The 277,299-nt window shown below is 44.2% G+C and overlaps 3 protein-coding genes and 3 long non-coding RNA genes across 10 annotated transcripts; 5 read left to right on the top strand and 1 right to left on the bottom strand.

The window, feature by feature from the left end:
• Window positions 1-5,164: 5,164 nt before the first annotated feature.
• FJX1 (four-jointed box kinase 1) lies at window positions 5,165-7,979 on the top strand. The gene has a single exon (XM_072337832.1). The coding sequence runs from the start codon at window positions 5,263-5,265 to the stop codon at window positions 6,412-6,414; it is 1,152 nt and encodes a 383-aa protein (XP_072193933.1). The 5' UTR covers window positions 5,165-5,262; the 3' UTR covers window positions 6,415-7,979.
• Window positions 7,980-54,208: 46,229 nt separating this feature from the next.
• On the top strand, window positions 54,209-59,772 carry LOC140253419 (uncharacterized). The gene is made up of 4 exons (XR_011903847.1): window positions 54,209-54,396; window positions 54,779-54,849; window positions 56,279-56,431; window positions 59,661-59,772. It is a non-coding gene; the product is annotated as an uncharacterized lncRNA (long non-coding RNA).
• A 2,993-nt stretch (window positions 59,773-62,765) lies between these two features.
• LOC140253420 (uncharacterized) lies at window positions 62,766-70,984 on the top strand. The gene is made up of 4 exons (XR_011903848.1): window positions 62,766-62,847; window positions 64,993-65,117; window positions 66,093-66,249; window positions 70,865-70,984. It is a non-coding gene; the product is annotated as an uncharacterized lncRNA (long non-coding RNA).
• A 6,010-nt stretch (window positions 70,985-76,994) lies between these two features.
• Window positions 76,995-83,180, top strand: LOC140253630 (uncharacterized). The gene is made up of 4 exons (XR_011903920.1): window positions 76,995-77,148; window positions 77,267-77,501; window positions 78,245-78,488; window positions 83,062-83,180. It is a non-coding gene; the product is annotated as an uncharacterized lncRNA (long non-coding RNA).
• A 981-nt stretch (window positions 83,181-84,161) lies between these two features.
• LDLRAD3 (low density lipoprotein receptor class A domain containing 3) lies at window positions 84,162-193,602 on the top strand. 5 transcript variants are annotated; one of them, XM_072339215.1, is made up of 7 exons: window positions 84,162-84,312; window positions 91,744-91,854; window positions 123,134-123,280; window positions 138,172-138,297; window positions 141,757-141,891; window positions 187,126-187,471; window positions 189,014-193,589. In XM_072339215.1, exons 3-7 carry the CDS (start codon window positions 123,193-123,195, stop codon window positions 189,273-189,275), a joined length of 957 nt encoding a protein of 318 aa, XP_072195316.1. In that variant the 5' UTR covers window positions 84,162-84,312; window positions 91,744-91,854; window positions 123,134-123,192; the 3' UTR covers window positions 189,276-193,589. The 5 variants fall into 5 exon arrangements, with proteins under 5 accessions (XP_072195316.1, XP_072195312.1, XP_072195314.1 ...); XM_072339211.1 differs by lacking the exons at window positions 84,162-84,312; window positions 91,744-91,854 and adding an exon at window positions 93,322-93,449 and having other exon boundaries at window positions 189,014-193,602; XM_072339213.1 differs by lacking the exons at window positions 84,162-84,312; window positions 91,744-91,854 and adding an exon at window positions 93,322-93,449 and having other exon boundaries at window positions 141,760-141,891.
• A 25,434-nt stretch (window positions 193,603-219,036) lies between these two features.
• COMMD9 (COMM domain containing 9) lies at window positions 219,037-225,842 on the bottom strand. The gene is made up of 6 exons (XM_072337854.1): window positions 225,739-225,842; window positions 225,518-225,643; window positions 225,267-225,406; window positions 224,637-224,671; window positions 221,112-221,215; window positions 219,037-219,995 (listed from the first exon to the last, which is right to left on the bottom strand). The coding sequence occupies exons 1-6, from the start codon at window positions 225,826-225,828 to the stop codon at window positions 219,855-219,857; spliced, it is 636 nt and encodes a 211-aa protein (XP_072193955.1). The 5' UTR covers window positions 225,829-225,842; the 3' UTR covers window positions 219,037-219,854.
• Window positions 225,843-277,299: the final 51,457 nt, after the last annotated feature.

Genomic DNA, 277,299 nt, shown 5'->3' with positions numbered 1-277,299 from the left:
GTGCAGCACGTGGCAAGTGCAGCCTGGAGCCAGCAGTCCTAGGCTGGTTGGAGGCTTGCAAAAGATGAGCAGCATCTCCATCCCTGGAGAGGCAGTGGAGGAGGCAGACAGCACCAGCACACAGCACAGTGCATAGCCCAGCTGCAGCAGGCAGGTCATGCCTTTATTTTGTTGTTTTACAGCTTGAAGCTCCAACCAGGTGCCTCCTTATCACTGAGCTGTTTGGTGGTACCACAGGCTTTGCAGGCTGAGGAACTGAGGTTGCTTTGGGCTAGTTCTGTTATGCAGGAGTTGAAATGCTTTCCTGTCCACACATAATGTGTTTGGGTTTTGTTGAAAACTAGTATACATTTTGACATAAAAAACCATTATAGTATTTTTAATAAAGCCTAGTGAATTAAAAATACCCTTATGGCATTTAGATATTGGGCAGAGTCAGTTTGGGCCTGCAGCTCTTGTCCTCTAAAGGGTATTTTCCCACTGCCATTAAGATCACAGGCAATAACTCTCTCTTCTGACTATTCATTCCTTTAGAGGTTGCTAGCTAAATAGCAGATAAGTAAATACATAATCAATGAGACATTTATTGAATGTTAATGCTTTGTTTATTAGAGCTTAGAAATTTAAATAGGTTCCATTAAGATGTAGAGTGCACAGCAGGGAAACTTCTCAATGTCACAGACCCCAATTATAGAAGAATGGTGAGCTGGGGCTTTCCAAATGGGAACAGCTTTGTGTCTGAGGTGTGGGGATTCCTCTGTTTGCTGCCTCTCACTCCACAGCAGCAGGCTGTGCACAGAGGACATCTCCACTGCAGAATGAACTATGCAGGGCGCGCTGCAGCTGTACTGGCCCAAGCTGACTAGTCCTCTTCAGTCTGAGCTTAGGGAAGCCATGCAAGCACAGCTATATTCCTGCGCTAGTAACCTGAAATGGAGCTTCTGAGCTCGAGCCTGACTGTTGCAGCTGGATTATATCTGGGCTCAGCTGGCTCACCTCCAGTTTGGCTGTCCTTCCTTGTGTTGAGATAGACCTTACTTAGTTTCTTCAGTGAAGACTTGGACATCAGTCACTAATGTAACAGCTGGAATGTGCAGAAGCACTATCACAATAGGAATTGCAGCCACTGTCAGCACTGCTAGTGGAGACTTCTTCAAGGAGGAGTGGAAATCCCATCATTCGAGCTATGTGAAACTGGACAAGCAAAATATAGAAGAGGAGGAGTCCCTACAGGAGAGGAGAGAGCCTCAGTGCAGCCTGATGCCAACAAGCAAACTGTCACCTGAGAAAGGCCCACAGCTCTCCTCAGGATCCAACTCCCTTCCCACACAAGGCTGCAGGCCATGTCCTTTGCTGCACACTGTGAGCTGTGCAAACCCTTACGTGGCCCTAAGTGGCAAAGGCCAGGCCAGGAAGGCCCTGATGGGCAAGTGCAGGCCCCGGTGGATGAGGTGCAGGCTCCCTGAGGTGCTAAGTTGGCTCTGCTGGCTGCCTGGCACAGAGGTGTGAGGGCCTGGAGGCTGGGCTTGTGGCTCAGCGTGCTGCTGGCTGCTCACTGGCATGGCTGAGGTTGTTACCTTATGGCTAATTAGAGTGCTTTCACCAGCCCTGCAAACACTGCACATTTTTAGGACTTGATGAAAAGTTTAAGATGTGTCCTGGGTATGTGTTTGCAGTAGACACTATGTTTTATGAGCATTTTTTTCCTTCCTGCAACAGTAGTAACTCTACCTTTAGCCTGGCCTCGTTTTTCTAGTCAAGTCTGGTCCATCCCTGACTGACTGGGCCTTTCATAGGGCCTCCATGCCTGCAGGAAACATTAAAGGCAGAAGGATATTTTTAACAGTAAGGGTAATTAACCCCTCGCCCAGCTTACCAGAAGATGATGGAGTCTCTTTTTAAAGATGGTATCTTTCTAAGCGATGCACGCTTCTTAATGGGTCTGCAGGATGGGTGAGGAAGAGAGAATGTCTATGGGCTGTGATCCAGGTACTTTGTCCTTCTCTTTTCCAGAAAGACACCAGTTTGGGGTCTGCCCTCTCTCTTGTGTTATGCTGCATCAAGGCAGCTGCCTGGAATAACTATGCAAGCAGTGCTGAGCAATGTTCTTCTCCTGTGTGTTTTGGCAGCCAGGAGGAGAATAAATTTGCTATCAATATATATGACACGAAATTGCAGGCAATGGGATCTAACCCTTCAGGAAGCCTTATCTGAAAGCAGGGGCACATACCTCACTGCATTATTTATCCTCTCACATGGTGGTTACCTAAATTGCCTCAGCAGTTTCACTGGAAAAGGTTCTTTGAACTTCTTTACTTCCCACCCTGAACAAATTGTGTTTTATGCAATGAGCACAGGTAGCTCCAGAAGGGATGTATGCAGAGAGGGCAGAGAGCCTTGGATACTGCATTAATACCAACTTCTCCTGCCTTTGCAGCTCACCTTTAGCAGGGATACGAGCAAATTCCCTGGTGGATCGAGCACCATCAAGCACCTGACAAGTCTTATGAGCACTTTCAAGAGCCAGGCTTGAGAGCTTAAGCACTTACTCACTTATTGCTTTGATATTAAAAACAGAGTCACAGATATTAAAAACAGAGAGACTCTGAGTATAGGGGAGATATGATCTGTTCTGTACACGGAAATTGCTCAGCTTCATGCACTACATGGTGCTTCAGATTTTAAAAAAAGACCTACAGAGTCCCATTTGTCAGGGAGCTTTTCTGAGGGACCAAAAGCAGAACGTGACCAATAGAAAAGCTTCCAGGTTTCCCAGTTCCGTCTTTTAACTCTTGCAAAAATCAGCCCTACACCTGAAGTGTGAGGTCCCTAATGCTCGTCTCTGCTAGGAGATTCAGAGCCACCCGATTTTCTTCAGCCCTGCTGCCATCACAGCCATCTGCAAATCTTGCCCTGCAATTGCTGAAGTTCCTCACCAGAGGGATGCTTCTAAACTGAAAAGTGTAAGTTGTGACAGTTGGGCACACATACAGACTATGGTGATGGTACCTTTGTACAAAGCACTCCTTCTATGCAAGCAACATACAACGATGCTAAGCACGGAACTTTGCACAGTAAGCTTTTGCCAGTATAATTTAATCCAAAAATCCAGCTGTTCCCCAAGAGAAACAAACTGCATTGCCAGTGACATTGTTTTGTTGGTAACTGTGTATCTGCAGTAGAACATTTTGCAGGCAGTTCGCCCCTCATCCAGGCAGCCGGAGCAGCTCCCTGGCCATGGGAAGGAATGAGGAGATGGCACTGGAAAGCTGTGCTCAGCCCAGCCTGCAACAGTAAAGCAGTCTGATGGTACAGGTCAGTGCAACATGAAAAGATCCTGAAAACCACATTTTCACAAATCCAATGGATGAAACACAAAGGAAGTGTGGAGGGACAAGGAACACACAGTACTGAGGAAGTAAGGGCATTGCTTCCCACAGCCCATCCGCAGCTGTTTTCATGTCCCCAGAGCTGAGATCAGCTCCACACCTGCACCTGTCCCAAGAGCAATCGGAGACTGTTCCTTTAAAACAAAAAAAACAAACAAACAAACCCCCACTAATTTGGGAACTCATTGGCACCAGCTGACTGCAAGTAGCCAGAGCTTCTAAACAGGAGTGAGCACTAGTGGGGAAGATGTTGGAAAAGTAGTGCTGTTGTTTGGTAATCTGATGTGTGAGTTCAAAAGAGTATGGACTGAGCTGGAGAAGTCCACCAGTGGGAAGAAGCTGCATGAAGAGCCTTAGGAGAGCCAGCCTAGGAAAATAATGCTGGACTGGAGAAAGGCATCCCTATTACCACCAGAAGCCCGAACCAGAACTAGAGTAAAGTGAGGATTTGGAGTGCTGTGCTGTGCTACTGAAAGACCACACTGAAGGAACAGCTTGGGCTCGCCTCAATGCTACATGCTGGGAAGGAGCTGGCAGCCATGCTGAGTTAATGTGGCAGTTGCTGGGCTCAAGGAGTTGGCACAAAGGTGAGTGAAATCCGGCACCGGGGAATCCCTGCCATCCCCCAAAGGCAGAGGTGAATGTAAAGTATCTGTCAGTGCTTGCTGAAGAGAGAGAAGCTTCTGGGCAGGATTAGTCCAAAGGGGGGCTGATCATGGTAGTCCAAAGATGTCTGTGCTAGGAACACCTTCCATAACAGTGAGGAGGGGGCGGTGGGGCTGTGCAGAAGCCTCAGGCTATAGGTGAGCATCATGTGGAGAAGTGTAATGCTGATGCAGATCAGAGCTTGCCTGAGGTCTGGTCCCATGCTGAGATGTGTTGTGTTGATCCCACCATTCCCCAGCCAGTCTCTGGGCCTGGCTTTGTAAAGTGGCTGAAACTGAGTTAACCTGAGAACAACAGAGGGAAGGCGGACCTCATCTTTTTGCTTGTGAGGATGCTGGATCTGGGCAGTGGCCAAACTGTCTTCCCTGGGATGAGCCTGGGAAGCCCAGAGTCTGCTCTCGTTTATTTGCAAGCTGCTCGTAGTGGCATTGGCAGAGCAGTAATGAGACATCTGATCGACCCAAAAAGATTTGTGATCGCGGTTTCAGGAATGCGTAACGTTCTGTAAATCGAGCAGCACATCAGCCTGGCTGACATTTAACCCCGTCCCCATTGTCAGGTTCTTTGGAACCCGTTCTTTAGAACACTCCGGCGTGCTGTAGCGACAGGTCGGGCAGCGGCACAGCTGCCAGCAGCCCCTCGCCCTCCCTGCAAGCTGTTACAGGGGGCAGCGTTACCGGCGCAGCGGTCGCGCCTCTCGGCGGGCAGCGCGGAGCCTCCCCGCAGGGTCGCTGGGGGCACGTAGCGGGGCCGCCCCGCCGGGAGCGCTGCGGCTGCAGCGAAGCGTCGCGGCCGGCGGGAGGAGCTGGCGCGCCGCGGCGGGAGCTCGGGCTCGCTGCGCGGGATGGGGGCGGGCCGGCAGGCCGGTACTCCGCGGGGAGGTCCCGTGCCGGCCCACGCGGGCCGGGCTCAGCCCGAGCGGCGGGGAGATAGGGGCGGGCGGAGGCGCTCGGAGCCGGAGTTGCGGCGGGTGGGCCCTCCTTCTCGCGCGGCGTCGCCGCTTTAAGCGTCGCGCCACGCCGCGGGGCGGGGCGGGCCCCCCCCGGCTCCCCACGTGGTGCGGGCCGGTGCCTGCCGGCCGCGGCGGCGCGGGGCGCACTCGGCGCGGGGCTGCTGCCGGGGCTCTTCGGCTCCGCGCCGCTGCCATGCGCCGCGCCGGGGCCGCCCCGCCGCCGCGTCCCGCAGCGACGGCGTGAGACGCGGCACCATGGAGCGGGGCGGCCGCGCCGCGCTGGCGCTGGGGCTGTTGTTGCTGCTGCTGCTGCTGGGCGCGCTGCTGGCGCTGCGGGAGCCGGCGCCGGCCCGGGACGAGGCGCGCGGCGGCGGCGGCGTGCAGAAAACTTTCCGGGCGCTCCTGGCCGCGGGCCGGGATCAGCAGCAGCAGCAGGAGAGAGAGGAGGACCCGCCGGCGGCCCCGGTGCGGCGCGGCATCTTCTGGAGCCGCGAGCTGGAGGCGCGGGTGCCGCCGGGCTTCGCGGCCGAGGAAGCGGCGGCGTGGAGGGCGGCGGCCCGCGGAGCCCGCGTGGCCTCGCTGGAACGCGGCGGCTGCGGGCGCAGCTCCAACCGGCTGGCCCGCCTGTCGGACGGGAGCCGCGCCTGCGTGCGCTACGGCGTGAGCCCGGAGCAGATCCAGGGCGAGGCGCTCTCCTACCACCTGGCCGGGCTGCTAGGCATGCAGCAGCGGCTGCCGCCCATGGCGCTGGCGCTGGTGGAGGCTCGCGGGCGGCAGTGGGAGCCGGTGCGGGAGGAGCTGCGCGGCTCGCACTGGGCCGAGGGCGCGGTGGTGAGCCTGACGCGCTGGGTGGACAACCTGACGGCCGTGGTGGCCCCCGCGCCGTGGGGCGGCGGGCGGCCGCGGGCGCTGGCGGCGGGCGAGCTGAGCGGGCTGCCCGCGGCGCAGCTGGTGGAGCTGGTGCAGTGGAGCGACCTGATTCTCTTCGACTACCTGACGGCCAACTTCGACCGCCTGGCCAGCAACCTGTTCAGCCTGCAGTGGGACCCGCGCGTCATGCGGCGCGCCACCAGCAACCTGCTGCGCGCCCCCGACGGCGGCCTGGTCTTCATGGACAACGAGGCGGGGCTGGTGCACGGCTACCGCCTGCTCGCCACGTGGGACCCTTACAACGAGCCTCTGCTGCGCTCCGTCTGCGTCTTCCGCGAGGGCACGGCGCGGCGCCTGGCCGAGCTGCACCGCCGCCGCAACGCCGCCGCCGAGCTGCGCCGCCGCTACCGGGCCCGGGAGCCCCTGTGGGCGCGCCTCGGCTTCCTATCGGAGCGGCAGGCCGAGCTGCTGCAGGCGCGCGTCGACTTCGTACATCGCCATATCGCCCAGTGCCGCGCTCAGGCCGCCGCGCTCTGACGGCGCCCGCCTTCCTTGCGCCGCCGCTCCCCGTTTCCCCGCTTTCTGCCTAGTAGGACCGCGGAGGTCCCTTCGGCCTCGACTGCTCTATGGGATGGGGAAGGAGTGCTTTCAACATGTTCTTTCTCCTGCGGTGAACGAACATTGGCACTGGGTCCGAGGACCGGTCGCACAAAGGCGCACCCCTGGACTGGCGAACTGCCCTCTCTGAAGCTTGGCTCCTACCGATTTCCCTTAAGGAGAGCAGAGCTGTCGTTGGCAGCGCGTCCTGCTGCGAGCGGGTGCTCCGGTAGCTGTTAGTCTGTGTTGTGGGTTCATCTGGTTTCGCTGTTCTGATCCCCAAGTGTGTGTCTGTAGTCGTCGCCATCCTTTGATTTGACAGTAAAATAACAGACTGACGGTGACAGAAGAGCACCCCCAAAGCATCACTGTGTGCTGAGACTTGGGCGCAGTAGTTAAAAGTGGAGAAAAAAAACAAACTGTTCCATGCACTTTACTTTGACTTTTTAATTTTTTATAAACAGAAAGACCTTTTTATTTTACAAAGTCTGCCTTTTATGTACATTCTCTATGTTCATAAGCTTTTCTGTAACATACTAAAGAAACTGATATTTCAGTAAAGCGTGTTGGTGATTTGCCTCCTTTGTGCTGACTGACTGAGCTGCACTGCATTCCGCTGCATCCCACTGCATCGCACTCCACCTGCGTCCTCCCCTGTGCTGTGGCTCAGTCAGAGCCAACCTGCCCCTGCTGGCACCCAGATAAGCCTTTGGTTTTTGAAAGCTGCCGTGGGTGATTTGGGCAGAGTTGTGCCAGGTGCTCAGGCTGCATCCCAGCCCTATAATAGGGTCACTTCTGGTGTTGCTGTGCCAAGAGGCTGTGCCCTGCACGCCCCTGTGGTGCCGGTTGCTATTGGGTCTTAGCCCTTCCCCCATTCCTGCTGTCTGTGCCGCCAGAGCAGAGGCTGAATTGAATAGAATCATAGAATTATAGAATGGCCTGGATTCAAAAGGACCACAACGATTGTCTATTTTCAACCCCTCTGCTATGTGCAGGGTCGCCAACCCCTAATAGGAAAGCTCTTCCTCTGCCTTGCTAAGATGTTTTTTTATAGAAGTGTTGTTGTAGGTTCAGTAAAGTGATAGCGTATTTAGATGGAACTTTGCAAAGTCTCTTTGGCCACAAAAGTGTTTTCCTCTTGGGTTCTGTTTGTTTTTATATAAGACTACAATTTTATGAACAGCTCTCAATTAGCAGACGTGTTGTCAGCTCCAATAGACGCTGCAGCTGTGCATACGTGTATTTATCCTAAACCTCTGGCAGTCTCCCAGACAGTTCCCAACCCTGTGCCCCGCTGGCAGGACTCTATTGAACTCGCTTCCATAGTTCCTGCATTTATCTCTGGGAACAATGCGCAGCTGCCCTGTGACGTTCCCATTTGCATGACAATGCTCAGTTTAGCGGTGTAATTCTTAATTCCTCTTCAGTGCTGTTTGTCAGCCTCGCTCAGTAACTGGAAAGCAGCGGCTCTGTCACACTCAACTCATGAAAATGCATTCAAATAAACAAACTGCTGGTGTTGGTTGTGAGCAAATGGTGTCCCTGGGATTCCAGGGCTTCAGTTCTCTTTGGGTATTTCTACGAGCTTTGGTATGGTTTGGATGGCCAGTGGGGAAAATTCCCTTTTGCAGCGTCTTTGCAGCCAGACCCTATGTAATTGCACATCTCAAGCAGAAACAGTTTCCCATATGGCTTTACGTATCTCAGCTGCATGCAGGGTGTGCGATGGGTTGGTGAGGCTGAGCTCCATGCTGGGGAAGCCACATCCTGGTGGGAGCTGTGCACAGAGCTCCATGCTGTTCTGGTGCAGACTTACTGCTGTGCTGGAGAAAGCCCCCTGTATTCGTTGTATCAGGGCCTTCTGTGGGATTTTGCTATGGCAAGCTGTGCTTTGTACATTCTTGCTCTGGTGCATTCTTTGCGTGCCTCTCCCTCACGACAACCCGCCATCAGAGCCTGGGCTGCCTCGCAGCAGAACAAAGGGCTGCCGTTCTGTCTGCCTTCCCCTGTGGGAGACCTCATTGCTTCCAGGCCCTGCAGTGCTCCCGTGTTTTCCTTTGGGCAGTGAGGTGGGATGTGGGACAGGCTGGCCACTGCAGTCTGAGGCTGACAGCCTAAGACGGGGAAGCTGAGTGACACGAGGTCAACTTGAGGTCGGATGCTCAGCACCTGCCCTATGCGGGGCAGGATGGCTGCTGCTCCCAGGGTAAGGTTCCATGGTGCCAATGAGTAAAGGCCTCTTGGTTTCTGTCTGCACACATCTGATGTAGATGGAAACTGGTCATGTATCTGTGAGGAGTCCCTGGGCTCCCTCTGCTCACACCCCCTCACCACCAGTGTTGTGCTGGCCGTGTTGGTGGGCTCGGGGAATAGCTGGAAGGAAGGAAGTGAAAATAGGGCTGGTTGCACTTTGGCTGACTGGTGCTTAACATTCGCTTGCATTGCTGCACAAGCTGTGTGGTTTGATTGCCTTTTGAAGTGTGGAGCATTTTTTTAATGGTAATAATGCTGAGAATTTTCTCATTGGCATGCTAGGAGGTCTGGGGTGAGTTTAGATAGGAGCTCACATTAAGGCTGAATCCATTTGCTCATTACTCCCACTTTGCAGCCACAGCACAAACCGTGCCTGGGCTCAGCTGCAGATTGAGCCCACATCCAGGAACCCACTGCCTCCATCCTCAGTGAGTGCCACACATCACCGTGTCCTCTGCAAGACTGTCTTCCTGATCTCCAAAGTTTTCAGTGCCCCTTAGTATGCTCAAGCTGAGGAGAAGTCATCATTTCCTTTGTTTCATTAGGAGTACGCAGGATTTTCTCATCTTCTGAGTTTCTACCAGTGCAGTGCAAAATCACTACCATACATTATGGATGAGCTTGGATGTAAGGACCTGGAGGATACTATGATTCTGTGTTAACGGTATTTCTTCCTTTCATATCAGCTGCACAGTGAGGCAACTGCTTTGTGCAGATAGCCTCAGTTTTGTAGCCACCAGGAATGAAAATCGGACCTGTGGTGGGCAGATTGAGGGCAGGCTGAGCTCCTCCTGACCCTGCTAAAGTGAATATAGCGTTCACTTTCATCTCATTTTTAAGTCTCCTATCCGTATAGTGGCTTCTTGCTGTTCCAGCCATGGTCAGCATGTGCACATCAAGAGAAATTCCCTTCAGAAAGCAAAGTGTACACACTGATGGTTCTAACAGTTATCCTGCCTGACAGGGATTACTCACAAAGCTCGTTAACATTTCAGATCTCGGTTTGCATGATAGCTAGAAAACACAGGTGTGCCAGATGGAGCCTTTGATGCGTTAGAAATGAGAGGATTCTGACTTCTAACATTTCAGATGCACGTACATCTTGAAATTGTTGGGAAAGGGCAAATGCCAGGAAAGCATTCTCAGCATCTCTGTACCACTGCCTGTGAGTTGGGATGCTGCACAGGTGTGCAGAGGCTGTGCTGGTGGCTCCTGTGTCACAGGGAAGCAGGGAGGGGGAACCATGGCCAAGCTGCAGTGATTCATGTGTTGGGTCGTAGTTGACATGTCAAACTGGACAAGAAAGGGAGGGGTTTATGCTTTTGTGTCATTCTCTGCTTGTGCAAATAAAACCTTAGGGGTACTGCAGAAGACAGTGAGGCCACTTGCTGCTGTTAACTACTCAATTTAATTAATGTTCAACCCAGTTTCAGAACAGTGGGGTTGGAAGTAAAAAGAAACTACACGCATGTTTGTATCAAAGCAGTCACAGATGTCACCCAGTGCTGGAAACCTTTCCAGTGCCCAGGAGGATGTGATGCTGATTGGCACTTAATTTTCTGTCTTTCTGCCAGTGCAAGGTTGGAGATGACTGTGGAAGTCTGTACTAAGCTGCTGACAGTGCCAGCTGAAATGAGCCCGGCATGGCTGGGCTCCTCACAAAGCCTCCTGTTCTGCTCTGACAGCACTTTTCCTGAAGTGCATTGCATGAAGGATGCCATGTGCCAGTTCTCCACCTGGAGGCAAAACCTGCTCCCTGCCTCCCCCTCCTTGCTCGGAACCTGAACTCCTTTCACGACGAGTATTTAATTTCCCTTTGTTCAGGATAAAACGATATGCAAAGTGTGTGTTGCCATGGATGCGAGATGTGCGCCCGACAATCCTCCCTTTCCCAGGTAGATCCCAGCCAGGGGATTTAGTGTCCGCTGGCACCACTGCTGGGGTGGGGGGAACAGCGAGCTCATGAACGGGAGGGAGTTTTTGCATGGTGTGGTAGTGAGTGGACGAAGGGGAATGATTTTAAACTAAAAGGGGAGATTCTTCACTCAGAGGGCAGCAAGGTACTGGCGCAGGCTGCTATTAAAGGCCAGGTTGGATCAGGTGGGGGGGCAGCACTGCCCACGGTTGGGACTGGATGGGCTTTGAGGTTCCTTCCAACCCAAGCAGTTGTGTGATCCTGTGTCTCTGTGATTCATTCTGTGATTTTAGGAAGCTGAGGTTCAGTGGCCAGGAAGTACATTTTAAAATGGGCTCATGGCAACCCCCTAGCTAAATTTCAACCCTGTTTTTTTTTTTTTCATACCCATTGTATTTAGCACAGTGGCATACCCTTTCCTTTCAGCAACGGCATTCTTATATCAGAGCATCAATTTGGTGTCGTAATTACACTGGACTGCGGCCTCCACATACCAGAGCAAAAGTCATTTCATGGCATGCTGTCCATGGAGGACAGCCTTGCCTCCATAGGCTTGCACTGATGCCAGGAGGTGAGCACAGGCCTCTGTCTCACTCAGGCCACCAGCTCCGTGCCCTCCTGGTTCAGTTTTCCTTTTGGGGCATCTCTCTCCATGTCCCTGTACCCGCTGTGTCCCCTCACTGTGGCACAGGAGCCCCACGTGCTCCAGCACTGCCATCCTTTGTAGCCCTGAGAGCTGCTGCAGCAGAGCCGCCTCCTTTCTTTCCAGCTGGAATGGGTTTTAAATAAAGCTATTGTATTTGATCAGCGGCTTAGGAAACAATAATTTAGCATAATAGGGAAAGATCATTAATGTTCAATGAACCTAACGCTCTGCTCCAGTTTTTTGCTGCCCTAGAGAGATGGAGTAAACTCTTTTTCCTTAATTGAAGACTAAATACAGTCCATTTCATTTTTCATTTCCAGCACTTTTTCCAATAGGCTTGTGATGTTCGCTAATGCGTACTGAAGGGGGTGGGCTGCCCGGCCGCAGGGGAGAAATTGGTGGGGTGGGCTCGGGGCGTATAAAGACGCACTGCCCTCTGTCAGATTGTTCCCTCGAGCCCACGGCTCTTTCCCTGGCAGGCCTCGCACCGGAGGCCCCGCGGACGGAGCGGAGTGGATGCGTTGCGCCCTCCTGCATCCCACTGGTCACGTACTCCCCTCCCCAAGGCTGCCCCCGGGGACGGCAGCGCGTCCTGTACGCCCGTGGGCGGTGGCGGGGGGAGGCGTGCGGTGCCGCGTGTGGCATCGCCGCTTTAAGGCTGCGGGAGGCGGGCGAGGCACCGTGCCGCCCCCACGGCGAGGGCAGCGAGCGGCCGCCGTGCAGCGGCTCCGGCCGGGGTGCTGTCCTCTCTCGTGCTGTCCCGGCCGGAGAGCGGCTGGGGTCACTGCCAGTCCCTTCTGTCACCGCCCGACCCTGTCCTCCCCACGGTCTGTGCAGAACCTGCCCGGGTTCCTTTCGTATTTGGTCCTGTTTAGTGAAGCACTAACTGGACGCAGCTGATTTGTATATGCCCATGCTGAATTCTGATGCTCGCGTCTTTGTTGCTGACAAGAGAAATGCTCGCTGGGGCAGCTTTAATTTCATAGAATCAAAGGGTCATTTGAGTTGGAAGAGACCTTTAAAGCCATCTGGTCCAACTCCTCTGCAATGAGCAGGGACACCTCCGCTAGATCAGGTGCTCACAGCCCATCCATCCTGACCTTTGGCGTCTACAGAGACGGGGTATCTGCTGCCTCTCTGGGTGACCTGTGCCAGTGCCTCACCGCCCTTACTGTAAAAACCTTTCTTCTATCCAGTCTAAATCTCCCCACTTTTAGTTTGAAACCGTTTCTTCTTGGGCTCAGTGCTCAGCTGCTGGCTATGTGAAGGAGCCCCAGCCCCATGAGGGGAGCCCTACACGAGGGATCACACTCCATTAGAATTGCTGGGAGTTTGGTGATGCTCTGCAGGAGAAATCCACTCTGTGCACCACTGGCTTTCCCCCATCTGGAGGGAGCTCTGGGAAGGGGAGGTGGGGTAGGATGAATTGGCTGTTGCACATACTTCACATTGTTGGCTTTGCCCAGACTGGAAAGGCTTTAGTAGCTGGAATTTCTTAGTACTGAGACAGATCATGTTGCCTGCCATGTGTGTGTACAAGTCTAAACCACTCGTCCTCTACTCCCGCAAAGAAAAGCCCGCTGTGTCTTGGTGTAGTACCCACTTGTTGGTGAGTTAATACTCTGTGGGGAGACACCAATAGCAGACAGTTTGGATAGTTCTCTTATTCAGCAGCAGAGCCACAGAACAGAGATCCCCCAAAGTGATCAGCAGCCAGAACCACATAGCAGCCGCAGCGGAGCCTGGCCATGGCCAGAGACAGGTCAGGTGGAACCTGGACATAAATTGCTCTTATTTTATGACCGGTGTCTGCAGCCTCTCCTGGGAGGAAAAAATGTTCTTGTTTTCTGCCTCCATCCATCACTTTAGGGGTATGTTAATGGACCGCTGAGATGCTTCTTGGCTCGTTTAAGTCATTCTGCCTTCTGTCTTGAGTATAACTAGTCCCTTGGGACACTTGCCACTAATGCTGCTTAGAAAAAAAAATCTATTTGGAAACAATCCTTCCAGCATACCATATGTTGAGAGTTTAGGGTTTCCTTGTTTGATGACTTGGGGCACCTGTGTGAAAACATTGTTGCTTTTGCATGTTATTCCTCGCTGCTGTTTATGCTTGTTATGTCACAAACTGATTGCTGAAAAGATAATTGTGCTGTCCAAAGTGGAGGATGCAGTACCTGGGATGTCTGGTGATTGGCACTCCATCAGCACCATGAGCCTTAGCGTGGGAAAGGAGGGTGATGCTTTTCCTCTTCTTGTGTATGTTGTAGCTCTCCGAGACAAGAAGAAAGGTAATATTGAGTGCAGAAAGCAAATGCAAAGAGAGAACCAGGGGCCCGCCACACAGGAGCCCCCCTGGGCTGGCATTTGTTGCTGCTGAACAGCTGGCTGTGTGGTGTTAGGGAGTCCTGCTCTGCTCTGCATTAACAAAGACAAAGGAAGTTGGATGGGATGAGGAGCAATGTGCCTCTTCTGGACTGCTTTCTCTTTCAGACTTAGGTGGTCTACGTGCATTCTGTGCCAAAAGGGGGGGAAAAAAAGAGGATAGCTAAGGTATTTTGCTGGCAGATGCTTAAATGCCTTTAGGATTAGATGAGGGGTTGAGGATTTACATTTTGGATGCGGGCATTTGAATCAGGGTTTAGTTATCTAAGCCTCCCTCTAGCAAGGTGTCAGCACATTTTTCAGATTCTCTTCTGCTAAATGATGTAGATAAAATCAGAAAATGCTTCTGGAAAAAGCCTCCCTTAGACTTTGCCTCAACTCTTTATTTGTCAATGAGTTGCTGCCTCTCAAATAAGAGCAACTGTTTTGGTTTTTTTTTGCAGAGAGTAGTTGAAGCATAGGAAGCAACTATTTCAGGTATTCCTTAAGTACCTCACACTTCACTTTTTCTCTCCTGAAGCATGCATCCTTGATTGCTTCCTTAATTAGTACTTTTAAAGTCTCTCTCGCCTTCCATTTATAAATAAATCAAAATATAAATGCAGAGTACTAATTTATCAGGCACTCGATCCGTATTCTAGAGAGCAAATTTAACACCTGAACATGAAAGAACTGAATGCCCCCCAAAGCTCCTAAGCCGATGACTTTGGTGGTGGCTGCGGAGCATCCACAAGCTTCTCTCATAGGCCTGCTTCATTAGCAATTATCCAAGGAAGCCATGAGAAAAATGATTTGCCTGTGTAATTGCATTTATTTTTCATTCTAGTAAGTCTCCCAGTTCACTTGGCGGCTTCTTTCTTCATTCTCTCCATCCCTCCTTCCTTGCCTCCTTCCATCCTTCCTTAATTCATGCTTGCTTGCTTTTTTTTTTGTTCTTTCCTAGCCATTTTGTGTGAACAAAAGCAGTCCCACAAGGGCAGGCTAATGTATTCGTAGCTTTGCTGCAACTTAGCTGATAGAATAAGCTGAAAAATTGCTGCCTCCCGTTGTTTGCTGAGAATCTTTGCTGTGCTTTGTGGAGTTGAAAGGAGTGCTGCCCAGTGATGTCCGCTCTCCTTCCTTACTGAGCAGAACCTGTAGCACTGAACCTGGTCACGCTCGAGATGGTGGAAAGGCTAAAGTTCAAGTTCACAGACCTCGAAGTAAGTTACTGACTGAAGTGACGGCTTTTGTTTGAACATTTGCTTGCTTGCGCTTGCCTTTGATTCTCCTTGATCTAACTGCAGTATACTGTTAATGCCTATCTGAACATTGCATTAAGCTCTAATTAAGCCTGCCCATCAAAAAGATCCAGAAAGCAGGCTTCTACTGTTCCTGGTGGTAAGTCACATTTTCTCCCTCAATTTTCTGACTATGAACATGCAACTGGTAATTGTGGGTTTGAGTTTTGGCCCTGAACAGCAGACAAGTACTTAATGAACTTTTACCATAGTATTTACCTTAAGGGCCAGTTTCAGTTATACCGTGGATTAGAACAAACATCGTGTGAAAGAAGCAGCTGCCAGGCTACAGCTAAGGTCATACTGGATCATCATACAGAAGTCAAAGAAATTCTGCTCAGCTTTTCACGCAATGCCAGAAAACATGCTAGAAATCTTTCTAAGGAGTACTGTGGTCTGGAAGAGTCAATATGACAAAGATAGCTGGATGGTCTTTCTGTCAATAGGAGAGAAGGTACAATATCACAGAATCACAGTTGAAAGGGACCTTTTGAGATCATCGAGTCCAATATAATGACTTTTCCATCCTCTTCCTGACATTGGAGTAAGAGCCACCAATTCTTACAGCTGGAGGAAATTCTAACCTACTGACTGTAGCAAAAATGCTAAGTCAGGGCCTGAAGCAGTGATTGAGCACCTGGTAGGAAGGCAGGGGCAATCCAGGGGAGCTCAGGTGCAAGCAATACACCTGAGTGACTGGAAGGGCTGGAACCAGGATCCACCCCTTCCCAGACCTCATTTCAGGCAGTGGCAGTGGGGGTGAGGGTGTTTTGCTGGAGATCTTTGCCTACCTGAGGCCTTCCAAAAGTAAGCATTTTTTCTTCCTTTGTTTTTACATCTCCATCTGCTGTATTTGGACTTGTTCTCATTTGCTGTAGCCTAGGATTGTTCCACCGTGCTACTATTGCTGTACTTTCCAATGCTTTATAGTGTTGTGCTAACCAAACAGCTATAATGGCTGTATCAAATTGTGTGCCTGTGGAGCTTCCACTGAGGCCTTGGGAATGAGTGGTATTGCTCTTTATAAGTAATCATAATGAAGGATGGGTGACTTTGACTCCACAGCATACTTGTGAAATAAAGTATATTGGTAGAACTGAGGTTGCAGTGTGTTTACAGCTTTTTCTGAGTGTAAAGGAAAGAAAACTGGGATCAAGCATTACAGAGATTCCCAGACATCAGAGTCAGTAATAGGTTTGGTTTTAGGGAGATATCAGAAGTTTGGTGCCTTGTTTTGGTGCAAATTATGGGGTAAAAGAACAGTACGTACTAGGGAGCAGAACAACTAGCTAAAGTGACCCAGCAGATCAGATCATTTCCACTCATCATTGTGTTTTTTATTAACTGCAGTGATGATTTCTGCACTTCCTAGCTGTTGAGCCCCACATTACAGCACGTGTGGAAGTTGTGTAGTGATGCTAAAACCATGCTAGATAGCTAAAGGGTGGAGAGGAACGCTGGCACTGGAGATGTACAGCTCCTCAATACGCTGTCCTGGTTTGTGTGCTTTAATAAAAGATCTTTGGCTAATCAAGCTTTAATGTTGTGAGGCGGGGAGACTGACAGCTTTGCTCTATCCTGCCCTGTGTCTCAATGTGCTTATGTGTGTGTGCTTTTTCTTTTTCCTTTACCCCTTCCTTCCCCTGCTGTAATCCTTATGGAACATCTGCCTGAGCCAGAAACAAATGGCAGCTTGTTCCTGGGATGTGGCGTCCTTGCTTGTACGCTCGGGTCCTGAAATCCTTCAGCGCTTTGTTCCTGTAGTGCTTTTTCCCCTCTAGCACCACGAGACTTGATTAATACAAATGCTGAAATCCCGCAGGCGCTGTAGTTATTTTTAGCATTAACATTAGAGCTCTGCGAAGGGTGGATGAAGATTTATGATTTCGTCTAATATAAATCTCACAGCCTTCCCTTCCTCTGCTAGAAATTTGGATGGATTCCAATGCCACTACCTCCCCAGTGCCTAAAATTGCCTTTCCTTTCTTTAATTAAAAAGTTACTGGGGCTGGCAATTCTGCCTTGTGACTGCGGGACAGGGTAGGTACTGTGTCCATTCTGTAGTGGTTCGTATTTAGAATTTCCACTCCCCCTTGTGTTTGTTAAAACTTTACAAACCTTTGTACTGGGAAGAACTTTTGAGTGTTTACTGTTCAGAGAAGGGAGTGGAGGGAGGAGGTGAGGGGGTGAAGAAAGGCGCTACAACATCTGAGGATGCAAGCAGAATGTTCACAGTGGGAGCTTGCTTTATTTTCTACTACATTTTTAAGTCTGCTTTTCCATTTGCTCCTGTAGCTAATATACTTATGCTCCTCCTTAGCTGCTGCTCTGAGCTTGGGCGTGGGGGAAGGTGTTCTTAGTAAGAAACTTCAAGAATTAATTTGGCCTGATTGTGCTCTTCCCTCATCTGTGAAGAGGATGAACAGTGAAAGGGAAAAGCTCGGTGGCAGAGAAACCACGGCGTACTGTGTGCTGGTTGCTGTGTGAGGTTTGATCAAATCCTACTACCTGTGCGAGTGTTGGGCTGGAGGCCCTGCGTAGCCCTCTGGCATGAGCAGTGTCGTAGTGACCTGAATTGGAGCATCAAGTCACCATGCTCTCTGCTGTTCCACCAGCGGTCTCAGAGATGGTATTTGCATGCTGTTCTTTCTGAGCTGTGCATATCACAGCACAATTGGAACTTACTGTCTGCCCATGGTTGTCATTTCCATGGTTGTTTTTTCTCTTTCCCCAAGTCAGGCATGCCTTATACCACAGCTGTTTCCTGGAGCATCTAAGTCTGGTTTCCAGTTAACACCCCAAAACTCCACTTAAAATGAACTTAATGTGCCAGGGAGGCAGCTGTAATTGCCATATGTTTTTCAGCATGTGCTTCAGCATGCAAATGTGCTCAGGTGTACCAGCTGGGAGCTGCTGTTTTCACCACATGCCCTCCTTCTGCTTGCAGACACTGCTACAAAAAACTTGTACTATAGCCCCCTGTGCACTGGGAAGCATGTAGGAGCAGAGAACAGTCCCTGTTGACAAAATTAGGTGCCTAGGAAAAGTTGTTATTGCCTAAATTATTCCACTTTCTGGAAGGTAATTTCTCTCTTCTGTGCATTTTCTGCAATCCGCATGATTACCAGCAATTATCTGCCTTTGCAGCAGTGCTTTGGGAAGCTGTTTGGTGGCTCTGGATGCAGCAGCAGCAATGGGGGAGCATCACATCTTCCCCTGGGCAGGAGCAGGAAGCGGCATGGCTGTGCCAGCTGCACCAGGCTCACTGGCCAGGCTGTACGTTTCCCCATGCAAACATGAAATCAATACGCTGCAGCAATTAACTAGACTTCATAAACTTCTGTTGGCAAGCTCTCTGGAGTCGATTCAAAAGGGCAGCAACAGTTCCTGGCTTGCCTGAGAGAGAAATAAGCTCAGGTTATTTCTTTTGTTTAACCAATGAGGAAAACAGGAGCCAGCTGAATGGGGAGAAGACTTAACAACCTTGCATCAACCTCAATTTAAGGAGGAGGGAAAAAACCCAACAGAAACAAGACTTCTATATCTTCTTCTGTGACTCTGCTACAAGTGGAGAAATCAATCTTTTAAATTCTATTTGGATGTTTAGGATAAGTGCCCTTACTCCCTTCTGTCACCAGCACCTTTTGTGTAGGCTTTAGTGAATAGATTCTAGTAACTTCTTGTTTGGCAAACGGTGATTCATTTGCCCAAGGAGCTGAATGAGGCAAATGCTGTTTTGACAAGCAGAGAAAGCCGTCAGGCTCCTTTTCCCTGCGGGCGACTGTGCTTCGTGTTCCTGGTGCCAGATGATATTTGACATTTAATTTAAGACCCTCAGTGCCTGTGTATAAAACTTTACTACGATAACAGCGCTAAAGCAGCAGAGTGTTATATTGTTATATTTGATAGTCTTTTCTCCTCTCCTAGCTTGTCCCTATGCCTGGTTTGAGCTGAAGGATCTGACTTGAATTAGGAGAGGAGACTTAACCCTGAATTTTTATGAATTGAGGAGACCTGACTTGCAGATAATGATCTAATAATGAATCTTTTTCTGGCTCCGAGATCTTTTCCTGGCTCGCTCCTGAGATGCCAGGCAGAATTTATACAGAGAAAGAGGATCGGGTTGGGGATAATATCAGCTGAAGAGAAGGACCTTCTGTTTGTAATTCATCCAATTACTCATCTTCTCACAAAGTAGCACATACTCTATTGATCAGTAATGCATTTCCCACAGGAAAAAAAGTAGCACTGTGACAGTATTGACAAGGCTGTGTTTGTATGAGGAGAGATAACTGGATTTTTATTTATTTTTAAATCGTGTTGATCTTCATCAGTGCGGGTAGCATGCTCACAACGGTGTGGACTGAAGTAGGTCCTTGTAGCACATCTGCCTTAATGGAGAGCTTTGTGCTGTCTGCTTGCAGAGGGGTGGCTGAGGGTGAGAGGAGCAGAGCTTGGGCAGCTGGTTGCATGCCTGGTGTGGATGTGGGCCCTGTCCTTCCCTTGGACTGCAGGGAGTCCTGCAGAAGGTAAGTGGATTCAGCTGTTGTCTTCTGGCCCCAGGCAGGGTGGCCAGATGCTGTGTGTTGTTGAGGTGCCGAGAGCTCCTAAATGTTGCCCTTAACAACACCTCTAGTCATGTGAAGAAAAGCTGGAAGATAAGAAGTTGCTGAGCTCTTATTTCCCATGTCCTGGCCTCTGCTTCATTTTATAAGCTTTCCCCCTTTTCCACTTTCTCTGAGCACTGAGTGATGTAGCCCTGCCACGCTCCAGTGTTAAGAGAACAGTGGTCCACTGCATTCTGTACAAGTCTGTATTTTTGTAAAGAAGATGTGGCTCTTACCTCATTTTTGGGGTTAAATGGACTTCCCTAAATGTACATGCATCCAAAACAAATGAGTTCTGGGCAGTCTGACCTTGTTGGTTTTGTTTAGCAGTTTGCCACGTGGGGCTTCAGGCTGATTGTTAGTACAGAGCTGGTTCCTGTATCAGGAAGCATAGAACCTTGGTGGAAACTTACATATTTTGTTTTTTTCTTCCCCTGCTTCAAAAAATACGCTGCTACTGTGACAACATGAGTGCTCTGTCACTTGTGTTAGCTGAGTGAGGAGTAAACACTGTGGTGAGCTGTGCTTTTAGTATGCTGATTAAAATACTAGTAGCAAGCCTGTGCCAAAGATAGTGCTTGTGCTGCTGCTGCTGGCAGATAGCATCTGGGAGGGAAGTTCTTAAGGGAAGAAAGAAATTCTTTCCCAGAGTCTCTGGGATCTAATGTGCTTCCTGTGAAGAAATTACGTATTCAGTCCTACAGCAGAAACCAGATAGGAGAGATGGATGATGTTTGAAGTCTTTTGGTTTAAAGTGAGTGGGCATGGCACAGTACAGGGGGACGGATTTCCTCTGTGCAGAACAAACACTGTGCATCAGTGTTTAAAAATAGTGCCTGCCTGCACAAAGGGCCTCGGCTCCTTGTGTCACTTCCAGCTGCCCACTTCTGCGTAATTGGCTGGAGTGCGGTTGTTTCTCTCCAACTCTTAGTAGTTGATAAGAAAACTGGTGTGTGGGGGAAATAAAACCTGTTGTTCTTGGGCAGCCCCGAGGCTCAGACAGCAGGGCATGAAGTTTGCTCTGATGGAGGTAGCAGGAGGTGGTGCTGCCTACAGGCTTCTGTGGCCAGCCAGACAGGGCGTCTGGAGCAGGACATAGAAATGTACTGAAAATACAGATGGAAAGGTGTTTTCTGGAGTGTGCAAGTCTTTCCTTCATGGCAGGGTCTTTTGTGTCTGCCATTTCTAGCAGATGTTTGTGTCACTTGTTATAGAAAACCATCAATAATGGAAATTTCACAGCTTCTTTAGGAAGCCAGTGCAAATATGTTGCTGTTCTGAGCAGGAGAAAGCTTTTTCTGATGTCTGTCTTAAATATTCCTTACTGTAATTTAAGCCTGCTATCAGCTCTATCTTGAATTCTACTTAGTGCAAGAAGCAAGGAGTGAATAAGTGATGGGATGTGGCATAGCTTTTGTCCTTGCTTGGGGCTGGACTTAATCAGTACTCTGTAGCAATCACTGAATGGGTTGTAATATACAAATATCCTGTCTAGTACAGTTTCACCTGCCCTAATATGCAGATGGAGGACCTACCATTTGGGGCCTGTTCCTAGGCAGGATGGCTAATCACAGAATCTCAGAGATTGGAAGAGACCTCAAAGAGATTGTAGAGTCCAGCCCCTCTACTAAAGCAGGTAGCCTACAATAGGTTGCACAGGTAGATATCCAGATAAACCTTTTCTATGTCTGTAGAGGGAGACTCCACCACCCGTCTGGACAACCTGTTCCAGTGTTCCATCACCCTTACTATAAAGGGGTTGCCATAAATAAATAGATGTGCTTCAGCACAAAACATAGGCAGAATAGATATAGAAAATGATGTATTCCTCAGCTTCTGTGAGTGAGGATTCCTGTTCATTCACCCTTATTTCTACTGGCCAGTCTAGCTAGTATTCCAAGCAAGTGGCCATCAAAAAGTGGAGTATGCACTGTGCTAATGGGATGCAAAGCTGCTGGTAGCAACCTCAATTTTGAGGGAGCTAAACTGCATTTTAAACAGATGAACTTGGATATCTGTGAAAGACTGTTCCTGAAAACACTGAGAGTGGAGAATGTGTGTTTATTTGGCTTGCTTTTTGCTCTCATGAGTGCTTGGACCAGGAACTGAGAAGTTTGTTTGTCCTGTAGCATTAGTGCCTAAAAGAGCTCGTGGGATTATTCTGCCCTCTGTCAATGACTGAACGAGGTGCAAAGCAACAGGACAATGCTGGAGCCTGGAGATGTGAACTCAGCATTTCATCAGCCATAAACTTGGCCTGACCCAAGCAAGGCATTCAGACTGTGCCTCTATTCCCCCCAGGCTGCAGAGCGTTTGTTGTTTCACAGCACCACCACAGCTGGGATGAAGGGCTCTGTGTCGGTCCTCTCCAGCCATGCAGTTGCTTATGCAGCTGCTGTGTGTGCCACTCCCAATATTACAGGATTTGTTGCTGTTAAGTGGAAGCTTTCCTTTCTAGGAAGTAGTATGGTCAGACTCTTGAAGGGATAGGGCTTCAACATGGGTATATACATCCTGTTGTGCAGGCAGAATTAATTTATAGACTCAGAAAAGAGAAAGGAAGCTCAATTGTTATGTCAGGCCTCTCGTTGCTGGAGAGAAGCTGTGCAAGGAGCCAGCCAGACTGTGGGGCTGTGTGGCACTGCACAGTATTACATCCAGTCAGTCATGATGTTTTCCCAGTTTTAAAACAGAAAAGTGTATTGATGTTAGTTTCTGTAGTAGCCCCATGTTGGTTATCAGTAGTAGAACTGTGCTGTGACTCTGCTTTGTTGTCGCTCAAACCGCTGCCACCTGAGTGCTGGATGAAAGCACCTTCTGCCACCAGCCAGGAGATGTAGAGGAGAGCTCTGCTGCACAGAAGCACTGCCACCTGCCTGGCGATCGTTTTCCCATCTGCGTATTCCCAGTGTGAGCGGCACAGATCTGGTGGAGTGGGGCTTGGCAGCATCTCCACACCCACTGCTGGCAACTTTCTGCCTTCCCAGCAGTGGAGCACAGAACAGCTTTGGCAGGATAGACCCAGCTCTTTCTCTCTTTTCTTTTTTCTTTTTTTTTTTTTTTTTTTTTTTTTTTTTTTTTTTTTTGCAGTCCTTTGTTATTTGTCAGACTGCTCCTCTTTTCTGAGGAACACAAGCAAGTGAAAGGAAGTTCCATTCTTTTATTTTCTGTTTATAAACTAATAAAACTTGGATGGAACTTCAGTGAGTAGGGAAAAGGCACATGGCTAGCTTGAGGGTTTTTCTCCATGCCATTATAGAAATGGATCCTTTCCAGGGAAGCATCGCTGCCAAAGTTTTACTAACAAAGAACAGGTTAAGTTCTCACTCCAGTAAGCCCCAGGTATCCATAATGGGGAAGAGTGGCTGCCTATTCTCTGTGAGTTTTGTTGTAGGTGAGAGTATCCTCTAATTTCCCAAAGCGCTGCTGAATTAGCTGTACTACTGTTGGTGAGTAATGTGGTAGATGAGGTTGCTGGAAGTTGCAGTGTTCCAACTGTAGCACTTAGTGTCAGTAGCTCTAATGTGCAAGGTGTGGTGCTGGCACGTTGCTGCCATTTCCCTGACTTCTCAGGAAATGCCTTTACAGCAATCTTACTGCATGCAGTGCTTCCTGCTACAAAGAATCACATTCAAGTCCAAGCTAGAAATGCACAGTTATTCTCCCAACCTCCCTGTGTGATGCAAATTTCTACATGCGTTCTCTGTGAGCATCTGATGCTTCAAAAACAATTAGCTGGTGAGCAGATACCTGGTGAGTACTACTGAAAAACACCACCGTCTGCTTGGTCTCTAATGTTTTTTTCCCCCATCCCAGTGAATGAAAAAGTAGGTTGAAAATAAGGTGAGGATTGCAAATTCTCTCCAGGCACAGCCCTTACTTACAGTAATCAGGTTTTATTTTGGGAAGGACTCTGTGCAGAGGGTATTTTTGGCACTCAGTTCCAGTCGCCTAATCAAACTTCTCAAAACAACAACAAAATGCATCACCCTCAGAGCAGACCAGAGCTCTGGAAAGAAGCCAGATAAATCTGCTTAGAACAGATGCAGAAATTCCTGTTCTGGGCTTACAGTCTTCGGAACCTGGTTGTGCTTGGGTGACTGTCACTGCTGTGTAGGCCTGGGACAGGGCAGAATCTGGCTGGGAGATGATCTCTCAATGTGCTCTTTTCCTTACCCCCATCTTCTTCCTTTTTTAAAACAGTCACCACGCAGATGTGCAACTGGGACGATGCTCCTGCCTTCATTTTATTATTAGAGTTCTGTTTTGAACTGCACCTTCATTTCACTCCTTGCTCCATAAGGTGAGGTGCTGAGCGGCTTCCTTTGTACCTGGCAGGATGGCTGGTTAATGGGATGAGCACTTGTATGGTGAGCATGCCAGTTCTGCTGGCTGCTTGTGCTGCTTCCTGCCCTTGACCCTTGTAAGTTTTTGCTGGAGAATGCCCCTTGAGCAGTTTTCAAGGGAGCTTTTCATGCAGGCTTTCACTGCTATCTAAGCCTGTTAATTAAAAGGAAAACTATAGTGTAGAAAGCTACCTGCTGATAGCAGCCTTGCACGTCAGTTGAGGTTAACCTATGCCAGTTCAAAGACTGCTGCCTGCGGATGGTATCTAGCGAGAGCTACAAAGGGTATGGTTTTTTTTTTTCTTTCTCTGTTCTGATTGCAGTAAGAAATTTTGGTACTGCAGCTAGTAGGATTGCCTCAACTCTGTCCTAAGCAACTGATGATAGCATTACCAATTTGTGTGGTGGCTGAAATTTGATGCCTGGTCTATCTGTTCACCATGATATTATTTTAAGATTTACATGAAAACAAACACTTGAATGTGACCTGACAGCCACCTTCTCTGCAAGATATCTTGGCTGCTTACAGCATGTTTCTGGGATTTGGCGGAGGGGTGGTCTTTGGGCTCATCTGTGAGCACTTCCCCCGCTGCGAGAAGTCACCAAGTGTTAAGCCATGCTGAGTGCACACAGAAGTGACTTCAGGGTTTTGCTGCTGAACCCCAAAGCTTTTTGTTTGCTGAAAGGTCTAAACCTGTTCCGTCACTTAGTCCTGACCAGCCTGCTGGTGAGCAGAGCAAGTGACAACGAATGTGCGTGTGGTAATTAGAGACAGGAGTAGAGACAGGTCAGGAACAGTCAAGCACATAGGAGGAAAGGAGAGTCTGTGCTAAAGAAAGCATGCTTTATCCTTCCCTCTGCAGAAAAGCCCACAATTGCTGTCAGCCAGGATCTACTCTACTGCCAGAGGTGGCAACCTGACTCCCCCTCTCTCCTTTAGCATATCCTTGCTTGGCAGTCCAAGAAAACCCAAGTTTTCTAGTGGGTCAGCTCCCTCAGCTGGCATCCCCAAGAGGTGACATATTCATGGCAATTTGAGGGATGCCAGAGAAGCGAGCAAGGAGGGCCAGAGAAGTGAGCAAGGAGGGCCATGCTTTTGTGCATGCTGACATCCTGCAGAACTAACTGCCAGTGAGTACATTTAACCCTTGCTAGCAGGCTGCCTTGTCCCTTCTCCAGCTGGCCAACACAGAGGCCAACAACTACTGTGTGTACTTGTTTCTGTGTTCCTCCAAGTGGAGGAGATCTGCAAGGCAGGTTGGTAAGTTAAGCATTGCTGATGATACCCAAGGATAACGATGTGAAATCATGTTTTGGTACGTATGTTGTTTAGGTTTTGTATGTTATTTATCTTTTTTTTTTTTTTTTTTTCCTATAGTTTCTTCTTGCCTTTCATTTCTATTTGAGCTTACATAGGAAGTAGATTTTTAAAAATAAAAAAAGATCATGATTGAGACTACATGCTCAAATACTAAGAAGAAAAATAGTTTTGACTGTAATGAATCTGCTCGGAGGATGAAAGGGGAAATGGAGTGATGATAGTTGTCTTTTCTTGTTTGTTACAGAGGCCAGTTCATAAGGAGTGAATAGAGAGTGCAAGGAGGAAAAATCTAATGGTATAGTTAAACCAGTTATACTGGTCAGTACGGTAATTCCTCCCTTCCACAATTTATTTGATGCTTGAAGAATATCTCCATTTGATTAGTCTTAATTGAAGCGATTCTGTTATTTAAATGTCACAGTCCTCTTTTTACACTTCCAAACTCTTTGGCCGTAGTAGCTTCTTAGAAGCTCACACAAAGGCAATCCTTTTATTTGTGCTTCAGTTCTTTAAGTGAGGAAAGAGGACCCTGCTGGGAGGTGATGTCCTTTTGTCCAGAACATCCAGTCCTCATATTACTACTTCTTTGTCCTTCAAAGAAGACCCTGAACTGAAGAGATTTTTACCTTATATATCCTACTTGCTTCAAGTACATGTAGGTAACGGAAGAAATTAGACTAAATCTTCTATTCTCCTAAATCTGATTGTGTTTGTTGTATGTCTGTACAGGACATAAAGGTTTATTTTTTTTTACCCTGAGAAGCAGTGAAGACCCTTCTGATGCAAGGTCACACTCTTTTTGTATGAGTTCATACAAAAGCTTTCCCATAACTTTCCAAAATGCACACAATGCATACAGCTCTATGGGATTGATACAGAATGCTCTTTCTGGGGTGGTACATGAAGATATCTCAAACTTCATCCAAGGAGAATGGTGATGTGTGCTTTCTTAGTGGTGTTTCGTGTGGAGAGTATCGTACTGTGCCTGCTGGAGACAGTTGGGTGAGTATCTTTTGAATAAGAAGCTGCTGTTGGTTTGACAAAAGAAGTCTTCTGGGATTGAATTTCTAGGTTCTCAGATGACTTGTACCAGGAAAAAAATATGTCTTTGTTTTGGTACTCTTGCATGCTGTAATCATGCTAGTTTTCCCTGAAAATTGCCTATTTTTGACCAATGAAGAAGAGCAGATGCTGTCAGACCTGGCCTCACTGGACCTACATGGAGCTGCACTGGGTGGGTCCTCTGCTGCCCCTGGACTTTAGGTGCTGATTCTGTTTCCCCATTACAAACCACTGGTTATTTGCTTTATCTCCCCTAGAACTTCTTATCAAATATTGTTAATTCTGTTATCTCAAGCAGGTGTTTTGTGGCATGAATAATATTAATAAAAACGTTAATGGGAGGATTCAAAATACCTTATTGATGTGCCAGTTATATGTATGTGGTCACAGTATGTAGACCTGAATTTAAGAACACCGTATGTTTCTTTGCTATACATGTAGAGTTATATACAGGTAATTTTTTGATTAACTGGAACACAAAGCATGTGCCAAAGTAGAAAAATAGATGGAGATGTTGTATTTTGATGGCTTCTGAAAGATGTCCTGTTTGAGAGGTGTGAATTTATGCATTGCATTTCAGGCTCCCACTCAGAGGAAAGTGAATATTCATCAGGATTAGCACATTCCTCTGTATGAGGTGTTAAAATGTGCCGTCAGTGTAATTAATGTATTTCTGTTGTTCTCTGTTCTGAGGCTCATTCTGTTGCCTTTAAAATTATTTATATGAAGGCAATTGTCTGCCAAGGCCTGTAGACACAGGCAAGGCCAGCAGGATGGACGCTATCCTTGTGCAGTACTGTGAGTGGAGTTTGGCCTTATACGGGCTGGTAGGACATGTTCCCTTCTGTTAGTGTAGGGCAAAATAAGTGTCTTTGCAGCTATTGCTGTACTGCTGTTCTCAGAAGTGTTAGAATCCAGTCAGGTGCCTCTTTCTTTAGTGATAAAGGTGATGAATTACGGATATTTATGTTAGCCTTGTATGCTCTCCTGTTATAGGGAAGGCGATGCTAATGAACTGATAAGAAAAGCTGTTTGGTCACCATAGTGAAACCAAGAAAACAGTCGTGACACAACTTCAGGTTTCTGGGAATTTGTGACTGACTGAAGAGCATACGCTATCAAGGAAGAAAATTAATTTAATGAGCTTTATGTTTAGGAGCATGCTGTAACTATTATCTGGGTGTTGTATTTTTTTTTTTAACCGGACATGTTAAAATTCAACAGGATCTGTTAAAATTCGTTTTTGTTTAGTACGTTGTCAAAGTTGACATGATCCAAGGGGCAGAGATAATGCATTGTATTAAACTGGCAGATGTGGCTGGAAAAATTAGATGCTTTCAAAAGAGATACTTTCAAACACAGGCAACACCTAATGTGGATTTGTGTGCCTGAAAGTCTCTGCTTCTTCTAGCTCTACTGCTTGGTTTAATCTGAGATAGGGATTATGGTCACACAGACTATCTTGCTGGTCCTTCTCAGATAGCTACGGACTATAGGAATTTCTCTGGTTTTACTGGTTGAGATAAACAACCTGCCCATGCTCTCACCTGTTTTCTTCAAGGGCCAGATGAGCAAAATGCATTTTTCACTAAATAAATGCCTGTAGATCAGGTAGGGAGTCTTGAACCACTGAAACAGTGGGATAGAAGATAGTTTTGTTGGGGAGATAGAGCCCTCCACCCTGCTACTGTTGCTTTTAATAAGTCTTTATTTATTTATTTATTTTTACCAAGGCTCTGCTCTTTATATTATTGTTCGAAAGCTTTCTGTTTAAAATCATATTCCTTTGAAATTTCTTTTTACTGGTTTTAGTCTAGTTGTTTGTAATTGAAATAAGTTTGGAAGTGGACATTAATTGGTAACTGACCTTGTCAGTTTTGTTAAGCCCTCGTGGATTTAGCTTGTCTCACTTGTACTCTCAGGCTGTACATTAATTCTTAGGGGGTATTTTGTTTTCTGGAATCGGAGACTCAGATGTAAACTAGAATGAAAGAATTTTATAGGTTCTGTCCAAGCAATACATGTTGGCATTTCTCTGAATTGGGCAGCAAATCGCATGAGCCATATGTGTTATATTTGTAGGGTATGATCAAGATTCACTCAAGGAAAAGAGGGGCATGAGGTTTGAGGTGAAGCACACTCCTTCAAGACAGTCTGGTGTGGACTCTGCGAAGGAGCTGTGTCTACAAGTATAGCAGAAGTTCAGTTATCAGCTCCAGGTGTGCTTCATCTGCATCCAGGCAGTCCTTTGAAGGGGGTCAGTGTAGACTTAATAAAAATGGATTCTTCTCTCCCAAGATCTGTGGGTGACATGGAGAGATGAAGATATGTATTCAGCAGGAGTTAGATAACGCACGGCAGCTGGCCTGTCAGAAGGAGCTCTCTACCCTGAGGACTGGTGGGGAGCAGTGCAGTGGCTGCTGCTTGTATGACTGAAGTAGTGGCTGAAATTAATGTCCACGTGGCAAATCTGATCACTGAGATTGTATACATCTAAAGGCAGCCTAGTACCCACCTTCAGTGGTCTGCCTTGCTCAGGCCTGGGGTAGAAACTGAGAACTTGTAGTGTGGGTTACTGCAGGAATCAGCAAAGCATTTATTTGGATGCCAAAGATGTGGAGTCTTCTGTTGCTCATATCAAGATGTTCATAAATGCCCCTTGGTATTCAGGGTGATGAGCCATGATGTGATTAATTAGGCAGGACAAGTTGTGTGGTTACGTTTAGATGCCCACATATTTCTAGTGGCTATGAGGGACAAAAAGCCAACTGTCTTCAGACACTTAGCGGAGGATTTCTGGCCTGTCATACATAAAATTCTTGAGGGATGCTGTTGCTTCATACAAACTGAAAGAGCACTGTGTCACTTTTATAACTCAACTGACAAATAGTAGCTTCCAGCCTTTCAAGTCTCTCCCTCTTTACTTCACCGTAATAATGCTTTCTGAAAGTAAGAACTATTGTAGATGCAAAATAACACGTGTGTCCCTTGAAAAAGAAACAATGAGGTTGTTATTATTATAGCCTACATTCTGAAGTCATCTAGAGCCCCCAGGTTTGTGTATCTGTAAGCTTTCTTGTCGTTGCTTGGATCCTGGATAGTTGGTAGGATTTTCCTTCTTGCCTGATACAGTATCCTATCACAAGCCTGAATTTGCATATTGCTTTAATTAGATGTAGTCTGATGACCTCATATTCAAAATTCTGCTTCGGCCTGTTGCAGAAATGAATGAGCAGAATGAAGTATAGGTCTGAGCAGTCCACGCTCTTATTGGGACAAGGCAGCCTTGATATTTAATTCCCTTAATATTGCAGCTCTTCACATGGAGACTATTAGTCATTGTGAGTAACAGCATGTCAAGAAACCTGGTTTCTGGCACAGATGCTCATGCAGAGAAATTCCAACAAACCCAAACAAAAAGAAAATGAGACACTTAAAAAAAACAAAGCAGAGGGAGATAGTAAGGCTAATGATTCTGATTGTATGGTGAAATTGGCTGCTCCTGATTTTTGACAGCTCTGGGACCGTATTTTAATTTGTTCCTTTTTGGATTTGCTGCACTAAATGATGCTGAGGTGTGTTAAGAGAGTAGGAGGTGAAAAATAGTTGAATTTTCTCTTCAAATACATTCTGTGCGGGAGGGCTGCTAAAGTGTATTAAATTTTCACTTGAAATGATCTTTCAGGGGTCTGAACCAACTGAATTTCTAGTTATTCTACAAATATGCTTATCTACTTATCAGCTTCCATTAATAAACTTGCCCTTGCAACTGATGCACTGTACAAATATAAACCTCCTAAGTCTGGATGCCATCATTGGTTATGCCAGGCTTTCTACTTATGTCCTAGAATGTATTTGTTCTTCTTAACATTTCCTGAAAGGGAAATGTTATGCTTTCATTTTCTTTTTTTAGTGCTTGCCTATTTTGTTGTTAAGTATTGCGTATCCAAGGTTTGGGTTGGATAAACATCCATCCAAAACTCAATCACAGCCAAACTTCATAGTTCATGCACCTGAAATAAGTCTGAATCCCACTGTGATTGTGGGAAGGAGAAGATAAGGCTGTCCAAGCTTTTAGAAAATGTACAGACTGTATTTTTCTTGTTAACCTGTAAGAACCTTGTGGCTTCTGTTTTCCTCTTACAGCTTTGACTTTTCCACTTTAATGGTTCCTACTCATCAATTTGCTTTCCTTTGTCCTTCACTCAGCAAAGGCTTCACAAATGCTTGCTTCAGTTTTGATATTCGTTGAAAGATGAGGAAAATTGCCCTACTTAGCTCATAAAAGAGCACAATGGATGAATACGCATGTATCAGCCACAGTTTTGTCATTCCAAGCCAGAGCCTTCAGGTCTGTTCTTTACACAGAACTCCTAAATAGATGTTTGAATTAGTGCTAAACCAAGAAAGTGGCTGTTCTTGTGCATAAATATGTGTGGCCTCAGTGTGGAATTTAATATTCTTTTCATACAGTCAATTGGAGCTCCTTAACTGAAATGAGTACCTCATGTGCTTGGCACTGTACAGTTGCTTGGTAAGAGTCCAAGAGAGTTTATGGTTCAGTACTGGTATTTCCTGAAGGCTTATATGTTTCAACTAGGTGCCTATCATATCAATATATATATTGTTAATTCATGTAATCCTTTAAATCAATACCTGAAACTCAGGTCTGCTGAAATTGAGCTCATTGTACGTTCAGTTCATTGGTGTTACAGCAGGGATGAACTCAGAAACTCTGATTTGAAAGAGCCCACCAGCAAGTCTGCACTGAAACTAACTTTTTTTTAATGCTCAAGGGAGAGATTAATCCTGCTCAATCACTTTTGATTCGCATGAAACATAAAGGGAATTGCAGACACTTTAATAGCTGAATTGAAAGGCTCTTGAGTCACTGTTATATCTCTGTAGTCTTTGTTCACTTCCTATTTTGTAGCTGCTTTTGCTGTTATTCACCGAGTTGCCACAGAAATCTCTGATAGTGCTACTATGAGATTTTTATTTCCCTGGCAGTATGAGAATTGCAGTGCTAATCCAAATCATTACTGCTAGCACCAGGGGGCTTTGCATTTAAAGTGAAGGTTATAAGGTAGAATCTGCTGTAGCAAGTGATTGTTTCCAAGAGGTAAGGAAGGGTATCCTGGATTTTGTACATGAAACTCTACACTTTTGAATTAGCCTTTAGAAGACTTGCATGAGATGTGTCTTGTCCGTGACTAGGGACCTTGGGTGCTTCCATCATATGGGTAATTAGTAACTTGGTGAGTAGGTGGTGTATCTCTGCATTTCAGCTTTGTGAACAGACCTGGGTTCTGTCCTACATGCAGGCAATGAACTGTGAGTGGCACCGTGAATGGAGCTGCCTTTCCCTGCTTGTATCATGTCAGTTGTATGGACAGATGACTTTAGGGACCCTGAAGTGCCTTCTACCCTCCAAAGCAGTGCACAGCCCAGCATGCTGAAGGGAAACTGAGCTGGTGCTCACACCTTTGCCTTGCTGCACTGGTCTAGAAACCAGTGGTGTTAATTCTGGGTCCTCAGTGGTTTTACAATAGAGGCCATGAGCTTACCAGTATGTAGTCACAGGTCAATATTATCAGGTACTATGGCCCTAGTAACTTGCTATGTCATGAAGAAGCAGCTAAAAGAAAATTCAGTGCATTTCCTGGTTAGACTGAAACAATAAGCAAAAACTGATCTTTCCTTCTTCTCATCTTTCCTTCTTCTCTTCTTTCCAGTGGCTAGGAGAGGAGCAAGTGAGAGGAACTGTGCAACACACAAGGTCACCCAATTACCCTCATGGCTACAGAGAACCGTGGTGGCTTCATTACACTGTAAGTTCCAAAAAACAGTTCAAGCAGTTTGTTACTCATCACATGAGTAAAAGTGGATTTAAAAGCTACTCTTCTGATCTAGGAGTTTGGTAGTGTATTTCATCATCACATTTCATAATCAGCATGTGCAGCTGTGAGAGCATAAAGCATGTTGCATCAGGTCAGGCTGTGTGGCTCTCTGGCAAAGGGGCTGGTAGGCTCATGCGGCGGCTAGCCTGCTCTTTCCAAAGACGAAGGGGCAAACCAGTGCATGCCTAGCACTTCTGAGCAGCTACACTGTGTCCCACTAGCTGGCCCCTGGTGTATTGGGAGCAGATGTTTGGATTCTCTCATGCTGCATGTAGCCTTTGGTGAGGTACTAAATACATTTGTATCTGGTGTCTCCCGAATGTGCAATTGAGGATGCAGAAGGCTACATTTTCTTTATTGCTTTAGGGGAAATATATAATAATTTAAAAAAATAATAAATAAAAAAAAAATAGGTGGGGGATAGAAGCAGCAAATCCTTTGTATTTTCTCTTCTCTATTCAAATAAGTCTTTGTGTGTGATGCTTGCAGCCCAGACTTGAGAGTCTTTGTGCTAGTACAGGCGAAACAAAGAAATGCATTGCGTGCCTAGATCTTGCTTGTGCTCCCCTCTGAGGTCAGAATTAAAATGAACTGTAAACAAAAGTTACAGTGTTTCCCTCACCCATTTCTCCTTGGAAAAGGGAAAATAAGAAAGAGACTGCATAATAATGAAAAGAAAACCAGATTTTGCAATTCTGTTTTTGTTTTGTTTTGTTTTTGTTTTTTGTTTTTTATATAGCCAGTAGTCTGGTGAATAGCTTCAAAGAAGGGATTTGCTTTTTAAGTGCCTAACTAGTTCTTAGCTTGACCACAGCCTTTATGTTTCACTGTGTATCTCAGGTCTTTTGCAAGCCTACCCCTGGTTGCTGACATCTTATAGACAAAGCAGAAAGATGGCAGGGTGTGTGAATATATCCAACCTGATAGCTGTCCTTTCCCTGTAAGAAAATTATCTCTTAAGCAGAAGCATCTTCAAAGCACTGCCCACAAGGCTTCAGCTGACTTCTAAGGCAAATGGTTGAAGTGGTCTGGGGTATGCGGTACATGTTTAGTTGGTTAGATTTGCAAAAAATGTTAGACTGCATGAATGCTTTAGTGGTTTATGAGGATGATACCCTCACCTATAAGAATTTAAGGCTTTATTTCCCTTAATGACAGTGGGTGATATGCTCCCCTGTTGCTCAAGTGTTTGGTTTAGAAGGGATGGTTTTCTGAAGTGCTAAACCTAACAATCTTTTTTTTCTTATTCTTTATTTTTCTCTGGCATAACCAAGCTGAGGAATGCACTCAAGAACACTTACCTTGTTCTACTTTTCTCATCCTACCTTCTTTGACACTAGAAGTTCAGTTTTGAGAGCAGATTTTTAGGAAGTTGGGTGGGCTAATAGGGGCTGGTCACAGCATCAATGCTGAGAAGCCTCATTCTATTCCACTTTGTGCCAAAAGGCAATAAAAGTTTAAATAAAAAAAATAAAAAATAATAAAAAAAAAAGCTCAAATATTTGCATCTTAAATGTTTATCTGTATCCTGAATGCTTAAATATGTTTTGGTGCTTTTTTTTCCTTAGCCTATGCTATGCATCCAGAGCTCTCATTAGGTTTAGCTGTATCTGTGCTCTGACTTATGTTTATTCAGGATCCAGTTTTAACACTGCATTCTCTAATGCTTGTTGAGCACATTTAGGTTGGCTTGAAAAAGGAAATTTATATATAATCTCAGATGAGGTAGGTTCTTGACTCAAAGATGTAAGATAATGAGACACCCAAGAGTTCTTGTATTCTGTTTGCTGAGGGGCTTATGCTTAAATCAAGAAGGAGCTGGGGCTGTTGGCAGGGGGAAATGTGAACTATCTTGCACCTAGCAGCTGTGTAGTGTTTGAGGTAGCCAGAGTTTAACATGCAAGTCTCTTGAAATCTTATGTGTTTGTGGATATGGGTTTTTCCACTTATAGCCATAAAGTTAAGAGTAATACTGTAAGGCAGAAGCAGAGGAAACCATAGATGCTGACTCACTGGTTACTAGAATTATCTATAATTTTTATTTAATCTGAAATTCTTTCTTCTAAAATGAGAAGATTAATAAGCACAGGAATATGAGACGATGAATGTGACGCTTTGTACTGCTTTCTGTTTTACTCTGTTGTTCTTAGCAGCTCTAGCTTCCTATTTGTTTGCTGGTAGAATTACTTGTGCAAGGGTCCATCTGCTAGGTTGCATCTAGGTAACAGTGGGGATTCATCTGGAAGACATGACACCTGGGAAGCATTCATTGTCTTTACTAATCACAGAATTGTAGGGGCTGGAAGGGACCTCCAGAGATCATCAAGTCCAGTCCTCCTGCAAAGCAGGCCCCCTACAGCAGGCTAATGTCAGTTAGATGGTAATATTTAAGCTGTAAACTCTCAAGCTGATGCACTGACGTTCATTCAAATTCTTTCCCCACTTTCTGTTGAGCTTTCTCATCCTTCTGCTGTTCTTCACTGAAGTAGTCTATTGAAATTCTGCATTGATGCCCAGTGGCCCTAGATTCCCATTGGATTCTGGTTGCAGTCAGAGGCTGGCAGCAGGATGGTTACCTTTCTGTGAACCCATCATCTCCTATTTAGGTGAGATCTTGAAGGTCCTCGGCATTGTGGGTGGAATGGTGGTAGAAATTAGATGATGAAGCCAACCAAGGGATGGAGAAAATGTGGATCTTCCTGTTATGTGTCTGTTGGACTCTCAGTATGATGGCATATGTTTTCATACCATCTTGAGACTAAAGTTGGGAAATAGACAAGAGTGCAATCTTAGAAGCCATTGATGGAGTGCTGCCTCTGCACTGCTGCCCTGCTGTGCTCGTTGGTGCTAATTAGTTTGTGTCTGCGGAGCTTCCTTCTGACTCGGTCTGTTCTAATTAACACTTCCTTGTAGATAGCTGCTGAACTTGAGAAATCTCATTCATTTGTGACACATGTCACCACCCTGAGCAGACAAGTCTATTTTGTTGACAAAGGTGCCGATAATGCTATCGGACTGTGGTTTAACTGAGCGTGTGTCCCCGAGACTGCAAGAAGTGTCAAGACAGCCTGAGTGTGTGAGTGGAGTTAAAAATAACACGGCAAACTACAGCTGTGGTTTGTCAACCAGCTTGAATTATTTGAGCCTCAGCCTGTGAGATACATTACATGCAGTGTGTATTCCTTCTGTCCCGGCCTCTTCATCCAATGTAAAAATGTGAAAAGATATGATTATTAAAATGAGAAACTTGGGAAGTATATAATTAAATACAAAACACATGCACAGAATATAATTTTATATCTGTATATAGTCTTTATAGAAATATTGTGGCTCTATATAGTCTGTATATGGAGAATATTTTCATTGAAAACAACAGCAAAATCAAATCATTAGGACTCGCTGCATTGACTAAACTGTACCCTTGCAAATAGAATATGCCTTTGTTTCCAAAATTTACATCAGAGGCTGCAGCATCCAAGGAGCTTGCAGGAGATTTGAGGAATAGTTTGGAACTGAGCATGAGGTCTTTTATATGTTGGCTGTGGCAGCTGTCATTGAGGCTGTCTGCTGCAGCAGAGAAAGGAGTCATTGCAGAAGGCAGACTTGCTTCACAGGTGCTAATGAAACAGCATCAGGTGATGAAGTCGGGTAGACTGAAGCCTGTCTGAGGGTGGGAAAGTGCTGTCCTAGGGCATTTGGTTTCATTTTACTTCCCACGTTTCCCCTGATGTCCCAATGAGGAAATAAAATATGATTTACCTGACCTATTTGTGGAAATGCACATCTTACAATGAAAGCCTTTGAAGTCAGTTTGTGAGATGGGCTTTTCCTTGGTGTCTTTGGGCTTCCCCCTTCTCTGCACCTTGTCCAGTTGCCCTCTGCATGGGCTTTGAGTTTTACCGATGTTTTTTGTAGCATGATGAAAGCTCCTCTGGAAATGCAAAAGGCAATTTCTGTCCCTTAATGGCTAACTCAGAATGACTGTACTTTTGCCATTTATCTTCAATCCTCTCTGCAATGCTACAAATGGCTTATCTCATAGAGCTGTTTTCTTCAACCATTTCTGTGTTGGTAATGCTAAAATACTGCACTCTTTCTGGAAACTATAGTTTCTTTCCACATTGCTTCTTTTCCAAGTTCCAATAGTAGTTATTCTGTGCATCAGGCACTGCCTCTATGAAAGCTGAAGAGGCTGGCCTAAATTAGAGCAGAACAAAACAAACCTTCAACACCCTGATGGAGCACGTGCTGTATGGAATGTGCACAGAGCCATCTGAGTTTTAGGGATACAAGGCCCTAATGCTGATTTTTCTGTTTGTTTTATGGCCATGGAATGCTTTTACAGCCCCATGTTCAAAGACCCTTCAATCTTATGCATCAAGGGCAATCTCTGTTGTTAAAATATCTTCTGAAAGTGACTTTGGGCACCCATTCAGTGCCAAACTGTCTTTGGGGAATGAGCTAAAGCTGTCTCCATCACAGTAAAGAGATGTTAACAGGATTCCAGCAGAAGAATAAATTACCAACTAGAACAATCTGTTCACCTTATACAAACCAATGCTGAGCTAATAGCTTAGCTCAGCCACTGGGGAGTAGTTGTCCATTGTCTTTCCATCTGCCCTTCTTCTGTCTCAGTTTGATTAGAAATGGCTTGAGTGGGAACATATTGATGTGTCTGGAAGTGGAAATTTAACTAGCGCTTAATCATTTTTAAGGGGCTTTTGCAAATAATAGGCTTTAAGAATGGATTTTTAAACAGGAAGCTTCCTGTTCCAAAGAGTTTTGTTTTTTCTTTCTTTCTGGTTTTCCCTAGTTTTCTTCTTGTTCAGCATGGCTGCTTCATCTGAAGAGAAAACATTAAACTCTGGGAAACATTGTAGAAAAGCTTATCGGTCCCAACACCCAGACTTCTTGGGGTGATGGAAAAGCAAGTGGCTTTGCTTCATTCGGCAGGCAAGTAAAGTATTCACCTTATCTCCTATATATCAAGAAGCAATATTACAGCTTACAGGCTTCATGTAATGCTCATGTCACTTTTGCTGTCCCCAGTATAAGCCATTCTTTACTTTAGTAATACATTGTATTTAAAGAAAAAAAAAAAAAAAAGGCACAAAATAATTGGAAACTCGAGTGATAACATCTCAGCAGTTCACAGTTGCTAGAATAGGGAACTTCAGCATTTTCTATGCCAGGAAACCTCACAGGGGGATAGTTTAGCTTTAATAATCCTTTTGCTGTTCTTTTGGAGCTGGTCATCTTTCTCACACAGGGATGAGAAGCCTGTTTCCTCTCAGACTGAGGTGAGAAATAGTGTAATTTTAAAATGAAACAAAGTAATTCTTGATTTCCCTAGAAGTACTTAACAGGAGGTTCTGGCTTCTCTTTTCATATTAACATTAGCATTTTCATTACAGATAGTTGACACTGAGTGAAGTATATATACTGTTGAGCCAAACGTCATCTATTTTTTGACACCTGTTTTGTGAATTCTTGTCTGCTGCTGTGTGATGGACACACAAAGTTATTTTCAGGTCACATTATGACACAAAGAGCATTAGCATTGCTTCAGCTGTTTCTTTCTCTCTTTTTCATCTAAGGATTCACTGCCATGTGGTTGTGTTAATGTAGTTCCAGTACACTTATGCAGAAACACAGGCACATAGCATGAGGCTAGGGAGGCATAGGATATGGTAAGATAGAGCCAGGTGACTTCATACTTCCATTTTCTACAAGCATATTTACCGAACTGACCTATGTGCCATGTACTTTTTGTAGCATATCTTCTGCACATTAGTCAAAGAAAAGAAGGAAGATCTGATAAGAACAGTAAGGAAATACAAGTAAGCACACTTTGCTCTGTGCTGCATGGGTGACTGGAATCTCTTCACATAAGACAAATCTCACCTGCTTGAGAGAGAGAGTCAAAGTAAAATTTGGGAGCTGTTGGCTAATTTCTCAGGCCAATAGTCTTTTCCTCACTCCTGTACGTTCTTATCTCAGTTGCTCTGTACTGCTTGTGAGCAGAGCAGGTTTTGCTGAAGTCACAGCTCATGAGTTGTGCTTCTCCAAAACTGAGGGCCCCCAGTGTGGTCATGGTGGCATTCTAATCATGAGAGATTGTACAGAGCAGGGGCATTCAGTGGGTGGTACTGGAGAACCAAAGCAGAAAGGGTGTTGTAGGGCAGCTGTTAAGAAGGCTCTTTGTGGCTGCACTGAATGGGCTTGTATGCACAGGGCAGGCTTTCTGATGTGCCTTGTGGACATTACTCAGAGGGCAGTAAGGCCCTGTCGTAGTTGCCCAGAGGAGCTGTGGATGCCCCATCCCTGGAGGGATCAGACCTGTTGGGATGGGGCCCTGGGCAGCCCAGTCTGGTGGGGGGCAGCCCTGCCCATCGCAGAGGGGTGAAAATAGATAATCTTTGAGGTCTTTCCATCTCTAGCCATTCTATGATGTGGCATCTTTAGAATGGTTCTGCAATTCCATAAGTAGCAATCCTAGAACAGTTGGGTATGAAAGAGATTGGGTGCAAGAATAAAAATTGCATGGTAAACCTCAGTTTTTAGGTATTTACAGTATTTATTTATTTTTCTTTTTCTAGGATTTTGACTTTTGCTAGGAAGCATCTGATAATTTATGAAATCTGGGGATGGCTTATTAACAAGAGTAGCTTGGTGCTCTGAAACAATATCCCTCTCAGTCGTTGAACACAGTACTGGGATCAACCTCCTGATGATCCCTTTAAAAGCTGCAACAAGTACCTAGTAGTGCTGCTGGTGTTAACATCTTTTCACTTGTGAAAGGAAAACAGCAGGAATTGGTGAGCTACTTTCTTGGCCTGATATAAAGGCAGCATTTGACTGGGCAGCCGGGATGTGGTGTGCCTTTCTCTCTGAGCAGCCAGTTAGCTGACTGAAGTGCTTTGCTCTGACCTATCTTTCTGTTTGATATGTTTTCATCTTAACAGCTAAGCAGAGTTTTAGCTGTCAGTGATCAGGTATTTCATCCGAAAATAGTCAATACGTCACCTGGGAAATTAGAGCCTGCAAGTTCACACAGGTAAAATGAAAGCTCTTGGGGAGTGTCATGATTTTGTTGTTAGTTTCATTTTTGCCATAGATGTTACTGATTCTTCAAATGTCCAGGCAATTTATGACCACATCATTTTCAGTCCTCAAATGTTGCTTGACCCACTTTGCATGTAATTAACAGGGTTTTACAACCCTGGCTCTTTCACTGGGGGACCTGTCAGTATGGATTGGACAAAAATCTTTAATGAGGGACTGACCCATTTAAATCATCAGTGGACACTTCTGATTCATGTGGGCTGGTTGTGAGGCTGTTCCTGTTAACAGGGCATCACTGAAGCCATTGTCAGCATTGGCAGACTGAGGAACATCTTGGCTTCTACAAAGACCTGAGATGATAAATAATAGAGAATTGGAGAGTGTTTCACTTTAGCGCCCAGTATTAAACATTCATGCTGTTTTCAACGTTCTCTACTCTTGCTGGTATCATATGGTTTATAATAAAATTTCATATTTGTTTTATGATGCAGCCCAGATGGTGGAGTTTGTGCTGAGCAACGAAAAAGAAAAAAAGGAAAGAAAACAGATAAAATCACGTTTATCTGGCTGCTTACATTGTGGCATCTATTTCAAAATACTGCTCTGTATAGCAGGAAGTGAAGGCTTAAATGAGGCCTTAAATGCATTCATTTTTTCTTCACTACTTAAAATTACCTGAATTATTCTGAAATATCGAGGTGGTTTCTTTTTTCCTCTCTGGTATAGTAAAGTATTTAAAAGCTGGAGGGAATGGGCAAAAAAACCTAAATAAAGCACCATATGGATTTATCTTTCAGTAAGCAGTTAATGATTCAGATGCACAGAATAAGGCCTGTTCAAATGCCTTCATTAAAAAAACAGGGCTGATTCGAAGCTTCTGCAGGCCATCCTCTAGGATTTCCCTTGTTTGGGGAATTTGGTTTCTTATCCAGTGGTTCAATAGTCGGGATACAGAGAGCTGGAGGGCTCTTAGTGGGACATTGTGGTTTCAGATACCCAGTAGAAAAGAAACTATTCCTGTAGCCTGCATCCATCTTTGCTCCTGTTCTCCTGTCCTGCTGCAGACCCCTTGTGGATCTCTGGTCATGCAGAATTTCTTCTACTGTATCTATCTTTTAAGAAAACTGTACATTCAGCTGTTTAAATAATCTTCACATTTCAAGTAGTGGTGAATGTTGATCCTTTTTGAGAAATGGGGCTCTCTTTGGGCTTGGGCAAGCTTATTAAATTACCGGCTGTGGTCTGTAGAGCACCTCTGGAAGTTCCAGGTGCTGGACATCAGGCTGAGAAGCTGAGAGAGACTGACAGGCAGAAGGAAGGAGGCTGAAGGCCCTCTCTGAGTGCAGGTGAGTTCATGACAGCACTTTGGGTGCAGGATCATCCCACTGTCCTTCAGATGGATGCTTGCACCATCTGACTGACTTCATATGCCCTGTGGGAGCCAGGTTAACATGGGTACTCCCTGCCCACAGCATCTTCCTCCTGCCAGCTTTGCTGGGCATGAGCTCCTCTGCAGTGCCACAGAGACACCTGCAGCTTCTACAACACTGGGCACAGCCTCCCTGATCTGCTGTAGCTTTTATTTAATAAGATAAACTTCCTGGGTTCCTTTCTTCCTCCTCCTCCTCCTCCTGGAGTTCTGCTGCTTGACAAGAAGCTGTTAGAATCAGGAGGAAAAGCAATTAATGATGGAGTTGAGGTTTTTGACTGACATAGTAATTATGCTGGAAAATGTAATTTTCCTTGCATATTAGAGATGGGATTATTTCAAGGAGATCTCATTAATGTGCTGTTCACCAACAAAGAGCCCAGTAACCTTTCTCTTAATAAGATTAGCATGGGGGTCATAATGCAGCAAGCTGCGATGGTGATATATTCTAGCTTTTGTTTTAAAGAAATAAATTACCTTCTTGTGCTTGCTAAGGGCATACAGGGGGTAGATATCATTGAAAAAGATGGAGACCTGGCATCAAGTCATTTTGTGATAGCAAGCTGATAACCCCATGCCCAGTTGCTGTGCACCAGCTGTGAAATCTTGGGGCTGGGAGGGAAGTTGTGCTGGCTGGAGCAGCAAGTTTCCCAGCCACTTACCTCCTGTGAGCGTGGCCCTCTCTTGGCCTGCCTGCAAGGTGGGTATTGACCATTCTGAGCCCACCAAGATGAAAGGTTGATAGCGCAGCTCCAGCTCCCTTGAAGGTAGTACTGCACCCCTTGCCAGGGAGCACAAGTGCTGCCACTGTGTGTGTGACCTGTCATGCTCTGAAGAGTAATGCAGAGGAATGGGAAGAGATGCCATTGTCTTGGTTTTGGTTTGATCAACATGTGAAAATTCAGACCTCTCTGGAACACCATGTAAAGAATGCAGATGCTTACATGTTTCCCCACTCTCTGCTGGTGGGGTGGTTTGGGGTGAGCCAGAAAGCAGCACTGCTAAAAACATTGCCAGGCAGCTTTTCCCTTCCTAATCTCACTCACATCTGTCTGCCATCTGTTTTGCTTTTGTCTCTGCCATGCTGCTTGGAAGCATCCTCTCACAGCATCCTAGGCGCTGAATGTTGGAAGCTTCCACTTCAGCATGTGAGAGGTGCTGACCTGTGCTGGGCAGGATCACCAGCTGGCAGTTATTGCTGGCCTGCTCAGGCAAACAGCTATGGGTCAGGAATCCGTGCCATTTTGCTAAATGTGAAGACAGTGGGTCTTGTCCCACAGGTGTCCAATGATAATCCTTCCACAGCAAGATCTGACACAGTGTAGAAGTAATTTAAAGCCAAAAATATGAGCCTGCTCTACCCCAGCAAGGGAGATGGGCCAGATAGGAGTGTCCTAAGTCTTGCTGTTGGTTTTACCTGAAAGGAGCTGATTTATTGTAACAGGGTACAGTGCTGGAAAACCCCTTGGTGATTTACTGAGAGGATTCAGAATCTCTCTGCATACCAGCTGTGTGTTTAACTGCTTTGGTACAATAAGAAAGAAATAAGACTTTGCTTATCCTTTTGGTTTCATAATATCTCATTTACCTTTCAGATAATGTGCCAAAATAGAAGTAAAAAAAAAAAAAACAGGGCATAAAATTTATGTAGGTTGAAAGTTGGTTTTTTTTTTGTTTTTTTTTTTTGTTTTGTTTTTTGGTTTTTTTTTGTTTTTTTTAAGTAATGAGCTGCAGTTAAGTATATTCAGGTGCAATTTGCTCATGAGCTGGGTGTCACTGAGTTGTAATCTTGTTTTATTCATATGCATCCAGAGATGGGAGTGGTGCAACAAACTGCAGAGTTGTGTCACTGCTGCTGAAAGATACTGTGTGTTAAATGTTATTAATTTATGCTGTGAGCCAGGGGAAGGGTGAGATGCCTGAGAACATTCACGGGCTTCATGAAGACATGGAGCACAAGATTGTCTCTATGCCCTAAAAATGCTTCTTGAAGGGTGTTTTAATGCCTTGTACAGCTTGCTCATCTGTTTAGATGGTAACATATTTAAGTTAGAAACAGTGCAAACACTGCTCAGGAGCCCTGAGGTGAGCAGAGGAGGGCTTGCAGGCATCCTGTTTGTGACACTGTTATGTTTTTTGAACAGTGCAAGAGAGTTTTTTCCTCTTTTCTCAAAGCACCTTTTTAAGAGGCCGTGATGAGTTATCAGCTCAGAGAGAAACAGTCGTGTAGTTGAGGAGTGTCCATTTTTGAGCTTTTTAATATACTCGCGTGCCTCAGTCAAGCAGCAAATATTTTCATACCTCTGGAAAAGGGAGATCATGAGGAGAGTTCACTATATTCATTGCTTTCTTTTAGCCAGTTGCAGGCGTGCTAGAATTTCAGCTATGCTGTCCTATCTGCTCATTGTCTCATTGCTAACTTGAAATGTTGGATGATGAGGGACTCCTTGGTGAATCTGGATGGATTTCACAGCCAGGGTAACTTTGCACCACTCAGAAATCTCAATGCTGGATTGCAGAGGCTCTCTGTTTCTTCCCACTAATGTACCATAGTTATGTCTAATTTCCAAAAGAGCCTCTCTTGCCAAACAGTAAGTAATGTAATTGCATTTCCAGCGTAGATAAACCAGGTCAGAATCTGTGTCAGCAGAGATAGCACTCCACTTCAGCGAGCAAACAAAAACAAGGAGCACGTTTCTTTAGTTTGAAAGCTGTTAAATGCTGCTTCATCATCTGCTAAAAAATGGGAGTGTAAGTTGTGGCTTAACCTGTGATTTCAGTGCTAAGGCCCATTAACTCTGCTGCTCTTTTTTGGATGATGCTTGTTTGGAGTAAAGTAGTGTCAGCGCTCTGCTGGACAGCAGTAATGAGAAGTGAGCAGGGGAAGGCTGTCTGGTGTATTGCTGGGTGTTCTGTCATCCCTAAACCAAAGTAAGAGTGGTGTTTTACTGTCTGCTTGTTCAAAACAAACCAGAGGAAAGCATTTACAGGAAGAGGTATTCTTAGTGCTTAAGGATTTTTTTCACTGGCTGGGTTTAATGTCTAAGTGAGATAGATACAAGGGGAAAATGTGCAAAAGGTGTACTCATCCTCTGTGTAGTAAGGTTGTGATAACACTGTGAAAGATCTGTGTATTTGACAGGTGGAACTTTTTGGCTGACTGTAATTTCTCATTCAGCCTGAGTATAAGGCAGGATTTCCAAATGGACCCTGTTTCTTTTGAAAGGTTCTGTTTTGTTCTGTTTCAGTTTCACTCTGCAATATCCAGTTTTACTGCAACATGCTGCTTAGCACCCACTCATTTTAAAGCCTAGCACTGCATATTTTTGTTGCAGTTAGGAAAGAGCATTTTGACTTTTCATTTGCTCAGTGGAGCTGACCTCTGCCAGAGGGTGTACTGCATCCTGCCAGTGCAGAACAAGAGCAGTAAGGTTCTCCCTCTGTGTGGATTTCTCACACTGGGGAGTAAAAAGCTGGCCTCAGGCTGCTCTGGCTCCCTGGGGCACTCAAAGTGGAGCTGGGAGAACAGTGTGGTACCTTGTTTTCTATCATGCTGGGTAGGGAGGCCAGCACAAAGTCACGAAGCAGACCTCCTGCTTCTGATGCATTTGCTGTAGAACCAATTTTGGATATTATCAAGAAATAGTAGCCATGCTGCAGCTTGTAAGTGAATTCCTCTTACAGACTGCTTTCTGGCTGCCTTTTCAGCAATCCGCAAGAGCATCTTCTTGGGCTCGCTGCAAAGCTGGAGTGCAGAGTGATGTTTTTCTACAAAAACATTGATGTTGAAGCAAAGTGAATTTACAAGCATGAAAGCGGAGCTGTTGAATGAGAAGTCACTTGTGTGTTAGCACCCTGTAGCAAATAGGAGAGGGAGGTGTTTTCAAGTCAGTTTACCAAGTTCTCGTGAAATTACTTGCAGATGGAGTCACATTTTGAAAAGCATGTTGCCTTCTGAATCACCTGTTTCCAAAAGCAGTGCACAGCATAAAGGCAGCTGACTTTTATAGAAATTTAAAGGCGCTTGTACACAGAGATTGCTGTTGTTCAGGAGAGCTCAAACCTATTTGTTCCTGCCATCTGAGCTATTAATATTTTTTTAAATAAAATTGCCAAGGTCAGAAATGCTGCAGCTTGTCAGAATGCTTTCAGGAACATCATCAGCAAATGGCTGTTCCCTTCTCAAGGACAAAGAAGTGAGAAGTTTCTAGCTTCTTTTCAATTGATAGAGAAAGCTTAAATGTAGCTCTTACCATTTTGTCAGTGTTAAAAATGAAGCAGTAGGAAAAAGCCTCTTCATTGTGGGCTGTGAGTCTCCCATGAGCCTGGAGAGGCTCATGGGAGAGCCAAACTCTTGCTCACTGTGGTGAAGGCAATGAGGTTTGTGAAGTCCATAAAACACTGGTGTGCTTTTCCAAAAGAGGTGACTTCTAAGGCAGGTTTTTCTAGGATTTAAGCGTTTTGGGGATGCAAAGCTGGGTTTGCCCAAATCTGAGGTTTCAAGGGAGGTTTGGAATGTCTGCTGTAGGAGCTTCTGGCTGGCTGGTCTGTACCTGCAGGCTCACAAACTCCCCTCATGTTGTTTTGTACTCAGCTGAGCTTGTCTGTAAGCAAAGCTTTGCCTTCAAGAAGTGGTTTTACTCTCTGCTGGTGAGCTGATGTAACAGTGGGAATGAAGCTCGTGTGCCTCACGCACCCCCCAAATCGAATCCTGTCTGTAGGTGAACAAATGAAGAGAAGAATGTGGGTTAAATTACAGGCCCTTGTTCCTATCCTTAACCTCTCTAAGACAAGGTAATGTTTTCCAGGGAAATGTTAGAAAGCATCTCTTTTCAGATGTCTGAAAGCCAGATTGGATCAGGCAGCAGCATGTATCCCCGGGGAACATTTCAGCGCTGAAAAGCGGTCTCAATGACCTACCTGGCTCAGATTCAGAGGTGGGAAAAGATCTGTTGCAGAAGAACAACAATAATTTTACAGCTGAGGTGCTAAAATGCACATGCACTTGTATTTCTCTTTAGAGTCTCTGAAGCAGCATCTTGCCAATGCATGAGATTCTCTTAAATGTATATGGTGCGCCCGTTGCCTAATTATTATTTTTATGGACAAAGGATCCAACTACACGCTGCTTTTTAATGTCCTACCATTATGAATACATTTGCTCTTCCTTGTAATAGCAGCAGTCAGAATGAATTCATTTTGCTTTCATGTTGATGTCACGAGCACTTTGGATTGTTGGTTTTTCTGTAATTTCCATCAGTAAATGGCCATTAAAAGCATTATCTGCACGCCCGCCTCTCTGCAGAGGGATCGAGGGAGAAGTGTGTGTGTGTAGGTTCGGGCTTGCATAATCCCCCGTGTAGCTGGGAAGTTTCCTTCTGGCTAGAAATTAGCAACCAGCCACTCTGGGCTGACTGACTGCTCCTTGTGACAGCACAGACCTTAATCAATTTGCAGCGTACACAACGGGCACGTCTGTGTTCGCGCCGGGGGCGTTCTGCTGTCGCTTAGTGGCTGACTCAATTTAATGGACCGCTTACTGTATCCGTTATCTGCTCCGAGTGGCTCTGAGTTGGGGAGGGGAAGGAGCCCTTGATTCATCAGAGGAGCCGTCCCCCGCCCTTTCACAGAGTGCTCTGGGTGCTCTCTGTACAGGGTTGGCATGCGGTGCTAAGCCTTATTGGCGCTGGATGAAGGCCATGGCCCAGCAGTGTGGAATAGCTGCTCGGCCAACTGGAAGAGGGAAATAATTTGGTGGCAGATGTTTGGAGCTTGCACAGCACTGAGCATCCAAATGCTGCTCTGAGTTGTAGGAAAGGTGCAGAAGGGGAGCGCAGGGGGAGCAGAGGGCTCGTGTGGGCCCTAGTGACTGGCAAAGGGATACACTGAAACGTGGGTACAGAATTCCTGCTCGAACCGAGCTGCCCTGTGTATGCCATGCCACAAAGACATGCAGGAGTGCACATACCCTGTGCTCATGTTATTTCTTGATACTTTCTAAGTGCTGAAGACCTGAAGGTGAGTCTCAAGGCAGGAGTTCTTAATGCTGTTTGACCATACCAGACCCATCTAGTCCCAAAGTATCTGTGACTTCATACCATGACGTATGGCTCTGGCTCATGTCCTGAGTTACCAAACAGAACATTTAAGTCTCAGACTTCCAAGCTTGGAAGTGGAAAAAGCCAGTAGGCTGGGAAGCCAAAGTGCAGGAGCCTGGTTTGAACCTATGCAGAATAATAGGGAATGCTGAGTTGAGACCTGTAGTCTCTTTTGATAAAACAGTCACGATCTTATCATGAATAAAACAATGCATTTCACCTGACCAATTCATCTAATAAAGGATTCATCTCCACTGAATTCCATCATTTTCAAAGTAATGAAATCTCTGCATCACCTTGAAAGAGATAATTTGACCCCTGCGTTTATATGCGTGTACAGAGAGCTGTTTCTAGGGGTCACTCAGCGGGTACATCGCTGCTTACGTTTTTGATGCAGGAGAAAGGCTCTTCCTAGGACTTATTGGCTTGGACAGCCGGCTGGGAATCACAGTCTCAAAATGACTGCTCTGCTCCCTCCGTGTTAGGCACCTTTTCCACGCTGTGGATGTTGTTGTGTGATTTGGGCATAATCGCTTCAGAAGCGAAACTGCAATGAGGAATCCTTACTGTGAAAGGGGAGTGAGAGTGAAACAGCTGCTGTGCCTCAGATATGGGTTCTTACTTTGTTTTGAAATAGTTTTGAAATCTTCCCTTACAGACAAGTTCTTAGAAGGCAGTACCTGGGTTGCTTTTCAGGTGGAAATTTATGGTGGTTTAGTATCTGCTGCTGTACTTCTGTGCTGCTGGAAGAGGCTTGGAGGGCAATAAGCAGCCCAGCTCCAACGTCCACCTGTTTGTGTAGGCTGAGCATGTTAAACCAAATTAATTTGTGGTGCAAAAACTCCTGTGCGCTTCATCTCCTGACTGCATCTGATCGTTGTGGTTTCTGGGCACATTTAGCCTTGTTTTTGTAGAAGTGAAGGGAATGGTTTAGTGCAGCCCTGTTGGCATGAGCCTCCATGCTTTTTTCCCCTTATAATAACATCGTGTGACGTAGCAGAGCTGTAGAGATTGACCGTGAAAATTGCTATACCTTTCAGTCCTGACTCCTTTTTGGACTACCACAAAACACTGAATGCTTCCTGCATGAACTGAGTGCTGAGGGTCTGCTTTCCTTCCTGTCTTGTGTTCTACTAATAACTTTGGATAAGCGTCAGGCAACTTGCACCTTCAGATAGAGCTTGTATAACCCTGGTGATTTCTTTCACATACGGATTTTATAATTTGTTGATTGTTTTGATGGTTTTATTTTTGATGATTTGATGGTTTGATGATTTTTATGATTATGTGTGGGTGCCCAAGAGCCAGCTCCAAGCTAAATCAGGGAGAAGAGGCAGGCAGAACAAACATATGTGAGGTCAGGGTGGGAGACACACTGTCATGACAGTGAATCTTTGACTTCTGCTTTCCACACAGCCATGCAGCGGTGACATGCTGAGCCTTGGGAGGTGTCTGCCAGCAGCAGGCTGAGCATGCTACTCTGGCTTTACTGTCTGGCTTGTTCTCAGAGGAATGCTGCCCAGCTGGCATGGAGCTCCCTACATGTGCAGAATTGCTCTGTGAGGAACACAGTGACCAGGATGGAGTGCACCCCATGCCCCTTTTTGGAGAAGTCCTTTGGTGTCGGCAACTGGCAGATGTGGAACCTGAGTGCCGTTCAGTAGGGAGAGCACTAGTGGAAGGTAAGGGTGAGAACAATGACGTGCAGAGGAAAGGAAATTTCTGTGCTGCAGTGACAGCAGTGTGAGCCTTGGTGCTAATTGTGCCAGGAACCGTGTGCTGCCTTCAAGTCAAAACTGCTAACAGCAATCAGGTCCTGCAGAGTACCAGAGAGACCTGGTAGCACTGGAGGTCTGCTGGGAAGAACATGTTCTGTAATTCATTGTGTCTGTCCCTAGGGCATGGTGGTGAAGCGCAGTGTGCTGCTGCCAAGTCATCATCAGAAGTGGATTGTGTAGGGAATGAGAAACAAGAACTGAAGCTCCATGACACAATATAGTGCTGGTTGAGTCTTTTTGCTCATGGTTTGTTTTTGAATGCCTACTCTGGCTCGGCTCAGATGAATTGACATACACAAACTGTAAAGCACTGTCTTTCCTGTAGTGGTGTGTGTGTGTGTGTGTGTGTAGGAGTACCTTTTCCATGTGAAAGCTGCTTTTCCCCCTTGCTTCCTTTGGTGCACAACCTGTATGCTGCCTGGCACTGTGGCTTGCTAGCGATGTTCCCCAGCTTGTTCCTGCCATTGTTAGAAAACAAATGGCTGTCAGATCCACTCTTGACTCCTGGGAGGTGCAATTTGGGTGTTCTGTGCTTGGAGAAGGTGCTCTCTTCCATGGAACGGAATTGGGATGCTCAGTACCCTTGAAAAATGAGGAAATAGGCATCTGTATTGCCTAAGTACCTTCCAAAGAATCAGTCTTGGTGGTAACATTAATACTAATTCATTAATTGTAGAAGCATTTCCAGAAATGGACCAGAGATCTAAGTGGAGAACAGCCAATGCCTGGAAGATCTTGGTTAGCAATGTTTGAGCAAGAATCCACTTGACTGCAGTAGGAAATTCCAGTTCACTTTATTTCATTTTTTGAGAAAATGAGAGGATTTGACCAGAGTAACAGAAGGCTCTTGCCAGAGCAGCTGACTGGGAAATCAGCTGAGCTGAGTTTCACTGTCAGCTTCTTTTTTCCAACTCCGTGTGAGCACGCACATCTGAGCAGCACAGCTGGTTCCTGCGAGCAGCAGTGCTCACCAGCCATCCCCACCACTGTAGGCTGAGGTCTGCACATACAGTGGCAGGATCAGGCCTGAGCCAACTCGTTGTGCCTCAGCATTGTGCCTGTGAGCTGTCAGGACTTCAGATTGGATGTGCCATTGTAAATCTTTTGTGCTTTTCTGGCTGATCTGTAGGCAGGTGCTAGCGATTTTCTCCTAGTTACTGTCGTGCTTAACTGCTGTTCAGTTTTGATCAATAATTACTAAAAATGAAGAAGTGAACAGTTGGCTATTTTAGTCAGATACCTTGTTTCCATTCTGGCATCTAATGGCTGTGGGGAGGTAATTTTGTTGTCTGGTCTAGAAATGGAAAATTCTTGCAGGCTGCTTTTTTATTTATGGTCCCAGATGGAAAGCACTCACATCCTGAAATCCCCCCAGATGTCTCTGTGGCACATTTTCCCTACTCTCCCGAGGCATATGAAAGAGGGAAATCTACATCCTGCATTTATATCTACATGCTAACCCCTCCCCGCTTTCCTCCTTTCCTTAAATACATTTCTTGGATACTTAATGCTGAAATAAGTGCTGCGTTCCTTGTTCAGTTTTTCTGCCTTGCTTGCTGTATGATGTGAGTTGTCAAAAGAGACACTTGCTGATGTAAAATTATCTTCTCTGAATTCAGAGCTCCGGAGGAGGCTGCAGAAGAGCAAGCTGAATTTTAGGGCATCACAGGTGCTCTGGCCTTGGAGCTGTTGCTCAGTGCAAGTGGTGAAGAACTGGAATCCAGAGCACTGGTGCGTGTGAGGACAGCTAGGAGACAGAGACCATGAGGTCTGGTGTAACTGGTCCAATGGGTGCAGTACCACGCCAGTGCAAAGTGAGGGGGGCAGGGAGTTCACCTGGAAGTGAAAAAATCTCTGCTCATTTTGTCCAGAGTCTCTGGGCGGAAAATTGCCAATAAGTCAGGGCAATGGGTGTGAGCTCCCAGCTACTTAAAAACAGCCAACAAGCCAGCAGTGACTGTAGCCTGTCCTCATCTGTTCTTCTCACCTGTGCATTTAACAGTAAAAAAAGAAAAAACTTTCCCAGCCCTCACCACCTTTTCTTATTGCTGTCCATTATGTGGGAACCCTAGGAGGCATTCCTAACTTTTCTGTGAATTGAAGTTCTGCTTACATAGTAAATAATCACCAGGCTCCTGTTTGGTCACAGAGGGATAAGGGAAGAGCTGTCTATGGATGCGACCAGCTGTCCAACATCCAAGACTTAAGCAACATCAACTTGTGATACTGAATAAGAAGCAAGGCAGCATGCATGGGTTTTGTGCTGGGGTTTGCTGTTTTTCTCAGTGATTTGGGCAGTTATGTTGGAAGAGTCTTATACAGAGCAGATGTTTAAACTGTGGTGAAGATGATCACTGGAGAACCTCAGCATTAGTGTTTCTCTTATTCCATAGGCTGACTTCCAAATCTGACATTAAAAAGTTCTATTTTAAAAAACAGATAGAAGGAGCTACAGGCAGCTGTGTAGCATGGAGGTGGCAGCAAGTGATACTGTAAAGAGAAGAAAGGTTGGAGATAGACTTTAGCAAGTCTATCAAGGATCAGCCTTAGTTACTAATCACACTTAATATTTGTTAGTGATTTTGGCTCAGAAACTGGAGTGAGTGAAATGAGGCAGCTTTCTGGTACTGACATGGAGTGCTGAGGCCCAGCAGAAAGAAGAGTATCAAGATACGGTATGCGGAGAGTTGGATGACCTTGAAGATTAAGCAGTAAAAATGTTGCAAAGCAGAATGGGTGATGTACAAGGTTATTCACCCAGTGATTCAGCATCATTCACTTTGCTGTAAACTAGATTGGTAAATTAGAGAGGAGTGAGGCAGAGAAGGATATCAGTATCTTGGTCCAGAATAGAGTTGCTGCCTTTCCTTTGTGTAAAAAAAAAGTTTAATTACCATACTATTGGAAAGGACTGGGTTAATCCTGGGCAACATATTCTTTAATCCACAGCATGAGATGCTGATGTGATGGAGCTGAGGAAAAAGCCAAAGCAATCCTAGTTGTAGAAAGAGGTGTCAGCAGAGGAGCATTGAAGCTGTATGCTTGGAATCAAAAGGATAGGTCTGATTTCCCACATTCCAGAAAAAAGAGCCTAGAAATACATTCTGTGAAAGTCTGTGAGAATGAAAAGGTGATACAAAGGGCAAAGATTGTGTTGCTTAGTAAAACAATGGTGAAGGGGCAATATGATTGCTGTCTGTAAAACAATAGGAATTTGTCCTGTGTGTAGGAAAGCAATAATTTAAGCCAACAGACGGCCTTGGCATGGGAGCAAATGGGCATAAACTGGTGACAAATATACTTAGCCTAGAAATAGGAAGAAACTTCTTGACTGTAGGAAAAGTGAGGTTCAGAAACAGATTTCCACTCTGAGAATTGGGAAGGGAGTCACTTTGTTCTTGTCAAAAAACAGGCAAAAATTGGAATGGCTTGTGACAGCTTAATCTGGGCTGACTGTGTGTACCTGTAGATTGGATGGCTCAGGAGGAGCCTCTGAGCTGGGTGTTCACAGACTTTATTGGGTATTTTATCCAGGACAAGTGAAGAGTGAGTGAAGCTGCTCAGTGTCTCTAGACATCTCAGCTTAGCATCATAGAATGGCTTGAGTTGGAAGTTACTTCTAAAATCATCTAGTTACAACCACCTTGCTATGGGCAGGGTTGCCATCTGCCAGGTCAAGCCCTAGATCAGACTGCCCACGGCCCTATCCAACCAGGCCTTGAATGCTTCCAAGGATGAGGCATCCACAATATATATAAATATATATAAAGCATGGATTGTTCTACGTTTGTACTCAAGAGCATGATTTGATCAGCCTTGGCACGTTGTACCAGAGAGGTGAAGACGATATTTGTTGCAAGAGCCGGGGGCTGGCAGCAGTGAAATGATGGGATTTGCAGTAGACTTTGTGATGAGAGTGTCCTTTGGGAACTTGTGGAAGCACGTTAATTAATGTGAGATAAATTACTGCTTGGTTCTCTCTAGAGAAGGAGGACTTGTGCTGGGCACACATATCAGGGCACTGCTGGGGGAGGAATATCTAGGAATGCCTGGAGGGTTCACTTCACCATCTTAATGAGTGGGGCTTTGCCTTAATCTCCCTTGTCCCTCTTTCAGTAGCTCCGTATTTGTGTAGCTTTCAGATTGCAGCAGGAAATTTCACAGCTCCCCATTTGTTTATCAGAATAATTATTTGTTCTGCTGAGAAATACAGATTGATACATGTTGAACATTTATCAACATCATCTGTCTGAAAGAAGGAGGAATCTGAGTGTGATCTAAAGGCAGCCTGAATACTCTTCTGACCTAAGGAAGTCAGGTGGTTGTTCCTGGGAAGAAGAACAAGCATTTGTGAATTAGCAAACAGTTTATTTTCCAGGCCAAGTTTAAAAAATAATTCTAAAATTCCTATTTATTTGTGATCAGTTTTGGGATACAAATGAGGAACCTGTAGAAATAATGATCCAAAATCACTCTTCTGTTGCAGTTTCTGAACAAAACCTTGCTTTAATCTGCCTTTGTCTGACATGAACTGATCTTGAACGCTGCAGGCACAGCTCATACACTGTCATTTCCACCATTCTGAGAAATCAAATAAGCTGACACTTGATGCAGAAACACAGCTTGGTCACATCTATGTGCTGGAAATCTGGCAGAGACCTGAATATTGTAGGGAAAGCAGCATTGGGCAATCGGTTGTTTGAGTCCATGCATCTCTCCCTTAATGCTGTAGAAATAGAGAAAGGCACTGTCTTTGTGTGATAGTTCTTTTTTAATTCTAACCCTTGTGTCCATAGAGGCAGTTTTCTGAAATGCTGAACTCAGAATTCTGAAGAGCACATTCTTGTTCTAGTGACAAACCAGATGTGAATGGCACAGAACAGGGCTGTCTTTCATGGAGAGAAGAAATGATGGCTTGTCAGGCGCTTCCCACTTGTCATTTATGTCAGGCAGCAGGAAGGAATTCCTAAATGTGGTGGCTGCCCTCATCCTACCACAGCTCCAGTGCCAGCAGTGGTCTTGTCTGTGTTGCAGTGTGGGAATGATGACTTTCACAGGCTTTGAAATCCTGTGTCTGGTGACAAGCTGGGAATGGAAAGAATGCAGGTATAGATGTTATTTAGTATGGTTTGCATTATAATGTATGTGGTAGTTCACAGAATACAAATAGGAAAGAGCCAGGGGGTCTGTCTGTCTCTTTAAGAAGTGCTTTGAAAAGATGAATGCTAAGCTCTGTTGGTATACAAAAGGCTCTAGGACCCACACTGTCTAAAAAGCTTTACCTAGAACACCTATTTAATTTGCAAAAGCAATAATAAAAAGACAAGCCCAGTATTTAAAGCAAGCAGGACTGTGGGCTTTAAATTACTTTTGCCCCCTGTTCCTCTTGGGTAATGAGCATCATCAGCAGAAGTCTAGCACACTAGACTCTTTCCCAGCATACTTTTATGTTTCCCTGTAACACATCTTTCAAAATCTTCTGTTGACTTCTAAGCAAGTCCACTTGAGGGTTCTTGCTACTTATGGAGCAGTTTAACATCACAGCTTGCTCTGTGTGGGGATACTTATGCAGAGATGCTCTGTAATGCTGTCAGGAAGTCAGGATTCCCACTCCAGCAGTGGTTCTTTGTCTTATTAAACAGGTGTGTGAATAGCAACACGTGCTGCTGATGTCCTACCAATTGGAGTTGGTTTCCACCACTTGGATGACACTCAAGTTATGATGAGGACCAGAGTCTGGCTTCTTAGGTCCTGGTTTTCAAGATTCATTTGTCATAACACTCTGTGATCCAGCAGCGCTACAACTGTAGTGAAGCTATGGAAGTCAGAATTAACAGGTGAATAAAAGCAAGCAATCACGTACGTTCCTTCCAGACCCTGAACCTACTGCTTCTGTGATAAAGTAGTTGCTTGAGTGTGTTCTCAGCACAGACTCTGCCAGGAGGAGACCGGAGGCTCATTAAAAAATTGCAAAGGCTTCTTGAGGCTTAAATGTCTCCTGTAAACCTATTAGTGTCCATATATAATTTACTCTTCACGCTGCTCTTTTGGAGCTGTCAAGTGTCTTTGACAGAATCCAGCTTTCTTTAAAACCTTAAACATGACCCTTTGTAACTACTTATTCTAAGAACAGTGAAAACGTTTGCTCTTTCATGAATTTATAAAATGTTTTTAATTATAAATCAAACAAAGAGTAATTTCTTTGCTTTGGCAATCCAGGAGGGGAGAACCAGTTAACCAGTCCCACCAGTCTGGCGAAGCAGCATCCAAAGGAGCAGCGACATCCTCAGGTCAGACAACACCTCCTAGTGTGCCTGCCCCTTTCCTGCCTTCCAAGCCACTGGCCTTTCAGCCAAGGGCCTAATTCTATTTCAGAATTTTCAAATGCAACAATCTCTTCTACTAAGTCTTATCTGCCTGAAAGCTTCCTGAAAGGAAAATCTTCATATGGTAGCCACAGTGACAGTTTTGATAGAGACCAGAGGCTGATCTTCAATGGCATATTGGCCAACCTGTCAAACTGAGGTTTCAAGAACACTGGTTTCCCCTTTGTATTTTGCAGCTTCTCCTCTTTAGCATATGCACACAGAAAAAAACCCAGAGCAAATCCAGAAAACAAGCAAATCAGTGTAATGCAAACAATGCAAGGTGTAACCAAACCATAAAGGAATGGGGCTTTTTAGATCTTAATAAACTTTAGGGCAAGGAACACCAGTTGATTGCCTAAGATAATGGCAACTTAGAATGAGAAATGAAGGCTATACCTCTGCCTCCCATCTGCTGGTGGGCACATACCTGCTGGCAGTGACCTCTTCCTGAGATTCATCTGAAAGGAGTTTGGCATCCTTATGGCTGTTGGTGAGATGTGAAGCTACCTTGTAACTTCTTCTAGCAGACATGTAAGGGAAGGGCTGGGATTTGTGTCACAGAGAGAATTCTTCCTGTCCAGATCAGAAGTGTGTTATCTGGGGAATGCAAGTATGGCTGCTGAATCTGTGAAATGAATCATCTGGGATTTTGCCTTTTTTCCTCCCCTCCGTTCTCGTTGTTCAGTCTTAATTAATTCAGGGTGTCTGCAGTGTCTGCATGCACATCGCAGCCCCGTCCCAAGAACTTGTTGTCACAGTGTGAGGAGCTTCTAACATTGTCCCATTTCTGTGAGGAGGTGATGTGATTGTGCACACAATCAAATGAGTGCTGCCACATGCCAAGTTGTGCTATGGCAGCATATAATGAGGTAGACCTTAGTCATCCACCCGTCTTTCATAGAAGATCTTGCATATCTATTCTCCTGTTTTCTAAAAGAAACTGCAGGCAATTAAAATCATCCTGAGGTCTGCCTGGCTTCCTGCTTCTAATCTACATTCTCAAGAGTGAATCAAAACTTTACAGAGAATGGGAGCGGAAGAGCACAGGGAAAGAAAGAATAGAGATTTATAAAGTGAAAACTCAGAATATATTCATCTGACAATTCAGGGTCTTCCTTGGGCAGACACTGATGTAAAGAATAAGCCTGTGAGCCTGGTGTCCCCTGTTTCTCTTTCCAGTCCCCTAAGAAAATACTAAGGTGCTGCAAGTGCTATTCCAAATGACTTGAATTTGTTTTTTTCTACTTTATTTTATTCTTTTGCTGACAGGGTTTTTTTGTTTTGTTTGTTTGTTTTTGTTTTTATGTGGTTGTTTTGATATTGAGCCATATACTTTTGTTGCTTCTTTTAGGACTGAAGGAGGAAAAAGGAAATGAAATGCATTGCTAATTTAGGCTAATGAAGATGGGTTTGGTTGGCATGTCTCGCAGCTCTTACCTATAGAGGCAACTGAATGTTCTTAAAACCTGGACTGGTTCTGTCCACCAATTGAGATCATACCCAGGTAGGAAAGAAGCTCTAGAAGCCAAAATGTGATCTTGTGTGCTGTGGAAAGGAAGGAGGAACAGCAAGGAGGAATGTTTGGTGACCAGGCTCTGGAGGTGGGTCAGCTCTCCATACCCCGCAAACTACTGCTGTCTGCTTTAGTTACTGAGGGTAAAATGCTGCTCAACCCTCATCCTGTCAGAGCTTCATGCTAAAGCATCTGCTGAATGGGGCACCTGAGACCAGAACCCCCTGCTTCAATAGAGGGGAAAAAGGAACTTCACTGCCAGCAAACAGCAAACATTTTTGGCTCCTGAAGTCCCTACAGGGGGATGCTGTGCTCAGGGCTGTAGAACAGCAGAGCCCTTTCCTCCCAGGGGTTCCTCAGGCAGAACCGGTGAAGCAGCAGCCCTGCTTTAAAATGCTCGTAGCAGCCTTGTGGGTGAAAAAATAGCATTTGTGTACTTTTATGTAAAGTGACCATTTGCTTCCAGGGAGTGCTCACGTGTGCATTATTCATAGTCACACAGAAGGGTAAGTGGTGCGTGAAAGCAGGGCTGTGTTTCATCTGTTGAGTGAGGAGAAACAGAGCTATTTGTGTGTGCGTTTTGTTTGTTTCTGATGCTGATTGGGCACTAAATTAAGAAGGAATGTAGAGGAAATTGAGCTGGCTTCCCTAGTATGTTGTGCCTGATGTTGCGTTCAGGAAGGGTGACAGAATCAGAGATTTTGCACACAAGCACAATACCTGTGGCAAACGATAAGGCAGGTAGAATACCAGTTCTGGAGCTGCAATTGACTGTGTCTCTTGTCCCTTCAGATAGCTGTCCAGTACCAACCCAAGGGCTGACCCTTGTTCTAGCATCCCAACCACTTCCTCACCTCTGTGCAAGAGCTCTAGCCCTGGGCACACACGGCTCAGCTGTGCCTCTGCCTTGCGTTGGTGCTGCCTCCATCCGGATTTGCTGCACGATCCCCAAGCATCTCACACAAAGGGAAGCTGGGAGCTAATGAACCTCAGCCTTCTTTCTTTCCTATGAGCTGTCAGTGCTGCTCGGTTTATCCACGAGATAAATAATATATTCCCTTCTATGAATATTTCACCTCTTCTTTTTGCTGTTTTCTCGTGTGGTGTCGTACTGTGCCAACCATCACTGTGTTCAAGCCAGAGCTGGGAAATTTAAGTGCCTTCAGCAGTACTATGCGGGTGTAATGCTGAACCAGCACATGGGGCTGGCTTCTGTTAACCCTGATGTCTCCAGACAAAGGTTTTTTTTCCTGAACAGAGATCACAGAGGTGATCACAGGGTGGTCTCTGTGACTGCCAGATGGAAAGCAGGAGCCTGAACTGGTGGAAGAATTTACCGACATTCCTCCCTTAATATGCGCACACCCCTCTGAGGAAGGGCTATGAGGCTGACAGAAGCGAAAAGATTGCTGCCAAATGAGATTTAGCACAAGGGCAGTTGGTGGATTTATGAGGTGTACTCTCAAATGTGAAACTGTTACACGAGTGGTGGAAGTGCAGGGCTAGTCACAGGACTTTGGATACTGTGTCTTCTGCTTCAGGGTTGCTCATCTGTGAGGATTATGTGCAAACTGGTTGAAATAAGGCTTGCAGCTGAAAAAATGGGGAGAATTTCCCCACCAGTTGTCTTGAAGGTGATGCCCCCAGGATACTCTATCCAAACTCAAGATGCTGAGATGAAGGCTTCAGTCCTAAGTGGCCAAGTTGGCCCTACCTCCACTGCCCCTCTTAGACTGCTTTTCCTCCCAGCTGTGCTGCCCTTATTCCTATCTCACTGCCTACTGCCCTCATGTCACTGTGCAGTACATGAAATGTGGGCTGGGTGTCTGTGTTGGTTTTCCCCCTCCCCACCTCCACTTTCTCACAGATGATGGATGGGCTGCAAAAGAGGCACAGCAGAACATAAATAGGCAGGGGAAATTTCAGCATGTGTCACAATGTGGAGATGGTTTTCCAAAGTTCCCTGCTGCAGCAGCTGCATGTGTGCCTGGCTGGGTACTGCCATAGCCGTAAGAAAGGTATGGCCAACAATAATGGTCTCCACGTGAAGGGAGTGGAGAAAGTGACTCAGCTGATAGCGCTGTTATAAAACAAAAGGATTCCACATATATACAGATAATAATTAAAATGCAGCAGGTTTCTGGAAGCAGCTCTGTTTTCTAAGCAGAAATTTGCTTTGTATTGTGTGCACTTTCTGTGGCAGTAGATGCTATGACTGGTGAATGGGAAAGCAATTAGCACCCTTTCTGTGCACGCATTTAATAGATCCACAGTGGTACTGAATACAGGAGGCTCTTGGCAGCAGCAGCATGGTGCACAGAGAAGTGGTCCATACGTATGTGCTCCATGCAGTCGGCATCTCCTGTGAACTGCATGTCAGTCGCTTGTCCACAGCACTCTGTTGTTCAGCAGTGCAGATGTGTGTGTGACTTACAGCTGAGCCCCACATTTTTTTCCTGCAGAAGCCAGGCAGTGCCCGGGCCACCTATGCTGCCAAAGCTTGGAAGGGAACCTGGGAGGCTCCTGCTGTATACAGTGTGTCCTCATCTACCTGCATTTCTCCTTGTTTCCTTCTGCTGATGTTTTTCCAGCTATGATGCTGTATTCTTTGCTATTGCCCCCCCGTTGTGCTTTTAGTTCTTATTATTATGGAAACAGATTTCCCTGCCTAGCCTCATTACCAGGAAGGCCCCTTGTTCTCTATTTCAGTTTACAGTGTGTTACAGCGCTGATTCAGTAGTGAGTGTTCAGTGCCCCATTCTTAAGGAATTGTCTGAGAAAGAGAAAACTGAGCTCTCATTTCAGCTGTCTCTTGGAGGAATCACAGGGCAGCCGTGGCTGTGTCTTTGAAAGCAGGGTCTCAGGTTATGAAATTCTCAAGCATTAGCTTGGTGTGGCTGAGCCAGGGTGCAGGGAGCTGTGTGAACCCATTAATCATCGCAGGGCAGCTGCCAGCTCGCTGACTTTAATTGGGGCTTTCTAATATTTACGCTGTTTGGAGTTTGGCTTTTTCTTTGGCAATGCTGATAAAGGATTTCATTCCTCTCTCACGAGGACGTGGAGAGACAGCAGAGGTGTGAGTTAATTCAAGGTTGCTGAATGACTTGCTGCTTCTGGGGGAAATTATGTTACTCAGCATTGTTTTCCTTTTGAAATTTCTGTCTTGGCTGCATCTCCAATAGTTTTGCATATATGTCTCTTCCAATTTCCTGTTCTTTAGACTCCTCCATCCTTGTGACTTCCAGTCCTGGCATTTTTATTGCAACCCCACGGAAGTAAGAGGTCTCAATGGGCACATCCTATTCTTATAAGGAGGAAGAGGATGGAAGCACATCTTAATGAGGTGAGGTTTTGGGCAGTGTGGTATTGCCAATACAGTGGAATGAAAAATCATTCCTCTGAACTCAGATTGGGATTCCAGTGATACCTTCAAAAGGTTATTAGGCTTCAAAGAGCTCCTTTAGTTCACTGTGATGTCCATCTAGCTACACTTGTCTCCTTGCTTAGGACCAAACTAAGCACAGAAGTGTTCTCATGTCCACACATGTGCCTTTTTTACCCCTTCCCAGACAGCAGGGCAGCTCATGGAGTTTTATTCACCGTCTGTTTCCCAGCAGGGAAAAGCAGGGTTGTTAGTGGGAGGAGAAAACAATCCCTCGGTGCTCACAAGGCAGCAGTGGTCTACTTAGGCTCTGCCTTCATGCAGGGCAGCAGGTGAACTGCTTTTCTCTCTTTTCCAGAGGAAGTTTTGTCTGGCTTCACCCAGCTGTGTAACTGCAAATGCCGTGCAAGAAATATTATGGGAGCTGCCTCTCCCTTTTGCATTTACAGGATTGCAAACTCATAATAGCAAGCACATGTGAAGCAGCGAGGCTGAATGAGTGTCTACCCCAGCATACCTGCGCTGATTTCCATGACGTTAATCATATCTTTAAAACAGAGTTAATGTGAGGGTAATCTACCTCCCTTAATGCAGCTTGATGTTGCATTGCTTTTGCATGTGGTTGCTTTATCAGTTCAATTTGCAGCCCTTTGTCTGCACTGGATATCCTTTGTAGGTCAGCTGCCATGTGGGGAGCCTACATGTGTGCAGTGCTTAATTGGTCTCTCAGCTCCTTCCGATTCTGTACTTCATTTTGCTTACAGAGCTCATAATTTCCCTCCCATTTCTCTTTCCCAGGAGAGAAGGCAAGATGATGATGATGTGTTCTCACCTGATGGACCCTGCTGAGACAGTGATTTTGGCCACGAGGGGGACATTGCAGGTAATCTTGTACTTTTCTCTCCAATCTTCTTTGGTAAAAAGAAGAGCTACATCCTTCCAGTGATTTACCTTTCCCCTCAGAACCTTTGCTGAAGTGATGGCTGGGAAGCCCAGCTCATCCTACCCTGGCCAGGCCTATAAATCAGCCTGTGTTTGGTTACTCACAGAGTCCTTCACCACACATCCTCTCCCACAATGCATAAAGCAGTGCCATTAGTCTGTGTTGATTTCTTGGAGTTTCAGAGGAAAGAAAGTAAACATGAAGGTGCTTAGCAGGGGATTTTGTAAGGCGCTTTGTTAGCTAGGTTTCCAAATCCTCCGGAGTTGGAAGGATTTTCCGAAGGGCTTTAATTCCTTCTAAAAATCTCATCCTTACCTAATACATGCTAGTTAGCAAACAATACTATAGACTTGATATGACTTCATATGATGAATGAGTAGGGGCTTATTATTGGAGTCTAGGGATAATCCCTTCATATAACTCACTCGCTCGTACATGCGGGGTACTCTTCTTGAATAATAGTGCTAATTGATTTTTTTAAATGATACTGAGGTTGATTCATGTCCTGAGAAAAGTGCAGATCAGGCGTAGTTGATTAGTCAGATATTTTAACATATTTTTGGATTTCAAGTAGCTAAAGGAAAGGCAAACAATGAGATCTCACTTTGGATTTAATACCAGTGGAGGCTGTGGATGCAGTTCAAACTCTGCAAGGCTTCTGGAGGGAGAGTTTCACAAAAGACACTTTGTTTCCTTTGGAACAAATGCCACCGAACAGTGGAATTTATTTCTTAATTATTTTTCCAGGGCCCCTCTGTTTCCAGCATACTCACAAACACTTCACATAGAGATTTGCTTCTTTGGAATGGCATGAGGGGGGGGACCAGCAGTGGGGATTTGCTTTCTATGCGTGGCATGGTTTGCCTCGTCTGCATGAGCTCTTTCTTGTTCCTAGGATACACTTGCTTGACTTAATTTATGAGCTTGCTTTATTATTTTTTCCCTTTGGCTGAGATCTGTTTTGACTTTCCCACTAAGCTCCTTTCTGAGCAGGGGCAAAACCAACAACACTGAATTTATTTAAGTGGAATTAAAGGGCAGTCCTTGTGCTGAGGCTGAGGCTGAGCTGCTAAAGCATGCTCAGCCTCCTGAGGTGCTAAAGAACCTCATGTTTCATTCAAAAGCCAACTGCACTGAATAGCAGAGAGCCACTTCTAAGAACTGCATTGGGGATCTAACACCAGAATAAAAGATGGGGCTTAAGAAAGTGATGTGATATAAAATAAAAAGAGAAAAGGGTTGATCAACCAGATTAGATTAAGGGCCAGTTAGTTTTGTTGCTCCAGAAGCACTGTTTGGAGGATGATGTAGTCCCTCTGCTCCCGCAATAGTAGCTATTAAAAATGGGGGAATCATTAATGCATACATAAACATTAAGAGCCATTTTTATTTTAATTTCAGTTTACAGTAATTTAATAAAGATGGAATTTACCTTGTTTACTAGTATTAGGAGTTGCAAAAAGCTTTTTTTTTTCTATATTGAATCATCACCTTGAAAGCTGAGCTGCAGTTTGTGTCTTTGCAAATATTTTTCTTATTCATATTGTGCTGTGTTTGTGTTTTCCTTTATCCTCTTTTAAAATGAGACGCAAACCGAAACATCAGAACTATACAGCAAAGCAGAGATTGGACAGAGCACAGCATAAAACCACATGGCTTTAGTGGGAACAGCAAAGAGACCCAGTTTTATGTAGGAGACCCATCTGCCCCAGCAGCAGAGGGTGTTTCTGAGGTTGCTGAATGCATGGAGAGCAGTGTCCTGGCGAAGTGACATTGTGTTGATGGGCGTAAAGAGCTCTCCACGTGGGTGGGACAGGAGCTCTCTCTTTGCTTCTTGGTGTTTTTGTTTGATCTTTTTTTTTCCCATAAGAAAAGAGGCCAAAGTAGATCTTAACTGACTGCATTTTCCCCCCTTGTCTGCAGGCTAGAATTGCTCTGGGAAACACTTTAGGAAAACATGATTGTCTGTTTAACAGAATTCATTTTCTCTCCCTGGTGCGGCAGGTAGGGTGAGCTGATGAAACTTCCAGCCCTACCCTAGAAGGGCAGAGATATCTGTGGAAATCCAGCAACTCCAGACAGGTAAAGTTTTAAAACCCCTGATTGTGCCTGCAGGCAGTGGTTCCGAGATCAGAAACTGAAGCTTGTTGATGGGGAGTGGCACAAGTTGTATTTCCCACCGTTTACTGCGCCTGCTCTGTTGGCTACAGTAGAAGCTCGTCCTCTGGAGTGGTTACTCCTGAATTCCCTGCTGGCACTAGATTAACTTGAAAAACTAGCAGGGCCTTTCTAAATCATTTCTGTAGTATTCTTCTGATGGCAAAGGTCCCGGGGAACTACTTTTCATAGCACCTTTTGTACAACTGCATGTGCTGTAGGTTAAAAGTTTTTTGACCCCATCAGATGTTGGCTGTGTACAGCTGGGCTTCTGTTTGTCTCTTCTTATTAAGAAGGTTGGAAAGGGAATGAGAGGTAAAATGTAATACATTAATTATCTTGTAATGAGGAAATCCTGCGTGGTCTCTGGAGTCTTCCCTGCATCTTCTTCTTTATCTCTGTTTTGCTGACGTTATTGCTGGTCCCAGTATTCTTACAAGTACTTGAAACTGAAAGCACACACATAGGAAAGGAACTGGACAGGAAAAAAAAAGGAAAAAAGAAAAGGAAAAGACTGACTTCTGTCCAGAGGAAGAAAGCTCATTTACTGCATTTGACTCGGGAATAGGAAAAACTCTTGTAGTTGTTATTGTACATGTGGTCCAGCTTGACTGCTGGAGTCCCTTATTCTTGATCATTGACTGAAAGGGATTACATTTGAGAACCTAAAGCCAGCTCTCCTTTGAGGCAATGCCTCTATCGTAAACCTAGGTGGACATATTTTGGCACTGGTAGCTGGCCTGGCTAACAAAAAAGAAAGCATGGCATTATAGGCTTTGCAAGAGCTAACAGCCAGGATAAAGATCACAGTACTGCACTTTGCACACAGCAGAGTGTGCCAGTGAGTCTTTGTTTAAGAGTCTCTTTTGGTCAGAGAGAAGCTAAGACAGCTGGTAACCCCATGTCACAACCAGCCTTTTGCTTTCCTGAGGACATCCTCCTAGCTGCTGATGGGTCAGTATGATACTCAGGGGTGGGTTGGGCCATGCAGATGAAAGTCCTTTGTTATTCCTGAGTTAGTTCTGGTAGGAGGAGGCATATGAGTACACAGGATTTTGCATGGTGGGCGTCTGCCAGTTCAATCATCAGTTGGCCTTGAGGATGGGATATTCAGGGCTATTCAAAATGTCTGATCTTTAAGTCAAAAAAGGTTATGGCAGTCAGAGGATTGTGGTAGTTCTTTGGTAGGTGCCATCAGCCTCATCAGTAAGATGAGGCTTGCTTCGTGCTCGGGTTGTTGTTTAGGCATCCTTTGTGGTTTTGATTAGAAGGGATCTTGATCTCTTCATTTGAGAGTTTTACCTGAGGAGCCCTTGTTACCCTTGCAGGCTCAGAATTTACCCCATAAATCTCTTCTTGTTTCCCAGCTCGACTCTTAGATTAAAAATGTAGAAAGATCTCTATTCAGACTGTGTCTGGTGAAGTGTCTTGAGCCACACGCATCTGTAGTGGAAGAAGCAACTGATTTCCTCTTGTTCCTTCACTTTGACATGCCTTTGGTTCACCTAGATAATGGGATTTTTTGCCACATTCTTTTCTTTCAGGAATTCACTGCCCATCAAGCCTAACGACATATTCGCCTGTCAGCCTCTTTCTAGGTTGACCAATATCCCGCAAAGATAACACACTGGCCTTTGGAAATGTGGTACCAGTAATTAAAATGAAGAATGCATTACAGTAGAAAGTAGAAATGTGGGTCTAAAAGCCACACTGGTATTTTTAGTGATGGGAGTAATTGAGGATTTCACTTTAATAATTCAGTGCAGCTGAGATTAATAAATGATACAAGTTAGAAATGGCCTTTCAAGAAGAAGGATTTGAGGAGTGTAGTTAACAGTTTAATTTATTATATCCTGGAAGATGTTGCCTGGGTCACTTCATAGTAACTCAGCAGGGTCCCAAGGCTTCTGAGCCTGTTTTGTAAAAGAAGGTATGTATATCCTGATTGAGAACTGTGCAAAGGAGGTGATCTGAGAAGAAGCCAAAAAAGCTTGAAAACCTCAGCCTTGACACTCATTTTTGACATAGTCTGCAGGAAATTGCTTTGTATTGATATCAACTCCCATCCAGACAGGGGCAGCAGGGAAGACTACAGGCTGTGGTGAGGAGCAGAGATGTGCATTTTCTGATACCTGACCATGACCTCTCACAATGAAGTGCCTTCTCCATGATGCAAGCTGTCCTGGATGGACCAGGTGATCCTCTTGTTGTTTGCCTCAGTACGGAGTGTGGGGAGGAGACCACTCTTTCTGCTCTGAAAGTGTGATGAGGCACTGGAATGGGCTGCCCAGGAAGGCGGTGAAGTCACCATCCCTGGAGGTATTCACAAAATGCATAGATGTGGTACTGAGAGACATGGTTTAGTGGAAATATTGGTGGTAGGTGGACAGTAGGGCTAAATGATCTTGGAGGTCTTTTCTGATGTTTGTGATTCTTTGATTCTATATTGGTGGAACGTGGCAGGTCAGAGAGTCCCAAACATTGCCTCTCACAGCAGAGGTGCTGCAGGAGAGAGCTCTCCCCATAGGCAGTGCACAGCCATGGGTAGCTGCAGGGGTCAGGGTCACATTTGTCCTTGCTCCCTCTCCCAGGAGCCTTAGGGGGGTGCCAGGCCAGCACCCCTGCTTACTCAACAGATTTCAGAGCATCAGAATAGTCCTGAAATTAAAGAATAGCATATATCACTAGAGTCCACTTGTGTCTATTGCACAAACATACACACAATATAAAGGCATTTCTTCCTACATATAGTCCCACAGAATTCGTGATCTCATTGTCCCTGCAACCATTCACAGATTAGGTCCTTTAGCTCACATCGAGTCCTGCTCACATAGTTCTCCCAGTCTTGAGACTGAGCTTCATATGTTTACATTCCTCTGCTCAATAAGATTATTTGAAACTAAATAAACTTTAGACTTTCTGGCAGTGACTCTGATGTGTCAGTCTGGAGCTTTCTACAATCTCAGGATTAGCTCTGCGGAGCCTGTTGCTGGGATGGTTTGCTGTGTAATCCTTTAAATATCATTGGTTATATTTTAGGAGGTTTTTTTTCTTTCTTTCCCCCACAAAACTAAAGGTGATAACAATCACATTCTCCATTTGAGATGTAATGCCAAGGAGCCCTGAGGTGCAGCTTTGTGGAAGTCTTATAACTGTCCATTTTGTTACAGAATAATTGTGTTCGGGTGTTGTCCACTGAAAATGTGGAAGATGCTACTGCCTTGCTCCCTTGTAAGGCTGCATTCATTCATGATTGTGAAGCAGACTGGACATACTGATGACAAGGACTTTGGGAATTTCTGCCAACTTCTTTTTTGTGGTTTCCAGGTATGCCTTAAGTAGTGTTACTAAACATAAGGTCTGTAGCATTCCCTCCATGTTCTTTCTTACAGAGCTCTTCCTCATAAATGTGAAATTGGGGCTGTTGTTTCTGGGTCCAGGTGGCTGTCAAGGTGCCCAATGCATCCGTCTTTGTGGCCAAAACTTTGCTGTGAATTTTCTCAGTTATGGACTTGGCCATTGTGATTTTAGTGTTCCCTGCCTTTGGGCTCAATTTTTTTGCTGCTTCTGACTAGAATAGCCTCGAAAGAACTGCGTGTGGTATGCGGCAGCAGAACTCAGCAAGCCAGACAGCTCCTCTGTGCCCTGAGCTGGCTCCAGGCAGGGGAGTCCATTCACAGCTGTGTGTGGGCTGATCCCAAAATACTCCTTCCTTCCATGTTCATGCCTTCCCACAAGAGCTGCCATCCCTGGTAACAATGAGGCTGTCATCCTCTTAGAACATAACAGGCATGACATGCTCAGAAACCAGCCCCCAAAAAGAAATTTTACTCCCCTACCAGAAGATAAAAACACTCATCAGCAAGCTTCAATTCAGGTCCTGATTCAGTGAACTGTTTTAAGCATGTGAACAGTCCTCTGGGCTTCTTCCTGTTGTGGTGTTGGTGTGGGCAGGGTTAAGCTCAGACGCTTTATCTTGTTGTATTTGAACAGACACTGGAAAAACCTTATTTCCTGTCTATATTCTAGGTGGGTGAGTTACACTGCAGATGCACATTATAGCTGGAATGTGTGTTGTATGAAGTGTATTGCCCAGACTCTGGAGCGGTGATTATACATGTGGAAATTATTCATGCTTCCTCCCATTTGCTGTGCAAGGTTTGCTGTGTACTTCATTTATATCCCCAAGTTTCTGTTTTCCCTTGACGGAGGAGAGGAGCCAAGCCCACCTGCCACACCAGCTCCTTTGACATCTTGTAGCGGTGAATTAGTTCACATAAAAAGTGGAGTTTATCAACTTTTTCTGTATGACTGTTTCTCATTTTAGTTTCTAGTATAACTTGAAATTATATATAAAGGCTGAAGAAGACAGAGTATTTTGTCATAGCCACTCAGGCAGTAAGATCAATGAAACCAGTGATAGGAAGAAGGGAGGAAAAACTCTGAGTCCTCAGCCTTTTAAAGGGACTCTTCCCTTCTCTCCTTGCAGTGTCATATTCAGTCACAGCCTGTTGGATGTACTTTGGCATTTGTTGGTGTTCGATTGCTTTTCAATATCTGCCTATCGTTGTGGTTTTTGTTGTTGTTGTTGTTTTTGTTTGTTTGTTTGTTTTCCCCTCTCTCTAAAGGTAACGTGTTAGCTTGAAATATTAGGATAAATTTCAAAGAAAATGATGTTTTAAGCTCCAGATCAGTCATCTCATCTTAGAATTAAAATTTACTGAACAGAAAAGACTACAATCTATAAACTGTGTATAAAAATCAGTTATCTGGACAAAGAGGCACCATAGTAAGTTTAGGGAGAGCTTCCAATGTTTTTTACAGTTCCTGACTGTCTAGAACACCTGATGAAGCTGGGAGCCACAAGTACATTAAAAACAGCACAATGGCTTATCCAGAACAGCCCAGGGATTCTGGTTTATTAATTTTATCAACTTAAATCATATGATGTTTCCCGTGATTGCTACAGCAGGCACCCATAAACTCCACAGTGCCGTGTTAGTCCTTTAGCATGAAAGTCGTGCTGTTTCCATTTTGTTCCTAGACCATTCTGTTCAAGTGCTGAAGTATTGCTCAGATTTTGGCTAAATTATGTTTTTATTTGATATGGTCTGCATTGCATTGATTGCCGAAAAAGCAAGTAGGGCTTTAATAGGGAAGCAGGTAATAACCTCTGTAATGAACCAGGAGCAGAGTAAAGGAATTGGATCTCTAACCAAGCAGCAGAAAAGGCTTCCTTCAGGGTTGGCTTGTTTAGATTGTGGTTGGAGGTGAGTAACAGGTGCAGGAGGGGCCTGCTGTTTCTAGGACATGAATGAAGATGGCAGGGTTGCGTGGACCCTTTTGCTTTTCATCTTTGGATTCTGTTTCAATAGCTGTCCCCAATTGCAATTGCGTACCTCTAGTATGGCAAGCCATTGAGAGGTGTTTGCACCTCTGTTGGCTCTGTGGCACAAATGATAATGTGAGGAGAAACTAAGACACAAAAGCCCATGTGTTGGTCTCAGGACCTCAGCTGATAGTGGGAAATGAAAAGTTGGGCCTTTGACTTGCTGGGTTAGTCCCTTCCTGTTCTCAAGAAGATGACTCCTATGGTCTGCTCCCTATCGTCAGGGTCAACACATGGCCTTAATATTATTGCTAGTGTTAAATGGAAACCCACTCATTAACCCATTGCTGATGTGCTGGGGCACCACAAGGATGCATCAGAAAGGTTGCTCTTGCCCTGCAGAGCCCTCAGTCGGAGCTTTGCAGGTGTTGGAGTGCTGTAAGTAGCAGCCATGTAGCTCTTGTCCAGCCTCGCTGTTGCTTCAGGCTCACAGCATATGCAGTACTAGGGAGAAGAGTTTGGAAGGAAAATAACAATGTTGCTTTTAAAATGGAACTATGTATACTCTCTGATTCAAACTTGGCAGTATTCAGCTGCACCAGTGTTCATGTGTTGCACTTCTGGCCTACAGATGTTGCTGTACAACCTTGTGTAGCATACAGATCCTCAATATTCCATTGTATTATTGCAGCCTTCGGCACAGAAATGAGTGTCTCTCCTTAATACTGCCATTTAAAAAAAATCACCTTCAGCTTACAAACGTGCATGAAGCAGAAGTGCTGCAATGGAGATTTTCACCACCTTTGTACAGATATTATGAATCTCTCTGCTCATTAAGTTTCTGAGACTGTTGATTTGAACTCCAATTAATTTCTGTAAAGATCACAAATCAAGTCCTGTCATAACTAGAGAGCGTGGTGCGATATCATTATTGCTTACCTCTGAGTGAACCTGAAAAGCAAGGTGATCAATCCAGGCGTAATTGAGGTGTCACCAATTAATTGCTCATGAACAACTAAGGGCTTTTTACACTGTCAGCCTGTCAGTCTCAGAAACTGCAAGGTGATGTGGCAGCCCTCAGGTGGTATGAAAACACCCTTTCAAGCAAGTGTAGATTACTAGCAGCTTGCTTAGCTTTTAAGGTTTTGCTGTACTGCTGTAATTTTGCCATCACTGGATGGAGGTTCTCTGCACAGTCTATGCCTTCTCCAGTAGAGTCAATATCAGTCAGGCTCCACCAAATGCTACTTCAGCCACATGTTGAAGCAGATACTTGGAGCTAAGTATGTGCTTAACTCACATTGAATTCCAAATTAGTCATACTTAAGGGCTCAATTTAAAAATTACCCCAATAAAACCCATCCTTTCTCAGACCCTAATCACACCAGTTGCAAGGGCAGGCAAACACAGAAGCAGCACCTAAGTTGCTAAAAGATGATTGGTGTGTGCTTTCCAATGCAAAAAACACTGTGTTATTTGCAGTAGGCTTTAAAATATTTTAATCCCCTTTTAGAATGAGGGTTGGTCTCAGCATGTTTGTAACTGTGAAGTGAATTCCACAGAACAGGAGTTAATTCCTGCACTGATCTCTGTGGGCCTCAGTGTCTCCACCTGTAGAATGGAGCTAAGAACATGAGGGGCGATGGGAGGGGTTTCAGTGGTAACTCATGTCACTTTGCAAACTCTGGTTTGATTTCCCATTGAACCTTTTCCCTTCCTCCCATATGCTGAACACCAAGCATTTGTGCCTTGAACCAAAGGAGTGAAGGTCACTTTTTCACAAGCCTGTTTAAAACTCAAATCACATCATGGCGCTTCAGTTTAAATGCAGTTCCCAGCATATTAGTCTGGTAAAACATCTATATTTGCAAACAAAGAACTATGATATTATCCCAGTGGAGATCAGCAAAAGAATTTGGGGAATGCAAATGTTGATGGTAGTTCCTGTGCTATAGTTAGCCTGAGCAACCAGACATCTGTCCCAAAGCAGACAGACTTCTCTGGGTGCCAAGAGCTGCTCACAGGACAAATGATTAAATCCTCTTGTTGGGAGAGAAGCCAGATTCTGATGTCCCATCCTTTCTCAGACGAAATTATTGTGGGCCATTTCCCAAAAAAAAGACTGAGAAGATTCCCAGGAATCCTAAGTGGATGAAGACTGGGATTTGTGGTGTGAGGAGGCTGTAATGCTTTCTTTTATTTCTCCTCTTTTTTTTAACCTGTGTCTGAGTTGCTAACTAATCACATTTAGTAAGATAATTTGGCCTGGCCATGTAGATGCATTTCAGTGACATTCCTTACAATATATAGGTCCTTTGGATGTCCTGAAGAATAATGCACAAGGAACTCTTGCCATTCCTCTGGCTTGGAAAGTGAAGAGAAATTTGTTTCTTAATAAAAACAAACCCAAACCCACCACCACGACTCCAAGCCCTGGTACCTACTGTTTTGGCTTTCTTTGCATTGAAGAGAACACAGATTGAAGTATTATCAACATCAGCATTATTTTTAGTGGATTTGGAGACTCTTAAGGGTAAAATAAACTTTGTGTTAGAAATGACTTTTAAGTAATGCCAATTCTGAGGTGTATTTGGTGCTTTTTGCTTTTTCTAGATCCCTGTTTGGAGCCAGCATCCTGCAGCTGCTGGTTGCTGCATGCCACAGTTCAGAGGCCTCAGCTTCCTCTCTGAAAATGCCCATCAGCAGAAAGCCGAAGGTGCAGGGAGTCTAAGGAACGGAGCAAGTGAGCAGCCAGTCAATGACAGAGGTAGGAATGGGAAGAAGTGCTGTTTGAAATAGACCCAGGAGCAAGCTTTCGGTATGGCTTCAATACTGCTGCCATCACAGCTGGTCCTTGCTTGGCTTCCCTCTTGTGAGCTGAGCGTAGACACGAGCCTCTGCAAGAGGTTTATTTCCAGTTGCAGGCAGCCTAACAGACTCAACCTGGTGCTCCTTAATCATCTGCTGTATGGGAATGAGAAAAAAATTCACTTGGTGTCCTTGCACCAAGTTCCAGAATTTGAAGTCCTGCAGGCTCTCACTGCAGCCTGCACTGGTGCTGCCAGGCACCTCCCTCCCTCCTTTCCCAGCTCCACAGATAACTCCAGTAGGGACTGACTCTCAAAGGCCACATCACTTCTCTTTAGGGCACTGAAAGCTGAATGCTGCCTGGCAGTATTTGCCCTGCTCCCTTACGGAGCTTTCAGTAAGGAAGTCTCCAGGCATTAAAAAAAAAGAGGTCTGAAGAGGTTCAGAGTTTGTTGTGTCCATTTCCTTACAGATATTGCATCAGACATCTTTCAAGGGAGTTAATTCAGTTATCCAAATCTAAGGTGCCACTAATCACTTGACACTTCTCTGGCCTTTATACATAAAATTGGACTCAGAGAAGGGAAATTACTGGTGTGCATGAGCTCACATCCAGCATTCCATTTTCTCTGCTAGCTGGAAAGCACTACAAGATGGTCTTCCTAAAGCATGAGCTGAAGTGAAAGTACCTCAGAACCAGGCTGCCACTGACTGCTTCCTTCTTCTAGGTGGGTGTGATTTGTGATGGCTTTCCACCGAAATACTTTGTGCAGAGAGGTGGACGTGGGCTGAAGAAGAAATGGAGCACTGCAAAACGATGTCCAAAGTGACAACTCATTACCCCAGAGAGCACCACAGTTGAGCCCTGTTTGTACCCTGGTGTTCAGGAGCTTGTGAGGGAAGGTAAGAGCTGATTAACCTTTTTATTTCATTTTTAATATTAAATGTTATCTGGTAGAGTTGCAGATACTGTTCTGAAACATCCAAAATCCAGATCTTTGTTTAAAACTTGCCTGCACGCTTCACCTCCTTAGCAGCTGATGACTCTCAATAGGTCACAGAAATCATCTGCTCAACCTGTGCCTCTAATGCTTCCAGTGTCTCACACAGCCTGGCAGTAGTGCCCTCACGTCTGCTGCTTGTGAGGCAAGCGGAGCTGATCGCACAGGCTGCAGGGAAGAGCAGTGCCAAGCTGAGGAGTCACGCTCGCCTCCTTCTGCTCCAGCCAAGAAGGAAGAGAAACATGCTCCTTCCCTTCAGGCAGCTGGAAACAAAAAGAAACCACAGAGGACCACAAAATCATCACAGAACAACATCTGCCAAGGCTATATGCTGCCTCTAGCAGGTCAGAACACAAGCAGATGAAGATAACGCTGTGTGGCAACTTCATGTCAGTTGTTCTGTGGTTTGCTTTCACATGCGAGGAATTAATGGAAGCCAATGCATGATCAGAGCTGACAGAATAATATTTTAAAAGGCAAAAAAACCCACAGAGCATCACATGGACATGCCTCTCCTCTTGCTACTCCCACCCCTCATACTGCTCTCCCTCCATCAGAGAGGCATGGGAGCCTGAAAGCGACCTTTATGCAGATGAGGCAGCTATTCCCATCAAGCAAAGCTCTGTAATAGAGAGAGCTTGGGAAATGTTTTCTTAGGTTATGACCTTTGAGGGCCTTTATTTCTATTTCGAATCTTGCTTTTGAATATCTAAATATATTCCTGAATTTTTATTTTCCTTTGGAGATTTCTCAGTTTAAAATTTGCCTTCAGCCTGGTCCTAGCAAGAAACAGGCCAGCCAAGCTGCTGGTGGAGAAAGAGCACACTTTGCAACTCCATACCCACTGCAGATATGAGGTTGTTTCCCTTGGAGTGGTGTACAAACCACCTTCTGGAACAGACTTTCCAAGAGCTGGTAGATCATGTATTTCTGCAGCTTACAAAACTGGCAAAGATAAATGTGAGGATTATTCATTTCACCAAAGGATAAACATGGAAGTGGTATAAACAAGTTCAGCTTCTTGCAGTTCTTGCCTCCTGTAGCCATGACTGCCTACTGAGGAAAGCGATACAAGGCAATAGGGGAAGCTGACCACTTTTCTCATAGCAGCCCTGGCACAAGCTGACAGCAAGAAAATCAGCATAAACACCTGCCTTCAGTCTCTGGCCCACAGCTATGTCTGAACTAGCCCTGCAGGCTTGTGTTCATCTGTCTGAACTAGCAGCCAAGAGGAGATGCGCCTCTTCACGTGTCCTTTGTTTCCTGTCATCACATGGGTAGCTTCTCTGCATGGCTACAGGAGGTCTGCTCTCAAATTCTTAATTAACTGTAATCTCACCTGCTGTTAGAGGGGTTTAATTGTAGTGTGGTCTAGTGATGGTGTAGCCAGTGGCTGGGAGAGAAGGAAGGCTCTGATTGGGCTCCCACTTTTGCTCAGTATTTGCTTTCCAGGGCACCTCTGGAAGCACTCCAAAAGCAGGCACAGCTGCAATTCAGCAAAGGCCAGAGCGCACAGCGTGCATGTCTCCTTGGTGAATAGATTCACTGCCATTCAGCTTTCCCTATGACTAAATGCATGCTTAATAATTGCTTCTGCAAAGCTAAAAAAAGGAAAAAAAGAAAGAAAAAAAAATAAAAAAGGAAGGTTGAGAGAGGGGGCAGATGAACGTGACGTTAAGTAACAAGTCCTGCTGTTGGAAAGTTGAAATGAGGTCTGAACCCACAATAAAAAGGAAACTGCCCACCTGTGGGAGGAATGCGGCAAGCTGTGGGGAATGTCAGTGCAGCTGCTGAAATTGCTTTGCTTTGTACTCTCTGGTTTGGGTCAGGCCGTGTGTTTCTGGAGGCAGCAAGATGTTATGTTTTCTGGAGGCAAAGTTACCTTTTCAGACCAAAATGTGGTTTTGGGGTTGGTTTTGTTTATTTTTCCTCCTGCAAAGCTGTCTACCCACAAACAACTCTCTACTGAGAGAGAAATGGACCTGTGGAGTGAGACCTGTGGTTTCCAGAGGCTGCTCTCGCTTGCCCTGGTGTTCTCAGCAGGCCCAGGGTCATGCCGTGCCTTGCTGTCCACAGCTGCTGAGCATTCAGTTCTCCATGGGCTTGGGCTTGATGATGTTGCGTGTGGCCCCTGTAGGAGAAATGCTTGTGGAATGAGAGGGAAGAAAAACCATTTTCAAAGAGACACAAGAATGTGGCTAGTTGGAATGGGATGAGACCTGTCAGGCTGCATCCCACCCTGCTGTTGCATTGTTACTCGTGGTGCTAAGGGGTGAGCAGCGAGCCCTGGCCACCCCTCCCTTCAGAGGCAGGAGCTGTTGACAGCTGGCTGCTTTGACTTGGGGAAAACCCAAATTCTCACGCTGTTCTCCAGGCCCACAATGGTGCCATAGGAGTCTGTGTTTGAGCTTTAAAAAACAAGACAAAGAAAAGCAGCTAAAAAGTAGCTTTTAAAAGAGCAATGGTAATGAACTGGCCTTGTTCACAGCAGGTGGCTTTATCTCCTCTGTGTAGCCAAATGTCAGAACCGCAGGAAAAAAAACGCACCTCTATACAGTACACGAGAAGGCTGCAGGCAGCAACAGTCCTTACTGTTGGCCATGTGGGGAGGGTGTCCCCATACCCACCTCCAGCAGGCAACCAACTGCAATGTGTTGGGGGAAAGAGGTGGAAAAATAAGGTCCCTGCTGTAAAAGTCCAAATAGTTTTAAGATGACCAGTTTCTCCCTGTTGGAGTGCATGACAAGCAAACACTTTCTCTTCAAGCTGGAAAAGGTAGGTGGTTTGGGTGAGCAGCATTTTGCCTGGTTTTGGGTCCTTACGCCTTAGCCTGGATGTGGTTCTGCTGTGTCCATGCCCAGTGCCACCTTCGTGCTCCTGACTGGGGAGAGGCCAGGGGGTGTGATGGGATGGATGTCAGCTCCTCTGAGCTGTGGGGATCCTTTCATCCCTCAGTGGCTGTCATTAGTCACTGGACTTGAGGGCATTGGATTCCTCTCCTAGCTGCTGATCCAGGTCATAATCACTCTTCCTGGGGCTAGGCAAGAAGAAGACTGGAAATGAGTAGAAAGCTGGGGTCAAAGGAGGAAGAAATTCGATTCCCCAAAGAGAAATTCTCTGTTAATGAAGTGTGAATCCAAACGTGAGGGAGGGGTTGCAAGCTACCAGCCTGTGTTTGATAAATCTCTGAGTGCTCTAAGATGTAATGAGGGCCATGGCCCACAAAGGGGTCAGCCACAGAGGAGATAATTGGCTGCATCAGGGTCACCCATTGTCCTGTGGTTTCTCTCCTCTTTCTCTCCCACTGAAGGAGGAGATGGGTTGGATGGCCTGTGGTGTGGCTCACAGGGTGAGGAGTGATAGGGGCTGTGTGGATACCAAGTTGCTACCGATGTACAGTGAAAGTGTGTCCCTACTAGTGAGGGGGGAGGCAGGGTGCAAGAAAGGCCCTGATGAGCAAATCTGCCCCTGTGAGCAGGACACATCTTGTCACTGGCAACCCTAAGGGATGCAGAATAAACCTTTCCCATCCCTCCTTGATCTGATCTTTCAGGAATATCAGCAGAGAGACAAACAATGCCAAAGGGATAGGAAAGGAGTGAGAGCTCCTGCTAAAAGACAAGAGATAAGTTTCCAAATGAAATGTATTATTTCTGTGGCTTCCTCCCCATCTGCAGAGTAGACAAGACAAATATGTCCTTGCCCTCACAGGTGCTGGGCACCCATAAATCCCTCCTGCTTTAATGGGTGCTGCAGATGCTCAGTTCCTCTGCAAATCAGAAGTCAGGTCATAAATCTCTCTCTCACTACCTGCATCCTTTTCAAACTTTGTGATTAAAACTCTGCCATCTATTGCTGCTGGGATCTGGAAATTAATTGTCATTAATACAGTTTGTGGTGCTGTTGCTCAGATCCTTTTGTCCTTCAGGGGTGTGGTGTGATGAGAAGTGTGGAGCGTTGCTAGGCTCCTCCATCTTTCCTTTGCTTGTCGGTATCTCCTAGATATAGAACCATCCTGACACCTTTCTCACAGCGATTAAGTAGCCATGGCCATGGCTTGCTCTCCCCAGCGCTCAGTTGTACGTGGTCTGTTTGGTGCATAGCCTTCACCAACCCCTGTGTCTGCTCAAGAGCAGCTGGTGAGCAGAGCACATCAGCACACCCTGGGCCACTATGGCTGCATTTGTAGTTTCTTGCCTGATTTGACTACATCGTAGGAAGATTTCTGTTTGTGTGTTCTGTATTTATGGACATGCTATTACGTGTACACGGACACATTCAAATGAAAGGCAGTTGTGATTAATGCATACATTTTCAGCACCTCCATCCAAAATCTAGCAAAAAAAAAAATTAATAAAAAAATCTCTGGAGTAAATGCTCCCTGTTCTTTACCATGTGTTCTTTGCTGTGTGGAGCTGAAGCCACACAGCTCTGCCCATCTCTGTCTGATAGCGGGGCTGTTGAAGAAAACACCTAGATTTAAGCAACAGCAAACAGGTTTCATCTCTTCATGTTGATTTTATAAAATGCTTACAGGAAAATACGCAGCAGTTGTTGTTTGAACCACCATTGGTTCATATGTAGCAGTGCATAACCTTCTAGGGGAAATGCTGTTACTTTGGGAAGCTCTATGTTAGCAAGGTTATATGGGAAGTGTATGAAGGAGGATAATAAAATACACTTATCTCTGATTGCAGGAAACTGGCTTTGGTGGCCCAGCAAGTCCCTTCTCTGTATTCCTCATAATCTTCAAAATACTTGCCTTGTAGTAGGAAATGTCCCAGCAGAGAGGAGCAGGACAGCGTGGCTGCCTGTGATGTACCAGCAGGCAGCTCTGCAGGGACACAGGAATCATTTAAGTATCTCGAAAGCAGCCTTCTTTTTCTTTCTTTCATTCTTTTTTTTTCTTCTTTCCTTAGTGACTAAAATGACTGAAAATGAGCAAAATGCAATCCTTGAGCTGGGGTTGCAACTCAAGTCAAATCAGCCAAGTCATGAATTGGCAGCAGTATGAAATGAAGTCAACAGCTGATCAAATCATCAAACAAGCACATACAAGATTTGTGTAATGAAGCCAGACAACATATGGTAAATTTTATGAAACAATGAGCGCTGCTCTTCCTTCCTCCAACTACACTTCTCACTTGCCCACGCTTACTTCTGTCTCTTCATCCTTTAAAATCTTTGTCTTTTTTTTTTTCCCCAGGAAGTAACTGGAGAAGCAAAGGTAGCTTATGGGCTGTGCTGGGTGGTGAAGGAGCAGCAGAGCAAGACAAGTTGAAACATGACAAGTGTGGAAAGAAGAGGGTCAAAGACCTGGAAACCTGATTGCTGTGCGTGCTGCAGCTTGGCTGGAGGTGTTTGATTTGTGACCATATAACGAGACATCTCATAGTGATGAAGCTAAGGAAAGTAGATTTGTGTCTAGGGGTAGAGAAGAGGTGGGTATGCACAATATTCATGTAATATATCCTCAGACACTCTCAAATTCTTACTGGCCTAAACAGAAGCTAGCTGTCATAATATCTACTTCTTTCACTGAAAATTATGTTAGCTGTCTATGCATAATGTTTCCTCTCTCATCCAGATGAACAGAAGTGCCACATGTGAGTGTGTGATCTCAAGGATTTAAGATTCCTGGGGAAATTCAGAGACAGAGCATTTAGATGCTATATATCTGCTTTTGTACTACCGATGTAGTTTAAAGGCTCATACTGTCACACTGAAACGCAGCCTAGCAAAGGCCCCTCAGCAGTCTGAACACTACTGGGTATCCACACTCCTTTCAGTTTGTGTGTCCTATTTGCTCAATGTGACATGTTTATTACTAGTTTCAGTCTTACATGGTCTTACCTTATGGACTGTGGTGCAGAGCAGGAGGGGAAACTTAATGGAGGAGAGTCAGACTGCACAGGATGTTCCCCCAAGGTCTTTCTGGGGGAAGGGAGAGATGATAGGTGCAATTTTGTGGGTTGACTAACAACACAATGCCAGCACTGCTTGGTCAAGAGCTGAGCTAAATGTGCTTTACCAAAAGAGGCTGCCATTATTTCCTGTATGGCTGGGTTGCATCTTGGCTCTTTAATATTCAGGCTGTTCAGATCTGTTCTGGAACAGCTTCTCAAAATTGCTCATATTTGCAAGCAAGAGCTGACCTTGTTCCCCTCCATATTGCTTTTGTCAGAATGAAAACATCAGTGGAGAAAACAAAACAGCCCAGCGGGCTGACAAGTGAATTATGCAGCGTGCGTGTTCCCATCCTGAGCTCCCAGGTGTTTCTGTGACAGCTGCACTCCTGGCCCAGTGGGCTGTGACACTTGCTTGTCAAGATATGTCCTGCTGCCTCACATCATCTGGATCTCAGGATCACATCCAGCGATGGGGATGATTCCAGGCGTTGTTCCCAGGTTGCTGTGTTTCCTTCACAGGTAGGGGAAGATCAAGGCATCTTGATAGGTGGTTCCTGATGGCCACGGGCCCCATGAACTCACTGGTGACCTCTTGTGGTTGACTGTGATGGAAAGCTGTTCAGCCCAGGTACTGATGATAATCTGAATGAGTTCCCTGCCCAAAGCTCTCTCCTGGTTTGGCACATCAGGAAATCTGGGCATGGGATTAATCTGCACTCGAGCTGGTCAGATGTTTTGGTGGTGAGAATGTTGGTGTCCAGTGCAGCCACATCCCTGATTGTCTGCTGAGAGTTCCCCAAACCTCTGTTCAGCTCTGGGATTTTAATTTGTGTCGAGAAAGATGGAAGGCTGAAGGCTGGCTCCAAAACATGCCAGATGCTCAGTGTGTTGATCCATCGTTTATTTCTAGCATTTGTCATCCTGGAGTGACTCTGCTGTGAAAACATGAAAAAAGTCAGGGCCCTGCTGACTGCAGGGCAGCAAGCTCGGGGTTCAAAGACATGATAATGAAATGAAATAAAATAAACAGAATGAAGGCAGTAGTGCACGGAAGGCAACGTAGCAAGAAATGTTCAGGAAATTGTTGTTTTGAAGGAGTTCAGAAATCTTGCTGGAGACTTCATTTTTTATTTCCTTGTCTCAAAGACAAACTGAAAACCAGTAATGATCCAAAGTCACTGTTCCTGCTAAACAGCTTCCTACAGTGCATAAATTGGTTATAGCCTGGGTTCCCTTCATTTGGGTTCCCCTTGCCAAAACTTGTGTTGGGGGAGGACAGTGATGTTGGAGTGCTTCTACCTTCCTGGCTACCACTGCTGTGGCAGTACTGAGGTCAGCCAGGGGAGGCTTGCAGTACCCCTCTCTGCAGCTCTCTGTGGGTGATCGTTGTCTTGCAGTGTTCCCCAGTGCTTCCACTTCTCACTGGCATCACAGCCAGGCCCTAGGCTTTTCTTCTGTTTTGACACCTTTGCTACTTCCAAACAGTAAGACCATAAATTTCCCCACATCCTTTTGGCAGAGAGTGTGTAACCAGAGCTTCACAGCCTTTGGAGATGGATAGTCCTATTAATAAGAAGGGTGAGGTGATGATGTGCTAGAAGGATCCCCCAGGGATGCATTTGCCACTCTCGGCACTTGAAAGATGATAAGCTGTTAGATAAATCTCCTGAAAATATCACTTAGACCAAAGTGGGTTGGTCAGAGGTGGTCAAAAGAGTTTGAAAAATGCCCCTTCAGGCTTATGTAGTGACAGGTCAAAATACAAGACAGAAAACAGCGGGAGCAGAGATTTTAAAAGCTATGCTGCCCTGAAAGGGGCAGCCACATTGGTATGGCCACTCGCTGCATCCCTGCCCAACTGTCTGAATTAATGCCATCTTCCCCTATGTCTTTTCCCACCTGAAACAGAGGCTTTGCTCACAGGGAGCAAGTGCCTAAATGCAATTTGAGTAATTGGCATAGTGGAGGGATAGAGCTGGGATCAGAAGAGAAAGGAACAAAGGGAAGGAAACCTCAGAGCACTGTTCTTTGTGATCAGTCATTGGGGCTCACACTGTATCTCTCTCTCCTCATGTATGACTATTGCCTTTACATTTCTTGCCTGAAGACAGGAGCATTTCAGAACATGTTGATGTGCTGATGATGCCAGTCTCTTCCCAAGGTGGCTGTGGACATTTCCTCTGCTGTGTGACCGCCAGCTCTTCCAGCAGTGTGCCTGCTGCACAGGGTCTGGGCTTTGCCAGGATCCGGCCTCCGTTGGCAGGAAAGAGAAGAGCATCTCCCATCTGTGCAGGCTGGTTCAAATTGTTTTCTCTTCCACTTTGCTCTTTGCTGCACAGGTGTCCTATGCACAGACTGTGATGGAAAAAAACATTTTATTTTTTTTTTCCCTTCTTGCTTTAATTTGCAGTTTCACTTTGTGAGTGCACCTGCTTGCACAAAACTTGAGACAGGCCCAATTCGCTCTCACCATTGAAGTGGGAGATCCAAGCAATGTCACACGTGGGCATCTGTTGCTCAGAGGAAATGGTGGTGTCAACTTGTCATGCTTTCCTGTGTAGCGGAGCTGCAGCCCACGCACAGCTGGAATTCCTTCCTGCCAACAAAAAGCTGCAGTCAGTAGGTGAAATCCACACAGTGCATCATTTGGATCTTTGAAATCAGACTCTTGGGCAACTCAAGTGCTGTGTGACCTTTTTTCATTTGGCTGCCAGATAGAGGTGCATTTTTCTTTTGTGAAAACAAACAAAGAGTCATCTGCCTTCAAAGGATTCATTGTCAAAATGCTTTCCATCTGTGCACTATTCTGCTTGTTATTTGCCTTTGTCTTCTGTCCTCGAGGGGTTAATTAAGACATGTATCCTTCCTGGACTATTTCTCGACTGCAGAGGGGCTGAAAACACAGATTTGTTTTTATCAATGGCAATTCAGTCAGATGTCCTGAATCACTGCTGTTGGAACTGGAAGCAGCTTGGCAGACCAGCCAATATATCTCCCTCCGAATGCAAGGTTCTTCCTTGAAGGGCACTCCTTGTGTTTTAATCAATATGATATATAGGAGGTTCGATTACTTTCCTTGCTACCTCCCATTTCTCTGCTGCTCACAAATCCTGGAGATAGCTAAAAACCTTGGGAATTGTGTACTGTGTTTATGGTTTAGATATTCTGAGGTCTACTTCTACTTGCAGTCATTGCTGATCAAGGCACGTGCATAGAGATTTGTTCTGAGGTTTGCTTTTAGCTCTGGCCAGGCTGGTTTGCTCTGCAACAGCATGGTTGCCAATGAGCAAAGGATTATATCCCCGAGTTTTATCTCAAACAGTGAAGTCTGACACTTCCTGATTCCACAGAAACTCATATCAAAGTCTTATCTTACTTTTTATGGAGGTACTGGGCCAGCATCTGAATCACCTGAGTGCAAAGGCATGTGGCAGGTGTAGTAGTATTCACTCTTGGAGCCTATCTCTTTAAAGGAACAAAAGTAATAATAACTGAAGAGGTACATTCCTTAAAAGGAGAGCCAAGGTGGGCTGTCATAAAGGAGAGACACTGAGATGTCAGCCAGCATAAAGAGAACATCTGTGCAAAAATTTCTGCAGCTCTGCCTCCCACTCGGGAAGACCACAGGCCCTACCTTCTGGCTCAATGAGCAACATGGCAGATAAGGGTGTTTTATCTCCATTGAAAAGATTAATGTCAAGCGTGAGGATTAGTTCTCTGCAGCGCAAAAGATTAAGTTTGGATTTTGCAAGCGTTCCCATTATCGGCTTTCTCCCAGGACAATCCCCACAGGCCTGTACTACCCTCCCTGGCTCCCAGATTCAGGGAACGTCCTTCATTCATCTCTGCTTCCTTTTGCTCCAGCCCTGCATGGAAGTGACCATTTTGCTGAGCCTGAGCCTCACGGTAAAGATGCACTGGTCCTGGAAGCCAGAGTGTGCCAGCACCCCGTCCTGCTCCAGGGGAACCACAGCAATTCCCATCACATCCCAGCAGCTGGGCTGAGTTATAAAATAATGGCGCCCATACTAATGACCCCTCACCGTGCTAAAAAGACAGAGTGTATGAAGACACAGACAGCTCCAGGTCTGTCATGCCAGTTTTTATTTTGTACTCCACCAAGGCCCATGCTCTGGCAATACCTCACTCCCCTGGCTGCCGTGGCCTGCCCTCCCTCCTGCCAGCCTGGCACAGGTGGTGAAAGCAGTGTTCAGGGTGGATGCAACTGGGGCTACTCGCTGGGTGACCGCCCGCTTAATCTGATTACTGACCGGTGATGCACTGCAGCCCATTAACCTTGTTGTGCCCAGCTCCCTGACACTTATGACACAAATGAGGTGTGACGTGATTAAATGAGACTGATCAGTTTTGCTCACCACTACAATGCCCACATCTGCTGCTCTGGGGATTTACAATGCAGGGGAAGCTTTGAAGTCCATCATTTAGCTGTTATGACTGCCTTCCTCTGGCCAGAAGGATGACTGTCCTCTCCAAAGACGTGTAGCTTGTTGGGGACACAGTAAGTCTTCTGGAACGGTCCCTGGCACGTCTCAGCAGGACCCCAGCTTGGAGGTCTGTCTGTAGAGCAGAGCTTGTCTTGGTGTGCACTGCACACAAAAGAGGGCACACTCACCCCATGGAGGAAAGCAGGACTGTGAGCAATGCAACTCTATACGTGTATTTGGTATTATAATCATATTTTGTTTTTGTGGGGGGGGGGGGGGGGGAGGAGGGGTGACTTGGGTCAGAATATACAGGAGAGTTTTAAAAAGTGCCAAGCCATTGTTTACTGGAAAAGGCTCACAGGGAAGGAGGGAAGGAGGCAGAAAGAACGAGCCTAAAGATGAAAAGAAAATAATTACATTGGATGGGATAGGAAATCAAGGACAATGTTTTTCCTCCCTGCTATCGGCATTTGTTTTTGCTAGTAGAGCAGTGGGATGAGGAGACTTTGTTCTTCCAGCACAGTCAAAACAAATGTAACATTCTCAGCCTGATGCTGAAAATGATGGATGCCTTTGCAGAAGGCTGGACGCAGGCAGTGCAGATCTGTATCGCTGTGTTTGCTCATGTATCACTTTCTTCATTTCAGCCCACGTGAAAGAATCCAGAATTCCTGCTCAGGGGTGTTGCCTGTCAAATAAATACGATATCTGTGAATCGGAACAGAATGCATACAGAATGAAATGTCTTAAATCAGCAGTATAATGTAAGTTTTACTAATTGGCTTTGTTAATCAGTAGAGCTTCAGGAGCTACAGAACTGTGTATTTGTTCTCGTTTGGGACAGCACGAGAGACTGTATGGATGCTGAGCTCAGAGACAACATGTGAAGGAAAAGGCTCTCTTAGAGAACAATAACTCAGCCTTCAGCTTCTAATAATTCTAGAAAAGATTTCAAACACTTGCTCAGGATTACCTAGCAGAAAATTACACGACTGCTGGCAAAGCAAATAGTCTTCAATAAAGATGAGAAAGGCCCCTCAGCTAAGTCAGAAAACTGTTGTGAACTAATCACTTTTCTGACCTTAACTGCTCTCTAATAGTCATTGGGTAGTGAGTGTCTCAGGTAAGTGCTTATGATAACTAAACCTTGCGAGATGAAGTGCAGGCAGGTGTGACAGCTGTCCTCTGGCTTTTTCCTCTGCAAGCTGTCAGTGTGATGCTGGTTGGGATCTTGCTGCCATAGGATGGACCAGGTGGAACCAGGCGAGACTCGAGGTGCTGCTTTGGCCCCCAGTTCCTCTCCAGTCATCCTCTCAGAGCTGGTGCTCCTCGACCCTCCTCCAAATGCATTTGTTGTAGCAGCATCACACAGAGGTCTCAGTCATGAGCGAGGCCTTCCTCAGGCTGAGCACGGTGCTAACTCACTGAGGAGCTGGCATCCAAACTGACAAAAAACAAAGGGAAAGCGATCACAAGGAAGTGCAAGGGTTAGCTTTTGGCTCATGAGAAGGAAAATGAATGGAATAGGATATGCTTTTGCTTAAGTAATATAACTTGTGCTGAAAAGGGATGCCAACACTCCAGTACTGCCAGGGCCAAGACTTTCTGGGATAGTCCTGCAGTGCAAAATTGTTTTCCCATTCCTGGTTGAAGAATCCATTATTTTCCTCTGGATGCAGGTTAAATTTAAAGGTATCTTCTTCATTTTTAATAACTCTTTTATTTATTTATTTATTTTCAGGTGCCTGCTTTTGCATTTCTCTGATGCTTCCTGTGGAGATATTCCTCAGTGACTCCCTGCAATGGCACTCATGAAGACAGACTGTTAAATATGAATCACAGATGCTCTGAAGAATTCCCTGATATTGCTACCAAAAGGGAGGTGGAGGACGTAAGAGGTAAGGGCAAAAAATCATGTCATAATAGAAGGGTTTCTTTCATTCCTACATGCTGCAAGGAATAATTTTGTTATTGGAGTGCTACAATCTTTTGAGAGCGCCCCTCTCTTAGAAGGATTTGTGAGCGCCTTTGGTAGGTCTTTGCACATAGGCCATGCATGTCATACAACATAGAAAAAAATGATGCCTTCTTACAGTCTAATCAAATGAAGATAGGAGATTTATCATGATGGACTGATAATATTGCCAGGATCCCTCTCACTCTTGAAAATACACTTTTACAACTTTTTTCCTCATTTTTGAGTCTTCATTTCTGCTTGCCATAGGATTTTCCCAAGTTTATTTTTCTTTTCCTGTGCTTTATCATCCTGACAGATTGTATAGGATAGGAATTTATACTTTGACGTATTCCTAAGCTGGAGTTTCCATCTTGTGCACAAAACAGAGTAGGGAAGGCTGTATTTTAAATGATACCTCTTAGCTGGTTAGGGGCCAGGCTATTCTTGACTCGCCAAATCTCAGTGCAAGCTGCAGTTTAGCCATTAACAATGTCAAATTTAGAAAGAAATGAGTGGCTCAAACATGAGGTGAGCGTTAATAAAGTAAAATCCTGGTTTTGTGCCATCCCAGCAGGTCCAGTTGCCAGCATTTCTAACAGCTCTGCTAGGGCCTCGCATCCTCTAATGTCTGCAAGCTCAGAGGAGCAATCCCTGTTTATATCACTAAATTTTTACAATCCAGTCCAAAGGGATTCCTATATAGTGCTCTGGTCACCCTTAAGAGGCTTCTAACAGTACTCCAAATAAATAAACACTCAGCAGTTAACAAATAACCCAAATCAGTCAACCTATTGGCCATGTAAATGCAGGATAAGCACATGGTAGGTGTTTGTGCAACATTAGTGCAAGCTTTTAAGTGTAATACAAACAGAAATGAAACCATTTCATGGGCATTAGGACCAGCTTACAAAAAAATGAACCTTTTGGACTTTGGGACATTTTGTTTTCAGATGCAAATCTGTGCTGGTTTTATATGAAGTTCCAAGTCAGTGGTAGCTTCCTTTTTTTCTTATCTCAGATGTGACTCAAGCCTAAGATACACTTGTGCCATCAGGGCTGATTCAGATCTGTCTGAACTCAAGCAGAATGATTCTCAGGGATCTGAAGATGTGTTGCCAAGTGTGGGGACATACAAGGTCTTCACTGTCTGCACAACCCCTGTTGTTCTGCAGCAGTACTCTTAAGAGGCAGGAATCATCCATCACTCCTTTCTTCTGTATCTGTTCCTACACCTGCTATAAAACCGGAACAACAGTTCCTCTAGAAATGATGCTGTGGCCTTTCCCTACATCCATTCAAACTGTACCATCTCTCCTAAAGTCATCTGGACAGTTTCTTACATGATGCCTTGCCATCCATTTGTGCACTGTGAGCCTTATTATGGTCTCCAAAACCTCACATGCTGCTTTGCTCAGTACCAGAAAATGGACAAACGTGGCTTCTCTCTTAGTAAGGCAGGACAGCACATTTCATAAACATAAACTGTCCTGTTCTGCAGCACACACTTGCTCCTTTTGTTGGACAGAAAAGTGGAAGTTTTTGCAGAGGGGCACCAGCTGACAGTAGGCCAGGAGGATCTCCTGGCCAGAAAGCTTCAGGCGTGACTGCAGCCACCGGAGATGCTGCTTTGGTGAGCTGTCTGCCTTGCTGATATAACCAGCAGCCTCTGGATATGAAAAGCCCTTTGTGCTTCTGGCATGTGAAACAAATACTAATGCATGTGTAGGAGAGGTCACTTTGGATTTCCATACAGACAGGTTTTCCTTTTTTTTTTTTCTTTAATGAGATTTCAAGAGAGGGCAAGGGAAGGTGGCTGATGGAACGTTATTATGTAGCCTGTAATTGCTTATATAGCTTTCTAAACTGCCTGCACTAAGAGGAGCATGATGGAAGGGAGGCAAGGGGCTGCTGCTCTCTAGAGCATGGTGGGGAAGGGCAGGGATACACGAGAGCAAGGGCTGTGGGAATAGAGAAGGGCTCTTCTGACATTTTATGTGTAATCTAATCTAGGCCATAATCATTTCCTACTGGCTCAGCATCAGTCACATTGTTAGCCTAATACTGAAATTAGATCGTACCTGTCAGTGACATTTGCTTTCCTATCTGGCCCATCTACATACTGCAGTACTTCCTGGCTCAATTCATATGGGACAAACAATCCCAGTTATGTCGATCCAGACATAGCAGAAAGCTTTTACTGAGCACTCCCTGCAGACCCAGGAAACCATCAAAGTGAGTGCAATATGCCATTGCTCTCTTGTGTAAAATAAGAACGAGTCCGTGCTACAATATGGGGTCTTGTTCCCTTCCTGCCCCTCACACTGATCACAAACAAACAACAAAGACTAAAAAGGCATGCAAAGAACATCCCATATCTAAATGCGTGCTATATCTGCATCCATACTGTGTGTGGTGTGGGTGGGACAACAGGTCTGGCAGGACACATTTGTTCAGCTGTTACTCCACTTCCTCTGTTGACAGTAGGACTGCAGGACTCAATGCTGCTGGCCCCTGCACTGCACCTCTGGCCACACAAGCTTGTGTTATTATCTTACGTGTTCAGCATCCTTCAGCCAGCCCATTTCTCAGTCAGAAAGCCTCAGTCTTCAGGAGTTGTGGCAAGAAATGAGAGGTGTGCTTTCCTCAAATCAGTGTCGTTAGTGCTACCATGCTGCAAGCATCAGTGTTTCCCCCTTTTCCCATGCTCTCAAAATGACACATCATTAAGAAGTCTTTATAGTCACCAGGCACTCCCTCACACTTCAGAAAATTTAAGAAACCTGGATAAGTTCCTGTGCGGGTCATAAATTTCTACTGAGCCTCTTGTACTTCCCAGGGTGCTATTTGTACCCTACTACTACCAACACTGTGCTGCCAGCCAGCCTCAGCAGCAGAGGTCATCTGAGCCAGGAGGAAAAAAAAGCCCCTCTTGCTATAGAGAACACAAAATGACTGCATTCACAATTTTTAGAATACTAGCTAGGTATAGGAACTATAAACACTCTAGAGATGACCTTCTCCCGTCATCTTGTTGCCTTGCATTTCAGGAGAATTTAGAAGACATAAGTTGGGCTCCTTTTTCATCTCTTATCTTATCATGAAGTCAAGACCATCTTTCAGGCTCTAAGGAAGCTTGTCTGATTAAGGACCTCACGGTTCAATTCCAAAAGAATGAGTTTAAGATCTGACACTCTGAAAATGCAGTTTTAGCTTAGGTCTTCTTTTCCCATGAAGGTTTCAACATCCTGGCTATTCCATTCCATCCCAGCCTTGAATTTTTAATGGCTTCTCTGCTTCTTGCTGCGTTTCCTCTGTGCTGTCTATAAAGGCATATGTGTGAGATAGCACATCACACATGCACGTAAAAAGAGGCTTTCATGATGTGTTTCTTTCATGACCTAGAGCAAAAGAGGCACACTGCTTTTAAAATAGGTGTTGAACTGGAGGCATGAGTTAAACTGTCAGGCCCTCAGGTGGCATAGATAGCTGGTGTAACATCTTACTTTAGCTGGGGATCTACACACATAATGTAGTTTTATGGCATTTTCCTGCAGATTACACCAAATTCTTACCATCCGGACATATTGATTTGCCTTTTGTTATTTATTTGTTAAAGCCTCTTTAAGGGCAACCGGAGCTTAATTGCTGTGGTCCTGCTAGAGGATGTGTATTGATCTGGGCATTCATTTATTGATTATCTACTTTGCTGACAAATAATCCTTGCTGTTTGTCTGTCTTTGCCTACTCTGGATTCTGGAAGCAGCCTGGAAATTTCACACACTGCCCATTATGTGAAGGAAAGGTACAGCTATGCTAACTGTGCAGGAGGTGAGCGGAAGGAGCAGGAACCACATAATCATCTTGCTGTCCTACGTTCAGTCTGTGATGACTTATTTTGAAATCATTTGCTGAAAATATTGCCATTAGGCAACGAATGACATTCACATCAAAGAAAGAAAATTACTTTTTTAATTAGAAAAAAAAAAAAAAAAAAAAAAAAAAAAGAAGAAGCTTGCAAACACAATGGCTTTCTAATCAGTCCCTCCAGAAAATACAAGTACTCGGAAGGTCAGGGATGGTAAAACTGAGCTGAGGGGTGGGAACGAGGAGCTTGCAATCAAGAAGACTTCTGTCTGGCTTTATAGCTAGAACCTGTAACTATGGAACTGCCCGCTTTATATGTGTACGTATAAATATGTCAAATTTCTTGAAAGTGCTTTTACTTTGCACTTGAATCTGGTGGTGTGGCCTTGCTGCTCTACAGAGGAGGATTAAAAAGTAAAAAGGCATCATTACCTTTCACTGTCATGTCTGATTTCAAACTTTGTCCTTTGTATCAGAGTAGTTGAAACTGGGAGTTTGCTTGGCTTGAGGAAGTGATGTGGAGATGCAGAATTGTCTGGACACACCAGGACAGCCACATGCATTGTGGGTGTGAGAGTGGGAGAACTGCTCTGAAAATGTACTAGATGAAGTGTAGCATTGCTTGGAGTAAAGTGAGAAGAAGGGAAAACAGCTGTATCCTCCCTAAGTGATAGAGCTTGTGGGGGGATCCTATATTTTCAGTGTTATCAGGGAATAAATAGGTGTTATCTGGTAATGCTTGACAGTTGCCATCAGAGTGGGCAGAGCACTGAGCTAAGCCCCTTGCCCTGCTATGGAGCAGTGCTCCGTGATGTGCTGCTGCAGCCATAGTGCTCCCTGCCATGGCTTTGGTGACAGGGGAAAGCCCCAGACCGAGTGCAGCCTGTGGGGTTAAATGTGGAGCCATTGTGCACTAGCACAGATGCAATTAATGAATCTGCGCTATGGAAGGATAGAAGGACAAGGCTGAAATGAAGATAATGGAGATGCAAAGCAGCAAAATGCCTGTGGCATAAGAAAGAGGAGGAGAAGGGCCTTTGCTCACCACAAGTCCCACAATAAGTGTGGGCAGGAGGCAGAGGAGAAAGTTTGTCAGATGCTGGGGTGCTCTGTTGGAGCACAGGGAGAGTCCTTCCACATGGGCCTGAAGGAGGGCACTAGGCAGGAGATACAGAGAACAACCCTACACAGATTGACCTAGCATGCTTTTTCCATCTCTGATTTCTGAGTCAGAAACCAAGAATGCCATTACAACCACAGCTCAGGCCAAATGAGAGCTTCACAGCAGGGGGCTCCTTGCAGATGGGTGATAGGCGAAGAATAAAATGAAAATGAATGAGCCAGAGCTCCGGGGCCTCCTCTTTCCACTGGAACAGAAAGCCCAGCAGCTACTGGAGAGCAAGCAGTGCTACAGTTTCTGTGCTTCTTCTACCATGAAGAGCCCACATCCAGGCAGGAGAGGAAGAGGAGGATTTAACTCTTAAGCTAGCTTAATTTGTACCAGCAGAACATCCCAGATTGGGTCTGTCATAACACACTTTTTCTGGATGCTCATTAAAACTCTTTCTTCACACAGAATACAGAATAGGCCAGCTCTGCAGAGAGCAGTCCTTGTGCCAGCTGTGCTCGTGTCTCGGGCACTGTGAGCAGTGGAGCTGCTGGAACCAGGGAACCAGGGCTGGTGGGGCTCCTGGGACTTCAGGGGCTCAAGGGCAGTGCACTAGTGTGCCCAGCTGCCTCCCACTGCTGGGGGCTCAGCAACCCACAGTGTTCACAGGGCAGGGAGGCTTGTCCTACTCTCTTTTTGTCATAGTCCCATCTGCTTTTCTGAGAAGGCTGATGGTGGAACTGCATGTCTAGAAGCTGTTTCTGACCTTCATGACGGGTGCTGTGGTACTGCATGCCATTTTTACGTGGTGAGATGTGAGAGAAGTATAGGAGTGATAGGAGGGGATCTGGATGCCTATTATGACTCCTCCTTAGAAAACCGATCCATAAATCTCTTTTCTAAAGAGAGCAAGGTCACAGCAGTCAGGAGAGCTTCAAGCTTGGTGGAGAGCTAAGGATCAAATCATTGCAAAGCCATAATGGAGAAGAATCCTAATGGATAGGTGGATATAGGCTGATATTCTAGTATGCCTGTTTAACTTGATAGGTGTTAATGATGATGACAATTTAACAAAAGTATGTGGATCTATGTTTATCGTTTTGCTGCAGTCTATTAAAAATGGAATTACCATTATTTTGAATCCATCAAAAAGCTGTTGCTAAGTGTAGTGCCAAACTCTGCCTTTCTAAGTGGCAGTCGGTCATATACCAAATATTGCAATGTATTATTACTTTTTTTTTTTATCCTTAATTAACACATTCCTAAATTTTCATCATGATCAATCCTGTTGCTGGGTATGACACGTGTAAATGACTGGAGATAATTCCCTCTGAGTGCTATTTCCGGACTGAAGCCAGCAAGTTTAGACTGCATCTCTAGACATGATTGTGTTTTGCTCCTGTGCCTCAAAGTCAAAAGATGTGATCTGTAGACTGAACTGTTCAGAAAGGAGAAAGGCAAAAACCCGAGTTTCAGCTTACAACATGCAGAGTATAATGCTACCCTGAGCTCCTGGAGAGGTCTGGTCCTCTTGGAGATGCAGATCCTCTGCAGTGTATTTGCAAATAATGATTTGACCCCAGAGGAAGAACCAGCACATCTGCCTGTTTGAGCTGAAAATGCTCCTTAGTCTGCAGTACCCTAAAAAGAGTACTCTTTAGGCTAGTAATTGGCAGAGATTCGATATATTTCAATGAATATCTGGATAATGTTATGGCAAGAAACCCTTTATGTAGCATCTTTCATCTGGGCATCACAAAAGAGTGTGTAATCAAAAGGGGTCCAAAACCTACAATCCCAGTAGCAGATTTGCAACACAGAGCTTAAAATGCCAGCTCTTTGCAGCACGGTAATGGAGAACAAACTTGATGCCAGAGGCAGACATCCTTACACCCACTGTTACCAGCGACCCAAATGTTAACATAGAGTTTGCTGAGAGAATACCTGATTTATTCAGAGACTGGGAAGTTTATAAATTAGAGGACCCAACATTTCATTGCAGGTAAAGCTGTGCTTGGACTTGCAAATCCAGCAGCAAAAATCCCACATCTTTTAGAGCAGTGAAGGAAGCACCAGAAGCTTTGGTTAGCAGCAACTGTGCTGATACAAATAAGCCTCCTCTGACAAGCTTGGCTCTGCTGAAAATTTCCCTTTCTAGCCTTCAGTTGTCATGCACAAAGCTACAATGAGTGGCTTTCTCATAATGGGCCTTGCCAAGACCACAGGCCAAGCACAGCTCTTCATTACTCTGGCGTAATTTGCTGTGAAGCTAATAAACGCAATAAAGGAATCTTTTTTTGGGAGTAGATTCCCTTGTTTGCTGGTACCCCACGTTACTATTAGGCATTCAGAGTCCAACCACATTCTGAGCAACTTAGAATTTTTTGTTTATCCTTCCAGCATCTTTGTGGTGTGGGTGGCCTCGCTGAGAGCCAAAGCCTGGGCTGACATGAACAACTTCCTCAAGGCCACGCAGTCTGCAGAAGAGCTGGGATCGCATCTTGCTTCCAGGTATGAAGCTGGAAATCCATCCAGATAGCTGATAGTGGGGGGGGGGGGGAAATCAGAGATCTGTGGTTCTGCTCCATTACAATGTTCAGGCCTCTTATCTTGCTTGCTGGCTTAATGGAGTCTGGGGTTTGCCAGTGTTCACACACACCCTCAGAACTGCCAGCACACACAGAAACAGGTTTTACTGAGAATGCAGAGTAGACTGTAGTGATCCAACATGGGGTTCAGCTGCACCTGACCAGCTCCTTTCATCTGATCGCACCTTCATTTTTGCAATATTTTTACCTCTTTGATCTACCTAGGTCCCTCCCTATCACTTGTATATACTCTTTGGTCTTCATCCAAAACACAGCTTTTCTTACATGTTCCGAAAACGCCATTCCTTCTGCATCGCCTGAGTCCCATATGTAGGCAGTAGCCATCTTTAGTTTGCAAGGAAGGTGGGAGACAGCTTCGTGGTTGACTCATCTCAGCAGGTTTCACAGCAGGGAGCAAAAAGGTCTAATAAGTCTTCTGTGATATGCTTTGAAGCAGCCAATTTGGTGTGCTCCACTTTCACTGGGACGGTGACCAGGGTTCTCGCTGGGTCTTTGTTTTTGCAGGGGTTAGCTTTTAATCACGTCACCCACGGGTTAACTATGAGGGGCTGAAATACCACCAACTAACACAGGCTAAACCGTCCTTTGGAATGATGCAAAACCTTTACCAAGCAATCTCCACAAGCTGCTCCAGCTTTATTAGATACCAATTGTAACAATTCTGCCTAAATGGTATTTCTGTGCAGAGGAGCTGAGCAGTTTTAGAAGCAATTTAGCGGCTTTTTACTGCTACAAACCAGCTTTAATTCTCAGCTAAAATAACATACGCACTAAGCCCTTCTCTCCAGCTATTAAACGCAGGCTGCAAGCTTTTGAGAGAGTTAAACTTTATTCTGCAAGCATGCAGATCCACTTATGCACTGCCACACGCAGGGGAATACTTTACAACCAAAAGGTACTGCTTAATTAAGAGACAGCGATTTTCCCATAAAAGCGGGATGGCTCAGGAGCTACGGTGGCTTTCTGTGCTCTCGGTCATTATGTACTGAAAATTAACGCTCCTTAAAAGAAGGCCCGCTGCTGCTGCTGCTGAAGCCCAGCGGGTTCAGGCAGAGCCGCGATTCCGGTTTCCCGAACGCCGGGTGTCGGAGCTTCGCAAGGGTACCGAGCGGCAGGGCGCAGCTCCTACCGCAAGAGCCGCAGGCCGAGCCCCGGCCTCCCCCACGCTCCACCGCGCGCAGCCCCCGGCCGCCACCCGCTGCCAGGGCGGGGCGAGGCGCCAGGCCCACGAGCCCTCCGCGGCGCCAGTTCCGCGCCCCGCCCGAGGGGGCGGCGGGGCCGGGCGCGACCCGCGGGCGGCGGCCTCGGCCGGGCCAGGGGCGTCCGGCGGGGCGGGGCGGCAGCGGGCACCGCCCCGGGTCCTCCCCCGCCTCCCCGCCCGCCGCCCCGGCCGCAGGCTCCTCCGTCGGGGCCGGGCCGGCGGAGCAGCCCCGAAGTTTGGCGGAGCGGCCGGCGCCGAGGCCATGTGGCTGCTGTGGCTGCTGCTGGGCTCGGCGGGTGAGTGCGGGCGCGGGCCGTCCCGGGGCGCTGCCCGGCGGCGAGGGGGCGTGCTCGGCGCGGCGGGGGAGGGCGCGGGGCCTCACGTCCGCCCCCGCCTCCCGGCGGCGCCCGGCGGGCCGGGCCGGGGGGCCGCCGGCCTCCCCTCCTCTCCCCTCCCCTTCTGTTCCCCACCTCCGGGCGGGCTGAGGCGGTGGGGGCTGCTCGAGACGGGGGCGTGCGGCCATCCTGGCCTCCCCTCGGGGCGGGTTCGGGCCGGGGGCGGCCGGCAGGGGGGCGAGGCGGCGCCGTGCCTGGCGGCGGGCGGGGAGCTGCTCGGGAGCGGCCCGGGGCCCCGCCGAGCTGCCCCGCCTCGTCTGGGGTGCTGGGTGGGCTGCGCCGCTAACGCGTTCTTTGGTAAACTTTTACACCCCCACGATCAGCGGCTGTCAGTGTTAGCGTGCTGCTGGCGTGCTGTGGGGTGATGCTGCAGGTGTGACTTGGTGCTGCTACTCGGTCCTAGTGGGCACTTGTCTAGAAAGTGTGGGTAGCCCACTTGGTGCAGCTGCCTGCACGGGCGCTCCGTGCTGATGGAACGATGACACACAGTAGCAGAGTTCGGTTTGAAAAGCACGGTGTTCTTTTTTCTTTTTATTCAGGAGTATTCGTTGTCGTGAAGGGCTTTTAAGTTGCACAGATTCTGCGATAAAACTTTGGTTCGAGGCCGGTTTCGATGGACAGGGGGGAGGAGAGGTGCAGTGGGACCTGCAGTGTTTCAGTCCTGTAACTGCCAGCTGAGCGTGCAGCGTGTGTAGCTGCTGTGTAGGTTTAGGCCTCTTTTCCACATTATTTCAGCAGTTCCTTATTTGGAATCCTTCAGGCAGAGCGCAGGTTTGTTTATCTGTGATGTGATGCTTTCTTCCTCGTTCAGTTCCATTGTACTACAGTAACATTGCCAACACTTCAACAAATTGTTCCTACCAAGGCATGTGTTTCCGTGTGCCGAGTGACCATGCTGGGCTTTGCGTGGGGACTCAGTGCTGCAGGCACCCAGCTAAGCATGGCGAGCCCCCAGCCCACCCCTCACAGACCTGTTTCCCATCTGGGAGCTTTGCACACTGAGCTCTGCCCTTCTTGCACAACAGTTCCGGTGCAGTTATTTAACCAGTGACTCTGGCTTGCTTTGGAGCCGATGGAAAGAGCTTTCTGAAACCTTTTGTTATTGTTACTTTTAATGCATTTGTTTTCTATTTTGAACACTCACGTATCGGATCTTTGGGATTTTTGTTTAAAATCTTCCTTCCCCTGTATATTTTGGCAGCCCAGTAACCTTCCCACAGGGAGAACTGGCTTGTCTTTGCCTGGCCTTTTAGTTTTGATAACTCCTGAAAGAATTTCTTTCCTTTTGAGTTCTTTTTTGGGTATGGATCGGAAACTTTGAAGCCGTGGGGGTCAATGTCAGCTAACAGAAAATAAACAGTGATTCAAGTCTGTGTCTAAACAGTTGTTCCTGTTGCAGAAATAGCTGTTGGCTTGGATTGCATCAGTGGGGATTTGCAAGGCAAAGCCTGATATTTTATTTACATCTCTTTTCTTAGTAGATAAAATATCACTTTTGATCCTGAAAGACCTTATCTGCATGGGAAAGGTTTTACCTATGCTGTGTGCAGGGTGAATGTACACGAGGCTGACAGCTGATCAGGAGACTGCCTTATCTCCAGCCATAACCTCCGCTTCCTGTATGAGAGCTCCCCGATTTCAGTCCTTTCTTTTTTCTATTCCCTGCCTCATTTCAGGTCCCACTGAGCTCTCACACCTGCACGTGCCCAGGTATCGCTCCACTCTGCCTTGCTCTCACCCTGTTCCCAGCATTCCTCATGGCTCCATGGCAGCTCAAGGGTTCCCAAATGTGGGTTAGGTCCTTCAGGGTTTGCGCTTACCAGCTCAGGCTGTACAGATGTCATCAGGTTAAGGAAGATTGCTTTTTTTCTGACAACTACAAGATTTGTTCCTGTTTTAGGTTTGAAGTAGGTCTTAAAAATGTCAGCCTTCAACCCGCCGGAGAGTCGGAGTGCATTGCGTAGCTGGGATTCCTACGTGTGGTCTCTGCGATGTCGCAGTCCAATGTAAAGATCGTTCTGGTCTATAAGCTATATATAATGTATGGATACACTTCCTAAAATACACTCAGCTTGCTCAGTTTCAGGGGGAAGCTTTGTCTGCTCCCTCCAGTCTTTCACACTTGTGCTGTTGGGATGAAGACCTGGTTCCACAGAAAGCATAAACTTGAAGGGCCTCACATGTACTGTCATCACAATTTGCCACTACATCTCAAAAGTCTGAGAAAAAAACAGACTATCCCCAAAACTGAGCAGGGATGGAAGCTGCTCGAAGGGTTATGTTGCCACATTAATAAACTGCATGGTGTAATGCTTGCTAGCTTAAAGCTTTGATATAATGCAAAGGGAATACCTCACATTTCCCTGTGCAGGTCTTCATTTGTGCTGATGTTGATGCATTGTTTCAGTAGGATTTGTCCACTGGAAACCCTCATATTCTGCTTGGGAGCTGAGGAGTGCTGTTGTGTACCATTCTGCTCCACTGCTGTATAAATAAAGAGAAGCACTCTGCTTGGAGGCACGTCTGTCCTGAGTGTACAGTATGTTTGGTTTGTATTCTTGATGCAAAAGACTTCTAAACCGGGTCTGTTGCTTCAACAACCACAATTTTTCCTGTTCCTGACATGTGCAAGCTGCAAACTGTTGTAGCACTTTGATGTGTGGGTGATGAACAGGGATTCCTGTAGCAGCTTTGGCAAGCAAGGAAGCTCCCAGCTTGGCAAACCAGTAGGAGAGAGAAGCGATACACAAGAGGTGCTGGATATTTGCTGTAGGTGTATATCTGCCAGTGGCTGCGGTGTGAGCAGCTGAGGGGTGCTGTGTTAAGGAAATGCTGCACATCTGGCCACAGGGCATTTGATGTTTGAGTTTGTTTGCTCAAGACTTCCTTTTTAGGTGGTTGGTACCGTACTCTTTTGTTTGCTATCAGAAACGTTGGGTGCTGCCAACACCCAGTGAGAGTAACGGCCTGATTGCAGGCTTGCAGTCACGTACCATGATAGGAAGTAGAGATTGTTAGCTGTAAAGTAGACTGTAAAAATGCACCCCTTGTACAAATGTGAAATAAAATGTTCGAAGCCTACCGTCAGCCTGCAGTGCCTGATACACCAAGAGACTAGCAAGCTCTTTGGATGTAAGGATTTCATGGTGATAGTATAACATGTTTATTGTGACAACAGCAATCCGGCATCCTGCTTCTGTTTGTTTGTTGATTATCTCCCAGGTGAGGAGTAAAACAGCTTCACTTGTCATAAATCTGGGAGGCTGGTTACAGAGCTGATGGCTTGTTAGACAGCAGTGATGGGATGAGCAGAGGTTCAAGCATCCCTATGTTTGGTGAGGAAGGGCTGAGGCAAGGATAGTTTTATCACCTAGACACAGGCTTTGTTGTTTAAAGCCAGTAAATCTCACAGAACAGCTTCTGTGATGGTCTGTCTTGTGGTTGCCCTCTGTCTGCACAGGCAGAAAGGCAGTCATGTAACAGGCCTGAAAAGTCCATAGCGTGAGGTCCACAATGATGATGGCAGTGCTCTCATTTTCAGCATCTTCAACGTTGTGGAAGCTGATGATGATTTTAATGAGGTGCTGGGAAGCCTTGTAGGCTGTTGTTTGGTCATCCTATTGCATGCAGGCTGTGATGTCCTACCTTTGGTGGGAGGCACTGCCGTGAGTATTGGAGCTGTTGTTTTTTGTGCCTTAATGTGGAAACCATGCCATTGTCAGTGGATAGGTTTAGAAGGTGCGGAATAAGAAAGATCTGATGTCTCCACAGTTGTTTTTGTTTCAGCGGGGTTTGTTTTCTTTCTTTCTTTTTGTTTTTTAAGTATTAAAGCAAAACCCTTGCTCTGGCAAGATCTTGTAATGGGATACGCAGAGATGCAGAATGAAGTATTTCAAGTGAAACCAGTTTTAATGATGAGATGCGTTTTAAGGTGTCTCTAAAATGAAACGCTGAATGACGGACTGCCCTTTGCCTGCGATGTAAGTAGATCATGGCTGAGGGTAATTTTATAGTCAGCCATTAGTATAATCAGTTTATCCTGAGTTTAATGGATGCTGAAGAATTTTCGAGAGAGAGCTTGGATGTGTTTTAAAGAAAAAAAGCAAAGAGTTCTGCTGGAGCACATTTAACTGAATTAGCCCCTCTCGCAATGAAACTTCTAGCTTAAATATCTGGTCAATGAAAGAGAGAGGCTGTGAATTTTGCACTGCATTTGGCATGGCCTAGGAGTGTGTACACAGATGCTTGTAGAGCATGTGAAAACTTGCTGCACTCTGGTAGCTTGGTCCTGATGCTTGAGTCTGCTGTGTTGGGTTTTTTCCCCTTGGAAGCCTCTTGCACTGTACAGCTGTCAGATGAGAGACCTGTTCAAGACAACCTTTTGCCACGCACAGTGTGAGGAGGTATCTAAACAGAGCTTCTGGTCTCTTTGATTGCAAAGAAACCTGTGGAATTAGGTATCTAATTTAGCTGCAACCCACAAAAGCATGTCCTCAAAAGTTTGAGATGTGGAAGGTACTTCTATTAGTGTGAGAGTTGTACTGCAGGACAGGAGCCGTGTGGGCAGGTAACTGAAATGGCCTAGATGAGTGAAATAGAAATGAAGGGATCATGCAGGAGGGCTGCTGGTCAGAACCACCTCTTCCGTGTTTCTTAAGCCTTCTGCTTGCAGTGGTCTGAGCAGCTGTGAACCTGAGCGTGACTAAAATATATGCAGTAAAGCTGCTTTTTGGGTGTGAGTTGCATGAGTTGCTGTGTGATATATTCTGTGATGGTCAGGGACCTGAGATAATGAGTGGAAGGGGATGTGACAGCAAAACTCTTAAAATGAGTGAGGCTAGAACCCATGGGCAGGATCTTTTTGGATTAGGAGTCGATCTGCAGATTCCACACCCTGTGTGGTGTTCCCACTTAAAATCAGTATAGTAGCTCCCAGGCAGCCTGTGAGGCTTAGTTTATTTAAAATTAGGAAGTGCTTAGATTGAGGATGGTTGGATTGTGCTGTTCTGGATTTTTGTTTGTTTTTTTTTCCCCCTTCTACCCATATAAACAGTTGTGTTTGGAGTTCTTTTGGATACCGGCTCTCCTTCTTAGCAGCTTTCATTTATGCTGTTAGTGCTGTGGATCCCTGTTTTAGTCAGGAGCTGTATCCTACAGGTAACAACAGGCATGTTGCCGAAGTTCAAAGACTCATGTCTTTGAAATGTTCTGTTTTGCTGGTAAGAGCTGGGTACCAGATAAAATTCTCTTGACACTATAAATTCTTCTCAGCTATTCATCCCTGTTTTTCCTTTCTGTTCTTTCTGCTTGGTATTTCTTTTTGTTACAGTGAAGATTCTTCACTAGTCATTAAGATCATTAAGATTTTTCAAACTGAGGAGTTTCAGGTTCAGCAAAACATGAAATGTGATAAAGACACAAATAGACATAATAATAAAAATCTATATAATTGGCAAGCTACGCTTTTTTTCTCCTCTTACAAGTCAAAGGAAAGAGCTGGCAACCTGTAGTCCTGTTGCTTACACTTCCTTTACTGAACCTTGTGGTCCGCTTTATCTTTTTTTCTCTAGATTTGGATCTCTTGTTATGTATTCGGTGGAAAGTGACGTTGCTGTTAAAGGAAGCTTGGACACGTAGGATGCATTTGTGCTGCTAAACTTGCCCCTTTCTATTTGTCTTTTCCTTACCCACTGCTCAGCTGTGCCATGGTACGGTCCAGCCTTGGGCTGTGTGGCTTCCTGCTGTGACCATGCTTGGAAGGTGCTGTTTGGCTAGAGCAGGGTGCTAAGGATTTGGTCTCCATGGGCTCTTGATGCAGTTTTACAGGGGCATTGTGCCTCTTGAGGCAACTGTTGAATTTCTCAGTGATCATATATGAAGTTCAGTTAATTCAGTTACTTGCCACACAGTGCGGAGTGTGCATGTTTAGATGGCTAAATGTGTTGTCAGTGTTGGCACAGCTGGAGAGACCAATACAAAATGTGCTACTACAGTTCCTCACGTTGTTAAATTTGCATAATAGCCCTACTTTGCTGGAGGTGCCAAAGCACATCAGTTCTTCATGGACAGATACAATAATAGACTCACCACTAAAAAGCTCCAAAGGAAACACATTGCAGCAATGGTGATGAACTTCAAAGGAAAGCAACTCCTCTGGCAGGCTAACCTACCTCCTGTCCGTAGTACGAGTTGCTGCTTTTGTGGCTGTGGCTGAAAATACGCAGATCCAGAGCTGGGTAGCAGTGGAGGCCACTAAGGCAAATAGATGGTCTGTCTGGAGCCTGAAACACACACGCTTTTTGCCTTGAGGAGAGCAGGTATCTACCTGAAAAGTTCAGGGCTCCTTGTAACTTGTCAGGATGCTGGTCTTAAGGGTGGGGGACTGAAACCTTCCTCAACATGAGCAGTGATAAGAAACATGTCTTACCATGGGCTTGGCATCATATGAAACAGAGTCTGCAGCTTTGCTTGTTTGGGTAACTGGAAAAACACAATACAGATGCTGAGATCAAGATCTGCTCAGGCTGGCAGAATGCAAACGGTGCTTGGCAAGTCCTGGAGTCTGGAAGAACTGTACTTACTGCTTAATCAGTTTTAAAAGACTATGTCATTAAACTAATTAGACATAATTCAGAATTGGCTAGCAGGAGCAATGGCAGTGTGTTTGTGTTGATTGCAGTCTATTCAAACTCAAAATAGTTCTGTTTTATTCTTTGAAGGCAACCTTTTGAAAGGTGGAAAGAAAGTGGAGAGGGACCAAAATATCCATGGGCTGATGCTAGTTACGTGCCTTAATGAAGTGCTGGCTGAATTTAAAACCCAGGATTGTGGGTGAAATAAAAGCCTGTGTGGAATAGCAGGTAGAATTGTGTGAAAAGCAAAACCAAAAGCATGTTGAACTTTTAAATGAATAGACCATTCACTGTACCGTGTAACTGAGGTCTGGTGTGTTAAACCTGCCTTGTATTTAATGAACTCCCGGTGTAATTCTGATTTACATTCTCTAAGAAATTCCTCTTTCCTAATCCTTTCTTAAGGCAGATCTACCTCTGTTTGTTTGGCATTTTCTCTCTTGGGGTTGTAGGAGCTTTGGATATCAGTAAGCATGAAGGTGTGAGAAAAGCATATCCGGAAATTTTTCAGCCTGTGAACTCTAAAGCAAACCACAAGTATTGGTCTTCCTGCAGTCAGTTGGACCAGCAGCCCTTCCACAGATCTGCAGGCAGTATGTGAGCTTCAGGATTTGATTTCTTTTTGCTTCTCTGAGGAAGGACCAGAAGGCACAATGAACCAGTCAAGAGTGCACTTTTGACCAAAGATCAATGAGATGTGACTGGAGCACTGATAGACTACCAGTGGGATAAAAGTGTTATTGCTAGGAGACTTTCTAGCGTTGTTTGTAAACTTCACAACCTTACAAATCAGTAAGCTCCTTGTTTCATACCAGGATTGCTGACAGCATCACACATTGCCTTTTAAAGCATTTTTGATTGCAACCTTTGTCTTCTAAAGAAGAGTCCAGAATAGTTGTGGGGACCTTCTTTTTTAATACTTGAATTATATGTCCATTAAGGATAAGAGCGCGACAGCAGTTTTTCTTCTTCCTTCCAATTTTCCTTGAGAAGACAACATTTTATAAAACGTATGTATTACAAATCATATAATTTCCTCTTTGCACTGCATCTTTAAGTGACCTTTCTGTGAAATGCTTGTCCTTTTCAACAGCCATGATGGTAGTAGTTGTGTCGTGGAGAACCAGTGATGCAGAGTTCATGGGTGTTTGCTCTTCTGAGATAACTTATCCTGGTGTTTGTTTCTTAGTTACATCAGCAGAGACTACCCAGGTTAAGTGGTACTTGATGACGTTGGTTTGCACAGCTATACCTTGTCATCAGTCTCACCTTTTAGACAAAGGAATACATAGGGATTACATATAGGAATTATAGGAAGTTTCTGCCTTTCTTGTACAAAATTTTGTGTATTAGAGACAGCAAACATTTCTGCTCCAGTTTCTTGAAGCAGTTTTGGAAAACTTTCAAGCTTTCAAAGTGAAGGGCTCTCTATTTACAAATGACTTCAGTAGTAGACTTCAGTGTCTAATCAGATAGGGTATTCTTAAAATTTCTAATGGGATCCTTGAAAATCTGCCAAGGGATGACATAGGTTTTCTAATGAATTGTTTTAATGGAGCTCTGGCTTGCTATTTGGTTAACAGTCTTCAGGGTAGCTTCAGGCTGCTTACTTTCCAATTTTCTTGTGTTATCTAGAGATAAATGTCCACCTTATCGGAGCTTAATAGCCAATTAGCTGAGAGAAATAGCATCTGAAAATATAAAAAGCAGTTTTGTTCACCGGCAGGATATTCTTGTCCTAACTGAGGCTGAATCTTGCCTGTTGACTGCCATTGCTCCTTTTAAACAATCTCATGGGGAAACTGTTCAGCTTGCAAAGCACGGTTTGGCTGATTATTTTTTTTCCCCCTGCTTTGTTTGCTCATCAACAGTTGCAAAGCTGGGCAGCCCACCTTGGTGAATAGACTTTCTTGTTTTAAGAAGCAATCAGTGTATCTTTCTCTGGGTCTCTGTAGAGCCGCATGAGACCTGTCAGCTCCTGTTAAAATTAAACCTACGTGACTTCTGAGGTGGTTATCTCTGTTTTGGACAGGAAACATGCCTGATAGGAGTTATCTTGAGGGGAAAGTGACCCAGAGCACTCCTTCCAAACACCCAGCTCACTATGCTGTTGAGGGCAAGATTTGCAGGCTCAAGCAATCTAAGCTGCTTCTTCTTTGTAGGAAAACTAACTTGGCATAGGGTTGGTACGTATTCCAGCATCATTTAGTTCATTCTGGAAGGAATGTGTTGGCCTGTTGTTTTGGAAAAAGTGTGTTATTGAAATGCCATAGTGCCTGTTTTGGTTAGAGAGTGCTTTGAGTGAGCAGGCTCAGCTGTCAGAATTCAACCCTTGGTATAAGCAGCTATACCAAGAGCTTGTCACTGCATGTTTCCAGGGCAAAATCATTTTGGAGAAATTGAAACATGCAGATTCCTAGTCTGTTTTTAAGCAAATTTCCTAAGCTGTTCCTTTCTTTTCCTCCCACAAAGAGCCTTCTGCATTAAACAAAGGTAAATATATGCGTACAAGAGGAAAACAAAAATGAACGCCATATCAGGAGTTCTCATTGAGCCCCAGTGAGAGCAAGTAAAAGAGGATCGTTGATTTCCTTATCAACAGTGCCTTGATATGGCTAGGTACTGGGGTTTGCCTCGGGAGTTGCTGTGAGCTGAGTTTGGTTGGCTGTTGAGCAGCAAGGCTTCAGGAATGTGACATTCACAGAATCATTTAAGGTGAGGAAAAAGTCGCAAAGATTTCCTAGCCTGGTTGTGAACCAGTCTCACCACCGTGGCCACCAAAGCATGTCCCTCCATGCAGTATCTGTCCTTTCCATGAAAATTTCCAGGTTTGCTGATGCCACCACCTCCCTAAGCAGCCTGTTCCAATGCCTCACCATCTGAGAAGAAATTTTTCTTCATATTCAACCTGAACCTCCCATGGTGCAACTTAAAGCCACTCCCTCTCATCCTGTCATTATTATAGAGGAGAAGAGTCTGACCCCCACCTCACCGCAACCTCCTTTCAGGTCTATGTAGAGAGCAGTAAGGTCTCTCCCGAGCCTCCTTTTCTCCAGACTGAACAATCTCAGTTCCTGCAGCTGCTCAACTGCTTTGTTGCCCTTCTTTGGACATGCTTCAGAATCTCAGTGTTTTGTAGTGAGTGACTAAAAACTGAGCGCAGCACTTATGATGCAGCCTCACCAGTGCTGAGTACAGAGGGATGATCACCTCCTTGGCCTGTTCTGGTACAGCTGGGCCTGTCTGTGTTCTAATCAGAGTCCCCAAATGGTGTATTAGCTGCTTACTTGCTCAAAGATTTCTGCATACATCTTTACTTGTTTACTACTGATGAATGAATTATTCAAGATACGGCTGTAGGCCTTTGATACTGATACTTTGCTTTTTTTCTTGCTTTTTTTTTTTTTTAATGATGTACCCTAAAAAGCAGTTTATATATTTGGAAAACTACTGATCAGTATATGTCTTCAGGTACCCATCTCCTTAGAATCTGAGCAGCACGGAAACATAAATTATGGATGCCTGCAGCATTCCCGTGGGATCGGAGAGCATTAGTAATCATTAACAGATAACGAAAACTGAAGCCAAGGAAAGCAGAGTAATGTGATCATACGAGACATCTGTGGTAGGGCTGAATCCTCTCTCTGGTCTTCTCAGATTCCACCCTGAAAGCTGCCCTTTCCTGTAAGGGATCCTGTTGGTGAGGCTGGGCTGTGTCGCAAGCACCGACATCCATCTTCCTCCTCCTGAAGCTCACATTGCTGGCATTCCTGCCAGGGAAAGGATTAGGAGCTGAAATGCTGACATTATACCGTGTGTTGTTTAACTTGGGTCAGATGAGATGTGGCTGCCAGTTTGACATCTGAGGCTGTGTCTGCCCCGACTGTAGCAACTGCTGCTGGTGGTGAAGGCTCCAGAAGTGTGAGGCTTCATTAAGTGTGTGTAAGCAGCATGTAGGGCTGTTGGCTTAGCATGCCTGGTGTAGGATTGGTTAGGGGCAGGCTGGGGAGCATGATGTGAGGTAAATGTGCATGACACCCTCTGTTTTCTAATAGCACAATAAACAGTGGCATCGATAGAAAATACAGGTGGGAAGTGTGGTAAGAGTAGGGTTCTCTTTCCTAGATTATTCCTTTGTATCAGTGGTGGATGTATTCTTTAGGGGTACTACTGACAATCTTGAGTGACTGTAAGAGTGTTTTGAATCATGATCGGATTCCTTGGCTTTCTGCTGAGCTTGTAGTTGAATTTATTTGCGTTGGCACAAAGGCTAGCTAACTTGGGGGCAAGCTGTGTGTAGATGTCATGAGTGTCTTGAAGAAGTAGGGTTTCAGGACCACCTCTGCTTCCTCAGGGCAAGTCCTGCCACTGAGCATGTGTTGTAGATCACATTTTTAATGTGGTGTGTTTTTTTTCCCCCTAGCTTCCTTTCTGCTGCCCCTTCCTTTGGACACAGTCAACACTGTCCTTTTTTTTTCTTCTTTTTTTCCTCCTCTGAAAAAGTAGCAAGAGGTGGTGGGTACCGAAGTTCCTCAGTTTTGTATGTGGAGCACTCACAGTGCCTCTCTGAAGTGGGGATTTCTTTACAAATGGGTAGAGCGGAATATAAATCAAGGTGATGTGTGCTCATGTACAGACAGGGCTGAGACAACATCCTGGAGATAACGGTGATCCTTGGCAGTGCTTAATGTTAGGCAGATTGTTTGCTGTTGGCCTTTCTGCCTTGCTTGGAATGGTGATACCACCTCAGTTTCTTTAGTTTCATAAATGCTGGTTAAGTGCTCAGTTCCCCGAAGTGAGTGGTATCAATAATTCATTACCACTTAATTGCTGGAGCTGGTTTCTGATTGATTTGGTAAGTAGGACACTAGGAAATGGTACACTTCCCCTGTCAGCTATGCTTAGCTGCCTTGGCAGGTGCCTCATGGAGAGCTGTCCCCATGCCTTCTCTTTCTTCCAGGGATTCTTTGCCCCAGGCCACAATAAAGCCACAGGAGCTTGAAGAAAGAGTGAGGCAAACAGCAGGGAATGGAGTTGTGGATTTTTTTGTGCTGCTTACAATGTGTTCTTGAAGGGTTGAGCTGCAGGCAGTTTGGGGTGGGAAGCTCAGGCCTGTGTGGATGGCACACACCATTGCTGTCAGCCACTTCTGCTCCCTGACTTGCTCAGGTAGAGAGACTTCTGCACTGATAGGTTGGTTCCTGCTGCTGCTTTGAGTGAGGAAAGGTCTCCTGCTTTGGTCTGGTGCTGTTGTGTTGATAAACTCGGCTGAGATGCGGGTTCTCCTTCCTTGCAGTCAGCATTTCCCATGTGTAAGATGGCAAGTGCCTCCAGTTGCCCTTTGTGGAGAATGGCAAGTTCCTTTTCTGGCACCAATTCAGACACCAGAGTGGGAAACTTTAAACTTCATGTCCAGGAAAATAGGTGGTTCTTGCTTTTATTAGCAGAGGATAGTTTCTGTACTGTGTAGGATACGGAATAAATATGAGGAAGTATACTGTATAGGGTAGGAAATAAAATAAAGATAAGGAAGCAGTGCAGCATGACAATCTTACAGGCCTAGGAATGAGGCATGGGAAAGGTAAAGGACTGTTTGTGTGTCTGCATAATTTATTGCCAAGTGCTACTGTAAGCTTTTTCCTTTTTTGAATGTATTGTACATTTCAAAGATAGGTGGGTACAACAGGACTTCAATCATAGCGTCTTCTGATCACTTTTAGTTCAGGACATTGCCTTTATCTTAGAGAATGTGCATGGTTCAGCCATATGAATCCTTTTCAAAGGCACTGCTGTGTCCTAATAAATAGCACACATCTCCAGGAGCACGTGTTCTGAGTCTGGCTTGCCCAGGAGATATTAGAAATGAATGTCTCTTTCTTATTATTTTATTTTAGTTGGTTGTTTTTTTTGTGTGTGTGTGTGTTTTATGAATGTACATAGATTACAAATAGATTTAGCTCTAAATTAAGCATATTGAGAATTATTGTATTACTTCTTTTACACATTTTTGAGGCCACATATCCAGATTCTTCTGTTCTTTGAATGAATCTACATGGATATCTTTCAGTAGGTTTGCTCTCATGAAGATGTATTGACAGCCTGACTCTCAGAGATGAGTCTTTTTGTTTTCAGGTGTTCTGGTATCTTTAAACTTCATTGAAATGACAAGGCTGGAAAAACCCATCAATGTCACTAAGCTGCTTTGCAGGATTTCCTCAGGATCAGTTCATTTCTTCCATTTCCAGTCAGCAAGTTTCCTTTAAAACTGTAGGTTTCTAAGCCCAAATTTCAAAAGATGAAACTTCATTGAAACGGAAAGAAGTTAATAATTTTAGCCAGCTGTAATTTGTTCTGTTCACACAGTGTCAGTCTCACCTCTCTTCCGAGGAAGGAAAGAATAATTGGACGTAAAAGGTGCTTTTACTTCAAGTGAACTTGTTATAACTGGGAGTTTTGACTTAAATTTCTTGTGGCTGGGATATCGAAAGCAGCCATGTACCTCTGCACCGTGTTCTAAAAGGTAAGTTTCTTTTATTTAAAGACTCACAGGAAGATTTATTGTGGGTTTCTGTAGGTAGCAAATTGAGAAGGCCTGAGCAATTATGGCTTAAACCTTCATTTTTCATCAGCGCAGTGTCTGATCCTGTGCTGATTGTTACCAGTGTGATTCTAATATCTTCAAAGGAACAACTTTGCAACAGGAGAAGTTACTGAGAGATGATATTGGATGAGTTGGGCTGATATGTGGGGATGGAATAGTTGGAATTCTGTCCCCGGTGGCAAGTTTTGTGCTCTGGTTGAGGGACGATTTGGTGGAAGGAAGCTTGATTTTCATCTTGCCATGCAAAATTGTTGGCGCTGAGTAAGTGTTTGATTACAGAACATCACTGGTAACACGTGCTTCCTGCTGACAGAGTGCGTCTAAAACAAACCACAAGCGTTGACATACTGGAGAAGCTGTGGTACCACTCACCTCCAGCAGTCGTTGTGGATGAGGTGACAATCTGCTCTGTCTGGGTACCTGAGCCCATACTGTCACTGTGCTCTGGCTGTTCATGAAGTGTTGATTACATGCCTATCTGGAATGTACTGAGAAAGTTTTGATGGACGTCAAACAGTGACAGTAATGAAGCTGCAAAATTGCCTTGTTGATAGTGATCTTGATGACAAAATGGTCATCCAGCCATTGGAATGAGCCTCTGTGGATGTTTAAGGGATGCTTACCATTGGGATCAGATTTTTAGAGGAAGTAAGAAACTAATTTTCACCAGCCAACCCACTGTGAGCATTGGATTTCTGTTTGTATTAACTCTACACCCTCCAACAAGCTATGGAAACTTATGACGGCTCACCTGAAATCTGACTGATGAAGCAAATCCTTCCTGTTACCATCATTGGGATTAGCATTTTGCATCTCATAGGCAAGATGCTGATTGTCTGAGTAGCCTTAGTGGAAAGGAAGAACATCCATCATCAGCTAAGGACATCTATGACTGGGTTAATACAGTCTTGTTGAGGCATCCTTCCTGCCTTGCTGGATTTGCATATGGAATCCACTTCCATTGTTTTGGAGCTGATAGCACTTCAGTTGAAGTTTTTTTACACAGTTATCAGCTGTGCTGTAGTCAATACTTACAGTATTCCTCTTATATTTATGTTTTGGGGAAATCTGGAGGAAACACAACCAAAATATAAAGAGCTAGTGGGTGGTTTGTGTTGCTGGCTGTACTGCATCTTCTGTTTCATTTGTGAAGGATGTGAATGCGGTGTAGGGCACTTACAGCCCGTGATGTGTTTGGTACTAGAGTCCTGGGTGAGCTTTATCGTTGCATTGTATCTTCTGTGCCTTAGTTTTCCCTTTGCATTCTTTCAGCTAATCTGCAGAATATGGATCAGTGTCAGAAGTCATTTTTTTGTGTTAACTTCCTGATTCAGAAACATCCATATATAATTTGCCACAATGCAGTAAGTGCACAGATCTTTCCTTTCTGTGTTATAGACTGCACTGTGAGGAGGATGGGAAAGAGCTACAATAATCACATTCTACCTTTCTTCTGAGTGGTATACATTTAATTCAGTTTATTAATTGACCTTCATGTGTTAGTCCTTTCTAGAGAGTCTGTCCGATGAACAAACAGGAAGCCCTGTGGCTTAAGCAGGAAGCAAAGACAGTGGAAGAGCAGTGCTTCTGGTACAATGGGCAACTGTACAGCTAATTTCTCCTGAGCGTACTTTATTTATATAGCCATTAACAGTTAAATTATTAATGAGGCTAGACTGCTGAAGGAAGCTACATTTGAGGTTGGCTCTCCCCTTTCCTTGTGCTGCAGTCACCGGGTTGGAGGAAACCAGGTCTGTGTGGAGTGGTGTGAGCTGCTGACAGGCTTCCTTCCAAGCTTGAGGTGGGGAATGCAGCTGAGTTGCTGATGTCTTTCTCAAACCTTGTCGTTTCTAGTTCTTGAAGTGCAAGGAGTTTACTCTGCACTATGGTGAATGCTGGGCACCGTTGTCAATGCAGGTGGGCGATGGCCTGTGGGGAAGAAGCCGGCTGGTTCTGCTGGGAGCAGAGCAGTGTGCCGTGCTTGGCACAGGCCCATCCCTGCGCTGGGCAGTGTGCCTGCTGTCCTCTGCTGCCACAGTGCCTGGAGAAGATGTCCTGCTAAGTCCCTCTGACAGATGTCGTGGAGTGTTAGTGTTAGGGAGGAGAAAGCCTCTTTTGTCAGATGCATACTGAAGGACGGTGAAATCTTTTGTTCATATTAAAAGCAAGATCACAAAAGATTCCTAATTCACAGCCCTTATCATGGGTGTTCCATCTTTTGGCTTGTCTGGGCCACCCTGAGTGAATGGGAATTGGGTTGCATACACAAAGGTCGCTCTGAAAGTAATGCCTCATATTTATTTCTGCGGTAACAGCCTATCCAAAGAGCATGACAATGCTTTTTAATAGAGCAAATTCTCAGCTGAAGATCACTGTTCTTCAACACATTCACCACCAGTAGCTGTGCACTCTCACCAGTGAACAAGAACCTGCATGCTGTGCTTGTAAAAATCTGCACCCGAGGAGAGGACCCACTGTCACCACTGCTGAAATGCACCACATTCTACCTCATTGTACTTACATCCATTGCGTGGTCTCCATAAACATTCAGCAAGCATCAGTGAATGTCAATGGCTGCATTCTTTTCCCTGTGGAAAAATTCAGTTCCACACCTTTGCTTTGTATGCACATCCATGTCAGATGGCCCCTCTGTTACCATCTGTCACACGGCAACAAAATGTAATGGAATATTGGTGGGAAGGTTCAGCCTCTACTGCCATACCACCAACATCTGCCTCTGACGCTGTGGGCCAACATAATGAAACAGGAAGCATTACTTTTGGAGCATCCCTTGTAAAATATGTAATATAGTTATTGTATGTCAGTAACAATACTCACATATATATATTTACATATATATTTATTAAAATGAGAAAAAAAGACAACAAAAACACCAAGGACTCCACCTCTTGTTTGTTACTGTGGTGACACAGGGCAGGGGGTGGCTGCACTGTGAGCTGGGCCGGGCTACACACAGCTGCACGTTGGACATGCATGGTCTGTGTCATCTAAGTGTGGGATTCCTCATCCCAGCCAACTATTTCTGACTGTGCAAGTGATTTCTGTGCTGAAGCACCGATATCCATGTACCTCTGTAATGTGCTGCTGTCAGGAAGTGCAAGTGATAGGGAAAGCAAGGGACCATTTTATCTGATGGTGTGAAATGAAAACCCCTTACTGCTTTCTTTGTGGGAGGAAAATAGTCGGTGGTTAAGTCAGCTTCTTTTTAACCTATTCACATTTACCTTATTTCTCATCTGGAGTATGCAGTTCTTTTCTAAAGCTTTTAACTAATGTTCAGCAGTCCCAGAAATCCATTGCCTCAAGTAGGTCTGAGTCCTACCTGTGAGGCTGGTTCCTTGATCCTGATGAAGCAGGTGCACAGAGGAGAGAGAACCTCAGCATCTGGATTCTCTCAGCTTATCGGGCTTTTCCATGTGAGAAGCACAAGCTGTGACTTCTGCTCTTTGGCAGAAGAACAAAGCAGAATGTGTCAACCTGCTTATGATGACAAAAAGTCCTTGCAATATCTGCAACTCAGAGGGACTGGTGTATGGGGATCTCTGGTGCTTCATCAGGAGCTTTATTGCTTCCAAGTGTTCTTGGTTACCCTGGGGAAAAGGAGGAAAATGATCAACAAGAAGGTTGCTGTTCTCTCAAGTGTACTGAGGTGTTTTTAGAAAATCGGAGGACCAGATGGATCTGAAAGTGGGTTAAGGCATGCTTCTGACAAGTAAGAATTAGTTATTGTAACGGCACGACACTCGGATTTGATAGCTTGTAAAATGCTACTACAGGCTGCTCAACAAAGTGGTCTCTAATCCATGTCTGGAGTGGGGTGGGGGAGGCTCTGGCTGGGGCCCATGCGTGCTGTGCTAGTGGTCTGTCTGTTTGGCAGTGGCTGTTAGCCTAGCACTGTTACCTACCATCATCCTTAAAGCGTCCGTTATCTGCAGTTTTCATTGACTCTGAAGTTCTTGTAGCATGTGGGAGGGAAACTGCAAATGTGCCACAGTCAGAGCTAGCAGGTGGTGATTTCTTGAGGGTGCAAAAGAAATCTGAACGTGGTTGTTACAGAGAAAATATGCTGCCTTTTGTTACAAAGGCATCTCTTTCTTCTTGCCTCATCTTACCTGGATCTGATAGGCGCTTTGCAGAAGTCTTGGTGTTGCTTGGCATAAGCAGTTTGCTGCTCACTGACCTAAAAGAAATTGCTGTTGAAACTCAGCAACGCACAAGCTGTGCTGCCTTTGTCCTTACACAGTAAATATAGTGATTATTTTTGTTATTATTTCTATCTACAGGCAAGGGGGAAAATAAACAACCTTTCATGAAGTGTGTTGCCTTTCTTTTAATTCCAATTAATAAAATACATTTCTCTCCCAGTAAAATAAACACAGTGTGTGAGACCCACCCAGCTAAATTTACACCCTGCAATTTTCAGACATTCATTGTCACTAAATTGGCAGAGTGGCTAGAGCCAAGCATACCTGCTTTGCAATTATATCTGCTGGGTTGGTATTTATGGGAATGCCCAGCTAGGCCAGTGAGATGCAAAATTAACCCTTAATGGCAACATGCTGAAACTGTTTCTTCATTAGTGAATTTACCAAGGCACTCAAAGAAGCCTGGTTGTTGTCCATCTCACGAGCTCCTGCAAGTGGTGACATTTGGTTCCGTAGAACCTTGGGGAAAGATTAGGAAATCCTTTAATTTAGCAGATCCTAAGTCTCAATTTGGGTTTGATGTGAAAATAAGCGTATCCTGTTTTAGAACCAAGTGCATAGATTGACGTTTTGAGAATGATATTGAACATTTGGAACCTTGTCTGTTCCCAAGGTATCTTGAGTTCCCATGAATGTTATTGACTTCATTTATGTTGAAAGTTTTCAGAAAAACTGTGAGACTTTGTTCCCTCCAGGCCCCATCTGTGTAAGTTCAGAGCAGTCTGTGAGATCATTTCTTTGCTTCTCAGCCCCCTCAGCTTTGCCAGTTTGATCTGTCAGGACATGTCTGTGCCCCAGCTTCTTCCAAAAGCTCACCTGGTAGCCTCTATAAATGTGACAGATGCCAGAAGGAATGTGGAGCTTTCAGGGGTTATTTAACCAGCAAAATGATGCCTGAAGTTATAGAAATGTTTTAGAGATCCCCTGAGTTTTGGTTTGGCTCATTTTGAGAATACTTGATGCAGAATTGTTGACAGAAGCCTTGAAAATGACAGTGGGTTTGTAGTTAACCAGAAGCTTGTTAATGTGTGTTCTGTCCCATTCTTGGTCCATCCTAGTAAAACACAGCCAGGCTTGGAAGTTGCTAGTGGCTAAGAGAGATACCCAGAATGTTTGGTTATTCTTCCTTAGCTGGAGTGCACTACAAGACTCCTTCAAGATCCTTTGCCTGATGAGCACGTTGAGGTGGGTGATGTAGTTTTTGGTTTTTTATTTGTGGCCAGGATAGGTGTTTAAAAAACAGTTACTGCTTTCTTGGAAATTGACCAGAGGATTGTAGGAAATAAAGGAAACGTAATTGGCAGGAATCAAAGAAGTATGAGGTGGAAAAGGAAGAAGGCTGGTGCATCATGTAGACCGAATCCTAGTCTGTCTCTTCTGTGGCCTTTTCTAGGGACTTTGGCCAGAGCTCTGCCCCAGCTGCCTCTCTCTGGGAGAAGTGTTCAGTTTTCTCATGTACATGTTAAAACTTTCTTTGCTTTTTGCTGAATATTCTTCTGTCCAACTTCATCCCGGTCCTCTTTGCCACATTGTTAAATGTAGCAACTTTTGAAAGAGCCAAAATTCACAGTTGTGTATGTTGCAAACAAACCCAACTGTACTGCAATCTTGAGAGCTCTTTATGATACATGGTATCCTGCTGTGACAATATTTGCTGGAAAGCATTAGTCCCAGATGCCTTCCAAAAGGGCTGCATACCCACACTGCGCACCCTGCGTTAACTTCCCATCTATGTGGAGGCTCTGTATTGACTCCACTGTGGTGGAAAAACATCATTTCTCTCAGTTAGGGCTTCTGGTGCAGAGAATAAGTGAAATAGATACGGCGAAACTGAACTGTGAAAAGGATGAGCTCTCACTTCAACATAATCCCCGCTGTTTATCTTTTTAACAGCATGTTTCCCATTGACAAAATGCAAATGCCATTTATTTTTCTGTTATTGATTTGCTTACAGAAGGCAGAGAAATCTAATCCATGCAGCAAATGCTGATTCTCGTTATTTTCTGTATATATTTTTATTATTACTGTGTAAAGCACATCAAAAAACTCTGTCTGAATGGGAGAAAATCACATTTTAGGTAGGTGCTTATATAAACAGTTATTTTTCACTTGAAGTGATTATTCTCTGAGTCTCTAGTAGTGACTGTAGGAAATTCCCAACTTTAAATAAACAGTTGTTTGCATCTGTCATGGCCAAGTCCCGTCTTCTGCCCTCATTTAACTTTGTCAGAGGTTTCCTGGTGCAGGACACATGACTGGAGCTACCAGAAATAGCAAATGCATGCCATCTTTGATAAAGAAACCTTTCAAGTCTAGAGTAATGGCAAAATCTCCTCAGATAGACCCAGGGCATGACATTTAAGGAAGCTATGCCCTGTGGTGTTTTGTTGATGAATCAGATCAGTATGAACAGTGATCTCCAAAATACCAATGTGAGAATGATGTGAAAGTCCCAGACGGGCTGAAGAGTTGTTGTTGGCTGTGCCACAGCTAGTCCTGTTTTCAGTGTAGCGTGGCTAAAAAACAGCTGATTAGGACCCAACCTGGTGATCCTCTGAATTCAAGGCTTTATTTTTTCCCTGTGGCTTTGAAATTGTTGTGTTTTGTTTTTTGTTTTTTGTTGTTTTTTTTTTTTGTGTGTGTGTGTCCATTTCTGTGCTATCACCTGGAGAGGAGTGCTCTGCCTTTCTACCTGTAGCTTCAAGGATGCTTTCAGTTTCGATTGCACCATGTTTTGGCACCCAAGTGAGGTGGTGCTTCCAGATTCATGCATTAGATTCTTTTGGGTCTAACTCTTTTTGCTGTTGGATTTATGTTGCTGTTTGAAGAGGTTTAGTGTCTGTTTCTGGCTGCTGCTTCTTTCTAGGAGCAGCACTACCCTGTCCCCATAGACATGCTGTCACTGGCACTTAGTACAGCCATTCTCCTCTTCTTGAGCTGTTCTCTTTCTTTGACTCCAGTTGTCTTCTGCTAATTGATCTCCTAACTTCAGCTGTTGCTTTAATGTATTGTTTGGAAAAACATTCTTGTTCCTCTTCCAGATTTCATTTTAGGAGCCTCAGGAGAGAATTTTCTGGACTCCTTGTTTTGTATTCTTAGGGCAGGACTTCAAAGCAAGAGCTGAATTGCTTTCCCAAGGTAGGGAAGTCTGCAGTTCTCTCTCTGTCTAGATTAAAATCTTGGTTATCTGTCATCAATCTCCTCACACTTGGAAATTAGCTCAGTGCTGCTGAGTGAGAGGTTATGGGCTTTCCTTTCTTGTTAAGGGCAGTGTTGCTGTTTTGTTTTGCAGCCCTGGCCTGCTTCCTGGAGTGGGCCCTCTGCAGAGCTTCCCATCATGACTGTCTCCAGGCTGCAGCCTCCTCATGTAGCCATGTAACTCTGCTTGTTACAGAGACCGCTGCTTTCTTTCCCCTGCAGACGTGCTGCATTGACGTGCTGTCACATCCTAAGTGCATAAATTATTCTCTGAATGATATTAGGGGAATGTTGTTATCATAAATTCATTATCATAAGTTCATATTTTCTTTTGCTCCACCACCTCTTGATTCACTTAATACGTATATATGTAAGTCTTAGCATTCACTTTGTCCAAAATTTGCTGTCCTGCGCTGACATCTGTTCCTACTGGTTTACACAAGCTTATGATTTATATGGGGTGATGCTGTCGGAAGTGTCCTGTTGCCAAGGAAAACGTTAAACAAGGAGGGCTGTGTTTGCTGGGAGAACAAGCAGCTAAAACCTAGACATAACAGCAGAAAGCGGCTATATGCAGATCTGTGTGTAGCGGTTTGGTTTCATCACACGTGAATATTTAAAGGATGGCTTTATGGGTGACTGATTAGGCGCTGCATCGTGAGAGCATTTTAATGTTTGTTATGTTCCATGTGTTCTGCAAGCAGAATGTAGTTGTCTCAGCAGTTTGTGAAATAAAGGCAAGTTAGTGTTTAATCTCTTAGGAAAGATTCTTCCATAAACTAGAACTCAGTAGTAGCATCTCTCCCACCCCAAGATGTTCTTCTGTGAGTAGTTAACTTTCTTCTTTCCCCCCTCATTGGCAGGCCATTCAAGGGTAGTCCCCTGACTTCTCAGATCCAGCCTGAAAGTCTTATTGCTAGGGGGATGTGGGCCACCAGTGCCTTTTTCTTGCCATATTTTATCAGCAGAGCAAGCAGTGAGGTGAGAGAGTGTCCGGAGCTGGTGGAGCAGAGTGCAGCCATTCTGCTGCTTTGGAAGCAATTCCAGCATCTCTGTTCTAAGGAGGCTGACATGTTGACTATGAAAATCCTGCGTGCTCTGCCTTCCGAAGTGGCAGCAACCAGCCATTTGAGCATGTTTACTTAATGAGGATTTTCTGCATTCATACAGGGAGGAGTTTGATATAAAGAGTTGATGTGGACTGTAGTTTGAGACAGAAACAAGAGTTTACTTACTCTGTAGACTCTCTTCGCATCCATGCACTACAGAAAGTACTTCCAGCCAGATAGCGCAGGCCTGATACAGGCAGCATATCTGTTTGGTTAGGTAATGTGCAGCAGCATGGGCTCTGGCAGGACAGATGATGCCATACTGATCATAAATCTACCAAGGGACACTAACACCACCCCTTTCTCTTTTAAAATCCAGGCCTTTAAGGCATAACTGGCAGAATTATCTGAGAGGTTCTTCACTGTGTCAGCCGCTCGCGGTATTTTATTCAGGTGACGCTGGTTACGGTGAAACTTGATTTACTGTCTCTTCACTCCAAGGTCTTAATCCATCAGAGAGGAGGGTAATGTACCTAACTGTGTCACAGAGGTATTGCAAAAAATTACAGTGACTTCAGGCAGTGGGGCTGTATAATTATGACAAAGTACATGCAAGTCTCTTTTTTCAAAGTATAGAGGCAGAGCAAAACAAGATAAAATGCTGTCTTCTGAGATGCTAGAAACAATTAACTTCTCTGTCCTACGTAGGTGTCTGTAGTTTTTTATATGGTATGTGAGTGGCCTAGTGTGCTTTGTTGCAAGGCAGCTGGTATAAAGTGATGAATGTATTGCATGTGCAGTTCAAGGAGAAGCTAGATTCTTTTCTACATATGCAAGTTCTGTCTTTCATTAAGACCAATATATAAAGTGTGTTAGAAGGGGGTACAATCATCAGGATTAGCTTTGCTTTTGACTTGCTTGAATATAGAGAATTGCATCTTTACTTTTTGTCCTTTCTTGCTCTCCCTTCACTGCCATCCCCATCAAGCTCTACAGAATCAGTGTGATGAAGAACTGGAAGAGCTGATGCAGTGACTCTCTATAACCAGTTTCCTGCTGTCAGACAGTAGGTTCTCTCTGGACTCTTTTTAGGGGTATGCTCTGTGCATTGTTGGGAGCTACTTGCTTTTGCTCAACTGCACCCCTAGAATGTCCTGTGTGTCAGTGAGCGTCACCGACACTTCTGGAAGATCAGAAAGAGAATAACAACCTGTGGTGATTAGGAAATTGTTATGAGAGTGATTATTCATTAACCCTGAAGAGAATGGTTGGTGGAATATATTCCTTATGTTTCAGATTCTTCTTTTGGACTGTGTTAACTTTATGTGTAAGTGCCCAGAGATAATGGCAATGCTCTTCTGAAAATATGAAGAACACATCATTAGAGAAAATGCTCCAAGCAATTAACATCCTCTGGAGTGGACGGTGCTGTGTCAACACGTGCACTCATTTGCTGCACAGTAATGGTTTTCATGGTTTGCTTACAATCATGGGAAGTGAAACTGGAAAGGCATCTGGGAAAGGCTGAAATTGTAAATTTAGAGTTTTGATCTGGCTCTGAGGTTTGGATGCACGTCTGGGAATCTTGCTGTGGGGAATGCTCCTTCTTCAAGGTGCGGCTCGGTAATCTAAATAATTAGTTCTGCTTCTGCTCCTCCTTTTCAATCTTGTGCACTTTGGGGCTGTGGATGTGGTCCATCCTCACTCTGTGCTGTTAGTAGCTGACAGCCTGTTTTTCTTCCACCGTATAGCTGTGCTGAGAGCTCGTGGACCTGAGAGGCACTTGTATTTTTGGTGTGTTGAAGCAGCTGTGCTAGGGACAGACGAGCGTGGGGACTCCAGGGGAATGCCAAGTCCCTCCACAAAGGCTGTAGGATTAAAATAAACCTGTTCACCTCAGCTCACTTTCTGCATGTGGTGTTGCAAGGAAAAAGCAAGTGGCTGTTTATTAGGGAATGATTTAGAAGATTATATTTAATTCAAGAGTTCGCATGGCTAAGTGCTGAAAGGCAGCCACCTGCTATGGGGAGCATGCCAATTGCTTAAGCTAATACCATAGGCTGCTTAGAAAGAGATACGCTGTTCTGTGTGTGTTATGTTATTTACGGTGGAGATGGTGATGTGTTAATTGCTCTCCAGTTCAATAAAGGGTGTCTTTGCTCTGAGGAATTAATGGCTCAAGGATGACTATCCGATAGTAGGCTGACTTCTCAGCATTGTGGTTTTTTCTGTCTGAATTGAAAGAAGCTCTCAGCTTCTGAAAAACAAAACAAAACAAAACAAAAACAAGTGTGTTTAGTGTTTTAATCAGAAGTAACTGTGGGAATTTCTTCTGTTTTGGCTAGGCTTGATTCATTTTCAAGTCTTGAGAATGTTAGCTACAGAATATATCGCACTTGGAACATGGAAGGAGGGTGAGTTGAGCCTCAGCAGTGAGCAGTTCCTTGAATTAATCACAAATGTAGCCGTGCTTCAGTGAAGAAACATTTCTGAGAACTTGTGTTGCAGTGGGGCTGTCAATCTGCCTTTACAAATAACCTTTGTAACTTCTCATGTTGTATAAGCAATGTAATCATCAGGCAGTTTAAATGAGGATAGGGGAGGGTAGGGATTAATATTGTTCAAGGGGATTTAAGTTGTCAGATAATGGCTGGCAGGTGTCCTTTACTTGTGACAGATGCTTAGGTGATGTCACTGGTTTTGCAGCAGAGCAAGAAGGAGCTTGTCTTGTTCTTGGCTTCCCCAAACCAGCCTGAACATACGCTAGGATGCTTTGTTTGAGTGATATCAAAGGTATTCATAAAAGAGATGGAAAGTGAACTTAGTCCTCCATAGTGTATCTTTTATCTGCTGGAGCTGTTAACAGACAATATTTTTTATGCTGTGCATACTTGGGTTCTGATTGGGACATTCTTCTTCAAAGCTGACTTCCCATTTTCATTTGAACAAGGGGTAAATTGTAGCAAAGAGGTTGAATAACTGTTGTCATGGAGCCTTTGGGTAGCTGCTGGAGTCCTGATTGCAGCATTATCTCTTAAACATAAATAGCCAGCACCTTTGGTTTCAGTGCACTGAGTGTTAGGCCAAGTCTGTCTTATTTCCACCAGTGTTGCCTTGCTTACAGTATACCTTTATTGCCAGTGAGGATAATGTGGTGTTAAACTGAAATTTTAGGCAAGGCATAATGCTTGGAGTTTCTTTATGCTTAGCTTTTGAATTTCATCAGTAGACATCTGTAACATAGATGTGGATTTGGTGAGTCAGATGCTTCATATCTGCATGAAGAAGTCTGAAAAGAAGCATCTGTCTTCTCACCTAAATCCACAGAAGCAACTGGACCTGAATGTAAACATCTGTAAATATTTGCAGTCTCCGAGGAAACAAGTCTTGTGATATCCTACCGGGCACTTTGCGCTGCTTCTTTGCTGTCTTTAAGTTGACTTAGGAGAATATAAAAGCATTGTTGAAAGTCTGCAGTTACAGATCTATACAGTAACCTGGGTTGGAAGGGACCCACACGGATCATCAAGTCCAACTCTGGCTTCACATAAAACCACCCAAAATTCAAACCCTGTGTCTGTTGTTCCAAGGTCAATGCAATGAGAATACGATCTCGGAGCATTCTACCTGGTACACAGAAAGGTGTTTAAATCCTCCTGAAATCTTTAAATGAAGATCCTGTAGTTTCTTTTGCTGTAAAGACAAAAGCACCTATGGTAACAAAATTCCCTAATCATATCTTTTGAAAAGATTCATACCATTAAGTCATGAATTGAGGTTTTAATCACGACAGAGGAAGTTAAATTACTGTCTTCGTAGCTGTGATGTTCTTTGTGGGTGAGCAGGTGTGAGGAATGTCTTTTTGGTGCCGTCTTGCTGCAAATTCCAGGTGCCCATCTGCTCTAGTTTCTCCTTTTGTGTTCATGGTGTGTCGTGGGTTTCAGTAGAGCAAGGACACCTTCCTGGTGCACTGAAATCAAACCTGGTATGTCTGTATGCTGGGCAGGGGGTAAACAGGACAACAGGAGGTGTTCATTCAGGTATGTCCTGAGTAGCCCTGGTGAGTAGCACTATAGCTACACACTGGCTTGGATCTAAATCTATCTCCTCACATCTGGGAACTGTTATACGGAGGTGACTGACAGCATCCAGTGACAATTCCCACAGAAGACATGTCAGAGGTTTGGCAGCAAAGAGGTCGGGCTTCATCCTTGGTGACAGATCCTCTTTGCAAAGAGGCTGAAGTTACGGATGCTGTTGGTGACCAGATTTGAACACATAAGTGTCTTATATTTCTTCCTCAAAAACTCCATTGCCAGAATGACTGGCTGTTCCCTCTGATCATGTGTCCTGGTACAGACACAGCAGTACTATCAGTAGCAATCTGTTCTGTAGTGCGCAGCTCTCTGGAGAGCTTTCAGGTAGAGATTTTCCTGTGAAAGGTATCCTAGCCTTTTGCGTTTTTTCTACAGTGTGACGTGCTCAGTATGAAATGTCCTTTTGTTTATTTTTTCCTCTGGTTCCTTTTTAGCGAGTATTAAATATTTAGATGCTGGCGTTTTGGGAAGGGGCTGCTAAAACAGATTGGTTTCCTTACTCAGTCCCCTTCGAAGTGAAACACGAGTCCCTTTTTTATTCAGGTCAGATGGTGTGCTTTTTAAAGTGAGCAGTGTGTGGCGGTGAAAATGGGCTGCTTCTTTTCCCTTCTCCCTTCACTTAACTGAACACATCCATGCAGTTCACATTTGGGCTGAATTCAAAATTAGTCAGGGAGGCTGCAGGGTAAATATGTCAGCGATTGGAAAGGCGGCTCTGCCAGATTGAAGGAGTTTCTGCCCTGCCAACAAGCAGTATAGCAAGTTGGCTGCACAGAGTCTGACATCTGTACAGACTTCGTCAGGATGCTGCTTGAATCCTTCAGAAAAATGGGTGATAGAACAGGTCTTTCTTGTGCCTGTAATGCTGCTCTTCTCACGTTCCCTTGCAGAGCAAGTGGCCACAGAGAGGGTTTCCTTGCAGCCTTACTGGCCTTTGTATCAGGTAGAGGAGGCTTCCAAATCAATGGGAAAAAAATGGACTGTACCGTTTCAGTGGTTCCACGTGTGGCATTGTTTTGACAGTTCCATACCCACTGGTGGATTTATTTGTTTATTTGTGGAGGTAGAGTGACACACAGGGCATGTTTCTGGGTGTGCTGACTGTGACTCTGAAACTGTGGAGTCTGTAATCTGTAGCTCTATTCCAGCAGCTGATGGGGGTCATATTTGAGGAGAAAGAGCTCTTCTTCCTTTGAAATAGGTGAGTCGGCGTTCGCCATTCCCATTTTGCAGCAGAAGTCGCATAGGTCTGTTGACAACTAGTCTGCCTGTATCTTTTGTTTCTTGTTTGGTAAAAAGGTTAGTGCTACATCCTTAGAAGAGCACTGAGGATGAATTTACTGTATGGAAAAGGAAATCCTATAAACAGTCCGCGTGCTGGGTAACAAAATCTGATATGTATTCATGACATTTGCCTTCAGTTCAGTAGAGTAGAAGTACAGCCTTTATTCAAAGGGGTTGTTAGAAGCATCAGGGACTTGATGGCTTTTGGGGGGCGTTGTTTCTGAGTTGGTGCTTTTTGAGGCCTAAAACATTCTTAAATGAATTGGCATGATTCTAAGCTTCTAATTGATCTAAGCTTTTCATTACGGGTGCGCAATGATCCTGGTGAATGTTTTCAGGCAGATGCAGCCTGCCAGGAGCCAAGCTTGGGCCTCTCTGCGGAGGAGGTGCTGCAGTCCTTGGAAGTGCATCAGTTACTGCGTCGTCTGGGGAGCACCGTGATGCTCAGAGCAGGGAAGGCAGCTCCCTACTTGGGGCAAGTCTAGACCCGGCATCTGTTCTTTGCTGGCACCTCGCCCAGGCCTGGAGGAGGCCTTGCTAAAGTGTTGACAGCGAGGTTTCATTCTGAGTAGGTGCAGCTTCTGTGTCGAAGTGGAGCTGGGGGGCGGGGGGGGGGGGGGGGGAAGAGAGGTGTGGGCAGGAGGGTTAGACAAGAAGGTGGCAAAGAGCAGCAGCACAAATGAGAATGGCCCCTTTTTTTGATGGTATTGCCTCAATGTACTACCGAAATGCTTAGACTTCGGGAGAACTGAAACCTTGGTAATTCGTAGTTGTTGTATGATGCTTATGGTACCACAAAATTTAGATGATGTAGAGTTTCTTTTCTTTCTTTTCTGAGGACTGTAGAGAAGGGGTTATGGTCTGCTTTTAATGCTCTTGGACACCTCTTAAGAAGCTTAGGAATGTGACATATTGCCATGCCTTGACACTGCAGAGGATGTCTGTATCACTGTTTCATATCTTGATCTGTTGAAGTACTGGGCAGTCTTCCTCCCATCGCAGGCAGCTGTGTTATGGGTGCACTGTAGGCTGCTGCCTAACAGGAGGCTGTGCAATGTTGGCAACTTCTGTGCAGCTATTGGGAGGAGTGATTTTGGCTTGGCCATCACTTATCAGATACAGGTCAGTGATACGAAGACTGATCTGATTGTGTCGAAGTGCTGGTTTAAGGAAGAAAGCTAACTCACCCACACTTGTCAGTTGAACTTAAAGCTGCAGAACTTGGATGCTTTTAGGCGGCAGTAGCCCAGGGGCTGTTACTGACTGTATGTTCTCCATGTTTCCTTGCAGGGCTGGCCAAGGACAGATAATTTCCATTGTTGGTTTAGATGTGGGGATTCGGGCATGAAGCAGAGTTGGGGACAGCTCTCCTGGATGGCTGCTGGCAGTGGCACTTTGCCTAAGGATGGTTGTGTGGGCCAGGCACTGAGTTGTTCCCAGTGTACAGCAAGAAGCTGCATCTTGCAAATAGCAGTGCGGAGAGAGTAAAACTGTTCTTCCTTGGTTGGAGGAGCAGTGATACATGGGATGAAACTGCGGTTTGAATGAAACCGGTAAAAGTATAGAAAAAAGCATCCCAGGAGAGTGAGACGTTTGCCAGGAAAAAAGAAATTGTGAGGAAACTTATTGTTTGGGTCAGAAATGGGCATAAAAATACTTCCCAAAGCAGTCTTGTCCTGCATCTCCTGAAATGATGATGTAAAACTTGAGAGTGTTATAAGGGCGCAGTGACATCCCCATTCTTATGCAGGAAGGTTTCTGTTTTTGGTTTTTAAGACAATGTGAACTTGGAGCGTATTGCTTCAGACTGGGCAGAAAGATGGGAGATGGAGCTTTTCTCTCATCCTCTGTGTTGTCTTGCAGTTTCCCACAGTGTGATGATTTGAGATTCCATTTATCATGCTGCTCCTGTTTTGGGAGCATCAGTCCTCCAAGCCCAACTTACATTTTGGACCTGTGGTTGAATCTTTTTGTTTATTAAAATAATTGCCATTATCTGTCTTCCTCCCCTGAAGTTTACCTTTCTGCAATACCCGTGTTTCGAAAACAGTGCACAGATATGGAAACATAGTAGATGAAAATCACTGATTAGAGCTGTTAAAACCTTAAAGGCAAATTTATAGGTTGCCTTCTTACTCTGTTTTCTTCATCTCCAGTTTCGTCCTGCTAAACCCTGTCTGCATAGCAGACTTAGTGACATTCTGTCTGCCTTTCTTGCATGGACAGGTGTATGCCAGGGCACTGGGCTGACAGCAAGCATCACTACATTTAGAACTTCATTGAAAAGCCTGTGTGAATTAGTCCATGTGCTACCTAGTTCCTAGCCCACAGACTTCAATAAGTAAATGAAAATCTGCAGGCTAAATACCAGTCTGACAGAAGCGTGAGTGTATGGAGCTGAGTTCTTGTGGCCTTACCTGTTTTATTCATGTTTAGACTTATGAAGGATTGACTTTTTTTCGAATACCCCATGAACTTGATTTTCGTTGTTGTTGCAGATAGCCAGCTGCTGCCTGGGAACAATTTCACAAATGAATGCAACATACCTGGAAACTTCATGTGCAGCAATGGGCGCTGTATCCCGGGGGCCTGGCAGTGTGACGGGCTGCCAGATTGCTTCGATGACAGCGATGAAAAGGAATGCCGTAAGTGACCATTGCTGTGACCTCGGTGTGCCTGCTACCACAAGGCTTGTATGGCAACATTAGTGCTGCGTTCTTTAGTATATACTATACAAGTAATGAAGCTACTGCCAATTTCTTGATTTCTCTGGCTTTCTAGGCTACATAGTATACCCAGGCAGCAATATTATGCTATGGCAAAATATCATGAGGCCATGTTTAGGAGGGAACAAGGCCACAAACTTCACATTCTTCTGAAGTGTCTGAGGACTTTCTGATAATTGAGTGCTTTTTGCCCAGAAAATGTTTCTTTTTTATATAAGTACTTTATAGAGATTTTATTCCTCTTCAACCTCTTTGTGAGAACCTTACCTTTCCCAGGACACTTCAAGAACATTACTACCTCACTTGTGGAATAGAATAGAGAATAAAAGAATATCTTTTTAAATTCATTGTCTAAAAGTAGCATGTTTTGTTAAATGCTTGTTTCTTTATTCCTTGTCCTTAATCCCAGTTTTCCATTCCTTTTAAAATAATGGAGGCTTTAATAACTGCGCTGTGGAAAATCATGTGCATAGTTCTGCTTTGAGCCAGGGAGCTTTTTTCCTACTTCTAAGGCCTTAAATGTATCTGTACTAAATATCTGGTGTGTTGTAATCTTTATAAAAGCATCAAGCTTGTGTTGCAGCACTGAAGCCAAGTTAATCTGTTGGTGTTGTTGTAAGGATTGATCAGTTGTGCTCATCTGTTTAAACCTTGGTAGAATTGCTGTTGGTGGGAGCTTGGACAAGAATCAAAAATGTCTGAAGTTCGGTATACAGTTTTTAGTCCAATGTTCTTGTTGACAGGAGCTTTGTGACTCGCAGGTTCCTGGTTACCTGACTCTTGAGTGTGCAACTGGCATTTCTCTTGGTGTTCAGTGATGGCTTCTTAAAATGAGCTGAGAGATGGTACTTCTCTGTATTTACAGGACACAAAGACAGAGTTTCTGTGTCTGAGAATGTTGCCATCCTCTGCCTTGCATGAATTTTGCTTCCACTTGTTAGACTAGAAAATTGTAACGAAGACTTTCATTAATCTTATGGACAGTTTTTTTAAGTGGAGTAATGAAGGCTGGGCTGGACATTTGCTCATGAATCACAAACAGGAAGATGTGCTGCTTGACTCTGTTAAAAAGCTTCCTTACCAAAACCAGTTGGATCCAGTGAACTGCAGGCAGTAACGAGTCTAGTAGCTGACAGTAAAATATAAAAAGATGCAAAATGTGACTTCATAAAAGTTATTCTTGTCGCAACAGACTTGAAGACAGCAGGGAGAGCAAGAGATTCATATCCTGGGCTGGCTTACTGTTAACAGGTCAGATAAGCCAAAACAGAATGGAAATAAAGCTCATTTGAATATCCAAACAGGAAATTAATATTCATGCAAAGAAGGTTCTGTAGCGTGTCCAGAGATCTTCAAGCTGCCTGTTTTGCATCTCCTTCCACTGCATTTTAGTGGACAACTTTTAACTCTGTGCTTCTAGTGGACCAACCACTGTATTTGCATTCTGCACACAAGGGGTGTGTGTGTGTTTGTGTCAGTAATCACAAGGCTCACAAAAAAGAAACGATTCTTGACGTTGGGATCCCCTTCTGGCAGGTGTGGCAAAGGGACAAGAACTGTCTCGGTGGGGGGTGGGGGTGCTGGAGGATTATGCAGTTATGCAGAAGGCTGGAAGGACTTTGTGGTATTAGTTGTTGGCCTATGTCTAAGCACATAAACTTGCTAATAGCTTGAGGGACAGTTCAATTATTTATACATAGGTTTCTCTGATAGCAGTGCCTCCTAATAATTTCCACAGAAACCACAACTGATACAAAGGGCACTATTTGATAGGGCAGATTCTCAGCTACAGAACACTATTTTCCAGCATAGTCACCACCATTGGCTGTGTGTTTTTGCCAGTGGTGAAAAGGAGACTGCATGCTATGCTCATTAAAACCTGCACCAGCGGAGGTGATTCACTGTCACCACTGCAGAATGCACCACCTGCTGCCTCTCTGTGTTCATATTCACTGTTAGGTCTGCATAAATGTTCAGCAAGCCTCAATGAATGTCAGAGGTTGCCATTTTTTCTGCATGGTGGAATTCAGTGCCATACCTTTGCTTCATCTTCGCTTCAGTGTCAGATTCCGTTTTGTCAGCCATTTTGTTTTGCCCCTCTTCTGCCATCTGTCAGATGGCAGCAAAATGGAATTGAACGTTGGTGGGAAGGTTCAACCTTTACTACCATACCACCAACGGCCACGTCTGACATCATGGGCCATTGTAATGAAATAGGAAGTTTTGCTTTCAGAGCTGCCCTTGTATATTAGTTGGTAAAGATATTTAGTGTATGCAGGTTAAAAAAAAAAAAAAAAAGTTTGTTTTGCTCTTTTGATTAATTTTGAAAATGGGCCCACCCTTCTGAGGTACTGTGATACCTGTCACTGGCCAGTCGTTTACATCAGAAAGTGATGAAAAGTAGGATTGGTTTAACATCCCTGAGTTGGTGGTAAAGTTTCTATGTCAGATCAAAGGCATGCAAATGCAACCCTAGCATTTTGTCTGGAAAGTGTAAAGGAAGAAGAAAAATCACTTATCTGCCCCTCCAGCTTGTGTCAGTCTGTAAAGACAAGCTCATGGATTAATTGAGGCTGTAAAGGACTTTGGGTATCATTTGGTCCATCTGCCTGCTCAAAGCAGGATGAGCTCGCATCAGGGTTGCTCAGAATCTTGTCTGGTCAAGTGTCGAGTACCTGCAAGGATGGATTGCTCACCGCCTCACTGGACACCTGCTCCAGTGTTTGAGTATCCACTCTGGGATGTTTTGTTTTTTTTTTCCATAAAACATGTTCACTTTCCAGTGATTGAAGCTGAACCAAACAGCTTTTAAAGATGTGCAGTGTAATTAATGTCTGGGACTGCTCACCTTACTGTGTGGGAGAAAGAGATGTAGGAGCCCAGGAACTGATCCTCTTGAGTGCAGAAACAGCAGTGGAAAAGTGAGAGCAGCTGATGCTCCAGATGTGCATACTTCACATCTGGTTGTGTAGCTGCACCAGCAGCACTGTTCTTCTGGTGTCAGCTTCTATAAGGGAGGGCAGCTGTGCTTGGATGTGTCATTAGAGCGTGACAAGGCTGAGGAGTGTTCGTGGGGGTGTGTATGTATGTGTTTGTTATTTATTGTTTTTGGCTAGGCTTTGTTACCTTCCTCCTTTCAGAACAAGGCTCTGCTTACTAAAGCTTACCTTGCAGCAAAATCAGCGTCCTTTGTTTTCTGCTGTGATGTTGCTTTGCATTAGCTGAGCTGTTGAGAGTGGAGACAAAGCTGTGTGAGTTACTTCAGCAGTGTGAGATGGCTGAGTTCCCAGTGTGTTACTACCCTAAGCCGTGCTGTAAGCTGCTTTGTCTGCAATTCCTCATCGACTAACTAGTTCACATTTAAAGGCTTTCACCTTGCCTGGGAGTGTTTTGTGTGATCACTGAATTCAGATGGTGCTGCAGACCGGTGTCTTTGTGAAAGCAACATGCTCTGTTTCGGCATGCCCACAGAGGAAGAGATTTCACACGTGTGTCATCAGGTGCAAAGTCTTTCCTTTTTGGATTGCCTTATGTTTGAATGTGGGTGTCCAGGAATATCTGATGAGTTCTGTACTATTTCATTCTCTCTGTTACCCTTACAAAATGGAAACTTACAGCTCAGATGTTCTGCTTTTTGTTTTTTGCTGCCTATGGGTGGAAAGCTACGAGGAGCCCATGTGTGTTGCTCCGGCTGTGAGGAGGAAGTGAGATGGAAGAGAAGAATGATCTGCACGTTGCCCATTCACATCTCCTCTTTCCTCTGTTCCTTTATTCCTTTTTCTGTCTTCTGCTTTGGAGGACCATTTCTCTTAACCACGTCACTTTGCTTGCAAGATTTTTCTTCATCTTCTTCATCTGCCAGAATTCATACCATCTGTGAGTTTCTGGCTTCCTCTCTGCCCTGACCTGTGAGTGATTTAACACTTCCCATGCCAGCTGTCTGCATGCTGTTTGGCACGCAGAATGTCTCCTGTACTCTTGCCTTATGTCATGGTGATGCGGCAACAGAAAGACGTTATCTGAGCAGGAGGGTAGAGGAAAGGTGTAAGAGAGAGGGAAGAAGCTGTTGCTGGGACTTCCATTGCTGCAGATGCGCTTCTCCTTGAAGCAAAGCATCTCTTTGGCTTTTCTTCCAAACCACTAACAGAGCTTGGAAAGTAATTAATTGACCGTGGCACTGTGAATCTTTGGTGAGTATTCTCATTCTCAGTAGTGCAAGTAACTTGCTATCTTCAGTCCATCTCCCAAAATGGTGAACATTTTTGTAGCTTGTTCCCTCTGGCTCTGCTGATTCTCATCAGCTGAATTGCTAATCAGCCTGTGAGCTCAAGTATGGGTCACGCAGTTCGCTTTTGAACGCTTGTGGGCTTTTAACTACTGCCACTACTGGTCTTTAGCTCTGTAGATGATTTGTAACTGTAGCTGAGGTTCTTCTTGAGAAGTGCAGAGCCTTTGCCAGTGTGACTTTCCTGTGGAGCGTACAGTTGTCGAATGCATAGCTCTTGGGTGCTGCTCTGGTTATACACTGGGTGCACCTATATGTGGGGTGTGTTGCTTGCACCCAGCATGGTGAAGCTGCATGCTGTGGGCTGCTCTGTATTCTCAGTCTGCTAGCAGGTGTAGAAGATCCAAAATAACACAAAAGAGAAATATGCTAAGATGTTTCAAAACATTTTGAGGTAAACACATTATCTTTAATACTGACCTTTATACCTACCTGCTGACATGTTGCATTAGGGCCAAGTCCTGTATCCCACTGGAAGGATTCACTACTGGAGATCTTAGTACAATAATGTTCTTAGTTAAGCTCCTAATGTACTCTGTCATCTTTTTTTTTCCTCTTTTCTTTGTGCTTTTGTACATCTTTGTATTAGATTATTGCAGAAAGAACAATGTGAACACTGAAAATGGCTTTTGTCAGCTAATGAGCAACAGCAAGTGAAGAGATGGCATGTTGCTGCCTTTGTCAGCTAACGAGCAGCAGATGGTGCAGATTCAGAGCATGGCACATCATCCGTGCTAAGTGCCTGGCATGACAGCAGCCAGAATGAGAGGTACCAAATACCCAGAAGTCTTGATTTTCCCTCATCGCTCTTCTGAGAGCCATTTCCTACAAGTCAAGATAGTGCATTCAGCTATGAGCCAGTAGTGGCACACAGTGAATACAGCTGTGTTAGGCCAGAGGTATAAGCTGTGGTCTAGAAAAAAGCATCTTGTGAGGATAGCTTTGGGGCAGTGTGTTCTTGTGGCAGGAGCTTAAGTATCTCATGTTTCTGCTGCCAGTCACTGCTGTTTCTCATTCAATCCGAATATAAAGGAAAAGCAGGTTTTTCACTCAGTGATAAAGGCAATGTATTGGGGAATGGCTGAGCAACAGGGCATCATTGGTGCTTGTAAGAATGTGCTCCCAGCACGCTATTCTGCATGGAATAGCAAGATCTGGCTCTGTAGGAAAATCTGGAGCTGCAGTAGCAAAAACCTTGGCTTATCACCAGCAGTTCAGCAGCAACAGATCTTGCTCTGATTGTCCTTCAGTCAGTTAGAGTCTTTATATGCAAGTCTCCTCCGTGGGGGAGAATTTCTCCTTTAAATGAAGTGCATCGTGAAAACTGAATTTTAACAGCATTGCCCTGCAGGCATTGAAGCCACCTACCAAGCAAGCTTCTGCTGAGGGTCTGCTCAGTTTCTCACCTGATTGCAGAACACCTGGCTCTTCAGATAGGTGCTTGCAGGAGCCCCTTGCAGTCAGGATGGAAGGGTTTATGTTTGCAGTTCTGGTTTGCATTCAGCATGGTGTGGTCAATCAAGTTTCTGTTGAGTCCTGCACCAGCAGATTGACTCTTACAGTCTTGAAGGCTGCAACTCACATTAGGACAATCTGGGAAGCCAGTTCAGTCCGGGTGCCTCAGAAATCTGGTAGGAACCTTTCTGGCTCTGCATCAGGGAGCTGGTGCTCTTAGGGCACGTGCTGAAGCCAGGGCCCTTGTGGCTTTCCACCTGTTGGTGACAAATAGGCCTGGCAACTCCTGAGTGTGGCAGGTTGCATGCTGTAGTACAAAGATGAAGGACTGAGAAAACTTGAATTTTTATCTTCAGTTCAGTTCCTTCTAAAAAAAATAAGAAAAGTGAATTTGGGGGAAATGTTTTTTGATCAGCGTGTAGCAGGAGTGTTTTCTTGACCCATTTGTGTTTTCGTGGCTGTAGCCATACTTCTGTTGTTCTTAAATGTGTTTTCAAATCTCTGGCAGGCTAGCAGCATAATACTTGGGATAGCACTGTAGTTACTTGTTCACTGCTGGTATGTTGGCGTATTAATCCTTTATTTCTTCTTTCTTTTTGCATCTCTTAGCCGTGTTCTTTCTCATGTAGAATTTGAGTTGTGTGTTTGTATCTAATGAAAATGCCCTATTTTTTTACATCACTATATCTGTCTTCTCTGTATTAGATGTTTTTGGTTCCATGTATTACATCTAAATGCATGGAACGTTTTATATAAATGTCTGCCAGTCTCAGATGACTTTATTAATCTTTTGCTGTTGTCAGGAGGTGGAGTGAGGGGGTGGGATGCGTGGCACACATAAAATTGCATCATTCATATGCGTTTGTATAGCTGCATGCTTGCACTTGTTCCTCACTGATCTTGTATTGGTGGGGAATTAGACTGGATTAGCAACATATTGGACTTTGAATATACAGTCCACTGTAACCTTTCTTATGTTCCCCCAAGGTTTCCTGTACATTTTTGTTCTGTCTCCAATTTAAAAACCACCTACGAGACAAATGTTTACTGCTCCCTCTGGTGTTCACTTCCAACAGGCTTTACTGCTCAGCGTGTTCAGGAGCGGAGTCTCTGTAGGAAGGTGTTTGTAACAAACAATTACACACAGTTGTGGGTGAGATATAAAAAGTCTTTTCATAAAGATGTTAGATAAAACCCACACTCCACAATTAACAGCCAGGAGGCTTTTCTGGAGTATGTGCTGAATCTGTTCCCGTGCTTTAAAACCTTTTCAACTGGAAAACTGAAATTCTTGCAGAACAAAGGCAAGTTCATTCATTTTTCATCTTCAAAATGGTACTTCAGTTATGTGTTGATTGACTGAATTATATCCAGTTTCAATGAAAAAAAGAGGTAGTTTATCAGGGACTGTAGGTGTTAAAAGCTTAATGATGTCAGAATGATGGAAGTTTTTTTGTTTCTTAAAAGAAAAAAGTGTACTGAACGTGTTGAAGCTGCTCTGTCGTTTGAGAAACCCTTGAGTGGATGCCTGTTGCAGTGAGGGCAGTAGGAGGGTGGAGAATTGAGCAGGGACTGTGCCAGTAGAAAACTCGTGTTTCATGTTTGGAAGCCTCCAGGTAAGGACGGAAAGACTCCTTGTCCTTCTTTCTTTGCTGGTGTAGGGTAGATTTCAGAAGACTGCCTTTAGATTTATTTATTTACTGCTGTTCACTGCTTAAAAAGAAGTTTTGTGGCGTCTGCCCTTGAGATTCAGAGCATTCTTCAGCTTTGTTGTACAGGAAGATTACAAACTGGAATTTTGTTAAGGCACATTATGTGTTTATGCTTTTGTCCTGCATAAATCACAAAATGAAAGGGGGAGAGATGGATCAAATCTACTAATAGTCATTGTTCTCAACCCAAATCTTTCTGGTGACAGTCTGAATTCAGAAGTTTGTCTTCACCTTTCCTTAGGCTTTGCTGTGAGAGCAGTTGAATTCATGACTTTTACGTTGCTAAGAATAAGTAACCAGATCTAATAGCTGCTTTAAAAGATAGAGAGGAAAGGTCTTGTAGAGACAGCATGTTCTGCAATCTCTGTAAGCTATTTAATGACTGCTTATTACCATAGTACAATTATTACAGCTGCAGTTGTTTTGCTTGGGTTTAGCCACTCAGCAGAGTCAGTCTGATGAATGGCTTTCATGTGCAGGAACAAAGGGCACAAAATAATTCTGGCTGCTGTCCTTTTAAATACCAGGCTTTAGGGCTCAACAGTCAGAGCTCAGTGCTCTGAAGAGTGGGATGCAGTCTTTTGTTAATAAGAAATGTCTCCCCAATTCGGAAGTAACATCAGTAAGCTCTAGGGATTGTCTAAACCAGCTGAGGTACAGCAGCAGATTGAGACTCCCAAGTAGTACTGAGCTTACCCATCTGTAAAGATTATTGCCCTTACACTGTTTAATATATCATAAAATCATTTCAGTTGGAAGGGACCTTCAGAGGTCATCTAATCCAGCTCCCCTGCAATGAACAGGGACACGTGCACTAGATGAGGTGTGCACAGCCCCATCCATCCTGACTTTGAATGTCTGCAAGCACAGGGCTTCCACCACATCTCTGGGCAACCTGTGCCAGTACCTCATCACCCTTTTTATAATGAGCTTCTTCCTTATGTTCAATCTAAATCTCCCCACTTTTAGTTTGAAACCATTTCCCCTTGTCCTGTCACAGCAGAACCTGCTAAAGTCTGTCTGCTTCTTTCTTGTAGCCCCCATTTAGATACAGAAAATCAGCTCACCTAAGAGCCTTCTCTTTTCCAGCCTTTCTTACCCTTCTTTGTGCCTCTTGCCAAGTCCAGTTCCAGCTGGGCCTTGGTCTTCCCAATTCCATTCCTACAGAGTCTGGCATCATCTCCATATTCCTCCCAGGTTTCCTGTCCCTGCTTCCACTGTCTATGCATTTTCTTGCTCTCCAATTTGACCTTCAGGTCTCAGTTCAACCACGCTGGTCTCATGTCTTCCTTTCATGACTTACTACACCTGGGGATGGAGAGTTCTTGTGCCCTAAGGAAAGCTTCCTTGCAGATCTGCAGGCTCTGCTCTGCTTTCTTGTTGTAAACTGTGTTTTATCAAAGTTTATTGCATTTTATAAAAGATAGATAAATAATCAATACTTACAAGTGGGTGATTTAGTAACCTGCCACTTACAAAACTGGGACATCAGCATGACAATTACTTTGTCACTTGAGGATTTTATCTTAAGATTCTAACACAAGAAGTACTAGAGCTTATGCTCTTTAGTTCTAACCTCTGTGTACTGCTTCAGGAAGTGTGGAGTGGCTCCATCATGGCTCATGGTACTAACCGGAGGCTGAGGTGGCTGTGACCTTCAGGCATTGTCAGTGTGTGGTGTGGAGATGATGACAAGCCGTTGCTGTAGGTAAATGAGTCCAAAGGCAGCAGAAGGGTTGATCTGTGTTTGTGAGGTAGCAAGCAAATGTGCTCTGCAGTCCCTCGGTGAGTGCGAAGGTAGATGACATAAGAAACAAAGGCATTAATATAACTATAAAAGCCATGTATTAAAATAAGTAATATGACTACAGAAACATTGCGACTTCAGAACTCTGTGTTCCTGTTAAAAGCTGTGGGAAATTGTGGAAATATTAAGCCGTCGTTTTCTTCTCCCCTCCCCTCTGGAGTATGATCTGGGAATTTAACTTTCCATATAAGCAGGACTAACAGTACCATTGTGGTCTCCTGCCTTACGTTACACCTCAGTCTAGTGCATTCCAAATGCCTGTGGGGAATGCACAGTTCTGTAATGAAATCTGTAAGTAGGTAATTCTTAACTACTTTTTTTTTTTTTTTTTTTTTTCTTTTTTTTAATAACATGGGATGAGAAAATCTTGCAACAGAGCCAGAACAAAGGAAAAGAGAAACATTCTACCAGATCTTGCAAACTGCAGGGCTCACACCAATAAAAATCTGCAGTCAAAGTAGATTATGTGTATTTATGTTAATGCAGTGTTGTCATGTACTAAGTTTCCAGGCTGCCAGATGTTGTATGAACATCAATCTTACAAAGTTGTACAGAAACAATCTTCAGTGGCCCAGTTCTTATTTATAATGCACTAATTTGTGTAAAAGGCTAATGAAATTAACAAATCATTATTTATTTATTTATTTTTTCCTTAACAACTAGAATATGTAGCAGAAAATTAGGAATTCCTCTATAAAAGCATGCATTCGCTTGGAAGACCTCTGTCTTGAGACTACTGAATGTTTTTAAGCATCCTTGTTTTTCTCGCTGCTTCCTTTTTCTCCTGGTTATCCTGGCACGTTCACTGCTTGATGCTCTAGCACACCATCTACAAATAACAGTCAGTGTTCTTGTTCTTTCGAGGGTCTTTGAGTTCTAAGGACTCTCGGGAATCAAGCACTCTCAAGAGGTCTGAGCCGCTGTGCTGGATGCAGTCCTTTCCTGGACCTGCTCACCCACGACCATAATAATAACAGCCATAATGCTGTTATCGTTTTGTAGACTTTGCTGAGCTACTTGTAGGTAACCCAAGAATCCAGCTTGTATAGCAGGACTTAGGAGAAGTGAAGCAAAGATACAAAGTTGCTGCTGAAGTCTCCTACTGGCTACCTTCTGGTGTACTTCCACTGAAACAACTTATAAGCAATTGAATTTTGAGGTTCTGCTGGCACTCATGCAGAGTAAGGGGGGCAGGTACAGAGCCATTATATTTCAGCTTGGAGTTACTGTATAGAAACAGAGCTGGGAAGGGAGAATCATCCATCTACGGCAAATGGTTTTTTAGCTGCTGTTTGCACATGCTGCACTCAGGGTTATAAAAACAGTTTGGAATGCCATTTGGCCAACAATACCGCTGGAAGATCAGCTTTAGTAAAGTTAGTATCAAGTTTCTTAGAGGGATGACAAACATCACAATTTTTTAACAGAACTGAACATTACACAGTGCATGAAATGAGCATCTGCATTAATTGAGAAGATGCTGTAAACCAGCTGCTAATCTTTTTGTCACTTACTCAAATGGCTCACAGATTTGGGCTGTCAAACTAGAATTAACTCTTGTTTTCACCCATGATTAAGCAACCAAATACTTAGAGTAGCTATAATACCGTTTATAATGAAGTGACCATGGGGAAGATCTCATTTGAAGCTCAATTACAGAAATTTACACATGAGTAGGACAAGTGCAATATCTACTAACATTTGATGGCTTTTTCTACAAGGAGATCGAGAGGGTTTGTGGTGCTAATTACTTAATCCCATTGACAGTCTTCTTTAGATGCATGTCAATAGCAAGTCTGACCCGAGAGCCTGGAACTGGGACAGGTTTACCCTTTGGATGCAGTCAATGGCAGCGTGCAGTGCAGATCAGGAAGCTGTCTACAGAGGGAGTGAGGGACTGAAATCCTTGGCACACCAGTACCTTCAGTCAGGAAGGCTCCCCTTGCTGCTGGTGTCCCTTAGTCCTTTCTGTCCTGCTTATATGAATCGTGAGTAATAAGTTTGGAGATGTCCTGAATTTAGTCAGCGTAACAGCTGACCTAGAACTTGTACTTTCTATGAACTTATTGTTCATTTTGCTTTTTAGAGGAAAGTAGTGACCACTAAAATACTTCCTTTAGTGAGAACTCGCTTTGCTCGATGAACATAGATCAGGGTTTTTGTCTACGCTTTCCTCTAGTGTCTCATCTACTTTCTGACAATTTTGTAGATGGTTCTTTGGACTTCTAGACCAGTAAAGATTACTTTAAGGAGGGATAACTTTAGTCTATGGAGACACTAGCCTTTACTTGTTGTCAGAGTACTCTACTTCTGAAGTGCCTTCTATTCCCACATATAAACTCATGAAGTTAGATGCTTCTGTCTTCAACCGGAGAACTGGCATATCAGGCTATTGTGTGAAAACAAAATGCTAGTCCGTAACTGAAGAAGTTTTGTTGTAACCTTCTAGTCGTGTTTGAAGATCTTGTAGTGAAGTCAGGCATGTCAGAATTCCCTTTGTAAAAGGATATTCATATATACAGTATGCAATTTTATATAGTATATACTCTCTCCTTTTTTTCCCTCTACTGTTCATCATATTGCTGAGAAATAATAAAACAGATTACAACTCTTGAAAAATACTTCTGTTTCACACTTTATGCCCTAAAGTTAGTAAAATGGTTTTCTATTAATACTGTAGAGCTGTGCCTGCAAGCTGTTAAATCTGTGGAAAGTACAGCTGGTCCTGACTGGAAGTTACTAATTTATTTATTTTTTTAAGATCCTTAAAGGAAAGGAGTGAAAGGATTGATTGATTTCTGCATAGCATAAGGAGTGAGTTCACATACTTGCATACATGACTGCCAAAATGGTTCTCTTGAACTTAAGCAAATAAGTCTGGGGGGAGTGTTCGGCAAGCTTATACTATAGCCAGCAGTTCTCTGTGAGAATCTTAGCCCTGTTATTTGGGCCTGATTTTTTTTTTTCAGTGTAAATACTGTTTCATGATAATGTTTCACTCCTGGGGTTGGGGCATATTAAAAAAAGTGCGGCCATCAGATTGAGGGAGGTGATCTTCCTATTCTACTCTGCACTAATGAGGCCACATCTAGAATACTGTATCTAGTTCAGGGCTCTCCAGTGCAAAAAAGATAGGGATCACCTAGAAGTAGTCCGGCAGAGGGCCACAAAGGTGATAAAGGTCCTGGAGCATCTCCCATATGAGGGCAGGCTCAGTAAACTGGAAAAGAAGACTGAGGAGGAAACTGATTAATGGTTATAAATAAAGGCTAATGGAATGGTTGGCTGGAAGCTTTATAGTCTCCAAATTCAAACTCCAAATCACAGGAACCATAGAACAGCCTGAGTTGGAAGAGACCCACGAGGGTCATTGAGTCTAACTCCTGACTCTACCCAGGACCATGACAGCTGCCCTGAGGAGCCTGTTCCAGCCTCTGGTGAAGAACCTTTCCCTAACCCCTACACTGACTCACCCTGACACAGCTCCATGCTATTTGCTGGGGCCCTATCACAGTCACCAGAGAGCAGAGCTCGGTGCTGCCCATCCACTCCTGTGGGAGCTGCAACCACCATGAGGCCTCCCCTCAACTCCTTTCTCGGTGGAACAAACCCTAGGAAGTATTAAGAATTGGACATCTCTTTGTGGCTAAATGTTAGGGTCACACTTTCTCAGCAGCAGTTTGGCTGGCTGGCTGGTGTGTCAAATGCGAATATGGACTTCTTGCTTTGGTGACAGGTGGGGAATTTGTTCTTGAAGCATTTGTCCTGATGCCTTTGTTTTAGACTTGGGGCATGCCACTGCCTCAGACCTTCTGATTACTGAATTATTTAGCTGAGATCAGGCTGCCTCAAGATTCCCGCACAGAAGTTTCTCTTTGAAGTTTGGTAAAGAATTAAGGGTCTCAGGTGTCTCGGCTGTGGGTTTTGCATTGCTGGTATTGTTGAGCACAGGAGCTACTTCAGGGTAATTTATCAACTTGTTTTTCTACAAAGTAATGGTTCACCTTTTCTTTCCAAGTGAACCTTGGATTCTCTTCAGAAAATGTGGTAGGTGAATACATCAGCGATACATCCTACCTCCTACTTCACTGAAAACCACTGATATAATCAAAATAAATAACAGTTACAAAAATGCGGGAGAGGAACTTGTGGGAATTTGCTTTGGGAGGATACTAAATCAAGCGTGAGTTACTATTGCTGTGGTTTAAGGCTGTTTATATGCACTCTGCTGAGTGATAGAATATGGCTTTGCTACAGCCGTGTTTCGTTTTTAACCCTGGAAAAGAGGATCCCTTCCACATTAATGTTGACTCTTCTTTCCCCCACTTGGTGTGTGTGTGTATATATACATACCTTTTCCCCCCCTGCATTTCTTCTGTTGTTTCTGACTTTGTCCTGGCCTCATAAAACTGCCCATTTCGATGTATCGATCCATATGGGTTCATAGAAAGACTGCCTGCTACTTATCCAGATCTATTTAAAAAAAAAACAACAAACAAACAACAAAAAACAGGAGCTGAAAAGGCATCTTCTTTATTTGGTGCAGAAGTAAGAAGAGAAGCAGAATTTTACTCAAAAGTCCTTAAGTTAGAGAGCTGTCTACTTTTCTCTTGTTCTCCTGTAAGTGGTCCACGGATGGCACTATGGCATGTTGGCAGTGTTCAATGCTCACCTCCCTGCAGTCAGCCGGGCTTTTGTTTTCAGGGGACTTTCTAGCCCATGATTCATTGTAGAAAATGAAATTGTGCTAATCTGGGGGGGGGGGGGGGGGGGGGGGGGCGGTGAATAAATAAATAAAAGGGAAAAACAAGCAAACAGTTAAATTTATTCAGGGCTGATGATAGCACAGGGCTGAATTGGCGCTTGCCTTGAGCAATGTAGTGGAAGCATCTGCATTACTCTAGCTGAGGGCAGCGTTCTCTTCTCCCTGCTATGAAGAGTTGCTGTGCAGTGAAGTAAAAAAGAATATGAAGTACTAGGGATCAAATGGGGTTCTGTAATCGTTTCTTAACCACATTTTCATGTTATTGTTAGTATTTAGTTTTATGAATGGCTGTGTGAGTGCTATGAAATAGATGCGGTTTATGTCCTGAGGAGCTTTATAATGAAAGCTGTATGATGGAGAGTTGTATAGTAAGAGATGCAATTCATGTTCCTTTTGCACCTAGTTTCATATAAATTGTGCTAACTAGAGGAACTGTTAGTTACAGCATTTTCTTTTCTGAATTTGACTTTTGCAGCCTTAAAAATGCTTTAATGGAGATCTCTTATGTTTCCTATTATTCTCACAAAGGCACTAACTCACTTCATATCTCTGTATTCCCCCTTTCCTTCTCCAGCTGTTTCCTGACTCTTTGTTCACCTGTATTTGCCCACTTTGGTCTCCAGTTCCCAAATTCTCCGAACCTGCTGCCGTGTTCATTAACCCTGTCCACCTTGGATTCTTTGCTTCTGGGCTTCCCAGAGCAACCTGTGCTGCTACTGAAGTGTCTTTAACCTTTGTAAGACATTCCCCTAATGTTTGCAATCTTCTGTGCATTTCTTCTCTCAGCGAAAGCCAAGTCCAAATGTGGTGCCACCTTCTTCCCCTGTGCCAGTGGAATCCACTGCATCATTGGCCGCTTCAGGTGCAATGGCTTTGAGGACTGTCCTGATGGCAGCGATGAGGAAAACTGCAGTAAGTATCTGTCTGCTTCCCAGTGAAGGCATTTTGTTTTCTTCCAGCTAATTGAAGACAGGAAGCACTAGTTAGTATTTATTTTGAGTCAGATAACCTGTGTGATCTGTGTGCCTTTTTTTTTCTCTCTCACAGAATCTCTCAGTAGCATCAAAGTTTGATAGTGTTAATAACAGTCAAATCTGGCTCAACGGGAAATGTAAACTTTAGTACTCCTCTCTGAAGAGTCTCTTCAACCTTAGTGTTGCCTGATGCAGGCACTGCCTCCTCTGACTTGTTACAGGGCATGTTTTCATGGCTGTTGGTTCAGCGTCACAGGTGGCAGTTCTGCAAAAGAGCGATCATTTCTGCAGCTAGCAGTTCGAGAGTGGTGGTAGAGTGACATCCAACTTCTTTGCAAGCCACTGCATTTCAAAATGGCAGGATGGCCTAACTAAGGCAGGCAAGGTTTTACCTGCTTTCGTTTCAGTTTTGGTTGTGTCCAGTTTTCACTCACGCATACACAAACACCGCATCTTTTTCATGAGTACGTTCTCCAACTTTTCCTCATTTGCTGTGTTTATGTATTTATTTATTTTGCCAAGCAAAGTGGGTGATTTCTTCAGTGGAGTTTTTCTTCTGACTGGTTTTAAGATGTGTCATTTCTGAGCCAGTTGTTGGGCTACCTCTTGTTCTTCTGGCTGGTCAGCACGACTCTCAAAATCTTTCCTTTTATTGCTGTCAGTGATAGAAAATCTCATGTAGCATTTACATTGCAAAACCAGGCCTTGTTTAAAAAGGATTCAATCAACAACAGTGCTTTTTTAATAAGGTCCAGCTTTGTTTTGTTTTGTATGTAATGTCTGCATGTTATGTTAAGACTTGATTGTAATTTTGAAATTAGATTTGAGCTGTATGTTTGCTTTGAACGGGTTCTCTGTATTTCAATGTAATACGCATTTGTCAAATATTACAAATGAGACTTAAAATTGTTTATTTGCTTATTTCTGGTCACTGGAGAAGATTCATCGGTGCATTTAGGCTTCTGTACATGTTCTCAAACAACAAAAAAAGCCAGGAAGGGGTTATTTAGTAAAACAGGATCTTTAAAGGAGAGGCAGGTTCTCAAAATCAGAAATGTCTGCCAGCGCATGAATTTGAGCCCCTGAGCTGTTCAGCATCTTGCAGCAAAGTCACGGCAGAGATATCATTTGAAGTATGACTTCACACGGACTAAAACCCTGTTGTGTGGCTGCATAGATCTGTTGTATCTGTAAGTCCGGCAGGGATTTATCATAGCAGTAAGGAAAGGTTATGTTCGATCCAGCAGCCCTGCTGCTATTACCAGGAGCTGTTAAAAGCCCTGATGTTGCGTGGGTCTGTAGGCGGAAGCCTGCAGCAAATAGTCCTCCTTCTCTTGTTGGAGCAGGCTGGGCTTTTCCTTTTAATATCATTTAAAGGTCAGGAGGAGGACAACAGACACCAGCTTTCAAAGATAACAAAAGGGGAGATCTTTACAGAGATGTATCACTGTCTGCTTCTAGGAGGACTTGCATTTCTTGTTTGTGTGCCTCCCCCACATGTTGAGGTCTCTATGGCAGCATGAACAACCTTTAAAGGTGCCATCTGTTGCTGGTCGAGACTCTGCTTTGGCTCCTGGGAGGGCCATAGCGGGGTGATAGCACCTCAGCAGAGGATGAAGTTAGTGAAAGAAGATTGAAGGCTAAGATTTTATGGTCGTTGGGTTATGCTTAAATGAATGGGCTAGAAAGAGGTTTTGATGAATGTACTTTGAATATCCTTGAGGTAGTGGGCTGACAAATGGCAGGTTTCACTTTAAAGTACACCACCTTGGAGCTAGTTACGAATTCCTTAATTTCCCATGTGCCTGTGGCATGTAGCTCTAACAAGGCCTTAGGGCTGATAACAGGCTACACTGATCTTCCTTTTCCTCTGTGCTATTGAAGTACATGCATAGTATTTTCCAGCACATCTGAGTGTCTAGTCACAGCTTTGCTTGTAGAGAAACAGTGCTGTAGGTCCTAAAGTGACCTGCAGAATCAACATGCTATGCAAGTATGCAGCAGTTACAGACCAAAAGAGATTTTGCATGTTCGTAGTAAATGTGCTTCTGGGGAGCTGGAGGAATTGCCCGGGGAATATTTGATATGTATACTGGGATACTGCAGATTATATGCACAGAAGAGTTTAAAGTGTGTTTTCTGCTGTTGCTTTTTTTTGTTGTTGCTTCTTTTTTGAAAGACTCTTTAAGGGCAGCTCTTACTTAAAAGAATAAAAAAATAGGAAGCCGGTGAGTATTTGGGAACTGTAATCCCCTTTGTTATTGTGGTGGAGAATCACTTTGAAGCAGACAAGGCATCTAAACAGCTTTTTAAGATTTTCAGTTGGAATGCTGCATTCAGTTTGAGTCACCTCATTATCAAAAATTGGCAGGAGTTCAGAGAAGAGTGACAGAAATTATTAAGGGACGGAGAGATCGATTCATGAGAAGATATAAATTATGCATATCTCAGCCAACGCGTGACTACGTAGGAAGATAAGGCTGTATGTGAAGAGTGCAAACATTGTTGAGGGGGGGATTATGTAGTTATGTTTGCTGAAGTATAGCTAAGAGTAGAGGGATGAAATCAGGGATGAGAAAGCAAGATGAATATCAAGGAAATCTCCTTAGCAGTGAGACACATTGAATCTGTGATGTAATCTCCTAGAAATGGAGAAAATAGTTCTGCTTGAGGCTTTTATATGAGACTATATGTAGCAGCAAATAAGCTGTAGGATGCTAGGTTTAGAGTGAGTGAAGAGTGCTCTTCTCAAATGAGTCTGCTTAAATACTGTTTTGCTTTTGCTGGGTGTGCATTTACGTAACTCACAGAGCTGTATTTTGTGAAAGGATTTTCTGAGTGCACTTTCGTTGTAAAAATGAATTTCAAGTTCAAACACTGAGAATTTGAGAAATGCCAACATTGCCATGGTATCAATTAAAAAGTATGGATGGGGATGGGCAAGGTGGAAAAAACAGAACTGGAGGTAGATTAAACACTGCTGCAGTTCTGAGTTTGGATTGCTGGCTTATAAAACTTGAGCTGAACTGACTTTGTCATAGTGGGAAGCAATAGGCGATGTTTCTGGTAGGCGGTGATACCCTCCATACAACTTGAGGTGGGCAAAAGCTGAGCATCTAGCAGCAATTGTGATGAAGGTTGTCATGAAAGAGAGCAGAAGGATTACTGTGACTAAGAGTAGACTAAATCTCTGCTAATACTAGTGAATCCTGCATGATTTAGAGATCTCATCTCTGTCTGCTTAAAGAGGCAAGGTATGTTTGATTGCCAAGTTACTCCCATATATTCAGTGAAGTGACCAGCTGTTGAGTTGTGACCTGTTGTCGTTAATTAGCGAAAGGCTATTTCACTGCATAAGAGAATATCTAATGAAAGATCTCACTTTCTCTTTTCACAGCAGCCAATCCCTTGCTTTGCTCTACTGCCCGATTCCACTGTAAAAATGGTCTTTGCATTGATAAAAGCTTTGTGTGCGACAGTCAAAATAACTGTCAAGATAACAGCGATGAAGAAAGCTGTGAAAGTCCTCAAGGTAGGAATAGACTCTTCTTCTATTAAGCAGTATTTATACCAACTCTAGTTAACGGATTACAGATGTAGAAAATGTGTTTCTGTTGTTGCCCGGTGTCGACTCGAACTGTGGTTTCCTTATCCTGCAGTTACTGAGAGTGAAACGTGTGTGCTTTTCAGTATCAATGCTCAGAAGATTGGTATCTCTCCTAGATTAATTGAAAAAATCACTTTTGCTGGAAGTGTTTGTGATCTGTGATCACAAGAGAGATCCAAAAGAGATGGGTTGGACCCAGAAAGATCAGTAGTAAAGTTTAAATTTGAGGAAGTTTGGTGGGCTGTTAGTTTGCCAGTTGAGTAACTCTGGGTAGGCTTTAAAGCCTTAAGCCCTCTTTGCATTACTACTTTCTGCAGGGTATGTTTCACTGTGTGACAAACCTACAGTGAAAGAATATATTCTTAGCCTTCCCTGTTTCAGTATTAAGAGTACAGTATGAAGTCAGGGAGGAAATTTTTATTACTGTTTGAAAATTGTGTGTGAGTCTTATGAGACTCTCAAAACACCATCTCAATCATTATTTTTTTTTTCCCTTTTCAACTTTTTCTATAACTACATGCAGCATTTCTTTTTGTAACTCAATACCACGGTATTTTATAAAATGAGTGACTTGAGGCTGGCAAGCGATGTCTGTCAGGCATCAGCTGCTAAACCTTTTCATGTTGAGTTGCTACTGAGAGCCCAGAGCAGGAAAAGATGGAAGTCTCGTTGGATGTTTGCTGGGAAATTGCAGTGTGCTTGGGCCTATAGAGAACATAGCACATGAAGAGAGAGATAAAGGATGGTATGAAAGAAGGTGAAATCTGAAAAATGAAGGCGAATGACTTCAATATTTAGGTGTTCTGATGATTTAGCCCTTCATGAAAGAGAAAGTAATTCTGAGCTCAACATGGTGATAAATATCCTTGACAACTCATAAGGGAGGAGGGAAAACAAGCAGCAGCAATGTCAACAAAAAAGAGTTTACAGCAACGGTATGTGATGATGTGTTCTGTGTGGTTTTTCTGCTTAACCTATGAGCTCTTTCCTTTGGCTCAAGATGTAAAAGCTGAACGGGTCATCCTCTTACTTGCCAGGGGTGCATCACGTGCTGGGAACATAAATCTGCCTGGATGAAGCCCCAGAGAGAGGCCTGGCCTGCTCTGGTGTTGCGGTTGTCTTGGGGAAGGATAAGAAAAAGGACGTTTTGAGCGCCTGGTGCTCTGTATTGCTGCTGCAGTAGTGCTGCTGTGTTGAGGGGTGAATTGTTTTTCACTACAGGCCTAAGGCAGCCTAGTAAGATTAATGCATGTGGTAAGGTTTTTTTGTTGGGTTTTTCTTTTTTTGGCATCTGAAGCTTAAAGCAGCAGTGTTCTTTTCCAAGGTTGGGATGGCTGCTTCCTCTGCAGATTAATTGGCTGGATTGCCTCCAGGTTGTTTGTTGTCATGACAATCTGCTTTTGGAAGTGACTGTCAGGCTCAGGAGAAGAAAAGAGCTGTATTTCATGAAGCTGTTACTTTATCTTTGGTCCTTCTGGAGAAGTCAGATTATTATGGGGGAGCTAAGCAGAGTAATTCTGCCTCTTTCTGTACATGAAAAAGCCCCAGACATGGAAAAAGGAATTCTCTTTTATTAGATTAGAGCAGAAAGGATTTGTTTGTATGAATATAAATATGTGCTTAAAAAAAAAAAACAAGTCCAAGTACAAGATTGGGAATAAGGAGTGAAATTCTGGTTGTGGTGAGTGCGTGTGGTTGTCCTATGGCAGTTCAAGAGCTTCCCTGAATTGCCATGTCCTCATCTGTCAGTGTCTGATGCTTGTATACCTGTCTTTCAAAGTGAGGATTAAACACTGTATTGTGCTCAGCTCCCCATCAGAATGTAAATTAAGATTCCCTCTGGAGTTTGCAGCTATGGGTATGTCAGTCCTGGCTCCCAAACGCAGCAAATACTTCGTGTTAATTGAGATTTACAGGCTACAGTGGACAGAGTCTTTCATTTCTCACAATTCTTTCTATAGCAGATCTAATTAGCATAATTACAATGAGTTTCGTGTTAACACAGCACCCAACAATCCTGGTCATTAACTAGAACTCAAGTGTTCTGGTTACTTAGGGACAGAGCAAAGCACATCTGTAGGGCATTGTAAAATCAAGATAGAGGATTTTCTTTCCACTAGCCATGTCATCATGTCAAGTGTAGTAGTTTTAATTCAGTGTAATTGAGTTCAGTCTGACACAGGAGATTGCCCTTGTGTGCTATTTTCCTACATAAAAAAATTGTTGATTTAGCAATTACTAAGCTTCTGAACCTCTCCCTGTAGTATGGTATTGTCATTATCACCGTTTAACAGATGGGGAAGAAAAGGCACAGATCAGCTAAACAAAATGATCCCAGAGTAACATCCTGGCTGGTAGGAGTAGAGCTTCATCTATGCTTGTCTGCTTCAGGGGAATGTTGTGAGACTTAATCAATGTTTGCAAACTGTTTTGAGATACTAAGATAACATGTGGAATAGAAGTGTGAATTATTAATTGGTACTTTGCTCTCCTTCTGCTCTTGGGTATACTGACAAGCTTTTTAAATTAACACCTCTTCCTACTCCTCCATGAACTTCAAAGGCCTCCTTTATCCTGCTGTCATTACTGGAAGGCTGCAGTAGCAAATTGGTTTGGTTTGTGTCAGATACTCCTTCATGCATGAAAGACCTTTCATTCAAGAATGGTCACTGCAGACTAGGAAAAGAGAAAGTAACCCCCTCCTGCAAAATGTGTTGACCTGGATTTGACATGAGGCGTATAACTGACAAATAGTAGCTTTGCTAGAACACTGCATTTTGGAATGAACCTGAAGTGATGAGTTTTTAAAGATTAGTTTTAGTCCTAGATAGGAGTAGGTATATTTGGGGATGAGGTAGGAGACAAGTGCCACAAGATTTACGTACAAAAGTGAGGGGAAGGTCCAATTTTCCAAGAGCAAGTTGTTGCTCTTCTTTCCTGCACCACTTGTAATCCAGTGTTGAATGTTGTACAAAGGTTTGTATGTCCTGAGGAAAGGGACAGTATAAAAACTTAGACCATGACGGTCTAAAAGTGAGTCAAATAATTGGGAACTGCTCTTGTTCCCAACAGTGATTATTTGTAGGCCCTGTAGGTGTTGTGATAATCCTCCAAGCTGTTCCTTTAATCTGTCCCCAACTACACTCTGGTCATCACTGATTTCCAGCGCTGAAGTGGAATGGCCAGACTTTTCTAGTCTGTTATATTTATCCAGGTAACGACTTGAGATTAGGACTGGATGGAGGGTATAATTGCTTGCATTATCCACACTGTCACATATATATAACTCATGCAGAATTGCTCTTTCTAGGGCTTTGTTCTAGTTCTGTTTTGTGGATCTTAATCCAGGAAAGTCCCTCCTACCCATCTGCTTTTTTCCTCTGATTGCCCGGGGTCTCTCCCACGTGTTAACTGATGGTGGTAAACTTTCCTAGCAGCAAGATTGGCCTTCCAGTCATAGGGGGATTTCCTGCTCTGACAGCAGTCTGCTGAACTGCAAGGGAATATTTTTCAACAGCTGTATAAGTTTGTTTGTTTGTTTTTCCACCTCTAGGACTGTACTTAATTTATTCCCTTAATTGCTTTTTATCTACATGTATTTTCACAGCGTTTCTTCCTTCAGCTTCTCCTCCATTTTGTGCTTTTTAGTCTAGAAAGATTTACCACCAACAAAAGCATACTGGCTGTTCTAATTCAAACTCCTCTTCCTTCCATGGCCCTTCTTTTCTTTCCCACTAAGGTTGCTAAAATCCTTTATTAGCTTTAACCACGTTGCCTAGGAAAAGTTTTTTATTGCTGCAAGTCATTCACGCTGGCCGAGCTGGCTTCAGAAATGTTGCTCCAGTTGTCACCCTGCAGTTGTTAGTAAACAGTACCACTGCTGTCAAGTTATACGTTACAGGTTTTGCAAGTGTCCGAAAGCTGATTCATGTTCTACATTTCTACAGTGTTTTTGGTAATGGCCTCAGTTGCATGTGTAGGTTTTTCATGTTTGCATAGTTTTCATTGAATTTTTATTAGGATTTTGATATCCCACAGCATTCGAAAACAAATTTAGAAGCGTTCATGGCTGTCAGATGATTATATAAATTGCTTGTATGAAAACAGGCAGCATATTGAATCATTAAAAAATCTGACCCTGTTTCAAACAAACTGACAGCCAAGTGGTGCAGACATACTCTAACTTTCAGTGAAATATCACAGTACCTGATTTATAAAACACAAAGATCTTCCCACTCCATGTGGAGCTTACAGTCAGCCCTTTGCATGTGGCAAACTGAGATTCTGGAATTCCCAAGTGCTCTGGTATCACTTATACTTCGCTAAGCATTGTAGTCTGATCCTGGCTGCGCACATTTCCTTGTATCAAGTCTCTCTTTGACTCATTATTGACTCAGTCTGTAAGCTGAAGCTCCACTGGCAATTATTGTGCATCAGCTTAGCTCAATTCAGCCTACAGCTGGAACTTAATACTCAGAGGCAGACTGAACAGAAGCAGAAGCTCAAGAAAGGATACAAATAAAATGTCACTGAATATTTTATTAAAAAGAGGCTATGCCTGGGCTCTCTAATAGCTTTGTTTTCTTAATGCTTTCTAGATGGAGGTGTTTCTGTCAACTATGAATTGCTTCTTTCCTCCATTCCTCTGTTCTCTGATCAAGCTCGGGATTCCTTCCCTATTTTGACTTCATAAGATTATGTTTGATAGGGCTTTTATCAAGAGGCAAATTGATGCATCTGTATAGAGATTAAAAGTTAAGATGGACAGCTGGTACAAGTATGTATGCAGCTGTAACAAAGTGGTAGACAGCGGTGACTTCAGGCCTCCAAATTAAAAAGAAATTTGCTTAAAAGAGTGTTGGTGCATCTGGGGGATGTCCTGATTCATCACCAGTCTCCTGTTCATCCTGCTTTGGTAGGCTGAAGCTGAAAGCAGTTACAGCAGCTGATGACATGGTTAGTGTAAAAGTCAGTTATATGACCTTGATTAAATCTTAGACAAGTACTGTGTCACTGTGGGCTCACCATGTTAAAGACAGTAAGGATGGGCACCTGGTCTTGGGTCTGCAGCTTGTACGATGCCTGTTTTGTAAGCAGGGATTACTTGAGGATGCTGTATAAGCCCTCCCTAAAGGCACAGTTCACTCTAATGATGGAGTTTTGTTTTTTTTACAGTAATGCATTATTGGACCCCTGCTGTAATCTGGTGGTTGTTTTGTTGTTGTTGTTTGCTTGGTTGGTTTTTGTGGGTTTTTTTCTCTTTTGTTGGTGTGTCTGTAGTTGGGGTTCCTGTTGGGGTACTAAGTTGTCTTTGTAAGCATTTATGAGTGCATTCAGTAGTTCTGAGTAGATGGAGTGTTCTAGAATAGCTGAGTTAGGCCTGTAGGTTAAGAGTTAGCGAGCGGGGTGGTTTAGGTAGGTGTGTGTACAGGTTCTCTCATGTGCAACGGGTTTTGTGTAGCGGGTGTACGCGTCTGCACGGGATTTAGGATGGTATATAAGGAATATGACGCAGCAATAAATTGAGAGAAGACATCATGGCATCCATGTTTGTGTCTCTCCCCCGGACAGTCGAGGTCCCGGGATAAGTCGGGTTAATTGGCGGATACGTCAGGTTCCCAAACTAGTTATAAAAAATATGAGTTAGAAGCCAGCCTTAGTTTAGCTGCTGTGCTTTCAGACAGGGGAGCTGGAAATTGGTACTGGAAATAGCACGGTTTTTTGTCACCTGTGCAGAAACGAAATAAGAGCTCTTAACAGTTGTGTCTAGATATTCTTACCTTCACTTCAACACGTGCCTAATTAGCAGTTCTGGAAAAAAGGTGACATGAGGACCCATTTTCTTTGCCCGTGCTTCAAAATTTCAAACATAGGTGATAAAATGCTATGCTAGATGAAGACAGGTTTAAAATAAAGGACTTCCATCCCCCCCCCCCCAAATCAATTTTTTTCTAAGTACTTTTTCAACGGGTTTATAACGGTATGTGGGTGGTTGAGGTATACCATGTATTTTGGCAGTGTCATGCAGTGTCCATCCTGGCTGCTGATTTGCATTAACTTTTCCAAGTTGTCAGTGTCATTTAACCATGTAGTAGGCTCCTGCTGCAGAACAGTAGCCTCTCTCTTTTTGCTGCCAGTGGAAAGAATTAAAATGAAGGGCACAGATGTTGATTTCTGACTTACTGTAGAAATGAATCAACTCCAGGTGGCCAAGTGCTTTTTCTATAGTTGCTGTGGAAAAATAATTATAACATTCGTATTTAAAATGAAACTTTAATACCTATTTCAGTACCAGAGGAAACAATTTTGATGGAGTATTCTTTCTTTATGGTTGGGAAAGAGTTGTTGTGATCACAAACATAGGTAGTAAAGAGTCGCAGCAAAGGTTACCTGGTTTAAGTGTTGAAGAGGAGTTGTCACTAGCAGAGTGACAGATGGCTTGGCCATCTCTTCTGTTTCTGGTCCTAACTCTCATTCATCAGATCCAGCTGCACCAATCTGCAGCTCTGTTTCAGTGCCTGGCCAAGATCTTGTTGGCATGACTTTCCCCCTGGAGCTGCTCCTCAACACCGCAGCTTCAGTCAGGGCAGAACTTGGACTGTGGTCTTCTAGCATTAATCACTGTTCAGGCATAATCCTTCAACCTAAATCTAGCTGTGAGAACTACCTGTGTTAGCAATGGCAGCAGGAAGTCCTACATTGATTTAACCTCCATTGCCTTCACAAATCTTAGTCTGTCGTTCTCATGTCTATCTGTCTTCTAGTTAGAAATGATTTTCTAACAGCAGTGATTTGGGCAGCTTGCTTCTTTCAGAAGTTTCTGTGGGAAATTGAGAGTACTAGACTTTCCTCGCTCTTTAGGAGTTGGGTTGTTCTTTTTATCAGCATAGGATTAGATGGAAGAGTTTTGTTGCTCACACCTTTGTGAGTGGAGGAGGAACATCCCAGAATCCTCTGTGTGAGGTTTAGTTTCTAATTTATTGGCTTTATTTTCTTGAAGCTGCTGCTGTGAGGTTGGTGGATGTGGCTCCTGAAACGTCGGGAAACTAGTTTTTCACATGGTTAAAATCTATATCTTTTCATAGCTTCACTTATACCTGGGAATGATTTGTGACATGTGAGTTCTATCAAAGCTAGTGTGTGTGTTCTAACTTGAGCTTAAAGCCACAAGCAAGGCAGAATGACCAGGTGTAAAAGTTAGTGTCTGTATTCAGATGTTATAGCAGTTTAATACCCAATCAATTATGTAATTGACCCAAATCAGTATAATTTCATATAGACAGTCCCTGAGAGCAGGGTTACCAAGGTCTGTTGAAAAGTTTTACTGACACATCTGCTCAGGAAGAATATATGCTCCAGGTCAGCCAGATGTCTCTGCGGCTAGAAGCTGTGCTGCTGCACGGCACTTGCCTCCTAGGAGCACAATGGGAAATGCAGAATTGCTCTCAAACGCAGAAGATCCCATGTGGTGGGGACTTGGATAGGTCTGGCAAGTTTATCTGCTTTCTTGGGAAATCCTTGTTTAGTCTAATCGGGTTTTCTTTAAGTGTCTTTGCTTAGCTGAGATAGCTACAATTTTACCATGACTTTCAGAAGATACTATTTCATATATTTAAGGGAAATAACGATGTGAGAAGCTGTGTGTTCTTGGGGGATATCTCACAGTTGTGGTCGTATTAAAATCAGTGTGGCTACAACACCTCTCTGTCTTCACATCCACTCCTAAGTGCTGGTCCCAGTCAGGTCAGTAGGCGAGTTATCTTTCTGCAGCTGAAGGAAATGGCTTTTGTATCTTTTGCAGGTCTCACTTCAGCTGCTGTGCCAGTCTGCTGTATTCACAATGGAACAAAATAGCTTCAGGGTGATGTTTAAAACCCAAGGAAGTTGCCAGCCAGGGTTCCAGAGAAAGGTATTTCATGCTGCCTGATCTAAAACCAGCAAATGAAACTTGATAAGCAAATGGATTACCACCAAAAAAATGAAAATAAAAAATTGTTGCCAGACTTTAGATTAAACCAAGATTGATCCTCAGCCAAGCATTTCAGTACCTGTAAATCTGTGAAGGATGAAGCTGTTGAATTCATAGCTTTCCCTTCTTTGCTGCTCTTGCATTAAAAGTCATGTCACAGAGCCTGATCAACATTCTTTGGAAGGCTGGGCACCACAGCAAATTTTCTTCTGCTTACTGAAAGTTGTGAAGTGGTGAGAGGCATCTAGACAGTCTTCTGTCTGTGTTGTTCCCCAAGCTTGCCAAATTTACGCACGTTCCCATCTCACATTACCAGATATTCTGCGCTAATTTGCTGTAAAAGATTACGTTAAAAATCCATATTTATGAGGGATGTTAAAAACATAAAGCAATTACATGGTTTTCAATTACATAAACATCAACATGCAATGGGAATTAGAAGCTGAATAATTAATTTTCTGTTTATTTGTAATATAGAGTTTATGCAAACAGTAAAACCTGAAGAACTATCTGGGGGGGAGCACGGAGGGTGCAGTGAAGTAGTGCCATATAGTTCAGTCTCCAAACTAATTTATAGCATCCCTGTTCCAATGCAGTTCAGACGTCTAGGTAGAAATTGGCTGCCAGGGAAAGTGGCAGCGTGCTAGGTGGGAAGCACTGGATACAGAAGTCCTGTTTGTACCTGCAGTTAGGTTGTATTTCCACAAACCGGGCTGAAGTTTAGGAAAATGGGCTGCACATTCTCATGTCCTGAACACAGAGGCAGATGCAATGATAGCTGCTTGGATTATTCCTCCTGTTGACTTGGTAAATGGCCTTGGGCATTTTGGGTTAACTTCTGTCGGATGCCTTATCTCTGTCTTACAGATGAAGAATACCAAACTTCTTGTTTTTGAATGCTTTATGAAGGCTTATGTAGTTATGTGAGGGAAATAAATATCATGAATCATTTCTGAATATTATCTGTCAGCTGCAGAGCACATGCCCATCACTCTGGGGTCTGAACATTGGTGCAGAATTAGGTCCTCTCAGGCTTCAAAGCAGAATCTTCAAGGCTTGCTCTCTACTTTACCTTTGTTTATTTTAGTAACATTACTGCACCACAGTAAATGCAGCTATACCAAGTACTTCTTAAGTGAAAATAATCTGGAGAATCCAATGTTTTTAAGGGTTAGGTAATGTGTTACCCTGTACTAAAACCTCAGGGATTTAAACGAGCATGTTCCATTTGTTCAGCTGCTTATTCTTAGGTCCTCATTTCTCGTACTCCTTACTGGAAAGCACCAACCTCGCTTTAGTGATGGCTGTCCGGGAAAACACTTATAGACTTCTCAAGACAGATCTTCCATGGCAGATGGTGCTTGTGATTTACCCTCCACAAGAGAAGACTTAAAGTTTGCTTTCAGAGGACAAATTAAGCTGAGAGCTTTCTTCAAGAAGACTTGTCTTAGCTAAGATTTGACCCTAATATCAGTTAATTTTGCAGTACCTGATAGCTGAAACTTTGCCAACATTTGCATTCCAGAGTCCAACATCTTGTTCTTTGTTGAGCTTGCAACACCAGTGTGATTGAATCACTGAGTGTTTGCACAAGCCACTGCTGGGCTCTCTCTTGTCTTCCAGCATGCCTTTTTCACCACCTTTTGATATACAGATCCCAGTAAGCTGATGATTAGCTGGTGACCGTGCAAAATCAGATTCTAGTTATGACCAATAATTGTAAGAAAATATTCAGGGAGTAAATTCCTGGCCAAGCTGGCTGTAATTTAAGACTTTGAACATGAAGAAGTGATGGCTGGAGGTGCCTGAGGAAATGCACTGAGGTGTTACAACAACTTCCATATTGGAGAAGGAGCGCAGCATGAGGTCTCTATGCACTATATGGCCTGTTTGATGAGGGAACCAAGCAACACCAGGAAAGACACTGAGAAAGGAGTTAACCTCAATCTTCCAGGAAGTTACAGGAATGCTTTTGGTCTGTACCTTTCTTACTGGAATATCAGTAAAGTATGTCACTTCAGTCTTTCCAGAAATCCCAGTGTAAAGTTCCATTTGGATGGAACATGCTTTTTGCTTTTTCATGCATCATTTGAGACAGCACATTTGCACTTCCCTCTGGTAAACTATCGTGTTCTTTTTCTCATTTGTTCTTGTTAGCTCACCTTCTTGTTTCTTTCTGTCTCTGGTTGTTGTGTCATGCATTCTTGCTGTGCTTAGTTTTGGCTTTTGTGGAGGTACTGAACAAGAACTCTAAGCTAATTTAAGACTTCAGTCATATGTGCAATTGAAATAGTGCAAGGTGATGATGCCCTATTCAGGTGAACCTTTTCTGCTCAGTTGTTTGTGTGTTTTAGTGCCACCTTGGAGGAATGGGCAGTGGTCTGGGCTGTGCAAGTACACAAGCACATAAAAACCAACCAACAACACCACCACAAAGAAAACAATACCCAAACATGAGATAAATCATTCTCTGTGAGAATGCTGGATGAAGGCTCCTTTATTTCATGCAGCTCTTTGATATGGGGCAGTATTCATAGCAAAGAAGTATGTATCTTGTTTATAACTTCAGGAGGTTTAATGCTACACATTTAATGGTGTCTGGAAGTCACAGTCAGGTGAGAGTAAGAGTTTCAACCCCAGTTGTGCTAAAGCTGTTAGAGCAGGAATTTTCTTTCCACCTTTTTTACTGTATGATTTGTACTGCATATGTTTTATTGCCTTGATTTATAGCATATGTCTTGAGTTTCTCTGACACAGGTAGCAATTCCGTGTGTGCGGTTTGCTGGGTGGGAGCAGCCCCTGATGCTTTTGCCATTAGATCTGTGTTTTGGCAGCAGTGTTTTCCTGTTGGACACCAGAATGGAGCTCATGCAGTGGAAGGGGGAGTTGTGGAAGAAATTGGTGCGTTAAACATCTGTTGGAGGGGAAAGTTTCCACAGGAACTGGGTTAATAATCCTCTTCTTGGGTGTAAGCTGTGGATGACAGGTTGGTTATCCTCCTACATGCAAAAAACACATGGCAGCAGAGCGTCACAGCAGCTGCTGTACAAAGTGGGAGCTGCATTAGCTGAAGTTGCCCACTCCCATATAAAGGAAATGGGTCAATGATTGCGGAAGGCAACTTTTGCTGCAGTAATCGTGCATCCTTCATCACTGCTATCCATCCACAATCACTGTGCTGGAGGAAAATCTGTCCTGGCTTTGACCACAAGTCTTTGTCATTTGGGACAGGGTGGAGTAGTTCTCTGCACCATTCTTCCCTAAGCTTTTCTACCTCCAGAGCTGATTACATCTACGGGGAACAGCAGCAAAAAAAGTCAGCCTTTTTCACGTCCTTGCTCATCCAGGAGCTTCAGTGCTGCCTCTCTGAAGTAGTTGCATTAATCATATGGCAGCCGCCTCTGGAATTGCAATCCCAACGTGTTCTCTCTCTTCTTTTGGCTGTTTGAAGGGATTGCTTTAGCTTTTTGCTCTTCCTCTTTTTTCTTTTCATACCTTTGCCCATTCTACTTGCATGTGGTGAGAGAACCAGAATGGTGAGGTTGCTGAGCTCCTCTGTCCTTTCCATAGAATCATATTATAGGATCATAAAATGGCTTCATTTGGAAGGGACTAAAGAGTCCATCCAGTTCCAACCCCTGCCGTGGGCAGGGCTGCCATCTCTAGATGAGGCTGCTCAGAGCCCATCCAACCTGACCTTGAATGCCTGTAGGGATCGGTATTAAGAGAAGGGAACGTTTCTCCTATCTGCTGTGGCTGTTTCTCAATGAGAAAGCCAAAAACTACAACAGTGGATTTTTTACAAAGTGCCTGTTTAGATGTGCAAAGTAACATCAGTCTTAGTAGACTCTGTGCTCTGAGGCATATTTGAAAACATCATCCTTTTATGTAAAAACAATTTTTTTAAAAAGGAGATGTGTTTTCTACAATGCTTTTTTATTTAATGCAGGCAGAACTCTTCTCTGCTTGTGAGAATACTGATTTGAGCAGATACCAGAGTTTTGTTTTGCTTCCCTCCTTGTTAGAGGCTTCAAAGATAATGTCCAGTGCTTGCCAAGTTGGTTTGCCCTGTGAAGCATTGCTTTGCCAGGCTCTGTGCAGTGTGGGCTTCAAGGCCTCAGGTAGTGAGGATTTCGCTGTGGATGGATGATTATTTTATCTGCAGTTCTCACAATAAGTTTCCCTGTTACTGACTTCAGCTCTAAAGCTAAGTCAGACTCTTCTGGTATTACATTTGCTAACTGGTTTCTGGGCTTCTACTAGCCTTGAGTGCTGGTCACTTATTGCAGATGCAGAATGATTTTAACCTTTACACTTGTTTCTGTTTTGTGTGCAGGACAGAGTCTCTGGTTCTTAGGTTTCCTTGCAACCCGAATCAGGGAGTGGGTTTCTCTCAGCTCTTGTGGGTGAAGTGTGATGTTGAGATTAAAGAGAGCTCTGTGCCACACTGATATGCATCTGCTCTTTCTGTAAACTGTGCAGTGAACCTTGTGTTAACACCTTTCTGTAGGCAATGTTCATGACCATCTCATGGACTCGTTGTTGCATGGGCTTGCTAAATAACTCTTGCAAGAAGATTCTGCTTATCCTGAGATAGAATCAGGTAGTGCTGGGCATGTCTTCTGGCTTGATAATTTTAAAGTGGTGAGATCAAGCTGAATTCAGGAATGTTCTGTCATTAGGGAGCCGTTAAGCTCTTGCTGTATGCCTTCATCTTTAAGCATGGATCTTGCCATTAATATTTTGTGTATAGTTCATACTGTCCCAATCTCATCCTGCCCTCTGCATTTAATATTTTGGTTTTTTTTTTCTTTTTCCAAGTCTCATGTGTTTGCATAGGTGCATCATTTCAGAAGAATACAGGAGGGATGCAGATGTTATGACTTAATTTATTACACTGTTTGTGCTTTTTGATCTCTGGAACTCAAAACAGCATTCAAATAAGGTTTTTCTTTCTTTTTAATTCTTTTTTGGCACTAGTTCCCCTCCCTGTGGATGGATCTGATTTAGGGTGGTTCTCATAGGGCCAGTGACTGATAAATCATGTGAATCCAGCCATTAGTCCAGGTGACCTTGCCTTTTCTGTCCCTTAGCTGGAGCCCTCTTCAGCAACATGCACGGTGATGCTGAGGGGAGTAGGGTCCATACCCTTGTAACCCAGCAGTGGCTGAATTGCTCCAGTGCCAGACGCTGCAAGTGAAGGTACTGGCACTGCAGCAAACCCAGCAAGTACTCAGCACTATCTGTTTTCTTGGGTGCTTTCAGGCTGTATAAAAATGGAACATGTTTTACTTACCAAATTGTGCGTGAGGGATCCAGAAAGCAGATCTGACTAGGAGGAAACCTTCCTTTGGAGGGCAGGAGAAGAAGAGGATAACGTTTGCGTGGGGGTTTTGTTGTTGATTCATTTTTATTTTTATGTTTTTACTTCTGTTTTGGTTTTTTTTTGCTGCTTTGAAACTGTGCCTGTCACAGCTTAAAAAACACTTGGATCCGTCTGCCTGCTGACTTGTCTGTTTCCGTTTCAAACCTGGATGATATCATTGACGTAATTTTATAAATACTGTTAAAAAAGAAAAACAAAAAACATTGAAAAAAGTGTATTACAACTTGAGGGACCTCGTTGTTCAGTGCATTATAAATATCGCTTTCTCTGGCAGTTCCTTTTGCAGAGCAGTTTATTTGCAGCTTCAAAGAATTTATACTGCTTAAGAACAGTGTTAAGTATCTTAATTAGCTTGGAAAATGTTCTGGGCTTTTTTGTTCTTTAATATATTTTAAAGATATTTTCCTTGGTGAGACTTCAAAGTGCCACTTCTGCAAGTGAGCTGTCATATTCTTCAGAACTGAAGCTACCTGCTGGCATTTGTTTTGCTTTCAGGCCATCTCATCAGATCCCATTTTTGCAGATAGGCCCACAAGCTACATTTGAAAGTGTCAAGAAGACTTGGTGCCACATTGCCGAGCCTTTTATAACAAGGAGAATGGAGAAGGCTGAAGGGAATGCTGCTTGCTTTAGCAGATTGGCACGTTAATGGGCTCTGTGCACCCCCCCTTACGCTGCCCAAAGAAAAATAGGCACATGCCCAGAGCCTGGGGTGGGCACAGACCTGTCCCCACAACCCAGAGCTGTGCCTATCCCTGTAGCTCTTGGCTCTGCTTTTCATTGCTTCATCTCTGTGCAGCTGGTGAGCAGCTGATGGATTTTAACAAATGTGTAATTACTGGTACTATATACTAGAATGTTAAGCAGAAGCTTCTGAAGCTGTGGGTGTGTGGGCACGAGAAGTTATCAGAGAGAGTTCAGCCAGGTAGGTAGGGAGAACTCTTTGGCGAAATACTGAATTCCCTGAGAGTCTTTGCCTTGTTTCTTACCCATGTGAGCTTCTCTTAAAACTTGCTGTTGTTGCTGCTTGTTAGAAAGGTATTTTTCCATTCAGAAAGGGAAGATCCTTCTAGTGAGATGGTGAGGCTATGTTCCCATAGAAGAAGTAGGCGTGTAACTTGCTGAATTCCTATTTCTACTGTTTACAGTAGTGTTGTTTTTTTTCCCCTTCCCATTCTTTCTCTCTTCACACCGTCACATGTACCTCAGAAGACTCATTTGCCCTAATCGTGTGTTTGACTCACAAGACCCAGCAAGCTAATAGCCTGAGAGCAAATTACTGTGGCAACTGCATTCGCAGATATCAAGAACAGCTTCTTTAAAGCAGCATTTGATTACTTGAGGTGCGGGTTTCAAAACACTATAGCAGCTTCAATAATTACTTGGCTTAAGCAATGAAGTTCTGCGGATACGTTTCGTTTTTCACGACGCTCATTTTCCTTTCCAGAAAATGGACAAGAAGGCTGTATTAAAAAGTAATTAAATGTGCAACCCAAGCAAGACATAGAAAATTCAAAATGTAATGCTAATGTGGTTTTTTCATTTTGCAGATGATTGTTGCCCACTCGCAGACGTGCCAGTGTGCACATCATTAGCACTGACAAAGAGCTGACGGTTAACTTTGACATTCTTGGTTTCCAGGAGTTTATCTCACAATCTCATTATGTAAATGCATTATTATTGTTATTATTTTAACTTGAGCAGTTGCCATGAGAATAAGCGTCTGTCTAGAGCACTGCATGGGATGCATCGTGCAGAAGCTAGGCAGAACTACCTGTTCTGTTGAAAGAGAGTCGTGTTGCTTTGATTTATAATTAATCTTTAAGACTCTGAGGCACCTTGACAGTATAAAACAAACGAATCTGACTGTCTGACAGTGGTGTTTGCCAGATGAGGCAGTGTCCCACATTGCATTGTATGCACAGCACTGTATGCGTTTTCCTGAGGCTTGGCGGATTGCTGCCTTAATTGCTAGTTTTCCTGAAGAAAAGGCACATGTTGTGTGAAGCTGTGCTTCTGGAGAAAATGCGTGGAGAGGAATTTGCTTCCCAAGAACTTGCAGCTCTGACTGGTCTAAGGAAAAATAATAAAACCTCAGTACCTCAATGCCCAGAGCTCTCCTGCAGGGTGTTCCCTCTTCAGGTAGGTGGCCTACCAAAAAAGAAGAGGAGTCTCATTAAAGTCTACCAAGTGGTTGTTTTTTCTCCCCTGGCTGCTCCAAAAGCAGTGCCTCCTATTTTATTGTGTTGGCCAACAACTTCAGAGGTGGATGTTGGTGTTACGGCAGCAGAGGTCGAAATTTCTGGCCTCTATTCCATTACATGTTGTTGCTGTGTGACAGATGGCAAGAGAGGCCATCTGACAGAATGGTGTCTGACATGGAAGTAAGCATGAAACAAAGGTGTGGCATTGAAAAAAATGTACCTGTTGACATACATTGCTGTTTGCTGAACATTTATGGAGACCAAACAGTAGATGTGAGCACAGTGAGGTGGTGGGTGGTACATTTCAGAAGCGGCAACAGCAACTTGAAGGGCAAGATTTGGGTTCCCTGTGTGGGTATGCTGTGGCTGAGCTGTGGTGGGATGGTGCTACTGGGCAATGTTGCTGAGGGCAGGAGGTGGCAGCTGAGCTGAACCATGGGTCCAGAAGGGTTTGTTTGCATTTGCAGAGCAGTGTGCTCCTGTGAAGCTGCAGCATGCTGCCAGAATTACCTCTTGTGAATGCTGTTGGATGCTTTGGAGATAATGTACGCAGACTTGTCCCATCCTTCTGGGAAAATAAATTCCTTCTAGCCTTTCACAGCAAGGAAGGGAACTTAATAGGCAGGTGGTTCAAGACTATACTTCAAGACTTGTTAGTTAATGTGTCTTCAACCTTAAAAAGTTTGTTTGTTGTTTAGAGCATGAGTTATGAGTTTGGAGTTTGCAGAGGATGATGTTCTGTGTAAAACAATAGCAATCTTGATTTTTTTAAAACAAACAAACTCACCACCAACAAAAATCCAGTACCCTTAAGTGGGATGGTTGCTGTGTATGAGAGGTGAGGTGTTTGCTAGAGAGTTTTGTTTGTCAGTGAAGAACCTTCTTCCATGTGTCTGTTATGCCATGGAAATGGAAAATAGGACTTCCTAGCACTAGAAGACGTAGTTTGATTTTTATTTTTATTTTTTTTTTCCAGAGTATTTAGTAAGTTACATGTAAGTAGAATTGACTGTTTTTTAAAACAAATCCTTTCATTTTCATGTGTGTATGTAACTCTGCAGTGCAAGGAGAAGGCTTACAGCGTGGTGCAGTACCTCAATGATTACTCCATATGATCTCTGCATTGCCTTTATGGCAGTGTGGTTTGAACACTACTCTGCTAGTACCAGTGCAACAGCTAATCACTGAATCACAGAACCATTAAGGTTGAAAAAGTCCTCTAAGGTCATCTTTTCCAACTACTGATGTGTTTTAAATGTAAAGAAATCTTTTGGTTCTATTTTGGCTAGGTGTGACTGTGCTATCAATCTTTAATATATTTGTGCCATGCAGGGTTACACCGTCTATACTTACAGTTTCTGTTTTGCTACCAATGGTATCACATAAATGTTGAGTTTGGTTTGTGTTTAAAATAGTACAGCAAAGGGAAGGTCATTTTTCTTTAGGCCACAGGTAGAAAACTCTGGAATAATGGAGTTGATTTCCTATTGGAATAACTTGCCATCTCCTCTGTCACTCCAGAGGATGTTTTCCCTTCTGGTTCCCATTACTATAATCAGATGCATTCAGGGCATTCTGTTTCTGTCTATTAATATGTAACCACGTGATTGATTCTTGCATGCCAAGTAGACACTTTTTCCAAAGGAAGCACATACTTTATGTGAGTTTTCAGAGCAACTATGTAAAAAGTGCATATGAGAGGCACGATAACGTGCAGCTTGAACACTGACTAGTCTTTTAGACTTCTTTCTGTGCTCTGCCTCCTCACATACCTCCCTAGCTTTGTGGCACTGAATCATTGGTTCCCCTACTACAATGCTTTCTCAAATGTTCAAAGCACTGGCTGTTTAAATTGCCAAGAGATGTTTCTGTAGCATGTGGATTTTCTATTGATTAGGACTTAGTGGGAGGCTGGCTTGCCTTTTTGAATGGATCTCTTGTGTCAAGGAAAGCTGCTGACTAAAGATGTTTGTAGACATTATTAATGATCCAGAGAATGCACTCCTAAATATTTTTAGGGCTTTTGTGTGTTTTTCTTTTTCTGATGGGTGTGGGGCAGGTGGGATGGGGGTGAAATTATATCAGGTTAACATTCAACTTGTTGTCAGTTGTTGTTTGACACTATTAGTTCCTTGCACACACTGGCATAACTGCACAAATTTTGTAGCTCTGATTATGTGTGTACCCTCTCTTTCTTTCCTTTCCAGATGGAAAGGGATAATATTGTCTCTGAACTACAGTAGAATTGCTAAAAGTAGTTGGTAGTTTAAAAAACAAACACACACAAAAATAGACCAAAAAAAGCCCACAAAAATAAACCCTTCAAGGCACAAAAATTCTCTGCTTTCCAGCCCAAAGAATTAATTTATATTCCCCTGGATGAGATATGAATGTTAAACACTTTCCTTTAACCCATCTTTTCCCAGGTTGGTCTGAGTCTATGATTCCAGAATCATCCGTTTAGGGTCGGTCTGTGTGCTGCTGGGGCAGCAAACAGCACCGACACAACCAGGTTCGTTGGCTGTAACACTGCATTTAGTCAGCTGAAGGAGGCCAGGTGATCACTCTCCAACCCTGTCTGTGGTGTCTTCAGACCCGTCACTTGCTCATTTTCAATGAATTTCCTCACTATAATATTATTCCAAACTAGCACTTTGTGTAATATGGCAAATATGATTTTGATTTCATATTACTGCCTGCATTGCTGAGAGCTGCACTGGGGATACAGCTGCTCTGCTAGATCTGTCTAGTCTGGAAAGGATATCGAAGCCGTGTAGGTGAGCAGATATTCCCTGCATGTTTCATTTACTGCTGTGCTGATCTCAAGTGGTCCATCTTTCTTAAAAACAAGAACCTTCCTAACCCTCGGAGATGTAAAGAACAATGATGTAATGCCAGTTCTTTGTCCCTAATTCTCCTGTCTGTTATGGTTTCTGCATTTGTCGTGGTTTGTGGTTTAGACCAGTGACAAAGGAGATGAGAACATATCTGTTTCTTCTGCCAGTGCAGCCATTTGCTCTGTTGATGCACAGAACTGTCACTGATGTGTTTCCTGCTCATCTGCCTCTGTACTGATACGGTAATGATCCTCCACGGTAGAGCAGGCTCTTTGTGGCAGGAAGCATTCCTTAGGAGTACAGTGGAGCTTGGCCCAATAAAGGCTTCTTCCAAAGCAGGCACAGAGCCTGTTGTGAGGTTCAGCACTTGCCCACCTGGCAGTGGGGCTTGGAATGCTTACTGGCTGTGTCTGGGGAGGTCTGCCTTGGTGCTCAGCTCCTCAGTGTTGATAAAAGAGGATCCACACTGTTAGCAACTGATTTTGCAAGGAAGATGACATTTTTATTTTTAAAAATAGTTTCCTGATATTGTAGCTAGAATATAAATATAAGGGTGAACTGTCAGTAGGCTTCTTGGCATAGCTCTAATTGTCACCACAGATCATAAAGGCGATCAAGATCAAAAAAAGCATCCTTGCCACTTGGGCCATCCTAATCAAAAGGTAGAGAGATTGAACGCAGAATGCATTTCCTTGATCATCTGTGATCCTTCTATGAGACTTACAGCAAGTTTCTGCCTTGATACTTCTTTCTTTTTTCCTTTTTCTTCCCAGTTTTTAAAACGGGAGTATTGCTGCTTCATCTCCCAAGGACGCACTTGGATTTCACATAAACTTTTTATTGATTGTTCTCTTAAGACTTTTTCCTATGTCACAAGAGCTATGAAAGTCTAATTGGTATGGATTTTGAATACTATGCTGAGAAGTCAAAACCAATGTATCCTAGGGTTGACTCACATTTGCTTGGCACTTATCTCTAGCTATTTGTTAAAGGATGATTACTCTATATATCCCAGGTTTATTAATGTCTCTGAATCCGTGTGTTGCTGTACTTATTCAGTGTTTGTCGAGTGACAGAAGTCAGCGAAAGCAAGAGTGATGTTTGCACTGTCCAACAAAGATGCAAGCAAAGCATAGACCTGCCAACCCGCTGACACTTCTAAACTTTTCTTAGAACAGGGACAGAGAAGAGTTCTTCCTGAAAGCGATGTGGGCATCCACAGCTCTGAAGTCGGTTGGGCAGTACAAGCTGTACTAATGCTCAGCCGTATGCAGCTCGGTTGTATGCAGCTGTGGGAAGCTGTTGTTCTGTTGCAGCAATATTTTTTCTACCATAGCAAAATCCAGCCTTTATCAACTACTACAGTGCTTTGATCATTATTCTCTTTAAGGAGGGGGGCTTCTCTCTCAAAGTTAATAGATTTCCGTGATGCAAGTCTTCAGCTGACTTTCACTTAATCTTTGGAAGACCGTGGCTGTGCTTCTTTACATGCACGTATCACCCGCGTGATCTATTGAAACGAAGCTGTGTTTTTAGATGTAACATCAGTGCATTTGCACTCCTTTCCTAACTGTTAGGGAAAAATGACAGGTGATAAACATACTGTATACATCTCATCATGGGCTCTTAAAAGATTTATTATTTGAATTACAGTGTTTTCAAATGGCAGCATAAATTATTTTTAATACTATACTGATATGTTAGTAGAAAACAGTTTTGTTCATGGCCATTCACAGATATACTGATTATCTCTTACTGCTTGTAACCATCATGAATGACTTATTTTTGCCTGCATACATGCAGAATAGTTTTGTCTTTGTCCATAAGGGCTCTTACAAGCTTCAGGAGAGGAGGGGACTCATTTATGCAATTTTAAGCTTGAAAGAGTAGCTGTAATTTCAAGTAATTAAAAAATAGGGGAAAAAAAAAAGAAAGGCAACTCTGTTGCAGGTAGGCAGACAACTCTGTGCTGACCGAGGCAAAATCTCCTAGGCATGCTGTTCTGCTAACGCTGTTTGCACCCTAATGCGATATCCTCATCTTGCAGTGAGTTACCTGTTTACTGAAAGATTATATCTCTGTCCGCTTTAGTGGCATGTTCTGTAGTATCTACAAAAGCTGCAAAGCAAGAAATTACTATCCAAATAGACCAAGACTTCTCAGAAATGAGAAAAATCTGTATTTTTTTTCTTAAATGAATGATAGTAATATCTTGCATTGAAATCTGAATGTGTTTGTGCCGGTGGTTTTAAAACGACCATCAAATGCATTTTACTGTCTGAGCATTAATGCCTGGGCTTCTAGTATCCAGCAGGGCAGGAAGATTCTGTCACTCTAACACTGTTTGTGAAGAAGTTAATGAACTACAAGTTGGGAATTCATGTCTCTTCGGGGTATACACTTAGAAAGGCTAAGTGTTAATGCATGCAGCTTCCCAGGGTGCCCACAGCAGGGTGTGTTGGAGTGTGATGATGTTTCATCCAGTGGAATCCAAGTGTGTGTGTTAGAGTTTGATTCGAATTCTGCTTCTGCTAGTAGATCATTTCGCTGGGAGCATGAAACTTGCTTGTGTGGAGTTTCCCAAAAGACAGCATTTTGTGTAGCATAGTTCTGATAAAGAGAATTGCTGTTAACTGCTGCATGTGTGAGAGGGGGTCTGTCTTTATTTGGAATCACCAGCATCACTCAGCTCTTTGAAGTGAAGAAAAGATGTAGTTCCCTTTCTGATCAATACAGTCTGATGCTAATCTTTTTATCTTTGTTTTTGGCATTACTTATTTATCCCTTGTTAATCCCCTTGAGAAATTAGGAGACGGTTTTGTACAGAAGACCCAATTCACCTTTGAGTTCCTGGAAGCTGACATGTTAGAGTTGTATGGGGACAAAGAAAAAGCGGAGGCAAGGATATTTGTTAAGTACATGTCTATATTCTGATCTCAGAATACTGCCTTTGATCTCTGGCTTTTATTCTCATCTAGTAAAAGTATTTATACCTTTTCATTTAATATCCTACAGTTTGGTAAATTTAAGTATCAGAAGATATCAGAATATCAGAACATAACTTAGTTACTCTTGCTTCTACTGTGCAAGTGTGTAACAACGAAGGGAAGTTTTATCAGTTAATCTCATTATATTTTGCTTTAGCTGGTGGGAGATTTATCGGTTCCTCTGTCTGAAGAGCTTAGGTATCTTTGTGCTAATCTTGGCATATGGTTTTAATGAGTCTAGATGCTTTTATTCCTAGTTTTCATCGTGGTCTTTCAGTTTTTCTGTTGAATTGATTTTTGCTTTTGGTTTGTTTGTTCATTTTAAGGTTGGTGTGTGTTGGGGAGGCAGACTAAAGCTCTTAGAAAGATTGCCTTTATTAATTAAATCCACCATGCTTCTTGAAGAGAAGAATATCTGTTAGCTGAAATAACAGGATGCACTAGCAGTATTTTTGCAATATCCAGGGCATCTCTTCATAGAAGTCAGTGATGTAGAAAAAGAGAAATTTTAGCTGTAAATCAGTGGGGAAGGGACAAAATGTGAAATAAACACAAGCAGTAGCACAAAGAATGCACTGTGTTCTGTTTGTTTTTTTAATTGGAAAATATAGCTTTTGATTTCTTACAGGAGCAGAGGAGGAATCTCACTGTAATTAAGAGCAGAAAGAAGTGTCTAGTGTTCTCCAGAATGATTTTCATAGAACAGTTTAGGTTGGAATGGGCTGTAGAGATTACTAAGCTCCAGCCCCCTGCCATGGGCAGGATTATCACCCACTAGATCAGACTGCCCAGGGCCCCTTCCAGTCTGGCCTTGAGCACCTCCAGGAATGGGGCATCCACAGCTCCTCTGGGGAGCTGCGCTGCTACCTTACTACCTCACAGTAAATCATTTCTTTCTTATATCTAATCTAAATGCCCACTCTTAGCGTAAAGCTGTTAACCCTTGTCTTGTCATTGCATACACTTGTAAGAAGTCCCTCTCCGACTTTTAGCCCTCCTTTAGATATTGAAAGGCTGCAGTGAGGTCCCCCTGGAACCTTCTCTTCTTCTCCAGGCTGAACAAAGGAGCTCTCTCAACCTTTCTTCATAGGAAAGGTGCTTCAGCCCTCTGATGGGAGGTCTTGTCTTTCCTGATCCCATCTCTTCAGCCCGTCTCTGGTCTGCTGATAATGATCACGTTCATGCAGTTTATGTACCTGCCAGCCTGTTTCCCTTAAGGCAAAACACCCCTTTGGAACAAAGGCCTTGAAGTTTGGGGAGGGTAATGCAAAGATCATGGAGGTCCCAGGGATCAGACTCACTGCTTGATGTTGTGATGTTGGAGGCTGTGTGTCTGAGAATTTATTCCTGCTCACTGTCAATTCAGCTCCACAAATATCAGCTTCTATTTCCTAATTATGTTTCTAATCTATGTGTGAGAGGAAGCTGTTTTGTTATGCCACCTACAAAAGTTTGAGTCTGAAAGGATACTTTGCAGCCATTAGAATGAAAAGGCTTTTTCTGTTCTGAAGGCACTTCTGAAGTTTATATGCCTCTGTAAATACTGAAGAGCATTAGTATATAAAACACATTCATTGATGTGAATTCCATATTCAGTGCAACTTACTGTTTCTGTTCAAGTCCACAAGTTACCCAAATTTGCCATTGATCATTTTGTAACCTATCAGTGATTCATAATTAAGTAAATGTGAGGGAGGAATGCTCAGAAATAATGCACTCCCCCCCTGTTTTTTTATTTATGTTGGCCCATGATGTCAGAGGCAGATATTGGTGGTAAGGCAGTAGAGGTTGAACCTTCTGACCAGTATTTGTTCAGTTTTGTTGCTGTGTGAAGGATGGCAGCTGAGGGGTAATCGGATAAAATGGTGTCTGGCATGGAAGTGTATATGAAGCAAAGCTGTGTCATTGAACTCCTCCATGAGGGGAAGAAATGGTACCCACTGACATTTCATCAATGCTTACTGAGCATTGATGGAGACCAGGCAATGGATGTGAGCACAGTGAGGTGGTGGGTGATGCATTTTAGCAGTGGCAACAGTGGCATGAAAGACAGGTCATGTTCTGGGCAGTTTTGCACAGCTGTAACTCCATGAAATGAAGAGCTCTTGAACATCACTGGCAAAAATTTATAGCTCATGGTGATGACTATGTTGAAAAATGTTGTTCTGTAGCTGATAATTTGCTCTATCACTTAGTATTATTGTGCTCATTGTATCTATTGTAGTTTCCATGGAAATAAATAGGAGGCATTGCTTTCAGAGTGACCTGTGTACGATCTCTACCGCTATAAATTGTAAGCTCAAAGAAGAGGCCAAACAATGGAAAATTCAGCATCCCAGGCCAGAATATTGTATGAGGTGAGGGGGTCACTACCTTTGAGTATGCTTTTCTAAACAGAGAAGGCCAAGTGAGAATAGAGATCGGAACAGTTATTAAAATGTATAGTAGTCAGTGAACAATAAGGTGGTTATCTACTGCTGTATTTCTGCATGGTGGACACACTTTCAAATGGCTGTGATTAATGTAGAGAGATTTGCATGAATTCATTTCAGTGACTGTAGAGGCATGGAAAAAGGAGAAACAATAAAAAAAGATTTCATTAATGCTGAACTTAATGGTTTTCTTTGTAAGCAGACTCACACTGTTCCTTAGTACCCCACAATTTTCCTTGTACCTTAGTTAAATTAGAAGAGCTGCATGCAATAACACCTCTTTATTTTGAGGGGAGAAAAAGGACCTTGATACTGCCTTTCTTCAATCACTCTTTTCATGGTCTAGGGAAATTGTATGCCATGTGGAGAAGAACTGGATGAATCTTTTCCTCATTCTTCCAAAATTAAACATTGATCAAGATAGAATCAAGCCTTGGGCATTGCAAAAATGGAGCCCTAAGGCAAAGGTAAATGGAACTGTGTAGGTTTGTGTGTGTGAAGACTTGTCTAGTAATTCATTGCTGTTGGAATGGTAAGTTAAACTCATTGCACATCTGTATACCTCACCTTATTTGGTTGGAGCTCTTGGATCGCTTGATCACAGCAGGAAGGAAAGAAGCTGCTTCTCTTCCATGATCTGGATTGATTTTTACCAGTGTCTCTCTGTTCTCGTACCCATGTCCAATCTAGGGACTATTAGCTAACCTCTAGGCTACAAAATTGGTACCACATTCAGATGGAGGCTGTCTTACTTCAACAGCACTGTATCTTAAACTTACAGTCACAGAAATCTGAAAAAATGAGATGTCTGTCTCATTTTGAGCTTCGGCAAATCTTTGCAGTTCAGTGTGAATTATATTTGAACGTGAAACTCTTAGCAAATACTGATCAGTGTGACTGTATTTATTATGAGAACTTGCCAACTGAGATTTGTTGTTGTTGCTGTTGTTCTCAAAAAACCAAAACAAATAAAAGAAATGCATAAGTAGTTGAAATTGCTTTGTAGATGTCACTGAGATGAATTCTCCAGGACTCGTTGCCTTAGGGGAATCAATATTAGGATCGTCAAAATGTTAAGGACCTTAGCTCAGTGTAACGTGCTCCATTTGAAATGGTTAGCAAATCATCCAGTATTGCTGTAATGAATACTGTGTAAATGAGATTAAAATCAGTATCAGATTAGAGGCTAATTGGAGGCCCCTGATTGGAGTGAGTTTATCTTTGGGGACTAAGAAGGAATTCTCACAGCTGCTTCTGCTATAGAAACTCTTGTCTTTGTTCTTTCCCCTGTTTGTTTCCATGCTTTTCTCCTGTGCCTGAACTTGGGAGCTCTCACAGTGTAGAGCGTGGCGTGATGCAATTAAAGAACATTCCTTGGAGAAGATTATTTAAAAATTGCTAATCTCTGTTAGGAAAGATTAACCTGAAACCAGATAAGTTGCTTAAAATGTAAAACTGACAAAGAGTAGATGTTACAAAACTCAAATCTTCCTATCTAAGACTTGGTGAAATTGACTTATATTTGTACTGTTCTTTATCAAGCCCCAGTTCTGTCTTGATCATTTGCACAGCCTTGCCTTTATTGTTCTCCATTCCTTGCACTCAGATTGCAGTACAGCTGGCTGACAGATGAGGGGGAATTGCGTTTGTTTTTCTTTTGAACAAATTGCATTAATTAAAATGCCTCCCACCAGGCTTGAAGTTTGCTGTAAGCAGCACATATCATTAGCTTTTAAAAACCAACAGGATCATAAACTTAAGACTTACTTTTAGCTTAAATGCTTTCCAATTTGAAATGTGCAGCATAACCCCGAGGCAGAACAGTTAAGCTTGGGCAGCAGCTCTGGGTCTCCCACAGAAGAGTGCAGGTTTTTTAATGCTGTACTAACTAGAAGGGGGAGAAAGTTGCTTTATAGCTGGCAGAGCAGGTTAATTGTTTGACCAGAGCAAACAAAAGTGAAAACTCAAAAGGAACATGCTGTCAAGGCTGCATTGGTTGCATGTGCCTTTGTTACTGGAATGTGTTTTCTTCCTGTCAAAATGCTCTTAAGTAATAGATAGTGGACTTTCAATGTGTATGTCTATATCTTCTGTTTTCTACTTTTCAACCTGGATTGGAATGTCTTTCTAAACAAGGGAAAGCACTTGTTTGCATCTGCCCAGGACAGCTTTTAATTTTTCTATACCATAAAGTCTGGGGTAGGGCTTATTGACATGACCTCATGAACTGTTAAAAATGCACAGTATACAATGGAAGAATGAATAGCAGCTTGCCTCTGCTGGAAAAGAAAGCATTTACTTGTAGTATTTAAAATGTTTATCATACACCACAAGCCCCAGCATTGAATCTATTGCCATGGCAGCATTCACAGAATATAAGTAAATAGAAGAGATAAAAATTGCCTGTTGGGCTTCAGGTTGAGGGATGTTTCTCTTAGTTTAGAAAGTGTTAGCCTCGGGTTGCGCAACGAAGGAATTTCTTTTTCAGCCAGCCCATTATAAAAAACGCAGTGCAATATAATGGATCATTAAATAAAGACGTACAGTTCATTAAGTGAAATACTTCATATCCAGTTAGCAGAGAAACAGTGAGCAGCTAGTAAGCAAATGAAGAATTATGTGTAAAAACTATGCCAAAGGCACAGACAGAAAGTTTGTTGCTGATCTGTCCCCTGTTGTTTAGGACTAACAGCTGATAGTGGTGGAGACAAGAGAATGAGAAGGATGCGTGCCTGAAAAGTCTTTGCCACTGAGGTGTGGAGAGTAGTTGTTTAAAAAAATTAATATATTAAAAATCTACATAGGTTAATGCAGGTGAAGTGCTCTGCTTCTTTTTGGGCTTCAGGCCTCTGTCTGATCGGGTTGCTCCCAGCAGGAGTTTGTTTACCAGAGCCTCCCAAAGGTAGAGGGCCGACAGGCACAAACAGGATTGAGTTCCACCAGAAATTGAGCATTTGCATCCACTTGCCTCAGAAAGACCCAGGATAAGCTGATTTTCCTTTTATCCACTGTTGCAGTCAAATCTTTGTCCAAGGGTATGAAACACCTTGCTGCCCTCATCCTAAGGTGATTAAAACCACAGTGCTTTAGAACAGTTAGCAGTATGGCTTCAGGCAAAAAATTCCATCAGTTTTCTCCTTGGCAGGAGAGGATTTGAGGGTCCATGGGCAGAAGGTCGTATGCTGCAAAGGTGGATTGGAGGAGGCAGTGCTATGTTGTGTTCTCTGCCTGAAGTACACCCTTATGTATTTACATGGTGCACTGCACAGAAAAGCAAGAGACAAGAGATTGGAATTGGCATCTCCCTCTTTCCAGGTGAACCTCTTGTTGCTAGGCCACAGCCTACTGCCTAGGTAGACTCAGTAGCTGTATTTGAACTCCCTTGAGCAGATAAGATCACACAGCCCCAATACTTCACTATCAGATGTTGGTGAAAGAGAAGAGAAAAAATCTGCTTCTCTGTTAAATGTCATAATGCTGCAGTTCTGTTACAGAATTAGGATGCAGTGAAGAACATGTAAAATATTTGTTCTGTACGCAGAGTGTCAAACTAAAAGTCTTTGTGTAAGATGCAGTATTAAAAAGAGTGTGCAGCACAGAAGTTGTCATTGATTTCCCCTTCATCTCTCCAGATTGTTACTTCTGGCCTGGTTTAATTATTGTCCTGGGTATGGTCACTTGCTACTTGTTCTTGAAGCGTTGTGGTTTAACTACCAAGTGCACAAAAGCCTTCCTTTACTGAAGTTTGGCAAAAATTATGCAGTTTTGAGTCTGCAAAACCTGATCTATTGGTTGACATCCCACAGGAGATGTAGAAAGTGTCAGATGTTGTATGTTCTATGGTTTTGGGGTTTTTTTGGTCTATTGGAGTAGGTTTATAAAGATACTCAGGAACATCTGTAGTTTTTAAATGTGAGAGGAATATATTTTGAAATACTTTCTCAGTTGCTGTCTGCTTTTCATGGAATACTTTGGTTTTGGAGATCAGGATTCAGGTTCTGGGCATCTGATACAGACCTTTGTGAGATTCTTGGTACCAAGCATTGCTGCAGAAAAATAATGGATGCTCACATAGCTTTTTCTTTTACAGAGGATTAGAAATCAGTGGGGTGGGTTTCAGGTTTCTGACAGCCAGTCTAGAAGTCCCTTTAGGACATACATGAGGAGAGATGTCGTGCTGTGTGTGGTTTTGGTCCCTTTCAAGCCCCTGATGTGAACAGAAAGGTCTACATAGACTCCACATCTTCTGTAGGGCTGCTGCATACCTGAAGACATTTCTGTCCCTTACTTGCCTCCGTTCTCTCTTCTGGTTTGAAGTTATTCCCTCAATTTGCTCTTCTTTTTCCTCTCTGCTGCAGTACCTGCCATCCTCTCCAAGATCTTTGGCTGTTCCACTTGGTGTGATTGGACCCCTGGCTCTGGTTGGTTAGAATACAGAGGCAGAGAAGATCTCAGTCAAAACTGAGTGTGCTTCAGGACTTCTGTCATTGAGCCAACTCTTACTGAAGTGACAAAGCTAACTCTGAACAAGCCATTTCCCTACCATTGTCCTGTTTGTTTATTTCCATCAGGTGTTCAGATGTTGTAGATCTCGGGTGTATTTGAATTAACCATGTTAGACCAGTACTTCTTTGGGAGCAGTGTATTGCTGAGAATGATATTTAAACTGTGCCTGTGGGGACAAATTCCTGTGTCCATTGACTTGCCAAACTGAGGATTTTCCATTAGACTGAGGTCATCCCACTAACCTTCGCTGGTCTCAAGGGGAAACAAGCTCATTTCAAACCGCAGCAGTAATTAAATCTGCATACCTACTTGACCGATTTGATATTTAATTAAGGTGGAAGTACTATGGTGGGTAGTTGAGATAAATGACAGTCAACATTTGCTGGGCTGACATCTGATTTTTCTTTTTTCTTTTTTTTCTCCCGAGGTTTTTAAAATGAGTCTTAGTCCATTATTTAGTTATGCAAGGGGAGATCTTTAGAAAATAAGCGTTAGCTTGGAATGTTCCTAGTGTGTATTTTACAGATTCCGAATAGGGGCACAGAAATCTCATTAGACAAAAGATGCAGAGTGTATAAAAGTTGGAAGGATTTCACACCCAGTCATTGATTGTGTTTTTGTGTGTGTGTCTGTGTAACACCATTGCTAAGCGTTAGCAGAATGAAAAAAAAAAGAAAATCAAGAAAATATTGGGCTTGCTTACAAAGAACTCTGCCATTTAAAAAGTTGTAAAGTACTTAACTGGAGGCAGTCTATAAAAGCATGCTTGGGTATTTAAGTTTTATATCACTTTTTTCATCACACATGGTAGACAAGTAGGAGACTTTCATCATTGAATTGCAAATTATCTAACAAACAGAAATCCGTGCTTTCTGACACTATAGCGGGGTCCAGTTTATTCAGGACCTCCTGGTTAATAATGCACACATAGTTCACAGGTTCAACAGAGACAGAACAAATATCGTATTCGTTTGCTTACTGGTGAGGGATCACTAACTGTAGCTCTTAATGATGCTTACCGAAAGTGCTTTTTTGGCGTTCTTGGGCTCTTGACTTTCAATGCTTTTCTTTTTAATTACCATTTTAATTACTCCCCACACACCCTGGGAGCTCGTTATTTGCTGTAGACTCAGGAGTTTTAAATCAGGGAATTCCTTTTGGCCATTAAGGTTCCACCTTCTTTATAATGACAGCTCTCACAATATAGTCACCATAGTGTGCGTGTCTTCCTGACTTGACAAAAACACCTTTGTCTCCTGCTATAGTCGGGGTCCATGGCTGCTCTGACCATGTGTCCTGTCATACAGCATATTTGCTCAAGACTTTATCGCTATTGACACATGCTGTAAGAGGCAGCTTCTCACTGTCTGGGATCTGATTTTTGTTGCAACAAGGTGCTGATGCATTCTGGATTTACTTGCTATTATCAGTTTTTGGGGGGCTTTTTGTGAGATCTTTATTGCCATCATACTGTATCTGAGGTGTTCCTTTTCAGCCTTTTGCTTTTTGGAGATGCCAGTTTTCACACTTGAGAACTGAAAGAGAAGTTATCAGTAATGATTAATTCCATTCCTGGCAGGATAGCCCGCAGTATAGATCTTTGCCACCATTTCACTGTGGACAGATCATTTACCCTGTTGGAGCAACAGGAATTTTTGCAGAATTGCTAAACTGATAAAATTACTTTATTCTCTTTATGTAGTGATATCTTGCTTATGGGGCTGTTGCTAAGCCATGCTTTTCAGAGCAGTTTGCTTTCTGATGGAGACAGTGTGCCTTCTGCTATTGAGCTCATCCTCCTCTGGCTCCTGTAGTGAAGTCTTGAAAGATTATAACAGAAAATTTACCCATGGAGTTAGGTAAATGGCTTACAGACACTGTGGAGGAGTAAGGAACAAGTGCTTTGTTTGCAGACTTGCCATGTCCTTTTGAAAATCTCCTGGCTGGTTAGATATTCACAAGTTGTTTTTTGACAGAAGAAAAAGCTTAAATTTGATCAAACCCAGCCCGACTGATGTTTCAGAATAAGGCTGGAGAAAGTAAGGAAAGTAGATGGGTTGACTTTGTCGTTTGTTTTTCCTTAGTGAAATACTTCAGTTATTTTAGTTATTATAAAAGCTGATATTGATATTGTATGTTGAATGTGTGCTCCCGGACAATTATTTTTCAAGGCTAAGTCAAAAATTTTCAATAAATTATTTTGCTAAGCAAAGTTGAAATTTGGCTTTCCTATTTGATTCTTTCTCTTCCCCGACTTCTCAAGGGAAGTAATATTTGATACCTTTTTCAGATTCCCTTGTTGAACTGGACATCCAAAATGATTAGTTGCTCTTGAAATATGAGGCATAATATTTGAACTACAGTAAAAAAAAAATCCGGCTTTGAGCTTGATATAAACTAACCGTGGCACTGACGGGGCACCTCATGGCTCAGGGGATGGCGTGCGGGTGGATTGTGGAGGATGGCAAGTGGCAGTGGGCAGGTTGGATGTTCTTTGAGCAGTACGCAACTGAGAAGCATATGGTAAATATGTATTAGGGCAGCAGGCTCTTACTTTAAATGATGAAGTTTACAGTACTCTATACTACATTATGTTACTAAAAGCAATTAGAAGAGTGTTTTGGTGTATGGCACCATCAGAGGTAAAAGCACCATGCTTACAAGAATGGCTTGGTTTGAAAAATTTCAATTTTCAATTAAGCTTGAAAGGACAAAGTGCAAAATTAACTAACTTGCAATTAATTTCAGTAGTAATTATGTAAAAAATTCCAGGCATACAGAAGATGAGACGTGTGGCATAATTAGTTGTGGAGTTTTTTTTGCTGTAATTATTGTGATGAATATGCATGAGGCTGTTTGGGGAAGGGAAGCGCAGCAAGCAATTGTATTTAATTAAACTTTTAGCTGGCTTAGTTATGGAGGCGGGTCTTTGTTTTAATCCCTTCAAAACTGCTGTGAAACTCCTGAGGCAGGGAGGTTGCACCCCACAGTGTGTAAAAAAAAAACTTCTTAGGATCTCGTTTTTCCATGCAGAGGTCTCCAAGGTCATTTGTTACTCCATGAATCACAGATAATCACTGTGTCCCGCTTCTCCAAATCTTGAAACTTGAGTGAAAAGCCTGATCAAAGCAAGCTGCATTTTTATTGTTTGGGTATTTAAACAGTTCAAAGGGAATGATGTAGTGTTGCACAGGTGAGTGTGAGTTCAAGGAACAATTGTGACCTTTAATATCATGAGGCAGGAATAATGCTGCTGTGCTGAGGAATGCTGAGGTCCGAGTCAGGCCCTTAGCCTCTAGAGATCTTTTTGCTGGGTCCTTATCTGCAGAAATGGAAATTAGCTGAAAGATTAAAGGTGAAGGAGAAGGGCATCATAAGGAGCAACTGTGTGTGTGGCTTGTATTTTCACTCTCCTCTATATAATTTGATGGTCCCACTTAGTCTAGGATCTGGTATGATTTGTTATTTTTTAATTTTCTTCCTAGTTTGCGTTTAGTCAGGTTTGTAATCTGACATTTAGATGTGCTAAATCAATCTGCCTTGAGTGTATGGATGCTTTACATTGCATGATAGCAGGGTTCTGAGGAGGACAGTACCAAGTAGCTGAAAGAATAATCAAGTTGACTTTTAGAGCGAAGCAATAAGGCCGCCTCTTTTGTGATAGCAAAGACAAAATAAGTGTCTTTAAAAGTGTGTACGGAGAGAAGAGTGTATCTGGTGAATACTGAGAACTCCCAGTTCACATCCTGATTGACAGTGTTTAATTCTGCAACTGTAGGTGGGTTGGTTTAGCAGTTGAAACTTTGCTTTTTACGTATAGGGTATGTTTACCTATCTTGCTGCATTACTGTAATGCTTTTGTGATTTCTACGTAAATCAGATTATTCGGAAGGAGGAACAGTATAAAAGAAGTTGTGTAATTATCTTCATAGTACTACAAAGGAGATGTTGCAAATGTTTTTGTTTCTTACTGCTGGAAATTATAATATATGTTCCAGCTATTACAAAAGATGCTTCTGAGAAGCTTCTTCCAGATGATGTGGTTATTCCCTAAAACACAATTCTATACAATCACTCAGCTTTTGTTTAAATATAGTAATGCAACATTATTTCACCTATTCACCCTTCTATCTGTGAAATGTATTGTTAAATTTGTCCTGTATCAATTCCCTTTTAGTCTTGTTGCCTTTAGTTGCTGTCTGCCCAGGAGTATAAAAATGAGTCACCGAGCTTAATTTTTATTACCCTTGGCTATTATAAATACTTCAGTCGTGTCTCCTCTTAATCATCTTTTCTCAAGGCTGAATAAATCCTACTTTTTTTTTTTCTCTCTTGATATTTAAACCCTATTTCTCCATTCATCATCTTTGTTTCTGATGCTGTACTGTCACCAACCTAATTCTGTCTGTCTTCAAGTAAGCTGGCCAAAATAGGATGCTACAGTTCAAACGTGGTTTCCTTGGGGTTTTTTAGAATCATGCAACAATACATTTAATATCCTTTGCTTGTGATAAGCCAGTTTTCTATTAACCTTCTTTACCACTGCTGTACATTAGACCAAGAATCTGTCAATAAAAGTTCATTTTCATGTGACACATTAGCTAATTCAGGGCCTTTTAAACTATGCTTAGCTGTACTAATCATTATTATTTGCCTCCAGTCTTTCCATGCAAAATGTGACCTATAACTATAGCTACCAAAAACCTCTTTGTTTGTCCTTGCATAAAATAATTATCTAGACATAGTGATGAATAATTATGAATCCTGCCTCTTAGTGCAAATTTTGAAATACATTTTTCTTTTTCGTGTTGTACGCAAATGCTTTTCATATCTAGAATTGCACAATTCAGTGTGACTAGCTCAGTCAGTCAGCCAGGGTCAGAGGGAAAATAAATGTTTCTACAGTCTCTGTGGAGACAAAAGACAAGACTTCATCTCCAGCGAGAACAAATCTGGCACTCTCACATTCATTAGGCTGCGCTTGTCAGCGCTGAATAAACAATCTTTCATTAAATACAGCAATTTTCTTTGTTCTGTAATTAAAGATTTTTTATTTTATTTTATTTTATTTTGCTTAATTTATTTATGTGAAAACTTGCTGAAGTGAGACCAAAATTTTTCTAGTGCATATTTCACAAAGAGGAATGAAGGTTCTGGATGAAGTCCCAGGTACTATAATGTCTTGATTTACTGTCTGCAATGTTATGCTGAATGCATCCACAATGGAAAGATATCCAAGCCTTCTTTAAACATGGAAGGAAGACATGAGCTCCTTCTTCCTTTGCTAATGAGTGGTTAGCCTGTAAGACTTGTACGATTTATAGATTCGTCAGTGAACTTCTGCTGAACTTGGCAGTAGAATGGGGTCATACAACAAGTTATTTAAATGAGGAGATCTATGTTCACTGGTAGAGATTTTTCTTTTTTTCCCAGTTATTTTTCTGCTTTTGTGAAGACAGCTTTAGCAAAACTGGTCACTTGGAGAAATGACCTGAATTTGGGTCCTGTGCGGGGTGTTTTGTGATCTTAAGTTGGCAGGGGTAGAAGTTCTGTTGGTTTTTGGACTACAGGCCAGCATATACCTGTATAGGGCTATCAAAAGTCACAGGGGACCTTTAAAGATATGTCTTGAATGTTGTTGGCTGAAGCATGGCCAGCTTTATCTACCTTGGTCTCCTGTCTGTCATGCTCTTAAAGGTCTCCAGAGCTGAAGTGTGAAGTCCCTTAGGGAGAGCTCTATTGCAGTACTTCATTGTCTTTGCCTTGGAAAGTTGCCTCTGGCACCAGAGCTACAGACATAGCTTAGGAAGTTGATAAAATGTTGTTGTATGGCTTTGCCTTCTATGGTGTGGTTCAATTTCAACCTGATTTTGAAGTTGGTTGAAATCTGTAGGATTTTTTGTATTTTTCAGAAAATGGAAAAAAATAAAAAAAAAATAAAAAAATAAAAAGCCAAACAATCCAACTTTGGGAAACTCCCTAAAGGAGTATAGGAATGTCAGAAAGCCAGCAGAACAGTCGGGGTAAGAAGAAAACAAAGTGAGAACAAGGCATGGAGAAACATGGTTGTCTTACAGCTACTAGAGCTCAAACACAGCGATAGCAGCTCTAATCAGTTGGATGTATGAAGTAAAGATGTGATCTCTCCTTCATTTGCAGTGTTTTCCTGCAGCTTTTGAAAACATCAAGTTCATATTGTTAGTCAGAGCAGGTATTTTGATTCTCTTTCATTTCAAATCCAAAACATGATTCTTCTGTATTAAAAATGTTAAAAGCTTAATTATAACACTTACTTGAACAAGCCTGAACATCCTTTCTTGGTAGATAGTGTCTTCTGGACATCCAATTGTTCATGTTGTTCTCAATTTCAGTGTTCAAACTCCTGGTCTGTTTTTGTTTGTTTGAACATGTTTCCCTGAGTGTGATCAGCAGAGACACCCTGCTGAAGCTGAGTAGTGTTTGGGGCTGCATTTTTCACTGTCAGTTAACACCCTGTTCCCCCGCTGACACCTCGTCTGTCCCAGACCATTTCTGCAGTTTTCAGACCATTCTAAATTTTAATCTTGTTCAGTAGGGTGCTTATAGCATTGCCTAAGACAAACTGCATAAGCTTGTTCTCTTCACTTGCTTGCTGAGTAGTATCAGATCCAGAGCAGCCCTCTGGGCTCTCTAAGAAGCTTTCTGTTGTGTAGTCAACTCCTAGCAACTGCGGCCTTTGAACAGTCCCCTCCAACTCCCTGCTTTCAGTGTCATATTTTCTGATCCAGTGTGATTTTAGCGGAGAATGAAAAGCACAAGTTTATCTTCTTCTTCCTGGTGTTAACGCCTTTCAGATGCTCCCTAACAATATCCCGTTTGTACACTCGCTTTCAAAGACAGCTTGTTTTCTGTCTTCTTTCTGCCTTGCTTTGCATGCTTTTTTCTGTGTATTTTTTTTCTTCATTTTTGTTTTTTTCTTCACTTTTTAAATTTTTTTTCCCTCTGATTTCACTGTCCTGTGATGGGGAAAGCTGAACTGGACAGTGCAGTAACCACTTTCACAATCAATTGCTGTCATCTTTGCTGTTGCTTTATGTGTATTATTTATCCTTTCTGATATTAAAGATCTGGAGTTTGATTTATGACCAACCAGCACATCTGCTGAGCCCCTGTACCTTGATCATAGTGAAGTTTCTGAGGCCACAGTTCAGCATGATTTCAGTGCTGTATGCTGAGTTTGTAACGCTTGCTGCTGAAAGGAAATGTTGTTCATTGAACAGCCATAATGTAAGTCAGAATAACTTTAAGAATCAAAGCTTCTCATGATGTACCTTCACATGGGTGGATTTGCTGCTAGTTTCTTCTGTTGCATCAGCATTCAGTGGAGGGTGATGGCTAGGTGTGCCTGGATGACGTGTAATGTACCTGTTGGGATGGGAACTGAGTGACATAGCAGCTCTTGTCTGTCTCAGCTTTTGTTTTGTTTTGGTTTTACTCAAGGTCGCATAATGGAATATCCCAAGTTAGAAGAAGCCCACAAAGGTCATCGTGTCTAACTCCTGGCTCCACATGGAACCGCCCAAACCCATTGTCTGAGAACATTTTCCAAATGGAATGTGAGCTCCAGCAGCGTGGGGTCATGACCATCGATTGCCCTGGGGAGCCTGTTCCATGCCCATCACCTTCTGGTGAAGGAGCCTTTCCCTAACACCCTGACACAGCTCCATGCAGTTCCCTCAGGCCCTGTCACTGTCAAGAGAGCAGAGCTCAGCACTGCCCCTTGCATCCCTGTGAGGAGCTGTAAACCACTCTGAGGCCACCCCTCAGCTCCTCTGCTCTGGGCTGCACAGACCAGGAGACCTTGGCTGCTCCTTATGTCTTTCCCACCAGCCACTTTCCCATCTTTGTAGCCCTTCTCTGGGTTCTTTCTAATAGTTTTATGTTCTTCTTATGTTGTGGCACCCACTCCTGTATCCAGAGCTGGAGGTCAGGCTGCAGCAGAAGAGCAGAGCAGGACAACTTCTCCCCTCACTTGGGGGCAATGCCAGGTTTGATGCACCTCAGGGTACAACTGGCCCCTCTGGCTGCCAGGACACGTTGCTGACTCAGGCCAAGCAACCAGAACCCCCAAATTTTCTAGCTGCTTTTCCCCTGGTCTGTACATAGAACTAGGGCTGCCCCATCCTAGATGCAGAATCCAGCACTTGCTCTTCTTTGTGCAGATGGTGACCAACCTCTCAGTGCAGAGTGGCGCTGAGGGCTGGGTGAGGCTTCAGCAGCTCCTGGCAAGGGTTTCTGAATTATTAGGACACTGTCTCCAAAGAATTATGTTTTGTGGGCTGCATGTCTGTCAACATTTCTTCCTTCTCATAGTTCCAGAAAACGATAGGATTCATTACAGTAAGACATGAAGCAGTGCACGGGCTTCACGCTGGCACTTTTTCACAAAGCAGATCCCTTAAAATAGTCCTTGAAGGATTAGACTGAATTTAAAAGCTGATTAAAAACTTACTTTTCAGTATATCTAAATCAAACTTATGCTAGAAGTCTTCCTTGCCAAGTACAGCTGACTCTGCAGGCTCCATAAACCCTGCACCACATGTCTTCAAGCCTTATTATCCTTCTCACATGCCAGCTGTCCATAGCACTAATACAGCATCTAGGAAGAAATTAATGGGCACATTCTCACTGGGCAGTGTGCATCTTTTTTCACCCACCTCCAGAATAAATACTGTAAAAAATGTGTTTCACCCGTCTGTCCTGTACATCATCCCACATCCAGCTTTGTCCAGGCGTTCTATTGAAATAACGTGCATTTTTTTTGCAGGCCTGATGATTTAGAATCATTCAAGATAGCAGTATTGGTTTTGCAACATGGTGTAACTTAATTATCATCTATCCCTTAGTAGTAGGTAATAAAAACACAAATGTTTCATCTTCTGTTTTTCACTGTTTAAATTTTTGTTTGAGATTTTTTTTTCCCCTTCTAGATGTTAAAATGATTCCAGTGTTAGCTCAGCATTTTATGGAAGATTAGATTCTAAACTCTTAGGGTCAGACTGCAGTAGGAAAGGCGAAGTCACCTGTGGCCTTTGATAAATGTATTTTTCTTCATACTTTTGACTTGAAACTGCTTATGACCTTTGAGAATTAATCTTGGTAGCATGTGCTGCCCTACTGGCAGGGAGAAGAGATCTCATGCAAGATGGCTCTTACCTACCTCAGACTTTTGTTATGCCAATTAATCTTTACAGAAGACAGAACTGTGCATTTGTGCATAAATTTTCCAGTGTTCCTAAAGATATCTGGTAGAAAATTCACTTGTTAAGTCTTTGTTTAGTTAAAGAAGTGAAGGTGAGTCTGTTGTTGGAGACTAATTTTGAGTCCCCTTATGTCTTGCTGGTTGAATTCCACAATGATATTAACTTTTCCATTACAACATTCTTTCTCTCAATTATGTTCCTTGTTTTTATGCTTTGCTCTGTTTGTTTGTTTTTTATGCTTTTAAAATAACACTTTCTATAGAAGTTTTAGACCATAGTTCTGGATCTTCCCTCAGGAATCCAGCTATAGATAAACAATTTACTGATTACTTCTCATCTTAACTTTCAATACTATACAGTACTGCTTATTAATTGTATACAGTAATCAGAATCTGGTCTTTTCCAGCAGTTTTGGGAGTAGTTTGTGACTTGAACAAGGCAAGACTGGAATATCTCCTAGGAGACTGAGGAAAAGGAGCAGGCTGTGGTACAAGATGAGTGGCTCTCACCTCTAATTCGGATGCACTGCTTGTAGCAGGGCTCGAATCTAGGATGCTTTTGGTTGTCATGGCTCTTGAGGAGAATACCAAGAGCACCCTTGTCCTATGAAGAGAATATGGTTTCTCTTTTGAAACACTTTCTTGCTTTGTTTGATTATCTTGGGCTCCCTTTACCTTGTATTTTGGAAGACCTGCTGTTATGTGAGATTCTCCTTTTACTGAACAGGTGTAACTGGGTAGTTGGGAGGGGGGCAGCAATAGTGGGAGACCCTAGAGATATCCATACATCAGGTTCTTGCTGAGTGGCCTCTTTCTGTCATGAAATGTTATTATGAGAAGTATACGTTAACAAACTTCTTGCCAGTTTGGTTGATGGTCACAGCCCATTTTCAAAAGGAAAAAAGAAATGAAGTAACTAAACCCCTCCATCTAGAGAACTTTATTAGAACAGTGTTCATTCTTTTTGTGATCTGTCCCCCTGCTTTTGTTCAGCTTCTGTTCTGACTGTGCGTTAATAATCAAGTTACACTAGCCTTTCAGACTATCTTATGTCCAGGAAGTGCTGCTTAGATCAGTATCAGAACATCCTCCTTGGCTTCTATCTGGATGCCAAGTCTGGACCTTTTTTTTCATGTTCAGTGGTAGAGGTTGGCTTTGCAGGTTTTTACATTGCTCTCAAGTTAATTTTAGAAGTTTAGTTGCCATGGGTACTGCTAAGTAGTTCTCACTTCTCTGCTTATTTGCTCAGTTTGCTGCTTTGCTTTTTGTTTTTGTTTTTGTTTTTCTTCTTTTTATTTTAATGTTTAAACTGCAATGTGTGAAGTGCGTGGAATAATTAGCCAACCCAGCAGAAGATAAAAAGGAGGCCATGTGAGAGGTGAAGCTCTTGATCTTCAGTCTGATGACTCAGCTGCTCTTTCACCAACTGCAGACTTGAAAGCACTGCTCATGTACTGTGTGGTCAGGATGTGTTTAAGTCTGGCGAGGCCCAGGTAATGTTCTCATTTAGATGTACTGAATGAGATGTGCTGACTGCTACTAGTTCTGCTGACTAATACTGTCTGGAGGCTTATCTGTACGTTGCTGGCCAATTGTATGTGAGTCCATATGTATACATGTGTGTTCTCTGCCTTAATGCATGGCCTTTGATTCCATTAAACGGTGGCAGTGATCATCTTGCTCAGAGCTTCTGCAGTGCACGATACAGGGAAGTTTTTCATTAGTAGGCACTGAAGGTCATGAATTTTTCAGCCTTCTTAAAGAATAGGCAAAGTTACATACAGTGCTATTTACACTTCAGATTAATATTGAAATATTTATGCTTTTGTGGAAAATGTAGGTCTTGTCAATAGAGAAGGGCCTGGGAGAAGGTCCTTAGTATGCTTCTGCAGACCAAGAGATATGGAGTAGACTTGAAGAGTGATTGATCAAGAGAACACAAAGAGCACTTCTGCACATAGCTTGTATCCCCTATGAAAGGGACAGCAGTGCAGAGGCTCAGTAACGTCTAGATTTTGCATAGACTTGTAATCACTGTCTCTCCAACGTTTCTCAAACATCACTGTGTAGATTGCATGTGGGCATAACAGGGCAAGGAGCCAGGAAGACTTAAAGAAAGTGACCCAGTGGGCAACTTCTAGTGCTGTGGTAAGAGCCACCGTCTGCCCTGTTTTGCCTCAAGTGATCGCTGGCTGCTCTGCTTCTAATCCATGGATATTAGGAATGCTGAGATGCACATGGTAAAATAGCCTCAGACCTTTCCAAGCCGGAATACCTGTTCACATCAGTGTTGCCTTGATGTGAAGCCATCACTCCTGTAGACGTACATGAAAAAAGCAAGGGATTTAATTCTGCTGCTTTCCTAGAAATCTTCTACACTTGCCAAGCACCTGATAGGTAAAGGTGTAATTGTACCATATTGTTTTGGCCAATTCCCATAGCTAAGGACTGTTTAGTACATGTAACATTTGTATTTGCAACTTTCTCTTCCATGCATGAAACAGGAAAAACCACAGCAGGGGTAGAAATGCTCCTTGAATGCAGTGGGAAACAAATCCTGGCTGCGAGTGTCTAAGGCAAATATGAAGCTGCTTGGGGGTGGGAGAACAAGTGATATCTGAGCACGAAGCTTGGATATGAAGGAGCTGTGCTGTCTGGGTTAGATATTGTTTGTAGCTCAGAAAAGGGCAGGAGGTGTGCAGGGGAACAAAGATAACAGGATTAGAAAGGTCATCACTTGAATAAAGAACGTTTTTAAAGTCCAGGGCACAGATCTACATAAGGCTTGTTGTAGTGGCATGTGACATCATCAAAGATGAGATCTGTAAGGGGTTTGAAGACTTAGCCTGGATGCCGTAGGTGCTGCTGTGGCATGGAAGGTAAATATAGCATGGAGGCTCTGCCCGTCTGTATGTGATTTTTGTCTTTAACCTTCCTGCTGCAGAGCTGCTCTTTAACCAGTTGGAATTTAAATGTGTTGTTACAGTAGCGTCTTTGTTGGAGACGGACCGTGACTGGTGTTCATTAAGTCTACGGGTGTCTGCTCAGATTATGTATTTGAAAAGCTTTTTCTCTGATGAACTGTGAAAAGCCAGACTCGAGTAGAGGATTGCGAAAGATAAAATAATAGACCCTCATCCCACTGTCTGACAGACCTAATGCGGTTAATGCAGCTACTCTCAGATCTTTTAAAAACTTGGAGACAGCAAATTTGTTCACAGTCAATAAGATGGTCTTCTGAGCGCAGCCCGTTATGTTTCCTTTATCAGTCTTTTCCTAAATTATTCACAAAGCTTTTTACACTCCAAAAATCTCCAGTCTGTGGATTCAGCATTTCCCAGGTAATAAGGTTTAATAGGCATAAGTGGCATTGATAAACTGTTTATACGTGGTGTGATTAAAAAACGTAGATCTTCTTAAGGGGGAAAAAAAACAACCATGGAAGAATAAATATACCGCGAATTTAAACCTAATTGGTCTTCCTGCTCAACTTTTGTTGCAAATTTATACTTAATAGGAAAGCAGGAAAAAGTCTTTAAAGCTACCTGGATGATACTGGCTACTTCTGGGAGCAGATGGCTGAATTACCAAGAGATTCAGTTCAGCGCCTTCCATGATGTGTAAACATTTGCTGGAAGTTACTGGAGCAGAACGAAAGAGTTGCAGCTTTTTCTTTCTGAAGCAGTATCGCATGTCTGGTGAAGGTTTTTCAGGTGGTGTTTTATCTCACCTTTTCTCTATTAAGAAGTGCACAAAATGTGCACAGTTCGTTTAAGCAGTGTCAGCTTCCTGTCCTTCTGTTCTGCACCCCTGCATGCCCACATGGTTCTAGGGCAAACTGGAATGACATCTTTGGAAGCAGCTATTTGCACCTCTATTTTTCTCTTTCTGCAAAGCCTTCTCTTCAAATTTGAAGCTATTGACAACATAAAGTAATAAGGGGACAGGGAGCATGTGTGGCTTTTCTTTTACTTTTATTTTTTCTTCTAGTTATAGAAGCTCCTTTAGAAGAACTTACTGCATTCTCCCATACTCTTGCAGTAGCTGGACGTACATTTCTGATGTGTGATGCTTTTTTGCGTGCGTGTTGAATTATCAGTAAGTTGTTCATTTCAACAGGATTAGAGAGTGGAAGAAAAAACATCCTCCAAAAGTCTCTTCCAGTCAAAACAGTCTTGTAGTTTGGCTGCTTTTAGCTGTCACATAAAGCAGTTTTTGTTCTGGGTTGTTATTTTGGAAGGAGACCATTAAGGGAAGTTCATTTCTTTTCTTTGAATGGCAAGTGTTTTCTCTAGGGCTACAAGCCAAGCACAGCTGTCAGGCTCAGGTAATGTTACTTTAGTCTTTAGCAGTTTTACAGTTAGTGATTTTGTTAGCAAAAGAAGATGAGGCAGAGATTCATCTTTCCTGGTTTAAACTGAACCATAAGGGAAGTGGGATACCACTGGGCTTCATTTGTGAGCATCTTTAGCTAAAGGACTTTAGGATTTTGTATTTATGGCCAGAGAGCCCACCTATAAGGCAAGAATATGTATGTTGGTGTGGTGGGAGGACGTTTCAATAGTGCACTTTCTAGGTATTAGAGGTAATTCCAAAGCTCCTAAATAATATGTTAACTGCAAACTTGCTCCAAATCTTTGTAAGATGGGTAGGTTACTGTTGTGTGAGAAGGCTATGAAGCTAAATAAAACAAATGGTCAGGTCCCTGCCCTCCCTCCCCCCATATTGTCCTAAACCTGTTATCAGATTCTTTCTCCTCTTTAAAAGGTCTGATTTTTGGCAAAATGTTTTTGGATCTGTGGAGTCTTTTCATGCAGGACGTAAAAAGGACATAACCCTAAGTGTTTTCCAAAGAAGTTGACATATAATTAACTGCTCTCATTTTTTTCTTCTTTTTTAATAAGATGGAGATTAATAAAGAGAAGAGACCATGCTGCTGTAGAGTAGTCCCTTGATAACTAATTATGTCTCATCAGGTCTACAAAGGCATTCAGTTCTCAGTCTTATGCCCATGCGCTGTAACTGGTGAACCAAGATGAGCGGAAGTCTTGTGATATTTTACTGGAGTGTCATAACATTTTTACTTCCCTTGCCCCGAAGATTCACAGGCAATAGTATTCACCCGTGGGTCACTCCTTGCATATAAACTTGTTGATGTTTTTGTAGAAATGATCTACTTGTCACTCCACTCCCAGCGCTGGCCCTTGTCTGTGTTATGTGACAAGAATTCATTATTCAGCAGTTGAAGTTAGGCAGCGTGTTAGCAAAACCATAGTAATACATGATGAGCTGTAATTAAGCTTCCTAATGCATATAAATTCATTTCCTCCCTTCTGCTCTGACTTAGATTCTTCATGCAGACTTTGTTCACTTTGCTAAGTGAGCCAGAGACCTGGCACTGACAGGTAACAACAATTTCTGCTTTCTCTGCAGTGCTGCTGTGTGGGGAAATAAATTCATGGGGGATCCTCGCTGATGTGTGACATAGACATGAAAACTGGGATTATTCCATGGTGAAATGGGGCTCACAGGTGGCTGCAAAGCAGCTGTCTGGTCTGCGGTTGTAGTGGTATCGACAGGAGAACATGCCTATGTAAGAGCAGTAGTTTTCTTTGTGGTCAGTAACAGGACTGATAATCACGTTTTTTTAGTTCTACTGCAGTCTTTCCTACCCTTCTCTTCCTTCTTACTAAACCGTCTGATTAAAATTGAGATGTTTAAAGGATTAACCAATTTCAGTTGTATTATCTTACCTAGCTGATACAGAAGTTATTTTTAGTGATGCTGTCAAGTGTGGCTTTGTGTTTTACCATGAAAGTAAAGTACTGAAAACAAACATTGCAAGAAATACCCAAAGGATCTTGATTCACAAATGGTGTTTGAGGAAAGCCCTTCTATTTTGTCATATACATTTTGCGTACACCTCATTATTTTGTTCCCAGAGACACTTGTAAGTGGCTCAGTTGCAATTCTGAATGACCAAGACCTGTTTTCAGCTGGTAAGTGGGAAGGGAAAAATCATATGTTAAGGTTTACTGTCCCAGCCTTTCACTGTAGGGAATGAAAAATTGGGATAGATGGTCCTCTTATAATTGTGTGTATTTTAGAGGGTCAAGGGATTAGGATTTTTTGTTTGCTTTTACTCGGCCTCATGTTTTTGCTTGAGATAGATTAATGTTTTGTGTCAGAACAGCGTTTTTATTTTTGTGGCCGTAAGGAGTTACAGCCTCCACAGGAACGGAAATTCCCCAAAAAGAAAAGGCGATTCTTGGATGCTGTTGGACTTTGTCAGCAGGGTGCTGACATGGAGTCAGGGGTACATGGTTCCCAGCCCTGGCCCTGAACTGAAGTGTGGCAGTCACATCAGTCACATCTTTAAGCCACTTTTCTTCTTTGCATTTTGCCTCTTTCTTTATTGTTTCTTTTTTTCCTCATAAGGTGTGCGTGCAGTTCAAGATCCATGTAGATGTTATGCAGAGGTATAATTCCGTTACCTTTTTGTTTCTTTGGACCCTGAGCCTGGGTAGGGATTCCTTCTCCTGTGTCAGGCTTCGAACAAATCCTGTTTATCTTCTTTTAGAATACTTGGTGATTTTGCTGATTGCTCAGTGCCTCCTGCACGTGAAACAGTGACTGTGTGCTATGTGTAGTACCTCTTCCAATCTGTTCTTCTCTCATCACCAGTCCTCCCCGTAATGCTTCCATTTGCAGCTGTGTTCCTGCTTCTTCCTGTTCAATGACTATTTTCATCCATTCCACTGTCCATTTCCAAGTCAAATGGAAGCTCAGCTATGTGACTTGTCATGCCCTCAGCCCTACTTACATTTGACTTTTCCTCGTTTTGCTATAACCGAACTCCTTTACCCATTTGTTCGCTTGTTTTTTTTTTGCCTTTCCCTTCCTAGACCACCTTGCTTTTAAACTTCCACATCTTTTACTGGTATCACATTTTACCAGGCTTATAGAAGTGGTTTTATCTGCAGTTCCAACACCCTTTTTTCTTTTAAATTACTTCCAGCAGGAGATCTGTTGATTGCAAACGTCCAAATAATCTCTTACTGCGCAGCTATTTGTGTTTTGGTTTTTTTTTACTTGTTTTGAACTGCTGGATTTCTGGAGCAGAGGATGTAGTTGTTACCTTTTTTTTTCATAAGCTCTAAGTAAACATCAGCTGTACCACACTTTATAAAAAAACTAATCTTTGCTTTTAATGATATTTCTGTTTCTAGTATGCTTTGCCAGATATGGCTACAGAACTATGCTTATGCCTCAGAAAGGGATGTTTTAACCTGTGGAAAAAGTAGTTTGAGTGAAAAGTGTGATTGAGTGAACCTCATGATAATGCACATGCTTCACCAGAGTGTATTTTCCTGTTCTTCAGCATTCTCTCTCCCCCGTAGTTTGTCTGGGACATATACTACAGGTGAGAATAGACTCAGAGATGGTCAGCTAATCTCTGTTTTGTATGCATGTAGTTTTAATATGCTAAGAAACTTGCTTTTTCACACAGCATGCCAACAGAAAGCTCAGCGTGTGTCCAAGAACAGAACTGTAATATGAAATGAATCTCAGGCTTCCTTCTCCTTTTGTCTTGCAGAGGCAGGCAGCGGCCAAGATTACGTGACCTCAGAAAATCAGCTGCTCTACTATCCTAGTATTACCTACGCCATCATTGGTAGCTCTGTCATTTTTGTGCTCGTGGTGGCCTTTCTTGCCTTAGTCCTGCATCACCAAAGAAAGCGCAACAACCTTATGACCTTGCCAGTGCATCGCCTGCAGCACCCTGTGCTGCTGTCCCGGCTGGTGGTCCTTGATCACCCACACCATTGCAGCGTCACCTACAATGTCAACAATGGGATCCAGTACATGTCCAACCAGACCTACCACAGGCCAGTGGATCTAGACTCGCCTCCATCCTACTCAGAGGCTGTGCTGGACCAAAGGTATGTACAGCAGCTAAATCTGCTCTCAGCAAAGTTTCATGCTGGTTGCAGCTGTGTGCATCTGTGTTTCTGTTCCCTGTTTATTCTTATGACGCTTTTGATGTCACCATCAAAACCGTGTTGCTATTCTGTCAAGTTCACTTGCTTTTATTACCATTGAGGGCATGTAAGGCAAACTTAAGTCATGATCTTAGCATGTGCAGTTGCGGAAGCAGGAGAATGCAAAGAAATGTATAACTTCTCTCATAATATCCCATGCCAGCCTGGAGTCAACATGTGAAAACTGAATTTGTATTTTTTGCCAAAAGCTAGCTGGGTCATAGGACAAATGCCCTGGAGATGAGTGATAAGTATATAATGTGAAGAGGTCTGCATTTCTTGCTTCAAGTAATTGAATAGACCCTCTGCTCTATACCACTTCTCTTTTTACTCAGAGAAGAAAAGAGAAGAACCCTGAAATGGAAAGCTCTGTTCTTTTTTCTTAAGTAACTGAAAGTGCTTTGAAGTTTTGTGGGTGTGTTGATTTTGTATTGGTGACACTGGTTTTATTTGTAGATCATTAACCTTTGTTTTAACCTCTGCCTGTAAAGTCTTTCCAAATAAAATTGCTAGACTGACATCCTTTGTACATAAAAAGGGCATAGTGGGACTTTGATGATCCAGTTTGTTCACTGTCACCCTGTCACCATTCTTTAGTATAATCTCTGGGATCTAGGAATGATAATATAATCATTTACATTCCTATTCTCTGCTGATTTGGCAGCAGCTTACTTGTCTTAATGTCGACATTCATAATAGTGATATCTTTTTCATTACTAAGGACAACTGGATGAACAGCAGTACAGATTGTAATCGCTTCTTACCTGGGCCAGTGCAAACCATCTGCAATTTCAGAACTGATTGCTCCCAATATCTGATATCAATCTGCTAAACCCTTTTATCCCTTTACTTTGTTTTACCATTAGAATCAAAAAACAGTTTTACTGATTCAAGTACCTCATCCTTTCTGTGCCTACTTTGCATACCACATACCAAAGCTGTGCTAAAAAAATGCTTGTGAAGAATTCAGTTCATTATTTATTTGTAGACCATAAGCCATTAATCTTTGTCACTTAGCAGAGGTTTCTTCAGAGCTTTGTGTTCACATCTTTATCTACAGATGCAAATCTGCTGCTTACCTTACTTCTTTTATAGTGCTTTCTCAGGTTGTGTGAAAGTTACACAAGTAAAATTCTTAACTTCTTTGAGGGTGAGCTGAGATTTGCTTGGCAGTGCATGTCCATGAAAATCATTGTGGAGTGCTAAGCAGGAAGTCGTTAGTTCTGTTGCGTCCTGACCAGAAACCTCAGTACCTGGTGATGCTTTGGAGGTTTTGGAATAACGTGAATGACATGGGAAGGTCTGTTTAAGATCATCTGGCAGGTGTGACTGAGTAAGTGCCAAGAAGTACTGCTCATTTTATTCTTTATTGGAAAAAATCTTACGTATGTTTTCCCATGCCATTATTTTCAGTAACCTCTTGCTATGTTATGTATCTTACAGCAGACCACCTTGGTTTGACCTTCCTCCACCCCCTTATTGTTCTGAATCTGAATCCCCTAACCAGCCAGATCTCCCTCCTTACCGGTCTCGGACAGGAAGCGTGGTAAGCACGGACACCCCCATGGCTGGAAGCCCCCAGGGCACCGACAGCGGTTGGACAAGAGATGTCTGTGAGAGCATGGATGGCCACAGAACCCTTCTTGAGAGGACAGCAGATCCAAGTGATTCTTTAGTCAACCATGTTGATGAAAGAGAAGCGTAACTGCTCCAGTGTTTGGGTTGGCAGGAAGAGATTTACTTTTTCTGGGCCAAGTGGGTTAATTTGCTGTTGCTGTAGGGTTCAGACAGATGTGTGCCTGAATGATGACTTGACTTGTGTCCACATTAATTTTTTAACTCTGCATTTTGTGCTCATCAAAAGACAGAGGTGTGAGAACTGAAAGTGGAGTTGCATCAGTTCCTGACAATGTTCCTGCAAGCAGGTTCCAGTTCAGACCAGCAAGAGAAAAAGTGCTATGCCGAAGAACTGATGCACCATATTTCTCAGAATATATACCGTATATGAATGTATATATGTGCATGTGTAATATATACAAACGTTGCACACAAAAGTTATGCCAAGTCTCTCGTTTCTAGACTGCTTCCAGTCCACTGTGAACTGTTCCTTCCCACTACCTGGTGCCAGGTGGTGGTCATTGGAATGTGAAAAAGCAGTCCTTCAGGAGGAAAGCAGCCCAGTGCTAAGCCCACTGGCAGCAGTCAAATTGCAGAAGATGCTGTAGATGGCCCTTCTCTTCCTTGCCAAGAACTTTCTCCTTGTGAATGTAATTTTCGGTTTTAGCTTGTGATGATGCAGCAGCTCTCTAACTGAACAAACAAGTGTTTTTTGTTCTTATTCCTCTGCCTCAGTGCTAGCGTTGAGGCCAGATTTGCATGGATTTTCTCAGGAAAACCACAGAGGTTGGCTTATGTGTCAAACTCCAGGCTGACCATAGAGGCAGTGAAGCTCAACACACCAGTGCAAGACTTCAAATGTGGCAAAACAGCATCACTCTATATGCTTCTTCTTAAGATAAAAAATAAGAATTAAGAAATAACAAGCAAACAAAATCTAAACTTTTTCAGCTACGCCTTCAACAGCACAGCCAGCCTGGAGCTAACATTCATCATGGAAAACTTCTGTATCAATGACTAAGTCAGTTAATTTCTGAAACAGCTGAAGGTGGGGAAGAGGTTTAAGGCTTGTCTGCATATGGATATGTGTGGATACTCATATTTAATACTGTATGTATGTATATACATCGTGAACTGCATAGGCTTAGTTCTCTTTGTACCTGTAGGACTTCAAAATCTTGATGTTTTTCTTATGACATTCTCATTGCTTTTCCTTAATTGTTTGCCATTATTCATTTGGTTCAGACTCTAGTTTCTTCAGATAAACAGAATTACTTTTATCTATTTTGAGTTTTTCTCTCTTTATTTGTCATTAAATAGGCTTTGCTGTTTGATGGAAAAGATTAAAACTACTGCTTTTCCAAACCCCCTGTTTTCTTCCTCCCTGTTTAAGGTAACATCTTTCCCCCAAAGATTAGATGCTCAGGACTCAAGAATTCTTGAATGTGGGTGCAGGTAGTGGAGTTCCAACACATAAAACCGAATTCACTTTGTATTTGTTTTTGTTTGTTTGTTTTATTTCTGTGTCTGGAGTCATCTGTCATGGCATGTGGCAGGCAGGCATCAGATGGACATTAAGGCAGCGGTCCTTCCAGGGCTGAGATGACACAGCAGGGACCCTGTGAAACTGTAGTGCTGATGGTCTTGGTTTTGTTTGGAAATAAATTAACAGCAGCCTTTCCTTATGGGCCTAGGCAGCCTATCCCGATGTGCGCTGAAGAAGATACTGCTTGGTCCTTGTAAAGGAACATACAAGCCGCAGTCATTCCATTCTTGGTGGGAGCTCAAGCAGTATAGTTACACTGCCCTGCATGAAGCAGGACTTGACTAATTAATCAGTCCTTGCAAATTGCTAGGCAGACTGTTGTCATTGTCACTTAAATAGTTGCTCTATGTTTTATGTGGAAGTCAAACTTGAGTATAGCTGACTTGACAGCATATGTGGGCACAGGAATGAGCACCAAACCCTGCTGTCCCACTTGTTGCCTTTGTTTAGGGTTCTGCTCAGCCTTCTGTAAGCAAACAATACGCTATCAGAATTAGCCTTATTTTTCTATTGCAGTTTTTGAAACATTTTATTAGACTTGAGAACTTGCTATTGCAGAGTTTACAGCGGTTTCCTTAGACTTTCATTTTTTCCTGTTTAAGTAGCCTAAAGCTGTATTAGTGATACTAATCATCATGTCCTGTGTAACTTAAGTGGCACACATCCCTCTGGCAAGCCTTCTGTGGGAGACTGTATTTCACATGTCTTCTGACACATAGTATATGCAAACCAAACGTGTTTGCCTTTGGAATCTAAAAAACATTATCTCGCATTGCTAAGAAGTAGGAAAAGAGTGGAAATAGCCTGCTGCTTCTGTCTGTGTCAGTCACTGTTGTTTATGTACATATATATGTATATATAGAAGATATACTTTCAGGTTGTATATATTCGTGTAACTTTTGCATTAAGATAATCCATTTGGACTTCATAAAAATAGGGAAAAAAAAGAAGCATTCTAAATGGTGTGAAATTTTCCCTTCCAGCTAAGGGTGTATTTATCTTTGTATAGGACTCTTTCTGTTTTTAAGCATTCAAGTTATAAAAGGAGATTGTGCCTTTCTGACTGTGTGTTGATTTGGGGAGGCTGTTGTTACATATCACTGTCTAGAGAACCAAAAAGAGAAACAAGACTTGTCTTCCTCTTTGTTGTTAGTTTTGGGGACCACTTTGAGGAGTAGTACAGGGATTCAGTATCTTGTTCCAAAAAGGCATGCTAAAACTTTTAAGGAAGTTTTTCATCTTATTCCAGTTTTCTTGTACCTGTAACAGATTTGCTAGCTGGTTTCTTTGGAAATTGCTGTAGTATCATACTGAAATTGTTTATAACGTGTCACTTCTGGTAGTGTTAGTACAGCACTGTGCTGCATTATTTAGTGGAATCTTTGGAGAAGCGTGGTAGCAACAACTGCACTGATTAAATTAAATATTTCATTGGAAATCCTGCAGTTCCTTCATCTTCGTCTTGTAGGGCTGAAGCTAAACGTTCATGAAGTGCCACGTAGTGGGGCTTCAGTAGCTGGTGAAGTTGGAATTAATCATTCTATTGTTTGAGATTGCTCTTAACCTTTTAATTTGAGGTGCATCCTCCAGGAGCTTTCCTTTATATTTAATGTTTAAACAAATTAATGTTCTTTCGAAGGCCTATTTCTTACACAAGTAAAACAGATTTTTCCGCAGCCAAATTCTGATTCCTGATCTGTATTCAGTGGTGACCACGGTAATGAGTAGTTCCACTAAGAGCGGGGATTAATTAATAGATTTGATTTCAGTAAACCAATTGGAAGAAATGATTGCTCGAGGTAAATAAAGGAATTGGGTTTAGGCTGTTGGAGATGAGATTTGGATCGTTTTTTTAAAGATGGTGTATTTAAATTTCAGAAGTTGTGATTATCTGTAACCTCCGCAGAAGTCAGAGTGCTGTGTATTTTAAAATGAAGCCATTAGCGAGTCTGCTTGATAATAACGTGAAGTTCCTTGTATGGCAAATTACAATTTAGCTCTCTGGTATTGCGCTAATGGAAAACTGACAGTAATGTTTTTAAAAGAGAGCCTGTGAATAATTTCCTCTGCTCTTGCCTACAGTGGCATACATGACAACGCTGTGACTGCATTGCGATTTTTAAGTGAGTCTGCATTGGCTCTTCCTCTCCTTTCAAGTCAAATCAGTTTTATTTACACCACTTCACTTTGATGCAGCTAATGGGGGCCTTGTGATAGATTTAGAAGTTGGGTGGAGGAAAAGAGACGATGACTCTCATTTTAATTAACGCTGCAGCTTGTTAATCTTGTGCTTTACTTTTTAGACATCTTAGAAAAGACAAATGGTTTTAGTAGATAAGGAAAACTATTAATGATGAAAAGGATAGAGGGACACTGCTTCTGAATTCAATTTTTAATGAATATTTAAAATTGTCTAAATGAAGGAAGAATTTAATGCTGTATTTTTAAAAGTGGTGATCAAATGGCAAGTACTGTTCTTAACTGTTGCTCATCGGAAGCTACATGCAGTGCCTGGAACTGAAATTGTGATCAAGTGCTCTTCTTGCAGTTCATACGAGACCCAAAATATGTGATATTAGCACAAGGCTGTATGCACTTGTGGACTAAAGTATGTAACTGCAGAAAGAATTTCAGGACCATGCTGGATTCTGCTTGGAATGTATTCCAATGCAAAACTGTGGCCTTTGTTTGTCCCTTTTGTTACTGGTTTGAGGGTTTTTTCCTGCTTGAAATTAAGACATGTGAGAGCTTTAAAGGAAGCTGTATGTTGAAACCCAACCTTGTCTTAAACTTTTGTAAACTGGATATCCTCAAAAAATGTATTCTGTATTCCTGAATAAAGTTGGTGTTTTAATACTGCTCATAAGTGAAGATGTCCTCTACCTCATGAAGCCTCTCCTGTTTATTACCTCTTTTGTGAGGCTTCATCCATCTGCTCCTGTATACAACGTTTTGTTAATCATTATGAGTTTTAAACACTGTTTTTAAAAAGGAAGTGATACTGGAAACCCACGTGTGTATATATGTATAAAAATATGCTGACATATATGTCTTGCATTTATACTAATGAAAATTGATTTCTTTCTCATCTTCCCACTTAGCTTGTGCTGTCAAAGACAGGCAGCTGAAGCAGCGCTGTTGCATTGCTCTCTGCTCTGTAGCAAAGCTCTCAAGACCTTGGCAGAGGTCGGTGCTCAGCACTGAGTGCTGCACACGCATTTCCATGCTGAGCTACAAGGGCCTTCACCATTACTTTCTACCTCCCTCTTTCCGCCTTCCTCATTTCCACCCCTCACATCCTCAGCACAGCATCCCCTACATCTCCATCTCCTCCACTAACGTGCCAGACGCGTGAGCCAGGATGGCACTGAGACGTTCTACAGAGGATGCATGTCTGGCTGGCAGTCTGGTGGCAGGGAGCTCCCCTGGCTCGTTTCTGATGCCAACTTTGCTGTCATCATGGGAACGCTCAGCCCCACTGGCTCCCCACTTGACATCTGGATCATAGCCTCTCTTCCTGTGGAGGTATGTGGTGAGACGGCCTTCTCAAAGGGATAGTGTTGATAAATACCTTTAATGTTATTAAGTTATTTTGACAAACTAGGAAAAATAGGTCCGAATATTACGTCTGAATATTTCTATCTATGAAGCCATGTAGAGGATCACATATTTTATTTCCATGACTCATCTCCACTCACTACCTTGGCAAAGGCATGTCCATTCTATCTTTCATTATCCCTGTTAATTAAGTCACATACCCTCACCAGAATGCTCAGACAGTAATCTTTGTTTGACACTGGCAGACTGCCCCAAAATAAAGAGCTGTGTATTCAGAATTCACTGCAGCACCACGAGGGAGAGGGATCTGTTGATGCTGCCACAATGCATCCTCTGCGGGAGGGTTGGGGGAAGGGGGGGATGGAAGCTCAGAGCTGATTCATTCAGTCATGTCCCAGCAAGAGCTACGCTCCAGAAATGTTGATTCAGAAGACAGCCGCTTATGAAAACAAATAGCATGCTCTCCAGCTAAGCTCCCTGATTAATCGTTTTTATTCTCTCTGCTTCCAATTTGTTTAAAGACCTTAATTTTTACACCTGAAAAATTAAGTATGCGGTTTATTTCAGCGGTGATTTCACGGTGTCTTTTCTTGACAGTTTGTAGCAGTCTCCAAGTCTTTCAGCCTCAGTTATGTATTGGTGAGAGAGCTAAGAGGCTTTTCACCTTTTGGGGAGCTATAGTCCAAAATGAAATGTTGTTATTACTTGAAGTAAAGGCATCTTCTGTGGAAATTCGCAGCTCTTCAAGCGTACTTTTCTTAGCAAAGTTGAGAGTATGCACATTGCATAAAGCCCTTTGGAAAAGTGCCGTATTGATCTCTAGGGACTTTAATTTTCTGTTTATCCACAAAACAGTGTGAATAACTAAACTGAAATGTGGTGCTCTGCTTCCCAAAATCCCAGCAGTACTCCTTACAGCCATGTTGAGGGAAGTGCTGCAGAGAGCAGGCAGTGCAGTTTTGTGGCCCATCCGGCCCTTATTGTTTCTGTGGAAATGCACCCAAAGTGGTTCAGTGTTACAGTTGCTTTGGTAATGGATACCGTGGGGAAGACTTCTTTCACTGAGAATTGATTTGGGACCATCAGTTCCTGTACTCTTCCAACAACTGCTATCCAGGTACGTACTTTTTTCAGTAGTTCTCATGTGAGGTTAATTCATACCAGTCATCTTAAAGTAAAAATTGAAAAAAAGAAAAAAAAAGAAGTACCTCATTCCTTGATATCACAGCCTGCAACTCCTTCAGATTTAAACCATGTTCATTCCTCAGTACAAAAGCACAAGAGACTTCATCTGTGTAAGAACAGTAGGGGTAATAGTCAGTTTGATCCCAAACAGCTCTTTTCTAGAACAGCATTCTGTCAGTGTCAGCTTGATGGAATGAGTGAGTGGTCTATCACAGTTATTTGGAATACTTTCTGTTTCCTTGACAAATGCTAGTCATGTCACAGCACAGTGATGAAGAAGTATGATGTTGTTTTTGACAGTAGATTTTTCTTCTCATTTGTTTGTGACAGGGTTATCTTAGAAAATGCTGTTTGCTCAACAATGCATTCAAATAGCTCTTGCTTGCGCAGCTTTGGAGTAGGAGAAGGAATATAAGGTTTGTTAGTTGAAACAGGCGTAAGCTATGGAAGTCTTACACTTCCGTGCTAGTAACTCTTAGGAAAGAGGAGAGACCTAAATTTTTCACATCAGAGATAATTTTATCACTTGTCGCTGCTGAATATGAGATGAGAGACCCAGAATTTACTGCTCAGTACTTTCCAGAGAGAAACAATGTTCTTCATACGGCCTTTGCTGTATACCACGGTCACTTGTAGCATCATGGATCTGCTTACTGAGGATATTATGATCCAAGTCACAAGGAATTATCTGGGTACGTCTGAGGTGATTTCTTCACAATGGAGAAGGCTGCTTTTCTAGTGTGTTGTTTTATGTGGAATGATTTTTTCCCCCTACTTTTGATGAAAACTGGTGCTTCCAACTCGATTTGTTTCTATGTTCCACCCGTTGTACCTGAAGAAAAAAATATTTAAATGCTGCACGGTAAATGTGTTTGCAAACTTAGGAAATGTCATTGATAATTGGCTGTTCCTTTGCTGGTTTCTGTTTACCCGAATGTGATGCAAAGGCAAAAGCTGTATTTATTGTTATCCCTTGGTAGGCTGTGCAGAGCAGAGCAGTTAGCAGAACCAATGAATTATCCAGAGTGGATTTAGAGAATGCTCTGCTTCAGAGGTAATGGAGCTGGCTTTAATACCTGCTTTCAAGGTGTTGCATTAGATATGCTGGTTCAGGCATGGATTATGTAGATAATGACATAACTGAGCTTCTGCAGAAATAAAAGAACATGCCCGCCTGAGAGATGCAGCAGATGTTCATTAGTGAAGCCAGTCTCCAGAAACTGCCAGGCCAGGCTTGGAAGTTCCTGCACCGTGAGCCCCAGTGGGCCTGATGCCGAAACTGCAGTCACAGCTAAAAGGAATGACAGTTGGGGTTTCTGAAGCACAAGTTGGTCTGTCTGGTATCTGACACCTGAAATATGTGAATGTGGAATGATAGTCACCTTCCTTCGGGAAGACAGACAGAAATCATTTGTTTTGTTGAGGTTGTGTTTCTCAAGTAGCTAACCACTGTGGTTACTCTTAAAAGCTAACTCTTCTTCCTTTTTCTTCATTGCAGGGGCAGGAAGAAGATTTGCACTGCTTTGTGAGTGAGAACACCTGAAACACAGATAGATACCAAGATTAGTTTTAGAAATGACAGAACTGTCATCTTCCAAGATGCAGCCTCCTGACCATTGGGAAGTACTGTCTTACCCATCTATTTAGAATCTGCTGAATCCATTCGATTTTGCTTGCACATTTAAGGAAAAAGACAAAGGAGAGTCTGTACCTGCAGGTAACTCTTTCAAGTTCTCTTCTTGTTTTGTAAAAATTAGGGCAGCAGTAGAAGCAAAGATTTGAATTCCATATTTTCTTCTAACCTCTAGGTACTTGTTTGCATTATTTATGTTTGCGGACTTACTGAATTCTGTATAGCTCAGTGTGTGGAGGCTTCTGCTCTACAGTAAGTTTCCATTTAATCTCAAGCAGGTATTTCTATAGATTTCCACAGGTTAACAAATATGTGGCCTGTGAATGTCTCCCAGAAAGGAGCCAAGGTGTATTGAAAGTGGTTGCCGTAAGTAACGCTAGTGTAAAGATGCAGCTTACCAGTTGTGTGTGTCTTCACACTGGGGGTAGGGGTAAGGATGTGGGGCTGTAGGAACACCTTGTCAGGTAACTGACACTGTGCTTTTTTGCTTTACACAGTTGGGAACAGAGCAGGGAGAGGTAGGAACAAGAAGCATCGTTTTCAGCCTGAGCATATAAGTAGCCCAAAGTGATATGGGAAACTACAGAGAGGAGAGAGAGCAACCTGTCTGCCTTTTATGCTGACATTTGAAAAATGATCTTGAGATAGTGCTTTGAAGGTGATTTGGTAATATTACTTAAGGAAAAGAAGAAAGTCCCCACTTTCTTTCCTCAATACTAGTATTGAGAATGAGAACACTAACGTGGGGGAGACTGATTTTAAATGATTTCTGGATGTTTTTTTCTTCCTTTGAAAATGTAGGCAAAGTTAATTATGGAATGGCATCAGTATCTGATCTGAAGCAGGCGCTTTCATCTCACCTCTTGCTTTTAAAATCACCGTGCTCTTATCTCTGCTCAGAGGAAGGGGTGTGGAGGGAGAGCCCTGGTGCTCTTCTGGTCTAGATGAATGGGATACCTTGCAAAAGCAAGGCCATTAAAGACTGCCAGCAAAAAACTAATAGGAGTTTAGGAGCTAATTTCCTATGGTTGTGGTGACCACAGGAAGAAAGAAATCCGTGGTCTGCAAAAGACAAAGAAAAACCATAAAAATTTAATGAGCCCAACTAGTGTAATACTGTACTAAATATGCTCAGCTTTGAAGGCAGTGGAAGCAGACAGGATCTAGGAGATGTGATGGGTGTTTCCCCTAATGTCCACTGACAGCCTCAGTCATACGTTAACCCTTCCTTTTGTTAAACAAGCCTAAGTTGCAATTGTTAATCATTATTAAGGGCCTACCCCTATGCTGACAGCATTTTTTGTATAAATCTGATAAAGTAACCAGAGGAGCTCTGTTCCTAGCATAGAAAAGCTTGGCTCACAGCAGTGTGAGCTTTGGGCAGGTGCCTCATGTGGGGAAGAGGCATGGAGCTGTCACACCTTAATGCAAGGTCTTATGGGGACAAGTATCTGGCTGGGGTGATGGGAAGGAAGGGCTGCTGGCTGCTGGTCACAGCATGGCAGAAATGGCCTTCGCCTTTGGTTTTTCCTTGGGGGCATGTGGCGAGAGCCTGGGTGGCCTGGGAGCTGCCATAGGCATTGGTGTGTCAGGGAGGGCCCTGTGGAGCAGCCAGCTGTGAGGCCCCATGCTTAGACTTGTGGTATGCCATGATACCAGCAGCTTGTGATGTTGGCCTTGATGTCTGAGTTACTTGAGGATTTCACATTGTTTTGAAGAAGTGGGGGGAATAAGATTATGTCACATTAAGGCTTTGACATCACCTAAGAAAAGCTTGGAGCTCTTACTGTTAAGCATGAGGTCTCATCAGGAACCGAGTGTGTTCCTGATGTGTTCTCTCTGCAGAGTGGCTGACTTGCTGCCATCAGCTGAGGGGTGCCTGCAAGGGGCCTCTGAGGGGCAGCGAGGGCTTCTCCCCACTGCTTTCAACTGCTAGGGAGATGTCATGGAGTCTGTCTGCCCTGGTTTCTGTTTAGTCTGAGAGCTTACCGGAGGGGCCCTGAAGCATTACTTGTCCTATTGGCACCTCTGGATAGATCTCTTCTGTCAGCTTCGTGTGGTGCTGGCCTTTGGTGAGGAGCTGGTGCTTTAGTGCACAGAGTCTGAGGACTGCAGCCTGCCCTCGCTGTCCTGTTACATCTGCCCACCTGGCTGCTTAGCATTTAGAAGGCCATTCAAGCAGTTAAACATCATCGCTGAAGTTTGCTGGGAACAGTTATATTGCTGTTGGGAATGAGATGGTCTTGTATGAGTTTTGTCCCTGAGCTTGCAACCAAGGGAGCCGGTCTGGGTTTCTGCTCTGCTGCAGTTTGACTACCTGCTGGGCTTTCCTGTCCCACCAGAGATTTCCTGTCTCTAACATCTTTTGGTGGCCAGTGGGAATAGGCAAGTAAGTGTCTTTTTGGAGGCAGCAGGTTGGAGAAGTCTCTCCCTAGAAGTACATCAGCAGTGGCTTGGTAACACCTGGCTTTCCCAGGAGTTGAGTTGAGGCACCACTTACCCTTTATTAATGCAGTGATTTTTTTTGTAGTAAGTGGCCCGTGCAGATAGAAGTAATAGTGTACTTCTCTGTAAGACTGGATTCATGCAAATTATCAGTCTATTACTTACAGTGTGTTTATGTTTTTCAAGTGTCTTGTTGTATCCAGTAGGAAATTACAGCTTTGGCTGTGGTCTGGTGAGTCTAGGAGTCACAGCCTAAGGAAGAACCTTTCAAATCCAGGATCTAAAACAATAAAACATCCAAGATGGTTACTGCCGAGTTAATGACCCAGTGAAGAAACAAATCACTGTGTGCCACTTCATGCTTCTCATCTGCCTGATCTCTTCTTTTTCCCAGCAGTCATGCTGCCCTCTTCTCACACACTAATCAAATGCAATCCAATATAATCAAATGCAATGCAATAGTCTCCTTTTCCTTCTCAGGCTAGGCTTATTTTTAATCCTGTGCTACAGAACAAGGGGGCACACAGACATGAAGCTGAATTCATTGCTCTCCCTCTGGGTCAACAAGAAACGACTCAGATCTTTTCCTAGATCAATGAGTTGCTATCATGTCCCAACAACTTTGCATTCCCTGGGAGTGATGTGAAAAATGAACCTTTGTCTTCTGTGTGGCACTGGCACTGTGGCTGAAAAACGCTCCCCTCATTAAGCTTGCTTATTTTATGGCAATGTGTATTTTTCTGTATCAGCTGTATGATGGCCCTCTCATTAATCAAACATGGGCTGGCCTGTGAACTGCTAACTGTGAGCAATCTCTGCTAGATTTTACCCCAGTGAAGGGGGGACAGAAGGGGATGGTTATTCTGGGGTGGTGAGCATTAACAACATGTTCCTTTGCTGAGTGTTGAGCGCTCAGATAAATAAGTGAGCTGATCCAGGATTAGCCTGGCTGTTTAACAGCCTGTCTTTGAAATGCGGGAAGCATTTACTCTTGTTCCTCTGCAAGAAGACTAGTGATTCTCAGATAAAGGTAAAAGAGAAGGGAAAAGAATCAAGAAATCGGCTCTTGCTCATTTTAGACCAGTTTCTGAAAAACGCTGCAGAAAATCATCATTTTCCAATTGATTACGTTGATTCCAAGGCTTCTAATTTTTGAATGTTGAATGCCCTGCTAAATACACGCTGCTCAAGTGAGACTGCTAATGAAACAAACAGATGGTGATCTGAATAGAGTAAAAGGACATAATAAAGATGTGCTTTGAAATAGCCAGACAGAGCAAATTGCACGGGAGACTGGGGAAAAGAAAGTGATGAAAAACTGAGAACAAACCATTACTGGTATTCATGTTATTCACCAAGTGGATCAGCGTGCAAGTGGGAAGGTGTTTGATTATCTTCCATTATATGATCTTCAAGAAAAGCCAAAAGAGCCATTTTTTTTTCTTTGCTGAAAATGTTGGGGGTGATAGATGGGAAATCAGAGTCCTGATGAAGCACAGGGGCCAGGCAGTGCCTGTGCATCTCATTGCTGCCTTGAGGGCTGTGTGTATCAGCAGTGACATTTGTTTGCTTTCTATTTTGAGCGTCACCTGAGGGGAGGAAAGAAAAAACAAAGCAAAAATTCCCACCCTAATTTTGTTTGCTTCTTTCCCAAACTAACACAACTTGAAATGCGCTAGAGGTTCTGGGAGGCCTGGGGCAGATGCTAAAATTGTGACCCTCAGAATATTGGGCTGTGTTGTAGCAAGCAGAATATCCTTCTCCCCCAGTCAAGAAAAGGGCTGGCAGAGGACTGGCTGCTGGGCTGCCCGCCTTGTTCACTGCTCTGATTCTACTCCCTCTGCAGCTTTGCTGGGCCACCTGTGCTCTGTGCTAGCAGGCTGGCTTGTGCTGCACCTTGGTCTTTCAGTCAAGATTTATAGGCCGCTGTGAAGTAGGGTGACAGGAAGAAATAATTTATTTACTTCGGGTCTGAAGTAAAAACAAATAGTGGGATGTGTCCTAAAACAGCAGGCTACTGCAAGACATGTCAGTGGGAAGCCCATGAGAATGCTCTTGCTGCTCATCCCAGGGGTCGTGCTGCAGCCATGGAGCATCCCCTTTATACCACTTTCTCCATCCCAGATCATTGCAGCCTACTTGGCTGACCCATACTGTGGTGCTGGAAGCAATTAGCTGATGAGCACTTTGGGGAGCTAAAAGTTATTCACTTTGGACTGAGATGAAAATCTTTAGGATGGAAAGTGAGGAAGTGACACCTTTGTGTCAGGCCTAGCTCCTAAAACTAGGAAAGGAGTGAGTTTTAGAAGTAGGCTTAGCAATGGATTAACCCATGCCCTCATCTGCACTCGACTACACAGAAGTAACAAGAAAATCAATATCCAAGGCACGCACATCTCCAAAGCTTTGGTATTTCAGCATCTGACGTTCTGGTGTTTCCAGTAAAAATTAATTGTTCTCTGCTGTCAGCTGTAGAGTCTCCGCTGCTCCCTCATTAGCACACAGCCAAATGCTTCTCTCTTCTATCATGCAGGATTGGGAATCTGTTTGATTTGCTTGGTTTTTGTTTGCTGTGAACAAAACCGTTTCTTGTTTCTGTGATTGTACCCCAAAGGGCAGAAGGCAGCAAAGCTGCGCTCAGCATCTCCGTGCTCATCAAAGGACTGATCTGCAGCCTGTCTGTGGGCCTTGCGCCTTCCTTTGCTGTATGGTGAATTCCCAGGCTTCCTCCTGCACCCTTTTCTCTAATCATTAAAATTGTTATGATCGTGTCTCCCACAGCAGAAATAAATAGAGCCATGGGTCCCCTGATGGCCCAGCTTGCTGTGGCTCATTTTGTGCCAAAACAATTGTGGCAGCTGCTCAGTCTCACAGAGAAATGTCAGTATTAGGTTGTGCCTTCTGCTGGGTTTATGGAATAATAAATATGTGACTTAAGAGCAAATTCCTCTTGGGCAGATACATGTTAAGTCTTCAGCATGTGCACCCACTGCTGTCTCTGGAGTGAACTGTTGCCGTGTCCAGCGCAGGAAGAATGATACAATGCGAGAGTTCTTTGATGCTTCTACCGCTCCATTATTACAGTGTCCATATATACACCATACATACAATCAGGTAAGGAATACAGTCATCAAGCAACCTGTTTTCTGCTAGTATAGAAGGCTATTCTTGTATTAGACCTTGGGACAGGTCAGCACACACTCCTGCTCTTACGTGCTCCTTGCACGCAGTGTAACTGATTTCAGTCCTGTCCCTTCTGGCATTTGCCCAAGGTGGTGTTCCACCCACTCTTCCACAACCAGACCCCAGCTGCTGACCTGAACCTTGTCGTGCTTTGATCCTTAAGATTAATATCATGCATTGTTTTTCCTTTATGTTACTTCACTATGCTTTGATCATATATTGTTTTTCTTTTATGTTAGTTTATTATGCTTAAGTATTTTAATTAAGAAACCAGCTGTCCCTCGGCATAGCTATATTTCCCAATTTTTTTGTTCAAATCAATGGGGCAATGACTAAGGCAGTCATTGGTGGAGCAGGCAGTGAGGGTTCTGTCTTTGCCTTTGGGATTGCTGTTGCATTTTTGTTGAGTTATCATTGATCACCAGGTACTCCATCTGTGGAATTGGGTTGAAGGACTGGTCTTTCCAGCTCATGATATGGCTTAAGAGACAACACAGGAATCCATAGAGGACCTGAGGGAGACAGAACACATACATACATTCTTCCCCATCTTAATAAAGATACAGGCTAAGCTGACCTTTAAACAATACTTTCAGATAGGGGACTTGTAATGTTTGCTGCTTAAAGCGATTCTTAATCACAGGGAATCCATGATCATCACAGTTTAAAAATTTAAAGTAAATACTGTATTGTTGAGATTATATTCTCCCTTTTTTGTTTAAGTAACATTATTTTCAGGCTTGCGCGCAAGTGTTCCACAATACTTTGGCCCTGAGGATTATGTGGAATGCCAAATGCATGTGACACAGATCATTGTTGTAAAAACAGCTTTACCCCTTCTGATTTATAGCCAGGTCCTTGGTCTGTTTATACGATTCTTGGCAGTTCCATTGTCGTGAAACAGACCAGTGTCTGCATACACGAGTTGCCTTTTCACCAGGTAGTGCAGAGGCACAAATGTATTTAGAAAACATATAAACCACAACATGCATGTATTTTAGTTCTCCAAACTCCAAAGCGTGTGACATCCCTCTGCCACACGTCATTAGGATCTAACCCCCGAGCGTTAACCCTTGAAGGGACACTGGTACCGAACCTTTGATGATCTACACAAGCTCTGAGAATGTCTGTTGCTTGTAAGCACCTCAAATCAAACTGTTTCTGTAGGCAGCAAGCGGTTTGATGCAAAAAGGAGTTAGACACAACTGCCATCTGAAATCGTGTGGTCGTTACATTTAAACTGTAGTTTGATGCTAATCTATCTGCAACCTCATCTGCTTCTGTTATGGTTCCTGGGAGGACAGAATGTAATCACACATGCATAATAAATACATTTGATGTCCTACTCTGTGGATTAGCCCTTATGAAAAGCAACACGTTTAATGAAGTTTTATCGTCAGTTTTTCAGTGCACATTACAATTCCGACTGCATATTGTGAGTCCGATACTATGTTCAAATCCCTTTCTGGAAATGCCTGTAGAGCCATCTGAATAGTTTCCAATTCAGCCTTTTGAGTTGATGCATATCCTGATCTTCTAATATATTTCTAGATGTCTCCTTCCCTCCACCAGACCACTCCCTGTCCTGTTTTTGATGAACTGTCAATGAAGACTGTTAGTACATCTTTGATGGGTGTCTATAAAAACTGTACATTTAAGTGTTAGAGGTGGGTCCTCGCTGGAGTGCAACAGCTTATGAGTGTAGACTCAATTTCTCCTAAAAAAAATTGGCCATTGAACACTGAGTGGATCTACTGTTATGATGCAACTGACCCTATTGCTCCCTATTAAGAGGCATGTGAATGATATCAGGATCATTCTTTGTCTTTCAGATCCTTCTGTGCTTAACAGTGCCTGACTGCTGGGGGGGCTACCAAACCCCTACTCCAGATACTGAAGCTGCAACAAGGGCCAAAGGTCACTGTAAGAGCCATTAGTTTTCATTTATAATTTTAATGTTGGCTCCTGTATCTATTAGGCCTGTCATGTTCTTACCATTCACTGTTACCAATAATGTGGGTCGATTCTGTGATAGTGTCATTGTCCAGTTTACCATATTGTCTGAAATGCTTCCAGATGCACCTGTTTCTCAGGGCCAATTAATGACTTCGGATACTCAGTAAGGACACAGCTGACCAATACATGAGCCCTTGGGTAAGTGGTGGAAACCTTGGGGTCAGGTCACCATGACCATTACCATCCCAGTAGAGTCCAAATCAATCACTTCCAGGAGTACAAACTGCTGTAGTTGTACTGGATATTCCCAGTACCAACCCCATTGTTCCATCTGGGAGGGGACCAAATACCACAGTGTCAAGTGTGTAGACCTTCCCTGATTCCTGGAAATTTACTTCTGAGGTAATCATAAGGTTGAGTCCTGTGCTCCCTGCTGTGGATGCTGCTAAGTCCACGATGGTACCTTTCCCTTGGGGTTCATCACAAAATCACAGAATAAGAATCAGATAAGTACGCTTGCACTCTGTCTCTGGGGGATATGAGACTACATGGGATTTTTTGGAGCGCAGGTCCTCCTGCCTATCTGATTTCCTGAAAGAGGTCTGCCACTCTTTTCATATTTAGATTTACACTGATTAGCCCAGTGATATCCTTTCTCACAGGCTGGATGTGACTCTCTAGATCAATTTCCAGATATCTTCTCTGGGAAGCTTTTTTTTTAGTAATATCCATAATCTCTGCAATTAAAACATACTTTATTTTTGACACATTGTTGTTGCTATTGTATTGCAGCAGCCAACACAGTTGTCTTATGAGATTCTGTACCAATATTCTGACATGCTTTAACATATTTACTTACTGCTCTGGCTTTTACTCTCAGCAGAATGAGAACTGCCTGGCAATCTGAATTGACATTTTCACGTGCCAGTTGTAAAAGAAGCATTCCTGCAGCCTCTGGGTTATCACTTTACCTAGAAATGGCAGCTTGAAATCTGTGAACCAGTGACATAAAGGGTCTTGTATTTTTGCAAAAGGCTCCCACCAGGTTTCTGAGTCAGGGACCCCTTTCCATGCCTTTAAAGCTGGGTCTGTAGCTTGAGAGAGTAACCTCTGATCCTGCCTGGCCTGTTGTCAGGCGTTAGAGAAATGACCCCTTCCAAGTAATGTATTAGCCTTAATAAGGTCTTGATCATTCGAATTTTGTACAGCTTCTGTATCACTTAGTGAGAATATTCTATTTGCCTAACAGCATATTGTGCTGACTTCAGGGCTGTTTTTACCAACAGTTTCTAATTCCAGAGAGTCATGAGATATTCGTTCCCCACTGATTCTAATATCCCTAATGTAAAGTGCTTCTTAAGCCTGTTCTCCTTTATATTGTTTTCTAGCTCTTTAAGTATAAGGGAATTCTTCATGCTGTGGAGGTTGCCATTCTCTGTATATTGCAGGAGAAGCACTAAGATCTCCTGCTGCAACAGATTCCTTCATGTGTTTCTGAATTGTGGAGGAAAAGGCCTATGTTCCCCCAGATCTATGACTGGGGGTGGTATTGGGAGACATGTTGGAGGTAACGTTTCTATCCTAAGCATTGGTTATGATGGTAGCAGAGGGGCTTGAGGAAAACTGTAAGGTTTTAATTTTTCTGGTACTTTATTGGGTGATATTTCTGTCTACATCTCAATTTCCTTCTGTTCAGATTCACACTCTTTTTCTTGCATGGTAGGTTTTTTTCTGCAAAGGCTTAAGAGCAATGTATGATATATTCCATGTTAGCAAATCCTGCTCAGGTATGGAGAACCCTCACTCCGTTCTGGTAGTAAAATGTTCTCCTACCCTTTTCCATATATCAATATATGTTCCTTCTAAAATAAACCAATTACAATGTTCTTTTTCCATTATCAGAGGAAAAAGAAGCTGAATAGTCCTTCCCATAGCTTAAAATAGGCAGCTTGTGAGATCGGCTTCAAAATTTGTACATATAAGTACTACTGTTTAGTCATAGCCTGACTCATAGTAGACTGCTCTGGGAATTTTCCTGCTGAGATACTGGAAGTCCCCTGATTCACTCCTTATTTTATAAGTCCAGACTTACCCTCCATTGAGCTGTCTGTCATCTGTCACCCTGAAGTCGAAGACTGAGCTCCTCATACAGGACACCAATTGCCTCATCCAGCGCAGGAAGAATGATACGATGAGAGAGTTCTTTGATGCTTCTACCGCTCCATTATTACAGTGTCCATATATACACCATACATACAATCAGGTAAGGAATACAATCATCAAGCAACCTGTTTTCTGCTAGTCTAGAAGACTATTCTTATATTAGACCTTGGGACAGGTCAGCACACACTCCTGTTCTTACGTGCTCCTTGCACGCAGTGTGACTGATTTCAGTCCTGTCCCTTCTGGCATTTGCCCAAGGTGGTGTTCCACCCACTCTTCCACAACCAGACCCCAGCTGCTGACCTGACCCTTGTCGTGCTTTGATCCTTAAGATTAATATCATACATTGTTTTTCCTTTATGTTAGTTTGTTTTGCTTAACTATTTTAATTAAGAAACCAGCCATCTCTCAGCGCTGCTACAAACTGAGGCAACAGCCATCAGTAAGGCTCTGTGTTACTAGAGGGTATGTAAAAGCTTACATTGTATGCCATGATCTTGAGGACAAAAGCTGGGCATATTTAAATGTCTAGTAGCCATCAACTAGTTTTACTAATAGGTGTTGCTACTTTTTGGGAAACAGTAGGTTATCATCACAATATTGGATAAAAATGAATTTTGCCCTTAAAATGCTTCTGGTTCGCCACCTCTGAGAGTTGTGAAACCTCCAGGTAATGTGATGTGAGGCTTTATTTGGTTTTATTGTCTGGGCTTTCCTAGAAGTTTGTATGTGGTGCATTGGCTTTTGACTTCTTTAACCTCATTTAAGCTAGCCTTGCGCAGACTAACTTTTCTGTGGCTTTCTAGGGCCATTGCAAAGGGATGGGGCCAGCCAGAAGGACTCCTGCACAGCTAGGAGATATCCTCCTTTCCAGAGGTGTTCTGCATGGCCGCCTGAGGACGTGTAGCCACTCTCCAGGACATCAGGTGAGAAGGAGCCTCTGAAATGCAGAGAAGAGTACATCTAACTGAGATAAAAGGTTGGAAGGTTTCTACAGCACATGGCTGAGGCAAGCAGAGTAAATCACTCAGTTTCTGCGCGTTCTTGGTTCTTCTCTGTGAAACTGTCTCATCTCTCCACCTTTGACAAGAGGTGTTTGTTAGCAGTTATGTGAAACACAGGTTAAAACATGATAGCTCCTGTTTGTAAACCCTGTTGTGTTTTTGGAAAGTTTGGAAAAGAAACAGTTCAGGTTGCACCCCAGTTCTAACTCACGGGATGCAGCAGTTAGTGTCAAAGTGGAGAGAGCATTGTTAATGAGGTGGTTATGACTAGTGGTGTTTCACAGGGCCTTTTAAGCAGCCTCAGGTGCTACAAGAGGAGACATGAGAGAGAACTTCAAACATGTAAATGGCTGCTGAAAAAGAGGGAGAGGATCATTTGTTCTTGCACCATCTGGATGGGATGAGTAGTAGTTGGCTAAGAATTCAGATGTAGGCTGGACTGTAGGAAACGTGCCTTTGTAAAGAAGAAAAACTATTAAAAAAAAAATAGAAGGGCACAGGCGTGGGAAATGTCTAGTTCCAGCTCAGAGCTGTCAGAAGTGATGTATCAGCCTCCTACTGCAATTGAGCTATGGTGACCATCCCCACAGCTTTCTGCAAGTTGTGATATGGAGAGATCACACTCATTCATTGACCCTGTCCTTGTGGTTCATCTGCTGTGGAGTCATACGTGGAGAGACTGTTGTGGTTTTTTGCTGTTGTCTCTGAACTTTGCTTTACTTCATGCCTTTTGGCTTATGGTGTGGAAAAAGGAGAACTCTCTAAGCAAACTTACAGTAACTTTGAGCAGTTTCTAGGCTGTGACATGCAGGCAGCTGTTTATTTATAAGGGAAGTTATGCAGACATGGTAAGGAGTTGGCCGTTGACCCTTGCATAGTGTTGTAATAAATGGTGATGGAGGAAGGATAGGAAAAAAAATCAAAGCGTCTTTACTTCAAAGGCAGGGAGAGAAGCTGCAATTAACATGGTCAGATGTGGGAAATTCAGCAGGGGAGAGCCAGTACCAGAATTTGCACTGATGTCCCCCCATCCAGACCCTATCAATCTTACTAGGGAATTTGACAGATGAGGAAAGTCAAAGAGCAGCTGAGGGATTCTGAAATCAAAGGACTTTGAAAGCTGGATCAGAGAATGGAGCTCTATTTTCCCATCTGCTTTGAATTTATTGTTGCTAATGAGGAAGCAGCCTCTGGTCTGAGTGAACATGTTGGACCAGGGGGGTCATTTGACATTTCCATCACATTCAAAAGCGGTATCAGGGGACTTCTTCTCCAAGTTAACCTTTTCACTACCAAGCCCACACGAATGAGCAATTTAGAGACAGTGAAAGGGGAAAATATGTCGACTTCTTTCAAGTTGGCCAAAGACGCTGTTCGGATTCCCAAACCACAGGGTTCTGTTTGGCTGTGTATCTGTTTCTTCTGCTTTGTTGCTGGTGTTCGCCATGGTTGGTCTTTTTCTGCGGTGCCAGAGCAGCTGTGAATCTAAGACCTGCAGGTACTTTTGCTCTGTAATATGCTCTTTGTGTATAAAGCTGGAACTGGTTCAGGCCACCATGCATGTATACGTGTGTCCCCTTCAGTTGGATGCTGTCCGTATAAGCAGAGGTTATGTGTCAGGGGCAGACCTCTCTCCGCTAGCCTCCTTGCTGTTTTCTAAGCAGCAGATATTGCATAGCATTTGAGGATAGAAGCAAATGAGAAAGTAGGCTGATGTGAGGCAAGGCTTGGAGTTCTAACAGGAGGCCTTTTGCAACCCATCAGAGTTGATCTTGAAATTAGTTGTTTTGAATACCAGACACTGACCTACCTCCCTATCCCATGTTCCCTAAAACTTTTCAGTGTTTCCTGACCTTTGCTGTCCACTAATGTTGGTGCCATCATGTTTGATCTTCTCTGGTTCGTTCTGATAAAGATGAACACGCAGCGGCCAGAGCCTAGAGCTGCGGGGAACTGCTTTTGGAGGCTGTGATCCTGCCTAGGACTGAGCCAATTGTTGCTCCAGGCTGAAACTCACCTGCAGGGCAGGATCACTCACAGATGTTCAGCCTCGGACTGAGCATGCAAGGCAAAGTGCTGGTGAGAGCTGAGTCTCTGACTCAGATCTGAGGGGCTTGTCTGTGCAGGCCAAGAAGCTTCTGTTGCAACAGGAGCTCAGTGGCTTGCATTGTGAATTCCGTCTCTTCTTTCGAGTACTGCAGAGCTCTGACCTTGATAAAATGTTAAAATAGATGATGGTTGCAAAAATTAGATCAGGGCTTGAGTTTGGAAACTCATGTGAATCCTTCTCTTGCAAAACATTTTAAGATAGCTTGCAATGATACAGATCAGCCCCAAATCTTCAGAAGGGGGCACGGTATGTTCTTAACCTCTGCATTTCCAGCTGGACAGGTCCTGTCTGAATGAGGTGTGTCGGAGTCAGGCTCTTGCCTTTAATTTTGAGAGACAAAAGAGGCTTCCCAGGTTTTTTGATTCTCTCTGGCTCCCTCTTCTGAAAACACTGTGGAATATTCTGTATGACAATTAAATTTAGTTTTCTTTATCTTATAAAAGGAATCTTTGGGTACTGCTGCTTCTGCTTCAGTTGCTTTCCTTACAGTGCACTGCTGCAGTGATGTGCTTATCAAACATACAAATAGAGGCCCTTAGCTGCTCTCTGCAGCAATTGCTGAGGGAAGTGGGTGGTGGCGGAGGGTAGCTGAGACTTCCGCTGCTGACAGCACACAGGTGGATGTGTGTGAGCTTACACAGCTGAACAAGTAGGACTGTGTAGCTTCTGCTGGTCAGCTTGCCGCAGTAGTGTCTGTGCAAGTGCTCTTGGCATGCTGCAAGTGTAGAGTGAGACGAGATGAACTTCCTATTGCTGCTGTTTTAGTGCATGTGAGCAGGCTGGAAGCACAAGACAAGGGGGAGTTACCAGGTATGCAGTAGCTTGCTGAACTGTCATGGGCCAACTGTGCTTGAAACCATAGAACATAATCACTCTTTAAGGATCCATTCACAACCGGTCACAGTTTGCAATCAAACTAAGGCACATGACAGTGTGTCTGATGTACCCTTTCCTTCTTACTGTTCTTCTGATAGATTTTGGTGTTCCGGAGCTATTTCTTTTCTGGTTGTCTCCTTTGGTGTTGGGCTGTGTTGTTTCAGGATGATCCATTGTCCAAGTTCAGTGGTGCCACGCTGGTTCCCTTACCTGCACTGCTGAGGCTAGTTCATTGAGTTGTGATCATGTGGGAGTCAGCAAACAGAAGGGGGTCCCAGAGTGGATGTGGCACTGTGGTCATTAGTTACTGTGATATTTCAGATGTTTTCAAGTAAAGTGTCGGAAATTAAAGAGACAATGAGTTTTCAAGGACATTTTCTTCATTGGAAATGTTTAAGCTCAGAAACATACGATGTCGATAACATAACAGGATTAAAGCTTGTTGCATCAGAATCAGCACAATTTTGTTGCCTACCAGCAGCAGGAGCACAAAAGCCCTTATGCAGCAGTTAATGCTCTTAGAAGGAGACCCTCCTGCTTACTGCCCATGAATTGCAAATACTGACCCACAGTTTGAGGCACTGTCTGTCCTCCAACACTGCTCTGACTGCTGCTGTACCCAGCTCACTGCAGGCGGCTGCCTGTGGCATCAGATGTGTCTTCTGTGTGGCCTTAGAGGCATCTCACCTCTGGTGAGATGGGCCAGGCTAGAATTAAAGTGTTTTTTTTTTTTTTCATTTTACTTGTTCGTTTGTGTTTTGTTTGGGTGTGTGTGTGTTGATTTATAGGTATCAATCCTCCAAGGCAAGGTTTTGCTAGGCCTAATTTTGTTCAGGTTAGTTAGCAACGCACTGCTGTGTATTGCAACAGCAGTGTGGCACATGCAGATCTCCACCACCCACTCTTCCTATAGCTGGGCTGGCTGCTAATGTCTTCAGTTGCGTTGCTCACAAAGAGTGTAGTAAAACTCATCCTTCCCCTCCCTCCCTCACTTTTTCCTTTACAGCTCCTAGTGCCAAATAAAAGGAAAGCTGTAGTAATCAGAGCAGCACTGGTGCTTTCATTCCCTTACTGCTGAGAGCCCCGTGCTGTCTGCAGTAATGTCACAGACGTGCAAAGCTGGGATTAACATCAAAGGGTCCCTGGCCCATGTAACAGCAGCAGGACTGCCTTGAGAGCTTGCTCTGCTGCTGCAGTGTACTAGTGAGGCACAAGGGAAGCTGTGGAGGTGGCTTGTGTTTGCTTCTATTTCATTTTCAGAAGAGTGCAGCAGGTCTGCATGCTAATGCAATAGCTGCATGCAATGGTGAGCTACAGGAGGAAGGGATCTGTTCTGTGGTGCACTCAGGGGCTCCTGGTGGAGCACTTGAGAGAGGAGGAAGAGAGGCAGAAGTAATGCGAGTGGCTGTTTTAGGGTTTTTAAAAAGCTTGTGACATTTCCTGCCCAAGTTGATGCACAGTAGATCTCAAGGGGAGGTGATGGTCCTGTAAACCTCTCTGTGGGCCAGCCATAATGAAGGACAACATCTGAACGTAACTGGTTAATTGCTGGCATTTCTCTGTCGGGTCTGAGAATTCCAAACATCATAAATGCAGTAATAAAAGTGGGTTAATAAGGCAATAAATGGCAATCATGAAGTCCCTGGTTAACTTCAGCTAAAAAAGAATGTGTCCTTTTACTTCACCTAGGATGGCTGAAGCCTTATTACATCCCTTCCTTGCCCCTTGCAATTGCTTCACCTCAGGTTTATTTGAGCAATACATCACTTGGCCACTGAGACTCTGCTGGCCCTTCCCAAGGGCCTGCCAATGCTCTACTGCCTTCCAGGGCATAGTTGTCCTGCAGCAAATCCCACAGTAAATGACTGTAAACTGGGCAGCAGCGACCCAGCTGTGCAGATAAAGCTGGTGCCTGTGAGCTCTTCTGGATCACCCAGGCTCAGTGCATGCAGAGGCACCAGAGCCCTTCCGTCACTCTGCAGGGCACACACATAGCAGGCGATAGTACCAGGGGAATTCAAATGCATGTCACTTCTTCCCTGTACCCAGCAAATTCATTTCCCCAGTCACAGAGAAGCAAGGATAATGATCAGATGCTGCTGGAGGAGGGTAGAAGTGCAGGACAGCATTCAGGGGAATCATCTTGATGTTGCTTCTTACTGAAAGCAGCTGCCAGCTTACCTGGAAGGAAAGTAGGGGCTCTTTGGAAACAAATGAACGAGTGCACTTTCACTGTGGTCTCCATTCACAGCTTCCTTCCGAAGCCTTTCATGTGAATGAAGTGGAAGGATGAACTTTTAAAGTGGGTCAGGGAGAGGTGAAGACTTTCTCTCAGCTATAAGCCCCAGCAGGACGTGGCTTCTTGGAAGAGCGTTGTAATAACGATTTAGGTTTAAGTTCAGGAGCTAAAGCCTGTTGTATTTTAAAAGCTGTGTGGTGCTGTGCTTGTGAGGAACTGGAGAGAGTGATAAATTTTGCAAAACACTCTTTTCTTTGTAGGCAGCAGAAAATAAGTTCTGTTTTAGGGAGCACAGTACTCTAGCATTGACATCTTTTTTCTTGTCACTATTCTCAACAGACTTGTATGGCCCATACACTTCAAGAGACTTAATACCAAGTGGATTGATTAATTATCCCATCTCCCTTACAGTAAGTGTAACTGCTTTCTACCTGCTAGGCAGAAGACAGAGAGGTGAAGGGAGATGCCTAAGAGTCACGGCAGAGATGAATCCACAGCCGAGTCTGCATTTCCAGACCTTTCACTGCCACCAAGGCTACTTGCAGTTGCCCTGGGGTCCCAGTGGTGACATCATAGCATTGTATGAAGGCCAGGCCCAGCACTGCACAGGGCTGACTTGGCGGGGACACTGCCACTGTCCCCCTAGGCCTCTATTCCTTTCCCCAAAGGGCTGTGGACGTGTGCAGGTCTCTAGACAGAACCAGGCTGAGCTGCAGAGCTGCACCTGCCGTCAGGACAGCCCTGTGCCACATGATGCTCCCCCAAACCCTGCTAATGAGAAGAGCTGCTTGTGCTTAGCAATAAATATCATTAGTGACCAGGATATTTATTTTGTATGCAGTGATCATCCCCAGAGCTTTTTCACTCTCTCTAGAGGATTACCAATAAATTGAATTCATCACCTGCAAGTCGAGATCATTTTCAGTCACTAGCAGACTTCATTGCTCTTTTCATTGCTTCAACAGGGGCATTAAGAGTGTCTGTAATATATATATATATGTGTGTGTGTGTGTATATATATATTATTTTTTTTTTTGAATGTTGGTACTTTCCATTTATTATTATTGAATTCTTGAAATAGGATGATGTCTTTCCACTGCCAGAGTGCAGTCTGCTCTGGAGTGGAGGATGACAGCGCATTATGATACAGAATGATTTAGGAAAAAGGAAATGCAGAGGAAGAGAATTTATCCAGAAGTACCACTGAAGATGCTTATCTTGTGGGAAATTGTCCTGGGATCCCCTCAGATCCCACAGACTAGAAAGCCTGAAATCTGATCCCAGAATAATGAAACTATCTTGTTGTTGCATTACAGACAACAGAGAGGATTGTTCTTGTTGTAGACCAGAGCAGCAGCGTCCTGTGTGTGGCTCCAAGGACAAGGTCTCTGCCTCTGGGAACCAGCGGCTCCAACTGGGTGCTGTGCAAACTGAGACAGCAGGGAGAATTTCAGGTGTATCTTGGTTTACATTTCTTGCTTAGGTTTTCTTCCTTTTTCTTTCTTTTTTTTTTCCCCCACTGGAAGCATGAGGAGAGCTTTTAATTTACTTGCCTGAGGACAAGGCAGAGCTGTGCACGACTTTCATTTCATTTTGAGGGTCTCTTCTTCTCTGGAAGCTGTGTTACCACGCCCACAAGGGCAGCTTTGAACGTGTCTATTTTAGTGCCTTTCATACCGGCTAAGAACTTCTGAGTTGGCACCAAAGGGAGAAATTGGGTCACTGGAAAGTAATGTGTGGATATTGTAAATAAGATTGCTTACAGGGCTGATGTTGTAGATGAGAGTGATAGTGATGTTTGAAGTTACCATCTGTGCTGAGGAAGAGGAAAGCATCCTGAGAGACAGATGGTCAAGTACACTGTCATGCTGTCCTTTTCAGAGAGGGGAAAAAAACGAAAGTTGGCTTGAAATGCACTTTTCAACTTTGTGTTACGCAGCGTGCTCTGTCACGGTTTGGTGTTTCGTTTCGGTCTGATCTTCTGATGATTTATTTGTCAGCAGACACATCTTTACAAAAGAAGATCAGCAGTCTGTTGACATCCGAGTCAAATGGTCCATGACTTCCTGCCATTCTGGCGTAGCTTAGCACGAGCCAATACTGACTGTTGTTCGGGGATCTTCCCCCAGCCCCCAAGTAATCAAAAGTAAGGTCATGTCTCTTTGTAAACAGATAAATGATGTAAGTGCAGAAACAGGCTTGGAATGAGGCTCTGAAGCCCAAATCCCTCAAAGCACTCAGGAACCAGAGGACTTCTGACAGCGCGTACTGTAAATCTGCAGTGAACTTTTTATCCAGGCTGAGCGCTGCTGCTATGCAGAGGGGAGACTCTCGCTGCTTGGCGAGCCTTGCTGACTTACGTAGTGCTTTGTTTGGAAGCAACAATGGAATTTGCCTTAAGACTTAAGGGTACAGAGTGGGGGTTTGAGACACTTCTGGAGTTACAGGCACTGATGCAGTTGTAAAGATGTCAGCATTTCTAATTAGCCCAGTTCCCTTTCTGTGCAAAGGCCAGGCACTGGTATATTTCAGCCTTCTGATTTAGGTTTCTTATCTCATTCTTACAGCATAGTCTGGAGTGTCAAAGCAAATTTGATGTTTATTTCTTTGTAGGGAACTAGAAAACCCACTGCAAGGTCCAGATTTTCAGTGTAAAGTTTCTCTCCCGCATCTTATTTGCATGGCTGAGTTGTAACCCTCTAAATTATAAACAGAAGCACTGGCAGACTCTAGCTAACAGCTCTAATGGATGCTATTATATTTCTGCTGCTAGTTGGCACTGAAGCTTCACTATCTCATCAGCATAAAGGGACTCTGTCAACTTGAAAAATCGTGTCTTCCTTGGAGGTGAAAAAAAGCTATACCTACTATTGTTCCAAGCCTTTGCGGCAGCAGTACCTAGACGAGAATAAGGAGGGGAATGAGCTTCTAGTTAGCTGTCTCTGTTCAGTTGGTTTGCTTTGTGTATTTGACAACGCTTTGTGGTGAGTCTGTGTTGCTGGTGTGCGTTAGCACCTCCCCTCCAAGCGGGAGACGATGGCTCTGCTGGGTGTGTGCGGGAAGAAAGCCTACTTTTGTCCCCAACCTCGTGTTAACAACAGCAGCAAAAGTGAGGTGAAAAAGCAACAGGAAAACGTGCATGTGTACAGAAAACAGACTTCAGCTATGTAGGATGCCATTGTGCTTTGTGCTGTTTAAAACTGCTTTGCCACATGCTTGGGAAGGAAGGAGCTTTTCCCCACAGCTCCTCATCTTGCTTCCTTCTCCAGGCCTGATTTTTTACAGCACTCTGTTCACTGCCATTTAACAACAGATCTATGTGTCGTTTGGGAAGGGCCGGTTTTGAAACGTTGCAAGTTGTCAGCGTCCTTTCAATATAGCACAGACCCCTGCTTTGCTGCGCGGTTAAATGGCTGTCGGGGCTGCTGCAGGTTCCCAGCCCCGGACAAGTCCAAGTGCTTTGCCTGCGGGACCGGCGATGGGAGAGCGAGAGGAGACCAAGCTCGCCATCTCGTGGGGAAGAGTGGGTATACACACGCGGCAGGGGAAGTTTTGTTTCACTCCTTCCTTTCATTCCCTCTTCTCTTTGTGAAATGCTGAGACTGAAGGAGAATGCCCTTCAAGCACGGGTTTGGCGACTGCCAAATGAGCCTGTGCATATCTATATGGTTTTGAGAGTAGCTCAAGAGGTTGATGGAACAAATTGTGTACAGTTGTCCTTCACAGATTTCTCAGTAAAAGAAATTTGCTTAGAGATAACTTGTTTCCACGTTGTTTGATGTGAGTTCTCACTCCACAGCCAGGGTTGTGTGCAGGAGGTGTTTTTAGCCCCACTTCACAGTGAGGGCTTGGGTTTTTCTGGAAGGAGCAGTTGGGATGATTGACATAATGCGACAGCTCTGTTCTTTAGTAATGCCCCCCAACTAGACTTCTCCAGAAGGAACAACTGTGCTGACTCCCATTCAGGGGAGATGCAAACCTTATGTGAAGAATGGCTACTACAGCGTTGAAAGAAAATAGAGCTTACTCTGCTTAACTGTTGTAAGTGGAGGGCAATTTCACTGCTGCCTGTAAATGTGAGGGGAGAGAAAGGGTGAACTGGGAGAAAACTAAGCTAAAGAGCAAAGAGTTGATACAGGAGCAGTCTGGTAATAAAGTTATGCTGAGTACATTTAGGCTTATCTGCCAAATAGCAGCAATGTGTGAAGGAAGGATAAAAAAGTGGTTTTAAGAGAGCAGCCTTGTTGTGAAAAAGATCACGATTGTCTGCATACTGAAACAGGCATACTGTTCTCTGCGTTGCAGTCTCTGTAAGCAAGACGTTAAGTGTGCTTAATGAAGTACTCTCGCTGGTTGGGTAATGACAGTTCTGCTCAGCTTCTCTTGTTTTACACATCTTTTTCTGAGTGTTAACTCTCAGCTCTTCTGGCATAGGTGATAAGAGCCAATAGGAAAATGCGTGACACTCCAGGCAAAGATTTGAAGGCGATCTCTCTTATAGCCTCCTAGCTCTTCAGCTGGAGTACCAGAGGAACTTGAGATATACCACTTGAAACCATCAGATGTTTGGCATGCTTCTGATGCAGTGGGCAGCCTCCTTTATTAAATCCCCACAAGTACTGTTTAGCTGTCTGCAGATAGGGCAGCTCTGACACTGGGGCAGTCTCTTCTGTTCTGAGACTCCTCTCCACAACTACTGTATAGTTGCTTAATGGTTTTGTAGTGAGAGCTCTTTGCGTCTATCAGTTCATTACATTAGGCCTTACAACACTTTAACATCAAGATTTACCTCAGCTCTGCTATGAATGCTTCATCTCATTATTTATCTTTGCAGTGGTTCTTACATTCTAAAATGAACAGTATGATGTATTTGAGATTTTTAAGGCTAGGCTGTTGTAGTGGAAATGCTGTCAGGGCCTGAAGCAGTGATTGAATACCTGGTGGGAAGGCAAGACCAACCCAGCGGAGCTCAGCTGCATGCAATGCAATACACCAGAGTGACCGGAAGGGGTGAAGCCAGGATCCGTCTCTTCCCAACCTTATTGAAGGGTTGGCAGTGGAGGTAAGGGCATCTCTTGCAGGAGCTCCCTGCTTTCCTGAGGCCTTTCCAAGGTAAGCAGCTCTTTTCCTTCATTTCTGCATCTGTGGCTGCTGCATTTGGGCTCATTCACATTTGCTGTAGCCAAAGACTTTGCCACCCTGCTGTTACCATCCCTTTATAGCATTACAGCTCTAAAGGCAGCAAAGCTTCCTCAAACTGAAGAAGTCTGTTGGAGATATTTTCCTTAGCTTGAACCTTGTGAAGCAGATTTTTGAATCTTCTCCCTTCTAGTTAAGTATGAAATTTACCAGTTTATCACAATAACGCAAGTGTTACAATCTTCACTCTAAGGGGACTTTAGAAAGTGACATGTCATACATCTCAGCTTGCTGCACAAGCTGCATTACCACAGTATCTTTTAAAAGCACAGGCTTTCTCTACATCTAAATTCCAGGCTGCATAGAGATGGCTAAAACTAATTAACAAGCCCAAGTGATTTCACGTTTGCAAAAACAAGAGACAAGTTTTTTTGTTCTATGAAAGTCTGGATTATGCTGTAAGGTATATTTCTATTTCAGTGCCTTACGCAAACTCAGAGAGATGAGTCTGAATTTTCTTTATTTCCTGCACTTCCACACATTCAGTGCACATGTCTCTGAAGTTTTAGGTCAGAGTCCTCAAGTGTAATATTGCATAGAGCTGGTGCCTGTGAAAAAGGTGCCCTGAAATGTTACTAAAATGGAGAGAGGATGGTTTAAAAGATGAATCCATTTGAACAAGAAATAAAGAATTGCTTTTCAGCAACAGAAGTGAACGTTCATTATACCAAGCTAGAGACTAGGCACCATCACAAAGAGGCTGAGGTAACCCAGGACAACGTCTTTTATACAGAAAAAAAGGACTCACAAAATTAATTAGCAGTTCATTTTTTAATTAAATAAAGATTCATACAAACATCAGAACACTTTGGGAAGTACAGGCACCGTTCACTGTAGAAAGGTGGCACAAAGACCATCAGATCTTAACTTTCCTAGTCTGCATTTTCTGCAAAGCCTGAAGTCTAATAAACACGAACATTAATTATACGAACTCCTTTTTTCTTTTCAAACAGAAGGAGGAAATTGTTTGCTGCTAAAGATGTTCAGACTAGTCATTTTGTAAATGGTGCTGTGAAGCTGATCAGAAGGGAATGTGTTGTAGCATAATTGCCCCATTTCAAAGCATTATCCTGTAATAACAATCTGCAGCATGGCTGTGCTTCATTGAGAAGGAGAGAGTGCTACATCTAGCATGCACCTCAGTACACACACATTATAGGGAGAAGTACCCTCCTTGTCTGCTTATGCTGGAAGGCAGACCATTAACCAGCTTGAGCCTTTTAGATCCTAATTTCTGGGCAGGGAGATAGCTGCAGCCAATGATGCAAGTGCTATTTGCCATTTCCAATTACAACCCTTGTGATTAAATCAAGCTCCGAGCCCTCAAAACCCTTTTCTGAAATAGAGGCCTGTTGGTTTTTTTTCCCAACAACATTATGAAAACACTTTCTGGCACCAGGCCAAAGGAATGTTTAAACGTTAGCTTTTGAAAAGCTGTCTTATTAACTCAAAAAGCAAATCTTTTTGTTCAGTTAATACATAAAACATGTGATAGTAAGTTGCAACTCAGGAGAGCTGTGGGCACAGAATACTTCCCTTCCTGGCTGCTGGAATTCACATTGCTGGGTATTCATTTGTTTGCAACAGCAGAAAGTTGGTCTCGGATTCTCCCTAGACCTTCTAACATGGTGTCCAGGGTTTCTTTACTCAGTTCCACAGTCAGTGCAGAAATAACAGGACTATTTCTACATAAGGCAGCATCTTCCTGAATCTGAAAACAGAAACGCAGCTGTTAGGTGTATGGAAAGTCACAGGTTTTTTACTACCACTAGGACAGTTGGTGCTTGACGGAGAGATAAAGAAAGATATTATAAACTTGGCATCCAGTTTTAACCCGAAGGCCCAAAGCATGTTTCCTCAATGCATGCCTCACCAGCAAAGTGCACTTCCATTGACAGAGAGCAAATAATCGTGCACAGCCATGAGTGGGGAAATTCAGAAGAGACTAATAGCAGGAAGCTGCATTCGTATCAGAAGCATCTTAACACGTAGCCAGCATGATACTTAATCTCATCCCAAACATAGGCATTAGGTTTTTCCTCCTCTAAAACCCACCTATGCTGTTCTTACTGATTCAGGGAATGGTGAATTCCATAGAATTGCAGCAGAATTGCCAGGTCACAGCCTGAACCAAGGGTTGAGCACAAGGCGTGAAAGTGTGGCTAACTCAGGGAGCTGAGGTGCAAGCAATGCACGAGTGACTGGAAGTGGTGGACTCTGGATCTGCTCCTCCTCACCCTCATTTAAGTATCAGCAGCCGAGGGAGCAGGATCTCTCTGGACAGAGATCTTGGGCTGTCACTGGTCATCAAAAGGGGTGAGCAATTCTTTGTCATCTTCTATTGCTCCATAGCACTTGTATCCCAGTAGAAGGCACTGTCGTTGCCTTCTTTTACTGCACAAGAATATAAGCAGTAAGTTTGGTTACACTCCCGAGATGATAGATGTGGACAGTGAAGGAAGTTAGTAACCAGAAGTTATCTTCCCAACTAATACAGTCGCTTAGTCATTACTGAGTTACTTTGAACTAAAAACCAATGGCTTCTCTGTAATGATTTTTTTTTTCTTTTCTTTTTTTCTACAGAGAATGATGGTGACCAGGGTCATATATGCTGCCTTCTCTTATCCTCATGGAAAGAAATCTCTCCTTCACAACAAAGGACAGCTTTTATCAGAGGTGTTGTTCCCAGGCTCTGTGGTATTTCAAAGATCATCTCTGAGAAAGCCTATTAGTTGCACCAAACTCTCGTCCAAACCGTTTTGTGCTGCTGCTGGTAAGTCAGGTGCTGGAGCTGGTTATTTTGATCCTGTTCACGTACTGGCATTACCTTTAACTGTAGCAGGCAAGTAGGGACTGCCATTCTGTTGATGGTGTCTGAAGATGTCTTGATATCTACCCTCCAGTCCATGTCGACCAGCCGAGGCAGGGAGACTGGGGGAGCAAAAGACAGGAATTGATTAGACCTGACAGCACACGATGATGACACCAGACCAAGAACCTGTGACTGTGTACATGCTCTCCATAGATAGAATCCTGCTGGCCCTGTGAAAATGTACAACCTTAGCGCTACTAACTGGCTTCACATCATTTTTATTTATGTTGTAATAAACCAGTCAATGAAAGCCTCTGCATGACACTGGAAGAACAAACAGGATTCTCCATCTTCACAAGCAAGGATGGTAGTGTGCAAGACAAGTGTAGCTAAATTCATGAAGCAGGTGAGAGAAAGGTAAGGTATTTTCACCTCTTCCTATCTACTTTGCTGCATGCAAGACTCAGCCATTTCAGCATGAGTTACTATGGGACCTACTATGCTTATTGCTCTGTTCTGTAACTCACAAGAAAGCACTTTGGAATCTTCTTATAATCACACAGTATAAAATGTTACTTCAAGCTCCTCAGCCTGTGAACCAAAGCAGCTTGTGGTTCTCCCATCAAATCCCTGGCACCAACAAGCTGTCTGCAAATGATCTTTGAAACCCCCACAAACACTGTGTTTTTTAACAGTGCCACCAACAGATATTACAATGAGCATCTGAAGAACAGTCAAGTGAAACTGTGACAGGTATTTAGGTGGGTGGCATGCAGATAGCTATCCTCAAGGATAGGACTTGAGCACCCTTGGCTGCTCAGACATAAGGCCTGATTTACCACCGAAATCCAGGAATTTGGAAAATGACTGTAAGGTAAATTTCTTGTTTAAAATATATATTAAGGAAGCAAGTTGTAAGGTGCAGTTTAACAGAGCACGCTTATCGTTCCCACTTGGAACTGCTTCATTGAGAGATACAGAACACCTCTTGTATCTTCTTCAACTCAATTTTCTGGTAAAAGCTGAGCTATGCTCTCTATATTCAAAAGTGCAGTGCCCTATTTCCTGAGAAAGGCAGTAAATTCTCACTAGGAGAAAATCTACACTGAGGACATGGAAACACTGACAAACACTTCCAATTTGAAACAGGCTTTGCAGCTAACAGATACTACTTTTGTCAGAACTGTATGAGAACAAATGGTTTCCAGAGGCAAAAAGAAACATTGTTCCAGTGTATGTCAGCTCAGGCTTTTGGGAAGAGTCTGAAGGAAATACAGGACCAACTCCACAAAACATTTGTAGAGAGGCAACAGTTTATTCTCCAACCCAATTTAAAATCTTAGCTGTGGTGTTCAATAGGCTTGAGGGTCTGTGCAAAACCTTAGCAATTAACTGCTGATAACCATATTTGATATCTATTTCAGAGTACCAGAACTGAATGAAGAAGCAAAGATAACTTCTACAGAGTGCTATGGAAAGAGCTGTCCCAACAGGCAACTGCATCCTGTCTGGATTCTGCCTATCATAAGGTGCCTAGCCTCCTCCCCAAGCATCTATCCAGTGTGACTGCTAATCTTCTTCCTGATTTCTGGCACTTGGAGATATTTCTCTATGTGGACAATGGCTCTTCCTCCTCCTGTCAGCAGAACTGTGGGGGATAGTGCAGAATTGGCTGCCTTGCCTTTTGCATTTGGAACAGATTTCAGTTTACGGTCCATCAGGGCCATTTGGCAACATTCGCAACATAAAATGCACCTGTTTAGCATTGTATGTTAATTGCAAAGATTGATTGCTGGTGGCTAAGGAAAGACAGAAAAACATCCGTGTTTTCACCTTATCATAGAACAATCAGTTGGAATGTTGTCTGAGGCCTCACCTCAAGTACTGTGTCCAGTTTTGGGCACCTCAGCACAAGAAGGACATGGAGGTACTGGAGCAGGTCCAGAGAAGGGCAACGAGGCTCGTGAAGGACTTGGAGAATCAGCCCTATGAGGAGAGGCTAAGGAAGTTGGGGCTGTTTAGTCTGAGGAAGAGGAGGCTGAGGGGAGACCTTATTGCCATCTTCCAGTACCTGAAAGGTTCTTACAGTGAGAGTGGGGCAGGTCTCTTCTCACTAGTGACATGTGACAGGACGAGGGGAAATGGCCTCAAGTTGCACCAGGGCAAGTTTAGGTTGGATATTAGAAAGAACTTCTTTACAGAAAGGGTGGTTAGGTACTGGAATGGGCTCCCCAGGGAGGTGGTTGAATTGCCATCCCTGGATGTGTTTAAGAGCCGTTTGGATGTGGTACTCAGGGATATGATTTAGCAGAGGTTTGTTGTTGTGGTGTTGTTTTGTGGGGTTTTTTTTGTTTGTTTTGTTTTTTTGTTTTGTTTTGTTTTTAAGAGATGGGCTACTGGTTAGGCTGCGGTTGGTCTTGATGATCTTCAAGGTCTTTTCCAACCTGAGTAATTCTATGATTCTATGATTCTTTAAATCACTGCTTTGGCTCCTATGTAACATATGTTGGATGTTTTATGAATGTAATGCTAAAAGAACCCGTAATTTCTTAGAAAACAGTCTCATGCCAAAGGAACTAAATCAGTATAAAAACATGCAACTCAGAGCAAAGCTCCTCAGTGGCTCCAAGAGCCACACACAGACTTGCTTCTGGGTTTTGAAGATCTAGCTATTACAGCACATTGGCACGTCATGCTTGTGCTTATTTCCTCTAATGTGTGCTGGTGTTAAGGATACAGGAAAAAATGCTGTGTCTTGGCCATGCTACAACAGTGTTTAGCATAAGCGTGGCTGTTCTTACTGCTATTAGCATTTTGCAGTAGTTTCTTCCACTTCCCCATTTTTCTGCCATTTATATAGTCCATTAAGATTTCTGAGGGACAGCTGTTTGCCAAGTCCTTGTCATACTGTTTGCCTCTTGGGTATTATCTTCACTGCAAGCTAAGAGAACGGCCAAGAAAATCTGTGCAAGCATTCATGCATCAGCTCTCATTTGCAAGGCCCTGATGTCCTAAATGAAATGCTATAGCTGTATGGAACACTTAACTGGAAGGTAAGGCTTTGTCTGCTGCTGTTATCAAAAGCTGCACTGCTAAATTACATCATGTTTCGAAAAAGTGAGGAAAAAGCAAAGCCAAATATATGCTGTGTACTTTTTGGAACATGGAGGAGTTAGATGTATGCAGATATTCCCCAATATTACACACTGCACAGTTGTTGAACATGGACATCACTTAGAGGCTTGAATGGGGGAGCCAGAGTGCTTCAAGTCCAGAAGTCTGGCACTCTGCAATGTAGCAATAGACTGAGCATGAAATGAAGTTGCTTGATGACTGGAAAGGATTTAGCACAGTAGCACAAATCTGAATAAAAGCTTGTTGGCCTTTGCTAAGCTGTAGGATGCTGTTATCGTACAGCTTCTTCTAGGGCAAGCGGAGGTATGTCTGTGCTACACTGCCACAAGACAGGCTGTGAGGTACTACTTTAACCTCCAGGCTCTGTCAGGTGGTCTGAGGAACATTATGTAATTATACACTTACTCTGACTTGCTTGTGCCTCGTTTCTCCAAGCAGAGCTGTGGAAAAAAAGAAAAAGAAAAATCAAACAGAATCAGCAACACTTGAAAAGGGAAGGAAGAAAAATAAAACAGGAAAGCACTCTTTATCTCTGACAGGAAGCACCAGGACTGCACTGGTGATCAGGGGAGAGAGACTGCTGCTGAGGGCTGAGGAAAGTTGGGTAGTGGTGGAGCAACCCAGTGGCCAGCTCCTGGTTCTTCTCTGAGTGCAGCTCTCTTAAGGCGTACACCTTTTGCCTCTCTTTTGTCAAATGATCCAGCTATCTAGCACTGTTCTGCCACTGTTCTGTGCTCTTCTGCGCAGTCTCTCAGCAGCACGTAAGCAGACGGACCCTGAACAACCTGATCATACATCGGTAGTGAAACCTAGACCACTGTTTTATCCCCACCTGTGGCACTGTCCCATAGCACAGCTGAACTCGAGATGAAAGCAGTTTTGCATGATGCGAATTAGGCGCACAGCCATTCCAAAAGCCTTGGGAAAGCCCTCTGTGCGTGCTTATCCCAGCCTGTGAGCCGATGCCCATACCAAAATAGGCACCTACGCTTTACATTTCCCACCGAAAGCGAACAGCGGGTGCTGAGCACTCACACATTCTCCAAAATTATCTTAGTTAAAAGGTTCTTCAGGTTTTGGTGGAAGTTTTCTGGAAACAGAGCGAGGATGTCCTCGGCCGCCGTCAAGCCGCGGAACACGACGTGCCGGGTGAGAGTGTGTAGGGCGGACACCAGCTGTGGGGAAGAAGAGGGGAAAGGGCTCCGCAGGGCTCAGCGGTATCACTGCGGGGCTCCGCCAGCCGCACGGCCCAGCAGCCGCGGGGAGTCCCGCGCGCCCTCTCGTACCTGCACGGCTTCCTCGGGGCTGGCGGCGATGGCGGGGCAGGCGCGCTGAGCCAGCGGGCTGAGGCGGCCGGGCGGGCAGGAGAAGCACTCCTGGCACAGCTGCCGCACAGCGTCCTTCGAAGGTGCCTGTCGGCGAGCAAAGCGGGAGGTGCTGAGCCGCGGCCCGGCAGGAGGCAGATCCCCGCGGAGCTGAGCACCGCGTTCCTCCGGCGGCCTCTCACCTTCAGCAGGCTCTGCAGGGCCACGAAGTCCTCCTCCCGCACCGCCGCCGCCATCTTGGTGCCGACGGCTGAGGCGGAGGGGGGCGCCATGTTGGGGCGGGGCCGGGGCGGGGCGGCGGGGCATGCCGGGTGCTGTAGTGCGGCTGTGCTCCCGCTGTCGGGGTTTGCCGTCGGAAACTGAGGGGTTATTTTTCTGTAGTTTCCTGCATCCTTTGACACAGCAGACGTGCAAACTGAGGCTGAATTCTGAAGCCTCGGCCCCGTGCTTCTAAAGCAAGCTACTGTACACGATGCTGGAGCTAAAATGCAGGGCAAGAGTTTGCATCAATTTAGCATCCCTCCTGCACGTGGGCCTGCAGACTGGCACAGCTCTGTAATGGCCACAGCACCCAAAAGGAGTAGCTGATGTGATGTTTTTTCATCGGTGCTGTCAATGTACTGAAGAGTGGAACTAGGCACAGGAATTCAAGTGTGCTGCAGTGTAAAGATGCACAAAGATGGCCCTGAAAGGCAGCAGCAGCCTTCAAGTCCCATCCCCTTGGCTGGCTGCAGGCAGCTCTCACCCGGAGCTCACGGTGTCTGCTCTGTGCTGAAAGAGAAACCCTATGTGACAGCTGTGGTGCTACGGAGCTCCAGAGCTCAGCCGTGCCACGTACTGCTCAGCTCATGGGGACAAGGGGTCCTGCCTCCATTCTTCAGTCACCGGTGAGTGGTGTTGAAGTCTGCTCTGCAGCACACACAAGGTAAGGTGTGCACTGTGTGAATGACTGTGAGCTGGGCTTGAAATACCATGCCTCAGTTGCGTGGCTGTAGGCATGGCCTGTGACTGCAGTGAGAAAGCTAGGATAAAAGCCCTGAAGAGCCGGCTTATTTGTCTCTGATGTGACCAATTCCTTACTGTCAGTGCAAATCCCTATGTTGGATGTGGAGTTTAGCTGTAAATAAAGATATTTTCAGATAGAGCGGAAGGCAAAAGATTGATTGTGGCATTGCTGCAGTGATATGGATCATTACCTCAGTAAACTGTGTGTGTGTTTTACACTCTGTAAAAGATATTCTAATCCTCTTTCTGAGGCAGGAATCGTCTCTTCTTTATCTTGTGTAATTCACAGCACATCTGGTACCAGGACACCCGTGTAATTGATGGGCTTTCCCATCACCTCTTCTGTAGAAACAGCCTGTCTTCGTTTTCATTTGCATTATTCTCCTGTAAGTGGAATAATACATGGTATGAAATGCAAAGTGCTGTTATTTGCATTGGGCTCCCCGGATTTGGTTGGGAGAAGAGCTTCCCCTTGCAGAGGAACAGGTTTTACTTTCTGTACTGGCGGACCTTCGAGGGCAGAAGAAGCCAAAGGGAGAGGATCTTATCTTCTATCATTTTTCGTAAACAACAGGAAATGAGGCTCAGGGGAATTTGGGGGAATGATTTGGGGTATGAGTTTACCATCTGTGGCCTCTTGGAATCAATTAGTGTGACTGATCAGTTCAGAGAACTGCAGCACGTATTTATGCTGCTTTCTCTAACAGTGTGTTACCAGTAAGTTTAACCCAGTGCGGGCAGTACATTATGGAAAGCCGAAGGTTTGCTCTGTGGAGAGGCCTTCCTGGGATAGCTGATATGCTGCTGAATTTAGGTGGCAGGATTGAGCGGGCAGTGAATCCTAAGGATGTCAATTGCTTATCCAGGTGATGGTACCATATAACAGTCTCTGGTTGGAAAAGGAGACCAAGCTACGCAGGCTCAGGCTACAGGAAATGTGACTTTGTCTATTCCTTCTCTAGAGGGTGAACCTGAAAGATGTGATGATGGTCTGTCTTCTACTAATGTCTTGTACTAGCTTCTACACAGCTATACAAATGACCTATACAATTACAGCAGTGTCTGTTAACTACACATTGGGATACTTTAGAAAGTGAAGGGCAAGATTCTAATTTTTGTTTGCATAATGAAAAGTGTGTAAAGTTAATGGACTAAAAAATTGCATCCCAAAGGAAAAATAGAACAGTTCTTTAGAGGTCAGGATTTAAGACCAAGGAAGCTGGAATCATGTCTTCCTTCACTTGAACCAACGTAGGTCATTTTTGTCACCCAAGTGACGGGAAGGTGATGTAACTTTTGTGTTACATAAAACTCTGAAGTAATAAATGTAGGCATTTATGAATGAAAGTGGTATGAAAAGGCAACACTATTATAATCTCTGGGCAAGTAAGTCTAAAGGAAACACAGGAGAAATGAATACAGGATATCACTGAAAATGGTGAATGTTCTCTTAGAATCTGCCTGCATGTTTTGATTCGTGACCCCATAAAACCAGCATTTTCTACTATCAAAGGTAGGCAGAATTTATATAATTGCTAAACATTCTGAAATGCCATCTCTAGGTGAGGAAGCACGTCTTTGGGTTTTGTCAGGGCTCTTGTAAAGCAATCCCTGTACAGCAAGTACATAGAAATCAGGTTGAGCTATGCCTAGGTTTAGGACTTAATTATACAGAGTAACTTTGTCGGATATATGGGTGGAGAGATACAAAGTGCGGCTGGGGCAGGTGGAGAGGGATCGGATAACTAAAGTTGCTGTGAAGGCATGGCAAGGGAGGACATTTACTTGTGAGTCACATATTTGGGACAAAAATATTGCCTGCCAGTAAACACAGCTGGCATCGTGTTGAATTTGTTCTCCAGTCCACTTCCCATTGTCATTTCCTTGCTGTGGAAGCCTTCTGGTTATGAGGAAACAATGACGGGTTTTTTAGTATCAAAATCAAAATGCTGCTTTTGTAGCACACGAGTAGTCAGAAGCCAACAGAAATGCTTAGTAAACATGTTTCAGCTGAAGGTGAGCAAATTTTTGTTCTGTTTTTCTTTCAGTTTTTTATTCCTTCAGTACCATCTGTAGTTGTCCTCAAATCTCTAATTTCCTGATGCAGCAGGGGGTGAAGGGTGAGACTGCATCACGTAAGAAATGCTTGCCTTGTGATCAGTGTGCCCATCAGGAAGCTGTGAGAAACACCAGTTCAGCTATCTGCTGTGCCAGAGTCAGTTCTTTCTGAGTCTGAAAAAATCACTTGAAGGAACGAGGCGAATTGGATAACCTCGAGTCTACTCACAGCCCTTTTTTTCCCATGATTTCATGTCTATATCACCCAGTGCGATCCAGCTGGGAGCTCTCAGCCTGCAGATGGATCTGTGCAGCACTCATGCAGGAGTTGGCTTGGATCTGAAGGGCTGAACTGCTGTTAGTCCAGACACTGAGTCTGAAAACTGAATTCTCCTCCTGCATAGGGCAAAATTACTTGTGCCCAGGCCTGGGTGGTATAGCTATAAAATACTGACTGACTTGGAGTTCTCTTGGTTGAGCCAGCCTGGGTACCTACAAATTGTTCCTTCTGAAGTAGTGCAGAAATGCTTATATAAGACAGTGTGCAGGCAATAGCACTTCAGGGGGCTGGGTTAGTGAGCAATCTCCAGGCTGTGAGACTGTTAAATACTGGTTATAACTTTCTAAATTCAGGATCTCCCAAACATGCAGATGCGGTTGTATGGATATGTATACGTACTAGCTGCTACTACCAGATAACAAAACCCCCAAACCTTCAGAACTCATTCATATGGTGAGAGAGGATGAGTGATTCTATCTAGGTATTACTTGAGAAGAGCAGAGGTGAAAAGAGATGAGTTCTGAGGGGTAGGTGGGAGGTTTCTGATGGGAACTGGGGAACTCCTGTGGCTCGGGGTGGAGTGGGAGAACAGTTCTTCACTTGCCTGTTCACTTAAAATAGCAAATTGTCCATGGCTGTTGTTGTTGTTTCTTAATCTACTGCTGCCTGGCTAGCAGGTGTCATGGTTGTGAGAGACAGCTCTATGTCCTTTCAAGTCCATGCAGTTGTAAGAGCGACGTGGATAATTATATGTGTCAAGAAGCAGTCATAGGCAATTTCCTTGTGATCAGTTGCATCCACAGCTGTCTCTGCTGGACCCTTGGGGTGTTTAAACCTCTTCTCACCTGGAAAATGTTGGGAGAGAAGTTGTTGCCTGTGTGGTTATTTATTTATTTATTGGATGGAGAGAGAATGATACCAGATTGCTTTTGTTTGCTTTCTGTTTGTTTGTTTAAAAAAGAGAGGGTGGGGGAGAAAGATTGAGAGAAGTCCTGGAAGAACTGAGTGTATTGCTGTAGTTCAGTTCCAAAGTATTTCTCTTCTACAGTTATGGTGACAGAATGAATTCCATGAAACCACAAGACAAAAATAAAGAGATGGAAAGCTGAATGAAAGAACTTCAGTAAGCCACTGTAAAGTATGCTTTATGTTTTTAGACGTAGCTTATATTAACTCCAATGACAGATAAACTTGTGGCAAAAATGTCATCGTTGTTGTAGTCCATCGACTATGGTAAGTGCCCAAAATAAATGCATCTGACAGAGAATGTGTCGTGTGGGAAGAGTCAGTCTTGCTGTTCTAAATATAGTCAAGGTAAAAAAAAAAATAGACCTAAAAAAGCAAGCATATAACTTGACAAAAAACATCCCAACAGACAGTTTTTGTTTGTTTTGTTTGTTTCTTAAGAAGCTAAAAAGGAAAGGAATAAATTTAGTTCTTGGTTGGAGAACTGTCACCTTTCATACTCCAGGAAAGTATTCTTCAGTTCTAGCTCACTTTGGCTGTTCGTGGTTCCCTCAGAGAGAAACCGCGTGGAATATTAAGGTTTTGATGGGAAGACCCATTAGACTTTTCCTTGCAGTTGTAGTGTATATTCATTGGAGCATCTGTTGCAGAACAATGGTCTCTTTTTATGGGCTTTCTGCTGCAGGGCAGGGCTGTACTGTGTAACCGCACCGTACTGGGTGTAGGCAGTTTCCCTGCTGCAAGGAAAAGTGAAGCTGTTCTGCTCTGACAAAAAGCAGTTCCCCAGTAGGTAATCCTGCTTTATAGAGTGAGTGAGATAAACTGAGAGACTTCTATTCCCTAGTGACTTCTGTATTTTTTAATTTATTTTTTTAATAGTGTTGCCTTAGCAACAAGTGAGCAAAAACTAGGAAAGAAGTCTTCACAGAGCGCACATGCCTGCATGGGTTTCCTGATGCCAGCTGTCAGCTTGTACTCATGTTCTCCAAACAGGACTTTACTGAAACGTCTCCAGCTTTCTAGAGTCTGATTTGTGCCATTTTATGTATTGATGAATGTGTCAGTCTTTCCTTGCCAGAGCTAGGCCAGAAGTTTATATTCCTGTTACTGCTGGGAATCATGCTTAGATATGTTATCAGTAGGTCATATTTCCCCCTATGTGTCTGGTTACATCTGCAGTAGAAAGCTCAGCAGTGGCAGAGAACATACCTGAGGGCTTCACTGTTGAATTGCTGGTGCTGTTCCTGATGTGGTTTCCCCTCATACTGATTGTCATTCTCCCAGATAGCTCCAAGGTACAGGTCAGGAACTAGCATGGACTAGGAAGAAACTAGATGGACAGTGTGCTTGCAGCCATCCAGTCCAAGAGGCTGTGAGCTGAGGAGCTGATGCAAGCAGTCTCATGAGTCTCATCTCAAAGTTGGTCTTTGCACCATAAAACAGCCCAGAACATGTTTGATTTACTAGCAACTTATTTAATTTACTAGCACAAATCTAACTTTCACATTCTTCTCCTCAGCCCTTTTCATCCAGTTAAAATGAGCTTTCCAATATTGGCTGTTTAAGCAGATACCATGAACTCTAACAAGTTTAATTCTAGTGGCAAAACATTTAATGTAGATCCAGCTGCATCTAAAGAAAAGTATTTTGTATTTTTCTGGTTAAGGTGTGTAGGAACGTGAGTATTTAGTGGATGCTGTAGGAAAGTCTATGTGCTGATGCAGCCAACCCAATCTCAAAAGTACAGAGAAACTTGAAGATCATAAAGACTTGTTTCTAAATGGTAGATGGTTCAGATGCTGCTTTGGGTCTTTATGTGCTTTTCAAATGCAGGTGCCAGACACAAGGTAGCTATGGGTAGATAACAGCAAGTCCCTAAACAGACAAAAGGATCCATCCTTACTGAGAGTGCCACAAGCCAAGAATCATATAGAGAGACATAGAATATTCTAAGTTGGAAGGGACTGGAACATGCAGGGCAGTAGTCAAGGCAGAAGGCCTGATGGAGTTTAAGCAGTGTTTGGTCAGCTCTCTCAGACATAGGGTTTGAATATTGGGTGGACCTGCGTGGAGCCAGGAGTTGGGCTTGATCCTTCTGGGTTCCTTCCAACTCAGGATATTCTATGGCTCTACATTGGAGATGTTGCCGCAGAGGTGTTTGAGAATGAAGGCATACCTTCCCTGCTGGCAATCCTGCTGCAGAAACAGATGTATTCTATAGAGGGAGAGAGATCTGGAGCTGTAATTTCTCTGGACAGTACAGCAAGATTTGTTACAGCTCGACTGTCAAAATCCTAAGCTTGGTCCTTAGGTAATAGATATACAAAGCTACATGTGTCTACTTTGGTGAAAAGTTTTGAGATTTATAGATAGAAAGCATTAGGCAAGCAGTAAATCTGGTTGTCTTTGTGAAGCAAAACAGTTAAAAGTATTGGAAAGTTTTACAAATAAGCGTACTTGACATCAACCTTTGAATGCTCATTGCTTTAAAAGCCTTTGCAGGCATGAAGACAAGGATCTTGTACTTAGCATTTTGACATGCATTTCTTCTTAATGCAATTTAGAGACATCAATTGGTCTGCATGACTCAGGAGAAAATCTATGCTGATCACTGCATCTGACAGATAATCCTTACCTTAAGGACTTGTCAATGTTAGCCTCTTTTTCTCTTACAGTTTCCAGCATCTATTTGTGTTGGTGAAACCAGCTGCTTCTGTCATGGTAATAGCAGTGTAGGACTATTTGTTGGCATTAGCAATATTAATCTGACTCTTCATGGCTTTGCACACCGTGCATTGCCAGAGTCTGTTGTTTCTTGCAGTGGCTAGCAGAGGTACAACCAACATACAATTAGAGCCTTTCCTCTTGCACTGATGTGGCATTTGTCCCCATATCTACTTAGCAGATAGCTGTCATCCTGATAGGGCTCTTATTTTATTTTTGGGGAATGGAACCAAACCACATGGTTAGTACTCAGGTTTGTACTTTTCAGTGTCTGCCCTCCATCATCTTTTGGATAACAGTATCCCTTCTTCTTTGACCTTGCAGCCGAAGCAGCTAGTGCATTTCCAGTTTGAGTTCCTGATACTTGAGACTCTTCAGATGGGACTGCTAATTAGCAGACGAAACCACGGCTGACAGATGTCATCTGTGAAGCTCTGTGCTAACGGATACTATCCATGCACCAAGTAAGTCTGTGAACACTTGTCTGTATTAAAATTGGAAACCGAGCAGCTTAACACCATTGTGAAGAAGGTGCTAAATTAGTCTTTCATCTAAGGGGCTAAAGGAAGCTGAATATTTTCCAGCAGAAATCATTCGGCCTAAGCGTAATATCAAGCTTTCACAAGTTTCTCTGTCCAAGATCCCATGCAAACTTATCGACCATTCACTAATCCTCACAAAACTCCTGGGAGAAAATTTCATGCAGTGTATCTCAAATCAATGAAGCTGTGTCTGCTTTTTTTCTTTTTCTTTTTCTTTTTTTTTTTTTGAAGCTAATCAAAGCATGCTTTGAAACATTTTTCCTGAGGTATTTGCAACTCTGACACTGTGGCAGAGTCAGCACTGGCGAGACAGGAGGAACAAAACACCAGGGACAAAAGTGAGACTTTTAATCTCTCTTATAAAAGCAAAAAAAGCAAACAAACCACAGAGCTGGCAAAGGATAAATGTAAAGTTTAAAATTCATGGAAAGGGGTATTTCTACCTCCCTATTCTCCTTTTAAGTATGTTATTCTCTTGGTGTCCCTCAGCATGAATTGACTATGAAGCATGAAGCAGTGGCCAGCAGCAGGGCCTAGTTCCCAGCCTCTCCCTTGCCATTACTGCAGGCGCCTGCCACACCATGCAAGTAAGGTTATGGAGCAGAATATAGGGTGGGAAAACCTCAAACCTACTGAAGCTCATTGGCTAACTGTGAGTGACAACAGCTGTCCGAAAGGGCTTCTTCAAGACTGGTATGTAAAATAGCAAACCTCAGACGTGCATTTTTCTGTTGCCTGATCTGTTTCTTCCAAAGAGGTTCTTACCTTCAGCAGGCAAATAGGAGTATCTGTTATTGCAAAATATTAATAGTGGGAGAGCAGTTTCTGTGTAGATGGCCCCAGGCCGTCCTGATCACCTCTGGCCAATTGTCTTTAAAACTAAGTAAAATATCAAGGACCCAGTCTGAGCGTGCCGTGATGCCAGTATCAACAAACTGACTGTAGAAGCATTTCATCAGTTTAATTCTCTGTATTCATTACAAAGTCTTGTTGTAACACAGCCCTTTGTAGTCAGCTGCAGGAGAAACCAAGGTCAGAGTAACACAATTTATAATTTCTGCTTAACCATTTATTGCTTTCCTTCTGCTTTTCTACAGTCTAAACCCAACTTGATCACTATCCCCTGCACTGCCTGCCTTAACCACTGGGTGCCAGAGGACTCCAAGCAGAGAGCTTCTCACGCAGAGCTCGTCCTCCTGTGATGGGACTGCTGCCTGCAGATAAGCAAAGCCTTATGAAGAAACCAATGCAGTTCTCCAGATCCAAATATAGACTGTAAGTGCACAATGCATGCAACTGTTGAGTCTTGTGGCATGAATCACTTGTAAATTTGCCAGGGCACTGTACAAAATGCACCTCTACAAAAGGAAGAGGCAAGTGTTCAACCTCTTCATCTAGCTGTGGTTGTGCCCAGCTTGCACTTGTGATAAACACAGACTGTTAAGTGCCACTGTGGGCAGTGGCAGAGAGCGGGCCTCACACTCTTTCATGCTTTAAGAAATTGCATGCATTCATTCAGCATGTGGCTAGTCTTGTGGCTCAGGCTGTCTGCAAGGTAACAGCAGCTGTAAAGCTGTGATTTTGATTATACATTTTATGTGAGAATAAGTGACAGAAGTGTCACCATTACTTTGAATTGCACTTCAGTAAGTAAAGGGATTTGTGGCCCATTATCAAGGAGTCATTCAGCTCCTTTTGTTGCGCTTGCTGCCTTTTACTGATTTGAAATGAGAATTATCAAGAGCTGATTTCTGCCTTACTAGTTGGAATTGTCTTTTCATTCTGTTAAAATACCCACTAGTTCAAAGTAGGCCAAGTGTAAACAATTAGAAATGATCAAGGAAATCACGAAGTTTTGATTTATTTCAGTAGTACCTAAGAAAGAAGCTTCTTTCTCTAATTGTTTTGATTGGGTGAAAACTCAGAAAAGATGAGGTACACTCCGTGCAGTCAGAAAAGTCTTTGTAGAAATGCTCCAAAACAGAAAAGCAGAACTGCAAATACTAAGAAACACGAATAGAAATGACATCCCTTTTTCTTCTGCTAAAGTTCTACCTAATCACAGCCACATGTTTAAATTACTAAGGCAAATGTAAATGTCAAGGTAATGCTTTAAAAATGTCTTTCTCTATATTAATATCATCATGGACTATTAAAATTAAAGGGCTCTTATAAAGATAATCAATTTTTCATTATTTATCTGCTGTTGCCATTATTCACTCCCTTGGGTGTGGGTAGTCAATCACCAGAGGGGTGTTTCATATCTGTACAAGTGTATATTAGATGTTTCACCTCTGTCTTTTTATAAATAGCACAAGTGTATTTGTGCCTCTAGAATTTCAGGGCATGAAGCAGCCTCTACCAGCTCAGACTACAGAAGGAATTTCCCTGCAGGCAGCCTATCTTCTGCCAATTTTTATGTGTTTCTAAAATAACTTGTATTGATGACCAGAGTGTGTGGAGTGATGAATTCTGTGGACTGCTGGCCCGCTCTATCATGGAAATTTCTCACTGAAGTTATGCTGGGTAGCACTGAGCATCTTGAACCTGTCATGGCTGGCCAGTTGTACCTACAGCCTGTGTACGTGTACACACCTGTTTGCACGTGTACTTATACTAGCAATAAAGGCTGAATAAGGACAATGTCTGTATGAAATAATATGGCCTGAGGCAGCTATCACCCTCATTTAGATTTTAGTGTAATGTAAAGGGGAAATAATTCAACTTCCTTGCCTGATGTCCATCATAAATTGAGAGTATATTTGCTGTGATAACTCTTTAATTTTGTGCTTATATTTCTGTTCACCTCCTATGGTGGAATTTATCTAACTACTTTAAGACTTCAGATTATGTCAGTTTGAAACATGCCACAAACAAATTTGATTCACCTAACTCTCTTCTGGACTCTTACCAATAGGATATGAAGCAGCACAAAATCAATATCTTTCTCTAAGGAAACCCTCTGAATTACATAAGATCTCTGGAAGGTGTCTTTGTCACCAAAACATGATCTACTAGACAGAAGAGAAAACATGTTTAACAGAAATTAATACCAACTTTCACTAGAAGACTTACCTGTTACCGCTGTGTAAGTATTCACTGTACCTCTCAATCCTCATTGCCAAAAATGTGTTTTGGAATGAAATATAATGAGCTACGTTTGGAAACACTAAAGACCTGAAATTTGCAATTTTTTTGCCATCATTATGCCTACATTGGGCATTTTTTAGTCAGAAGCAGGCTGGGATTTTTGGCAAGGGTTCTGCAACAGGAAACATCAAACAGAACAGTCATCAGACAGCTAAAATACCGGCACAAGGGCCTGCAGGGCCATGAGGTCTGCCCTGGAGAGCAAGCACAAAACTAGATGTATCTACAACCTAAACTATTTTGCTTCAGTCTCTAACAGCTTTTGATGTCCATTTTGCTATTCTTCTACAGGAACTGATACAAATTCTCACCTGATTAAGAAAAGAATGGGAACAACCAGGTACTTTAAGATAAAAAAAAGTGTATTTTCTGAATGGTGGGACCTTGGCCGTACAGTTGCTGCAGGCAATGAGTGATGAGGACGGGATGTGCTGTTGGAGCTGAAAGCAAACAGAGCTGTTTTCCATGTGTTCTTTCATGGTGATTCAGGCAGCTTTGTCCCCAGTTTCTCAGCAGAGTCAGGGCTGTGCCCAGCAGTATTTTGGACCCAGCAGCTTTCTCTGTAAGGGAGGAAGGATGTGCCAGGTGGGTGTCTGCTCCACGGTGCATGCAAAAAAGCATCTGTGTCACTGTGAGCATGTGAGGTGCAAACCAAGCTGTGGGGTGGCAGCAGGGGCCTGTCAGTGGTAGGTTTGTTAGACTCAGTGTGTGAGGTCTAGCACGGCTGCTTTAGAGAAGCAATGGAGTGGTGCCATGGGCAAGAAGTGGTATGTCACCATGCTGGCCAAGGGGGGAAGGAGACAGCTGGCAGAAATGGAGGCTGGCTTTGATTGCTTAGTTTTGAAAGCATACAATTTTATTTTATTTTATTTTCTCTCTAAGTAGCCCATCTTATTAATTTAATTGTATTTAATTGTTGGGGTTTGGGTTTTTTGTTTTTTTGTTTTTTGTTTTTTAATTCGGAATGTGTTACGAGTACGGATGCTTGATGTGTTTTGTCATGCACAATGGAGCTCGCAAAGAACTCCATCCTTTTAGGGCATACTGTATTTAGTCCCGTTACCTCAGATATGTAGGTTGGTGTGGAAGTCTGAACCTTTTGCCATGCTGAGAAGAGCACCTAAGCATTAATAGGCTTGTTGTTTTGTTTCCTGCAAATTGGTACATTCGGCAAACAATCTGACTTCATTCCTTTTCCTCACAATGAAAGCATTGTACACTTGGATGCAGCCACAAATCAGCATCAACAATGGGAATCATAGCTCAAGGTACCAGTCTGAATCGAAGGGGTACTGGTGAGTGTCACAGCCTTCAAAAATGGCATGGCTGAACTTAGATTTTTGAGGGGATTTTGATTGATTCATTCATTCATGTATGTAAGTGTTGTTTAAAGCAGAATTTCTGATATTTTACTGTAAAAAAACAGCAACAAAATCCCAAAACATTTCTTCCAACTTGGCTGTAAAATTACTTTAGTTGAAAGGTGAACTCACTGAGTCAAATATCATCTCTAGGAAGTCATTTCCTTGTAGCCACCAATGTTTCTGTGTCACTAGAAGCTTGGTACCCACTTGTATTATCATTTCTTCTTCTTTCTCCTCTTCTTCTTCCTCTTTCTTTATCCTTACACAATACACAAATGGGTCTGATGAGGAGTTGGAGTGTTGGTTTCAGTTTTCCATTGAAAATGGTCTTCCAAAGCACTGTTTAACACTAGTCTGTCCAGAAGAGAAAGGAGTAGAATAAACTTCATCAGATTTTTACAACAGAAAAAAACAAAACAAACAAACACAAATAAAATAAAATAAAAACAACAAAAACAAAAACAAACAAAAAAAAAAGAGTTGTGGGGGAATTGAACTTAGTAGAAGTTTGTATTGTTAAATAAATCAATTAGTTGTTAAATGTGAACGCGTGTCTGTTTTCATGGGGAGGGGAAAAAGCCCTGCTGAAAACATATCTGAAATCCCAGTTGCAGAGAGCTCTGGTGTTTGCAAACAGTTTCCTGGCTGTGTCAGGATGAAGTTTGGGTACTACCGAATCAGCACTAAGCCTCTTTACAGTTTTACTTTTCAGTTTCATCTCTTCATCACCTGTCACGTACCTTATAAGGCTGCGTGTTTGGGAGAAGGTGAATTTAGATGACGTTGTGAAAAGGCCAGCTGACGGCCACGGGTGACTTCTTCCCTTCCATTCTGCATCGCCTCTGCTCTCTTGTCCTCAGGGTTGGAGTCAGAAATGCAGGGTACCCACAGGGAGCAGCCGCTCCAGCTGGGAGGCTGCAGGGAGCGGAGCGCCTTGGCACTTATTTATGATTTTATTTGTCATAGTTGTTACCAGCCTTTAATAAACTCTTTCTCCAGGCTGGAGACTCCACTTTAGTTAACCTCTCCCTGTAGAGGTTTTCTTCCCATCCCTGTCAGAGGTGGCAGGCAGAGGGTAAAAGGCGACGCAGCCGCACCGCGCCGGACAGGTGTGCCCGCCAAGAAGCGACGGGTCCCCGCAGACAAATGATCATCTGGCTTGTGAATGGCAGAAATGAAAGCGGCTGCCAACCGTTTTCATCAGGCTGGGCTTTATCTCCCTCTACAGAGCAAAAGTCAGGACATTATTTAAAGAGGAGCTCGGGGTGGGTAAATTTTCGGGAGTGCTGAATGTGCTGTCGTGCCGCAGATGAGTTTTCTGGGATATCGTCTCGGTAGACGGGGGTGAATCTCGAGTCCCGCGGGAGACCCTCCTTCCGAATGCGACGATCGAACGCGTCTCCGAGGCGCTGGCTCGGGGATAAATGCAGCTGGGGAGGGCCTGGGGATACAGGGGCAGCGGGCGGAAGCGGGATGGAACTACCGAAGTACGGCGGTGCGGGGAGGCAGCGCTCCTGCCTGGGAAGGCGGCGCCGTCGTCAGTTTCTGGGGGGAAATATACGCACGCCCTGCGTGGCGGCTGTGGAACAAAGATGCCGTCTCCCTACCGCCGGGATATTCACTTGTTACGCACGAGCTGCATCGTCCATCCCACTCACTAAGCGGTTTCCAGCTTAATTGTTTCATAAGCACGGCTTTAGAGAACTGAAAACGTTACGGTATCGCTTAAGCTTCACACAGATGTAACTGATATTTTACTATGATATGCCCCAAATTATCTTTCCTAAGTTCCGAGTAAGAATTAAACTACACAGCAGCTCTGGAAGACCACTCTATCAGCGCATCTGTTACGTGAGGGAGCAGTTATCTCAGTATCTCACGTGCCGCCTCTGCGCCGCGCTCGGCCGGGAGCCGCCCGAGAGCGCCGTGCCGCAGCCGCTTGCGGGGCGACAGGCCGTGCCCGGCGGCGTTCCCGGCGGCTGCCGTGCCCCGCCCCACGAGCGGGACCCGTGTGCTCCGGTGTTCCTTTTGCACCTCGTGGGTAGAACCGAGAAACCGCAAGAGCTCGTCGGAAATAACTTGCGACGGGTTATCGGAACCGGCCCCGCGCTGTTCCGTCTCGCCCGAGTTCACGAAACGCGGATCGCTCAAGCTGAGGGCTGCGCGGAACCTACGCCAGCTCCCACTTCGTCCACCTCCGCCGAGCACCCCCGTTCGTTCAGGCCGTTCGTTTAGAGCTGTGACGGAGCGCTCTGACGGCACCGCTTCGTAAAAAGAGGCAGTTAAAAGAAATGAAATATGCAAGCGAGAGACCTTCAGCTCGCCTTTAAAGTGACCGTTCTGCAGATGGATGGATTTCATCCAGACAGAGTGAAATATCATGTTTAGCTTCTATTTTCTTCATTAGAATAAATACTGGGGCCCTGGCATTAAGGAACACTTCTTCTTTTTATAAAATCTATTAACTCACAAGTCTCACACTGAAATGTAGCCGAGCAGACGGCCGGTTTGATCTAAGGAACAGGTAGCTGGGCAGTAACTTTGCTTTTTCCTTTTGCGCGTTCCGTTCCGCCCTAAGGCCTGGGCGGGATCTCTCACCTCACTCTGCACGTTCAGATCTCCCTTCTTTTCCCGTCTGATGCTGCCGATGGCCGTGTAAAATATATGTGTAACAGCGTGCAGTAAAAACATTCACACTTCTACCATGGTAAGAAATGAAAATGAGCGGAGTCCAACTTTCAGGAGTTTAAATTAAGCATGAAACTGTCACGAAAAGTGCCTTTGATTACAGCAGTCTTTACAGAATACCCGTGTCCTTTACTGGAATCCGTCACATCCCCGCTGCCATGTTTTCACTGCTGCCTTCAATCACATTTTCCGGGTCAGGTCCAAAGTATTCACAGGTTCAACACATATTATTATTATTATTTAATTATATGTATTATTATTTAATTATATGTATTATTATTTAATTATATGTATTATTATTATTGTTGTTGTTATTATTATTGTTGTTGTTGTTGTTATTATTATTATTATTATTATTATTAATGAAGGGGGGAAGGAAAGGGGAGTAGAGATAGTACAGAGCAGAGGCCGCTGGAAAGCGTTAAAGCCGGGGACGTTCTTCAGAAGGGTGTGGTGAGATCCGTTTGAACGAGCCACAATGATTTCACTTATTAATGAGTCTCACAATGAAGTGGGGACAAGCGGACAACAAACTTGAATTGACAATGCGGTTCAGATCTTTAGTGCAGATCGGAAGTCCGCGTGTCGAGCTGTCAAACCCCCGCCCGGCTCTAACGAGGTAACGACTCCCAGGTGCCGCGGGGGCGGCGCAGCCGCGACTGGTTCGCAGCCGGGGGCGGGTCCTCCCGCTACGCCTCTTAAGCTCCTCCGGAGGCCGTAGGGAGCTATCAGAGGGATCCGGGATTCCATAGAAGATGGTAGTCGGCGTGGGCTCCGCTTTTCCGTCAGGTTTGGGGGCTGCGAAGCATGGCGAGGGGCTGCTTTTTTACGGGAATGTGCGATTGGGTTTTTTTGTAACGTTCTCTCTGTGTTCTGCTGTTTTGTTTCAGGTTGCGGTGGGACGTCTCCCGGTGAAGGTAAGCTCGAAACGGTGAGTCGTCCGGGTATTAACGGGACCCCGGAGGCGGCGAGAGCCGAGGGGCCGTTCGGGGCCGTCGCCACGCACGGACTGCTGAAATAAGTTTTCTCCTATTGCAGGCCGAAGGGGTTCCGCCAGCTGTTCTCGACCGTCACGCCTTCCTCTCTTTGTTTTCATCAGGGTGCGTTCTCAAGAATAAGAAAAAGAGCAACTACGGCAGGAGACGGGCGTCACCTCAAAGAGGAAAAAGAAGGTGAAAGCCAGTTCAGGATCCCCTTTGTGGGGGGAAGGTGACGGCTAACTGAAGCTTGCAAGATCGCTAACAGCAAAACAGAGGCTCGGGAACGTGCGGGTGTGTCGTTATCAGGACTGTCACCTGTGAAATAGGGGATGAGAGAAGGCGGAGGTGAAGAAGCCCTTCTAAGGTTCAGCAGCGGCTGCCGAGACGGTTCTTCGGGTTCGTCAGAAGCGTGGGAAGAGATGTCCAAGACCGTCGTTTCCAGCGGCAGCTTAAGCATAGGCGTCTACAAGGCTCAGCTGAATCTTCTCTGGAAGCACCTCATCCAAAGGGCTCCTCAAGACATCCCAGGACGCGGAGGCGACTTTCTCCCGGGGAGCCTATTTCAGCGTTTAACTCCCCTTTGGGTCAAGAAGCGTTTCCTAATTTCCAGGCTAAAGGTATCGAGTGGCAACCGTGGGCTTTTTTTGTCCATCTGTCAGCAGGGAGAAGAGAGTATTGCGGTCGTCAGGATAAGCACCTTGGAGATGTGGTAAGAGAGCCCTAAGGTATCCCCTGAGCATTCTTTCCCTAGATCTTACTGGGCTCTGCCTATGTCCGCCGAGGAAGCGGGCAGAAGCGAGCCCTCGAGAGGTCGGTACGTCGTTTTTTGTGCTGTTTATTACAGGCAAGGCGGGCGAGGAAGGACGGAGAGCCCGAAGGAGCGCAGCCTTCAGCGAGGGAGGGAAGAAGAGCCGGCGTCACGTCCCCGGGTGTCACGGTGTGGTGAGTAACGGGCTGTTTGGAGAGTTTGAGTCCTCTCTTCCGGGGTTAAGGCTTGTCTTTATTCTTTTTTGGCAGGGTGAGCAGCGCAGCAGAGCATTTGGATGGAGGGCGGGTGAGCCCCGCGACCCGGCTGTCGCAGAGGTTCATCAGGATGAGTTCGAGGAGCAGAGGTGGCATTGGATCGGAGCAGCTGCACGGAGCGAGGTGAGTGTGTCCTTGTTTGTTTAGTGTGTTGCTTTTTGGTGTTGGGGACTTTGTGTCGGGTGATGTTGTGTTTAGAGCACTGTCGGTTAGTTAGTGGGTTTTGTCTTCTTTCTTTTGTGTTTTTGGTGTTTTTTGTCGTTTTTTGTCTTGGTTTTTTTGTGTTTTTTCGGTGTTTTCACTTGGTGTTTTTTGTCGTTTTTTGTCTTGGTTTTTTGTGTTTTTTCGGTGTTTTCACTTGGTGTTTTTTGTCGTTTTTTGTCTTGGTTTTTTGTGTTTTTTCGGTGTTTTCACTTGGTGTTTTTTGTCTTGGTTTTTTGTGGTTTTTCGGTGTTTTCACTTGGTGTTTTTTGTCGTTTTTTGTCTTGGTTTTTTGTGGTTTTTCGGTGTTTTCACTTGGTGTTTTTTGTCGTTTTTTGTCTTGGTTTTTTGTGTTTTTTCGGTGTTTTCACTTGGTGTTTTTTGTCGTTTTTTGTCTTGGTTTTTTGTGTTTTTTCGGTGTTTTCACTTGGTGTTTTTTGTCGTTTTTTGTCTTGGTTTTTTGTGTTTTTTCGGTGTTTTCACTTGGTGTTTTTTGTCGTTTTTTGTCTTGGTTTTTTGTGTTTTTTCGGTGTTTTCACTTGGTGTTTTTTGTCGTTTTTTGTCTTGGTTTTTTGTGTTTTTTCGGTGTTTTCACTTGGTGTTTTTTGTCGTTTTTTGTCTTGGTTTTTTGTGTTTTTTCGGTGTTTTCACTTGGTGTTTTTTGTCGTTTTTTGTCTTGGTTTTTTGTGTTTTTTCGGTGTTTTCACTTGGTGTTTTTTGTCGTTTTTTGTCTTGTTTTTTGTGTTTTTTCGGTGTTTTCACTTGGTGTTTTTTGTCGTTTTTTGTCTTGGTTTTTTGTGTTTTTTCGGTGTTTTCACTTGGTGTTTTTTGTCGTTTTTTGTCTTGTTTTTTGTGTTTTTTCGGTGTTTTCACTTGGTGTTTTTTGTCGTTTTTTGTCTTGGTTTTTTGTGTTTTTTCGGTGTTTTCACTTGGTGTTTTTTGTCGTTTTTTGTCTTGGTTTTTTGTGTTTTTTCGGTGTTTTCACTTGGTGTTTTTTGTCTTGGTTTTTTGTGGTTTTTCGGTGTTTTCACTTGGTGTTTTTTGTCGTTTTTTGTCTTGGTTTTTTGTGTTTTTTCGGTGTTTTCACTTGGTGTTTTTTGTCGTTTTTTGTCTTGGTTTTTTGTGTTTTTTTCGGTGTTTTCACTTGGTGTTTTTTGTCGTTTTTTGTCTTGGTTTTTTGTGTTTTTTCGGTGTTTTCACTTGGTGTTTTTTGTCGTTTTTTGTCTTGGTTTTTTGTGTTTTTTCGGTGTTTTCACTTGGTGTTTTTTGTCGTTTTTTGTCTTGGTTTTTTGTGTTTTTTCGGTGTTTTCACTTGGTGTTTTTTGTCGTTTTTTGTCTTGGTTTTTTTCTGTGTTGGTTTGACTTTGAGGGGGGAGAACACAGCTCATGCTGGGTGACTGCTCTGGTCACTTAGTGTGGGCTGTGTTCTCCCCCCTTCTAATAATGCTGGAGACCCGGTTTTGCACTATCTTTAAAAAGATATAATTTTTTTTTGGGCGGGACGGTGGGTGAAACATAGTGGCAGATAGTTTTTTTGCGGGCCCCCCGCCCCCTCGGGGGCCGACCCCGCCCCCTCGGGGCCCCTCCCTCCCCTTTGCCCCTCCCCTGTGCCCCCTTCGGGGCCCCTCCCCTGCCCCTTGGAGCCCCTGCCCCCTTGGTCCCACCCCTGCCCCTTGGAGCCCCTCCCCTGCCCCCTTGGGGGCTGCCCCCTGAGTCCCCACTTGGGCCCTGCCCCTCGGAGTCCCTCCCTTGTCCCCTTGGGGCCACCCTCTGAGTGGGGTGTGTGGGGAAGAGCCCCTCCCTGGTGAAGGGGTCTCTTCCTTGGGAGCTGGGGTGGCTCCTGTGTGGTGATGGTGTTCTTTGTCCTCAAGGAAGGAGCTGAAGTGAAGAGGAGCTGCATTCCATCCTGTGGAAGGAGAAGACTTGGTTTATTTCAAGCCTCGGGAAAGAACTTTTTGAAACAACTCTTGCTCTGTGCCTAAGGGAATCTATGTGGATTTCTTTGTTACAAAGGTTTGGGCTACTGGCTGGAGCTGAAATACTGAGATGTGAGCTACAGGCATAAGTCCTTTATCTGCTATGGATGGTTTATGGTATTGATGGTCTAGGTAGGCTGAGTGGGTACTGAGGAGGGGAAACTGCGGCTCTGTTCTCTGTAAAGCTATTTCTATTTCCTCTTAGTGAGGAAAAAATATAAGCTAATAGGGAAATAAATGGAAATGCTTGTGAAAGCTGTTGTGAGAGTTCTGAGGCCAATTATTTATATCAATAATTATATTATCTATTATTATAATACATATTACACACTATGTAAAATATACTATATAATACTATATACATTGATTTATAATTATATAATATACAATTGTATACTTAACATGTAGAAAACTATTTCCCTGTGGGTAGAGTTTTATACTTCTTTGTAAGAATGTCACAGATTGCCAGATGGGGGACTTAAAAATATCTGAATTTAAATAGTTATAAGCTAGCTCTCCCTTAATAGTGTGTCTCCTGCTTCATCTTGCTCAAGTGGAACTGTGAAGGAGAACTTCAGGATAGATCTCTGTTCTTCTCATTTCAATTTTTACCTCTGAAATACCAATAACTAAACTAACTCCTGTAGCGTGGGAAGTGGGTGATAATTCCCCTTTGCAGAATTAATGCTTTGTGAAGGCTTTGCGGCAAGGTTGTTTCTGCTGTGAGTGCCTCTGTTCTGTGTTGAGTGTGGGATCTGAAATGCCTAAGAGTATCTGCCCTGTACTAGAAATACTAGCCTTAGCTAACTTGGTTTTGCAGTGAAGTGTATACCTGTCTGTCTGTGACTTAAAGCAACAATAAATCCTTGCTTACCTCAATAAAATGGATGTGCCGTCTACTTCTGTGCTTTGCCTTTGTTTGTTTGCTGCTGAAGTCTTTTATCTTGGGGAATGTGAAGAACAAAAAAGATCCCTTGAGCGATCGGCTATTTGGCACTGCATGCTCTGTAAAAGAAAAAGTGAGATGAGACTTATATCAATAACAAATATTTTTACAAGTTACCTATGGCAGAGGTAACAAGTACCAGACTTGTTTTGCTCAGTAATTGAAATGGCCAAGTGTGTTGCTCTGTATGGTTTTCTGAGCTTGTTGGTGGTTACTGCCTTTTTCTTAAATAAGCAAATTAAAAAAAATAGCCTTTCCATTTCTAATATGAGTTCACTGCAAACAAACTCTGCTTTCTCACTAGGTAAACTCAGCTGGTGCTTCCCTGTACCACCCTCTGAGTCCAACATGTAATGTAAGTTAGTTCCTGTAAATCTTTGTCCTGAGCTGAGAATCAGCTTTAATGCTAACTAACTGTACAAATACATCGTGCTCTGCATTGTGTATTTTAACAAAAGTTAGCACTGGGGTTCTGCCATACATGAATATATTATATACAAGCATATATATCTTTATGTGAGAGTCTGCAATTATTAATTGGTTTCACTTGCAATCAGACAATCTATGTCTGCTGCCACTAAAGTAAAATGTGCAGGTAATTCGGGAGAGAAAATGCAGGTTAAGGTAAATATGATGATGCTTCCCTAATGACTCCACTGATACAGACTTTCAAAGAGTTAACAGTGTTGCTCTCTGTGGAAATCAGAATGGGGGAGGTGGGTTATTTTACATAGGCTTGTCTAAATTGTATATTAGTGACAGAAAGTTGATGGATAAACAAATCCACTACTTTACTTTGTTTTTGATTATGGATTCACAAAGCCAACCTGGTTGGAAGGGACGCGTGACTCCTAGCTCTGCGGGAGTTGGCCCTGACCTCAACTGTTCTGGATGAGAGCGGCATCCGCCTGCTTTGTGATCCGTGTCAGCTCTGGGCTGTGATTGCTGCCTCGGGGAAGCCTGTTCCGATACCTCAACCCTCTTTAGAAGAAGGTTTTTCTTCATCTCCAACCTGTACTGGCTACTGTCTGGACCCTCTGCAGAGCCTTTCTACCCCTGAGGAATCTGCGGCTCCTCCTAATTCAGCATCATTGGCAAACATACTGAATACGTACAGCTTTGACTCCTGTATTAATTACAGAAATGCCTAAGGGAACTACTCCTGCAAAGAAGCCCCTGGAGTCTGACTGGTGCCTGTCCCCCAGCCTCTTGCATTCTGATTTCATTCTAGTAAATGCTTGAAGCCTCTTTTGTGTGTCTCTAAATCATTGCTTAGTCATTTGTTTGTCTGTTCCTACACATTAGTTTATTGACTCAGTGTATTAGAGAGTTGAAATTAATGGATGTATTGCTCCACTGGTGGAATGGAATAAAATCTGATATTACCCAGAATTTGGACATTTTTACTATCTCTGTCATTTCACAGATAACATTTTCTGCATACTAACGTTGTTAGTGTGTAGCATGCCATTCATATCAAGAATGGCTGAGCAAAAAGGATGGATTGAAGCTATAAAGCTTAAAACTGCCAAAAACAGAAAAACCAAACGACACCGCCTTCCACCCCCATAATGAATGTCATAATGCATTCATATGAGAGATTCTAGTGTTCATACCAATCCTTACACTGCTTTTCTTTACAAACACAAGTACAAACTCTACCTAACCTCACTTTAAGCAGAGGGGCAGACTGTAAAATTATATCCCTCTGTCAGCAAAGACAAAAAGGGACTGACTTTCTTTTTTCTTTTTTTTTCTTTTTTTTTTTTTTTTTTAAATGATAAATCAGAAACAAAAGCCCTAATCCTTAGAACATTGTAGTTTGGTGAAAACAAATAGCATTAGACTGTGAGCAGCTTTAAAAACCAAACCTTCATCCTATAATAGTGTACAATGAATACCTCTCATTCACCAGGCAGCAAGCAAGGAAAATTTAACCTTTTCAGTTTTCTATGGTCATCTGTGGTAATTACATCCACAGTAATCTCCCTTCCACATCTATTTGGGTTACTGAGCTGGAAAGTCTTTCCACCCATACCTACAAAATTAATGTCAAACTAATTAAAAACTTAATTTTTAAAAAAATTTTTTAATTGGACAAAAATACATATATATAACCCAAAACATTACAAGGACAAAAGGAGGTCTTAAACTTCTTTACCTGATTTAGGCTTTCTCAGCAGTTTGTGGGTTCTTAAGCACTTGATGTGCACACAAAACAGCAGCAGAAGGAGAAAAAGAAGGCAAGGGCTACGTTTCAGAATTCATCTTTGTAACTGCACCTGTCTGCTGCAGAAAAGATGTCGCGAGAAGAAGAATGCTCATCTGTCTCCAAAGATGACATAGGCTCACAGAAGAACTCTGCAAAACAGGGATCTCCTGAAAGAGATCCTCCCTCACTGGCAGTCAGCCTTTAAATGAGGTTTAAGAGAGATGGAGCCTCCCCGCAATTGAATCCTCTTCACCAGAGCTTGCTAGCCTGACCCGGTCTCTTCTTTCAGGTGCTTGCTATATGGTTTGGGCTCTGACTCTGCAGTTCCCTTACAGTCATGCAAATCTTACTGGTTACAATATAAGCTATTTAGACTGAGACACCCTGTCCTTGAGACGTCAGAACTGCTTCCCCAAGGGAAGCTGAATTGCTTATCCTTCTTGTACAGTGGAATAATGCTAGAATAGTAATGTACAGTTGGAAACAGTACAAGAATGGTGGTAGATAGATAGCCAGACATTATCTATAGAAAAAAACTCACCAATTCAGAGGCCTTCAGTCTAGAGGGAAAATGTTGAAGCTTATCACACACCACTAAGGAGTGCTCTCCAAAAGACATGCTGCCTCAGTGGTGGTCAGCCCTTAAATGAATCTAGGAGAGGTGCAGTCGAGCTGAATCACCACCACCTGTGTTCCCATAGCTGACCTAACTCTTGCCTCAGGTGGTTAATCAGAGGTTCGGGCTGTGATTAACAGTTTCCTATACACTTCTCAATAAGTTTCCCCAGAGATGAGATCCCACAAACTCGACTAGCCTAGCAAAAGCACATAAGAATGGGTCAAAGTCTTAGGAAGAAAACCTATTCTGTCACTTGGTACCAGTGGGGAAGGCTGCCGTGGAGACCGTTGGGCTGTCACGCTGTTTTCCTAGCTCTGTTCTTAACAGAAGCCCGATACAGTAAGATCATCATACATAAGTGCGCACGCCTGGAGTCGTGGTCTGACTCAATAAACCCTCTTCTCAATTACTCACAGTAACATAGGAGACCACATCTGAGCTTTTGCTGACAAAAAACCAGGGAAGAATTGACTCTGTTCTCAAACAAGACAATCATCTACATCTTTAAATAAAATTAAATGCTGTAGCCTCAGGGAATAACTGGTTTCCAGCCCATCTGATTTTCAGCTATTAATTTGCAATGGCACTACTGAAACTCAGACTACTTTACTAAATCATTTAAAAAATAAAAATAGAATCCAGGAAAATACCCATTTATGCAGCCAAAACCATTAATGCCACAATGCATTCTGGGCTAGGAGGAGCCTTATCTTAATGAATCCTACCCAAGATTGACACTGTTAAGAAGGCCCACCTGCAGAAACAGACAAGAAGATCACAAGAAAAAAAAAAAAAAAAAAAACAACAAAAAAACATCTGTATACATATTCTCAACTGCTGAGTTATAAAAGAACATAAAAGGAGCTCCTTAAGGATGCCTTTCTAAGAGCGTGAGAGTTCTCCTGGCCCCAGCAGGGTCCCCCCAGAATCCAAGCTCAGAAAGTGGATTTTGAAGGGGAAACTGCTCAGCAGACACTGAGCAGACAACTGTATGTCCAGGTGGATTGGGGGGGAGGTGACAGTGATGCACTGTTTTCCCCAGTGGCCTGTCTTGTAATCTGTGCTCTTTCCCAATGACACCGAGCAGAGCGCTGCGGTTCATACAATAGAAGAGAGGGATACCCTCCAAAGGTATTTAGACACACCTCAAAAGTGAGCCCTTGTGAACCTAGTGAGGTTCAACACAGCCAAGCATCACGCTTGGTCAGGGCCTTCCTAGGTACAACCACAGACCAGGAAAAAAGACACACTGAGATCAGCCCTGCAGGGAAGCATTCGAGGGCTCTGGAGGAATAGAACTTTAATGTGAGCCAACAGTGTGTGCTTACTTAGAACCCAGAAGGCCAATGGTAAGAAATAATGGTAAGAAATAAAGCGGAGCTGCCACAGTAGGTCTGGAGAAAGGCCGTGAGAATGAGCAAATGGCTGCAGCACCTCTTTTATCAGGAAAAGCTGAGGGAACTGGGCTTATTTATTTCAGAGGAAAAAAGGCCTCATTGCAGACTCCTTGCACTTGCAGTGAGATTATAAACAGGAGAGGGACAAGCCTTTTATGTGGTCTGTGTTTGTAATGCCACAACATGATACAAAGCACAGCACAGAAATAAGAGCAGCACAACGAAGTCCTGGGCTGCAGCAAATCAGAGTGAGCCCAAACACGGGAGCTGCCACAGATGCAGAAAACAAGAAAAGAAGCTGCTTACCTTCACAAAACCTCTACTGGGCCACAAACTCTCACCACCGCTGCCAGACCTTAAATGAGATCTGGGAGGGGGTTGGATCCTGGCTCCACCCCTTCCAGTCAATCATCTGTATTGCGTGCACCTGAGCTCCCCTGGGTTAGCCCTGCCTTCCCACCAGGTGCTCAATCACAGCTTCCAGATGTGATTTGACATTTCCTCTACAGCCTCATAGTGACAAGATGAAGTGGAATAGCTTTAAAATACAAGAGAAAAGATTTAGCTTAGATGTTAGGAGGCACAAATTTTTCAGTTGGGCAGTGAGCAACCGGCACGGGATGCCCAGAGAAGTCCAGTGTGGACAAAAGTAAATCAAATTGCCTTGAAAACAGAAATATTTTAAAACAGAAAACATTTATGTCACATGTGAACATCTGAGAAAATATCTCAACATTGTCTAAAAAAAAAAAAAAACAACAAAAAAAAAAAAACCCACAACAAAACAACCCGCTTATCCCATAACCCTAACTTATAGCAGAAGTAAAAATCTGTTCCTTTTTATTTTGAGTGATATTAAAGACAAGTTTCCTGTGCTCTCACCCAGAGCTATCAAATTTCGCTCTATTAGCGTGCGCCTTTGTCTCCAGTGATGCATGGTCATGTTTTAAAACATCCGATTAGTGGGGTAAAAGAGAAGTATCCGTTCTGTGATACAGGGTCATCCCTTTGCCTGGGATTCCTTTCCAGGTTCTGTCTTTGCAAATTAAGAAAGGCTAATTTATAAGCTAATAACATCGTAACCGAGCAGTACTAATACACTAAAAGAGCTATTCCCATAGATTCTAGCATTGATTACATCAAATCCTGTTTAACGCACAATTGATCAATTACTACAATAGAAGCACACAACAACCTGGAGAATGCCTAACATTCTAATTCTCAAGACTGCATTGGTAACACAGAAAATCACACACTATGTCAAAGTATTACTAATATTATCTATAACACAGCAAGTTACAAAGCAATACCACTAAATACACTAAGAAAGGGGCACACAGTTCCAGTTACTATAAAGGCTGGATGCTATTTTCTGCCTTGAGATGAGGCTCAATATATCATACTGGAACCCACGTAGGGCCAGTCCCTGTGGAAATACGAGCATATCCATGACCCCAAGTTGTCTGGGACCGTCCCCTGCCGCTAAGTCCTGTGGCCATATTCCAAACATGAACCACAGGCTGTTCCTTGAGCGCTGGGGAGGCCCCAAAATGACAAACCACACGAGCTGTGTCTGTATGATCACGATCCAAAACATTCAGCACAAGCAAAGCCTTGCATCATTTTTCTTGTGCTGTGTCTCTCATATTCCCCCTTTTTTGTTTAATGATAAGAATGGATTTCAGTGTTTGATAAATGCGCTCAATGAGAGCTTGTCCAGTGGAAGACGGAGCAATGCCCGTAGTATGTCGAACCCCCCGTTCTTGGAGGAAAGCTCGAGCGGCCGGTCCGTCCTTGTCTTTAGCGAAGTTCCGTGCAGGCTGCAGAGGCGCAGCGACAGGCGATGTAGACGCGGCGGAGAGAGGCGGCGTCGGGGCGAACGACGTGGGCGGGGCGGGAGGCGGCAGCGGCACCGGCAGCGTCGGGGCCGGAGCGGCAGCGCAGGGGGCGGCTGACGTCGGGGCCGGAGCGAGGGGCGGGGGCGCGCGGGGGGGCGCGACTTCCCTTCTCGACAGCGTGGAGGGGGGTCGGCGCCGCGCATCGAATCCCGGCAGGACCCGTTTTCGGCACCGAGGGTGGGAAGGAGGGCGATGGGGAACAGTCAGAATCCCCTCCTTGACAAATTTAACCTCAGACAAACAGCCACACACCAATGTGGTTACATAGAGCTGTGTCCAGTTATTGCCCGACAAGCCATACTTTGATAGCAGACAGACGAGGGCGTCCGAAAATCACACGCGCTAATTGGAGGAAAGCTACTGCAATAACAAACCTAAACCCCCCTTCAAAGCCGCGAGCCGTTCACTCTTTTCCTAGAGGTGTCCTTGGTTCGCATGCTGTTTATCCCGCTCTGCAGCTGCTGCTCTGTGAAGTCCTTTTCTTGATCCATGGCTGCTGCTCTGTAAAATTCTTTCATTACATCAGCTGGCAATACATTAAGGTACTATCCCTAAGGAAATGAGATGGAATAAGGTACATATATTAAAAAAAAAAAAAAAAAAAAAAAAAGTGAAGAATCAAATCTCCAATATTAAAATTTCCTTACAACAAAACTTATAGTCATTTTGTAATATATATACACAGGAAGAAAGAAGAAAACAGACTTTCAATATATTAATTATCTGGTATGCTAGTGAAGGCCAGCAACTCGTCTTACCATTTTGCTCAAAACCACATAAAAGTGACCGCTGAGAATCACCGGCAAGATCCCATTTGTGACCGATATCACGGGCACAAAATCAGTTCATGTACTATGTACGAAACATCTGACTTCCAGTTACTAAAGCCCTCCTGTTGTGTTGTGAGGATACTCAGCTTATTACCTGCACACGGGAATGCCGGGACAGTTTAGCCTTTATTATTACGTTTATTAATATTACTATGATTCCATATGTAGCAAAAGATGCCAGTCATCATTTGCAACCATCCGATAGAGAAAATTAACTTTGTAATATATTGAAAACAATATATATGATATATAATAAAAGCATATTTTCAGTGTAAAAATAATATGCTTTCAAGCTGTGCCTTGTGAAACCGTTACAAGAAAGGATTGTGCCTAATGCCTCTTTCCATTATATTATTTTTGTGTTTCACAGAACAATGCAAACAGAAATTCTCACTGTGGAACACCTATCGTGACACTTAGAAACGGCTCTGATGCCTTTTTAGGCCACAGCTTTTGCTAACCACAAGAATTCAAAGCACCTTTGTCAGATATAGAAGATGCTCGTGGCACCTCTTGTGCCTCTTTGTGCAAATGAAGTTGTTTATCTATAAACTTAACATTCGAAATACTCAAAGCCCAACCAGAATGTGTGACACCAGGAAATTACATAATCACTAATTTATAGTGAATTGTATTCTGTTATGCACTTCATTTGGCACTTTTTTCCTGTCCTAGGCCTCATCTTTTCCTTTTTCACCCTTGATAACATTTCAAATCTGTTTACTCAGTTCACCTCTCTGTGTCCCACCCTCTTTTTCTCCTGTTCCCTAATTTAATTCCCACCCTCACGAGTGCAGCACCATTATACTTTTCATTAGGAGGAGTCTGTATTAACTTCACACTCGGTTACAGATTCGTGGAAAACCTTCTGAAATTCTTAAAGAAGAAATTCACTCCAACAGATTAAAAGCAGAGGGAAACGAGCTCATTTTCAAAGAAAGGAAGGCATTGGCACACAGACTTTCTGATTTACATCCATAAGAATAAAACTTAAAAAGGCAATTCTTGCAGTTCCTTCAGAGTACTCTATGTACTATACAGAGTACACAGGAATTCAAGGAAGAAAGGTTATTTTCAAGCATATGAGCAAAACCAATTTTTTATCCTCTGAGCTGTGGCTACACAACCTCTATTAGATCACTCAAATGACTGTGACATTTGTGCATCCTTTCTGAAACAGAGTCTTAAAACTGCTGGGACGATCAAAACCCAGCAGCGATAATGCTGACAAACGCACACCTTCATCTCAACCACCCAGCACTTAAAACACACACCTATTATCATTCATACAGTCTATTCTCTTCTGCATCTTCGAACACCATTCTTCTCTTCATCTTTTTTCCTCTTTTTAGCAAAGTTCGGTGTTCATAGAGGCAATGCAAAGGTCAGTTGCTTTGGTTTTGTGCTTTTTTTTGCTTGTTTTATGCTTTTTATTTATTTATTGCTTTTTGGTGACAGTCATCTATTTTACTGCTTACGTAGTACTGCACAGTTTAAAAGAACTGTCAAACAAATGCTCTCTTGTGGTGCAGGAGAAATTTTGCCATTTTTTCTCTTCTGAAAACACAGGTTGTGGATGTTTCTGAAGAACAGCTTAGTTAGTCCCTAGAAAAATATCGCATTTCACACAATCCAGTCCTTTGTGAGCTTTGTCACCAGCATTTAACCACATGAGAAAAACAACAACAACAACATAAAAAAACAATGCGTAAAATAGGACGTGAATGTGAAAAAAGAGTGACCTATTGTGCTGGAAATGGCTGGAGGCTTCCCCAGTTCTGCATAGATATGTTACAAAGTGCTTCACTGGAGACATTTTTATTCTGTCATCTTTATTTATTTATTCTTAAAGAGAAATTGAGATGGACTGTAAACAGACATATAACAAGAAGGCCAAGTGGTAAACAGGTGAACTGGACTACATATGATTTTTCAAAATGAAGGCTAATTACAAACACAAAGTTTGGTGTTTTATGAAATAGGCTGAATTTTGTTTTGTCAGCCTGCAGCAGAGAGTTACTTCTCCAGTGAAAACACGATTTTCAGGGTCTTACTCTCACAACAGCATCAAAAAAAGGAAGGAATACAATTTTATTGTCGATCACCAAATATATGGACTTTACTTGCTAACTATTTCCTTTGATTTTCCTCATGCTCGTGACATGCAGAATCCAACTCTATAGCCTCTCTTCCCTTACAAAGAAGGTATGTTTAATACAGAGAAGTGTACACAGCCCTGGCATAAGGGGTTAACGCTCCAAACTTGCACACTGTAAGGAAAAAGCGTGTTATGGATATAGGCTGAACTAATACATAATCAATAGTTTTCCCCCGAGTTTTGTTACATATTCATTACATTCCCCGCTACCCCACGGGTCTCTTCTCTTCCCCCCCCCCCTCCATCTTTGTTTAGAAATGAAGATTGCTCTCCTGTCGTGAAAGCTCCTGTTTTCTTCCGGTGTTTTCTCCCGGCCTCACAGGTGAAGCGCCCCCACGCGTCGGTGTCACCTTGCCCTGTGAATCTCTAATCGCCTTTCTGCCAGATGGCCTTCTTCCCCTTGTTTTCTCAAACTTAGCGTCTGCAATTCCCCCTCTCTTTGCCCCCCTTAACATAAACTATCTGTAACTACCCTTCGCCTTAGTTTCTATGTTCCCTTTTCACCTATTACGGGATCCTTTTACACTCTTCAGTTCCCCCCTTTTCTTTAATCATTTTATTCTTTCTTGACACATCCTGAAATAAGCCCCTCTCTCTGCCTTTTGTCTTTGCTCATGCCTCTCCCACACCTCATATTCCCTTCTGGTATCCTGGCACTGACACAAAAAGCATCTTACTACAACACAAGTAAAGCACACCGAGAGTAGCAAGGTGATGCAGACTCAGAAAAGCTGTTTTAGTGGTCAGCATTCTCAATTGTTTCTAAGGTTACAGAAATTTTCATACAGCGATACCCCCCAATTTCTCTGGAGTTGTGTGAAAACAATTTGCCATCGTTGCCCTTTCCCACGAGACCCACTTGTGCCCTGTTCCTGGTACTGGGATCGTACTTTGTAGTGTCTGTTAGACCAATATATTCTCTTATCTTCCCTTACAGACAATTTCCATAAAATACTACAGGGCATAACAATGTGTCCATCTGGGCGTGCACCCGTCTGTCACCTTGCTCTCTTCCCTTCTAAATCATTAATTGGACTCCTGTCCTCTTTAGAATATTTTACAGGTTTTGACTTGGGTTCAGAGATTTTAAGTTAACCGTCTGGAACTGAAGCCTTCTTCAACTGTTCTGCCACCTGATCTATCATCTTATTTTCTCTTTCCTGTACTCTGTTACTTTCTGATGTCCTTTCCTACATGTAATAGCCATCGGTAGATTTACATCGTGATGTTTTCCCTGCGTGTGAGAAATCCTTGCTCTTTCCAGATGGTACTATGAGCGTGTGGTACCCCAAATACATATTTAGCATCTGTCCATATAATTAAGGCTCTTGTTAAGGCAGTTATTTCAGCCTTTTGAGGGGAAGCCCCCACAGCTGATGGTTGTGCTCCGATTACCTGGTCAGTAGCAGTTACCGTATATCCTGCCTTACAGCCTCCTCGTCTCACAAAACTGCAGCTGTCGGTAAACCGGGCGTCTTCTGCATCTTCTAAGGGATCGTCCTTCAGGTCCGACTGACCGGCTGGAATGCGCAGCTTCAGTTGTTTCAAAGCAGTCGTGTAAAACCAGTTCTCCGGGAGTTCTGCTAAGGAAAGATACCGGGTAGACAGTGTTAGTTACAATTATTACTGCATCACTCTGCTCTACCAAGATGGCCTGCTATTTCGGGGATCTTTGGGGTGAGAGCCAATGTCCCCTATTGCCTCCAATACAGGAAACTCTGTATGAGATATTAAAACTGTTATCCTTTGGCTTCAGATAAAAGCACATCAATACATGTAGTTGTGTAACATTTCCTAGATATTTTTTAAACAGTGCGACTTGTTTTCTTACAAGCTTTTATTTTCAAATGACAGTGATTTCCTGAAGATGCACCCTTAGCAGATACTGAAATGTAACAAGAACACCCGTGTTACACAATGTTAACTGTTGCTTCCCTAATAGAAATAGATCTTTCTAGGATGGTTCACTGTTTCCTTGAATTTACTATCCTGTGGCCATTTTCCCACTATGAGCCAGGATTTCATGTAATATTGGGCCTAATGTCAAGTTAATTGTAATTTTGGTTTGAAATACATTCAATGGCTTTTTTTCTTTTTTCCAGTATAATTTTTGTAACATTTGCATATTTTCATTCTTTCCCCTCTATATCTTAGATACAGAAATGCTACATTTACATAGCAGGCTTCATTTGTATCTAAGAGCATATAGATGCTTAAGAGCATATAGATACGGTCTAACAAATGCCTGATACAATTAGTTTTAATGTGGTTATTTCTAAAGCTATAAGGACTCATTCCTTTGGAAATAAGTAGAGGCACAGATGATCACAGAGACTATAATGCGTGTATATCTGGTTTCCCTAAAATTCTCATTGGTGCTTTTAACTTGTACCAAAGATTAATCCTTCTTTGGTCAGTTGGGCTTCATTCATTATTTATTCAAAATTCATATCTTCTTTCTTCCACTTATTCAATATTCATTCAAAACTCATCAAATATTCATGACTCCCCCCACTCATTCAGTATAAAATACTCATTCAATATTCATGACTTCCCCCACCCACTCATTAAATATTCATTCAATTCTCATTCAAGATTCATGGATTTTTCCTCACTCATTCAATATTCATGACATTTCCCACCCACTCATTAAATATCCACCCAGTACTCATTCAATATTCATGACTCTTCCCACACACTCATTAAATATTCATCAAGTACTCATTCAATATTCATGGCTACTTTTCCTCACTCATACAATATTCATGACAATTCATGACTTTTCCCACCCACTCATTAAACATTCATTCAGTACTCATTCAATATTCATGACGATTCCCACCCACTCATTAAATATTCATCCAGTACTCGTTCAATATTCATGACATTTCCCACCCACTCATTGAATATTCATTCAGTACTCATTCAATATTCATGGCTACTTTTCCTCACTCATTCAATATTCATGTCGATTCCCACCCACTCATTGAATATTCATTCAATATTCATTCAATATGCATGGATTTTTTTTCCATCCATTAAATATTCATTCAATACTCATTCATTATTCATGACTTTTCCCACCCACTCAATAAATATTCATTCAGTACTCATTCAATATTCACGGCTACTTTTCCTCACTCATTCAATATTCATGATGTTTCCCACCCACTCATTAGTTATTCATTCAATACTCATTCAATATTCATGACGTTTTCCACCCACTCATTGAATATTCATTCAGTTCATTCATTCACAGCGTTATAGTCACCAACTTGAAAGTTCCGAAGATACTGCCCTAAGTTAATGTTGACCAAGAATTGTCTGATATCAGTGCCACCGCCTGTGGATGACATGATGGCAGCTTCATTCCAAATATTCCCCCTGACGGTCACATAGAGTAAGACACAACTCTCTTAATTTGTTGTCAGCCAGCCAACAATAAACACCAGTTTCTCAGAGATAATTCTTTGAGGTTCTTTAGTTCAAACTGTTATTTTGTTGCTCTTGTTCTTTTTTAAAGACCGCAAACCTAGAGAAAATAAAAACAAAATTAGAACAAACAAACGAGGAATATCACTGTATAAAAAGGCTTGATTTCACATTAGTCTTGGATAATATTCTGAAAAGCTCCTTGCCATTTGCACAGTAATTTAAGACTTACTTAACTATGAAAACTTCAAATGGGTTAAACGGCATAACCTCTCCCTCCTTGTATAATCAGCTCTATGAAGAAGACGACTTAAACAGCAAGCTGAAAGTAAAGGTATTACATATACCTTATTATCCAAAATATTCTCTTACAAAAAAAAAAAAAAAAAAAAAAAAAAAAAGACACTACTTATTATCTAGAATTGAACTACTTCTGTGCTGTATCATTACCTCCACTGAAGGATAAAACCTCTTCCGGTATGATTTCTCTAATGCATTTGAATAAGTAAACCATTATTTTGACTTTCAAATAGATATAACAAAAAACCAAAACACAATCTTCACATTTACACCACGTATGAGTGTGGCATGATAAGAAGAAAAAGAGAAGTTGAACAAAGCGAATGTTTTTTTTTTTCCTGAAATGTATATAAAAACATAGATTGTATATATATATGTATGTGTGTGTATACGTATATCAGAGAACTATTCTTATGTAAGTTTCTTTATTTATAACACCTCTCTACATTCTTAAGAATGTATTCAACTTCAGTCCTTTGCCATATCTTTAACAGCTTTGATTTCTGTTCACAAAGGTTCCGAGCAGCAACACACCATCTTCAGTAAGAAAGGCACACAACTAAAATCGCTTAGGAGAGACACCAAATGATTCCTCAGTCATTTCAAATCCAACAAGCTTCGATTGAGCTAGAAAGATTAATAAACGGCTTTTAGAACAAGAACTTGATTTGTCCTTCGTCTGCCTAAGTGGACGTCTAAATCTTCACCATTCCATTGTAGACTTCAAACATCAGAAACTCCTCAAGCTTTTCATATAAAGCCCTTCACAAAACATAAAACTCAACGCTACTGCCCCTCACCCACCTCTATACTCCTGAAAAGTATGGATATAAAGACATATTTTGTCTAAAAGTCGTATCTATATTCTTAGCATGGAGTAACTATTACAGAAATGACTAAGGCAAGAAAAAAAAATAGGCAGGAATTGTTTGTGTCTCAGTGCATCAAGCACTCGTTAAGAAAAAGAGTACACATACTCAAGCATAAGAAAAAAAAAAACCCTTCAGTGCTAGCATTTCAAACTAAGTATTTCAAAATTGATGTTGAAATTGGTTATCTCAGCAGTTTCCATCTTTCTTGGTTTTGTGGTGTTGTTTAGGGTCTTTGACCCTGAGGTGTTAACGTGGATTTTCACTCAGTATAGTTCTTTCAATCTTTCCACCTTCAGCGATGACAAAAAGTCACTTAGGTAAGCAGCTTTTATTCACTTACACTTTTCTGTACCTAACTACTGTGTTTTCTACATGCAGCGGCCTGCTCTCTTCTAAATCATTAATTGGACTCTTGTCGTCTTCAGAATATTTTACAGTTTTTGACTTGGGTTCAGAAATTTTAAGTAAACCGTCTGGAACTGAAGCCTTCTTCAACTGCCTGTTCTGCCACCTGATCTATCGTCTTATTTTCTCTTTCCTGTACACTGTTACTTTTCTGATGTCCTTTACAACATGTAATAGCCATCGGTAGATTTACATCGTGATGTTTTCCTTGCGTGTGAGAAATCCTTGCTCTTTTCAAATGGTACTATGAGCGTGTGGTACCCCAAATACATATTTAGCATCTGTCCATATCATTAAGGCTCTTGTTAAGGCAGTTACTCCAGCCTTTTGAGGGGAAGCTGCCACAGCTGATGGTTGTGCTCCGATTACCTGGTCAGTAGCAGTTACCGTATATCCTGCCTTACAGCCTCCTCGTCTCACAAAACTGCAGCTGTCGGTAAACCGGGCGTCTTCTGCATCTTCTAAGGGATCGTCCTTCAGGTCCGACCGACCGGCTGGAATGCGCAGCTTCAGTTGTTTCAAAGCAGTCGTGTAAAACCAGTTCTCCGGGAGTTCTGCTAAGGAAAGATACCGGGTAGACAGTGTTAGTTACAATTATTACTGCATCACTCTGCTCTACCGGCATGACCTGGTATTTCGGGGATCTTTGGGGTGAGAGCCAATGTCCCCTATTGCCTCCAATACAGGAAAGGCTGTATGAGATATTAAAACTGTTATCCTTTGGCTTCAGATAAAAGCACATCAATACAAGCAGTTGTGTAAAAGTTCCTAGATATTTTTAAACAATGTGACTTGTTTTCTTATAAGCTTTTATTTTCAAATGACAGTGTTTTCCTAAAGATGCACCCTTAGCAGGTACTGAAATGTAACAAGAACACCCGTGTTACACAATATTAACTGCTGCTTCCCTAATAGAAATAGATCTTTCTAGGATGGTTCACTGTTTCCTTGAATTTACTATCCTGTGGCCATTTTCCCACTATGAGCCAGGATTTCATGTAATATTGGGCCTAATGTCAAGTTAATTGTAATTTTGGTTTGAAATACATTCAACGGCTTTTTTTCTTTTTTCCAGTATAATTTTTGTAACATTTGCATAGTTTCATTCTTTCCCCTCTATATCTTAGATACAGAAATGCTACATTTACATAGCAGGCTTCATTTGTATCTAAGAGCATATAGATGCTTAAGAGCATATAGATACGGTCTAACAAATACCTGATACAATTAGTTTTAACGTGGTTATTTCTAAAGCTATAGGGACTCATTCCTTTGGAAATAAGTGGAGGCACAGATGATCACAGAGACTATAATGCGTGTAAATCTGGTTTCCCTAAAATTCTCATTTGTGCTTTTAACTTGTACCAAAGCTTAATCCTTCTTTGGTCAGTTGGGCTTCATTCATTATATATTCAACATTCATATCTTCTTTCTTCCACTTATTCAATATTCATTCAAAACTCATCAAATATTCATGACTCCCCCCACTCATTCAGTGTAAAATACTCATTCAATATTCATGACTCTTCCCACCCACTCATTAAATATTCATTCAGCACTCATTCAATATTCAAGACGTCTCCCACCCACTCATTAAATATTCATTCACTACTCATTCAATATTCATGGCGTTTCCCACCCACACATTAAATATTAATTCAGTCCTCATTCAATATTCATGAATTTTCCCACCCACTCATTAAATATTCATCCTATTCTCATTCAATATTCATGGAGTTTCCCACCCACTTATTGAATATTCATTCAATACTCATTCGATATTCATGACTTTTCCCACCCACTCATTAAATATTCATTCAGCACTCATTCAATATTCATGACGTCTCCCACCCACTCATTAATTATTCATTCACTACTCATTCAATATTCATGGCGTTTCCCACCCACACATTAAATATTAATTCAGTACTCATTCAATATTCATGAATTTTCCCACCCACTCATTAAATATTCATCCTATTCTCATTCAATATTCATGGAGTTTCCCACCCACTCATTGAATATTCATTCAATACTCATTCATTATTCATGACATTTCCCACCCACTCATTAAATATTCATTCAGTACTCATTCAATATTCATGGCTATTTTTCCTCACTCATTCAATATTCATGACGTTTCCCACCCACTCATTAATTATTCATTCAATACTCATTCAATATTCATGGCTTTTTTTTCCCCCACTCATTCAATATTCATTCAATACTCATTCTATATTCATGTTTTTTTTCCCCCACTCATTCAATATTAATTCAGTTCATTCATTCACAGCGTTATAGCCACGTTCTTTAAAGTTCTGAAGATACTGCCCTAAGTTAATGTTGACCAAGAATTGCCTGATATCAGTGCCACCGCCTGTGGCTGACATGATGGCAGCTTACAAAAAAAGACACTACTTATTATTTAGAATTGAACTACTTCTGTGCTGTATCATTAACTCCTCTGAAGGATAAAACCTCTTCTGGTATGATTTCTCTAATGCATTTGAATAACTAAATCATTATTCAGACTTTCAAAGAGATACAACAAAGAATCAAAAAACAATCTTCACATTTACCCCATGTATGTGTGTGGCATGATAGGAGGGAAAAGTTGAACAAATCGATTTTTTTTTTTTTTTTCTGAAATGAATATTAAAAATATAGATTGTATATATTTGTGTGTGTGTATACGTGTATCAGAGCACTATTCTTATGTAAGTTTCATTATTTATAACACCTCTCTACCTTCAGTGCTAGCATTTCAAACTAAGTATTTCAAAATTGATGTTGAAATTGGTTATCTCAGCAGTTTCCATCTTCCTTGGTTTCGTGGTGTTGTTTAGGGTCTTTATCCCTGAGGTGTTAACATGGACTTTCACTCAGTATAGTTCTTTCAATCCTTCCACCTTCAGCGATGACAAAAAGTCACATAGGTAAGCAGCTTTCATTTACTTACATTTTTCTGTACCTAAGTACTGCGTTTTCTACATGCAGTGTCTCTTCCAACGCCTTATGCCGGAACACCTCCAGTTCTGTTTCTTCAGGAACTCAAACAACCGCATATTATCAGTTACTCGGATCCATCTCTGTACAAACCACAACACACTGGATTATCTACTATAGAACAAACTGCTTCCACATTTGTACAACATTATTTCTTTTTGCTGCACATTTTGCAACATAGTACACAGCAGACGGACAAAGGAAAAAGTTGCTTGTTAGGAGATGTTCTTGACCACAGCCATGCTAGGAGCTGAAGCCCAGGGCCAGTCTTCGATTAAGCAGTCATCTCCAGCTGAAGCCCTTTTAAAGAAATCGTACAAATCTGGCCTACCAGTACAGCTTGTTAAGTAGCGAGTTCACTGTCACGTGTCGGTGTATCCGTGAAGAGGATTCTGTTTATTTTGGTATAACTGCTCTCGATGCTGCAAGTAACGTAGAACTAAATAAATCTACAAACAGGTGCGTGTTTATATTACAGGCCAGAGAATAAATAGTAAATCATTTCTTATGTTGCAATGTTTTAGCCTCAAAAAGCATACAGAAAAAAATGGAACCCAAGGACCACCTCACCCAAAACATTTAAAAGTATTTAAAAGTAATGACAATCATTGAAAAAGAATGCATTGGCCCAGTCTATAACTGCCGCAACAGCGGGGTTTTTAGGAAGATTTTCTAGCCCCTTTTTAATCCATTATGGGGTCCTTTTTCACTCTTCACTCACTCAGTGTCACAAGAAATTTTTAATGTGACACAATTAACTTCACATTCATTTCAGAAAGCAAAACATGTTAAGGACCTGAAGTAGCATCACCTGTAGGTCTGCAGAGGTTGGAATTCCCTTACGCATCAGCTGCTTCCAGTAAAATCTCTTAGCTTAAGAAACAGAGACAGAATAGATCCTTGTGCCTCCCCACCGCATTTTAAAATACAACACACCTATGAACGCTTCCAGCAACGTAACAAAATTATGCTTTGTGAAATATTAAGGTCAAAACAATATGGGTACACCTTCCGTAAAAATAAAGGTGCATCCTCCTAACTTTAACCTCGTCCGTTTCAGGTCACAAAAAGCATAGATCAACACTTCTTCCAGGACAAGCGAAGGGAAACTTGTAAATTTTGTATTCCTGCAAGGATGTCACAGCAAATCACGGACAGTAGTAGAGAATTGCTAAGCAACCTTTGGAAGAACGAACACCTAAATGTATCGGTGTCCTTGGACATGTTCTGGTGGCTTAGTTGTGAAAAATCCAACAAACAGAAAACATTTATCGGCTCGGTTCTCAAAAACTATTCTCTCCACATTTTTTCCTTATCCTCCCAAAAGCTCGGATGACCTTGCAAAAACTAAACAAGAACAGAACAGTAAAGCTGTGAATGAAAACTCAAAAAAAAAAAAAAAAGTCTAGCATTTAGCTGAACACTGAAAAAGTGCAATGGAAGATGAAATCAGCAAAAGCGTTCCTAAAAGTGAGGCAACTTAACTGGCAGAAAACCTAAACCACGGCCAGCTTGACAAAGGACGTGAACAGATTATGGGAAGAGCTGGGCCGTATCGGTAACTACTGCACCCCAAATAAAGGCCACCAAAACCTGCAACTGACAAAAAAGGATCTGCCCTATGCATGGAAGAAAGAAACAAATGGCTAGCTGGCAATCCAACCACTAAGAAGCAGCTCCATGCAAACAGCAACAGAATGTATTACCAAAATTCAAAGAAGTTAAGAGATTAAAGGCAGATATCATTATAAAAACCAAGCAGACAAATTTTATTCTCAAAGGCCCATAGCAACAGTAAAGAGCTAACAAGCAATACATACATGACAACTGTGACTCCAAAAAAAAAAAAGTTTACTGAAACAAAATGACAGTTAACAGCAATATCATCTTGCTTGCTCCTGCCTCCAGGTCCTCCGCACAGTTTTTTCTGTCTTCTGCAGCAGCTTCTGAAACATTAGCGGGGACACCGTTAGTCATGCGAAGCGCCAAGCCCCCCACCTGAAGGAAAAGGGAGACCCCACATTGCAAAGGAACTCGGCACGCGACCACGCGGCCAGTAACAGACATGAACCCCCCACACCTCCCAAAATCATGACGACAAAAACTGCTTTGAGCAACTTTTCTCACCTCTTTGACTCACGGCGAACTTCCAGCCGGTGCTGCGGGGGATCACAGAGGCGGGCAGACTGGGCAAATTGGGCCGGGCACACAAAAAGCAGCGGCCAAAGAGTCAGCTTCCCCGCTTACGGGGGACCCCCAGCCACTGCCTCCATTGCAAAGGGCCCGGGACTGCGGGGCACGCTTGCTCCCTGAGTTACAGGGCAGCCCCCATCCCTACGGCCGAGGGAGGCTCCTTCTCCCCCAGGTCCGGGGCAGAAACCCCACACAGGCTGCCAGCAGAGCACTAACGCTCACGCACCCAGAGCCTGATTACAGGCGGGTGGACAACACCCCTGGAGCCACAGAGCCCGGTTTTCCCCCCAGCGGCAGGAACAACTCTCAGAAGCCAGGCAGCGGGGCAAAAAGGGTAAAGGCTGCAGTCAGGATCCCAGGTCCAATTCCAGGGAGGGCGCAACGCCCAACCCCACATCTCGCAGCCCCGTGCCTCTGAAAGGCCGGGGCCACCTTCCCGCCCGAGTACGGGGGGGGTCTCTCAGAACGCAGCTCACCAAGCACGCACACGGGGGGCACGCACAGCCCTGCCTACAGGACGGTACCCCCACATCCCACCCTCCCCATGAAGCCCCGGGGAGCGCGAGGCTCCCGCCAGCGCCTGAGTTACAGGCCGGCCCGCCCGGCAGCAGCAGCAGAACACCACCAACGTCATGAGTCATGTTTTAGGGAGCCAAGGGACCGACCTCGACCCGCCGAGCGGGGAGGTCACCCCACACACAAACTATACCTCAACCTGCACCCTCTGACGGGACAGGGAGGGGTCATTCCCACCAACTGGATGACTAAAGCAGCCGGCTGCAACGCGGCAGCCTGCCCACGCCTGATTACAGGGGGGGCCGGCCACTTGGGGGACAGGGGGCTTCGTGGCTTGGGACTCGCACAAGGACAGGCCCGAGCCCTGGCTACAGGGCGGCCTCGGCCACTGGACTACCGTGTGGCTCTGACCCGCACTAAGTAAAAGGAAGGGAGACGGGACACTCGCTGCGCTCGTGGCACTAAGAGGGAACACCCCATCTGTGGCATGCACCAAAGTCCTCCGATCCCCCCCAGGAAGTCGAAGCTAAGCTGCAGCCATCTTTGTGGAGGCCTAAAGGGAAAGGTCAGTCGCTCAGTCACTCCGCAAACACAAGCAAGGAAAGGGAGGGGAACACGCACACACAGATGCGACTTTCCAGAAGGGAAGGACAACAAGGCGCAGCCGATACCTGGGAATAAACCCGCAACCACGAGCAACACACGAGAGCCTGTGACCCAGCCCTAGGCTGCACGGAGGCCACAGACCTCAACGTGCCAAGGGGCTTCCCAGCTACGGCCAAGGGCCAAATGCCCTGACGCACACCCCGAGTACGGGGCCGTCGCACTGACACACCACCTCCAGGCAACGATGCCGAGGGGCTACGGGAGGAAGAGGGGCAGGGAAGAGGCACTACCCTGCTTACAGAGTTGCCTCGGGGTCCGGCGGGCTCCATTTCCCACTCAGGTGCGGAGAGGTGGCTGTCGCCCTCCGTTACAGGGGCCCACGCTCCCCAGGCAGACCAAGGAGCAGCAAGGCAAAAGGCCAAATACTGAAAAAGACCCGAGCCCTGATTACAGGGAGGGAACCCAGCACATAGCCGGCCTGGACACCTATGGCGCCGGCAACGCTCGACTCAAATGTGACTATGTCCCCGCTAACGGGACAGGTGCTTTGCCCAGGGTGCCTTTCTCCTTCCCCCCCTCGTCTGCACGCTTCGGATTCCTCTTCTTGCTCGCTCCTGCCTCAAGGTCCCTGGCACCGCCTCTTCTTTCTTCCGCAGCAGCTTCTGAAACATTAGCGGGGACACCGTTAGTCATGCGAAGCGCCAAGCCCCCCCACCTGAAGGAAAAGGGAGACTCCACATTGCAAAGGAACTCGGCACGCGACCACGCGGCCAGTAACAGACATGAACCCCCCACACCTCCCAAAATCATGACGACAAAAACTGCTTTGAGCAACTTTTCTCACCTCTTTGACTCACGGCGAACTTCCAGCCGGTGCTGCGGGGGATCACAGAGGCGGGCAGACTGGGCAAATTGGGCCGGGCACACAAAAAGCAGCGGCCAAAGAGTCAGCTTCCCCGCTTACGGGGGACCCCCAGCCACTGCCTCCATTGCAAAGGGCCCGGGACTGCGGGGCACGCTTGCTCCCTGAGTTACAGGGCAGCCCCCATCCCTACGGCCGAGGGAGGCTCCTTCTCCCCCAGGTCCGGGGCAGAAACCCCACACAGGCTGCCAGCAGAGCACTAACGCTCACGCACCCAGAGCCTGATTACAGGCGGGTGGACAACACCCCTGGAGCCACAGAGCCCGGTTTTCCCCCCAGCGGCAGGAACAACTCTCAGAAGCCAGGCAGCGGGGCAAAAAGGGTAAAGGCTGCAGTCAGGATCCCAGGTCCAATTCCAGGGAGGGCGCAACGCCCAACCCCACATCTCGCAGCCCCGTGCCTCTGAAAGGCCGGGGCCACCTTCCCGCCCGAGTACGGGGGGGGTCTCTCAGAACGCAGCTCACCAAGCACGCACACGGGGGGCACGCACAGCCCTGCCTACAGGACGGTACCCCCACATCCCACCCTCCCCATGAAGCCCCGGGGAGCGCGAGGCTCCCGCCAGCGCCTGAGTTACAGGCCGGCCCGCCCGGCAGCAGCAGCAGAACACCACCAACGTCATGAGTCATGTTTTAGGGAGCCAAGGGACCGACCTCGACCCGCCGAGCGGGGAGGTCACCCCACACACAAACTATACCTCAACCTGCACCCTCTGACGGGACAGGGAGGGGTCATTCCCACCAACTGGATGACTAAAGCAGCCGGCTGCAACGCGGCAGCCTGCCCACGCCTGATTACAGGGGGGGCCGGCCACTTGGGGGACAGGGGGCTTCGTGGCTTGGGACTCGCACAAGGACAGGCCCGAGCCCTGGCTACAGGGCGGCCTCGGCCACTGGACTACCGTGTGGCTCTGACCCGCACTAAGTAAAAGGAAGGGAGACGGGACACTCGCTGCGCTCGTGGCACTAAGAGGGAACACCCCATCTGTGGCATGCACCAAAGTCCTCCGATCCCCCCCAGGAAGTCGAAGCTAAGCTGCAGCCATCTTTGTGGAGGCCTAAAGGGAAAGGTCAGTCGCTCAGTCACTCCGCAAACACAAGCAAGGAAAGGGAGGGGAACACGCACACACAGATGCGACTTTCCAGAAGGGAAGGACAACAAGGCGCAGCCGATACCTGGGAATAAACCCGCAACCACGAGCAACACACGAGAGCCTGTGACCCGGCCCTAGGCTGCACGGAGGCCACAGACCTCAACGTGCCAAGGGGCTTCCCAGCTACGGCCAAGGGCCAAATGCCCTGACGCACACCCCGAGTACGGGGCCGTCGCACTGACACACCACCTCCAGGCAACGATGCTGAGGGGCTACGGGAGGAAGAGGGGCAGGGAAGAGGCACTACCCTGCTTACAGAGTTGCCTCGGGGTCCGGCGGGCTCCATTTCCCACTCAGGTGCGGAGAGGTGGCTGTCGCCCTCCGTTACAGGGGCCCACGCTCCCCAGGCAGACCAAGGAGCAGCAAGGCAAAAGGCCAAATACTGAAAAAGACCCGAGCCCTGATTACAGGGAGGGAACCCAGCACATAGCCGGCCTGGACACCTATGGCGCCGGCAACGCTCGACTCAAATGTGACTATGTCCCCGCTAACGGGACAGGTGCTTTGCCCAGGGTGCCTTTCTCCTTCCCCCCCTCGTCTGCACGCTTCGGATTCCTCTTCTTGCTCGCTCCTGCCTCAAGGTCCCTGGCACCGCCTCTTCTTTCTTCCGCAGCAGCTTCTGAAACATTAGCGGGGACACCGTTAGTCATGCGAAGCGCCAAGCCCCCCCACCTGAAGGAAAAGGGAGACTCCACATTGCAAAGGAACTCGGCACGCGACCACGCGGCCAGTAACAGACATGAACCCCCCACACCTCCCAAAATCATGACGACAAAAACTGCTTTGAGCAACTTTTCTCACCTCTTTGACTCACGGCGAACTTCCAGCCGGTGCTGCGGGGGATCACAGAGGCGGGCAGACTGGGCAAATTGGGCCGGGCACACAAAAAGCAGCGGCCAAAGAGTCAGCTTCCCCGCTTACGGGGGACCCCCAGCCACTGCCTCCATTGCAAAGGGCCCGGGACTGCGGGGCACGCTTGCTCCCTGAGTTACAGGGCAGCCCCCATCCCTACGGCCGAGGGAGGCTCCTTCTCCCCCAGGTCCGGGGCAGAAACCCCACACAGGCTGCCAGCAGAGCACTAACGCTCACGCACCCAGAGCCTGATTACAGGCGGGTGGACAACACCCCTGGAGCCACAGAGCCCGGTTTTCCCCCCAGCGGCAGGAACAACTCTCAGAAGCCAGGCAGCGGGGCAAAAAGGGTAAAGGCTGCAGTCAGGATCCCAGGTCCAATTCCAGGGAGGGCGCAATGCCCAACCCCACATCTCGCAGCCCCGTGCCTCTGAAAGGCCGGGGCCACCTTCCCGCCCGAGTACAGGGGGGGTCTCTTAGAACGCAGCTCACCAAGCACGCACACGGCGGGCACGCACAGCCCTGCCTACAGGACGGTACCCCCACATCCCACCCTCCCCGTGAAGCCCCGGGGAGCGCGAGGCTCCCGCCAGCGCCTGAGTTACAGGCCGGCCCGCCCGGCAGCAGCAGCAGAACACCACCAACGTCATGAGTCATGTTTTAGGGAGCCAAGGGACCGACCTCGACTCGCCGAGCGGGGAGATCACCCCACACACAAACTATACCTCAACCTGCACCCTCTGACGGGACAGGGAGGGGTCATTCCCACCAACTGGATGACTAAAGCAGCCGGCTGCAACGCGGCAGCCTGCCCACGCCTGATTACAGGGGGGGCCGGCCACTTGGGGGACAGGGGGCTTCGTGGCTTGGGACTCGCACAAGGACAGGCCCGAGCCCTGGCTACAGGGCGGCCTCGGCCACTGGACTACCGTGTGGCTCTGACCCGCACTAAGTAAAAGGAAGGGAGACGGGACACTCGCTGCGCTCGTGGCACTAAGAGGGAACACCCCATCTGTGGCATGCACCAAAGTCCTCCGATCCCCCCCAGGAAGTCGAAGCTAAGCTGCAGCCATCTTTGTGGAGGCCTAAAGGGAAAGGTCAGTCGCTCAGTCACTCCGCAAACACAAGCAAGGAAAGGGAGGGGAACACGCACACACAGATGCGACTTTCCAGAAGGGAAGGACAACAAGGCGCAGCCGATACCTGGGAATAAACCCGCAACCACGAGCAACACACGAGAGCCTGTGACCCGGCCCTAGGCTGCACGGAGGCCACAGACCTCAACGTGCCAAGGGGCTTCCCAGCTACGGCCAAGGGCCAAATGCCCTGACGCACACCCCGAGTACGGGGCCGTCGCACTGACACACCACCTCCAGGCAACGATGCCGAGGGGCTACGGGAGGAAGAGGGGCAGGGAAGAGGCACTACCCTGCTTACAGAGTTGCCTCGGGGTCCGGCGGGCTCCATTTCCCACTCAGGTGCGGAGAGGTGGCTGTCGCCCTCCGTTACAGGGGCCCACGCTCCCCAGGCAGACCAAGGAGCAGCAAGGCAAAAGGCCAAATACTGAAAAAGACCCGAGCCCTGATTACAGGGAGGGAACCCAGCACATAGCCGGCCTGGACACCTATGGCGCCGGCAACGCTCGACTCAAATGTGACTATGTCCCCGCTAACGGGACAGGTGCTTTGCCCAGGGTGCCTTTCTCCTTCCCCCCCTCGTCTGCACGCTTCGGATTCCTCTTCTTGCTCGCTCCTGCCTCAAGGTCCCTGGCACCGCCTCTTCTTTCTTCCGCAGCAGCTTCTGAAACATTAGCGGGGACACCGTTAGTCATGCGAAGCGCCAAGCCCCCCCACCTGAAGGAAAAGGGAGACTCCACATTGCAAAGGAACTCGGCACGCGACCACGCGGCCAGTAACAGACATGAACCCCCCACACCTCCCAAAATCATGACGACAAAAACTGCTTTGAGCAACTTTTCTCACCTCTTTGACTCACGGCGAACTTCCAGCCGGTGCTGCGGGGGATCACAGAGGCGGGCAGACTGGGCAAATTGGGCCGGGCACACAAAAAGCAGCGGCCAAAGAGTCAGCTTCCCCGCTTACGGGGGACCCCCAGCCACTGCCTCCATTGCAAAGGGCCCGGGACTGCGGGGCACGCTTGCTCCCTGAGTTACAGGGCAGCCCCCATCCCTACGGCCGAGGGAGGCTCCTTCTCCCCCAGGTCCGGGGCAGAAACCCCACACAGGCTGCCAGCAGAGCACTAACGCTCACGCACCCAGAGCCTGATTACAGGCGGGTGGACAACACCCCTGGAGCCACAGAGCCCGGTTTTCCCCCCAGCGGCAGGAACAACTCTCAGAAGCCAGGCAGCGGGGCAAAAAGGGTAAAGGCTGCAGTCAGGATCCCAGGTCCAATTCCAGGGAGGGCGCAATGCCCAACCCCACATCTCGCAGCCCCGTGCCTCTGAAAGGCCGGGGCCACCTTCCCGCCCGAGTACGGGGGGGGTCTCTTAGAACGCAGCTCACCAAGCACGCACACGGGGGGCACGCACAGCCCTGCCTACAGGACGGTACCCCCACATCCCACCCTCCCCGTGAAGCCCCGGGGAGCGCGAGGCTCCCGCCAGCGCCTGAGTTACAGGCCGGCCCGCCCGGCAGCAGCAGCAGAACACCACCAACGTCATGAGTCATGTTTTAGGGAGCCAAGGGACCGACCTCGACTCGCCGAGCGGGGAGATCACCCCACACACAAACTATACCTCAACCTGCACCCTCTGACGGGACAGGGAGGGGTCATTCCCACCAACTGGATGACTAAAGCAGCCGGCTGCAACGCGGCAGCCTGCCCACGCCTGATTACAGGGGGGGCCGGCCACTTGGGGGACAGGGGGCTTCGTGGCTTGGGACTCGCACAAGGACAGGCCCGAGCCCTGGCTACAGGGCGGCCTCGGCCACTGGACTACCGTGTGGCTCTGACCCGCACTAAGTAAAAGGAAGGGAGACGGGACACTCGCTGCGCTCGTGGCACTAAGAGGGAACACCCCATCTGTGGCATGCACCAAAGTCCTCCGATCCCCCCCAGGAAGTCGAAGCTAAGCTGCAGCCATCTTTGTGGAGGCCTAAAGGGAAAGGTCAGTCGCTCAGTCACTCCGCAAACACAAGCAAGGAAAGGGAGGGGAACACGCACACACAGATGCGACTTTCCAGAAGGGAAGGACAACAAGGCGCAGCCGATACCTGGGAATAAACCCGCAACCACGAGCAACACACGAGAGCCTGTGACCCGGCCCTAGGCTGCACGGAGGCCACAGACCTCAACGTGCCAAGGGGCTTCCCAGCTACGGCCAAGGGCCAAATGCCCTGACGCACACCCCGAGTACGGGGCCGTCGCACTGACACACCACCTCCAGGCAACGATGCCGAGGGGCTACGGGAGGAAGAGGGGCAGGGAAGAGGCACTACCCTGCTTACAGAGTTGCCTCGGGGTCCGGCGGGCTCCATTTCCCACTCAGGTGCGGAGAGGTGGCTGTCGCCCTCCGTTACAGGGGCCCACGCTCCCCAGGCAGACCAAGGAGCAGCAAGGCAAAAGGCCAAATACTGAAAAAGACCCGAGCCCTGATTACAGGGAGGGAACCCAGCACATAGCCGGCCTGGACACCTATGGCGCCGGCAACACTTGACTCAAATGTGACTATGTCCCCGCTAACGGGACAGGTGCTTTGCCCAGGGTGCCTTTCTCCTTCCCCCCCTCGTCTGCACGCTTCGGATTCCTCTTCTTGCTCGCTCCTGCCTCCAGGTCCCTGGCACCGCCTCTTCTTTCTTCCGCAGCAGCTTCTGAAACATTAGCGGGGACACCGTTAGTCATGCGAAGCGCCAAGCCCCCCCACCTGAAGGAAAAGGGAGACTCCACATTGCAAAGGAACTCGGCACGCGACCACGCGGCCAGTAACAGACATGAACCCCCCACACCTCCCAAAATCATGACGACAAAAACTGCTTTGAGCAACTTTTCTCACCTCTTTGACTCACGGCGAACTTCCAGCCGGTGCTGCGGGGGATCACAGAGGCGGGCAGACTGGGCAAATTGGGCCGGGCACACAAAAAGCAGCGGCCAAAGAGTCAGCTTCCCCGCTTACGGGGGACCCCCAGCCACTGCCTCCATTGCAAAGGGCCCGGGACTGCGGGGCACGCTTGCTCCCTGAGTTACAGGGCAGCCCCCATCCCTACGGCCGAGGGAGGCTCCTTCTCCCCCAGGTCCGGGGCAGAAACCCCACACAGGCTGCCAGCAGAGCACTAACGCTCACGCACCCAGAGCCTGATTACAGGCGGGTGGACAACACCCCTGGAGCCACAGAGCCCGGTTTTCCCCCCAGCGGCAGGAACAACTCTCAGAAGCCAGGCAGCGGGGCAAAAAGGGTAAAGGCTGCAGTCAGGATCCCAGGTCCAATTCCAGGGAGGGCGCAACGCCCAACCCCACATCTCGCAGCCCCGTGCCTCTGAAAGGCCGGGGCCACCTTCCCGCCCGAGTACGGGGGGGGTCTCTTAGAACGCAGCTCACCAAGCACGCACACGGGGGGCACGCACAGCCCTGCCTACAGGACGGTACCCCCACATCCCACCCTCCCCGTGAAGCCCCGGGGAGCGCGAGGCTCCCGCCAGCGCCTGAGTTACAGGCCGGCCCGCCCGGCAGCAGCAGCAGAACACCACCAACGTCATGAGTCATGTTTTAGGGAGCCAAGGGACCGACCTCGACCCGCCGAGCGGGGAGATCACCCCACACACAAACTATACCTCAACCTGCACCCTCTGACGGGACAGGGAGGGGTCATTCCCACCAACTGGATGACTAAAGCAGCCGGCTGCAACGCGGCAGCCTGCCCACGCCTGATTACAGGGGGGGCCGGCCACTTGGGGGACAGGGGGCTTCGTGGCTTGGGACTCGCACAAGGACAGGCCCGAGCCCTGGCTACAGGGCGGCCTCGGCCACTGGACTACCGTGTGGCTCTGACCCGCACTAAGTAAAAGGAAGGGAGACGGGACACTCGCTGCGCTCGTGGCACTAAGAGGGAACACCCCATCTGTGGCATGCACCAAAGTCCTCCGATCCCCCCCAGGAAGTCGAAGCTAAGCTGCAGCCATCTTTGTGGAGGCCTAAAGGGAAAGGTCAGTCGCTCAGTCACTCCGCAAACACAAGCAAGGAAAGGGAGGGGAACACGCACACACAGATGCGACTTTCCAGAAGGGAAGGACAACAAGGCGCAGCCGATACCTGGGAATAAACCCGCAACCACGAGCAACACACGAGAGCCTGTGACCCGGCCCTAGGCTGCACGGAGGCCACAGACCTCAACGTGCCAAGGGGCTTCCCAGCTACGGCCAAGGGCCAAATGCCCTGACGCACACCCCGAGTACGGGGCCGTCGCACTGACACGCCACCTCCAGGCAACGATGCCGAGGGGCTACGGGAGGAAGAGGGGCAGGGAAGAGGCACTACCCTGCTTACAGAGTTGCCTCGGGGTCCGGCGGGCTCCATTTCCCACTCAGGTGCGGAGAGGTGGCTGTCGCCCTCCGTTACAGGGGCCCACGCTCCCCAGGCAGACCAAGGAGCAGCAAGGCAAAAGGCCAAATACTGAAAAAGACCCGAGCCCTGATTACAGGGAGGGAACCCAGCACATAGCCGGCCTGGACACCTATGGCGCCGGCAACGCTCGACTCAAATGTGACTATGTCCCCGCTAACGGGACAGGTGCTTTGCCCAGGGTGCCTTTCTCCTTCCCCCCCTCGTCTGCACGCTTCGGATTCCTCTTCTTGCTTGCTCCTGCCTCAAGGTCCTCTGCAGTTTTTTCTGTCTTCCGCAGCAGCTCCTGAAACAGAAGCAAGGAAAACATTGCATTAGCAGAGCGGCAAGCCCCCCACCTGAAGGCAAAGGTAAACCTGACAACACAGATGAACTCAGCACTTGATCACCTAGCCAAGGAAGGCTCTGCATTCCGCCCTTGCATTGTTTTTATTTTAAGAACTGCAAATCTCAATACAGTAATTGTTCTGTGCCATGTCAATCACTCTGCTATCTTAGATCTACTGAATTGTGATAGTGACCCTTTTACAGGAAGAGGTCTCATGTTCCTCTCCTCATCTGGTTGATGTGAGATTCATGTTCACATAAACTCACCTTATTTCTCATTTAGTAGTTCATGACAACATTCCAGCATGAAGTTACAAGGAAGATTTCCCACTTGTTTCATCTATTACCATGGATCATCTTAAAGAACTAAATAAAATTTGACATTCAAGCATCAAGTTTTCTCTGAACATTCTCCCCTTTTGTAGTATAGAGCTTTTTTACCCAATTATCTTCTTATACCCAGGAGCCTATTCCTCTTCATCATCAGTGCACATCTCGTGTTTCCCCCCATTCCTAACTCCCCATTATTGAGAAGGAAAGAAGAAAAAAAAAAAACAAAAACCAACAGAAAAAAAAAAAACAGAAAAAAACCAGAAAAAAAACAGAAAAAAAACCAGAAAAAAAAACCAGAAAAAAAAAACAGAAAAAAAAAACAGAAAAAAAAAACAGAAAAAAAAAAAGAAAAAAAAACAGAAAAAAAAAAACAGAAAAAAAAAAAAAACAGGGAAAAAAAAAAAGTTTGTTTCAACACACTGACAGGAGTTGATATTGCTTTATTATTGCTGCTCACTGTTGCTTCAAAGTATTTTCTTCCACATGGCAGCGTGCCACTCTTCCTGTGCCTTCGTCCTTCTTCTTATAGCCCCTTCAGAGGTCGCTCCCCTCGGAGCCCACCCAGACGCCCCGGCCCCTGCTCCGGCCTTGTCCGCCCACCCGCAGTCAGAGAGCATGAGACGGGCTCGGATTCAGCTCCTTCCGCTCCCAAGCCATCGGAGCCCGCGTGGCTGCCCTGGCTCCGGCTGCCCTCCATTGGAGCCGTCGCGGCCCCGGCCCGCCTCGTCGCGGCCCCGGCCCGCCTCGTCGCGGCCCCGGCCCGCCTCGTCGCGGCCCCGGCCCGCCTCGTCGCGGCCCCGGCCCGCCTCGTCGCGGCCCCGGCCCGCCTCGTCGCGGCCCCGGCCCGCCTCGTCGCGGCCCCGGCCCGCCTCGTCGCGGCCCCGGCCCGCCTCGTCGCGGCCCCGGCCCGCCTCGTCGCGGCCCCGGCCCGCCTCGTCGCGGCCCCGGCCCGCCTCGTCGCGGCCCCGGCCCGCCTCGTCGCGGCCCCGGCCCGCCTCGTCGCGGCCCCGGCCCGCCTCGTCGCGGCCCCGGCCCGCCTCGTCGCGGCCCCGGCCCGCCTCGTCGCGGCCCCGGCCCGCCTCGTCGCGGCCCCGGCCCGCCTCGTCGCGGCCCCGGCCCGCCTCGTCGCGGCCCCCCATCCCCGCCTCACCTCGGCTTTGGAGAGCGCTTGCCGCCCGTGCCTCCTCCGCCACCGCCTCCGCCACCGCCTCCGCCACCGCCTCCGCCGCTGCCGCCGCCTTTTCCTCGCAGCACCCAGCTCCTTCTCACACGCTGAGGAGAATGCCTCACTCAGCTGCCAGCGCGCGCACCTTTTATAGCTGTACCTCATGGGCGCGCCAACCAATCAGAACCCGGAATGCCGCTGTCGCCTCGCGCCGCTTTTCTTCCCGCCTCTTTCTCTCCCCCTCCGCGTTCCCGCCCTTTCCAGCTGCGGGCAGCCATGCCGGGGTCACCCGCAGGTCACCTGTGGGTCCCGGCCCCACTCGCGGCCGTTGCCGCCCGCCCCCTCATGGCAGAGCAACCCCACAGGTGCTCTCACTCACCGCCCCAGCACCTGGCAGAGCTGGCTGCGGGGAAATCAGTCCTTCACTTTCGGTGTTCCTTTCAGCAGTCAGTTATGCTTTAGGTGTTCCTTCCTGAGTTGAATGCAGCCACAAACATAATTAAAACAAATATATATTTTAAAGGAGCTCTTCACCATCACACCTCCCCCCTCTGCCCCCACAGCAAAAGCCCCTGAGCTCAGAGATCAGTATCTACTAAGGGAAAAGGGAACCCGACAGGTGAAGGGTATTATTTGTTTGTTTTACAGAGCAGCTTGTATTTTTTACCTTCTTTACACATCCTGCTAGGAAATGCTCACCTAATCTCAGTGCTTAGCACTGCTCCTCTGCTAAATTCCTTTCATTCTCTCCTTGGCTACTTTCTTTCCCATTGTAGCAATGGTACAAAATAAGGCTATGGAGGAGACACAATTATGGTTACAGAGTATATGCTGCTCCTACCAATGGGCTATGCCAAAATAGGACGTATCAGTAGCACAAATGACTGAGCTGTGAGGAAAAGTTTCCCTTCAGGTGATCTTTCACCTGACATTTTACCCAGTCCGATGGACTGCCCTTGAGAAAGGCACCCAGAACCTGAGGGAACAGGTTATGGTACAGATGGTGTATCACAACAGTGTCCAACCCATTTACACTGCATTGAATGAAGACAAGTTGTCACGGGCCACA

This window comes from Excalfactoria chinensis, chromosome 5, assembly GCF_039878825.1.
Source record: "Excalfactoria chinensis isolate bCotChi1 chromosome 5, bCotChi1.hap2, whole genome shotgun sequence".
In the NCBI taxonomy this organism is placed as follows: domain Eukaryota; kingdom Metazoa; phylum Chordata; class Aves; order Galliformes; family Phasianidae; genus Excalfactoria; species Excalfactoria chinensis.
Note: the sequence above shows the minus strand (reverse complement) of the source record. Positions and strands in the feature narration are given on the sequence as shown.

Coding starts and splice junctions, on each gene's coding strand:
- FJX1 (XM_072337832.1), top strand. CDS start 5,263: ATGGAGCGGGGCGGCCGCGCCGCGCTGGCGCTGGGGCTGTTGTTGCTG.
- LDLRAD3 (XM_072339211.1), top strand. CDS start 93,416: ATGTGGCTGCTGTGGCTGCTGCTGGGCTCGGCGG. Junction 93,450..123,133: donor GCTGCTGCTGGGCTCGGCGG/GTGAGTGCGGGC, acceptor TTGTTGTTGCAG/ATAGCCAGCTGCTGCCTGGG. Junction 187,472..189,013: donor GAGGCTGTGCTGGACCAAAG/GTATGTACAGCA, acceptor TGTATCTTACAG/CAGACCACCTTGGTTTGACC.
- COMMD9 (XM_072337854.1), bottom strand. CDS start 225,828: ATGGCGCCCCCCTCCGCCTCAGCCGTCGGCACCAAGATGGCGGCGGCG. Junction 225,407..225,517: donor GCCCCGAGGAAGCCGTGCAG/GTACGAGAGGGC, acceptor TCTTCCCCACAG/CTGGTGTCCGCCCTACACAC. Junction 219,996..221,111: donor CTTGCCTGCTACAGTTAAAG/GTAATGCCAGTA, acceptor TTCTGTTTTCAG/ATTCAGGAAGATGCTGCCTT.